The sequence below is a fragment of the Acanthaster planci genome, linkage group LG10 (genome assembly GCF_054643075.1).
Source record: "Acanthaster planci isolate LZ-2023a linkage group LG10, COTS_SCS, whole genome shotgun sequence".
Classification (NCBI taxonomy): Eukaryota; Metazoa; Echinodermata; class Asteroidea; order Valvatida; family Acanthasteridae; genus Acanthaster; species Acanthaster planci.
This window is the reverse complement of record NC_141786.1, coordinates 2448296-2734195: the sequence shown is the minus strand read 5'-3', so window position 1 is coordinate 2734195 and position 285900 is coordinate 2448296. Positions and strand designations below refer to the sequence as shown.

The following is a 285900-nucleotide window of genomic DNA, read 5'->3' as shown; positions in this document are numbered from 1 at the left end:
CTTGAATGACAAAAAAATTATTGGTTGTGCGTTGTTTGCCCTTCTGCAGCCGGCACTGATCCGGGACACTACGGCCAGGCTGGCCGAGGCCCAAGATAAGCTGACCTTGCTGACCATCCAACGGAACAGCTTGTCCAAGAGGCTGGACGCAGTCCGCGGCCAGCTAGAGGAGAAACAGCAGCAGCTGCACTCATACGTCCGAGGACACAAAAAGTGAGAGGACGTCCTCACTGTTGCGTAGGAGAATTCATCATGAAGGAAAGCAACCACCCTTTGAACTGAACCGAAAAGGACTTCAGTTATGTCCATCAGATTTGAGTTATTGGGGATAGGGAGATGGGTTCGTTGACATATTTAGCCGTGCACATGAATTGGAAATAGCTTGTCAAGAAACTATCATTCCAAAGTTTGTTTTATCAAGCACAAATATCAAAGCGAGAAAAACAACTTGTCAAAGAACCGAAGCAGAATTGATCTTGAAGCTCAAATTTGTGTGCAAGTTTAACGGAAGGTTATTTGGATCTCAATCAGAGTTCCTGCAGGAATTCCATTTTATTGGTCAGATCTGAACTGTGACAAAGTGGGCTGTAAGGTTGCCTGAATTCTCTCTACATTGGAGACTTTTTCACGAGCAGCTGTAAATACTTTTGATTACACTTGTTCATCAATTTTGCAATACATGGCTTGATTTTTGTCACAGTTTAAAATCAAAATTTCATCTTAGTTCATTTTTCTAATTAAGTATTTTTGGTACTCAGAGATGCACATTATATTTTCTAAAACTGTTTTTGTGTGTGATTATTTCTATAAAACAAAGTAGCAATTAAAAAATTGATCACATGAAATTGACTACTTGTATCGAAATAGCCAATTTGACCACTTTTATATTTTCATAGTTTTTTATTCCGTCCAACAGTTTAATGAAACTTTGTAAAAGTGAAATCAAAGCCGTCCACATGAAATAAATAATTGCGAACACTTTTTAGAAAAGGAAACATGCTCGTATTGTACTGTCACCATAGACCAAGTTTTTAGACCTTTAAATCAAAGATGGTGTTTGAACAAACAACTGTCCCTTATTTATTGTTAAAAAGTCAAATTTTTCAAAAGACAGATTTGTATGCTGTGCCAACCTTTTTGTCTACAAATATGTTAATTTCATTTTAATTCATATCATAGCACTGTTTATGTATATATTGTAGCTTTCTTAAAATCAATTTGTCAGGCAAGTGTGTTTAAAGTCATTTACATAGAGATTCAGAATAACTTTTCAGAATTGTCAGGTTTTGAGTGCACGGGTTGATATCTGTTCATGAATTTTGTGTAAATTTTGGGAATATCTAAAGCTGTACAGAATTCTTTGGTGGATGTAGGAAAGTTGACATATTTATCTCGTGTTATTTTTATTTCTGCACAATGATTAGGAGTTTTTAAATAGTACAGTTTCTTTTCACCTGGTTCTGTCGAGAAAATTGACTCCGTCCACATTTTCCACATACACCTGCATACAGTACATGTACGTTGAAATGAGCTGCCATATTTATATGGAAACAACACTTGATCACCTTGATGAAGATATGGATTTTGTAGCTAATTTTTTTCAGGATGAAAATTTTGCAATAGATGTAAAATGTTCAAAGTCTAGAGAATAAAGAGAGATATAAAATGACCCACTGATTCACAGTTTTTGTTATTTTAGTTTTATCTTTTTGTCCCTGAAGTTGAAAGTACAGATAGAAGAGGAATTCTTTAATGCGTCACTTATTTTATCAATTGGCTACCTCCCACCAAAAAAAAAGTTAGATCAAATCACATGCATCACATCCAAATTTGCAAACAACTTTATTACTGATGACTGAAAATTCACAGGCATTTTGTGTACATTAAAATAATATACAAGAGAAGATGGGTTTAGCTGAATACTCACCGATGGAATGAGTGCTGAAATGGTGGACATCACATGAAATACACTTGCAGAATATTGGTAAAAATTGTACAGTTCCGTAATTGCCTGAATTTTTGTGAAGCTTTCGAAAATAAATCTAAATTAAACTCAATATAATACACAACGGTGAAACAATCCATTAATTAATTCCAGTTTACATGAAAAAAAAAATGAAAATTGAAACTCAATACATATACATGTATGTACAACCATGAAATTGGAAAACAAAAACTCCATGCTAGATTTATGTAAAGTCTTAAATATGCAACAAATGAAGACACAAATTGGATACTGTGGCATTGGGAGACCTTGCCAATGCGTGTACTTCATCGGCGAAAAGTTCTGCAATGTGATTGGACAGTGCAACTGTAACGTACTCTCTCCAACAGACCAAAAATAAACACATTTCAGAGGGCAAGGCTAACATACCACTGTATCATTTTCTGCACATGTTGAATACACAGTACTTTCTTTGGAATAAATAGGGTCACTCCCAATGCTGTCAAGACAGAGGTAACAAACATTACACATTTACAATGCACATAGTCTTCCATATTAGCAGTGTGCAAACCTTTGAAATGTGTGCGTGTAATTGTCGGTTTCTACCAATCATTTTTCTTACCTTTACAGAACTCGATGGCACAATTCACAAGAAAGCTTGAGTATAATAGAACTATTCTATAAATATATTATAGTGTATATCCAAACTATCTGACTCTGAGGTGAAGTACTGATTTGGTAGTACTTTAACATCAATGTTCAAGTATCAAATACCTAACTATAGAGAATACATCTTATTAAAGTGGATAGCGGCGATGAGTACTTCTATAACCATGATGTTTTCTATACAAACAGTTGCCAGGAAAATATGACTGAGAAAGAAGTGCATAGAAAAAATAATATGATTTGGAGGTTTTGAAGTATGACTTTAGCAATGATGAACCTATTAATTTCCATCTTCTATGTGGTTATGAAAATATGGCATTTTCGCCAACTGTTTAAGGCAAAAAATGACTGCAGTCATGTTTGTGTTTATTAAGAGCCACTCTTTCCTCAAGTCTAATTCTACAAACTCCACGGAAAAGGTGAGACCAATATCTTAAACATTTCTTAAACTTATTTTGGGATCAAGTTTTGTGGAATCATTTTTTTTACCACAGTCCTTCAGAATTGAATGTGCTGTTGGGAAGTGAATTTGTGGTGGTGTGCCAAACAAATCTATGTCATTAAAATACAATACAGTTGAGACCACATTTTTGCCACTAGAAAGGACTACTGTGACAAATCAGTTATTTTTCAGAGCTGCAAGCCCTTTAAAAACAAAATATGCTTACCACCACCACAAAGTCACCTCAGGACCTGCGTGAAAATGCCAAAACCTCCAAATCACAACCTGATTGGGTAACTTATTGGTCAGAGCTGGCCGTGCCCTCGGCTGCCGCCACCCCCTCTTTGCTCTTCTTTTTCTTTGACATGATGTTCTTGAAGCTGGCCTGGATCTTAACGGCTGCCTTCTCAACATCTGGGTCATTCAGGTCAATGTCAACCTCCTCCTCCTCTTCTGTTTTTTTAGCAGCATCCTGAAGAGCTTCAGATGATTTGCTGTTGACCTGGAAGTTTGTGTAACAGGAAAACACAACTAAATGAATAGGCATTAGTTGTAATACAATGCCTAAGGAGTTGGATGACATTAAATGAAGATGAAACTCATGGGCTTGAAGACAAGCTTGAATTTGATGGAAATGAAACTACATGTAAAATGCTCCTGGCTGAAAAAAGACAAAAAAAGTTACCATCTTAAACTAGTAAAAATGCTATGGAAACACGTTTCCCAAGCACAACTATATCCTAGCATAAAAAAACTGACTAAAAACTCACACATATGAAACCTCAGACAACTTAGATTTGACAGAATGTGACAGATGAACCTGTATTCCTAATCCTACCTCACTAGCCTCTTCAGTTGTTTGAACTTGATCTACGGTGCTGGCTTGATCTGACTCTCTAACTTCAACCTCACATGTTCCCTGGTCACCCTTCTCTGAATCCCCAGCTACATCCTTCCCAGAATCTTCGGCTACATCCTTCCCAGAATTCTCACCTACATCTTTCCCAGAATCCCCAGCTTCATCTTTCCCAGAACTCAAACCTATATCCTTCCCAAAATCTCCCACTATATCCTTCCCAGAATCCAAAGCTACATCCTTCCCAGAATCTTCAACTTTATTTTTTGCGTGGTCCTCAGTTGGTTCTGTCACAGGATTTTCAACAACAGGAGTTTCCTTGACATCGGCATGAACATTCTCAGAGCCAGTTTCAGTGGAAGCCTCTGGATCTTGGACCTGAGGAGCACTGGCATTAGAAGTTACCTCACCAGCCTCAACCTCTGGGGCCTCAGCAGGGGTGGCCTCGGGTGTGCATGGTCCAGCAGTATTTGCCTCAGCTTTCAACTCAGGCACAGTTCCACCAGATGCCTCTTCTGTGATGGGAGCTGTAAATTCGGGGGCATTTTCAATTGTAACAACATTGGCCTCATCTGCTGCATCTTCTGGAATTTTTTGCGCCTCGGCAACTACTGCCTCAGCCTTAGTGACAGGGTCAGCAGGAACTTCAGAAGCTACCTCAAAGATGTCCTCTGTCTGGGTTTCTCCAGTAACCAGAGTCCCAACAGGACCAGCTGGCGCTTTAGATGAAGCCTCAGCAGCAGGGGCTTTGGTTCCTGACTCTGGAGCAACTTCAACTGTTGCTTCAACTGCAACATCGGTTTGACCTTCAACAGGTGAACCATCTTCCACATCTTCTACAGCTACATGGACCTCTACAGGAGCCTCAGTTGTCACCTCAGTTCCAGCTACTGATCTAGTTTGTGAATCAAAGTCAACATCTTCAGTAGCTACCTCATGGGCTCCTCCAGAAGTTTTAGTTTTTGCCGTCACCTCCGTCCCAACATCTGCAGATGCCTCAGTGTTTGCTTGTGCACCATCTTCCTCATCCTTAACAGCTACCTCACCAGGAACCTCAGAAGCTTCAACAGCGGTCTTTGAGGTTTCAACTTTATCTGTTCCAGCATCCACTGGTCCAACAGAAATCTCAACACGAGCTTCAGGTTGAGTCTCAGTGCTAGGCTTTTGAGCGACTTCAGCGCTGACATCAACCAGCACCTCACTCTCTGTCTTTGCAGCTTGCTCAGCTTCAGTTGGTGCCCCATCTTCGGCAACTTGAGAGGCTGCCTCAACAACAACCTCAACAGGAGCTCCAGCAGTAGTTATGACTGGGGCATCAGCATGAGATTTCTGGGCAACTCCACAGCTTACTTCAACTGTTGCCTCTGTCTCGGCATCTGCCAATTGCTCAGCTTTAGTTGGTTCACCTTCTTTGACATCTTCCCCTGCTTCCTCAACAGGAGCTTCAGCTGCTGCTGTGGATGGGGTTTCAGCACCAGCTTGTTGAGCAACTTCAGGACTTACTTCAACTGTGACCTCGGTTTCAGTATCTGTCGATGGTTCAGCTTTAGATGCTTTGCCATCTTTGACATCGTCAGTGGCGAAATCGACCGGAGCTTCAATAGCTGCTGTGGCTGCGCTGTCGGTTCCAGAATCCTGAGTAATTTTAGAGCTTTCTTCTACCGTAACCTCAGTCACAGCATCTCCAGCTGGCTCATCATTTTTTCCTTGTGTACTACCCTTGAAATCATCAACAGGGACCTCAGCAGGAGTTTCAGCAACAGTGGCTGGGGTCTCAATTCCAGACTCTTGAGCAACATCAGGCCTTTCATCCAACGTCAACTCAGCTGCAGCATCTTTGGCTGGCTCAGCGTTAGCCGATGTACTATCTTTGACAACCTCAGCATGTACTTCAACTGGAACCTCAGCAGGAGCTTCAGCAGCAGTTGTGGCTGGGCTCTCAATTCCAGACTTTTGAACGACATCAGAACTTTCATCCAATGTCAACTCAGCTGCAGCATCTTCGGCTGGCTCAGCTTTAGTCGATGTACTATCTTTGACAACCTCAGCATGTATTTCAACTGGAACCTCAGCAGGAGCTTCAGCAGCAGTTGCGTCTGGGGTCTCAATTCTAGACTCTTGAGGGACTTCAGAACTTTCAATTGCCACCTCAGGCACAGCATCTTCAACTGGCTCAGCTGGAACTTGTTCGCCATCTTCAACATCTTCAGCAGCTACCTCAACATGAACCTCATCAGCAACTGTGGCTTGGGTCTCAGCAGCAACTGTGGCTGGGGTCTCCATTCCAGACTCTTTGGTGACTTCAGAGCTTTCAACTGTCACCTCTGTCGCAGTGTCTTCAGCTGGCTCAGCTTCATCAGGTGGTCCAATATCTTTGACATCTGCAGCAGCTACCTCAATACGAACCTCAGGAGAAGCCTCAGCAAAAGCTGTCGCTGGGGTCTCAGCACAAGAGTCTTGAGTGACTTCTGACCTTATTTCACTTGGCACTTCAGTATCAGTCTCTACAGGTGTCTCAGATTCAGCTGGTGCACCATCTTTTAGGGTTACCTCAATTGGAATATCTGTCTTAGTATCAACTTCAGGGATCTGTTCACTACCAGTTACTGGTACATCTGTTGAGATTTCAGCTGGAGTTTCTGGCATGACTTCAACAGGTACTTCAGACAAAATGTCCTCAGTTACAGCATCTGACTTTACCGCTTTGTCACTTGTTGTCACTTCTGGAGTCATTTCTACACTATCCTCTATTACTTCTAGAACAACTTCACTGGCACCTTCAACAGCTGTTTCTTCAGCAGTTGCTTTGCTCTCAAGAGTAACTTCTTGGACAATCTCAGCGGCAGGGACTTCAGAAGCCGGTTGATTGTCTTCCTGTCTAACTCCTGCCTGAACAATATCCTGAATAGCCTGCATCCCCTCTAGAGCCTGACTAGCCAATATAACTTCAGTTCCTACAATCCTGTCCCTCTGACCCTCATCTACCCTTTTCCCTAGCTCCCCCCGATCATCTGCCTGTCCTACAATGTCTTGTCCTTCAGTGCTGTCCTGGAGTACGGTGGGTGAAACCTATACACAGACAAACAACAAATGAGAAAGGAGTCGGACAGAGACATTTTAGTACATTGCAAGCACATACAGTGTATTGATGTTAGTAGGTGCATTAGAGCATGGCAAGCAGATGGGTAATACCTGTACGTGTACAAGTATGTTTAAAGATGCAGGTGTACATGTACATGTAGCTTTAATCAGCGTACTGCCAGTTGAAATTGTGACTGTTCCGGTTACACATTGAGGTGCTGTACACCTCACATTCCCTGAAGGAATTCAACTACAATACTCTCCTATCAATCCCCTTGTACAACGTACATGTACAAGTATATGTTACCTGTAAGACTACAAACTTTTAAACTGTTTTTCTGATAACCATTACACTGAATTCTCAAGAACTGTCAAATTCAAACTAGCTGAAAAGAATAATAAAGGTGATCTTAAACTCCTGCAGGTGAAACTACTGGTATAATACATGTATATCATATACATATAATAAGTGACAAATTGCAGACCGATGACAAGGTTTATACATGTTTATCTACCACTGGGATATGATGGCCAAAAGAAATGCTGTGTTTCTGAGAGCACAGAGGAAAGAGTAAAGGTGTGTACATGTACATGTACTGTAGAGGTACAGTATGTTGCTAGAGGCCAAAAAAAAAAACATGTTGGAAACAAATGTAGGTCTTCGTAAATGAGGAGTACTGGTACATGTATGAGATATGGCATGCACACATACATACGGTATTCCTGGCCCATTACCTTTTATCTGATGAAATAAACAAAGAGATACCAAACTATATACAAAAATATATTAGATATACTAGTACCAGGTACATGTACATGTACATTTACAGTTAAGTCGCCTAAATGTACATGTACCACATCTAGAAACACAGCATTTACTGGCCTAATATCTTGCATTTTTCCCCAAGCCACATGTACACCGTGGTACTGGTAGGAAAACACCATACATGTCACCACACGAAGCAGCACTCACTGAATCCATGGCAATGCTTTGTGCAATGAATGTGAAGGAAATCTGCTTTGAACCAGTCTACAACTTTTCCGATGTTTCTAATGCGTTTTGACATCCACTGATACATGTACCACTGCCAGTGTTATTGAACACAGGCGGGTTGGTCGGCTGTCAGGCACCTGATAGTCAGTGTTGTAGTTGAGCCCACTTAAGACCTTTACAGGACCCCACAATTAGACCTCCAGTCTGAATTCAAGTCACAAGCTACTCACTACTTTGTCACTGTTCACCCTGTTACTTGTGACTGGTCTTGTGCATGGTCTTGTGCATGGTCTTGTGCATGGTCTTGTGCATGGTCTTGTGCATGGTCATGTGACTGGTCTTGTGCATGGTCTTGTGCATGGTCATGTGCATGGTCTTGTGCATGGTCTTGTGCATGGTCTTGTGCATGGTCTTGTGTATGGTCTTGTGCATGGTCTTGTCCATGGTCTTGTGCATGGTCTGGTGTCTGGTACATGTATATCTGGTCTTGTAGTGGTGTCAACTACAACACTGCTGATAGTCCTACAGTGGGTGCATACTCGTAGCAAGAGTATTGGTGGCAGCCCAATGCAGAAACTAGGGCTGCATATTAGGGTGAATTATTCATGCTGAGATTGTGAATGTGCCTACTGTGCACCTAAGTTGAATAAAATCTGGAAAATGTGAAATGCACTCTCCCCAGTAAAGCGAGGTGAGAGACTATACCAATTATATATTCAGTTTGGTCAGAGTAATGATTCAGCCAATCGCATGCCTGATCACTTCATCCAACGTCACAAAAAAACCCCAGGGGATCAGTTCAGAGAGTCTTTGTCACAGCTGCGTAAACTTGAATAATCTGGTACCCTGAATGACTTAAGTGATCGACCAGTGTTGCATGTTGGGTTCCACAGCAAGTCCAGTCATAAGCAGCTGGGTGAGCACAGTGACCAAGAAAGGTTCTTTTTTGCATTTCATTTTAATAACCTATTGTACATGTAGCTTGTGACTTGAGACTGAATGGTTTGGGATGGTTTTGTGACGGGCTTGCAGGGACTTGTGATGGACTTTAATTCAAATCTAATTACACGGTGATCAATTACTGACTTGTGATTACTTGACCACAAATCTGGTTTAACTTGTGACACTTTGAAAGTCAGATCTCCCCAAACCATGTGCACTTGAAAGCATGCAAAGAAATCAAGCAACCAACTTGTATAAAGGCTGGTTCACACTCCTTGCAACAGCAAACGTGAATTATGCAAATTCATGCTAATCTGTGATACCACAAAAATAATTCACACTCGCTATAAGTTGCAAATGTTGAACGCAACTCGACTTTGATAAACCGCATCTTAAATGCTTTTCTATGTCAGATCCGTGCTTGTCTTGACTTTCGCATTAAGTATGAACCAGCCTTGATCATGCAACATGAAGCTACAGGTGGGCACCTCAACCATGGAAAACAAACAAGTGCATAAGCCAAAAAAGTCTTCAATTGCTAATATATACATGTATGTACGGTAGTTCCTCTGTGCCGTGATGCAAAGGGAAAAAAAAAGGGAGTGATGGGGGAATCACACAAAATGAGGGACAAACAAACCACAATTATTCCGTAGCTTCCTGTGCGGCATCCTCCTCTGCTGGTGTTTCTTCTGTGGCATTTTCCTACGGCACAAGTTGCATGCAAACAAAACATGTGACTTCTACAATTCGCAGTACGACAAAAAATGGACTCGGAAATTAACATGTACATGCAGTTGTCTATGTACCGACCGTCATTACCCTGCATGCAGTTAGAGGAGAGAGTTTTACATGTGAAGGTACCGGTAAGCTTTCACAAGAGGAGCATGTGTGACTTTTAAGCCAATTTCTGTTGTCGAAAGGACATATATGTACATGTAGTAAAAATTCATGCATGACAGCTCCTGACAAAAGCAAATGCACAGGGGTGTCCGGCTGCAATCTTTGCATGAGCTGCTTCCGCGGAAAATGGACCCTGAGCAACCAGATCATGGTCCACGGCTCCAAGACGCTCAGCATGCAGCTCATGCACGTACATGTACATTGCAGGTTGAGCTAACTCACAGAAACTAGCTGTGGTAATTCAACACCAAATAGGGCCATGCCCCAATGAGTTGCTGTGGCCAGCAGTAACATACAGTATCTACGGTATGTACATGTACATGTATGTAACATGGCTACAGAAGCCTAAGGATTTCATTGGTGAGCATGACATCTAAAGACACGGCCTTAACTTCTATACAGACCCTTAAGTTACACTATGTACATCATCAAACGTTTCTTTTACGGTACATGTACATGTACTGTGGGAGGATTACTGAACCGTATTAAAGATGGTTTATACATGAGTACCGTAGGTGACATATGATGCGCTTGCAACTACTCGTACTGGAAAAAAAGATTCTCCACCAAAGATGGGATTTGGTATTCAAAATGGAAACTCTGACTACAGCATCATGGTGCAATGGGCGTCCTGTGCAGGTGTAAATGTGTCAGCTAAAAAAAATCACAATCTCTTCATCAAAGGTGACATTTCAGCTGCACTCTCAGGCATGGAATTCATGAAAGTTCTGTTTTAAATTCTAAAAAAAGGTGATTAAAACTGCTGGCATTGTGCAACCACAATGGTAAGTCCCAGATGTATACACACGCACAGTAGATCCTATTTTATACAGAGATCAAGCGCAAAGTTTCTAGCGAGACAGTGGTGGCTACATGTATGTATGTATGTATTCGTCTACATGACAGACAAGGTACATGTAACAACTTCCCTCCCTCAGGAAACCTCTATATAGATTTATACTGCCAGTATGCAGTATTGTACAAAGGGAACTTTGTGGTCACTTGTGAAGAAAAGCTCAAGTTTATGTTTCAATATGTCTTATAAATTTCTATCTCTACTAGATGAAGTCACATGACATAGTTTTCTACCGTCTGTGTTGTTTTCGAGTCCATCACAATTTAACCCTTCCACAAGTCCATGCAGTCACAAGTCCCTTCACAATTGAGGCCAGTCATAGGTAACAGGGTGAACAATGACAAAAGAAGGGTTGGGTCGCAGCCCATTTGAATAGGCTGTGAATTGGCTTCATACACAGAATGACTTGTGATGGACTTACAGGGACTTGTGGTGGACTCAAATACATGTACAACACTGTCTACTGTGACTACGGGGAAATAAAGTACCAGACCATGTATTAGTGCACCAGGATGACAGTGTCCCTCTAGTGCTAAATTCTACATGTACAAGTACCTCAGCTACCGGAAGTGTGAAATGATCTATTCTTGAAATGTGTAACTTCATACCGCATCTTTTGTTTTACGGACCAAGTGGCCCCGATAGGCGGACTGGATCTTCGTCGCTGCTTCGTTCAAATTTGGCTCTTTTGACCCTTCTGAGACTGCCTCGTCTTTTGTTTGACGGACCAGATGGCCGCGATAGGCCGCCTGAATCTTTGTTGCAGCCTCGTTCAAATTTTGGTCAGTCGACCTGTCCGAGACAGCCGTAATATCTTTGGTCTTACGGACCAAGTGGCCGCGATAGGCCGACTGGATCTTTGTTGCTGCTTTGTTCAAATTTTGGTCAGCTGGGCCTTCAAAGGTTGCTGGCTGTGATGATTAAATTAAGATAAAAGCAATTAAAGGCTAATGATGACTTTTATACCACCGGTTAATAAACCAACCTCAACTTTAAGTTCAGTGCCATAGTACAACTTACCGTACATGTAAGAATAGCTTGGCAATTTGCCAAAAGTACATGCACCAGCACATACATATACATGTAACAGAGGTAAAGTGCTACACCCTCCAATTAAAAACACAAAGGCCCAAAATCATTTTTATACCGGTGCCCTGTTCAACTCACATAAGTAAATTTGCCCGACACACATTGGCTATACCCAATCATTAAAAATCCCAATTCCTTCATTCACAGGCAAGTTTCCATGGGATGCTGCTGGTCACCATTCCATTAATGAACCAACTGGGTATCAAGAAAACAGGTCGAGAACTACCGATAGATTGAAAGGAAACTGCAAGAAATTCCTGGAGGAAATGGCTCAAAAGAATGCATTTCATGTGAAGTGGAAAACTGATCATGTACATGTACATGCCTTCGTTGGGTTAACATTTCTCTTTTCCGTCTGCTCGGAAGCATACTCGTGCACTTAATTTGCCAATTATAACAAGGGAGCATGCATCTATGAACAAGCCAATGATCCTGACTACTTTGTAAACTGACCTGCGCTTCTGGGGCTGGGGCTTCCATCTCTTGGTTCTCTTGGCTGACTGACTCTTTGGACTTCTTTGCTTGCAAGCGCTGTTGACAAGTTAACATTGAGCAAAACAACTGATCTGATTACTCTTTATAAAGGGCATGCCTGTTTCACATGGATCTGGATCTCAAGCTGTGATCCTTACGCTGGCTCACACCATCCATTAAGCGGGTTTAGGTGTCCGTAAACTAATGATAGATCACTGATCGTGATCCAGATCCATGTGATCTAGATCACTGATCCTTACGCTGGCTCACACCATCCATTAGGTGGGTTTCTGTGTCTGTAAACCAATGATGGATCACTGATCCAGATCCATGTGATCTAGATCAGTGATCCTTACGCTGGCTCACACCATCCATTAGGCGGGTTTCGGTGTCCGTAAACCAATGATGGATCACTGATCATGATCCAGATCCATGTGATCTAGATCTAGAACAGATTGCTCACTTTTTGTGCCAGAAACCGGAACATACGGTGAGGGTTCATTAATAATAGAATGAGGCTGAGTGTAAACGGCATCACTGTACAAGTCTCTTACTACTGGCATGGCATATGACACCTAACCACAGGTCATCTTGATCTAGTATGCTCTACATCTACAGTATAGCATTGTGTCTTGTATTTCATTTTCCACACTATAGGGTGACGTTGGGCTTACTGGCAGGGAATTTCGACTGGGGCAGAACATTAAATTATTGACATCAATACACGATACTGTCAAAATCTATTACAAGTCCATATGTACTGTACAGTACGATAGTGCATTCATGCCCAAAACATTAATGAAGCGGAACATGAACATTATACCTGCTTTCCAACGGCCTTCAAGGAACACAAAATGTAGGGGAGAAATAACTTTCAAATTTGATTTCAATGGAGAGTGACTGCAGCATTTCAAGGTTGAAGAGGGAGCTCGTGTATTCTAAGCTAATTACATGTACCACTGGGTGCTCTAGAGAGTTTCTCAAGTCAGTGCTGCATAATTTGCACAATCAAGTACACTGTGCAGTTATGGTGCAGCTGGCACAGTGTCCATGTTTATGGGGAAAGGGGGGCTTTTGTCTCCTTACCCTGAAACCTCCTTGGATTTTCTGTGCCGCCTGCTGCACCTCTGGGTCAGTCAGATCGATGTCGATCTCTTCCTCCTCTGGCTTTGTCTCTGTCTCTTGTGCTGGCTCTGCCTCCACTGGTGGCTCCGCCTCCTGTGCTGGCTCCGCCTCTGCTGTTGGCTCCGCCTCCTGTGCTGGCTCCGCCTCTGCTTGCGGCTCCGCCTCCTGTGCTGGCTCCGCCTCTGCTGGCGGCTCCCCCTCCTGTGCTGACTCCACTGCCTCAGCTGATGGCTCTGCCTCCTTCTCTGGCTCTGCCTCCTGCCCTGGCTCCGCCTCCTGCCCTGGCTCCGCCTCCTGCCCTGGCTCTGCCTCTGCTGATGGCCCCGCCTCTTTCACTGGCTCCTCTTCCTGAGCTTGCTCCGACTCTTGCTCTGGTTCCTGTGTTGTCTCTGTTTCCTCAGCAGCCTAATGGGATCACAAAGGCAATAACACCCTCAAAGACTGGTGCTTGAGTAAGCAAACTTCCAACTAATTGAGTATGACATCTTCATTGACGAGATACACACCGGTACAATAAATCATTAATAGACTGCAAATGTACACTACCGGTACATGTGACAAGTCAATTACCTCCACAAACGATCTTTGGAAGGAATCTATCTAAATTCTCAGACATCACTGAACTCCATGCAAAAATCTGCGCAGTTACAATGAGTATACATACACATGTTTTTCTTGACCCATCACAAAGTTCTATGTGAAAGTGGGATATGTGTAAGCAGGTTAATCTAACAACATGTACATGTACATCGACTGGTACAAGTACATGTAATTCACTTGATCTCCAAGTTTATTTCCCAGCTTCCTCTAAGTTTGAAATATCATTTCTGTATTGTTGGTTTTCAGTGACAGCTTTCTACACTGCCTGTCATGATGGCAATGAACTACAGTACATGCACAAGTACAACCCAAAACCAATTAGGCCTAAACCCAATCACAGTGCAGAGCTGCTCTGATAGTTTTACACACTGAGTAAAAGTGGTTCATTCTCTGGGGGCAATTAAAATCACTTGTTGTGTTTGTTTCTCGTAGAAGCAAGGAGCAGAACAAGTTGCACATGTAGTAGTGACCTCACATGTAGGGTCAGCCAAGTGTGGGAAAGAGTGCTAAGGGTAATTGAGGGCGGCATCAGCGTTTACTGCTCATGTGCATTGCGGTGAACAGGGACTGACCTAGCTTTCTTCCGGCTGTGGTCCACGTAGTTAACCAGAGACACCCGTAGATATTGTAAACCACACAGGCACTTCTTGTGAACTCCTCTCCCAGATGTGAATTGTTATTGTAAGTATTGTAGTCAGCTATACAGTGAGGTACGGTGGTCGCGTAGTCAGCCGTACAGCAGGTTCAATAAACAAAGGTTTACCAAATACATTTCACATTTTCCTGCCAAGTGCTCCATTTAATTGATCTGTTAATAAACTAGAATTAAATTGAATTCTGACAATCAGGTGTCCTGCTGTGTTATTTTGTTACTTACCGGTACATGTAGGCCTATTCAGCAGCTTTTAGACAATCTATTCCTTCAGCGGCAAATAACAAGCCTGCATCCCTTAGCCTTGAGACTAGTCTCTGGATTAAGGAAAAAATTAGGTTCAAGAGATTTCGCCACAATGTACCTGTGTTTCCTCAGCCTGAGCTTCTTCTGGCACAGTCTCTGTCGGGGCCTCTGCTGGACGCTCTGTCTCTCCCTCCTGGGTTACGTCCTGGGGTGCAACTTGCGTTTCGGCTGGGGCTTCGGGCTCTACCACTGGTTCTGGCTCTGCTGTTGGCTCTGCAGTTGTTTCCTGGACACACGAATGAACATGAATTCCTGCAAATCTTGTGGGTTTATTCGGGGGGGGGGTCTTTTCTACTTGGTGGTTTCTGTGACTTTTTTCCAAAAAGAAATTAGACAGTATTACATTTTACTGAAAGCTACATACGGTACATATAAAACGGCATTGGGATTTACTACATTGTAAAGGATGACATAAAAATGTACATAAACCTGAAGAGGCTATTTCAGGGGTAAAACAACACTGGCTTGGTCAAGCCCAATGCTGATTAATGAGATTATTATTCTGTATGCTGACAAATATGCGCATGTCCTCCGCAATACCTGCCCATGTGTGTACATGTACTTAATTTTTTCCTTTAATTTTCTTCAAAAAACAGCAAGAAAAGAGTTCCCCTGAGCATTTTACAAAATAAGTCATGCATATGTAAAGATTTTTTTTTTCCGTGGAGCGTGCTGTTTAATTCTTCTCTGCTATTCTCTTCCCAGGACAAGATCCATTCCATCGTCATCACAACAGACATCAAAAGGACAAGATCCATTCCATCGTCATCACAACAGACATCAAAGGGACATGATCCATTCCATTGTCATCACAGCAGACATCAAAGGGCCCACGTGCCAGATCCGAAAAGCCACGGACTCATCAATGTTGAGTCCAATCAATTACTGGAAAGCACAACGCACACTCATAGCCACAGCAGCCAGTGTGGCTTTGCTCTTTCTAATTATTTTAGAATTTTATAATTATTTCCCGAGTGCTGTTTCAGCAGGCAGCCAATGGCAGCTGAAGTTCACGGTCATTTTTAATGGCAAAATTTCTCTCTCGGCACGGCGTGAAGGAACCAGAATCAACTGCATTCAAGGTTAACTTTTTCTGTATCATCTGATGCTAAGGTAATTTGTATTCACAGCTGCACATGTACAGCATCCTAATATGGTAAGTAACCGCAGTACTAAATTTAGAAGTGGTAGTCAGTGTGGTACATGTACATGTGCATGCACATGTACATGTACATGCAATAAGAAAGGTAATCATCAGTGTTGCACATTTTCTAAATCACCTTTTATTTCTTGATAATGTAGTGGTATCCCATTGAAAGTGGACTTTTGCAATGTACAGTATACATGTACTGTATACATGTAAGCAAACATCCAATATTTAGTCCATACATACATGCACATGTACAGTCATTTTAAATTTACATATCCAGGGCTCAAGTTGGTCCTGCTGATGAGGCATTCCATTTATTTTTCCAAACTGTTCAGAATGCCCTGTAGAAAATGAGTCAGAGACTGAGGGGAGCAGATGTTCAGTGCCTGCTCCAATCTACTGTAATTTATTGATCATTTTCCATAGGAAAAAAAATGGAATCACCTCAAAGAGGATTCAGGGAATGCATAATCTTGATTGAACTCAGACGTGCTATACACATTCCGTTACATGAACCGGCACATGGCAAATGTGACTCCTACTGGGGTACATGCATACCGGTATGTAAAAACAAAACACATCAAAAATCATTTCAACAGAAATTTGTCATCAATAATTCATACATCATGATGGGGTTGGATATGAAAAGGCCAGAGCACCAGTCACACGACTGGCAAAGGAAATCAATTTCTGAAGCTGTCTTCGTGACTCTATGGATTCAATAATGCACGAGGAGCAGCCAGCCAGAACATTGCTGTGACACATCTCCAACTCCCAACCCCTACTCTCCCGCTGTGTCCATTTCCTTCCCACCATTGCCGACCTTTGGGCTTTCCTCCCAGACCGCCAAGTTTACAGTAGCCTGGCGATAGGAGGCAACCAGAACTCAGTTATTCATGGGCTGGTGTGGCCTTTCACGGACAGGTGTCGGGGGCTAATCACGGGGAAAAGGAGGAGCCGCAGCTGCCAGCAGCCCAACTAATGACACCCCTTCCCCCAAAGGATACAAAACCAGGTTTCTGTTCTGTTTCTAACTTGAATTTTGTTTGAGGGCTTTCTATAGTAAAGCTGCGCCGTATCTCCTCAGTATCGACACAACAGGCTTCGCTGTACCGGTATGCTCGAGGAAGTGGAGTACCCGGGTAACTCATTCAGTCCGTTAAGTCCCCTTACTAGGACTGAGTCCGAATTCAACAAAAGGACTCTGAACGACATGTAGCTACCGGTATCCTGCTGAAACCAAACCAGATAAGGCAAATTCATCAGCTCTTGGTCACGTGTTCATAGTGTGTGCATGTTGAACCTGAATCAAACAAGTGCACCACTGCAATTGAAAATGAACCCGAGAATGGGAAATGTTCTCCACACTCTTTTCTCTTTCCAAGGGACAAACTGTTCCCACACTGGGAAAAGAAACCGGTACCATTTCATGTGTACCATCTTCACGTATTTTCCCACAGCAGACAGCTCTTTGATCCTGTTCACACAGGTAGGAAATTGTTTTTAATGTATTGTAACAGTGAGTGTGAAAGTCAAAGAGAATTCCTTTCACAAAATTTCCCATTCCAGTGGTCTTGTGATTAGAATCTGTACTACATGTACATGTACATGTACTACTCCCAATCAGGATTGAGGATTTGAATCCTTGGATAGGGCATGAGGGTAATTCCAGAGATTAGGGGTCCATTTTTTTCATGTCCTTGTCATCATCTCACATACATGTACATGTACAGTGTATAATTTCGTAAGTTCAGAACACATTTTCTAATTTCCAAGAGTGATGGATTAATGCAAATTACCTGCCAAACAAATAGTACTAGTTTGATATCAATTCTGGTGATATTTCCCAGTCAAATAACAAAGGTCAGATGTACAGTGTAGCTGGGACACTAAAAATGTCACACTTTTGGACCTCTAATTTCTGGCAGTGTATTACATGCATAGTGTAAACTTTGGCAAGTCACTCCCCTCCCATTTGTCTCTTTCCCAGCCTGAGTCAAAATGGGTACCTGTGAGGACCGAGGGGATCGCTGTTTACTGGACAATTACAAATGGCTGCAACGTACATGCAGGAACAGCATGTTCTCCAGGGAGCTGAAATGGTTGGGCTCGGTGATCATCAGCCCTGGACATTAATGATGCGTAGCCCAACGAACACCAGTAATGGCAGACAATATGAGGCTTTTTTCAAGTGTCCCTATTGGTACACTGTATCGTCATTAAAATTCAACACCTGATTCTATCTCTGTTTAATTCATATGTACCGTATGATAGATCTTATTTACAGGGAATAAGCCATTTTTGACTGTGTTCCCTGAATCTATCAAATCCAATAATCTGTTAAATGCGTGGTGCCAGACTATTTTAGGTTCCAAGCCTCCCTTTCAGTTTATTTCAAATCTGGCTTAATTACTACATTTACCGTAGATACAATTTACCCAAAATTTCAAATGATTCCATATGCAAAAGTTTGCCATTCATTTGTAATACGCCTTTCTTTGGACACTGTTATTTTCACTCTTAGGTTCCGAAAATGAAAAGCTCGCCGCACTTTCAATGCAAGATGGCCAACGCATGAGTACAGTCAGTTCCAGACCAATATGCAGAAAATGAATTGTCCACAATTACACCACAAACTTGCAGGCTCAATGCCTGCAAACATACTGGTACAAGCTGTAGGGTACTTGCCTGTGGCTGTTCATTTCAAGCATGTACATGTACAAGTACTCTGTAGTTTAGGCTATTTACGATGTAAATTTCAAATGACAATGTGTTTGAAAACCCAATGCCTGAGGCATTTGTATTCAAGTTGAGAGCACGTGTCCGGCACAAAAGAAAAAAATGGGTCAAAAGAAATTAAGACAGACTTCTAGAATTACTACTGTAAACTGCTTCTTCAATTTCTGTTTGACTTCAGGCCTTTTTAACTTCTGTTTCCCTGATCTGTCTGTGTGAAATGATGACTTTTATGATGTATGAATGCTCAAACATTTTTCCGAGGGGCAAATAAAGTGAGGTTTGAAGTGCTGACTGAGAGAATGAATGGAGACAGACAGAAAACAGCATTAACAAGAGCCATGGAGATGAAATCAATACAACGCGCGGTGAAACTACCGGTACACTGAGCGACTACAGATGAATGGGGGTCTATTTGACAAAAGCAGGGCACGGTTTTCAGTAATTTGAGCAAATGCATTTCATGTTCATGTAGACGATGGAAAGCTATTGAAAAATTCCATTGATACAGAAGAACCAGGAGTGTCTTCACGATGCAATTTAAAACGCAAAGTGCTAACAGTATTCTTGCTTTCAATATGTGATCCTCTCTAAGAGGTACATGTAATGTACAGGAGAGTCCCCTAAACCTTTCAGTTTTAACAAGTCAGATCATGTTATTCAACATGCACGTGCATGTACAAAAGAATCCAGTGCCCAGTTCACCAGCATGGAGTCTCCAGTAGCAGACAATTCTGTGTCTATAATCACTGCATTTACAGGTAGCATGCTTAAGAAATTCAGGAAAAGCTGTCTTATCAGCGTATGTTTGATTGTGTACCGACATGCATAAACATTTAACTTTGGAAAATTCAGGTTTCCAACAGCTGTCATGTGCAAGTGCATGGACAATACCACATGTAATTCTGTAATGTGCCAACAGATGTTTTCAGGAATTTCTATCATTTAAACACTTTACTAATAGGCCTATACGCAGTAGAACTTGGACCCAAATTACATGTACATGTAACTTCACAGTGATTCCTTACAGACTGATGAGTTGCTTACAGCCTGACGCAGGTGGTGATTTGACGGAGATCTGAAAGGAACTGATGGATCAAATCGTCAAAGTTCCGTCATTTCAGCCGTGCAGATGGCGGCTGAATTTAGCCTAGGGAAAATGCTTTACAAGTACATGGATGTGGGATACATGTACAGCATAAGGGCTTGTCAATATGATCAATTACGGCAGAACAACAAGCATGCAGAGGAATGTCCTCCTAGTTTAACAACTTGCAGAGGGTATACAGTACATTGTATCGTGTGTGTTATTTTAGCCAATCATCAAAATCGTTTTAACTGTCCAAAAAGACATATTGTGACCAACTTTTAGCATTTTGGACACAAATACCAAACTCATTCAAACAAAATCATTTGTGCTATGGGTACGTGTATTTCGTATACTATACATGTATTATTGATACCACAATCTCATTTTTCTATCGGTACTTTCAACCCAACAACCATCTTCAACCCTCTGGGGCACACCAACAGGAGGGCTGGTGCAGTTACTAAGTTCAAAATCAACAAAATTATGATCCATCTTGACGGACTCTGAAGTACCAGTGCGTACCGGGCGATGGCCGGTACACGTATAAGACTCTGCATACTGTACATGTATGTGTATACAAAACAAATACATGTACATGTATATGGTGCATGTACAGAATCAACGTCAACTAGTGTGGTAGTGAATTCAGGAGTACATGTGCCACAGCACAGATGGTTAACTTCAAATGGTCCGAGTTTGATTAGGTACAACAGAAATTTTAAACACTGGTCGCTGACTTTTTGTTTTTATGTAAAATTCTATTTGAAGCCCCCACCCCTCTAAAAAAATCAATCTGTTCTGCCCTCGTTAAGTGTAACACACACTTGGCATCAATTGAAACTGGACGAACACAATTTTCGGCCTATAATATTTTTGTCTGTAGAGTAACATGTAGCTGTAACCGGAGTGACTGTATTGGATTGGAGAAAGATGAAATTTCACAAGGCAGTTCATTGAAAACATGAATGAATTTGGCAATAAAAAACAGAAAAAAAAACAACCTTGCATGTCATAAAAATCTCCCAGCTCCAAGCCGTGTCCAGCCTTACCGCATCTGGCTTTCCAAGAGAGAGAAAGAGAGACCAACGTTGAGACTACACGTAACTCCACTGACTTACAAGCATCCAACACACGTCCAAGAGCTAGCTGCGTGTGTACAGGTCTGTATGCTCTCAATCAATTGGTTGTACATCACTTACACCCACCCAGCACTTACAGACCAGACTAAGCATGGTTCAATTCCGTCAGCCAGTTATGCTGTCTCAAACAATCTAGGAAATATGTACCAGTACATGTATCTAATCCTCCTACTACCGGTAGTGCCTCGGGGGGGGGGGGTGTAGGGGAGGGGGGGAAGGGACAGAACGAGCTACATGTGTGGAGGTGGAAGGAGATGTGAGCACTGCCCACACCAATCCATCTGCCATGGTATACAGTGGATAAAGATCCAAATTTTAATTAAGAAAACAGTGGAGGATATTTAGCAATATGGTTTAATGTCTAAAGGGAAATGGCCATGCAAGTACTATACATGTGCTTGCTTCCACTGATGCAATCACGTTTGCCATGTCACTTCATTTCTTGTGTAATTTGCATTGTCTGGGCTCATAAATGAGAACATCGCCAAAATGCCGGCAGAGCAAAAAGTGCTACATTATAGAAGGGTGTGTCACCTCACATGGCTTCAGTGATACCACCATCAACTGATCTGAAGACACAGGATAAGTTTGTGGTAGGTGTAGTACCCTGCAAATCATCTCAGACTGAAGCTCTGAGGGGAACCGATGGGCTCAGGCACACAATATCCTCTGTCCTCACAAGACAGAGCACATCATCCAAACCACTGTCTACTAGTTTCACTTTTGTACTTTTCCACTTTCTGAATACCAAATTCACTGCATTAACCCCTTCACGCCGGGATTCTTTTGACCGTGACTGCTGGGCTGTGGGTATGCCCAGTATGCAAAGCTTTGTCCAGCAGCAGGCCCCATTGAACCAGCAGCTGCATGGTGAATAGACTGTATGGTTTGCACTAATCCTCACACGAGGCCACGGCTATGGACGGCTCCTGGTATGAAGGGGTTAAACTGAGGTGGATGCAAGAGAACAAAGCTAGAGAGTGATGGACATTTGATGGTAAATGCACAGAGGTACCAGTACACAAACATATAACATTCCAAAAAATTGAGAACTTCAGGCACTCCACATTTTGTAAAAATAAAATTTGAAGGAGAAAAGTACACAAGTACTCGGTCAAGTACTGTATTCATTCTGTCATAAAAACTTAATATTTTATCAAACAGCACTACTCTGTACTGTCCCCGTACATGTACTTGTACATGTACTTCAGTATTCCCACCTAACAACTTCAAAATTTGGCAGAGAACTTGTGCTTGACTACAACACTGTTCGGTTGTTTTCTGTAGAGACCGGTTCTTTAGAGATTTCAACTATATCTCTCACCTCCTTGAGGTCCTTCCTGGCTTTGAACCCCCGGAAGCTGGCCTGGATTTTCTCGGCCGCTGCCTGCACCTCAGGGTCTTCCAGGTCAATGTCAACCTCCTCCTCCTGGTCTGCTCCTGCCTCCGCTGGGGCTTCTGCCAGGGATTCTGCAGGGGGCTCTGTTGGAGGTTCTACTGGGGGTTCTGTCACAGGCTCTGTCACTACTGGCGTGGGTTCAGTGGCTGCCTGTACTGGTTCTGGTGTTGGTTCTGCTGCTGCTTGTTCTGCTGCTGGCTCTGCTGTTGGTTCTGCTGCTGTGGAGGTTTCTGCGGCAGGCTCCGATTCTTTGGCTTTTTCCTCTCTATGAGACAGATCATTGAAAGCAATTTTGAGTTATCTTGCAAATTTTGTGTCATAGGATAGACCTTGTGTCAAGTGTTCACAACAATCTTGTAATTAATTCACGTGTACATACTTTCTCAAAGTGTGTACAAACAGTGGCAGAACCAGAGGGCATTACGGCCCCCCATCCATAAAAAAGTGGCACAAAGTTTAAGGAAAAGATGAGAAAAATGTGGTTTTAGAGGACAGTTTCATTTCTGTTCCTTCCAAAAGTCAAATTGGATGCTGATCTTCTTAAATCATTAAAATAATGTCATGGCCATGTAATCATCAGGTTGGAAGAAATTGCTACCTGAACCTTATTTTGTCAACAGACTTAGATGCCGTTTAGGGACTCATTTCGAGTGCATGTACAGTAGAGTTGTAAGTGCAACCATGGTCCAACACATACTTTATAAAAAGGAGATTATTGAACATGTATTGTACATGTATCCTCACATTTCTGAAAAGCCACAAAGAAATTTCCAAATTCCCCCTCCCCAAATAATTTGATGGTTGTCTATTTGTCCCTACTTGAATAAACCCCTTCATCAGCAAGGAATAGACAGGTTGGTAGGAATGTTTTCATCTGGGCATCCGGCCTGCACGGGGAGACTGCAAATTCCAACCACAGGTATCGGTAGTAGCCAAATTTTATGACCTTGACGATTCAACTAGGAATGGCTTGCGTGTGCTCAGCACGGTCCTTGTCAAAACAGGCAGTGAGTTCCCATCAAAGCAGCAGGGAGCATGTACTCCAATCCCCAGACCCAAGTTACGCAGCATCCAGATTATGGCTGAAGACATTGGCCAATGGATTTCATAGGGCACGCATGTTAATACCAGCCCCTACGACTCCTTCGCTGCAGTGGTACTGGCGCGTACATGTACATACCAGACTGGTATCACAAGCATAATGATAAAGTCAATATCTCACAGTGTATCCCTACATTCTCATCCCAAGTCCCTTCACATTGAACTGACAAGGGTGTTTGGCCTTCCCAATCTGTCCCAAGTTTTCCAAGCATGCACTACAAGTACATACAGGTAATTATTATCAAAATAGTTTCTTTTAGGTCTTTCAAATCAGTAGAAGATCTAATACGACAATCAAAGGCTTAGAAAAAAATGTCTTCACTACCAACCAATACCGCAAAACAGATTATGACATTAATACGTGTATTTCAACAACAAGAAGAAAACACACAACACTGTGCCAACTCCTATCCACTTCTGGTGTTTCGAAGGTAACATGAATTGGTGAAAATGCATTGCTTATTTACAGAGATAAACAAATTTACAATGTACATCACGGTACCAGTATTTAGGCAGTGCCACACACCATACAACTCAGGCAATGTAAGTGTTTACTGTAGCTCTGATGTCGTTAATCACACACCTATGGAGTAACAAGCAAAATTAAAGAAGGAATTTAAAGGAAAACCTGGGAGAAGGGGGACTGAAAGGTGGCTGGCCAAAACAACGATTGAGGGAACTGGACAGAAACTCCTTGTTCGAATTCTGTAAAAGAGACATTTGTCTAACCTTATTTTTGTTCTGATGTAACTGCAGTTGTCACCACTTTGACAGGAGAAATAACATTCAATTATACCGGTACCTGGGCAATTCCACGGAAATGTCATTCTCTTATATTTACCGGTAGTACGGCTGTTAAGCTTACATACATTTTAGTTGTTGTAAAGGACATGTACATATACATGAACATGTATCGGTACCCGTGCACGTAGCATTTGATACATTTTTACTAAAAATGGGTGAAAAAACATCACTTCTGGTAAAAAATTAGTTTAACTGACATGTAGTGTACATGTACATTGTACATCATAGAGTTGATCATTTCAAGTTGGAGTCACTAAAGCCACACACAAGTTGCAGGGCTGTGGTCTGGTGATGCCCTGGCTAATTCCACCCTCCCAGGGTGGCTTTGATGAGGAATGTTTAGAATGTCTTAGCACGACGCCTGCGCCATTAAACCACTCTGTATCCTGGAGAGTCAGGAACCAGGATACAGCCATACCGGTATCTGTCTTTGCTGAACGCCTTCGTCAGGATCAGGCTGTAATAATAAGGAATGGACTGATATAGTGGGGGGGGGATTGCTGTATTGTACGTACAGTAATCAAACCGCTGGAGTTGATGGAATTAATATTCAGCGGATGGGCTGCAAGTGTGAACTCTTACCATTTCATGTGTACACTGTACAGGTGCATAATGTACGATAGATGTACATGTACGTACATGTACAATGTGTGTGTACACCGCACAGGAATATTACTTACATTACAGTAGCAAAAGCACTTAAAAATACACTGAAGATGTCTACATGTACATGTATACTTTATGAGCATGTTTACACGTATAAGTCTGCACAGACAAATTTAATTGTTAAAATGCCGTTTTCTTTCAGATGTACACCTGTACCATACAAAATAGGGCTAAGTTTTGAACGTGGCAATCAAATGTTTATTTTTTTTTTGTGGCACATTTTTGCTAGCTTCAGGTCCATGTACTGACAGTACTTTTGCACATACATGTATGTGTGCATGAACAATCTTGTCAATTTATTATTTTTTTCCAGATCTAATGTGCTGAGATTGTGAGTTCTACAATCGCAAATTTTCCGGGTTTCCCCACTTTTTGGGGGGTTAGCATTTCACATTTTAAAATTTGGAATGAAAAACTGGCATTTGCTGTTTGTCATTTTTATTTTTTTTACAGGCAACTCACATTTACTGCCACGCATACTTCTAAAACCGTGCCACGAATGGAGACCACATTTGTACGGTGCAAAAAATAATGTGCAATCTCTCACGTGGTTATAAGCACCTGTATCGGTGCATACATAATGTTGGGTGAAAAAAAAATTGGTCGGCAATACACACTTGCCTGAAGCCAGACAGAAATTACTATGTAAGTCAGTATTTACATTGTTCACTTGTAATGCATGCCCTTAAATTAGATTATTTCACGTGTATAGGAAAATGTTTTCAATTCTCCTCAACCAGAACACTCAGTGACAAAGCAAACGCAGAAAAACTTATCCACTTGGCAATCAATCTCAATTTACAGTACGGCAACGACCGGGAAAAAATAGAATCTGCGCTCACATCATAACATTTTTATAATGGCTCCGTCTATGCTCACACAAACTGTATCATTTACATCAGTGACTAATTACAAAAGTCAAACATCGGGAACTGAAACTTGAAAGACCATTCCACACATACCTGTGCCTGCCACTATGGTCCTATTGAAGAAGTAGATTGTCCACACTGCACAAGAGCACAAATTGTCTCTAAGAGTTGCTTTACAGAACCACTCCGGCTTCACATACATGTACATGTACAATGTACCAGTGCCTCTTATCCTGCAGGTATGCTCTGGCAGTGCTGAGAGAGTTCCAAGGACCTGGGTACAGTACTCTAACTTTATGAATACATGTATGCATCACACAAGAGGTGTTCATTGGCCAAGCGTACTGCCTTGCCTATAGGCAAATGGAGCAGTCCGCATACTAATGCATCATTGTACATCTATCTACAAACCTGCATGCAAGGGGATAAATGAATTATGCATGAGCCAACACTTTAACAAATCCTGGATTGGCAGACCTCAAGGCTGATTTTGAGAGTGGACTAGCTTGAAGCAGCAATGAATTATAAATGCAATACCGGTATGTTACATCTTATGACAGTATGCTCACCTGATTAAAATGTTTTAAATGTCTTCCAACTTATCCAGCGGTTTGACTACATGTACATGTATATGTACATGTATGGTACAATTGTGCATATGTTTAAATGGTCAAGTGTACATGTACATGCATACATGTATGTACAAGTATGCACGTTATACACACTAAATCAAGAATGCTATTTTTTCCCGTTTGGTTGTCGATGGGTCTAAATTAAAAATCTTTGAAAGTATAACAGCAGAAAACGACCCTCAAATCGCACATCTCTTCGTGCTCTGGAGTAAAACAAAAGAACCACAACAGTGAGGGTACAGGAAGCTGCAAGAATTTGAGTAATTTACAACCAATCCCCATCGTTTGATTGGTGGGTTGTAGATCACATGTCCTTCAATTAGTCATCCCAATGCACAAACCCGCTGCACTGCAAAAATACTGTAGTCTATAGTAACATTCGACTCGCATTTCACATTTTCTATATTCGTTGCATAAAACGAACCGTGAATGTTTTGCATTCATGGACATGTCATTAATGGATGAGATCATAGTTATTCGGATACAGGTGCATGAATTTCCCCCAAATGTGAGCAGCCTGACAAAATGGGTCGCAAGTCTATCCAGGCATGCCACTTGGACTTTGATGAAAAGTCAGGAAATTCCAATTCTTACAAGACTCTGACCATGTTGTCAATTTTCAATGGCGTGAGCGTGAAGTGAAAAACAAGGAAGTCAGCTGACCTGAGGAGAGATTGATTATCAGAGCCACTTTGGAGACAAGCTTTTCATTCCATCTGTATCTCATCTCAGGAAATTATACAATTACCATTAATTAAAGGATAAAAACAAAAATACTTGCATCTAGAGAAATGGGCATGGCACAATCAGTGACCCACGCCCAGATTAAGAGCTGGTATACCGGTACACTGTACATTTTGCATGTCACTGCGGAGAACCAGAAGCAATTGAAAATGTGGTCTAAAACTGTAAGACTCAGCTTGTGGAATCCAGTCACGAATGCTCTCAAAACACAACCCCGTACACCATGTACACTCTACTGGGCACCGGTACCTACATGTACTAGTACATGTACATGTGTACTGCACATGACCACCAAGCAAGTCCAGAGGACACTTTTAAATGACTCTATGCCAGATTAAACAATTCAGTTGGCTAGAACACGGCATCATTGTACTGTTTTCTGCTTATCACAAGGACATTTTAGGTCCCAATCCTTTCTTTTCTTATTTTCATTCCTGATAATACAGGGTTCCTGTAACATGTACATTATAAACTTCTAATTGGCCACGTCTGAAGGACTTCTTATTAACGAGGTGTGACTGCATTACACACTGGGGCCTACCTACGGTAGCCAACAAAAACTGGCATGTACAATGTAAAATACGGTACATGCGACTAGCACACACATATAATTGCAGTCTTCATCAAGTTACAGGTAGAAAGTCATTTGTGAAATGTTTTAGTCAAAAAGTACATTTTTTCTTTCCTTTAAAGAACTGGAATTTCTCTTGGCGGAAAGAGCATTCATTTAATTCTTGGAATGACTTAATTATTAATATTCTTTTGGTGGTGGGGGGGAGGCTATGTGTACAGTATCTTGCTGGAGCCTGAGGGTTAATTACAGACAGATGAGATCCTTATTTGTCATCCATCCACAAGGGAATGTGGGAGGTAGATTAGAACCCTGATAAATGCAGTAGAGAGGCCAGGAGCCCAGTGCCTCATCAAATGCTGCATCAACAGATTACATCACGCAGAACAAACACATAAAACAACCATGCCCAGAGGTTAAGGCAGCAAATTAAGCCTCTGTGAAAATAAAAAAAAGCTCATGGGAGGGGAGGGTCAATGTACCTGTATAAACGTCTTGGGAATTACAAGGGTAGTTTGGGCTACTGGTACGGTTCAATGTAAAATCAGCAGTTAGAAAATTTCCAAATTGCAAAAAGTAGAGAAATGAGGATATTTTTGTGAAATTTTGTTCCACATGAATTGAACAGTAATGTTTATAAAGACTTTTATTTAAAAAAAACGAAACAAAATTAACTTGAATTGTCTGGCTTCAGGAAGTGTTCCTTTTAAAGTAAATGGTCAAACCATCAGTACAAAAAATGGTTTTGTATACATGTGCAAATTCTGCTGATGTTCAACTGTTACTAAAGTGGATGGGAACGTGTACTTTTACGATTCACACAAACTTTGGAAATATGGTGATAGAAGGGCATGACAGTGGACTTACATGAAGCTGTTACAGCTCTAACCTTTAGAAGTAGCCTGGCAGACCACCAAGTTTGGCTTGTCTTCCATCATGTTTAATATGTAATGTACACTATGTACATGTATGTACATACATGTACCGATACATGTGGGCCACGAAGCTTCCAAATCCCGCCCCCTGCTGGGTAGTCTACTGTTTGGGGTGCTAAATTTACACAGAGGAATATTTCATCTTGTATTACAATATCTTCATACAAAATTTGTATAACATGCTTTCAACTTTTAGACTACGACTCCTCAAAGAAAAGAAAAATTATGACCAGACAGGCTACAATTTCATTAGTTCAATAATGCTGCATCCAAAAACTGGATCAATGCCACTCTAATTATCCCCTGCCAACCTAACGAGCCTGGAATGGTAGCTAGACAATTATACCATCATACCTGTGTTTGTGCGTGTCTCTAATTTGAAGACAACACACAGGATACATGTACCGTACTCAAGGACAAGGTTGGGTCTACGGAGAAGCAAGAGATTATAATTTAATCACTAGGACTTTTCCTATGGCCATGACAGAGGGCAATGGCATGCATCGTTTTGTGGGCACGCTCGCTTGGAAGCAATGAGCTGCCCCACGATGCGGAGCAAATTAATACACTGCCACTTCATGCAGCTTAGAAATTGAAAACAGAATGCCAATATGGTCAAACTGGTTCTGCTCTGGCCAATTCTTGTCTTGCAAATTTTGTGATGAAGCTGAAGAATCAGATGTGCACCATGGCAGACTATTGGGTACTCCAGCCCAATTCAGATGTGCACCATGGCAGACTATTGGGTACTCTAGCCCAATTCAGATGTGCACCATGACAGACTATTGGGTACTCTAGCCCAATTCAGATGTGCACCATGGCAGACTATTGGGTACTCTAGCCCAATTCAGATGAGCACCATGGCAGACTATTGGGTACTCTAGCCCAATTCAGATGTGCACCATGGCAGACTATTGGGTACTCTAGCCCAATTCAGATGTGCACCATGGCAGACTATTGGGTACTCTAGCCCAATTCAGATGTGCACCATGGCAGACTATTGGGTACTCTAGCCCAATTCAGATGTGCACCATGGCAGACTATTGGGTACTCTAGCCCAATTCAGATGTGCACCATGGCAGACTATTGGGTACTCTAGCCCAATTCAGATGTGCACCATGGCAGACTATTGGGTACTCTAGCCCAATTCAGATGTGCACCATGGCAGACTATTGGGTACTCTAGCCCAATTCAGATGTGCACCGTGGCAGACTATTGGGTACTCTAGCCCAATTCAGATGTGCACCATGGCAGACTATTGGGTACTCTAGCCCAATTCAGATGTGCACCATGGCAGACTATTGGGTACTCTAGCCCAATTCTACAGTAGGTATAAAACACTGAAAAGTATGACAGAAGCACAAAGCTCATTTTTGCCACGTGTGTTTTAGGAATGATTTGTGCATGAATACGGTGCAAGGTTCAAGTAACTGAGTGCCTATTTTTTGCACATTTGGCATTTAATTGTCCGTAACTTCAAACACGTCCGAAGTCTTTCACTTTTAAAATAATTATATTCATGAAAAAATCTTCATTTGTCATGATTCCCCTCCCCCCAAACAATGATCAATGGAACCATACCGTATCGGGTATTTACACCTCTTTTCCTACCACTGAAGTTTGGTTTACAAAGTCACAATTATTATTAGAATATCTTTAGCTCAATTTCATAAAGATATCCTGTACATGTCCAAAACTGCCACACTGTGATGTACTTGTAACTGTATTCATACATGTATGTACACGATGTACATTTGAAGATGAACACATAATGTTTGGTAGTTTTACAGAATATAAGAACCATTGCTGCGGAGGTGCACATACATGTACATGTATAGTACATGTACGGAATTATACACGTCCGTGTACATTGTATGTGTCTACATGTAGCTTTCCGAGCAATCAAAAGAGTTACCAAGTTTGAACTTAATGGAGTGATAACAAGGGCAAAAATACCTAATTAATGTACCATTTACCGGCACAGTTGGTTATGGTAGATTTTCCACCATGCAAAGAATCCTATATGTACATCCAGATACATGTACATGTATGTGCCGGGGTACATGTGAAAATATTTTGGCATGGACGTGGCCAGGATTTTTGTCCAGGGGGGGAGGCAAAACACATAAAACAGCAATTTTGTGAATTTCCTCCCTGTTCACCACTTCTTTTTCACTCCTTTTTTTTTTTTTCTCTCTCTTCTTTTCCCCTCTTTTATACCGGTATAAGGTGATTTTTTTGGGGCATGTTGGGGAGGAAGGAACAAGAGGCCGGATGATGATTCCCCCCTCCCCCTTTGCTCCCCATTGCCCCACCCATACATTTCGACCATCAGAAAGAAAAGCTGACCACACTGCACTGAGCATCAGGTTCCAGTGCACAGACTACGGTGCATGTGTGCTGCTATTGCTTACAATCAGAAGGCATAAACAGCGCCCTCTGTTGGCCAATCAAAAGAGCTTGCAGGAGCTGAGCCGGGAATGGTACAGTTGTATTAAACGAAGTGCTAGTGGCCTGATGACGTAGAAGTTTACGGGGAAAGAATTCAACCAGGGTGCAGGTAGCACGGGTACTGTACGTGCACACCCGTACGTGAAGTTGATGGTCATACAACCTACTTGTTGGGATGCGCTCCACATGCAAAAATAAATTGACGATCGAGGCCTGTATTACACTCTCACCATAAATTATATACTTTAGCTACAGTGTACCTTTTCTTGTCAGCTGAACTGATCAAACACCTGTGACAGGGAACTGATACATTGTACCTTTCTCATAAAGAAGGGAAAGAAAAGTGCTACATGTAGCCTAGGTGACACCAACTCTGAAATAAAGTCACTGCAGCACTGGCTTATTAAACTGCCGTATCCGCCCTGAACAATGTGGGAACTCACTGTCTGCAGGCACATACATGTACGTCTACGTGCACATGTGCAGGTTCATGCATGTTTGGCACAACCTGCACTGAGCACATGCGACCAATATCTGTTGGAGAGTACAGTTGTCAAGTGTGCCCTGGGCGCGTGTGCGAGCCTGGTTGAAAGATTTCCTGACCAGTCTGTCCATTCCTCTGACATCAGTCTCCATCAACAAGCCAAACTGACGTTAAACAAAATGCCCTTCCTCATGCAATGTAATGTGACCAAATTAGTTTGCAGTTGAAAAAATAAATGCGCCCAACCATCACACAAGAGATCCGATAGCATGCATGCACACTGGCTTATTTCTGGTTCACTGCACACTGTCCAGCCCAGCCCAATGCTTGTCACAGGCCTTGGGCAGGGTTGGTTGGAGCTTGATAAATTTAACAGTTGGTGTATGCACATGGGGAAACAGCAGTGCAAGTACAGGGATTGACCAAGTACACACATACATGTACATTTTTTTTACCAAAAAGTGTTTCAGTGTTAAACCCTTTTGCTTTGTGAGACATGTCAGAACTTTGAAGCTGCCATATGATGCAGCAACACTTGTGCCGGCCAAAAAGCCTCATTTGCAGCCAAAGTGCTGGCTGGTGATTTGGACAGCGGGGCACTGCCGTCTGGTACTGGGCAGCGCCCACGTGCGTGTAGCTACAACTCTAACTTGCATTTACTTTAAATTCAGATCAGCCACCCATCACCACAATCAGCACAGTGCAACACCCCAAATGCTGAACATTCTCACATCAAAACACGAGGGTGAAAAGCCAGAGCGCACCACTTTACAAGCACCCTCTTAACCAGGCCGGAGCAAGTCTGCCAGTAATCACGGTACTCAAAAAGGACCGGTCATTGACTACAACTTGTAAGTTGTAGCCAATACCATCACAAGACCACACATAAGACCAGTCACAAGTCACAGGGTGAACAATGACGAAGGAATGGTTTTGTTGCTGTTCATTGGAATAGCTTGTGACTTGAATTCAGACTGGAGGTCTTGTGATGGTCTCACGGGGGTCTTGCGGTGGCCTAAAGAGGTCTCGACTACGACACTGGTATTAAAGCGAAAGAAGATTGTTAGTTACGCACTTCAGGGCACTGACACGCTTTCTGGCCTCATACCCCCGGAAGCTAGTCTGTATCCGCAGCGCGGCTGTCTCTTCTTCCTCTTGCGTTCTCTCTGTCTGTCTGGCTGCCTCCACGGCCTGCCTCTCCTGGTAGCCTCGGACGGAACTCTGGATGGTGACAGCTGCAGCCTGCTGCTGCGGGTCGCCGACGTCACCTATGTTGGCCTTGGCGCCCTGGATGACAATGAGCAAAAAAAACCAGAAGAGCGTGAATGAAATAACGCACATGAGTGCCCTTCAGAACGTGGAATCTGTGGCTCCATTCAGCAATTTCATCAAGGGCATGGAGTTACATTTTACATGTCAAAACGAAGAAAGTACTTTCACAACGTACTGCTCACATCAAACAGATGCACCACCATGGGCAGTTATCGACAGCTATCAGTACTTGTCCATCAGGCTGTCATTAGCCACCACAATGGGTGAAGCATCTGGATGTGCTCTTGTGAAAACTCCACGCTGATAGTTCAATATGGGCACTTCTTTTTAAAATGTAAAAATAACTTTTACAACGCACACGTAAAAGACTGAAAAATAACCGTGAAAAAAACAAGTAAAGAAATAATTTTTCCCGCCTAATGGTAACTTGCTACCCGTATTACAGGATCACATAATGTATTCATCTGTTCATCCTGTAAGCGTAATATGACTGTATGGGAAAGACTATGGCCACCCATCCACCCTTCCACAGTACATAGGAAACCAAACCTAGGGCCATCACATCAACATGATTTCATCAAGATTTGGCTTAATCTGGGATCATTCCAGTGGAACTGTGTTGCACAAGTGCGTTAGTTTGTGAAATGCGACCAACAACGGGGCAGATTGATTGTCTGTACTCCAACTGTTCCAAGTTGTAGTCTGAGGTGGTCATCTTACCATTTTGAAGCTCTGGTTGTTGTAGTAACGGTCTTCATGTCTGGCACCTACGTCTGCTGGATCGATCCCTTGCTCTGGAATGGATTGCAAACGGCAATATTTTATAAGTACAGTGTACATTGCTAGTTCCTTCCTCCATGCTCTGACTACATGTTGGCCTTTCTGCAATTAACCTATACATGTACATGTACTGTAGGGTACCGTAAGCGTTGCAGTATTTGACTAGGAGAATACGACTCTCAGTTATCAGCGGTGCAATTACTTAATTAGTTTAACTACTTCACTCCACTATTCCAGCCCTTGTTTGGCATTGGGAAATCACGAGTTTCAGTTACTTCAGGTTACTTTGTAACGGCTTGTCAACTTCTCCTCCTGGTCAACCGCGACTGGGCAGGCATGTAGACAGAACTGGGATTCATACTGTACATGTACATAAACCACCCAAAGGCCAACAGCCTAAAAGGAAATGTACGGTTTAGGCCTATTCAGAGTTTTCTTGCCAGCGTTCAGTTGCACTTTGGTTAATGCTACACGTAGCATGGGACTATTAAATTTATCCTCTGTGACCAAGTGAGCAAAATAATCTTTGTTTTAGATTGAATCTTGCATGGGGATTGTACATGTATACAATGTACGTGGGGACCCCCTTTTTTTGTCATTTTAATCTTGTGAAATAGGTCAGTCCCCTACAAACCACAGGCAACGCTCTCTTTATTGCGCTGACCCTACATGTATTTTTTGGAAATTATAAACTGTAAATTGTGAGAAATATGACTTTCTTACTGATTAATTAGCCATGCATATTTGAATCCACCATGTGTCACGTGTTAAAACACTCAATTTCTCCTCATTACAGTGCATTTCCCTCAAAACACCAACCCTTCAGTTATTGACCATGATGTCACAGTCATCTACCAAGGTGAATCCAAAAGATAAAATGAAGTCTCCCTTCTATTAATCTTATGTGTACTTACGGCACTCGCTTTTAACATTTTTTTTCTGCATAAACCTTTTACGGTGTAACTGCAATAATTTACTTTTACTTTTATAGGGTCATGAGCATCTATTTCTCAAGTGGATTTTTGCACTTCGTAAATGCTCATTATTATTATAGGAACGGGGTCTCCAAAACAATTTTGGCAATTCAAGGCTTTAGGCCCACTGGCTTTTCCCCAAGGGGAAATAAAGTCTGAGACTGCACGAGATCCGAATTCCATCTCGTGAATAAAAAAAATCTCTTTAGATGGGGCCTAAGCACGTAACAGATATCCTAAGTCTGAGAGGATTCATTTTTCTAGGCTAGGCCTACAGTCTATAGGCCTATCCTTAGCCCAGGTTGGACGTTGTCTTCATTTCATTACGACTGTCAGGGAGTCCACCTGGGCTAGGCCTATCCTCAATACATGCACTACATAGTACACATGTGCACTTACTATGGCATTACAACACCAAAAATACGGGACTATAAACTGGTCAAATATCATTGCCTTGTAATAGTATATAGAATCTAACTTATTTCGAAGTATAATAAATCATACCGACATGACGGCCCACAAAAGGTCTTTGGCTTCCTTTGAAAATGTTCTTTGAAATTTGAATTGCCGACCATTGTCGACTGTAAGCTGGTGTGACCTGATCTTCTTTGTAAAACATGGCTACAACAAAATAAAGCATCGTGACCCCGCGCAACATGTCTGTTATGATTCAGCTGCAAGTGTTCTTTTTACCTTCACGGATTTTCAGCAGGTTCTCGAAGTACGCCGCCGCGAACGCGTAAATGTTCTCCGGCTGGTTACGCAGCGTTTCCCGGGCGAGACCCTCCAGCAGATTTTGGAATCCTCTCGGAACACGCAGCTTTGTGTTGGAAAACGGCACAGCCATGTTTAGTTATCGATGTTGCAGCACTCAAAGATATTTCTGTCACTAGCAACTATGTTCATAAATTGAAGCAGGAACCAAGAATCAACCAAAATCAGAGTTTCTTGACTGAATGAAGCGTAGAAGTCCGAACACCGCGTTTACGTGGTCGCTAAGGAGTAATAATACAACAGCGCCCTCTGTTGGCGTGTTGACGTGATTTTTTTCCAGAAGCTGTTTAATGTCTCTGCAATTTCTGGTTTCAAACAGCCGTCTATTTCACAGAAGACGGTACCAGATTTTTGCCAATTAATGTTATGACATCTTTGATAGTGCATTCATTTTTCCACCAAAATTTTGGGTTTATCGACTGATTGACTGCAGTCAGATAAAATTTAAAAAAAGAAAAAAAGAAAAAGAAGAAGTCTAAAAGGGCTTCACTTGTCTTTTGAACTTTCTTGAACTAGAACGGAAGATTCCGCTAGCACTATCAGGACCCTTTATCATGAGCGTAAATCCCGGGGGACGGGGAGTACCTCACTTTTTGACCGGGAAGCTACTGATTCCCCCCCCCCGCAAACTTTTTCCTGGGGAGAAAAATTTAAGGCCAATTGTGAAAATCTTTTTAATTAAAAAAACAACAAAATGTATCGACATAAAAATATTTCAAATGTGCATCTGTATTATGGACATCGCCCCCCCCCGGTTTTGTAATGGTCTCACCAAGCTTTTTAACTATCCTTGGCCGGGTAAGTCATCGCCCAACAATCCCCACTCCCTCGCCGACACTTATTTGCGCCTCTGCCCTCCATATCTTTTCACTTTTAGTTAACCCCAAAAAATCCGGGTTTATTGTTAGACCGCTCACAGCCGGGGGAGGTCGGATTATGCCATCGTAGTTCCTCGCCTGATGTTTTAAAAAGTAAACTACCTTAGGTAGTCATTAACACAAAAAACCCAAATGCTACAAAAGACCCGTTGAAATAATGCAACGGAAAGTAAAATTGAAGTTAACTGAGACAGGAAGGTGCATTTTTCAGGTTCATATGATGAAAATCTTGGGCTTTGCCTATGCTGAGGTGCCGCTGGCCGGTGCACTTGCACACTCGCACACACCTCTAGAGGAAAAAAATAAAAAATGAAAAAAGAACGAAGGAAACATTTATAACAAATAAAAAGATGCAAGTTTGGCAATGTCCCCCTTTCACTGTCACTGGTTTACCCAGGTTTCCGCCGCAGAGAACTTTCCCCCGGAAATTCCTGGAAAAAAATCCTGGCTACGGCGCTTGCCTGATCGAGTCTTGACGGTCAGAGCCTTGCTTTCATCTGCAGATGGCCAGACCTTTCCTCCAACACCGCCACACTATGAATAAATAAAAGATTATTGTTCCTACATGAGTGGGTCTAAACTAATTACTAATTAGCCTACTTGTAAGTTCTTTCAGTCAATATAGTCTCTAGGACCCCAACTTGTAAAATTGCTGCTCATATTCAACGATAAAGCAATTGCACTAAAGGTATTTTCGTCGACCAATGCTAAAATATTTAACAGTGATACCACCAGTGTTGGCAACACTATTTATGGGGTCTTACGTCCTCTCATGGGCCTTAATTGCGTATTTGTTCTCTAACAGCAACGCGCAACCAGCATAAAGACCCCTCATCAAGATAGCAGCGGCAGGAGACCAAGCCCCATCCCACTTGAACTACTCTTAAGATGTTTAAGTCCAAAATAATTAATCATTCATCAGTTCTTTCAGTGGCTGTAGTTCCAAGGACTCCAACTTTTTAACTTCCATCTCGAATCCAAGGCTAATTATAGTTAACGATGATAGCATCGCTGTTCATGGGGTCTTATTCCTCTCATAAGCCTTAATTGCGCATTTCCGTATTGTGTTCATAAAGTTGTCAAGCAGCACCGTGCAACCAGCATTCAGAGCGTTTAGCGAGATGGCAGAGGCAAGAGATCACCTCGGAAGCCTTAGCCCTCTGATCCTGGTTGTGCTGTTAGTGTGCTACTGTCGACATGGCCACTGCGCCCTTACAGGTAGGTTCACACTCATGCCGGAGATTCAAATTAAAATCCACGGCAGTGACTTTACCATAGTGAGAACGCCTTTCCATGTCTGCCTACTGGGCGCATCGTCAAATGTTTCTCCCACCCCCCCCAAAAAAATCGGATGTTTGGTAAATTTTTTGGTAAATTTTCAGGTCAACCTCAGAAAATCGACTTTGTTATCAGTGACAAAAGCTCTCGGGAGAAATGTAGTGAAATTGTGTCGAATGTAATCGGTCAGTCAGATGGAGAGCAAATTTGTTCGAGAATAGCAAAATATATATATTTTTTTCATTTAGTTTCTATTTAGACAAAAAAAATTAAAGGAAAAATTAAATATAATTTATCTACTATGAACTCTATACGCCTTCAGTGAATGAAGCTTAATTAGAGCTAATAGAGTCAAGATATAAACAACTGTTTTTTTATGTAATGCAGGGATACAATAGGCTACAAAGCAATGCCACTCCTCTAATGAAGTTCCGAATCTGTAACTATATTGAGCAGCTTCAACTAACTCGTGCTTCACATTTTTATATCACAAGACCTTTGATGACCTATATTTGGGGGCCGTCCATAAATTACGTACACAAGAAATGCCGACTCCCCCTCCCCGCTGTACTCATGGCGTACACAGTGGTTCCAACCCCCTCCCCAGTGTGCGCATAGGTTTAATACATACTCCACAATACCGGAAGACTCTGCCTGTCTTTGGGTCATGAGTAATGTTGCAGTTTACTAATCATGGGCGTTGGCACGGGAGGATAAATGGTGGGGTGGACGGTGGAGAATATTGTGTTTGAATTTCGACGAACAGGCAAAAGCTGATTCTAAAGATATGTACAAGAAAACTGCTGCAAACTGCGTGCTGACTACAGTGACTTAAAATGCAAATCACAAAAAGCTGATTCTGCTAGTTATTTGTATGAGAAAGTGTAATGATATGATATGAGATTCATTTACGCGCTGGATTGACTTCCCTCCCCTCTGTACGCACGGTGTATGCAACGGTACCAACCCCCTCTTTTAATTGTGAGCTTGATTTCTGCCAATACCCCGTGGTTTGAGGCAACTTCAGCAGGTTCCTGGAATCCTCTTTTTTGTCTCTCTTTTTTTTTTTTTTTTGGTTAAGGAGTGTAGCTAAGTTTTACACCAGCAAAATCCTTCAGTCCAAGCTTCCAGATGTATTTTGTGATAAAATTACTTTCATAGAATCAATTTTAGAGAATCTTAAATCAGTCATATAGCGCTTTGCGAAGGTATGAAGACTACAACCAAGGGGTGCAGCTTGTGCCTGAGTTACCCTGGGGTTCCAAAGTTGATCACAAAATGTGGTCTCTACTCCCATGTTTGCATGGTCAATCTTTACATTGAGCCCCACTGTGGTACCCGTACTGACAGCTGAAATATTTACGTCACCATAAAATAGATTATAACCCTGACTTCTGGCATTTCAGGGCAAATATATATTTAAAGACCACCCGCGGGAAATGGCTTATTGGCACTTACTTTAGTTGTTTTCACATCACTGCATTACATTTTTCTTCATAACACATCACTTTGGGCATGCGGTGATTTACATGAAAAAAAGGTGGGTAGGTGCGTATATACGTGGTAATGACAGACATTAGGCTACTTGAATGAGGTTTTCCGAGTTAATGACGCATTTCTTCAAAGAGGGGTCACTCGCCCCAAAATGTTGATTTCACGTTCACAGCATTCACAGAAAAATCTTAATCGTCCTTTTTATCGCCATTTTCGTCTCACTCTGCGAATGGCGCTGAATTGGAAAATTAATTCGTCTTTTGCTATTTACATTACCGATTTAATAATTTTTTTCATTGAATATATCGTTAGGATGGTTTGAATTAGCGGTTATTTGGACGCAACACAATGGATTGCCTCGTCTTCCCTGAATTTCATTTGATCTTACAGACCTTGCATGATAAAAACAGCGCATTTATGACCATTTCAAGAACGATTGGAAGATGACTGGTAAATTGTCTTTGATAAACTTTTCAGTCATGCCACTGACGGTATCATACAACTCATGGCTTTCAAAATATTGACTTGATATTACGTGTTTATTTGAATATTTATCATTTTAATTGATTGTAAAGCGCCTTAGAGCCTCAGGGAATAAGGCGCTGTATAAGTATGAGTAATAACAATGCTAAAAATGATAATATGATTTGTAATTTTTTTATTATGTAAATATTTGACATTCTTTTCAACGCATCATCTGAATGAAACTAGGTATGTTTGACATTATTTTTGCAAGACCTTGGATAGGCCCAGGATAAGTGAATGAGTGATTTTTGATACGCATAAAAGAACACATCAGATCGGTACGAAATTCACCGAGCACTTAATAGAAAGCCATCAATTATTTTTGCATGATTTTAACACTACATAATGCTAGCATTATGCAAACATGGTAAGGATCTCCTTATTTCAAAAATTTGAAATGCGAAACAGCCCCAGTTATTGTGTTCTATTGCAAATAGACATTTTGTTTTAGTTTTAGGTTTTTGTTGTTTACACTTAGTGTCTTACACGTTGTTGCTTAGACTTCGTGTTTCAACACCCTTTTAAAGGTTGTATTCAATATTGTCAGATATTTAAAATGATGATAACGTTGTTTGTGTTCTTCTTTCTATCGTTTTCTTGCCAGCTCTTTCTGTTGTTGGGAAGGACGCGTGGCAGAGCACAACCTTTCGAGATAAATATGCTTGGCGTGCTAACGATGGACGCGCAGATACATACTCGCACACTAGTAAGGCGGCACAGTTTCCTGCAAATAATAGGCTTCGTGTGGTAGTCATCTTGCAGGGCAATTCAACTTTCCGCAGGGAAACCCTCCTTTGTGCATACCCTGTGGAATAAAAGCACTGGCCTGCAAGATGGCAGTCACGCAAGCCCTCTGTTTCAGCACCAGCCCTTCTCTGTGCTATTCCTCCTTGAATACCAACCCACAGAGAGAAAAACTACTAGCTCAATACCACAACCTGATACATGGTCGATGCTTGCATACTGCCCTCTACAGATTGAATGGGCATAACCTGACTTTACCATGCACTGAGTAACAAACCGATATTGACATAGTGGCGTAGTTACAACAAACTTCTGAAGACCAACCTAATCACTTAGTCTGCCTTTAATGTTTTCACAACCAGATTTCACAAAACGAATAGTTAGCACTAGCCAGAAAAAAAAAGAAATGAAATTAAGTGTTCAACTCTAAAATGATATAAGAGGTCTAGGCCTATATTAAAAGCAAAAATTACCATCATTGGACAGAATGCCAAATCCCCTCCCCCTTCAATGTTGGGAGAAACTGCATCATGATGTCTCTTTTCTACCACAACATTGAAAAGGGGGGGGGTGGGTGGGATTTCTTGTCAATTGGAATAAAACCCCACAAAAATTGGCAAATTGTTGACAGATTTAAGGAATCTTGGGAGTGAAATTTCTCAAAGCATCCAATGACACACATTGGCTTATCACACGTCTTACAAATCATGTGGGTTTGCCTTCTCCCAGTCTTGGTACTGCAAACAGCACAGTTATGCTTTTGCCTAGTTTTGCCTGGATAATGCTGAACATCTTCTGCCATACGAGGGATGATCTTGTCCGGAACCTCCACTCTTCCCTATCGACAGTAGGCCTTGGATCAGATAGAGTCGAAGTCAAAATTTGACGATTGGTGTTAAGACTATTAATATACACCATTCTTGCATTGAGAAGACGTATGTCTAGAAGAGTAAAAATACTCATTTTCACCACTTCATCGATCTGTGAACATGTGCATAGTACACATACTGTTGTGATGCAAGATCGGTTCCTCCCATATGCTTGTTGTATTCAATGACAGTATTTGGTTTGCTGATGTCACGATAACCTGTAGGAGTGGTTTTACATCGAATCTGCTTATTAGTTACATGACAGTTGCCATAGTTTGTCAAGAGTGTCACATGCTTTTTTATCCTGCCATACAACACACAATTGTTCTGACTTTTCACCAAAGCAGGGTTTATCTCCTATAGCCATAGGAAACTTTTAGGGGTTTGCAAAATGTGGAATTCATTGAGTCTTGTATCGCACCGTTCAACAAAAGCTCAAGCATAGCTGGGTTAACCAATGAACAAGAGCAGGGCTGGTGTAATGATTGTCAGCAAAGATGGAGTGTCCCTGGTTTTCAAATCCACCTACAAGTTTCAAAACAACTTGACCAGGTCGAGGTACTGCTGTGGGACGATCAGCTACATTGTCTGTCTCGCGAGTCGGCACTTCATGTTTGTGCTTGTGACCCTGTGTACACCATCCAGGCGCATGTGTACTCCGTTTCAGATTCGTTCATGTAGAAACACTTGATGCCCCATTTGGTTGGCTTTCTTGGCATATACTGTTTGAATGATAGTCTTCCCTTCAATTTGATCACGGTCTCGTCAGAAGCAAGGTTTTGGCTGGATGTGTAATTACGAAGAGACAAGGGTACTATTGTCTGAACGAATTGGCGGACTTTTGTCAGCTTGTCAGGAGTAGTGTCCATATTTGGAGCTGCTTGGTTGTTGATCAGATGGAAGAATTTGAGAATTGCCATGAAACTGTTGCGAGACATGGTTGTTGGATAGATGTCACTGCATGTGTGCATGTCCCAGTTGCCCCAGTACATGCTGTAGTGAGGCCGCTTGTTGATACCCACACACACCAGTAGTGCTACAAAGGCCATCATTTCTGGAGTGGTTGTTGGAGACCAACGACTTGGGTGGCCCGGTGACTTCCCTGTCATACTCTGCTCAGCATAACGATTAGTTTCAGTGACCAGTAGCTCTCACACCACTTGCGAAAAAAAATCATAGAGTGATCTGCACTGGCATGAAGTCTATTCACTCTTCAAAATGTACGTGTCGCTCCGGTGTGGCCTGTGAGAGAAACAAGGAAAGCCCATTAGGTTGCTAAGGAACGTGTATGGCACAAGGGTTGTACCTACTGCTGCCACCCACGCCGATATTAGGCTTTGCTGCTGCCGAGAAATCGGCAGCAGCAAACAATTCTTGCAAAATGTCGGCCAACAATTCTTGCAAAATGTCGTTGTCGTTTTCCATGTTTTGGCCGTGATTGTTCATTGGTTGTGTGAAACATTACATGTCAGGTGTGTGAAAAAATTGGCAGTGCATCGCGTACCAACGCTAAACTACTACCGCAGCAAAGGATGCCGCCTGCCGTCGAACAACCAATCAGAAGCGCATTCTCAACTGAGGGCGTCCATACGCTTCAGACAACCTGCCCATTAAATTGTTTCTGAATGGCACGTCAGTAGCTAAGGGGTTGCAATTTTTCGTGCTCATCTGGCACTGTGGTAGGCCTATGCAAAGGGAAGTGTCATTTGTGCTTTTTGGCACAATGGTGCTGAAATGACTATATGGAGATTTCTCCACTCCTCTGTGATGAAGGCTGGTTCATATCTCATACGCAAATTAAAGCAAACCGACGTTCATGCCATAGGAAACCTCGCAACGAAATTTGCATCACTAAAATGCGCCCGACCTTTCACGAATTAGCACTATTATTGATTTGGTCTTACGTTACAATTTGCTTTTCGTTTTGCCGCCCAAGTACGAATCGGCCTTCTTCAGTTTGACATCTCATTAGAAACAAATCTATTTCATAGGTGGTAAGTAAAGTTTAACCCTGAATCATGCAAAGGCGCATCTTAATATCTAATAGCGCAATATCATGAGATATAAATAAGTGTGATAAAGATTAATTCGATGGCCATGGTTACATAGCCGCTGGACATTGTCAATGTCCCCATTCAACCCCTTTATGGCGAAAAGAATGTTTAAAAACCTATCAAGCGATCGGGGGATTGTGCAGATGCTCCGATCGCATTAATGTGTACTCCAATAAATGGCCCAAATATACTTCCTCAGCTTCTTGCCCACCTGTAATTTCTCAGGCATAATTCTGCGCAAATAAAATTGAACTTAAATCCATTGTTCTTTATTACAGGAGCTGGAGACCCTCATCCTTGGTGGCTTGTAGACCTGGGTGGCCAGCACTGTTTGGAACAAGTAACAGTGACGCTTCGACGTCATGACGGCTTTGGTATTCTCTTATATGCTTTTGTTAATACATGTAGTAATAATTTGAAGGTGACAAGAGGGGGTCTAGTTTTAAAAAGGTTTTTTTCCTGACGTTTCCGTTTGGGTGATTTTCAAGGACGCTTCTTCCTTCTCTTTGTGTCTAGAACACGGATTCCGCTTTATTGCTGGGGTGCTGCGAGCGGGTCTCAGTTCCAACTACACGGAGAACATGCCCTGCGGCTCACCGGCTATGAGGGAACAGTCTTGGGCAGGGGCCATGATTCCGTTCCTGTGCGATACACCGAGGATGGCCAGATATATCAGCCTGGACATCGATCCGGCCAGTCAGAGTGTTCAAGAAGCAATTCTGCAGATTGCAGAGGTGACAGCGGAAGAATGGACAGGTATGATAGCTGATGGTGAAAAACAACGGGCGACATGTCTCTCCGCCTGAAGTTTCGCCAAGCAAACCTAAAACTGAATTTGGCAGAATTTCCTTTAGAAATAAAAATTAATCTTTCTTAGGCATAATATCTTTTAAAATTATCTTTAAATAATGGATATGATGGTTTATCCTGTTTATTTTCATCTTACAAAATATGGAAGCTAAAAAGGAAAAGAATGAAATTAAGTATATTCAAGGAATTATCAGAATTTCTAAAAGGAAAATTTTGTTATTCAAAAGCATATTAATGTTCATGGTGTTTTTAAGCCACTCGTAGATCTGGTTCCATAAAGAAGTGGAAAACTCACCAAAAGAGATGCAAAAGAGATGCGTCAAGCTGTCACTTTCAGCTTAACAAAAAAGAACACGTCATAATCCATTTTACCAATTTTAAACAAATAAGAGTTAACAACCAAGATTCAGTAAGTCTACATTAAAACCACCGCAATTTGGTATCACATGTTAACTGAAAGGGCAAAATGCATTACTCCAAACATTCAGTGAGGGAAAGATTATAAGCCAGCTTCATTTCCCATCTATCAATAGACCTATAAACAACCTTCATTGCAGAGGTAAGAATATGATACACAAGTGTAGAGCCCTTTTTATCCGGCGTAAGTGACCGCAAATTAAAAGGAATAAGGGGAAATCACATTTTAGAGTTGACCCGTGACAATGTGCTAAGAAAAGATTTCCCCACAGTTTTAATCATTTGAAGTCAAATTTTAGCATAAAATTAAGTCAGCTAGGCTTAAGAAGTGACCTTCGGTTTCAGCTTTTCTTGTGTTTCTGGAGTCTGAAGACAGCATATTCAACAAGTTGGGGTCCGTTTGATCGTGTGGTGAGCGGGAATCCAGTCCCTATCCCCAGAATGTGGCATTTCCGGGCCAAATAAGCAACATTTTGTCATGGTCATCTTCACGCTTTTGGAAACAATCGGCCTCCCGTCTTCCCAAGTTTCTCAACCGCAACAACACCAAGGCCTTTGTGGTAAGGGATGGTTTGCCAACCCAAACACCGCCTTGTGAGGAATCTACCGTTACAGCACGGAAAGGGTTCTTACAGCCAAAGAATTATTCCAAACGTTGTCACCCTTGTTGGTATTGAATGGCTTCGAAATGTTGTTGTAGCAATAACTGATCACTTTTTTTCGACAGACATATCTTGGAAACCCATTGCATAAACAGACGAGATTGCTAGAGAAAAAACAGTGAAGTTAGAATCATCGTGTGTAAACAAAACAAGAATAAGGGTGGTCAGTCAAGTTATAATTACTTTGGAAATTTCGAGAAGTAACAAACATGAACTTAAGTAAAATAATGAGGAAATATCAACAAAGTTAGAAGAGAATTTAATTTTTGTGGAAATGAGGAAAGTTGATTGTAAAATTGTAAATTGTAGAATTGTAAACCATTTCCTGTATGTTAACACAGTTTAGAGTTCTCTAAAATAGTCAAAGAAAATTAGAAGTTGCGTTTTTTATGTGATACTTTGTTGCAATGTCCTATAATCTGGGGTTACCATTCCTTTTACAGGTAATGAAATCCGGAGTGGTGACAGTCACAGAAAGCTTCTTAACGAATAAAATGAAGTAACACATGAACAAAGAAAGAGAAGAATGGGAATTAGCTTTGCTTCTTCAACTTATCTTCTCAGATCGTTGGGTATGTACCGATACAGCGACCTTCAAGAGAATGTTCAAGGGAGCCTTGAGCAGCGTCCCTGAGCCTATTATCTCGACCAAGGAGGCACGCTCTCTGGCGCAGTGTGCCAGCTACTGCAGCATGCAACCCGGCTGTGCCTCCTTCGACTTCACACCTGGGAGCAGAGTGTGCCGTCTCTACTGTCTGGCCACAAACTACATGGAGATAACTCCGAGTCAGGAATGCAGCGTCTACGGCCTGGTGAATTAACGCGAAACCATTTTTTAAAAGTCCGTGGTCGCAACCATATGATGGAACGTATCAGGAGGAGCAACTTTATAGCAAAAGGAGCTTGAAGTTTTTGCTGCACATCAGCCCCCCATAGGGAACTGACTATCGATACAACACTGTCTACATATATCGATATAAAGCTATAGAGCACTTATGTTCATGGCGTTCATTACCAAAGTGTGCTTGCACAAGATTAGCACTCAACAACAGCATATAGCAACAGGTGGTGTCTGATTTCGCGCGCTCTTAAAAAAAACTTAAGCGTCGTCTTTGTGGAGTTTATTCAGTAAACTGAGCAAAAATAATGTTTTTTTGAATAATAAATTCAAATTTCATCAAGCAATTTATGTTTGAGTAGCATCGGTATTGTGCAAAAAACCTGCTTTAAAATAAACCCCATTATTATTATTTTTTCATTTGAAGAGATTGAATGTTGCCAAAATAAATCGATTTCTATTGTAAATTAAGTTTTCCTGGTAATAACAAGCAGATTATTGAAAACAAGAATACTGTCTTAATCCTTTGCATGGAAAATGTGGAATCCACTGGATAGTAATTTTGCGAAATTTGTTTGAATATGAATCAAATTTTTTTGTTTTTTATTTACAGGAACACAGAACAACTCGCAAATGGCTTACAAGGCCCAAGGCAATGGGAGGTCTTGCAAAATTAACATTAACAAGTTTCCAGAAGTCAGAAATGAACATTTCTTTTGAAATAAAAAAGATTTCAGCCAAGTTATCCAAACATTAATTCTCGAAGAACGTACTTGGATGCTGCCATCTGGCACGTTGTTTTGCCACATATTATACCAGCAATAACTGGTTGTACATTCCTGGAACAATAAATCGAGCTGTTCTTGAACATACGAGAACTTGACAAGCCGCTCGTACTCGACCATACGAAGAGAATATATCGGGTGCACAATACGGGCGATTCACAATAGTGCGCCGCCAAGAGTTTGCAACACGTTGGCCAATCATAACGCACGGAAGTTGTCGACCCTTTCCGAACACGCATTGGGTCGACAAATTTCGCGCATTGTGATAGGACAACGCGTTCCAAACTCTTGGTGGCGCACTATTGTGAAATGGATATGCGTAAAAACATAAACGTGAGAACCGGCCCCTGAGCCATCACGCGTGAGTACTCCTTTCATTTGCACTGCGCTTCCTGGTTAAAAATGACGTCACACCTCGGTACTAATACTCTATAGCAACACCTTGAGCCGGAAGGCATCTTATATGATTCTGTTTCTGTGCCTTTTCTAAAATCTCATTACAGTCCTGCCAAGTATAAAAGGTTGGCAGTGTCACAAAAAGATTCGCAGTGTAGTCTGAAATATGTGCTCTTTTTAATCTATTACAAAAATCACACTTGTAACCAATGAACTTTTAAAATCATTCACATATAGAAAACATTTTCTATAAAGCCATCCTTGGCACAATACATGTATTAACGCGACACAAAGCTAATTCTGGTGTTGGTGGGCGTGTTGTCGTCGTTGTTGAAATCATTTCATTTCTTTGTTATTTTCCTCAATCACTTGATCAAGCCTTTAAATGGAATGCATTTAACTTTTGTTAAATTCACAGAATGCATACTCACAATGATGTCACAAATTTTCGCTTTCGCTCAGAGTATATCCAGCCTATATGGATTAACTTTGAACCGTACTCTAGTCGTTTTGGTAGAATGTTGATGAATTAGTAGAAAAGTGACTTAATGCACACAATAGCTGTATAATTACTTGGAGCACAAATTTGTTCGATCGGTCTTGTTACGAAGATCAAGTTCTAATTTTGCTCTATCCCGAAGTACTTTAAGGGATCAAGGAAATGAATTTTTCTCAGAACATTTTTTGTGTATCTCTGTACTCTTCTTCCATGTATGAAGATTGTTTGACATCTTTTTTTAGTTAGGTGAACTGAACGGTGCACTTTTTCAAACATTAAAAATTGACCAAGCATTTCAGGACAAGTGAGGGCGTTTTTGCTTTGTAAATCCAGGAAGAAATGGTTAGGGGGTTGCATGCTTTCATGTTCAAATTGTGAACCCCAAATTTGCTTTCTGGGAAGATTTCCGTGAAAAGGTTTTTGCTGGATTATTGCCATATTGCCATAGCAGTGGTTAAAAAATCTAGAAATATTCTGTGCACAAAACAGTGCAAATATACATTTGCATAAAACAAAGAAATCAAAATATGGGTTACAATTGCAAAGCAAAAATTTTAAATCAGGTTAATTGAAACACAAAGATGCAATTTCAAGGATTTTAATAAAATATATAAAAAATATTTCTATTTCCTGGTTCCTTTAAATATTTCGTGAAGTAGACCAGCAGAATGTTTTTTCTGTACGGCATAGTTGAAACTATAAACACCACTTGAATTTTCTGTTTAGGCCAAACAATGCAGTACGAACCAGAAAGCAAATAAACACGCTAATGCATCAAACATTACACTTTCAATTTACATTAATTATACATTGTATAGGAATTTATTGATGGCTTAAAATGAGTTATAAAAACGTTGACCGCCCCGTTCAAATAACGCAGACTGTGTCTGACATTATTTTAATCATAATTTGGCGGTAAAATGGATAATGACAAGCCCAATTTTTATTTGAGTTATTTACTGAAAATGTAGAGAAGAAACCAGTAAGAGTTCTTCTTTAACCCCTGAAAAATACTTACGAGAAGGGCTTATATTATGAGAACTCTGATATATCATTTAATTTTCTGAAAAAGTCGTGCTTTTTCACTGCGGCGACATGAATACATATCACAATGCATTTCTGGTGGGTAGCAGGCTAAACTCTTCGAAATGCAGACAAGACAATTTTCAACAAACTTCAAGCATCCGAGCTGAATATAATTAAAGTGATAATCTGAAATATACAGTATTAATAATAATAGTAAAAATGTGAAATCATCAGTATTATAATTCTTATCATTGTATTGCCATTATAATAATTACTTTTTCAGGCACACTGTAATCGGTAAAGTCTCTTGAGTCAACCTCGTTAACCTTTTCATTTCTGGTAGAAACGAAATGGTTCATTAAATTATTTATTTATTAACGAACGCCGTAAATACACACACAAAAAAGACCATCACCTGCTGGCGTCTGCCTCGTCCTTTTCCCCAAAGGTGAATGAGGTACGGTTCCACCAGTCACCACTGAACATAATTTAATGTCTGGTTCATGAGTCCATCAATAGTACATGACTTGTACGCAGCCCATTCACCGCAGTGCCGCATCCAGGTGTTTGTGTTCGGTTGACTTGAGGGGGATTTTTTTTCTGGGATTCTCCTTTATTGTTCACTGTGTCTTTTTGAACATCCTGCTAACAATTTATAAAATAAGAAATAGAGATTTAAATTTCAATAATATTAAAAACCTGCTAACCTTGGCCTAATATGACAAATTGGTCCCATTTCTTGTGAAATTGGGAGCTAGTTCCAGTTCCATTCATGTTTTATGGAACTTGATGGGGATTCAAACTATAAATGAACATGCCTTTTCATTCAGGAATACTCTAGTCGCACCCCTTAGAATGTACCTTCTATGCATATCTCTCACTTTCTATTACACTTTAACACAGCTTTTGCTGATTCTTCGTCCTGAACTTATTTCTCGGGGGGGGGAGCCACCTTTTAATGAGGGGAGACGAATTTTTCACATGGGAAAAGCACTCATCGGCCCAGAAAAACAATTAACATCAGGAGAAGGTCTCATTATGAGATTTTTTCTCCAGCATATTGATAATTTTCATCGCTTTTCCTTCTCCATTCTCCCAATATCTTTGGCTTTGACCCCTGTTTTATGTTCCTTATTTGGAGAAGGATTATCCTCTCGCCCTGGAAACGCCCATTTCCCGGATGGCTGAAATACAGTCATTCGGCTGTCACTAATGTAGGCTAGTTTATAGAATTTGCGTCAGTAAATTGGACGTGCATGAAGGTATCGCTCATGTACATTCCGGGGTATAAGGCCGTCCAATAGCATCCCAAAGTATTGTAGAATTTACCCAATCTGTATTTAAAAAATGATTTTAAGCTTTTTATGTTTTGTTCTTTCGTTTTTAAATTATGCTTTAGAATTTGCAACACATGTGCAACTATCAGCTGAACTCTTTCATCTGTTAATTAAAATGACCTTCATGCAGCCCCTGGTGGATGCCATTAGTCACTTCAATGAAACACTCTTTTATATATACCAATATTATAACAGCTTGGTGTCTGAATAATGATATGCGAAGGTGATTCTTGTTCGACTTGTTAATTTTTAATAGGACATCGCATAAATTCTGCTCTGTCAAAAAACCATCACAGTCGGCTCTGAAATGACTGTAATATCGTCATTAATAACCGAGACAGGACAATTTTTTCTTGTACACTATTGAGGGAATGCGACTTATTTTTCCAACGATCGTCTGGCAGGAGCGATTCAAGAGGAAGAACATGTTTTGTGATCCTTTTGTTGTGTCATTTACATCAAGGCTCATGTATCATGAGAAAGTAACGCCAAAGAAGAAATTCGACGAGAACTATACTCAGGTCTAAATAATTTATTAACTTCAGAACTCACGTTTTGAAGAACACGATACAGAAATAAATCGTACAAGGTAGGTGCTGTCAACGGTTCCCTCAGACCAACTACGCCGAGCACAGCAACGTGGCCGAAATTTAAAGACATTATTACGTAATCTAACTAACAAATGAATAGACAATTCCACCTAGCTGGTGTATTAAAAAAACGTGAAGAATGTTTCACAACATACGACCCCACTTAATAAAATTGGCGCCTGCCAATTGATAAAGAAGTTACAAAAACACTAATTTAAAATGAATCCCCTTGATTTTGTACAGTTCGACGTCAATCTGTAGGGTTGAGCCCTGCGCATGCATTCTTCGTACGCGTGTATTCAGAATTATAATTCCCGGCTCGTTAAAACAATTCAAAACATATCATCGCTTCTTTTGAATCTAGTTACGAGTTACAGAGGTATTCCCAAAGTATACGGTATACTTGTGTTCGTTATATTGTGCTGATCAGCACCGCGCGCCTTCTTCGTGTGTTCCTCTTTTTTGTCATCTACGAAGTTGTCTGCGCCGTACCGCGATCTTTACTTAGGACAGTGGCAGGTCACGTGGATCTGTCGGAGCCCCAATCACCTATGGCAGTGATGGTATCGTCATCGCACGGTATTACACAGGTTACGCTTACGCTTACGTCAAGATTTTTCTCACCAGTAAAATTTGTTTTCCCAAACCCTGGTCGAGATGGAAGCGGCAGAAGATCACTTTAAGGGCCTTTGCTATCTGCTTTTGGTGTTGATGTTGGCATGCTGTTGCAAACATGTCTGTTGCGCCCCTGAAGGTAAGTGTTGCATTACATTGAGGTACTGATGTCTCAAAGTTAGCATGAGTTACATGTAAATTTGAACTGTAATGTTTTGCTACGGTTTGTGCTGAGGTTGAATTGTTTTTCTCAGACAAAAAAATTATCACCTTAAAGGGATGGTTTGATGGTGATAAACTGCCAGTGAGCTTTAAAACAAATTGTTCAGGTTTGGGCCAGTTACTTCTGAAAAACGGCTGCACTGCCAAAAGGCTCTGTCCGATCTGAATTCTTAAAACTAAATTATTGCAAATTTGATATTTAATGGTAAACGTATGGAAACCATGGGACAAACATCTGTTTGGAGTTGGTCGGCGGAGGCAGGGCGGGGCTGGCCCACTTACCCACTTTTCGCTATTTGGATATGATGGTCCATTGGTGACTTCCACCCACTCCTCTTTCTAGAAGCGAGTAACGCGAATGATGCAGACCATGCATCGTTGTATATGCGGGCGTTGCAAGAGCTGGGCAAGGTGGAAATGGGAAAATGAGAGACATTTTAAAAGAAAAAGAGAGAGAAAGAGAAAGACAAAGAGGAATTGGGATAAAAAAGAAAGTTTGGGAGGTTCAATGAAAAGGCATCGAGATTGCTTCCCTCCATCGTTGACAGTTTGTCATTCTGCTTCCATCCGTTACTTTGCTTCCTCCCGGAAAGAGTTACGCCCCTTCCTCGCGACGCCCATGGGTTAAGTGTCAGAGAAACAGGTTGTCTGTCCTGTGTTGCAGAAGTTTGCAGTTGGAGGTGCATTAAAGAGGCAGGATCGTTACAAGGTTGGAATTTGTACCGTTGGCCTTAACAAGGATACTCCAGTTTCTCAATGTTTTGGTCTTGAAAATGTCACCTTGCAACCACCGTAGATCGTGAAGTTAAGGGTATGTGCATTTAATATAACTGTGGACGGTCATTTTGTATGCCAAGGTCAAGTGCATGTACTGAATGATGCTATAAGCATCTGCTTCCAGTTAAACGGCCAAGCCCTTTCTGCGTACAAAATCAGGCTCGTTTAGCCACGCAAAGCAATATGTATTCAGTTGCGACATGAGGGTTAAAGTTGTTGGTGCCACAATGGCGGTTGGTGTGCTAGCATAGCTACAAAATTAGATTCCCAGAATGTAAAGTTGTTGCAACTCTGTACGGTTCTATAATTGTAGGGGGTTATTTCGTAATACCCAGCAAGATGGGGACGGAAGGGTACCTCCCTTACATGTCCAATCATGGAGAAAGGACACAGAAGGAGTTACAACTCTGGCACATTAAAGTGCTCGATGATTAACGCCGCCTTGTCATACGAACAATGGTAAACATTCCAAAAGTTCCTGATTAAATGTTGCCCGCAGCTTAGCCGAAAAAGTTAAATCAGCAATACCTTAGAAATATCTGTGTTGTTCTTCTTCGCAAGTAACTACAACTTATCGCAGTGACCAGGAAATAGAAAGAAAAAAATATCTTATATTAGATTTAATTTGCCGGCGTGAATAATTTTTTAAAAAGATTTTAATGAACCTTTCCATTATCCGTGCAATGTTCGTATTTTTACTTTGTCCCTCCAAAACATCATTTTTCAAGGTCTTTGTACGGATTTGGCTAAGATTGGCCAACAATATGTTTATCACCACAAGACAGTTCAGTTCACGGAGAACAAAATGCGCCATATGAGATCTCATAAAATACCGTTTTGTGTAAATTCCGTAATAACAATGACTCAAATAAAACACAAAGCCCTATAAACTACTTAAGCGTTCGATAAGGGTAATAATTGCACATGCACACTTCGGGTCATGGAAGTCAGTCGCGGGCGACTAAGACGTCATAAGTGGCGGCCACACTATAGGAATGCAGCAGCTGTTGATCCAGCAGGTGTTGGATCAGGTCTCCTCTCTTTTCGGGCCTGACGCTTCAGGTCCAGGTTTTGCAGACATCTCTCCTCAAATGCCTGTATTCCTTTTTGGACAGCAAGTTGCCAGGCACTGCAGTCAGTGGCCAAAGTCTCCCATCCACGTTGAATAACACCAATAATACCAAAGGATCTCAAGGACGTCTTTAGACAATCTTTGTAGAGTTTGAGTGGCCGTCCAATGCTCCTGCTGCCAGAGGCCAGCTCCGAGAAGAAGACCATCTTTGCTATGCTCGTGCCATCCATGAGAAGAGAGTCCTAATGGGTGGGTTGCTGCATATCATCATCGTCTGATGACAGCCCATGAGACTGCTAGGAAGTTACTGGAGTCGGCAGCAGACAACCAAAAGAAGGCATTTGATAAAAAGGCGAGAAATCTACCTCTTCTTCGAGAACGCATCCTTGTTCGCAATAGAGGTCTGAGAGGGCGGTGTAAAACGAGCGACCGATGGGAGTCTGTTCCCTATGTTGTTGTCCGGCAACCTCACCCAGCCATTCCTGTCTATGAGGTGGAGCATGCAGGAGCAGACCAAGAAGAGCAAGATTCTCCATCGCAATGCACTGGGATTATGCAAATTCAAGTCTTCCCCAGAACCGTCCCATCTCTCTTCACATGATGTACCCAAGGAAACAAATAGTCCAATACCCTCCAGCAACCTGAACCCAGATGCTACAGTCTTCCGCGCCCACGGTTGGCTCAAACCGATGGCCAATACACCATCCGGGTGCAGGTTTCCACCTGTCCCACTGTTGAGAATTCGAGAACCGCCCACACAGCTCAGCGCTGCTGCCGCCCCCCCTCGAAGCTGAGCTTTCATTATGAATGCTTCGATCCCAGGCAAAATGGCTCTGCAAAGCACTTCTGTGTTGGAGACTCTATTCTCCCCAAAAATGCCCATGATCTTGCGCAGGCAGCGAAGGTGGAACTGGTCAAGCGCTTTCATCTGTTTCCTGTAGAGCGGACACGTTCACAACCATACAGCAAGGACATGATGACTGCTGCCCTGTAGACTGCCAGTTTGGTGCGTCGTTTGATACCATGCTCACCCAACACTCTTGAGTGGAGCCGAAGGAGGCCCCTGCCATTGTGAGCCCTAGGCTCCCTAAGTAGGTGAAGCTAACCACGTTTTTCAACTTTGTACCCTCAATTTCTGGTAAAAGCTGGTGAGATCTTGGCGGTTTGGTTCACTCAATGCTGCAAGGGCACAGTCATCAGCGAACACGAAGTCTCTCACTTAGGCTTCACGAACTTTAGTTTTTGCCTTTAGACGTCTCAGATCAAAGAAACTCCCATTATACCTGCAGCGAACAGTAATCCCTGCATTAGTCGAGGAGAGCACATAGTAGCAAACATAAAGCTGAAGGGTTTTGGTGCCAAAACACAGCCTTGGTTCACACCATTTGAAACAGGAAAAACGTCAGACATGGAGCCATTTCCCACAACACGGGCCATCATGCCGTCGTGAAATGATCTAACAATACTGACAAACTTCCGTGGACAGTTTTGACAGGATGGCCCAGAGACCCTTGCGAATGACGGTGTCAAACAACAAAAAGACCATATTGATCGTGCCCCTGTTGCTTCTGAAGCCACACTGGCTCTCAGATACCACATCATCAAGCAGGTGTTGTGTGATACGGTTGAAGAAAGTGCAGGCCATAATCTTTCCTGCAATGCTAAGCAGTGAAATGCCTCGGTGACAGACATAGGATCCGCTGACCCCCTTGCTCTTGTAAAGGTGGATGATGTTGGCGTCCTTAAAATCCTGTGGGACCGAACCCTCCTCTCAGAACAGCTGCATCAAGTCTGTAAGCTTAGCTGTCACAGCCTTTCCTCCCACTTTGAAGATTTCACGGGGTATCCCATCAGGCCCCGGAGCTTTACCGACTTGGAGCTGCTTGATGACTCGCTGGGTTTCCTCTGCGCTAGGAGGGTTGTCGAGGGATGCCAAGGCTGGGTGCTGAGGAATGTCCTGGATAACCTGCTGATCAATGTGAGAGGGTTTGCTGAACAGCTGACTGGAGTAGTTACTCCAGCGCTGAACTAAGGTGCTCTTTTCTATGAGGAGGTTGCCATCAGCAGATGGAACAGGTGCCATAGCATTGGAAAAAGGGCCATAAACTACCTTCAAACAAGCAAAGAACGTCTGCGTAGAGGGAGTGACCTCTTTTGGAGAGGCCACTGGAGCTAATTAACGTGTAAATTTTTTTGTCCAAATGCAAAAGCTATTTATTATATCCTACCCCTGTTCATGCTGAAAAACCTGGTTTAGTCACTTTATAGCCTGGGCATCCCCTAGCCAGAAAAAAATTTAAAAATCCAGCCAGCCTCCAGCCAACTCCCATAGGACTGTGTGCTAAGTGGCCCCTTGTGTACAATCTAATGGAGTATTTACAAAACAGTGCCTGGGCCAGGCAGTGGAATGTTTTTTTTATCAGGGACAGCTGTCTGGAACTTTTCAGAGGCCTCTTTCAGCTGTCTTTGAAGTGTTATTTTGTTTGGGGGGGGGTGTTGTGGTGGTGGTGCGGCTTGGCTGGCGCGTGGCGAGGGCCCCCCTCCCAAATCGGGATAGCCCGGAAAAGGGCCCCCCACCGTGCTGTGATGTACTTTCGGTGGTTTTTAAGAGATGTAGAGGCTAGGGGACAACCACTGAAGCATTTATATACCTTTAGGTCGGACTCAGGGCTCTGTAACTCTGAGAAATGATACGGCCTCTCCAAACGAGCAGCTCCAGCAACCATGCAAAAATCGAATCAGAACACGACGCAGGGTTTTAACCCAGTGTGATTCTGGCAGTGTCGTGACAGTATTTCGGAAGTTGGTCCATGCCGCTGCTGGATAAGCTTCAGATGGTGTGCTCTCAATCTGGTCCTTGAGGTTTGCAATAAGGGTTGTTTTTGTTTCAGGATCGGAGAGTGGTCAGTCCAGCGGTCTGCCCCTCTCATTGCTCTTGTAATTCGTACATCCTGGATGTCACGGCGCCTGGTGATCACATAGTCAATCAGGTGCCAGTGTTTCGACTGGGAGTGCGTCCATGTGGTCTGGTGGATGTCACTTAGCTGGTACAGAGTGTTGGTGATGGTTAGACCATGCTTGGAGCAAAATGAAAGGAGCAGCTGGCCGTTTCTGTTCTCCACCGTGCACCATAGGGTCCAATGGCAGCCGGCCATGACTGGGAGTCTCTGCCAACACGGCATTGAAGTCACACAGTAGCAGAAGCTTATCTTCACGTGGGGCTGAGAGTACCAAGTTTGTGGGCTTACGCGCTGATGAGTCTCAGATGTGTCATCCCTTTCAGTGGGAGTCTCATCACCATCAGACGATTGGTGATTCCTTTTGGAAGGGATTCCAGGTTGGTGGCAAGTGCGGGGCGAACAGCAAAGCCAACTCCTGCTTCCCTTGGCTCTTCTGGTGACTTTCCTAACCGGAGGAAAGCACCTATCTCAGTAGTTTCCTCTGTGTCCGCCAGGCATGTTTCACTGAGGGCGGCGATATCGATGTCGTATCGCTTGAGCACATGCCCTATCAGTGCAGTTCGATGTTCTGGTTTTTTGCGGTTTCTTTAATCCATCAGGTTTCTGATGTTTCAGGATCCAACACACAGAGTGTGCTGCTTGTGGGAAGATCTTACATTTTTCGTAGAGCTTTCTTTTGAGTTTCGACCGCAATTTAGATGTCCAGTCAGCTGCGGTAAGCTTACAGGATGAAACGAGCAAGCTTTGTTTAGGTCACTTTTTTAGACCCTTACTAAGTGAGGGAGCAGTGCTTCCCCTAAAGAGGGCTGCTCCTTCGCCAAGGTAGCTGCCAAGCCCTTGCCTCAGTTGAGTAGAGAGCGACCATCTCGCCTTGACGACCTGAGTGCAGGTCCGAGGCTAGTGGCTCCATCTTACACCTGCCACCGTCACTACTTGCCTGTCGCTCCCCCCTTGGCCAAGCCGCTCTAGCCAAGAGGGATGCAGAATATAATATTTCAACCACGACTGGACTGCAGGAGCTGCCGGAGTGAATAAAGAGTTTGCCACCAAACTGCCTTGAGGGGCTCCTGTCGAGGTTGACTCCTCTAGCCTTAGTCTTTCCCAAGATTACCCACAAGGTAGTGGGACCATTTATCCATGACTGGAGGTTTGTAGTCAGAGTTTCCCTTCTCCAAGATGGGTTGCCTCTCATGCTTGTCGAGCCCCGCCTACCCAGAGCTGTCTGGTTTGAGGCGCCAGCGACTCGCCTTTCACAAATCTGCTCTCAGTTTTAAACAGGGGCCGGCACGAAAAGCCAAGCAGTAGGAGTTTGGTTAGGAGAGGCTTTTGGAGATGGTAACCATATGGGGGTATCATAGAAGATGACAGGTGGCCTAATAAAAGCACACGCGGAAGCGTTAAATTTGATGTTGTTGTCAGATCAAACCAAACACCAACGATGGCATGATTATTCAACTTCCTATATTGCAGTACTTAACTTTTTAAGGATGCAGATGACCAGCGAAAAATTGCAGCAATGATCATAAGGTACACAGGGGGCTTATGGCTGGGGAACAGGTAGTACGTTGCAGGCATTCCCTGCGCTCTGGCTGTGGACATACCGGGCATGCCAGAAAGCGTTTGTGGGCCAGATGTTATGGCCCGGGCAGTTCAAACTCCTTCCGTGTCCTTCATCCATGGTCCAATCCATATGCACACTTTAGACTATTATTACCTTACACATCCCTGTCTGAAAATAATTTCTGAGATTCCTATAGACGACAGTCACAAAGGTGTGTGCGCAGGGGGGGGGGTATGCGTGGGCTTTTGTTTGTGGCTTTGATAGGCTGCCTTACAATTATAGGGCTTCAATTCTCGGCGCCCTCTTTAAACACCATGAAGGCGCCCTCTTTTATTACCATGAAGCAAAGAGCGACAGCACACGACGCGTCACGTCGTGTCGTACGTTGGGTCTTGTTTCAGGCAACGTAACACGCGACGCGACGGATGACATACGACGCGACGCACAACGATGCATTGCAACGGACGACAGAAAGAGCGACGTTTAGGCGGGAAAAATTCAACTAGGAAAGGACGTAAGACAGCACAACGCGACAGGCAAGGGTACGACGCGACGCGTAGTGTGTTTACAAATGTAATGGCATGAAGGCGACGGTGTGACGTGACGGCATGACGTAAGGGATCCGTCGTGCTGTCGCGTCGTGTAGTTGCGTTGCCTTGGAAAAGGCTAGAGAGAGGCAGAAATGTGCACCATAATACATACCCTACAAGAGAGCTTTTAATTATGGCTGTGAATGGCAACCCTAAAATTGTAGGGCTTTAATTTGTGGCAGTAAATGGACGCTATACAATTGTAGGGCCTTTATTTGTGGCTGTGAATGGATACGGTTGAGGGCCGCTCTAGTATAACTTCTAGGCAAGTATCAGGGTTCCTTGGTGGCAAAGGTGTTAAAGAATCTCGAGTTCTTGGCTGCTGCGAGATGAAAGTGTCACCATGGGTGTCTGTAGAAAGAGGACAGGCAGAAAATAAATACGGCTTCAAACCCTCGGCGTTGATGGCTTTCCTATTTGATTGGCTTCTACCTAAATGAAAACGTGGATGAATTTACACCTTGTGACTGTGCGCCATGTGGTAAATACCAAGAGGTTCCACCAAAAGAACTTTGTTTTAATAGTACTGTAACGGACAATTGTACAGCCTTTTTCATGTTTTATTGCCACGTTAATCTTTCGTACGCCGCCGGCGGCCCTCAGCGCCGCCGGCGAAGGGCCTCCGGCGGAGTGCCCTGACCTGTTTCTCTTGTGCAGGGTCCACACCGGAAATTGGGTTCTATTTTGGGGCGTTGTGGTTTGGCGGGCGCGGGAGGGAAATTGGAAAAGTGCCAGGGTGGCCTTAGAAATTGTTATACATTGTGATACGCTGTGTTTTTTTTGTAGAGCTCAAGTGTCACGTAGCAGTTGTTGTGGCTGTTGTTGTTCTGACGGCTATTTTGGAGGGTCGTGCACCGAGTTTGGTGAAGACCAATAAATTCTTTGTTGGAAGTCCTGTATCTGTCCCCTCCTTTACGTTACCGGGTTTTGAGGGACAAGATCACCCAGGGGTATGCTACAGTACTGAATGAAACCCTACGTTGTGGGGCCTTTATTCGCGGCTGTAAATGGGAAACCTACCCGGGTTTCGTTCAACGTTGACAATAGAAGACTTTTTATTATTGGGATGTGAAGTACAAATCAATTTTTTTTCGAGTGCACGTTTACTAATTACGTCCTGATTTCTAAAGAACTGATAAATGTGCAAAGCTTCAACGAATTTACTGTAGTAACACATGGGCAAAGAAATAGAAAACTGAGACATATTTGGCTTCCATTACTTCTCTTCTCAGATCCTGGCTAATATACTAATACATACCGCACAGCAACCTTCAGGATAATGTTCGAGAGAGCCCAGCTCAGCGTCCATGAGCCCATGATGACCAAGGGGGCGCCCTCATTGGCGTGGTGTGCAGGTTACTGCAACCACCATCCCTCTTGTGTTTCCTTCGACTTCGCACCTGGGAGCAGCGTGTGCCGCCTTTACTGTCTGACCCCAACCTACAAGGAGACAACCCCGAGCCAGGACTGCAGCGTCTACGGCCTGGTGAACTAACTGCAGTTACATTGAAAAAAGTTTGTGGCAGCGTCCACGACAATCATATAGTGAGAAAAAGCAACACCATCACTTTAGCGCACCATCAGCGACTAAAACGTCCTTTACTTCTGTCTGGATGTGTAATCAATTACTGACTATCAACGATATGTTCCAACAATTTGCAACTCACCGTACTCAGGGACACTGGTCTGCAATTACTGGGTCTGATGTAGCGTCCTCCTTAAAAAGAAGTGTTAAAGTGACTTTTTGGCAACCTGCCAGCAGCTGCTCATCCGTGTCTTAAGAGCAATGCACACGAATACACCTTTCTCAATATTTATACACATTTTATGGCCGTAGGGCACTCTGCCCTGTCGGCGAACATGGTGGAGCATTGTTCAGTGCCGTGCTGTTGCAATCACGAAGATCATTGCTAAAAATTAGCTTTCATCAATTTCCAAAAAAACATAATCTGGATACCGGTATTATTTCTACATTTATGTCGTAGTATATCCACGTGAAAGTGTAATGAGCGCTACTGTAACAATATTCACATCTGTGGAGGGATTTCAAATTATCAGTGAAGTTTTTATACGCGTCAATAAAGATATTGACTTGAGCAAGATTTGAACCTGAGACCTCTGGAATACTGATCCAGTGCTCTACCAACTGAGCCACCCGACCCTATGTTGATGGCTCTTCCCAATTGTTAATATCTTTGTTCGGGAGGTGCTAGCCAGACGCCAGATACAGCTCGTTGCACATAAGTCATGAAACAAACAATATAAGGAAACTGACTAGGTGCACATAAATGAATATAAAGGTGAGTCAGGAAACTAATGAATTTGACTTCAACTTTTAGTCTTCAAGATGTACTTCGATTTGGGGAGATGTTAATTTATATTACAAGTTTTGCCCTTACCCAACATACATATTATCTATCAACACTGTATACTTTAAGTTATTGGTTTACCCACACCAACGTTATTTATTACACTGTTTAAGGCTTGGTGTTACCAGAGAACTTGCAAAAGGGCACCGGCTTACTTGGGTGGGATTCAAACACACAACTAGACGTCTTACAGTTTGCCACCGAACTTGTTATAGGGTCCGGTGGCCAGTTCCAATCACATTGTATCAGTGGGTATGGCAAAAATTCATGTATGATTAAAAATAATCATCCCACACAAAGTACACACTTACAAAATTAACAGTTCAAAATTGCCTTGATATTTGTAAACGTCACTTTAGCATTATCATATTGGAACTTAAATGTAGGTCTACAAATCATTATAACAAACTGCGCTTGTAAAAAGCTGTAACAGTGTAATTACCATGTTGTGTAGATGTCAATATTACAAAAATAACTTGACAAATTTTAATGCTTGGGTAAAGACGTTTCGGTAAGTTGTAAAACATGTTTATTAAACATCTCTAACTCAATGTTTCAAAATGAATTATTAGATAAAAGTATTTGAGTATATTTGTCATTTTCAAAACATCGTTTACGCTAGCTTTCTGATCCTGAATCATGCTAATGATGTAATATTTCACTAACCAAAGGTAACATTTCATGACATCATTGCTGAAGACATTCTTACAACATTTTATCAATGTCGTATCATACCAGCATCATTTAATTATTCTAGTTTTAATATCGATAGTTAAAAAGGTGATGTGTGTAGGACCTAATGTTCAAGGGTCTAATTAAACTGTTAGTTTAAACAAAATTCAAATGTTATTTGATATGTCCATCTCATTCTTAAAACACGTCTTCGAAGTTTAATTATTAATGAATCGGTCACTACAATACATAGTTTGCTGTATCAATTTCAAATTGCATCTTCAAAAACAAATTGAAGTTTAAATTATTTGTCGTCATATTGGGGCTGATCACCGCGGCCGTTTTCCATGTTACTCAGGAAGACCCGGTATACCGAGGCCTTCCGTGTCGTTGACAGCCTTCTCCACGTGTTTGTCAGCATCGATCTGAAGGAGCTTCGCCGCCTCAGCCTTATCCGTCTCCTGGACCATCCTGGTGAGGGCACCGTCCTTCTTCTGGAGAAGAATGTAAGGCTCGTCAAACTCAATCAGTTACCCTGCGTCAAGTACTGGAGAGGGGCGAGATTCAGCGGTGAGCAAGGAATTGTACCAGTTTGTTATTTCAAAACAGTTACTAGTAGGTCATTCGAAGCACGCGCGTGAGTCGTATGGCCACTCTCGAAGGGCAGACTCCACGCTTACGTATTCGACCGTTCCAATGACCTGAGACGTGGCCTATTTTGGACATATTACGTATTCGCCTGTTCCAATGACCTGAGGCGTGGTTTATTTTGGACATGCAGTAATGGATATGAAGCGCCTGAACAAAAGTCTAAACTGATCAAATAAATAAAGTGAATCTTGCGACAAATTCAGACTTTGAAACAAAACCGGCTGTTCATCACGTGTATAGCGTGTAGCTTCCATGACCTTGTCAGAGTCCATGGTGGTGTTGAAACGTTGAGAGATGGTCAAGACCGTGCAGCGGTCGAAGCTCTGTCGGATAGTAGCCTGGATCAACCTGTCAGTCCTGTATTTGAGCATGCAATAGAGGAAACAAGGTTCACACAACCGAGATGAAACACGACAAACTAATTGTATGTTCAACGCTTTTTGGAAGCAAGGGAACCCGATGCTTTCCTGAAAGTAGACTGGCCAGGCAAAGAGTCTCAGCGCTTTGTGAAAATCTGTTCAGGATTGTTTCAAAGGTCAAGTGTCACAATGTGCGTTCTCATTGCAGAAGACGTACCTTAGTCAATACTTGTCGGTAACCTTGGTTCATTGCTACTCAAAAATACAACCGCAGTAGAGGATTTTCGAAAAGGAGCAGCGGGAGAAGAAGAACCACAACCTGAATTCGTAAGTTGAGATGAGTCGATGAGAAGACAAATAGAAGATAGTCGCAGACATGGGAATCACTTGAAAGTGGTAATAAAGCAAAATGAAATAACACTAGTGACTGTATTGAGACGATGGCTGTGTTAAATGTGGGTTTCCGAAGGATTGAGTCATCAATGTCATCAAAGAATACCGATGAATAGATTTACTGTCATATCATAATTGACATAATTTGTTTACCCTTTCTATGACCACTGATTGGATAAGACAAATTGAATAAATATGTTAGCTTACGGTGGTTGAGTACTTGGTTGTTTATGAAAGTGTGTGTGACATCTTTTACTGTGCAAGGTTAATATTTGGATATCTGTTGTTAAGTATCGTTGATAGGAGGGCAAAGAAAACTAAAGAGCGCTCTAAGGAAAACGTGTGCACTTGTTTTCTCCGATTTTTATCTGTTCAAATAAATACGAAAGCATCCAAATCGATTGCAGTGTCATTTGTCTTCAAAGCTCGACAATAACAAACTAAAACAGGGCTTTTTTCTATTCATGCCAAGATGCAAATTCCGAAGGTAGATTGCTTCATTTGGAGAAAACTGAGTAAACGAGGAGGACCCTTGCCATGTGTTTGTGGTGGATAACCCTTATGCATGCCGAACAATGGGTACATGTACTGATCTCTGGAAAAAGGAGGAACCTTAAGTTAAGGCTAGAATTGAGACCCCAGTTGGTTGTAAACTTGACCCCTCCAACCTAGATTAGGCCAGAGGAATCCTAATCCTCATCGCAATATTATACAAAGTCATCCTGCGACCGATCATGCAGGAAAGGGGATATCTCACAAAAGGCTGGGACCATTCACAGATGCAACCTCTGCAATGAAGATTGCCTTGGTTTCCTCAGACATAGACGTTGCACCTACGTTGCATCACCCGTACTCGTTCCTGGCCGATGGAGGCGGCATCTCTGGGGAGGGGATTTCACAGTTCTGGAATCCGTCTAGAGCAGAAACACCCCCTCATTCGTTGAAAAGCATATGCATCAAGGTATGAGACAGAGAGAACCCCCCCTGCTGAATCTGGGGAATTCCTTTCAGACATGTTGGGGGGGGGATGTGTTAAGTAACAATAATCTGGAATGTGTATAGGGATTGGACATGTTGGGGGGGTACCCCTCGGTCTCATTTCTTGCTGGGTATATTGAAAAGAGCCATGCTGTAGGGGAGTGCTCACTTGGCTTGATACCGTGCACGATATGGGGCCGATGGGTACCCCCCACATGCCCATTCCCTATACGCACTCTAGACTATTGTTACCTAAGCCCCCCTAAAAGTCTGTAAAGAATTCCTGAGATTCCGATCAAACAATGATGACCAACACAAAGCCGCCGGGGGGGGGGTTCTCTCCACCCCATATCTTGCATCATATGGTTGGCTTGGTTTTGGTTACCTGATCAAAGGTTCGGTGACCACTCTTGATGAAATTCTGAGGTCAGGTATTAAATAGATCACGACGAAACATCTCCAGGAAAACCCTGAGTGGGTCTTATGTTTCGATGTGCATACAGGCTGTTAACGTTAGTGATCACTTTGAAAACATGCAAGCAATTTCACTAAAATGCGAAAAAGGGAGCAACATTGTGTTGCATATGGCCCACAATCAAAATAAAACATCCTGTAGGGAGAAGTGGGAAAAAGGTGTGATATTGTGCAACTTTTTTTTATACCCAGCAAGAAGTGAGACCGAGGGGTACCCCCCCCCCCAACATGTCCAATCCCTATACACGCTCCAGACTATTGTTACTTAACACATCCCCCAAGATGTCTGAAAGGAATTCCTTAGATTCCTGCGAGACAATGACCAACACAAAGCGGGGGGGGGGGGTTCTCTCCGTCTCATACCTTGCTGCATATGTTTTTTTTGGGTGGGAGTAAATATCGCATCTGGCATACTGTGTCGACATTGCACTAGGTGTTTAGATAACCTTTACGATAAAATGCACGTAGTTGTACAACGTGTGTCTGTAAAGCCGACTAGAAGGAATGTCTTAGAGAATTGGTAAGTCCCCAGGTGTGAATGTTCAGCCTTAAAAGAGGCCCTCAGCTGGCACACCAGTACGTTAGTCCGAAAATCCACAGTCCTCTCCGTCTAAACTCCTAATCAGATAAGTGCATTCTATACGTAGTTCGCCAATCAAATCACTTCAATCGGGATTATCCCCGCGCCGATTGGTTCACCCTGGCCCGATTGTGACTCTTCCAACCATCACCAGTCTCAGTATTAGTACAAATACACTGCTGGAAATACCCGAACATCAACGATGCTATCCGAATGTGGACGAGACGAGTTCGAAATATTTTGGTTTTTTGGAAACTGGAGGAATTCCTCGGGATCTGGTCACGTTAACATTGGGAAAAAACCGGACCCTTGAGTCTGCGAAAAGAGTCAGAGTCATTGAATCTTGTATCCAGACGAGGTTCAAAGCGAGGCAACTTTACGGCATGCATTTCATAGTCATTAGTTAAACTCAGAATGCATGTAAAATACTCACACTCAATCAGACTCAAGGTTTGGTTATTATGGCCACTGGAAAAGTCTTGAACCAGCCTTTGACCATCGAGAACTGCAGTGTAAAAAGTGGACACTTTTGGCTGACTCGCCTTGGGAAAATGGCTGCGCAGTAACAATATGTTTGATTTTCGCTACATTGGTGTTAAAGTTCCTGCAAAGAGTTACTCTGAAAACCCCTAATGGCTCACCTCCTGAAAAATAATGCACGACAGCGGCATCTGAAAAACATTCCATTGGTATTCATACAACGATTTTGTGGCCATTGGCAACCCGTCCGGCTCATGCTAAGCAATTACTAAACAATGAAACATTGATTGTAAGTCCCATCTTCGCCCCCTCTCTATTTTTTTTTAAATCATGTTGTGCAATTTCGTATGGGTGGATTACGGTGGTGAGACTTTGGATATGAAACGTTTTTTCTCCCAAGACGCTATTTGCTCGTCTGCATTACCAATACCTTCAGCAACAACAACATGAAACAGAAGATTCAAGAATTTAAAAACATTTTCTTTGCTCAGTCCTTTTACTTTGAAGCCCATCAGCCAAACTCAAATAAAGCTTGTTTTTCATACTATGCTTCAAAAATATTTTGCAGACAAATAACACCCAAAAAGCTCAAGATTAATTCATAGCTGATGTTAGTTCAAGCTCACAATGTTTAAAAAGGTTAATTTTTGGTAACAGTCTTGATTAAAAATACCTTTATTCAAAACAATCGTTCGTATATGCTTGACATATAAGGTATATTCATATCTGGACACCTACTTGCTACTTGCAATGGATAATAGAGAGGAAGAAGGCGCTGGTAGAATTGTGCTCAAATATTTTAAGACATAGAAGAGTGTTACACAGGTAAAATATTTTTTCTTGATATTCCGTATTTCACGTTGTCTTCTCTATTTCACGAATCATATAATATATGTCAATCTCCCATCACCTATAGCTATATAATGTCTTGGTACGACTTTTCAAATAAATATTTTGTTTGGAACATGCAGGAAATTGAAAACAACCGATTGATCCGGAGTCGCTACGCCAGGCGCCAACACGCACGTTAAGTTCTGTAAATATAAACAGCAATAAGTATGGATACTCCGATTTAGAAAATTTTACAACGTTAAAATTATCACATTATACCTAAACCGTCCCCTTGGAAACATTACCGGAAATAATGACCAGAGATCAATAGATAGGGAGTTCTTTAATATTATGATCACTGATTATTCTCCTTGAGAGTGCATTAAATGTTCTTATAAAATTTTAATCAAGAAAATGGAGACGGTGGATTTAAACTGAGAGTACACAAAATGAACATTGTTTTTGGCCAAATCAACGAGAAATCGGTATATTAATATTGCTTTGCTTAGTTTGTCAAACATTGGTCTGCCTGTGTACTCAGAACCAATTACAGAATTCTGGATAGAGTGTTTTTCCCCCCAAAATTGCTTCACATTGCCAATTTGCTGTTTCCAACTCAAGGAAGCATGCTTCCAATCACGGCTTCATTTGCTCGTTCCCTAGAATATCTTAGTCATGGTGTTCTACGTTTGGAAGGCGGAAGGACTTTCTGAAGTAACTCACATCACTAATATCCATCCTCATACTCAGCAGGAACACAGCGACCAAGGATATTACAAGTGTCAGGGGGAAAACATCCGACGCCGGTGGCTGGAATACACTCCAGATCAGGAAGGGCTAAAAAAGAAGCCATTTCAACGGTTAGTCATTTAGCCAGCATCAACTAAACAGACAGAGTGGACAATGATAGGATTGAAAACGTTGACTTTTGGAAGCTGTAGCACGCCCGTGGTCTGAGACCACATTATTCAAAGGACATCAAGTCGAAACATGAGGTTCGCCCAAGGGTCATATCTGAAGTCACAATTACAAAGCTATATCATCATTTTACCCATCATAAAAAATAGGCCTTTTTCTCGATGGAGAATATAGTAATTCGTCATGTTCTTTTATTCGAATATGCCGATAAAATCTCCATACTTACTGATATCTATATTGGGGCCGCCACCGGTACCTGGAGGTGGGTTAAAAAAGCGTTCACGAAATGAAACATTCGGTTAAATGAATCTCATAGTTAATGCCCTTTTAAATATTCATTCGCTTCAGTGAAAACGAAAGTGTTCAACGTTGCAAAAATTTACTGCTCTTCAATAAATTGGCTCTAGATTCAGTCAAGTTGACTTGACTTGAGTTCCTATCAACAAAGGTTCCGTCAAACTTTCAGAAACGCACATTATTACTTGCAATTCATATCCTTAATTGTAAAATACTAAAAATATTTTGATCTGTTTGTATTTTCGCTCTAACCAAAACACTAAAATGAAATAATTTGTAACTCTTCATCCGCCTAAAAGACATCAATTGCACATGTATTTATACATGTATCATGGATATTCTTAGGCATTTCGTAAGTTTCTATCAACTAATATGCTAGCAATTTTTTTTTACAAAGGCCAGAATCTTGAGTGATCGTTTTAGAAGTCAGGCAATTCTTAAGTTTCTCTCAACTTTTATGCTAGCAATTACTTAATAAAGACCAATATCTTGCTCGATCTTTTTTATTTTAAAGAAACGAAATAATATTCGAACGAAAGTGTTTGGTTAAATGTTTAACTTCCAGAGTCACTGAACAACTTTATCAAGATGATGGTGAGTTTTTCATGAAGCATGTTTTGACATTCTATAAAAAAAGCTGGAAAACAAAAGATCACACAGCAAGACTCCTAACCCTCGCATGGCCTGTCCACGGGGATTTTACACAAGCTGTCCTACCACGTTGAATAATTTTTGCCAAAATCATTTCTAGCTCAAATTACCCTCAAAATGAATCGTGTCAAAATTCTACCAGTGTGATACTTACCAGGTTTGCCACCGCTACCTGGAGGCAGAAAAAAAAACGCATTTCATTAACAAACTTCAACATTCGGCAATATAGGTCTTTATATTGCTATACACTTTTTCCACTTGATTTGCAATAAAAAATGAGATTGTACATTGTTGCTAAGATTTACGTCTCTCTACCTGATGGGTTCAAGATTCACTCGATTTGACCTGAAGCAGTTCGTATCAGCAAAGGTTAGATCAAACTTTGGAATATTTCGTAAATGAAAAGTATTCGTTGCAGTTCATTTCCTTTGTAAATTGTAAAATCTGTTTTTATGTTACTTCTAACCGAGAGACTAAAAAAATAAATAGCTTGAAACTTTTCATCTGCTGACAAGACCAGCTAATTGCCCAAATCTTCATGTATTTTAGATTGTCCGAATTGAGAGTTCAGGTTTTGGTAGGATATTTCTCCTTCAGTTCAGGCAATTCTTAAATTTTTATCAACTAATATGCTAGAAATTTTTGTATAAAACCATTATCGTTGGGGACATTTATTATTTCAAGGAAACCAAATCATTTTTGATCTTTAGTTTTTGGTTTAACGTTTAACGTACAGAGTCAGTGAACAACTTTATTAAGTTGATGGTAAGTTTATTTCTTTAAGCAAGTATTGACATTCCAACCATCAAGCCGGAAAATAAAAGATCACGCAGCAAGATTCCTGACCCCTCACAGGGCCTGCCCATGGGATTTTACACGACGCTGTCCTACCATGTTGCATTTTTCCCGAAATATCCCCAGCTGAAATCATCCCAAAAAGCAATCGTGTCAAAATTCTACCAGAATGATACTTACCGGGTTTGCCACTGCCACCTGCAGGCGGAGAAAAAAAACGCAGTTCATTAACAAACTTCAACATTCGGCAATATAGGTCTTTATATTGCTCTATACTTTTTTCGCTGGATTTGGAGTTTAAAACGAGATTTTATATAGTTGCAAAGATTTACCTCTCTCTAACTGATGGGTTCAAGATTCACTCGATTTGACCTGAAGCAGTTCTTATCAGCAAAGGTTAGATCAGACTTCGGAATATTTCTTAATGAAGAGTATACATTGCAGTTCCTTTGCAAATTGTAAAATGCTCTAAATATTTCGTTGTGTTTTTATATTACTTCTAACCGAAAGACTAAAAGAAAAAAAAAATTGAAACTTTTCATTTGCAGACAAGACCAGCAAATTGCACAATTGTTTATGTATTTTAAATTATCCAAAGTGGGAGTTCAGGTTTTGGTAGAATATTCCTCCTTAAGGTCAGGCAATTCTGAAGTTTCTTTCAACTAATGTGCCAGCAATCATTTTACAAAGGCCCTTATCTTGGGTGGGTTTTTTTTCAAGGAAACCAAATCATTTTCGATCTTTAGTTTTTAGTTTAACGTTTAACGCACAGAGTCACTGAACAACTTTATTAAGTTGATGGTAGGTTTGTTTCTTTAAGCAAGTATTGACATTCCAACCATCAAGCCGGAAAACAAAAGATCACGCAGCAAGATTCCTGACCCCTCACATGGCCTGCCTATGGGGTTTTACACGACGCTGTCCTACCATGTTGCATTTTCCCCCGAAATATCCCCAGCTGATATCATCCCAAAAAGCAATCGTGTCAAAATTCTACCAGAATGATACTTACCGGGCTTGCCACTGCCACCTGCAGCCGGAGAAAAAACGCATTTCATTGACAAACTTCAACATTCGGCAATATAGGTCTTATTGTTATGCACTTTTCCCACTTGATTTGCATTTAAAAATGAGATGTACATAGTTGCAAAGATTTACCTCTCTCTAACTGATGGGTTCAAGATTCACTCGATTTGACCTGAAGCAGTTCTTATCCGCAAAGGTTAGATCAAACTTTGGAATATTTCTTAAATGAAGAGTATACATTGCAATTCATTTCCTTTGTAAATTGTACAATGCATAAAATATTTTGTTCTGTTTTTATGCAACTTCTGAAAGAAAGACTAAGAAGAAAATAGTTTGAAACTTTTCATCTGCTGACAAGGCCAGCTAATTGCCCAAATCTTCATGTATTTTAGATTTTCCAAAGTTAGATTTCAGGTTTTGGCAGGATATTTCTCCTTCAGGTCAGGCAAGTTTCTATCAACTTGTATGCTAGCAATAATTTTACAAAGGCCATTATCTTCGGGGGTTATTTTATAGGTGATTTGTTTTCAAGGAAACAAAATGATCTTTGAACTTTAATTTTTGGTTTCAGCTTTTACTTTGCAGCGTCACTGAACAACTTTATTAAGTTGATGGTAGGTTTGTTTTTTTAAGCAAGTATTGACATTCCAACCATCAAGCCGGAAAACAAAAGATCACGCAGCAAGATTCCTGACCCTTAGCATGGTCCGCCAATGGGGGTTTTACATGACGCTGTCCTATCACGTTCGATAATTTTTACCAGAATTATTCCTAGCTGAAATCACCCCCCAAAAGGGATCTTGTCAGAATTCTACAAGTGATACATACCGGATGTGCGTCGGCGACCTGGAGATGGGTAAAAAAAACGCATTTCATTAACGACCTTCAATTTTCGGCAATGCAAGTTACATTGTTCGTGCAGTTTTCGCCCTTCATTTGTTTCAATAGAATCGAGATTGTTCAGCGTTGCAAGGATTTACTTCTCTGCAGTCGATGGGTTGCATAATCAGACAACTTGACCTGACGCAGTTCTTATCAGCAAACGTCAGATAAAAAACTTTAGAATCCTTTGTAAAATAATTCAGTTTATTCCTTCAAGTTAATTTCGTTGTATACCGTACAATGCATAAAATAGCTTGATATGTTTACATTTCAGAGTTAACCAAATGTTTACCCCCAAAAATGTGTAACTTTTCATCTACCTATACGAGAACAAAATATTCAAGATTGACACTTTAGATGTATTTCAAATTTTTGGAACTGAGAGGGCGGTTTTGGGCAGTATATTTCTCTTTCTGGTATTGCAAAAGCTATTTCCACAAATACGCTAGCAAATGTTTTACAAACGCCAATTTTTTTCAGGTGGCTTTTTTCTTAGATTAGTAGAAATCACGTGCAAAGAACATTTTTTGGCACATGTTTCCCACCCAAAGTTTCTGGAACCGGGTCACATTCAGGCAAATAAAAACAGTGTTTGTTGCCATTGAATTAAAATCGTCTAGTGGGGTTTGTAAGGCCCCATGATGCGACATGGGGCCTTACACCCAGATACTGTGGAGTATCTGCACAGCACAGGGAAATTCCTCGGCTCAGTAAACCACTCGCAGAAAACAAGTGTTTGGTGCGCTTGGAGAACAGTAATGAACAGCGCACACATTACTTCTTGCATTCGAGGGTGATTTTCAAACTGCACCTGCGTGCTGCGCATTTTTCACAATCAACAAATGTGATGTGAATCAGTGTATTGACGACTGTTGGTGTAGCAACATTGGCAAGACCAAAAGAGACGATAATTTCACAAGCAAAAACGCCGGGGAAGGGAATTGCCGAAACGGTGGATTGATCACAAACTTAGGTGAATAAAGCTGCATGGGAAATGTGGGGCTCAGAAAGCTATTTTACGAATTGCCCGGGTATTGGGGGAAGGAGGATGGGCGTAGGGCTAAGGAAAGGACACAGAGGGAGTCCAGTAAACTAGTCTGGGACTAAAGCCTGGTTTCCATATGATTATAACGAACGCATATGGCGTGGAAGACGACAATTTGCAGATGTCCCGTTTGAGACGTTGCGTGACAACATCCCATCACAAAAGCTAAACAAAAATGGTGATTGAAACCCAGGAAATTTCCACTTAAAATGCTTAGTCACGTAGTTATACTACCCCTTGAAGGCAAATTGATACTCAAGTTCGAGACATTTTCTTTATGGTCAGCAAGTTAGTTATGGATTGACCTTACTAGGACGGATATATTAGCGAAATGAGCCCTACTATGCAAGAAATGCATCAAGCCAGCGTGCCTGTATAGGCCTTTTCTTGTAACTTGACACAGACAATTCAACTCTGCCGACAATCGCTGTCTCTATTTGCGTGAGTTGCGATAAAGTGTTTCCAACTGATTTCGTTTGATGGGAAGTCATCGGCGATGCTTTCTGCGGCGTCTCTGTACGTCGATATGGCAACCAGGATTAACAATGTGAGTTTCTTTACGACGGCTTGTCAGAAAGCTGGCATCTAGTCGCCATTGACTGCACAAAGGGCTTTTGACATGTCCGTTTTGGTTTTCTTCAGTGTTATTTTCTTTGTTTTTGTTTTTTGTTTGTTTGGGTGGTTTTTTTTTGGCTTGTCAGAAGCATTGTCTCTGGGCAGACTACAGTGTTTGGTTGAAGACTTGAAGTCATGGCAAAAACGGAAGATAATCACTGCAACATTCTAACTTTCTTAATCAATATGCATAAATCTAATAGTCCATATGTGACAGTTTAAAATATAAGTTAAACCGTGCCCTGATATTTTTTGTGCAATTGTCTTAAATCCACCCACTTTTTTTTGGGGGGGGGTCGACCTTCTTTGAAAGAAAAAGGTAATGCTCATTAAAAAAAACGAAAAACAGCGTTTATGAAATTACGCATAAGTGAACGTTCCATGGTCCAGATTCTAGGGTCCCTTGTCGACGCAGAAGGCATCATAAAATGGGTATTGCCAAATGTTAATACGGGCATTTAACAATTGTGCGCCTCCAAGAGTCTGCAACGCGTTGGCCAATCACATTGCGCGAAATGTGTCAACCCAATGCGCGTTTAGAAATGCTCGACAAATTTCGCGCGTTGCGATTGGCCAACGCGTTGCAAACTCTTTGAGGCGCCCAATTGTGAAATGCCTGTATTAGCTGCCACGTAGCACATTGTCAACATACAGGTACAGTGAAACTGTACTGGGTGTTTATAATTGTCAGGTATGTCTAGTGAGCAGTGGCGTAACTAGGGGGGATGTGCTACCCCAGCCCAGCGAATGCCTGTGCCCCCTGGATGCCCCCATTTGAAATCCATGAACAACCTTTGCTGCGTGTCGTTGTATTTGGTGCCCCCTTGAAACAAAACGTGTTCACCCCTTGTTACCCGGGACATAACAGCCCTAGTTACACCAGTGCTAGTGAGGGCAACAAAACACGTTTTTTAGCCAGACAATTGCAACTATTCTGAAGACTGGGTTGAAATAATCTGAATAAGCAGATTTATGACACTTTTAGAGCACAAAGAAACGTATTTTTCAGTGCCTCCCCTAGATAGACCGAAACATCTGCCCCCATTTCTTGTTCTCCCTCGAAATACCGTAAAACCAGCAACTCTTCATAAAATTGAGTGGAAAGACAACTTACGACTTCTGCTTCCACTTCTCCTGCTGCTCCTTCTAAATAATCTTCTTCCGCGGACGTTGTCTGTATAAAAATGAACCTTGATTACCGATAAATATTGACTGAAGTACGTCTTCTACAATGAGAACGCACATTGTGGCACTTGACCTTTGAAACAACCCTGAAAGGATTTTCGCAAAGCGCTGAGACTCTTCGCCTGGCCAGTCTACTTTCAGGGAAGCATCGGGTTCCCTTGCTTCCAAAAACCGTTTCACGCTTTGTTTGGGTTCAGGGGCCCCTTGTTTACGCAGATGACATAATCAAACTGCAGTTGGCATTATCGGCACTGATATCAATAAGCCGTTATGTGACGCATTAACTAATATGAATGTGAAAATTTCCCAGGTATTTATGTATACCAGCATTTCGAGATTCCTTTCAGTCTGTCTGGCGAAAGGAACGATACATGTTTTTTATTTGTAACTATTTTGAAGGTCAGTTCCGGAAGATCTATAATGAGGACACTTTTGGAATGCCACTGCCAACTTTGCGTTGAGAAAAATTACTCAAGCGAGATATGATCGTATAAAGAAACGAAAACTCTGCTGAGTATTTCCTATGAGAAACAATGCATCCGATCAGTCATTACGAGAAGTCCAAAACCAAATCTCAGGGGGCCAAACTTCTTTTTGTTAACATTTTCCCGCTACCTTTTCTGGCGTTTCTTGGGGGTTTCGGACTACATTGCGGAATTTATTACGAAATTTCTTGTCAGAAAGCAAAATGAGTCTAACACGGAAGCTTTGTCCTCATTGAGCTACATTTTACAGAGCGCTTGGAAGGCTCATTTTCTGCAGGGGTACCTATCATTAGGTTTAATCACAGTTAAAACACTGACCAAGACAGAGTACCTCCAAATAGGTTTTACATTTTCTCATTAGTAAGCCCGAGACAGAGGTAAAGGCCTCAAGAGGGGCACCCTAGGCCTCCCCGTAGGTACACCACGTCTCGGATTGATCAATTTGCCTTTTTTCTGTTGCCTCCCCCATTTATTCGTACTCAATGGGTGTCTTTTTGGGTCACTTTATCGCAAAAATAAAAACTGTTTAAAAAACAGAAAGCGAACATATGAACTTACCTAATTGACGGGTTTTTTCGCCGCCTAACTGACCTTCCATTCCAATTTCATCTGTGTAGCAATGAACCATTAACTGTCATATATCCACCGGTTATGGAACATGTTTCTACCCAAAGGAACACTCTAGGACTCCATTTTGGAAACAATTGCAAACGAGGTTTGTTGTGTATATTTCATGAGACTGAAGTTTCATGAAAAATGCAACCATTGTCATGTTGTACATAGAGTTATTTCACTTTAGCGCCGTCTGCACATATCTAAACCAAAAAACGAAGCTTTCTGTGTTGACCTTACTCGAGCGCGCCCGCGGAGTCCACACAGTACATGGAGTATCCGGTTCGTAAGTGTGATGCCACTTCAATTTAAACCACGCCCACTGCACAAGATACACGACCATCGCAGGTACGTTTCGCGGTCAATATTGTCGTCATTTTTTTCTTTTGATTTTACGTGTCGAGTCATCCTGAAAGACTGTTCCACGAAAATTTCAGCCTGAAAAGTCTGATTTTAACATGCCTGTATGTATTTCTGATCGTATTAATTGAAGGTGACACATACAGCCTCGTTTTCAAACGCGGAAGTGCGCAGATCGACGCTAAAAGCGTCGTATTGGGATCCCTCTATTGTCACCGAGTGTCCGGCTTTGATTTAAAAAGTACCGTAACGATTTTAAAGCCGATGGGGGCATTTATGTGCATGCTAAGTTTTAAACAAATCAAGCCAAGGACAGACCACGCGTCATTCATTACACGTGCACAATATAATATATAACTAGTAGTTAAAAGAGACCAGCATTTCCAAATTGTTTGGTCTGTCTAACGAGGGCAACAAAAATTTTCAGCCAAACAATGGAACATGTCTGAAGATCAGTTTGGAGAATGTGCATTGAGTGGGCTTAAGACACTTTTGATACACAGCTGTCAACTCTACGGTGAAAAACTGCTGGAGCAGGATATGAATGCAGAAATAATGAAAACCGTGCTGATTATTATCTGAGAGAAAAAATGCAAATCCGATCAGTCACCATGATGGATATAACACTAAATTTCAGAGGCAAAACTTGTTTGGGGGAAGAAGACAAAACTGTTAACATTTTTCCCGCTACCTTTTTCTGGCTTTTCTGGGAGGTATCGGGCTACATTGCGGAATTTATTAAGGCTTCTTATCGGAAAGCAAAAGGAGTCCAACACGGAAGCTTAGGCCTCATTGAGCTACATTTCGCAGAGCGCTTGGAAGTCTCATTTTCTGCAGGGGTACTTATCATTAGGTTTAGTCACAGTGACAACACTGACCAATACAGACTTTCTCCAAATTATTTGTACCGTTTTCAAATTTTTGAGACCGAGGTTAAAACCTTAAGAGGCTCCGTTCCCCAGGCCTCAATTTGCCTTCTTTCTGTTCCCCCCCCCCATTTTCTCGTGAACAGTGGGTGCCTTTTGGGTTCACTTTATTGCAAAACCACCGACTGCTTACAAAATAGAAAGCAAACAGATGAACTTACCTAATTGACGGATTTCGTTGTCACCCAACTGACCTTCCATTCCGATTTCACCTGTGTAGCAATGAACCAGACTTACTGTCCTGCATGCACTTATTACGGAACATGTTTCTACCTAAAGGAACATTCTCGGACTCCATTTTCGAAACAACAGCAAACGAAGTTTGTTGTGTCGTTTCCTACGTATATTTCATGAGACTTCACCCCTGCAACCATTGTAATGATATATATTATAGCCGAGTGTCCTGTTTTTCAAGAACCGAGCTCTTGGGTGCTTTTTCTTTAGTAATTAAGATCTTACGGTGATTGTGACACTCTTTTCAAAAGACACATCCATCAACGTCCATTTTCCGCTACAGGTTACCCCAAAACAATCCGCTGCCGGATTGATGTACGGCGCCAAGCACGCCCCTAGCCTTGAACCCCTAACGGCTTTGCATACAACAATAAATCGATTGCAAGATTGAGTTTAAAAGTAACATCTTTACCGATAATGAGTGCTTAGCAAGTCTTGAAACCATCAAGCTTAGTACTCTCTAAATTGCAAAGAGTTAAAGTGCATTCTATCCGAGTGAAAATTCAATCCCTCCCATAGAAATTAAGGAACAGACGAATTGGAGTAAAATTTCTTCACTCCAGAAGATTGAAATTTCACTCGAGCTTCCACTGATAGGGGCTTTTTTCAGCCTTTTTCAGTCTAAATTCAGAGTGATTTTTCACTCTAAAACGTCTTGTCCCTAATTTTAATCTTTCCGATTTAGAAAGTACAGCCGCATGGTTTGTTGGGGAGGATTCCACAATGGACCTGGCTGTAAGATGGTTGAGCACATTCTGAACCCGTTTTGCCAGGCTAGTATACGGTGCTGTCCTTTTCACAAACAAGTGTTCGAGCCCCGTTCGCCAAATCTTTCTTTGCCACAGAATAGTTTCACTCAACACCTGACAGAAATAATCAAGTGAAAGCACCCAAACAGGATTTTCTGTGTCGTGCAAAGTTAACACTTAATCTGCGTATACAGATATCTCCATTCTTAATAGAGATATCTCTATTAATAATACAGATATCTCTATTCATAATAGAGATATCTCTATTCCTCATACAGACATCTCTATTCCTAATACAGACATCTCTATTCCTAATACAGACATCTCTATTCCTAATACAGACATCTCTATTCCTAATACAGACATCTCTATTCCTAATACAGACATCTCTATTCCTAATACAGATATCTCTATTCCTAATACAGATATCTCTATTCCTAATACAGACATCTCTATTCCTAATACAGACATCTCTATTCCTAATACAGATATCTCTATTCCTAATACAGATATCTCTATTCCTAATACAGATATCTCTATTCCTAATAGAGATATCTCTATTCCTAATAGAGATATTAGGAAGTCTCATTTTCTGCAGAGGTACTTATCATTAGGTTCAGTCACAGTTCAAACACTGACCAATACAGACTTTCCCCAAATCATTTTTCCTTTTTTCGTTTTGAGACCGAGGCAGAGGTAAAGGCCTTAAGAGGTGCCGTTCCCCAGGCGTCCCCATAGGTACACCACTGCTCTGATAGATCAATTTGCCCTCTTTCTATCCCCCATTTACTCGTGATCAATGGATGCTTTTTTGGGGTCACTTTATTGCAAAACCAGTAACTGCTTACAAAATAGAAAGCAAACATATAAACTTACCTAACTGACGGGTTTCTTCCTGGTCCAACTGACCTTCAATTCCGGTTTTATCTGTGTGGCAATGAACCGGAGTTACTTTTCAAACGTACACACCCATCAACGCCCATTTTCCGAAACAGGTTTACCCCAAACACCCTGTACTTTTGTGCATGCATGGGGCTGTTGTATCACGTTCGATAATTTTTGGAAGAATGACACCTAACTAAAAATAGAAAAATCACCTGGAAACGTTTGTTCTTATTCTCCGTGCTTAATTGGAAACGAGATTGTACAACTTTGCAAATATTTACCTACCTGCAGACGACGGACTGCAGATTCAGATAAATTGACCTGACGCAGTTCTTGTCATCAAAGGTTAGATGATACATTAAAATCTTTCGTTAAAGCAGGTTATTGGTGTACATTTATTTCCTTATAAATGATAAAATCCTTCAGATATTTTGGTCTGATTTTATTTTGGCTTTTTCTAAAAGTCTATGATCATGAAGTATAATTCCATAACTGTTCATGTGCATATACGTGACTACCTAATTCCACTGTTCTTCATGTATTTTATTTTTGGAAGTGATAGGTCAATTTTTGGCATGATATTTCTTTTAGGTGAGGTAATTTTTCAGTTTCCATAAATTGATATCCTAGCAAATATTTTACAAAATGACTTTTTACGAGCAGAGCTTCTTAAGAAGTAACTGTAGAACGAAAAAGTTAGAAATTCTAACATTTTTGCCTGTTGTTTTTGTCCTATCCTAGGGTTCCGGAAGAGCGTCATTAGGGGTCATCTTTCAGACTCTATTATTTGAAAACTGACAGAATTACGTGATTTGATTCCCCCAATGCTGTTTATTTAGAGTTCACCAGGCCAAGAAGTATACTTTTTCGATAGTTTTTCTGGGGTGACCACCCCCAAACCGTCTCTTTTTGAGTTAATAAGGCTAGTCAGGGAGTGCTTCAGCCCTACAGTTAAGTCAAAAGAGTGTAGTACAAAACCTTACCTAAATCGCCTGATGCAGAATACACCAGGCCCAAGCACACCACAAGGACCCAAATAGGAAGTGATGCCATGTTGAACCACCGCGCCTGAGAGTAAAGATCATAAAATGAATGAACAAGTCAATAAGTGAAACCTGTCACCAGCGTGAAAATAGTCAAAGGCATCTCATGAAAATAGTTCTTTTTTAATTAAAAGTCAAATGTGGAAACTGCACTCCATTACCAATTAACTTACTATATCGGCTTAATCAGAAGACTTCCAATGTTCTCCAAGTCTTGTCTTGTGTTTAGCAGCAAGATGATCGTCTCAGAATTGCTCCGAATAGACGTGATAGGCTCTTTATATAGGCACAGATGAGCATTGTTGATGATGGGTGCTTTCAGTGACTTGTCGCTCAACCAATAGGGGTTCATCACAAATAAGGAATCTAATTATACGGGGGCATGGCAGTTCCAGTTACAATTTATCTCACATTACAGGTCAGAAGTTCAGTTGTCGAAATGCAAACATATGTTTTTCTTCCACCGAACTTCCACATCGTTTGGAAACCTTTTGACTGTAGGCGCGGTATTTGTAGAGGCATGAAACGAAATAAACAATTGACAAATTTTACACCAGCAAGGAAAGGAAACTGGCTAGTTTTTCTTGTAATCACATGTTAAATCTCTTAGAGACTGCAGCATTTTTGTGAAAAATATAGGTGTTCACTTCACAGGTGACTGCTACCGCTCAATTTTGGATAGTAATTCCTTGAAACTGCACTGCATTAAATGTAACCCCATAACGACAAGTAAAGCTTCGATCGGGGGGGGGGGTGTACACAGAATGCACATGGTAGACTATGTGTAGACTAGGCTATGTTAAAATTTGAAATCAGGTAATGCGTGCACGTGGTTGTATTTTTTTCTTAAGAACGATTCAGGTTCTGTTCCAGAATACTTAAGCCGCTGGGCTGTAATGGAGGTACAACTTCTATTAAATAGAAAGTTATACAGCCGATACAGCGGAGAGTAGTCCTCGCACAACCCACTATAGATTGTGAGCCTGTACAGTTAATCTGTGAATCATCACGAGACGTAGACAACACCAAGTCTGACCAACCAGATAATCCAGGGAAGTCTCGTTCATATTATGTACAAACTCGATACATTTTTGTTTAGCTATCCTGACCACTGCTGATCAGTGATATGGTTAGTAGTTCATCGCTATCGTTTTCTCAGCCCGGAGCTGAATGTAAACGACGGCTGTTTGGAACTAAACCCTGACATCCCCGGACCCTGAAACAGTCTCAGGAGTTGTTTGCTGGCTGGCGGTGTTCGGTGGGGATTTTTGTGGGCAAGGTTTGTGGGAAGGGTGTTCGGGCTAAGATTTCGACACGTGTTTTATTTCGTCATTATTTGAGCCTGGTGATTAATCTCTTCGTCGTTTCAAAGCTGCTGGACATGCAATGTGTCCATCGGTATTGTATCAGGTTTTTTTTGGGGGGGTGGTGGTATTGTTATGTTTTATCTTATTTTTAATTTTCTTTTATTTATTTATTTCTTGATGTATTTATCTATTCATTTATTGAGAGGGGCAAATGGTGAATTTGGTTATAACGTTTAAGTGACTGTTTTTCTTCTCAGCACCGATGAATCTTCAATTCTGCAATAACAATTTGTGCTTTCAGGCTTGAAGAAGCAGAAAAAAAACACTGAAATATATTTACTATGTATTTCTTATAGGCCGAATAACGTTTTATATTGCAAGCACAAATTGTACATTTGCCCCAGTATTGCATTTTAAAAGACATAAATATCCTGAAGTTAAATTTTCACGCGTAAAATATGGAGACTGTAACGCATGTTCGTATACCTTGTGCTTGTGCCGCTCCTATTTATGAAGAGCGCCCTCAAGTGTTTACCATAAAGAGGTTATACCTTCCAAGATGGCAGAATAAACCAGGTGAGCTCGATAGAATGTTTCTGTCTATAACCCACTCAGTACATCACAGAGACTATACAAGTTATTTGAATGCCGTTGTTATATTTTATTTGTTTATTTATTTCGGTTTAAAATCTAATACAATACTTCAAAAAATCACCAATTAGCATTATGATTATCATCTCTTTTATAAACGATTTTTTTCTCATTTACCTCAAAAGCAGAAAACTTGAATGCTGTGAGGGAATATCTAATCGGTACTTTTACTTCTTGAAGCTTTTTACACTATAAATCATTAAAATTCTGGGAAAATCAAAACACTTTTGAAGCCTATCGTTAGGGTCGTTTTAGACTAGTTAGTTGTACAATGTGCAGTGAGCATTTGACCCCCTTTTTGGAGAAAGCTCGTTATTCTCACCAAGGAACTTTTCGATGATCACATTGATGACCCCGCAAGGATGGAAGTTGTGTGTTTGCAAGGACGTAAAGTCAGAGATTATAGACGAAATCAATTGGAAAGTACGAGTTTTTGGAAGACACTCCTAGAAATGCGTCACCATACAGTGATACGCAAAGGGAAGGAACGCTGCCAACTGCATTGAGATGATGCCGGTTTCCAGAATTCTCTAATCATCGATGTCATCAAAGAATACCGCTTTTAATAAATACATGTATGGTGTCATATCATCCTGACAGTTGATATACCTACATTTGATATGACTGCTTACCAGTTAGGTACAGTTCAATAAACATCTGAAGTTACTGTAGTTGCTTAGTTTGTATTTTTGTTTATGAAAACGTGTATGAGATGTGTGACTGTATACGGTACCAACTTGAAAATCCATCATAAAATACCGTTGATGGTTCTCCCGTCAAATTATGAGGCAAAAATAAAAAGAAACAGGATAGAGGGATGGTTATTCCTTGTGGGGAATATCCTTTGTTCTCGTGTGCACACACACACAAGTGTGTATTTGCCTGCAACTGGGGACCCCCTATTGTTCCTCTTTTGTTTGTACTTTAACTTTTTTTACAAGACCACCCATATGTTTTGTACACAGTTGTCAATCGGGGACCCTCTGTCAATCGGGGACCTTATTGTCCTCTATTGTTCAGGGTCCTCAATTGAATGCAGAAACAAACTCTCAAGCACCCCCGCAAATTTATCTAAAATGATGATGTCATTTAGATCGCCCCCCCCTGGCTTCTTGACCTTGGTTGGTTGTGGACCAATCGCAAATGTTCATGCTTGCATTATGGATTGAGGTTGTACGGTTGGCCTCAGGTTAGGGCTTCGCCTAAACTGTTTTGAATTCATATAGATACATTCTTTGTAAGCCTCACACATTGGCCTGACAACCACCATTCGGTGTTTCCTTGCCTGCTTGGCAAATTACCGCACCCATGTGCCTGATATTCATTGGAACAAGCTCCGGTTCAAACTGGGACTCTTCAACTGTATGATACGATTCAGTGTCGACTTAACGTCGCTGCCATAAACATTGTCCGACATGGTTTACTACGAGTGATTCACAATAGTGCGCCACCAAGAGTCTGCAACGGGTTAGCCAATCACAATGCCCGAATTCTGTCGATCCAATGCGCGTTCGGAAAGAGTCGACAAATTTCGCGCGTTGTGATTGGCCAACGCGTTGCAGACTCATGGGGGCGCACTATCGTGAATCGCCCGTATTCACAGCGCTCACGCACGCGGGAGCGTTCGACATGAAATAATGGAGCAGTCGTACGTATACCTGCAGAGACGTAGTATGATTTCATCCAAACGGGCTTCCACTGGATACTTTCAACGACGTTTGTTTTTAATTTATCGGACATGAAGGAGAACTTCAACGCGTGGTTTGACGCCGGTCGCAATCTGTATTAAGTTTTTACTCTATAGATTGTTTAAATAATAACTAAATATCATAAAAAGTAAAGTTGTGATTTACCAATGTGGCCGATCTTTACGGGAATATCTAGTCAAGCGGTATGTACGTTGACTTCTGAATGCTTTTCGCAGAATAAATTATTAAATTTGTGTAGGTAACATGAAAAACTCTGGTATCGTTGATGGAGTTGTAGTCAGCAGTAGCCTACAGTGTGTGGTGAGCCTTTGACCCAATTTTTTTTAGAAGTGTCGTGATCCTCATCAAGAAACATTTCGATGACTTTTATGACTCCACAAGGATGGAAGCGGTAATGGGGAGGTTTTGCACGCGAACAGGTACGCGTGCGCATGCGTTTATAGCTATCCGTATCTGTTAACCGATCTACTCATTGTTCCGCGAGAGTCTATTCCCGACAATGGAAAATCACCTTGAAAACGACTTATGTACACTGATATTTTCGTATTCGAAAGATTTTGAAACCCTACAAAACCGACCCGAATATGGTAGCGATTCATTCACTTCTCACTCTGATTGCGAATACATGAAGGATTTGACATTTTACTACGCGTGACCTTCTTGTTCATTAGTGTTGGGAGTGAAATATCCGTGCCGTGTGTAACGTTTAGTGGATACTGAAACCATACAAACTGGTGTGAAACCTCATGCCAATGATTGTTCGACGAATCGAAAGGAAGATAAAACTTATAAGGAAGGCAGTAAACAGTTTTGGAAAACAAAAATGTATTTGTTTTCGCTGATGACGTCATCACTGTAGGCTGTCTTGTCTTGACCAAAACGTGTGGGAACAACTTGGTACAGAACCGGTACGTTCGAAGGTTCGGTTCAAGTGCACGCCACATTAGTAGCAAGTCGTATTTCTAGAAGCAAAAGCGCTTGATGTATTGTTCCTTAATATAGCAATGCCTTTGAGTTAAATTTTGGGGTTGATAAATTTTATTTTGAAGAAAACAGCCGTCAGCACAGTGTTGCTCCGCGGTAATCCCATACGTACCCGCAAACTCTTATACGGATGCAAATGCTAACACGAACATCTATAATTTCTAACCATGGACGTCGTCAAATAATACCGATAAATAAATATGGTGTCATATCACTATTGGTGTTTGATATAATTTGTAATGTTTTATATGACCGCTGATCGCATGAGACCAGTCCAATAGACATTGCAAATTACGGGGTTGACTATTTCATTTTTTTGTTGATGAAATGGGTCTGAGATCTGTGACTGTAAACTTCGATATCCATCATAAAATACCGTTGATGGTTTTCCCGTCAAAACAAAATGAGTAAAAAATAAAACGAACAAAAACACAAACACAGGCTGTTTCGCTAATGGTTTCAGTGCATCTACAATACCCGCCTGTCTAATTACTTACTTGGTTTCAACCGAATCAGCACCTGACAAGTACTTCGCAAAATAAAATGCTTCAAAGTTTGCACCTTTAATTCCATGTCACGCAAAACGTAATGGCGATTTTTTTACCTTCACCGGCTGCTTTATTGAGTGTTTATTCAATATGAAATCCGTCAAATCGATAGCAGCGCGTAAGTCTCTTGCTGTGGACACATTTTTTTTCATAAATTCTATATAGAAAAAGTGCTTCTTTAATCTCACGTCATGTGACACCTGATAACGTAACAGTGACATTTTTTACCCTTCGGGCTGCTTCACTACGGTGAGGTCTCACTGAATATGAACTCACTTCACATCGATAGCACTGCTTAGGTCTCTGGCTCTGCTAAAACGTGTACGGAACTGGAGAAAACTGTATTTTTAATCTCATGTAATGTGATTTGTGTATGAAACGAATTTATTTTGGGGGGGGGGGGGTTATATGATTCCAGTAACTGAAATCCTCAACCGAAGATGGACTAAATATGCACGTAATATGAAGTTAGTCAGATGTGTTTGAGTCTGTGACTTAAAAAAAGGTGTACAAAACTTTTGTAGATGAGTCAAACGTTTTGTTCATCAGCGTTCTTTATAATGCCGCTGAACTCCTATTTCTATATTGTTTGGCCCTCATTTATTGACGAGAGAACCACCGACGACATTTTATGACAGGTGTCCCAATATCAACTTTTCACAGTTAAAGATCTCACGTTTTCATAAACAGTCAACCAAATAGTCAACCGTGGTAAGCGTATGTTTATTTAATCCGACTCATCCGAACAGCGGTCACAGAAACCATAAACAAATTAAGTCAAGTACCAATGATGGTATGGCACCATATTTTGCCACTGGTACCACGAAGTAGCGCAATGTACCGCTACAGATACACGGATTTAAAGTTCAACACGCTCTATCTCATTGTATTATTCACTTTTTAGCATAATTTTCGTTCACGGAGAAATCCCAGCTCTATACTACTTAGATGTGGTTTTCTTTAGAGAAAAAAAGGTCGATTCTCGAAGACCCCTAACGCAAAAGAATTGTGTCTGTTTGTGAAAACAAGCAAGTGAATATTCCGAGTAACGTGAGACACAAACCTTGGTGACAGTTCGTAAAAACGAAAAGGTGGAGATTCCGAGTTATGTGCGCGCACAAACACATTGGTGTCAGTTCTTGAAGCCGGAAAGGTGGAAATTAAGGGTTTGTGCGCGCGCCGGCACATTTGTGTCAGTTCATGAAAATGCAAATCTGGAGATTCGGATTTATCTCAATCTAACTACCCGTGGTAAAGAAACAAAAACAGACCCAAGTTATTTGTGCTGCTAATGCGTAACGATATAGTGACAGGTGCAAACAGCCCAAGTAGCCGGAAATGCCACTAAATCAAAACAACAAATTGCCTAGAAACTTGGATAGAAGGATACCCCTTGAATGTCCACGCATATACACATTTTAAACTAGTGTAAGGAAAGCACACCCGGAGATTCGAGTAACAGCGGCCCAATTCCAGCAACAATGTTCAAAACAAAAGGGAGTTCTCTCTTTAGTCATTTTTTAGAATTATTTTCCCATTTTTCGGGGTCACCTCTGGATCCACGCCTGCTTTATTTTGTCCCTTTTCTCTTATTTCTTGTATTTTCTCCTCATACTTGGACGGGAGATTCATCAATGTTAACCTTTGGCAGTCAAAGATCTAACACATGCTTTCATCTACAGAAAACGAAATAATCAACTGTCCAAAGTTACTACGTTTATATAAAACGTAAACAAATAATATCAAAGATAATATGACACTGTAGTTTCATTGACCCATAGTCTTTGATGACATTAAAGTCAACCCTTTAAAAAAATATTTAACACGATTTAATACTCAAATTCCTTTATATAACATTTGTCTCGTCCGATCAGCGGTCATATAACACGCAGGCAAGTTATATCAACATCAATGATAATATGACACCACATTTATTTACCAATATTCCTTGGCGACATCGACGATTCTAAACTTTTGGAAACCGCCATGGTCTCCATATTGTCGGCAGGGTTTCTTTGCTTTGTGTATTACTGTATAATGGTGCAAAGTTACAGGACTATCTTCCTAATAAAACTGATCTTTTCATTGATTCCCACAACAATCATTCACTTTAGTCCCCCCAAACACATAACCGCTTCAATCTTTGCGGGTCATCGATGGGGTCATCGAAATGTTCCTCGATGAGGATCACGATCCCCCACCCAAGGAGGGGGCAAATGCTGACTACACACTAGTCTGAAACAAGTCCAATGTCAGTGTGATTTTAATTTTCAAGAAGGATTGACTAGCTTTTCCCTCAAACTATTCAACAATTCTACGTTCCAGGTAAATGAGGAACATTTGTTGAAAAAAAGGACTGACGACCGTATTACTGGTTACAAGAAATAATGATCCAGAAATGTAACCATTTTCAATGAGATATTAGCCTATAATTACCCGGTTGAGCAGAATCACCTATTAAAATGTGTTGCAGCGCCTTTGCCGATTTTCTGGTGTGGAATAAAAGCTTCATCAAGAGATTAATTGAATATAATAATGGTAACGTAGCATTTCTTCTACAGAGTTTTGCTGGTTTGATTACTGCTTTTTTTGTTTTTGCTACGGTTATCTGAAACAGGATGTTGTTTTTAAACTCAAGGCATAAACAACATAAAATAAAACGCTTATTTAGACAACATAATTATTAATTACGTAACTTTAAATAGCTTAGGACTATGTTTAGTAAAATTACTATTCAAAGAATTAAAATATCTCGGGTATATTCCTAGTTTTAACTTAAATCTGTAGGCCAAGCGCAACTGGGCACACATGTCATCACTGTTTTTCGCAGAGAGATGAAAGTCTCACCTGATAGTACAACCCATTTTTTTGAGAAAATCGCATTGTAAATTGATATTTTTTTCTCTAGTGCTTATTTTCCCAGTATTTAGCATTCCTTTGACTCAACCATTGATACTCCTTGGGAGAGGGGATCTTAGACGACACAAAACTGCAAAATATTTTTTATAAAAGTCGATTAAAATTGTTTATGTTTGTAAACAAACACGATTATCTGTTATAGAAAACTCCTGCTAAAACACGAGTTGCTGTTTATACTTAAAAAACACCTCCGGGAAGCAAAATACGCTTTTGCCATAGTGCGCGCCATTTGTTATATTTGTAAATTTCTCGGGACAAATCAGTCTCTTAGTGAAAACTGCAAAACAAGTTTTGACCTTTATTGCTGAGGCTTTACCTATGGAAGACAACTTCGTCTCTTTGTGAAAACAGACAATGCGGTTCAGTTGAATTTTGCCCCACTGAAATTATGGTGATTCGGATGATTTCACTCAAACATGATTATATAAGTTGGCATCCCATCATCTAGTTGAACTTAAATCGTAGATTTTTGGCCAATTTGTCTCTTCTTGAAAGCGGTGAAGATATGAAAAAGTTAAACACATAGGCAATTTACATGTTGGTTAACAATTTGCAAACAATGAAAAAACACTGGAATCTATGCCGCAACTCCCTTCCCACAAAGCCTTCACAACCACCCCCCCTCCGATCTCCACTGGATACTGCCACCCAGCCAGCAGCTCCCGCGACTGTTTCAGAGTCTGGGACTAGTTTGAAACAGCTGTTGTTTACCTTCAGCGGCTGACAAAGACAGCGATTGATTACCAACCAAAACAGAAGCGGCATGATGCGCTAAACTAAAAGGATTTGAGTTTGTACACACTTGAATGAGACTTCCCTGTGGTGTCAGGTTCTCAGGGTTGGTGTGGTCTCTGTATGAGTCCGTGGATATGGAGGGATCCCACAATATGACGCTTTCAGCGTCGATCTTCGCAATTCCGCGTTTGAAAACGAGGCTGTATGTGTTAGCTTCAATTCTTAATACGATCAGACGATGGAAAATAAGGAGTCAAGACACAAAATACACAAAGGTATGTTAAAACTAAGACTTTCCAGGCTTTAACTTTTTGCGGAAGAGTCTTTCAGGATGACTCAACACGTAAAATTTAGAAGAAAAACTAACGACAATATTGACCGCGAACTAACGTACCTGTGATGGTTGTGTATCTTGTGCAGTGGGCGTGGTTTAAACTGAAGACCTACGAGGGTGCACCCTGGTAATTAGGCCCTAAAGATGTCCGCCGAGCTCATTAATAAAAGTTATACACTTCAAAATATTCTATATTAGAGAGTCATGAGAGCCATGAAATTGAGTAATTGGAGAAATATGGCACTGAATCCCTGGCCCGGACTCTGGGCTTCAAATTCTGAGTAATTTGGATGCAGTTGGGTCCGAAAATGGCACTATTTGGCCGTTTACTTGTAGTGGTGCACCCCTATGGGCGCGTATTTGCGTATTTCATATTTGGTATAGTGCAACCTTAGTGTGGTTCCCTGACCACATATTTCCCAGACGTCTCTGTACATAATCTTGACGAGAGTTGTCGGAATTATTGGGTCTGATTTCCAAAGCAACATAAACGTTCGTCACGCGATCGCGAATACGCCGTGTTTTTATTTTTGTCACATGACGTACGGCCATATGAAAGTGCAGATGTGCGCGGGGATCGTCGAGCGATGAGAGGTAAGGATGGTAGAAAAAAAGTACAATAATAATAGGTTAAATTCTCCAAAATCCACAAGAGCCCGGATGTTCTATACAGGTAGAAGTTCATTAAGGGGTATGCCTGAAATAATAGGGCGCATAAGCACGACACATACAACTTTACAAGCCACGTTGCCAATGATGAGCCACAATACATCCAAATAGAACTTGAGCATGTTATTATTATTGGCCTATTAATTATTTTATTCATGCCAACAATGTACACCACAAAGGGCTGGGCACATCCAGTTGTGTGAGATTAAAAATATAAAAAAACTATATAAATAGGCATTTGTGTATGCATAATGATACAATGTAAATGTGCACATTTATGCAAATACATTGTTAATGTTAAAAGAAATGGGTAAAAAACACCCTGACATTTAAGAATTGTTAAAAACGACAATAATTTAAAAAAAAAACAATAATTAATCATTGAAAAGGATCCCAATATCAAAGACAACAGATATACAAGTAACAAAACAATAACCAGTGATAACTGACTATAACAAATAAGTGTAGCCCCACTAGTGTGGCACGGACTCTCACTCCAGATCCATCCTTACTGGTGTGGCACGGACTCTCACTCCCGATCCATCCTTACTGGTGTGGCACGGACTCTCACTCCCGATCCATCCTTCAGTAAGGATGGATCGGGAATGAGAGTCCGTGCCACACTAGTGGGGCTAAAATAAGTGATACTTCCCAGAACACGATATGAGTTTAAACAAGTATGTGAATACATGTACATGTAAACTAACAACGAGGGGATAGAGAGAAGCGTGATTAACTGTGAAGTAACTCAAATTTTATTGTTGTAGCGATACCTTGATACTTAATTAATTAAAAAATGTATGGATTCTAGCCGAAAGAGATGCGTGTGTTGGCAGTATGCTACAGTTGATTAATTTGGTTAGAATACACTTGTTTTCAGCAACGTTTAAAAAGCTGAAAAGGGCTGGAAGACGATAGCATTATGAACGTATTCAGGGAGGTTAGACCATAAACAAGGAAACAGATGAAAACAAGATAAGGGTAAAGGTTGAGTTCTGGCCTGAAGATGATTAAAGCTAATTACGTCTGAATGCCTACAGTTTACCATTACTCTATGACTACACAATTCACATTTGACAAGATTAAAGAAACATTTGGATACATAAGACCACACCGCAAAATTACGTTGATTGGATAAAGTGGGCCAGTTGAGAGTATCCAGTCTTTCTACATATGACATAACCCCACGTTTCTGACCCAAGACAAACCGAGTGGCCCGACGCTGGATATTTTCTAGACGATCTTGTTTTTTGGTTATGTGGCAACCAGGCGGGAACACCATACTCTAGGATAGGAAGTACAAGGGCCTTATAAAGGCACAGTTTGGCAGGGACTGAGGACTGTTGACAGGTAAAATATCTCCCTTCCTTTTTTTACAGTTTGCACGACAGAATCACTAAAAATCAGAAATTTCACACGATTTTATGGTGTGTCCGGACCCAAGTGGACACTTTATAGGGCTGAGTCAATTTGAATAATTCACTATTCAACCTTCAGTTTGATCGAATATTTGCCTATCTACCGGCAGATTGTTGATAAACAAACCATATACAAAATCACTTACAGTAACACACATAATGTACTTTATAATCAATAAATAGCTTCTTATGTCTAGGAGTATCTCCAGCAACGATTTGGCAAGATCTACGAGACGAACAAGACTTACAGCCCTGTCGAAAATTTTCATTCCTTTTAAATTGTTTCATGAATAAGTTACTTTTAAAATCGTAAGTTTTTTGATGCTTTTCATTTGAACCTTCGTGAAACAAGCCTCCATAGTGCAATGACGATCAATTGAATATTCGGATATTCGGCACAACCCTAACACTTCATGTTTAAAAACAATCTATTTTGTAGAGATAACCCGTGAAATGCTATGGTGCATCGTATACCATGTACTCCTACAAACATTATACTCTGCAATGCAGACATCGTGTCTTGAAATCGCACCCCTAAAAATTATTTGAGATTCATTTCCTCACAGGAACTTGGCTACCCGATATCACACTTTGCTGTGGTTACATAATACAAAAACAGATATTGATATTCCCTTCTTTTAATTTTACGATGCGGCCATACCTCATCTTCATATTTTCAACCTTTTTTTTTTTTTTTTTCTACAAATGACGCTACAGGACACACCCCTCAATGGCATGGTTTGCGTATATAAACACTAGTGAACCAATTCAGTCAATCCCGGACAAATCTTGTTGGGCTTCCAACCCCCAGACCCCTTTAAATGTTATGTGCGGTCTGCGCTCCGACTGGACATGATCACATTGACCGGAGGAATGGAGGAAGGGGGCTGGAGAGCTTATGGGCCTATATGGCTATTGCCAAGTGTCCCGACAAGTTTGTCCAGGATTAGAATTAGTAGTAGTTGGTACGGGTACTTCCAGAACAGGAAGGTTTATACAAACCTTAGGCCTATAGGCCATGATAGCAATGTACAAACTAGCATACATAAATGCTGTGTTGGCTGTTTCGATTGTGCCAACTTACTCTGCCATCAAGGTATTTGTGCAACAAAATTTCATTCATTCCTGCTTGTTGAGGTTAGATGTGTGCCGGGGAGGTCGATGTATGTATGTACATGTCTCATTAAAATGATGAAATTCATTCATTTTGCCCGTCCATGCCACAAAACATCAGTAGCAGCTCTGTCATTCGTCAGCAGCATGGCAACTCGACCAATGGCAGCATACACGTAGCTCCTATCTTCAACTTGTCTCCAGATGTAGATGAAAGCTGAGATAAGATTGGCCCTGGGAATAGAAAATTTGTCCAAAACTCTGTAGTGTTTGTGACAGCATTGGTTTTGTGCCTGCAGGTGGTGGTGGTGTTATTTAAACCTCTGATTTCATAAACATGGGGTCTGGGTCATCTCAAGTCATTGATGGCGATCCGTCTGGCTCTAGTGAAGTCAAATACGCCGTCCAACGGACCTGGGACCAGCTTGACCAGTCAGCCAGCCAGAGGTTGAAGGGAGACAAGAGGCAGGTCAGCCAGAGGTCGGGGTGGAAGAGCATCCCTGTCTTTGTGTCGTCACGGTTTAAAGATTTCCATGCGGAGAGAGAAGTCCTTATGAAACAGGTGAGGCTCTATACAGACCTTGTAAAATTTGGCTAACTTTCTATTTCAAACTTCAGTCAGCATAAATTTGCTGCAGACTATCAACTACCACGTTGAGAGTCTTTCATGTTAAAATAAATTAAAATACATGTACAAGTTTCTTCCTCAATGGGCTATGTATTAAAGAGAATAATATTGATTGAAGTGATTGTAAGAGCAAATGTAATGCAGAAAGTAAATGTAGAGACCAAACGCCATAATTTTGTCTGCAACAAATTACATGTAGTTTATTTTACCAATAAACTGATCTTGTATTAAATGAAAGTCCGTTTTTATGAACTGCATATAATCTTCATTGTCCCAAGTTTTTGGAACACTCAGAACCCAGTATTGAGATTGCTGCTATTTTCCTCAGAAATGAAAGACAGCTTATTTAGGCTGACATACACATTGAGCACCCAGCTTTTTCACTTTCCCAAAATGCTCTTGAGAAAAAACCACTGATGTTCCTAGATACCAAGCCAGACTTTTGCCCAGTATTTAGGTAGGCCTACAAGTTGAATGTGAACAAGGATCTCTTGTGAGAACTGTCCGGACTGTATCAGAAAGGCCCTATTTTTTACATTTTCCTTTCTGGAAATGCTCAGGTTTTCCCAGATCTTCGTGCTTGGTGCGAGTCCAGGAGGCTGCACCTGGTGGAGTGTGACCTTCGTTGGGTAAGACTTAGTGCTATCCCAGAGTCCTTTTTTGCTAAGACACATCCTCAGTCCTTCAAAGAAAATCCTCCAACTGTGTTTGTTTAAAAACTGGATCCTCAAAAATCCTCCATTTCTTAAATGTTTTCCTTGGAGGGATGAGTGTTGCCTTTAATCCTTCAAAATTCCTAGCAATTCCTGTCCTGATGTTGAGACTGTTTGAATACCATCCTTGAGCACTGCAATGGATTTCAGATATAATCTCGGCCAAAATTGGAGTGCCGTGGCCTTGTGGTTCAGAGCGTCAGATTCGTAGTCGGCGGGTACAGCCGCAGGTTGCGGGTTCGAATCCAGCCTAGGGTCATGGTGGGTATGCCCTTTGGCAAGGCACTTTGTCACTCCTTGCCTCTGTCCACCCGGGAGTAATTGGGTACCTGTGAGGGCGTCAAGCCATTGTGGGAACTGCCCAAAGACGTGTCCATTATTGTGTGTGTGAACCACTTGTGGGAGTGGCTTAATATAAATCCTCCCCCATCCTTTTCCCACTTGAAAATCGTTATCGGGTATCTTTTCCTGATGGTCTTTTGTGCATCTCGTCTCCACAGGGCGTCCCAAAGGACACTGATTTGGGGGAAACGCTGTGTCTCTGTCTTCAGGAGATTGATCGACATTGCCATGACAACATCATGCCGTTCTTTCTCAATCTTACAAGGTAGGCATAAACCTCAGGCACCCTAGAGGCCAGTAAGCATGAAATGGGAAATGAGCATCACCCAGAATCTCACTGTTTTGAAGACCTTTACATTTCCGTTCATTTAATTGGTTTATCCATGACAACTGATTATGCCACCCTGTGATTTAATTAAACTTCCATTTAATAGAAGATTCCAGACTACTGTATACTGCCAGGGTTAACAAAAAAAAAAGAAACCAAAAGCTCAAAGTTCATATCAAGCATTTGCTAATTTCATTTTTGATTCCTATCTGTTTATTGATAGCGAGCGCTGTGGATGGATCCCTTCCTTTGATGATGTTCCTGACACCGTGGTACAGGAGTATCGCTCCGCACACGGCCTCTCAGCAACCGAGATAGAGATACTACACAGAGCTTACCGCACCGACAACCCCAACTGTAAGTTGCGATGCAGCTGGTCATGGACCTCAAAATAACAGCCCACATCGGTGGCTTTCTAGATCTCGGGTTTCAATGTCCCTCTATTTGCTTTCAATGTTATGAAGTTACAAGTCAAGGCTCTTCAGCTTAACTCCCTTCTCTGCTACGTAAGTACCTATTTGTCTCGCAGGTTAAGCCTTTAAGATTTGGTCCTTTACTGTGGCTTGAGATTAAAATCCAAATCAAGTCATGATTGGGAAATACCCTCTCATCCTAGAATAGAAAGGAGGGTTATTATAACTTCCTCTGAACTCAATTCATTGCATTCCAAGCTTCCAACTGTAATGCTACAATGTGCCTTCTGTCCATATCTTTTATCCTCGTCTCTTAATTTCTCTGTACTGTTTCTGTTGGCTTGAGTGGTCCCAGACAGGCCCAGCGGACGGTGAATTGTGTTTTTATAAAATGCTGTATACAGTGTGATGTTTGGGTTGGTTTTACACATGGAACATGTTGATAGGTCCAGTGTATTGTTGATGCTTGGCCACTAAGATCAGGTTTTTGTCCTGATTTGCAAACTGAAGATTACTAACCTGGAATGCTCACTGAATTCTTCACCGCAGCCATGTTCATGATACGCAAGTCGGGGTTCTTAGAATCCCTTCCGAGGGAATTCCGAGACGACTTCATCGATCCGAACCCCATCGCTGTACACAAGCTCACGGCACTCCAGAAAATGATGAAAGCACGACTGGTGAATCTTCTATCTGTCTCTCTTCCCTGGCTACAATAGTTTTCTACGCTGAGACGTGTAAAGTTTTGCCAAGATTAACCCTAACCCCCCAAGGGTTGCTGGCCCTAACCTTCCCCATTCACACAAAGTTAAACACCCATAGGGGACTTCGTGCACAGAGGCTGTTGGACTTTGTTTTTCTGAGGTATGCCAAACCCAATGCAAAAGCCAGCTGTTATGGACCTACCAGACCTATCCCCACAGAACTAAACACTTTACAACTGTTTAATTCTGTGTGGTTGGGGAAGGTTAGGGTTAAAGTGAAAGAATAAGAGATGACCACAAAGAAAGATTCTGGTTGAAAAGTACTCCCCGCTGTTATCAGTTTTGTAGACATTTTACCTGGACAAAGTCTTCAAGACAGACAATTTTCCTCTGTTAATGCAAGTTAAATGGAAATAAGTGGACATAAAGTTGATGGTTAATGAGTGGAACCCATCGTCAAAGAGGTATTAATAATTAATCAGAAAAACCAGCAACAAAAAAAACAAACATGATCGAGGACAGATTATCCACGGATTATCTAGTCCTGCATTCCAGGATTTTGGAGTTGAGCCCATGATGATGGCATTACACTTTCCTATGGAGCCATTGGAGGCCCATGGTCTGTCGACCACCACTGAAATGCACATACATTTTTCAAAAAAAATTAGGGTCATTAGTAGAGGGTGTTACTGCAATACGGCATTTCACGATAGTGCGCCACCAAGAGTTTGCAACGCGTTGGCCAATCACTATACGTGAAATGTGTCAACCCTCTCCAAACGCCCATTGCCGGTCGACAAGCCCAGACATGTCAACCCGTTCAAATGTGCATTGCACACAGTAACGACCGCGTTACAAACTCTTTGGTTGCACACTATTGTGAAACAGCCGTAATGGACTGGCACTCCACCAGGGTTGATATACAGTGCCAGATATGTCGTTATTCAGGGGAATCGTGTACACTGGTATGACTGCGAATACGACGGCGTAGATGATCGCGGCAAGATTCAACTCAAGGGGCTCGGCAAAACCTTCTGTAAACCGGTGAGTTAATCTCAGAATGCCAAGGACTCGTCAAAAATGAGAATGTGACTGTGGGTAAGATTATAAAAAGTGTACTTGATACTTGACACAGCTGCACTTGAATGTAGATTTAAATGTTGTATGCATGTATTTGCAGTAGTTTAAAATGTAGGCAAAGTTGTTTCTTTTGTATTGTATTGCTTGATTTGGCTTGATTTGATTTGACATGTTTTGATTTGATTGATTTGACTTTACTCTGTATAGTTTGATGTGATTTAAATTGACTGCTTACTGTATTTCCATCCTAGATTTTTGAGTTTTTCAAGAAGCGCATTGATGAGCAGTACCCCCAACAAGACACAGAGTTGGATCCCTACCAGCTCGCTAGAGAAGCCCATGAGGTGAGAAAGATTAGAGCCTCCATGTCGAATTCAAAGTCAACTGGCAAGTCAACTGGGCACTGGCTCATAGTAAATGTCAGCAGCCACTAAGCCAGTGGCCTCCATAAGATTGTGCATTAATCCCCAGCCGTAGCCACTTCAGACATGGCCTTAGATGCACTAAGACAGACAGCAAGCTTGAATGTGCATGTAGCACCAGGGTTTCCCCTGGGTACTGATATGTGTCAGTTGGTCAAAAAATTTGCCAAAGTTCTAGTGTTAAATAAAAAAGTGTTTTTTAAAAGGCCTATTCTGTATAGTCTAATAAATAGTACATTTACTCCAAATTTTCCCTCTAAAATAATTTGATCTTGTGTTCTCTGTTCGTTCCTCTTTGCCATTCTGAACAATTTAAAACTGATTTATTTCAAACTATCCAAGTTGTTTTGCTTTTTCCATCCACCTTTGTCTATTTTAAGTGTGAGGTGGTAAAATTCAACAGAAAAGCCTGAGGTGGTCACTAAAATCAGTGAAGTGGGCCAATCAACACTTGAATGGGCATGGGAAGCCCTGTGTAGCACTGTTTTACAGAGCGCGCAGCATTGTTCATGTACTGTAGAGTGGAAAGAAATTGTCTTGAGTTCATCATTTTATTGCACCTGGAAATGAAACCGAGGATTTCTGAAAGGTTGCAGAAGGCACTGTAAATTGGAAGCGAATCACCGAACAGGCCAAATAAAACTTCTTCTTCCGGTTTTCCGACCAACCCTAACATGCCTAACTTTTCAGCGCGATCCTAAAGCTTTGATCAGCAGTTAGAAACCAAATTTGGAAAAGTAAATAAATCAATAAATAAATCTTGTTTCCTTTTTTACCTTCACAAAACACCTCTGAACAACCTTTTTCACGTTTGCAACATTTGAAAATAACTTTTGTTTTTTTCACTTGTTCCGTTCGCATATCACTGCCATGATGAAAACACGAGCGCAAAGCTCAGTGCATGCTGCGCTCATTCCACACTGCACCCATGCAAAAGAACGCATGATGGAGATGTGGCAACCAATCACATCCCAGTCAAAATAGTGCCGTTACACTATACAGTACATGCAACCCTACAGCTGTACAAAAAAAAAATCAATGTTGCAAGATTTCTGCAAGTTAATTTGCAGAACTTGGTCTGTTTATGTATGTATTTTAATTTAAAGTTGTTTGCTCGTACTTGAAGCGAGCGTGTTTCCACAAAATTTTCAACCGCGGCATGATGTTTATCACCTGCCCATCTGAATGCATAATGGACGCTTACCACGCGATACATGGACATTGTTGATCGGTTTGCCATTGTGATTACCTGACTAGCGTTGTGCGTAGTGGGCTGAATTGTCCATAGTTCTTAAGAATTATCAATCATATAAATTGTTTCAAAGATGAAGGCAGGTTTTTATCACTTTTTGTAGTAATGTTTGGTAGCTTTCATCCCCATATATGTCATTCAATAAGCACAAAAAACAACAAAAAATTTTGACCTACCGAGTACCAGCCCTATTTTTGAGAGGCAAGTAATTGGAGGAGAACTGTTTTTTTGGGGGGGGCGAAATAGGCTGGGGGAATTCAAGGGATCTCTTACGTTTTTTAGTGGTAGGATAGCTCTGTAGATGTGCTAGACACCTGGCCCGTCTTTCTGTTCTCTAGCTTATTCCTTTTTACTCTGAATTGGGATTCTGTTAGCGTTTCATTTTGTAGGTTGTAATTTTAATTGTTCTAAGCTTTATATTTCAACACAGTTTATTTTGCCATCTTCTTATTTATGTTGGACAGTATACGTAGAAGCTAAGAGAAAAATAAAAGTAAAATAAAGTGGGATTCACACCCACATCAGCTGGGGAGGGATTTTAATTCAGGCTACAGGATTGGACATAATGAAAGATTTTGAAGCAAGGGATGGACAGAGAGAAACCTCCGCCTTATGTGTTGGTCATTGTATTACCAGAATCTGAGGAATTCTTTTTCAGACTCTTTTTTTTGGGGGGGGGTGATGTATTACTATTACTATTACTTATAATTTATAAGATGATGCTGTCTGTGAGCCATTCAATTCTTTGTTTACTGTTTAGACTCTCTGATTGGCCAATTACTCCCCCTCTGACTCATGTTATAAGGTAACAACTGCATGGCTTATCTCATTCCTGAAGATGTTCTGAATAAAGAACGAAATATTGAATCAAACATGGCTTTCATTAGTCTTTATGGAGTCTGCATAATATTGAGTTATCTGAATATTATCAGTGGATCCCCTACTGGTGATGTATTACGTAATAATAGTATAGAGTGTGTATAGGGTTTGGACATTTAGGGGCGCTCCCTCTGTCTCCTAGGTTGCCGGGTATAACTCAGACTCTCCTCTTTGCGTCCTTTTACCTGCTCAAAAACTCTCTTGTCACGGCAGTCTTTCATGAAGAACCGTGGTGCCCTGGTGCTGGGACGAAACAGTGCCCTGGAGAAGGTTCAAGACTACGTCACGGAGGTGGGCGTGGACTACCCCTTGGTCATCCTAGGCGGACCAGGCTCCGGCAAGTCGGCCATCATGGCACGCGTGGCCGACATCGCCTCTAGGTTGGCGGCACTTAAGAAGATTCCTGGGTATGCTAGGCCAATGTTTTTCAGTAGTTGGATTGCAAATGTGCCAATCATAAAATACTGCAATTTAAAAAAAAAATGAAAAAGTCATCAAAGTTTTTGTTTCTCACTTTGGATTATGAATATTTAGCAAAATGATTCATTCTTTCCATTGATGCAGTACTGTAGTTTGTGTGAAAATAAACTAAATGGAAGAAAGAGCATGCAGTCAAGCTACTAACATATCCGACTGTCGCTGCTCTCAAGTTAAAAGTGCACCCAGGAATTTCATCTTTTTCCAGCCTGGATATCTTACATGTAGTTCCATATTTGAAAAAGCAAAACTAAACTACATTATTTATTTGTTCCTTTTCTGCCTCACCAATCCTGCCAAATTTCAGCGGTGGTGAGCATGGATGGCATGTCTTCTTCCACTTTGTCGGTGCTGTTCCGGGATCAACAGACTTGGAGAAATGCTTGAAACGACTACTAATGGAAATTGGTGCCATTGATGTAAGGGCTTTTGTACTGAAGCAGGGTGTTTTATAAATTGAATAGCACTAGCACGTGTACCAAGTGGTAATTGTGCATGTATGCTTCAGCCATCTAGTTTTGTTCAAAGTACTGAGTAGTGATTTTTTCATACATGACTCATCACTCCTGAAAACACGCTGAGAAATCTGTATGAATAGTTTACAAGTGTTGTCAAATCCATCACAAGTCCATCACAAGGCCCTTCACAAGTCCATCTCAAGTCCATCACAAGTCCCTTCACAAGTCAATCACAAGTCAATCACAAGTCCCTTCACAAATCCATCACAAGTCCATCACAAGTCCCTCACAAGTCCCTTCACAAGTCCATCACAAGTCCATCACAAGAGCATCATAAGTCCATTAAAAGTCTATCACAAGTCCCTTCACAGGTCCATCACAAGTCCATAACAAGTCCCTTCACAAGTCCACAAGTCCATCACTAGTCCATCACTAATCCATCACAAGTCCCTTCACAAGTCCAGCCACAAAGTAATAGGGTGAACATTGACAAAGGAATGCTGTTGCATCAGTTCATTTGAATAGCCTGTGAATGGGTTGAGGACCAAATGACTTGTGACGGACTTGCAGGGGACTTGTGATGGACTCAACTGTAGCTTGCTGGCTCCGAAAGGGAGTTGTTTCCAGCTAAATATATCCAAGTACCTCAGGTTCAATCATATTTCTGTATTTGAGGCTGTGGGATGCTCTTTTAGGGATGTCACCATAATATTTATTTCAAGCCTTTGACACCTATGGTTACTTTGTTTCAAGCTTTTGACACCTATGGTTACTCTAACAAGGAAAACCAACACTGAAATTGCAAAGATATTAAACCTCATTTTTTTCAAAACTTGTAATATGGTTTCCTGATATTTGCACAGTATGCTTAACTGTGGTTTTACATCTTGCATCAGGAGTCCACCATTCCAAAGAAGGTAGAAGCAACTTGCCAAGCCACGTACAGCGCCCTTGCCAACCCCAACACAAGACCACTCATTGTTGTCATCGATGCACTCAACCAGGTATTGTACCTATTTCTATCAGGAGATCCATCCCCTATGATCTCAAAACAAAAAAGAAACAGCAAAAGACGTCTTTCTTTTGATTAAAGGGCACAGATGCGGTTTTATAATATATGTGCCTTCCAAAATGAGTCGAAGATTCCTTTGGTATGGAACGTCTCAAAAACAAGCGTATTAAATCCAAAAATTGGCCTGGGAAATTATTTTGAACTTTTGAGAGTTGTTGGTTGCACGACAAATCAGCCACAGCAGCAGTATCAATTTTGTTGCCGAAAATCTTGAGGTTGGCACACTCTGACCTCGTGTTTGTAACTTAGCAGGTCACTGGAGATCACTATAGAGTACCCAAGTGTGACGTCACTGTGAATCAGAAAGTGTAGTGCAAACAAATTGAGTACGTGCACGTGTTGGTTCACACGCCGATTCTCGCTCTAATGCCTTTTACACACAATTGTACGCGTGACGTAGTCACTTGGGTGCTCGATACCAGACATGAATGACATTTTTTGCTGTAGAGGCAGCACAAAACCTGTCGGGGTACCACGGGCTGGTCAGGTAGTCCCTCTGTACAAATTTGTGTAGGTGTACGAGACTAGTGGGAATTGCTGAAGTTAGAGGGCATCTGTTCATCACATCATCTGCTGCTATGAGTAAAGATTTCCTGAACAAATTTTTAAGAGATGAAACTGCATTGGTAGTTGTGAGTTGGGGTATAATGTAAATAGTTATGGCTACTGGCGTCAAGTGGTTGAATGATTTGGCAGGTCTTTGTGATGTCGCATCCCTCCAGGTAGAATTTCTTTGTCTTACTGATTCGCAGGGAAGAAAAAAAAACATTACCTGTACATGTTCATCTCATTGGCAGTTCGATGATGATACCTCCGCCAACATCCTGAGCTGGTTGCCCCGTAAGCTAGCCCCGCAGGTACGGGTCATCCTGTCCATGATTGAAGACACGCCACCACACAGAGTGTTGAGGGACCAGGGGCACCGGCCCAAGCAGTACCTGCTCACTCCGCTGGACATTGAGGCCCGAAAGGCAAGTGCTCTGAGTTTTCTTAATAAAAGGAGATTGTCCACCTTTTTCATAATATAAAGAATCCTGCTAATTTTGATTGTACAAGTTTCTGAATGTTCACAGCCATTTTTGGAAAATACCTCTTTCAGTTTTAAGCCTATGGTTCTTGGGCATCATTTCAAAATTCCCATTGGTTGACTATAGGACAGGACCATCTAACTGATAAATAAATAATAATCATGACTTGTGTTGAGTGAATAATGGAGGGGGAGTTGCTGCACTGAAACCACATAGCCTTGGGAGTAATGCAATGTAGAGGCATTTATCGGTTAGAATTGGCCACTTCAGAACACTTCACCTGATAGCCAGCGATAATAAATGTATCAGTCAGACCATTCTGTCCGCTACCTACCTGATAAGAATTTTGAGATGGTGTCTTGGCACAGTGCAGTGCAGTGTGTACGTTGTTTTAGTGAGAGGAATTAGAGAACTTGCCAGCCACGTTAATCAAATTGAAAGTGACGTAAACTCTTAATTTTGGGACTTGATCAAAACATAATCAAACTTGCATCCTAACAAAGAATAAGGTCTGTACTGCACTTTCAGAGTCCAAAATGACTCACCAGTTGGGTCATGGAATTTTATTTGCTCGGTTAGAGCATAGTCAGTGACATTCTAGGAAGGTACAGTAAACGACTGGACGAGGAGCAGATGGGTAGCCTGATTGCAAAGGAGTCTTCCCAGAATCCCCTTTGGCTCTCCATCGCCTGCGAGGAGCTGCGTATCTTTGGTCTCTTCAACAAGATCAACGACAAGATCAACAGCTTGTCGGATGGCCTCCTGGAGTGAGTTCACTAGGGTTTTTTTTTCCAGCCTCAGTCTATGAAAATGGGTTCAATAATTTGCATTAGATAAAATTTGCCTTTGAGTGCATGCAGTTATTATTGCGAGAACTACCAACCAAGAATCAGCCGACTAGTCATGGCGTGCTTCATGTTTCAGGTTGAGATATGATGTGATTTTCATGGTTTTGTCTTTTGGGGGGACAAGTTCGTTTAAACTCTTGAAAATTCTGAGTATTCCATTTGCTTTTTCACATAAAAGTTGATACAGAGTGAAAGAAATGGGTACTTTAAGGGCACCCATACCTATGGTAGACAAATGTATACCATAGACACTACGCTGCCTTGGGGCCCTTCAACCCTCTGGAGGTATTTCATTTTTCTCCAATCTCACCCCTGATGTTTCCATCGCAATAAGGAAATCACTTTTGTTGTTAAGTTTGACATTGTGCGTCAGTCCAGAGCCAAGAAAGCTTGTGATGTTGTTGCCGACTTTGTTCTGAATACATCTCCATGGCTATGAAAATCAAATATTCAAGTCATTTATTTTAATCATCTTCCCCCCTTTTTTAAAGCAAGATGGTCAGACATTTTGATCTAAAACAACTTTTTGTAAGGATGAAGAGAAAGATTTATATTCTACTGTAATTATTTTATATGGCAAGCCCTATGAGTTTTAAGAAACCAGGTGGTTCATTTACATTGACTAGGTTACCTCCATCATGTTTTGGTTTGTTGTTTTGGTTCGTCTTTTTTCAGGGGGTGTGATGTTTTTGTAGCCAGGCTTTTGAACCGACGTTCTGTAGAGTAAATCAGAGCAATAGAGGATCCGGTGGGGTATGCTGAAACAGTTTACTGAAGTTCTGGTATCTGATATTCTTTTCTTCAAGGCTGCTGGAGCAGGTCTTTGATCGGTTTGAGGAAGAGAACGGAGGCAACCTCCTAGTGGCCACCCTTTGCCTCCTAGAGACCTCCTCCATGGGGCTCCTGGAGACAGAACTCCTCCAGATCCTGGGAGATGAGGATGACCTCATGCCTTCAGAGAAAGACAGTGAAGGAGAGAAAGGTGAAGCATTTCCAACTTGGCTTTAGGTTGTCCATTGTGAAGTGACTTGCCAGTAAAAATTGGACCATTGGCGAGCCTGACGTGGGCAGGTAAAGGGGGCCGTGCACGTGTGCATGTACTTACGAAATACTGACTTTGTCCACCCACCCACCCTTACTCATGGCATACGCATTGACTCCACCCCCCCAAACATACGCATTGACTCCGCCCCCCCAAACATACGCATTCCACATTCCCCAGTGACTTGTAGTGGTGGCATTAGTATTGGTAAGATGCACATGTTAAGTAACAGGAACTCAACTAAAGACAAAACATACTGTCAGAAACATGTAGTACTCTCCAGTTCCTTCTGAACCACGGCTACCAAAGAAATAGTTTGCCTAGTAGTATACTGGAAACCTATACTTGCCACCTCCACCAGACTTTAAATCTCGTAATAGCCTCATTGTTGGTTGAAATGTATTGTTTTGTAACAATTGTATTATTATGTAGATTTATATTTGACGAAGTTAATCAATTTGATTTCAAAAAAACAATTTTATGGCTGTAGTCGATGTATTCACTGGTTTGGGCCCCTGTCCCCTGGTATGTGAGGTAAACACAATGTCAACAATCTCTCTGCCTTTTACCTAAACCACTGTGGGGAAAAAACTGTATTTTTATTTTTTGGAGGATTGGGGGTATTATAGAGGTATAAAGTTGGATAGAATTGGAGAGTACAAGCAAGACCACAGGTTCATGGGTAGTTTCCTTGTTTGGTATACAAATCTCACTTGGGAGTAAAGTCTGGGTCATGAAGTCTTCAATGCCGAAGACTTTCAGTGGCGTGAATGGAGAGATGGAGCCCCGGGTATCCTTGATGTGACTGCTGAGATTTCTTGGCTGTCAAATTACCATAGCAACTTGTGATGTTTTTCCTTGACAGATGGTGGTTCCAGAGAGAAGAAGGCCAAAGAGATTGGCCCCCTCCCAGCAGACAAGTGGGCGTCAGTCTACCGTGCCCTCAAGCCCTTCCTCAGACCATTTGGTGACAGCAGAGAGGGGCGGCTAGATTTCTACCATCGAGCCCTCAGCAAGGCTGTCAGAAGAAAGCAAGTCCAACTTAAATAAGATGCTTGATTCCCCAACCCTTTCACTCTTTGCAGCGCCTCCATTTTTTCCTCGTTACTTAAGAGTTTTTAGCTTGAAAATAAAAAGTTTGGCTTCGCTATTTAAAAGGATCTGCAAACTGCCTTCTGTCAAGTCAAAGATAAAAAAATTTTCATTTCATTTGAGCGCTGTGGGCTTACAAGTGGTTTTGATTGTGGAGAAAATTTTGAGACAGAGACAAAGTCAAGATTTGAACATTTCCATATTGCGCAGTTTTTCCCAGTATACAGAGGGTCTGTGTGGCCTGTTCTTAGGCCTAGTAATTGTCATCTTTTTTGCTAAACAGTATCTGACATTGGTTCTACTTTCTAGCCAGGCAGGGATCCGGTTTGGGGGTTGAAACCCCCCCTCGTTTGGGCATGAAAAATTAAACAAAATAGTAAAAAATAAAAATATTAATATAAAGGATGACATCCATCAAGAGTTAGTATTTCTGAGTACATTAGAAGCAATTTCATGTATTATCTATGTGTACTTCGTGACATTTAAAAAAATCTGATCGGCCTGACACCCCCCCCCCCGGAAATTGTCTTCGTCCGCCCTGGCCCAAAGCTTAACATCCCCATTCCACTCGCAGTATCAACACAAAGGTATGATCTTTAACTGCTTTTTAGATACTTTCCTTCGAGCGAGGAAGCCAGCAGCTCATCGCCGCAGCTGTGGTGGCACAGGAAGTTAGCAGACTTCTTCTTTGAGTCAGACAACGTGGAGAGAAAAGTAGAGGTACAAAGGGAGCCATCTCCCAACTCAAATTACTGTAACAAATGGAGTCTTTGGGAACACGTCATGCTTTTAACCTTAATTCATTTGACATTTATTATTTCAGAGGTGCCCTAGTGTTATTTCAGAGGTGCCCTAGTGTTATTTCAGAGGTGCCCTAGTGTTATTTTACAGGTGCCTTAGTGTTATTTTAGAGGTGCCCTAGTGTTATTTCAGAGGTGCCCTAGTGTTATTTCAGAGGTGCCTTAGTGTTATTTTAGAGGTGCCCTAGTGTTATTTTAGAGGTGCCCTTGTGTTATTTCAGAGGTGCCCTAGTGTTATTTCAGAGGTGCCTTAGTGTTATTTCAGAGGTGCCCTAGTGTTATTTCAGAGGTGCCTTAGTGTTATTTCAGAGTGATATTTTGCCATAATGTGATGCTTTTAGCAATTTTCAATTACTTTTGTGCCCTGTCCTCCATTTATATGTATATACTAGTTTTGAGACAAACTTTTTTAAAATCCAACACTTCCTTTGATACTGGTCTAAACATTTGGCTGGATGAAAAAAAAAGTGTTGATTGATTTCCATCTATTTGAAGGAGCTGCCATTCCATCTGATTAAGATAAAGGACACCAGACGGCTCCGAGTGTTCCTTTGCAACTGGGAAGCTTTTGATTTTCTCTACGAAGAAAGCTTCAGCAAGAAACTCATGAAATACTGGCATGAGGTATGTCAGCTGTAAATAGTCTGTAAATAGCTTGCCATCTTGGATTGAAAGTGAGGTAAAAATTTACATTTTGGAAACCTGAGGGTAAAAATAAAACTTCATGCCAGTTTTCATAAGGCATAATTTGCTATGTCTGATTGTTTTGAGTCACATTAAAAAAAAATAACAGTGAGGTTTGGAAATCAAAATAGTCTGGCACCGCTCCATTTAACAGACCACATTGAATATGATAGGTTCAGGGAACAAGATTAAACATGGCTTCCCCGTGTATAAGGTCTATTGACTATCAGCAGATTTTGGGGTTACTTTTGACCCAGTTCCTACCGGTGCACTTGGTTGTTTGAATCCGAAGTAGGGCTAATTGACACGTTGTTAATCATCAGGTTTTTTTGTTGTTCCTTCACTCTAAAATTGCCTTGCTTATTTAAACCATAAACATTGTGAGCTGTGAAGTAATCAAGATTGTGGTTAAGGAGTGTATTGTTGCACAGGGTTGTTATTAAGTAGAAATGAAGATCAGTGAGACCATGTGTTTAACGCCTTGGAAATGAAAATTCTACAGGCACCATCAGAATACAAGACGAGCAATGTTCACACCTAAATATGTACCTGTTGGAGGTGAATTACTAAGCTGGTTCATTGTGTTCCAGGACACTGCAAAGGATCGGATTAGGCATAATTTTACTTTTTGTTGTCGTAATCTCCATGATTTTGTAGATTTTCTTAGCTTTCTCTCTGTCTTGTTTGTCCAGGGTTTTGGGGAAGACTGGCAGAGGCTGATGTTGCATGGTTATGAAGAAGCCCTGCGCAATCTTCAGAATGATCCGACCATCAGCAGGGATGTGTTGTCAAGGAGACACGAGGAGATCACTCGATTAATGTGAGTCAAATCACCAAGAGTAAACTTGATTGGATTAAACAAACCAAATTAATTCAAACAAGAGTTAAACTTCTAGCCAGCGACATATTGCAGTACCTTTTGTGATACTGGCTTCAAACTTGCCAGCTGACTCTCAGGCTCAGTAGTGAATTAGTGAAAATGTTTCCACTTGTCAGCTGGATATCGTGAGTTTAAGTCCTATTCCAGCAGGCCTTTGATAATGTTCCAGTTTTTCTATTTCTCAGAATCTCTGTGAAAGCACTGATGTTTCACTGCTTATGAAATCATAAACCCTGTCCTTGGTTGTTCACTTGATGGAGGATTGAGGACTGTTAAGAGTTAATGAAGAACAAAACCTCCATGGTCAGAATTCACAACTTCTTATGCAATGTTCCTTCAACATCAAAGACATTAATTACAAAATGACAGAAATTTGCCCTGATTTTTGTTTTTTGGAAACTCAGTAGAACCAAAACAATTGTCTGTTTTGGCAGGGTCCATGCTGGGGCACATCAAGACTCCTTCAAATTCCTAAATACTTGCATCGCCATGGAGACAGAGCTGGGTTCACGACCAGAACGGATGGTAGAGCTCTATGATCTAGCAGCAGATATCTATGATGATGTAAATGACTTTATTTATAAGTTGACTGTTAACTCTAATGGGCTGATGCTGTTTACATCACAATCCTGAAATTGTTCGTTAAAATATTGGTAGAGATAAGATGTTGCGTTAACCCTGTGTTGACATGAAGATTTGATTCAGTGGCATTTACAGATAGAACTTTGAAAACTGGAAATTGCCTGGCTGTCTTTGCCTCACAGGATTCTTCAGGCCAGTGTGCTTTGCAGACATTGGAATTTATGAAAAGAACTTCCTTTTTGTAAAAGAATGAAGCACTAGGATGAGAAACTGATTTTTGTGTCAACGAACTGCTGTTAGTTCGTCGACTAGCGAAACATTTTATTCAAATCTGTTGCATTTTTTTATAATCTCTGGGGCAGAAATTGAAGTTGTACCAGTGGATAGAGAGATGGCAGATCATTGAGCTGCGTCACTTGATCGACTATGCCAAGAAATCAATCGCCATCCGCGAGACAATGCCAGGAAACCTCAATAAAGTAAGACCACGCGTGAACAATTGTGTAGAAGCCAGTTCTAAGGTAACATCTTTCCTTGCACATCACAAGGTTCCTTTTGATAATTTGAGGCATGGGTACATTTTGACTAGTTTTGAGCACCCTGTTGGCCAAGAGAATCCGAGAATCTGCATAAAACAGTCCTGAAGCACCTTCCATGCAGAGAAGGGGTCATATAATTAACTCTTTGCTTTGGCCAGGTGTAGGGGCTCCTCACTCAGCTATTGCCAGTCTCTCACTGCAGCGTTGGTCTTTGCAGGAAGGCAGAAATCTCTGACTGCAGTCAAACGTTTTCTCAGAAAATCTTTTGTTCACTTTTTAGACATGACCTAGACTGTTCAACATGTAGGGCATAGAGGTGTTGGCAAATCCAATGCTTCTGTGTCATGGGGGAGGTAAAATGGTCAAGAACTATTCCCCACCAATAAAAAGACTTCCATTTTTTTCCCCCGGGGGTTGTATATTACGAGTGCAGGGCAATTTCAAAGTTAACGAAACTCGTAAGCCTTCAATCTCTGAGGGAGTAGGCCGCCGATGTTCATTGCCAATCAGTATCAAGCATTCTGACCTTTGACATTTAACCTCGCATTGTCCTGGCACTCAGTTCAAGCTGGGCAGGACTCTCACCCAGCTAGCCTTCAACCTGGAGGCGTGGATGGAAACGGGGGCAGACAACAATCTCTCAGGAGAGGAGGCACTGGAGGAAGGGACGATTCACATCGAGCGTGCCATCCAAATCTTCAAAGATGTAAGATTTCACGTTTCTTTCGCAATGGAATAAACTTAGCACCAATTTGTGACCTCTGTGAAACCAAGCCGGCGGTCAACAGGGCCACTCCAAAAGAATCCTGGACAATGTAAATCTGTAGGAACCCTCAACATTTTCCACCAGTATAGTGTTCGGTTTTGTCAGGATGCCAGACTTAGTGAACAAAGACCTCGGGGTACTCTTTATAAAACAAATTATAACTCAACGATGGTTCAGGTGACTTGTGACTCATTTTGAAGGAGTTGGCCACATATGTCTTCTAACATTTATTTACGTATTTCTAGGCAGACAAATACAATCAGCATAACCATACAATTAAAAGACTGCAGACAGATAAATAGATTCTCATAGGGGACATACCTGAGCATTGCCTTTAGATGAAATGAATTACTGTGTAAAAGCCTGTGTCTCTCACTGGTTTCAATCACAGGAGAATATGACAGAAGGCAATGTCAATAGGTACCATTGAGAGGATCAGAGAGATAATTGGATTAGCATTGGTTATCCCAGATGGGGGTTATGTATGTAAGACGGTACCTGAGATGGCAGGGTCGTGGTTATGTTTTACATGTACATGCAGTTAAGGTACATGTGCATAGGCTATTGTAGGGCCAAAAATTAATGCCAGATTTTTTCCCATCAGCTCCTGTGAAACATAGCATTTATTCTCTATCAAGCTGGGCTTGATTTCTCTGTGCAAAGCTCAATTCCTTCCATACTTTGAGATGCTCTCTAGTGAACCTTATATTGTGATCTTTTGTAATATCTGAAAGCTGGGCAATGATGGATACTTAGCAGATGCCACCATGACCAAAGGAATCCTTCTGCCAAGGGGAAGTGAGAAACAGTTGGAAGTAAGTGGATGGAGAGGATGGGGTCGTAACAGTAGGCGTCCATTGTGAATTTGTTTTCACATTGCGTGGATTCCGAACAAGAACAAGAAACCTTGTCTACAAATAACACCGGGCATTAATTTTTCTCCCACCGCTTTGCTTTTATCCTTTGGCCTAATAGAGTGTAACTTTCGATTGAATGTGTACAAATCTGAGGCATCTTTGGATGTTGCTGGGCCTCGGAGAACCAACGCAAGTGTGCTACATGGCATACTTAATGCATGTGCATTTTTACTGTATAACGCAAGTTAAAATTTGCATCGAAACATGTGAGAGCCCTTTCGAAGCGGTGCTTGTGTTACGCAGCTTGGATTTTTCCCAGCAAGAGCTTTCAGTGAGTTGAAAATACAGCCTTTATGCTGTGAGTAGACCAGTTGCACCCTGCTCAGTGAATGGGTCAGTTTACATTTGTTCTTGCAATCATCCAGGTGTGTAGGGAAGCCTTAGACATGTGCCTTCAGATATACGGCGAGAACAGCGTGCTCAGCTCTCGTATGTTCCTCAACATCGGCATCTTCTACGAGGACAACAGACAATACCGGACGGCGTGCGAATGGTTCATACGCTGGCACAAATGCACCGAGGAGGTAATGTTGTATAATACCTGTCTTGTTTACAGGAGGGATGTGTAAGCGTAACCTCCCTGTATTTTTGGCCATGTTGTGCCCACCTTATGCACATATGTACCAAGGAGGTAATGTTAACCTGTGCGTTTCTCGTTAACAGGAGGTGCATGTAGACTTCTTTCCAATGTAGTTTGTTTTTTTTCCCCTCTTCATGCATATAATCTTGTACCCTGAGATTTAATTTTTGTGAAAAAGTCAAGTCGATTTGAGTCAAGTACGTAGTTCATGTCAATTCGAGTCACAAATATTTGGGCACAATATAATAACCACAGAAGTCATTTTTTTCAACATTTTGCAATCTACCTTTTGGTTTCCACATGGGGTCACACCACATCTTACTCTTGATAACATGACATGACCATAATAAACGGTACTGTAATTCATTTCAAAAAATCTTGTTTTCACACGAAACAGTTTGCTTTTAATATAGGGACTCAAGTCTTAATAAAATTCACTCGAATCAAGCCTTTTGAAGAGGGATTCAGGTCAAGTCAAGCCATTTGCTGGTGGGGATTCGAGTCAAGTCATTTACCTATTGGGACTTAGACGGAGTCACCCAAAATTATTACTTGGGGCAGACATGAGTCGTGTCACGATCTCTAGGGATTACTACTTATTTACATTACTACTCTGGAATTTGCATGAATAGCAGTTGGAGTGTCTCTCGGTTAGGTGTACAAGGTTTCTCCTCTTCCGTCCTTGGACTGTCTGCTTTCAGGTGTTCGGCTACCACCATCCCAAGACAGAACGGGCCAGGAAGACGCTGGAGCGGCCGCGGTACTTGCGCATCAGACAGCAAATTGAGGAAGAGCAACGGCAAGCCCAAGCCGAAAACCAGGACAATGAAGTGGAGGATGTGATGAACAGAATGGAAAATGCCGAGCTAACTTGATCCGGTTTAGATCTGGACTCCATCAGTTGGACCGTGACTCATCACCCAGCTTGACCCCTGTTGATTTTGGCTGATTTCTCCAGTACACGTTGCACGGGACTTTGCAAGTTCAAAAGCTAATTGATTTTAATCAAATCTACATTGACCCAGTTTGAATTGGACCAATCCAGTTCAAAACTTGATTCATGGAGTTTCAGCTGACTCGACCCAGTTTTATCCAGATTTCTCCAGACTTCACCTTGATAAAAAAATGCTCCAGTATGAAGTTGAGTGACTCCTTCAGCTTGGCTGATCCTCTTGTAAGTGTATTTAGTTTGAGCTGGGTGGATCTGCTTTGAACTTGACTGATTAGGTTTGAACCGGAATGTTCCTGTTTAAACAGTGACGGAGGAAGCACTGTATTATTTTTACAAGTCATTCTTGTGCAAACCAACAGGTTTTGATTATGATGTGGTTTTCACTGAGCTTGCCAGACTTAAGCATTTGTAAATGGGTTTCCATAAGGTCGGGGCACAATTTGTGACGGTGTCCATTGTTACATGGGTTCCGTAAAAGTAAACAGCTATTTCCCTGCATGTAGATTTCAAATTATACATCTTGCAAGGCTGAATACAGAGGTGTATGTTATTTTTACAGGTTGGACAGTAACTGCAAATGTTACTGGCGTTGTATAATCTTATCTTCCGTAAAAGTAAACAGATATTTCCCTGCATGTAGATTTCAAATTATACATCTTGCAAGGCTGAATACAGAGGTGTATGTTATTTTTACAGAGTAAATGACCTACTCCACAGGTCATGACAGGCGGTAAAAGTTTTGTATGTAACAAGGACATTGTCACAAATTATGTCCCAACCTCATGGAATGACCCAAATAGAATTAAGTCATTGAAAATTGCACCCCAAGTCAGTTTGGAAATGGAACAACGCATGCCGCTGTGTTGTCGAGTGAGCTCGAGCTCGCCTTTTTGAAACACCGAAGTGGGCAAGTGGGTCATTAACCCAGTTCCAGCAAACTCGCAGATATCCTTTTCGTCCAAAATGTACTCAGAAGTGATAGGTACTACCCCAAAGCCCTACTATTAAAAGCCATGTTGAAGTTCAGTGCTTCAATTTTGTATCCAACGTCTGAGCATTTGTTGTGTGTGCGTGTGCAGTTACATGAATTTGATACCGGTAAATGATGATGGACGGCCATTACAACGGCAAACCTGTCTGATATTTATCCATTGCCTTTTTATGCATTGAAAAATCACGTGTCTAATTTTTCATGTCACTCTTTGCAAGACGATTGTAGTGTAGAAGTGGCTTACGTTTATATTGTCAATATGCAATATATATTTGTCCTTTTTCTTTCTGAAAGTATGAATTCCTCGTCAGAGTCCACATAAAGCGATGACAATACGGTGTGTTGAATGTACGTAACTCGGGTAAATTGTATGGATTACTGCAATAATCAGTTTGTAAAGTCTCATGAATAGCTCTTTTATGTGTATAATAATTATGCTTTCCCGTGTATTTTATATTTATACGTAGAGTTCCACGAAGTGATATATTATACCAGATTTATGGTTGAGTATGAATTATGTCACAGCTGCGTGATTTTGTTTATTTTTTATTCTGTGCTTGCCTGTCAATATTTGACAGCCAAGGTTGGACAGTAACTGCGAATGTTACTGGCGCTGTAGAATCTTATCTTTACCTATTCAGTGCAGTTTGACTACATTGCTTAGATAAGTCCAAGATTTCGCGCGTCGCCGCTTCCTGTCCCATATACGTAACGGAAGCTTTTTTCCTGAGCTCGAGGACGTCCGTGAATGACTTTTGGTTTTTTTTTTCTGTTAATTCCGCTCTTTGACAACTGGATGGCCTACCCTGGCAGGTTTCTGGAGATTGTTGGCTACAGGTGGATTCCGATCTGTGAATCGCTGCATAAATGCATCGATCTTCCAATACGAGTGTACACCGTGACACAAACTCTCTATTCGGTAGTTACCTGAACACCAGCCATGATCATTGTCGGACGAATAATTGTTGGGCAGTTAACAGTTAGGATATTACAAAATACACTCTGAAATACCTGTGCTTAGCAAGTAAAGTCTTTCTTGCTATCAATTTTTAAACGTTTACTAGCTGAACATACGGGTCCAGTTCCTAAACGTCAATTTTCTGTGGCTAAAACAATCTGTCCTCAAGTTAAATATGTTTGGCATGTAAACTTCATTTCAAACTCAAAGCATAGCAAGAAAACAATCAGAATTGCGTTTACTCGCGAAGCACGTTTCCATAGGCCAGGCAGTCACCCGCCCAGAAACAATTAGGCTACCATTGTCCCGAAGCATAAAATTGAAGACTTGGTCCCTTTGTCAATCTTACCTCGCTTGGAAACTTACTCGTAAATCTGTCAACGATGGTCACATTTGGACGTTTGATGTCTTATTTGAAAGTGGAAAATAGTATCTTTCAAACCATACTGACATTATCCACGTGAATAAACGTTCTACGTCTGACATTCAGTGCCGGGGGGGGGGTCAAGGGGACGGAAAGGGTTACCCCCTGTGTAAACTCTTGCCCCCTGAATATTAAAGTGGAACGGGGACAAAGCATTTTGTTATATTTTGCTTGCAATTTGGGGATACACATCGTATATGCGCCAGTGTATTAGGCAGGTACACTGAGCAGCGATTTGACATTGGTTGCGGCTTAGCTGCAATGTGAAAGCGGCCGTGGTTGTCTACTTTTGTAGATAGAGATGTCCAAAACGCTGATAGCTTTACTTTGTAGTTGTGGTGGGATGGTGTCGGGTGACCTCGACCCTAGCCGATTCCTCCCCGTCAGGGTATTTATTGCAATTCCTTTTTTTTTAGTGGGACAGTTTTATAAAAACGAAGTTGGAAAAGTAAAAAAAATTAAAAAAAACGAACTTGGAGAAATACACTTCACCCTTTTTTTTTTAAATGTACACTTGATGACACTCTTGGCCTTTCATAGACATCCAATTGGTGTGATTTTTCGGTACAGGAAACGTCTCAGTTTGTGAGTCTCAATATTATGCTGCATAACGGTAGAGGGCACTCACACTGAGTTCGATCATGTCCTTCCTCTGTGGTACGGTTAATGTTCTGTGGTACTCGTATGTCTGAATGAATTTCATTTTGACTACACAATTTAAGAGGAATAACGCCTTCAAGTTGTACATCGGGGTTGTAAGTGCGGGCTTATAGCTTTGGCAAATTAGACATGAGGGTGGATGCAGAGCTATATACTTTTCTCCTTTATGGAGGGGCGATTGGGGGATTGGGAAGAATTGATATTGAATCATGTAAACAGCTCTATGCGCTACTTGTGTCTGTGTTCATTTGCCCAACCTTTTGAATTATTATAGTTTTACATGTAATTGTTTCAGTGAATTAAGTTGTCATTTATACAGGGTCCCATTCGTGAAAAGCAAGTGGGGAAACGCGATCGAAGTGCGTAGACTCGACAACTAGTCTTCCAAGAAACAGTGTGGCAGTTTGAAATGCCATTGTTTTTCATCTCTTTGGCGTATGCACTTTGGCATGATAATCACACAGAAAGCCCCATTCAGCTCCAAGTCATGTAAGTTGTAGCTAGATTGGCATTCGCGTAAAACCAAGTATATTCATAGGGACGATTTATTCAAGTGTTACAGCTGATTCAGTTTTATGGCAAGTCATTTCCATCGATCCGCTGGGTTAAATCTTGGGTGGAATTAAAACAGTAAATTAGAAAAAACTTAATTTTCATGTATTACTACAGCGGAACGAATCGTAGTACCTTGTAGTCCCAATTACCGTGAGTGACAGCAGCCAGTGATCATCATGCTGCATCAGATGTTACTTCTCCTGTTTTTTACCGGCCAGGTCGAGGGATTTTGAAACAATGGCTGCCAAGATCTCGCACTTGTTAACGATTAGTGCTTACGTTCTTTGTTGCTTCATTTTTTCCTTAATGCTCGGTCAGTGTGGGTTTCTTCAACCAAAATTGAACAGGTATTGTATTCCAATATTTTGGCATATTAGCGCCAATATGGCCCAATCGAAGCGATTTGTTTTCTACTCGTGGTTCACTGTTGGGAAGATTAATCCACTTTCCGAGAAGTGACGAGTCAATCAATTGTGTGACTTGAGTCGTTTTGCGTCATGACTTGAGTCGAGTCATTAGGTAAATAAAGAAAGCCGAGTCTTGTCGAAGTCTGTCAGGTATTTGGTTTAGTGAATTCGAGTCCCAAATATTCATGCAGAGTGCAGTAACTAAACACAAGAGACAAAGCTACTTTTTGGCGTTTTTAAAACCACATCTTGGCTTTTGCGTATGATCACCGCAACTTTCTCTTCATGAAAATGGGAAGATGGAGTAGCAGTCAGTGGCGTCAATTTGTGCCGTGGGTGGATGGGGGATTGTGTGTATGTGCAGGGGATGGGGTTGAACTTGCCTGGCCGTGGAAATTTGAATAGCAATGGAGGTGGGGCTGCCGACACCATACGGCACATCTGCATCATGAACATCGCCTTGTGGTTTCATGTGGTGTCCTGCAACCCACTTTCGAATTTCCACAGCCGGGCAATTTTTGACCTCGTTCATCCCTATTCTTTCCCCTCCCCAAGTCCCCGGAACAGATTTACGCCGCTGCAGAGAAATATATCCCAAATTGTAGGTCTTTAGCCGCCATTGCATCCAACCATCTACCCATGGCCCCGCCCAAGAAAAGTTGTTAAGCACTTCTTTGTCTTTCCATGTTATCGCAAGTAGGGTTTCTACCAAAAGAACATGACACGCAATGACGCCCAAACCACCTTCGGCCTTGTCACACTTCCCATGGACACGGGCGATATTATTCACATATGGGTTCACATAATTTTTGCTGGTTGAAGAGGGGACGACATATGCAGCAAGGTATGAGACGGAGAGAACCCCCCCTGCTTTGTGTTGGTCATTGTCTCGCAGGAATCTGGGGAATTCCTTTCAGACATCTTGGGGGATGTGTTAAGTAACAGTGTTGGAGGGGTACCCCTCGGTCTCATTTCTTGCTGGGTATAGGGGACGAGGGAGTGAAAACCACAGAGTAGCTTCCAAACAAAGAACCATTTTGGAGTTACAGACTAAATTACAGCAACGTGTCAGTTAGGAAGAAAATAATCCGAGACAAAGATTTAGTACCAGCAAAGGTCACGTCGGGGCTTGCTTTATTTTATTGCCTCGTGCAAAAAAAGTCCAATTACGACATTCCAGTGCTCTTCCATTCCAGTAAAGCGTATTTTTCTATGTGTTTATTACCATCTGTCCTCTCATGTAGGTTTTAATTTTACAGCTAACTGCGTACATCTACACCATTTCTCTACAACTAACGGCTTCTTGGCATTTTCTTACTAAAAAGAAGTAAAGTTCAGTGATTTTCTTTATAAGTAGGTTTACAGCCTCTATATTGTCCTTGCTTTTCTTAGATACAACGTAACGAATCTTCCCTGCAGATGTCCCTCTCCTGTCTAAAATGAAAATGCTTGCCACATCATCAAAGGGATGCAGGCCTAATGCAATTTGGACCATTCATGCGATATATGGGAGTTCGTCTCGAGTGTTTGAATGTTTGCTCGTTTTGGTTCGTATTTCTTGTCTTGTTTCTAGACGTGATCCAGTACACGCCTGAACCTCACAAATTGGGGTGGATCGACTTGGCCGGCAATCACGATACAAAATACTCTTTCTTCCAAGGTCGGCAATGGATTAATAAGGGGGAAGGGATGTGATGCTATTCCGACCCCAGATCAAACTGATTTGATCCACTTAACGAGTGTTCAATTTTACCTGTCACTTCGCTGATGATCCCACTCAGTCATTCCGGGCGCATGGTGAGATGCCCGAAGAGCGATACCAGAATGCAGACTAGTGTATCGTCGTTTGTTTGGACAATGGTTTCGCTGCTGGGGCGCCGCTGCCGGCTACCTGAACCAAACCGGTTTTTGTGGTGAACCTTGATGTCCATCCCCCCGGTTAGGAAATTCGAGGGCAACAGGTGTTAGCATGTATACCTTAGCTAAACGCACCTTGTGCATCTCTCACTATATGCCTAATAATATTAGGAAGCAGAATAATTAATACGAACAATCTTGTATATAGCCATTTAGTAATACATTTTTCATGCAACTACGGGGCTCTTTAAAACTACAGGATATTGATGCATTTTATATACAAAAAACGCTTGACATGTAATGATATGTACAAAAGCACACAAGTGTAAAATAAAAAAAAACGATAGGAATATGCGGTAACAAAAATCTGCCAACTTGTTGCCTACTCTGCTACTACCGGCAGAACAGGTCGTTAAACTAGATAGGGCTTAGAAAAACGTGCATTGGGGAAGTTAACCCTTTCAATGGACTGCTTTAATCAGGCTCAGGTTTTGTTTGTTCTCCAACGAAAACTGCCAGTCCATGTTGCCGTTGGTTATACTTTAAAATCACTGATCTTCTGGATTTCAGAGGTTTAATCGTAGTTATGAGTACAGCGCTAGATTTATTTTGTTTTGGCCATGCACTCTACATTCGGTAATGCACAGCCTACTGCTCGAAGGTTCTATTTTAGCGCACATAACACCTGCCAACTTGAGTCTGATAAACAAGTTAACTACATGTATTTCTGTATTTATATACACAGGGCAAGTCAGACGTGTTGAAGTCATTTGAAGCACATGGTGTATAGAGGGATCCAGATGTTAGCTCGGTGGAGCGCTGAGGCGGGAACAGTGAAGGCGGGAACAATGGTGCTGCGCTGGATCTGATACTGCATGACCTGAATGTGTGCTTACTCAAGGGGTGTACAGAATTCCTTGCCAATGTGGCAAAGATAAGTCTTGAAGGTTTGCATGGTGAATAGGTACAATAGAAAGTAGGTTTGCGGTAGCACCATGGACGTATCTCTTTTGTGAGTATTTGCGGTTCTGAGAAGAACCAGTGGTACTCGACGTTTCGAGCAGTATGCTCTGCTCGTCATCAGGAGAATCAGGATGTGGCAAAGTGTACATCGGCGAGACGGGCAGGGACCTCCCTACCCGAATCAACGAGCACAAAGCTCATGACAGGAAGGGAGAGCTGGAAAAGTCATCAATAATTAAGCACTCCCACACTGAAGACCATCAAATCAACTGGAGCCAAGCTGAACTTATCACCAGCATCGAACGATGGTATCCCCGCCGCATTAGAGAAGCCATGGAAATCATCAAGCACGACACAGTTCCCCAAGACATCGGCTTCAACATCAGCGATATCTGGCGCCCCATCCTCACATCCCAGTCCAATGGGTCTCCTATACCCTAGGACTCCCCAGTTAGGTTCCCCCCTAGTTAGCCTATGGGTCTTCTCTACCCTTGGCACCCAGCTGTTCACTCTCCCACTGCAAACCCCAACTGACACGCTTGAGTAAGCACACACTCAGGTCATGCAGTACAGGATCTGGCGCAGCATCTATTGTTCCTATTTTCACTGTTCCCGCCTCAAAGCTTCACTGAGCTAATTCCTACATCTGGATCCCTCTCTGCACCATATGAGCTCCACTCCCAGTTAGAATCCTGCAGTCTCCTGAAGACGGACAGAGTACACTGTTCGAAACGTCGAGTTATTCCCCAGTTCTTCTCAGAACCACGCATATACTCAAGAAAGATATTGATCCATGGTGTAACTGCAATCGATTTTTCATAATTTTCTTTTTGCTTGCAACCGCCCAGTGAGCTATGTAATTTTTATGTTGCTTTTTGGTTTGTCATATAAGGTCAATACCCTCGTCAGGTTATTTAGAGATGCTAGTCTGATACCCCAAACAATGCTTTTTATTATTATTTATTTTGGTTGATTTTTATTTTCAGTGTAAGAAACAGCATACATATTATATATATTTTTCAGAATATTTGTTTAATTGGTGCACACAGCCAACGCCTGTTAAAATTGTTTTCATAACTTTCAGTGTTGGAATTGTTGTTTTCAAGCTAAATGCCAACTTTACTTGCAGTTTCGGCGATGTGGTCTAAGAACATACTACCTAGGTTCATTGATTCAAGCATTGGAAGGTTGGTTTGTGTGTCGTTGCCACTCTCGCGTTGGATGAGGGATGGGTGTACCCCGGCGTGGTCGGGGCGGAGCGTCTTCCCCACCAAACCCTTCCTTTGGGACATTGTTGCTGTCAGAGTCGTCTGGAAATATCACCATCCCTTCGGCTGAAGATGGCAACTGGTATTGATCCCTGCCTACGAGCTGTGCGGGAGGCTGGTTGCGGATGGGTGGGGCTTTTGCCGGGTGTGCCGTGGTGTTGTGGAGTTCGGCATAGACTGGGGATTCCTATAAGAAAAAACATAAATAAAACACACACTAATGTAGTTAGTGATCCTGAAGAAAGAAGTACCACAATAACTTGCAGTGTTCAGAGAAGATCTAAGAACACCTGAAAGAACTGTTGGTGGCCTTTTTTCTTTCAAATCTTGAAATCTTTCCTTTCGTTTTCTCCGGAGAGAAGCCTCCATTAGTAGGAAAATACTATTCTAGACTAATCTCTAATGTTCAAACGAGATTGGTTGGGTTTGCGTTTCATTACACACGGTTTAAAAGTCACTTTGAGGTATATTATTTGTAATATGAAATGTTTTAGGAAAATGGGATGGCACACTAAAAATGTTGCAATCATTTTAATGCTTTTCTACAACACATTACCACACACTTTATCTGCGTTCCAAATCGGGCAAAAAACAAAACCAGCAGTGAGTATGCCCAAGAAAAGGCAGAAAAGAAAATTAAAAGTGTTTTTAGGTGATGGATTTATTTATCAATTTTTTGGCCCATTTGTCTGTGGGCAAGCCAGAGTTAATTTTTCTCTTATTACTTTGTTTTATCCCAATTCCTGAAATAAGGCTCAATGAAAGCCAAAGGGTTCAAATCTAAGTTTTAGCAGGAAATTTGATTCAACAATACAGCACAATAGCCTCATTTATCTTTTAATACGGATGGATTTTGCACACGGACCTTATGAGGGCTTCCATTTCCTATCCAAGAGACAGATATACCCCAAACTAATGTACACGTAAATCATTGCTTCTTTGCATCCGTATCATAATCCCAAATTTGAGCTCTCCATTTTAAATATTCGCTTCTGGAATTTAGAAACCTTTTTCTTCTGATAGATATCATGAGAAACACTTGCAATGTAAGCGTGCAGCATAATTGTCTCTTCTAACTTGCGCAGAAATACTTTATGGAATACTTAAGATATACCTCAGTTACGTTGGGTGGCTGGCCAATGGTAGAAGAAATATGTCGGTCCCCGGAATTGCGAGAAGTCCAAAGTGCCCTACTGCCTAGAGACAAAAGTTATGGAGCCCATATGTAATAAAATTGTCGATAAAGTCTGACTGCATAATTCACAATTTGAGTAGGCCAACTGACCCAAGTTCAAACACACGTGGTGGCTCGAATATTACCGATAGAGGGCGGTGATGCAGGAGGGGCATGGCTTCTTGCAAGTTGGATAGAGTCACTCTCTTCATATGGGTTTCCTAAAACCGGAATAAAACAATTCGAAAGAAATGAAATGAGTCCAAACGAAAACCTCACACGAAAAATCTGGACTTTTTTGCATTACTTCAAAGAAACATCAACGCATCTATCCGCAGTCCTCACGAAAGAGGCACGCTTTTGACTCGGCTTACTCAAAAACGCGTTGATGGAATGAATGTTCACTTCGAAATTTGACGTGACAAAGAAACACGGTGTAATCTGGAAAATTCCACAGTTGTCAGGCAAAAAGACAAAACTGGATGGTTCCAGCACTTTAAAAAGGGTTACCTACATCTGTTTTTACTTATTTTTTCATCGACCAACAAAGCATCTCCATGGTTATCTCGATTTTTCGGTCCTAGAAATTTACTCGACTTGGATTTCTTAGCATCCGAATAACCTGTTTTAAAGGTTCATCCAAAATATAATCCAAATTTGAGAAATTGCATTCAAATCGCGTGTTCGTGTGCTAGCTGTGACGTGCGTGGAATTCACCTAAAACGTGTATAACGACTTGACATTTAATCAATAACACCTTCCTAAAAATGTCACATATTATTCTTTAAATGAAATTTATACCAGGAAGGATGTCATTTGATTAGATAAAAAGAGTCTCAGAAAAATGCAGTGTTTTAACTTGCTCCTTTCGAAACACAAATGAACATATAAGCTGGGGTTTGACCTTTCTGGTACAATTCTACCCAGAACTTAATAATCAAAATTTGCCACATAAATAGTGAAATCACATGGAGATGGAGTTGCCATGGACATTCATCTCACCCAAAGGGGAAGTCGATACCCATCCCCCATCTTGGCCATGATTGCCGTCAGGGCTTTGAATTATCGGTGGCGTGAAAACATAATTTACCTGATGATCCCACAGTTGTGCTCAAGATGGGGCTTAAAGATGTTGTGGTACTGTTGGCATCATTCTGTCTGTTGAGCACCATGGCTCTAAATAAACACGGTGGAAGGAAGTTACGAGAGCAGGTTTGCCAATGACACCTCGCGTACGCGTGCCACTTAGTAATCAGTGCTCTGACATAGCGAGCACGTTGGTACATTGAATACGTGCGATTCACAATAGTGCGCCTCCAAGGGTTTGCAACGCGTTGGCCAATCACGATGCGCGAAATATGTCGACCCAATACGCGTTTGGAAAGGGTCGACAGGTTTTGTGCGTTGTGATTGGCCAACGCGTTGCAAACTCTTGGAGGCGCACTATTGTGAATCGCGCGTATTACAAGCGTTTTCATTCTGATAAAAGTACGGTACCAACTTCTATCAGCTGTATAAAAATATGGTACTCATATTTTGATCTTAGTATCGGAGTCGTCTGACCTTTGCACCCGGAGTTAATGAAGGGTTTAAATTTATGTATAGATTAAATGCTTTAAAATACCTAAATGAATACACTGCTCCACAGCTTCAAAACAGTATTTGGATATTAACATAAATCCTCTTGCCAACATTAACCTTAATGTCCAGAAATGCATGAGCTTTCGTCATGTCTGTATGGCGTTAACCAGGTGTCAAATTATAGATAATTTGAGGTTACATTGAAAGAAATGTCTTTAACTTTTGCACTGAATGAGGTTATATACGCTCATATATAGAGACCTTTGCAGACTATATCTTGGACAGCAAACAAGCCCGTGTTTCGACTTTCAGTTGAGCCAGTAGTGCAGTAATGTGGCATTGTAACTCCAAAACGAAATGATTATTCATTTTCAGCTCCTAACGAAATTGCTGCAACCTTAAATTAACCTTGGTATGTTGAGAACTATACGAGATTTGTTGACGTTGTGACTTAAGGGGCGCCCTCACCGTTATGCTGTTATATTAAGAGATTTGTCCTCTATTTTTTTCCATTAAAAGTGGGCAAAATCCTAAATTATTTTGTGAAGTTTCCAAAATAGTGAAGTCAACATCCGGGAAATTTATAAAGGGAAAATTTCATAAAATGCGTTTTCTCTTCATTTACTTTTGTTTCTTAACATGCACATATATCTTTCACAAATTATAACAAGGCCAGCTAGATTTCCGGTGATATGCGTCGAAATTCTGTAACGTCATCAAACTCAAACAGATTTGGTCCAATCACCTTGTGATTAGGTGGAAACTAGTTCTTCAACAATTTTTTTTGAAATGCTGCTTGCTCATCAGTGCCTGTACCATCATTAGGATTCTCACCAGTAACATATTTACAACAAAGTTGAATTGCATGAATAATTCACGTAACATTAAATCACTGTCAGAACACGGAGGCTTAAGGAAGCCTTTTCACTCACTGGTTTGCAGCAGAGGAAGTTCTATCTGCAAAAACAGAAAAGGTTGAAACAGAAAGTGAATACACAAAGATGAGTTAGTTTTTCACCTGCATCGTGCTATATTCAAGCTGTACTTTCAGTATGACTAGGCCTATGTTTCATTTTGAAGGCCTGATGATTCCCACGCTTAATTTACATTAGTACTGAGAAGAACAGAGCTTACATTGCATTATGTCATTATTTATGAAACTACTTTCATTCTTAACATATTTATTATGATCTAATGCCTTGGAAATCGATTTTCTGTTTCAGATTCTAAGGGTTAAAACAATAGGTGGAAATCCCCGTTATTTCTTGTTTCATTGAGTCAGTTTTGTTTCAACGTGGCAAAAACGCGATAAGGACGACAACTGTGTTTGTGAAACCTTTCGCTTATTGTTTACAGTGTGCTCGTATGTAGTTATGTAGTAGATTTGCCGTGCTTCGTGCAGTAACCCAAAATGGATTACGGATGTTGACACAATTCAAATCAGTCAGAGTCACCTCCATTCGCCATACCGGAACAGCTGGGCAAAACCAAACAATCACAATATTGTAGCACTGGCGGGTCTGGCCGGTGGGGGCGCCAGCCCGGACCCGCATGGAGTTGGCTGGCTCCCCGCGCTGGTATGCGAACGGCCCGCGGTTTTCGCGCCTGCGCAGTCCCTGCCAACAGAGGCCATGTTTAGAGCTTGTCGGAAGAGTACATTGTGGTGTACGCGACAGCAATAAAGCAGAGATTTTGTGACCAGAACAGTGAGTTGCACCTGAGTGTCGTTCTTCACAGCGTCGAACCCTGTTCAGCGGGACACGCTACAATATACAGACACCATTTTGATTAATTCCTACTGTTCTGGGTTTTCTTTCCATTCTCTCGTTTCAAATCAAGATTGCCTTTGCTTGTAGTATAAGTGCAGCTTCAGAAACAAACGGGCATTTCACAAAATAGTGCACGTCCACGAATATGCAACGCGTTGGCCAATCACAATGCGCGAAACCTACCGACCAAATGCGACAAATTTTGCGCTTGTCGGCCAACTCGTTGCAAACTCTTGGAGGCGCACTATTGTGAAGCCACCGTATTGAAGCGTCTCTGTATGCTTACTTTTTGGTTAATTTATTTTGTCCGTTTGTATGTGCATCCGTTTATCGTGTTCCTGTACAATATCACTCCGTGGCTAACTTAGGGGGTCGGGATGTAACGGGGACGCGCATATGGCCAGACGCTTTCATACTTTTTTCCACTAAATGAGCTATAAGGACGCCAAATTACAGAATCAAAACTTACATTGTCGATACTTCCACAAGCCTATGCCGAAGATGACTAGACCAAGCACGAATGAAGCAGTGCCCGCCAAGACAGCGGCGACTGATATTGACTGAGTCTCTCCCGTGTTTTCTGAAGAATAAGTGTAAAACAATCTTTCAACAAGCAAAGAATTGATCAGTAAAGGGCAAACTCGCCTGCGGCTCGGGCATCACTCGCACCCATTCTCCTGAGCGAGGTCTTAAACATTGGTTTAAGCTGGCCAAGAATTATCTATCCATATTTATAAATACTTTTTTATTCTGAGAGGTTAAAGGAATCAACATGTGATGGATGTCCAACGACTTTGTTTTACAACTTCACTTTCATTTTCTAGGCATCCCAGTCCATTTTATGGCATATTCCTTTTGAAAGTTGTCCAATAGAATCCCTTTCGATGAACTTGGCGCGCTCGTGGCGCGTCGTGTACGGCTTCGTCACAAAAGGCGGCTGACGCGCCACAATCGGCGATCAATGCATGTAACTCTATGTGCAGTGCACATGCATTGGGCGTGGTTAAACTGAAGTGACGTCACACTTACGAACCGGCTTATCAAGTGACGCGTTTTGAATAAAAGAAAAATGTCCCAGGTATTTATGAATGCATCTTTAAAATTTACCCCCATAACGGCAATCAGAAATTATGAAGGTTGCAAGAAGTTCTGATATTAACAATTCCATTTGGTTGTCTTTATCGACAGTGAAGGTTGCTTCCGTCTTTTACACATTTACAGATAAAACAAAATGGACGAAATTCTGATGATGGGCGGATTACCATCGGCTGGAAATTGACGATGTTAGGCATTGGTCGTGAATGCATTATGGGCACTTGAATTGACCAGGACACTTCCTTTTTACTGCACAAACAGTTATGAAAAATTAAAACTAAAACTCTTCTTGTTCCCCCTTAACTTACTCGTTTGCACAAGCAGTGTAACATTAAATCCAGGCTGCTCACGTCCAAGCAATGTGCAAGTAAACGTAGTACCATTCAACGCTAGAGACACGTTAGGTATCACGAGGGCTCCGGTCTGGGTGTCCACACGAGCCTGGTACTTGGAAAACGTGTGTTTGCAGGATGCAACGAGGGAGTTACTTGCGCTCCATTCAAGACCCTTTTCAGTGTTCTTGCATGGGTTGCCAAGGTCAGCCTCTCCACATTTTAAAACTGCTTCATTTCCCTCTGTAACCTCATGAATCGGGAGCCCTGTCAGTACAGAGAAAAGTCGGGAAAAGGCGAAAGAACACATAATATTTGGGACTAAATTGGAAACGGTTTCTAATGCCATGTGTTGTAAAGACTCAGTTTTCTTTTTAGGCGGCTTGAATAAATTAATCAGAAAATGACTGAAAGGTATATGGCATACCAACGACACTATAATGATGTGCTAACTTATAAGTCACTGACAGAAGAAATGTTCACTGAGTGATCAGCAAATTCGCTACCGTTTTCACTAAGCGACGCTTTGGTCCTAAATCACGATTATTTCACATGGGGGGTGGGGTTGGGGTTAAATAGGCTATGCGATGCCTACAATCTGGTGTAATCATTTTCTTACCAATTCTACTGATTTTGCCAAATCATAATTTCAACTAAACCGCATTTTGCGTTTTCAAAAAGAGACGAATAATAAGGTCTTCCGTAGATAAAGCGTAAGCCTTTAATTAAGGGTAATTTCATGGGCAAACTCGTTTCGCGGTTTTTACGAAGGGCGAATTTGACGCCGGAAATGTATTAAACAAAATTTTGCACCAGGCACGCGTCATAGCAAAAACGGAAGCGTAGAAGAACCACTTGCAAAAAAATTTCTTCGAGTTACTATCTCGCTGCTAAATCGTTGTATTTGTATCTTGCCGCGGTCGCAGTGTCAAATTGATATCCTGCCGCAGCGAATATTTCAATAGTTTCATAAGTCTTATTCAGCGTGCCGTTTCCAATTGTGTCTTTAGGATGAAATGCAGCGGGATTCGGCTTTAGATTGCTAATAAGAACAAAAGAGGAAGTTACATCTCAACCAAGCTTGACTTCCAACAAAAAGAAAACAAAAGAAATCTCTTTCGGGGGTATGAATTTCCTCATCCGCAAGTGGGGTAGACTACTTTGACTCCCTGGTAGACTGCCTGTTGGAAAGATTACGGTGCCTTTTCATTTATATATACTTTAAATAATCCTATTTACAAAGGCGAGGGAGACCGTGAAAAGGACCCCCCAAAAGAAAAATCAATCAAAGAAATGAAAATTAAAAATGATACAGAACATTTTACTTGAGAAAAAAATCGAACCTCTTCCAGCAGTTAAATGTTTTTGTCTTAACTAGACAGTTTGCCCCCTCAAAAAAATTCTGGCGACGCCCATGCATATTTTTTGCCAATGTGTGTGGCCATTTTGGACCAAATCGCGATGATGATATCATTGTAACATTAACATTTGATATGATTTAGGAATTTCCAACAGGCAAAATGAAAAATAAAGTGAAAGTGAAAGGTGAACCAACACACACTTTTTCATCAACTGGATTGCAATCCCCAGGCACTCTGACCTCACCTCCATGCGTTCACCTGTCACAAACCATCCGTAGAGTACAGGGCGCTGGGAAGAGCAAATGCATATCATTTTCTGTTGTTGAGAACTTATTGGATGGAGTGTATATTAACATCTACACGGGTCAACACTTCCGGCTCCGTGCGCATGACTTGTGTGCACTTATACTATGTTGGTTTGAGCGTCCAAAGCTGTGAGATATTTCAAGCGTCGTGTTTGTAAAAGGACTTTTTAAATCTCCCATTTCAAGTACACGTACTATTAATAAATAAATTCCAACTGATGGAAGTTCCAATTTAATGTAACTTCCAAGTCCGCTTGCTTGTGTTTGGCATTAACAAAATGTAGGAAGGAAACAGTTTACCCCTCATCTGAACCACAAAATAAGATTTTATATTTAATCCTAAAGATATATTTGAAAACTGTGTGCTGAACAAGACTTATGAAACTATTGAAATATTCGCTGCGGCGGGATATCAATTTGTTCTATTTACTGGTTTTTCCTTCTTTGCAGATTCCTGTATTTCATAATTTCTTTTTTTTTCTCAGATGTTATATTAGAGGGGTCAGCCTTGCATCACTCTACAATATATGGATACAAACCAAAGTCTACTCATGACATCTTTTTGAAGAACGTAAAAATACCTAATACTTTACTAAGTGGCTCTTAAGACGTAGCAAGGCGCTGCGAGTCTTAACACAAGTCGTTTTGTCTTAAACCAAGCCAAGTCACACGTTACCAAGATGAACTCTGACAAAACCATTTCTTTGCCATTTTTCACCCGCCACTCATGACAAACGAGTTGTGACTGGATTGGACTTCAATATGGACTCCTATCATCTTCGAATAATTCCTATTCTTTAAAATCAATACTTGACACAAGATTGTTCATCATCTATTCATCAACCTCTATGTATTCAATGTCGTCAAAAGCCTGTGATATTTATACGCATGATGGTTTGCTCAACCAAGTACCAAGCAGTCAGAGATTCCCTATCGAGAGCACAATGCAACCGCTGCTCATATCTAATACGACGGTCAAGTACCGGTAATTTGAGAGACAAAAAACCTACTCTTGTTAACACAGGTGTGACTTTCAGTCTCGACAGAGAAGAGTCAACTATAATGGCATTTCAACTGTATCTGTTTCTGGCGTCTTGGTGCTAATAAAGGGTTAACTTTTGTAACTGGTTTTTACTCACCCCACGACAGATGAGCTGTTGGAACCAAGCAGGCCATGATCATAAGGTACAGATGTTCCATGTTAAAACAAAAGAACGATCCACGTAGATTATTTAAACATGTAAAACTTGTCAAGTTTACCATCTGTCATGAGCAACTGTACGGCGTCACTTGCATTCGCACTATACAGGAAACAATGTTCCTGTAGAGAGTGAAAGCATTTGTCTGTATGGGCAATGTAGCTTTTTGTTTGATTTCTGAGGAATGAGTATCCTGAAACATTTGGGGATCAAATGAAATGAGGGAATTCATTATCCTGAAACATTTGGGGATCATATGAAATGTGGAAATTCATTTTGCCTGGTACTGGACCATTTTCTTCAAAAGACTTTTATTTCGAGGTGGGGGAGATCTACGCTGGAAAACAAAATCTGCATCACCCCAGTTGATGTGTAAATTGGAGTGACCGCGCAGCCAAATAGGATATTCAATACAATGGCCTCCAGCTTCAGTCTATTCACAATTGCCATCATGCTCAGCGCTAAAGCCAGTGACTTGGAAACTACCATTGTATTGAATAGCTTAAGATGGCCGTGCAGTCGCTTCAATTCGCAGAGCAGAACTGCCTATCCAGTGTAGAGAGGTCAGTTTGAAGATGTATTTTTGCGTTGGGGAGATGTTAATTATATATATTAGGTTTTGCCCTTACCCAACGTATATTAATAAGCACTGTTTGCTCAGTGCTTGTCTGAGAGCTTGCGGAAAAAAAACCTCACAAGCTTACTCGGGTGGGACTCGAACCCACGACCTCCTGCAGGAAAAATAGTTCGCGGTACCCGCTGCTTCATTTGACTCGGACCGGCCAGCCGACCCCGGCAAGCTCGGTGGTCGAGTGGTTAAGACATCTGCACTAGTAAGCAGGAGGTCGTAGGTGCTCGAGTCCCACCCGAGTAAGCTTGTGAGGTTTTTTCGCAAGCTCTCAGACAAGCACTGAGCATACAGTGCTTATTAATATACGTTGGGTAAGGGCAAAACCTGTTTTATATAATCAGCGGTTTGAAACAAGTTGTGGGACGGACGCTTGACTACGCCCCATCTGTTTCACAACCACGAAACCCCTTTGTACACTTTGATCGCCACCGAAATTTTTTGGTGGTGATCTGCATCCTTAAAACTTTGTGTACTTAAGGTATAGGAAATTGAATATTCATGCCATCGTTGGTGATTGCTATGATCTCATGACATCGAATTCAATGCTTGCACAGTTGCCTGAATTGCGCCGTGTGGCCTAAACGCACATGTGCAGTCATTGCCCTTATAGTGAACGCTTTCTTATGGGGTTGTTTTGGGAATAGTTTTTCCCGTTGTAAACAAGTTTTTTTGTTTTGTTTGAATGATTTTTAACATGGCATTTGTACAAAGGCGTATTTTACGATATTTCATGATCACTTCCTCTGATGAAATAGCGCATTTTGTTCTTTTTGAACTTAGCTTTGTAGCAGTAGTCAACATTTTGTTGGCCAGTCTTAGCCAAATTCGCACCTAGTCTTTGAAAACCGATGTATTGGACGGAAGGGAATAAAATTGCAAACTTTCCATTGATAATGGAACAGTGTATGAACATTTTAAAAAGTTTATTCACAATGGCAAAAGTAGGTCTCATATCAGGGGTTTTCACAGCAATAATTTGTATTTAATTGCAAGCAAACCACTTCAAGCATGCTAGGATATTACTGGCCCCACTTGTCTGGCTAAGATGCAGACAGTAATGGGGCAATTTTGGAATTTGTTCTCTTATTGGTCCAACTCGGAGAAGTTTGCCATAGAGGTCATTTGAGAAGTTTGTGGTAGCGAAAGCACAAATGCCTTGCCGCAATTCGCATTTGAGTATCAGTTGACAGCTTGCGTTATTTGTTTTGACAGATGAGGACATTCCTTGAGATAGAAACATGAAAGGATTGATTAAATTAGTTGCTTGAAATACGCCAACTAATCTTCATTCCTTGTAAATCAAACGCCGGGAAAAATTTGCTGACCTCATTTTTCGAAGGTGTACGGTGGAAAATGCTTTCCATGGCAACCTATTCGTGGAGCACTGCTTTGTTAATCTTTTTATCATTCCAACCCAACCATGGCGTCCAACTAAAGACTGGGTAATTACATTAATAACGTTTTTCACTGGTTGTTTGGTGTCATGTTATGATCGTGAAGCTGGGGGGGGGGGCTATAAGATCATTGCGTACATCACAGTAATAAGTACATACATCGAGTCGTTCATTTACTATTCACTTCATCCGGTTTAAATATTTTACCATGCATTAAAAAAAAAGTTACTGAACATTTGCTCAAATGTACAAAGAAGCTTGACAACTACTGATCTTACGTGAAAGGTTGTTAATTGTTTCGGAAAGATCTGTCAGTACATAATATATACAGCATTTAAGTAAGCAGATGTACACGCTTTGAGACAGTATTAAGGCATTGAACTTCGTATAACGATCGGCCGACGTTTATAACCCAATCCTAGATTACATTTTAGAAGCGTTTTTGTTTTAAAAATACCCTGTGTTAATTAACAGGGTAGCCTTGCTATATGCAATTTTTTTTATAAGTAAACCTATTAAATCCAAGTTTTAGTTCTTTAACTAAAAGATTTCTGTTAATGCACTGGCATAGCTTTAAGTCTGTTTTGACATTTTTCTAATATGTTGCCAACATATATATATACATGTACATATACAATTGTATCACAATTTGTTTCTCTTTTGAAATAATTCTCCGCGTTTTGGACACAACTGTACACAAGTATAATTTTTATATTCTCGATGTCAAAAGGAGTAATATCGCAACGTAGTTTACGAAATAACTTATGAAAGTCATACATCTGGAACACGAAACTATTAGTTTCAAACCACTGAACACGGGCATAATCATTAATTTTAATATACCACTGGGGGTGCGAAAAAGTGAATTTAAACAAGGTCTGTAACTTAACTTTACCAAAAAAGGATATTATTAGGGGCAATATTTTTGCCTTGTTGATTCTCAACCCATACAAAATTGCCATGAATGAACTTTACCTCTTCTCACGTTTGACATTATTCTTTAAAAGTTAGATATTATTTCATGGGCGCAAACACTGACTGGTTTAAATTCTTTGCGCGCATGCTAATGAGATGCAGCAACTAACTCAGCCAATCCCGAACTGAGGGAGAGATAGGATGACCACGTCTTGGTCGGGGCGGAGCATACTCATCTCTGCCTCCCTCCCGCAGGCCAATCGTCCCCTGCCCTTCTTCCCCTACCCAAGGGGATGGGTCTAAGGGTGGGTCCTCGACTGGACAGGGGTGCAAGTAGTGGTTGATGTCTGCGTACTGAGTAGGGGGCTCGGTGCGTATGGGAGGCGCGTCCGGTGGGTGTGTCCGGCTGTGGTGGACATCGATGTAGGTAACAACGCCCTGAAAATTGGCAGCATTAAAAAAAAGGTGACTGCGTGCAAATATCACTTGTAAGAAGCGTTATTATTTTTCAACCATACTGGAAGAACATCCTTTAAAGGTTTCTAAAGCTTTGAACTCATACTCCTACGCATTTGTTACGGCCTTTTCCTTTTCAGAAATCGTCGGCTTCATTACTTGATAATTATGTCAGTTGCCATAGCCCGTGCTGAGATTATTTGACAAAAACTCCTACCAACATTCACCCCTATTGAAGCACGCGGCTAAGTCCCAGCTCTCATTTTAGTAACATCTCAAACTATGTTCCATTTTTATATATTTATAAACACTGTATACTCAGTGCTTGTCCAAGAGCTTCCGCAAGCTCTGGGACAAGCACTGGGTATTGTTCACAATTTGCATCAAATTTTTGTTCGCCATGGAAATGTAGGAATTGGTGATATACCCCCATCCTCTAGGATTGCCAATACACTTTGTATTTACAGTTATAAAACTTCAAAAGAATAATACACTACCATAATCGAACTGTACCTATAGCTTTAAATATTTTGAGTAATTAAGCCTGTTAAGCACATTTAAGCTGACAAAAATGTGTGCTATTACTCAAACGTTTTTGCAGAAATGTTTTCGGGCCTGTTTCTTTTTATAATCTGAAGGAAAGAGAAATGATAACTTCTTGAGTTCATAATTATGGACTGACCTGTGACCGACTAGTGACCAAATATATGATATTACATTTTCGTTGTATTCACGTTTCGATCTATTGTGTACCAAACAGTATATGCTAATACACTTAACATGAACATATTCAAATGGCAAGCGACCGTAATTATGGGTCATGAAAAAGACCAACAAACATTATGTAGCAGATATCTGTCACAAACCTCTCGTTGGTTTGTTGGTCGTTGCCTACTTGTAGAAGGGACATCACTCTGCCTTCCCGAGCCACGGCTTACAGAAGGCTCCGCTACGTCATTTCATAAAGACAAACAATCGAAATTTCTAATATTACTTCTGGAATAAAAAACAGTTAAATTGTTTAAAATACTTTATTGGATCACAAATCCCCAAAGTAACAAACTGAGAGGATACTCTAGGTTTCTGCAATAATGTGTAGGCGCAGTCCCATTCATAACATCCATGAACACATTACCCAATTAAAGCGATGCACCTCTTACGATGCCCACAAATGTCGCTTTGATCATGTTCTCCACTATTTCTCGCAGGCAGTGTGTCTTCAGTACTACTGGCGTGTCATTTTCTTTAAATTGGATATCGTTCATTGAGTTTAACCAACACCCTCGGCTAGTGAAATTCATTTCGAATTTTCTTTATATCTCACGACTCAAGAGTGTTCTGGTGAGTATGACAGCCATGTAGATGTCAATCTGTCCACCTGTGTTGCAATCAGTGCTCTGTGCTTGAAAGAAAGAATGCTTGAATTTGTTACCGGGTCTATAGCGCTGAACGCTCCTGGTGACTGGATGACCATCGCCGTTAGAGGGCGATGTTGGAAGTGCTGGGTGGCTGTTCAGACGTAGGAAAGGGCCATTCTCTTCGTAGATATTAGCTACGAGAAAAAAAAAGATCAAGAGAAATTATATATAACGGGTTTGCCCTTACCCAACGTATATTTATAAGCACTGTATGCTCAGTGCTTGTCCGAGAGCTTGCGAAAAAAACCTCACAAGCTTACTCGGGTGGGACTCGAACCCACGACCTCCTGCTTACTAGTGCAGATGTCTTAACCACTCGACCACCGAGCTTGCCGGGGTCGGCTGGCCGGTCCGAGTCAAATGAAGCAGCGGGTACCGCGAACTATTATCAAGATGTATTTTTGCGTTGGGGAGATGTTAATTATATATAACGGGTTTGCCCTTACCCAACGTATATTTATAAGCACTGTATGCTCAGTGCTTGTCCGAGAGCTTGCGAAAAAAAACCTCACAAGCTTACTCGGGTGGGACTCGAACCCACGACCTCCTGCTTACTAGTGCAGATGTCTTAACCACTCGACCACCGAGCTTGCCGGGGTCGGCTGGCCGGTCCGAGTCAAATGAAGCAGCGGGTACCGCGAACTATTATCAAGATGTATTTTTGCGTTGGGGAGATGTTAATTATATATAACGGGTTTGCCCTTACGTTGGAGGTCGTGGGTTCGAGTCCCACCCGAGTAAGCTTGTGAGGTTTTTTTCGCAAGCTCTCGGACAAGCACTGAGCATACAGTGCTTATAAATATACGTTGGGTAAGGGCAAACCCGTTATATATAATTAACATCTCCCCAACGCAAAAATACATCTTGATAATAGTTCGCGGTACCCGCTGCTTCATTTGACTCGGACCGGCCAGCCGACCCCGGCAAGCTCGGTGGTCGAGTGGTTAAGACATCTGCACTAGTAAGCAGAAGGTCGTGGGTTCGAGTCCCACCCGAGTAAGCTTGTGAGGTTTTTTTCGCAAGCTCTCGGACAAGCACTGAGCATACAGTGCTTATAAATATACGTTGGGTAAGGGCAAACCCGTTATATATAATTAACATCTCCCCAACGCAAAAATACATCTTGATAATCAAGAGAAATGACATTAGGGAGTGAAGTATAAAATTATCAGTGGGAGAGAGGGCGGTTTGCGCCAGGAATGATTTTCACAATTCATTCCTGAGGTGAATCCAGGAGTTTTTGATGGGGGGGGGGTTCGAATTGTTTTCGGACAGAGACGGAGGGATTACTGTTTCAATCGGCGTTGTTGATCCCAGTTCTATCTCTTTGATTTGTTTGTAACCGAACACGGAAAAGGGACCCTACTAGGCTCATTCCTTGTAGGGGGGTTGCAACCTGTAGACGTAGGTAGAAAGGGGTCCATAGCCCCCTTTGATCCTAGTTTGGATTGCCATGCCAACGCATGAGATTCTTATTAGGTGTTGCGCGAGTTATTTCAAGTCGTTACCTGACGATTCTATGGCGGTTGTCACAGGAGGATTGGCTTCCGCCGCGGGTCCGTTGGCATCGATCTGGTTGAACTGCACAATGACCCTGAAATATAAATTTATGATAATTGGCACCTGCATGTTAGTTCAGAGGAAACAAAAACAGTTTTCACCGAGGATTTTAATTATTGCAGCATATGTCATTATTGCTGCATATGTCAATAGTACGAAAGCGTATAGGCCTATAGCACATGACCAAAGATCGTATAGCGCCGCGACGCGGCGCAAGATGGCGAACTTCACCGTGTATACACCACGGACGTCATATAAAAAATTTTTTTTATATGACGTCCGTGGTATACACGTAAAACAGTGTAATCGCATGGCGCCATTTGAGCAAGCGATACGCCTGCGCAATGCACAATAGTGCACAGACGCAAGCCCTGTGGCAGCCATGTGCACCTGGTGAGCCTGCGCCCAACATTACTGTAAACTGCGCAGGCGTATCGCTAGCTCAAATGGCGCATATGGTAATTACATCGTTTTGGACAGATACGATCTTTGGACTTGACTGAAAAAAAATGGGCCTGCTATTTCGCCTGGGGGGATTTGTATTTTGCCTGGGGGGATTTGTATTTCGCCCGGGCGGATTAGTATTTCGCCCGGGCGGATTACTATTTCGCCTGGGGAGTGGCGTAGATTTGTGTGTCAGAATGCGGGATGGTTTCCTGGGGGGGTGACTCAGACCGTTCCGACATTTTTGTTCGCCATTCTGTCAAAGATGCAAAATTACTCAAAAAGTGCACCCTCACTCCTGCATTTAGCAAAGGCAGAGATGTTCTCCTAATTAATTACCTTTTACCCAGCAGATTAAGTTAACAGGAATGTCAATATAACCATTTTAAAATTACCCTTATGAATCTATCAAACATTTTAGTCATAAAACCTGAAGAAACGCGCATCAGTTCTCTACTCTGATCGGGCGCGGGCTCAGAGTCTTGCCATTCCCCTGAAAATCTACAGACTTTTTTAGACTATGAAAAGAGCTTTTTCCTTGCATATTATTCTCTTTTTAGAGAAACGGAGAGAGTTTAACTTAGGCTAGTTAATCACATTATATTACATACACTTTTTATTTGCAGAAGGGAGGCAGTTTCAAAAAAAAAAATAAAGGTAATTGTTTATAAGGAAAGGAAACACTTTAAATTGATGATACTGATATTTAGAGGGACAGGAGTTGACGGCATCAATAAATTTATAAGAATTAAACTTCTGGACCTTCAGAATCTTTTTAATACTTGCGGTAGTTTTAATGTAGTAATTGATAACTTAAATGGCAATTAAATGTCAATTGGTGCTTTTAGTTTTTCTTTGTTCTTTTGTAATGAACCTGTTTAGTTTATGGAGTCCCCAGGAAATAGGCATGCATGTTCAGGTCTATCCCGGATTAAATCAACCCACTTTGTTTAATGTTTAGTTTTTCTTTCTAAATGTATGCATCGATTTCGTCTGAGTAAAATCAGCATTATTTTAGGCGGCCATGGTGGAACGAATCTACTTCTTGGATATTAAGTCTTTGACGCACCGAAACAAGCTATGTACATATTGTTTAAGAACCTTTCGTTTCTCCTAAAAAGGGAAACTTATTAGTGACAGAGAGCAAGTTTCAAATCGAGACTGACTTGGCATCGTAACGCATGGGTAAATGTGCGTCGCAGGGGGGGAGAGGGCACTTGCCTTCCCGCAAAAAAATAATAAAAATAGTAAAACGCTAAAGATGTAACAAAAATAGGTTAAAGGAAATAAAAAACACTATACCTAGCTTTAAATATAAAGGCTATTTTTCCTGTTTTCTCCTTTGTTCTTGCCCCCCCATTTAACCGTTTTCCCTCAATAGTTTACAGTTGGAGGAACAACTGCGTCCCCTTGAAGTTCAGGATCGGTTCGTAGTTTAGTGCTATGTGCCCTCATGAAAAACCCCTTTCCCCACTTAGACATACGGTGGCGTATTCAGTGTCAGGGACACGGGAACAGATTCACCCCCAACCATTTTGTAACAATGTTTAAAGCCATTCTTTTTCCTTATAATTTCAAAAAGGAATTCATGCGAACATAACTTCACTCTTAACCAAAAAAGTATGGGGGACCACTTACAGCCAAGGGGGCGGATTCCCCCCCCTTGCAGAACTAGGCCATCCCTTACGCGATTTTAAAGAAACTCTGCATGTATGTTAAGATGATCATAATCAATACAAGTAATCAATAGATTAGTACGTTTTCAGTTCAACTGAGATGTTGCTGATTTGGGGCCACGCGTTTGCCAGTGTGTGCTAGCAACGTGTGCGCACGAATCCTTGGTGCACCACTTCGTGTATGCATTTGAAGCATGGAAGAAGGGAAACCGTCGAAGGACTCAGTACAAATTCTGCTCATTATTTCGGTCGTGAAGTTACGGTTGCTTTGTTCACGTTTTGCACCTGCGTAGGCCTACCCTGATTCCTAGCGGCGCTCTCACATAACACTTAGCAGCATCTAAAGCTATGCAATCACGAGACGTCTTCCAGTTTTTAGTTACATGCATTGAAACCCTTTAAACTGTCTTAACGATTTTACATTATGACTCCGCCTCAAGTTATATCCCATGCGCCCGTTCACGTACTCAGCATTAGTCTCTTTTCATGCGCGAATTGGCACCACCACAGAAAAAAAAACCTAGGGTACGGTGTAAATAAAAAATGCCCGCCCAGCGAAATAGCAGGCCCAATTTTTTTTCAGTCATGTCCTGTAGACGCTTCCGTAAAATAGTTGGTTGCCCTTCCTTTTACATTTCACCCGATCATGACTCTATGCAGAAAGGAAGTCTAGAATAAACAGAAACGGAAACCCTAGTCTTACTCCCTTGGTATGGTTGTCAAAGGGGAAAGCCCAAGCGATTAATTTACTTACCGATTTGCATGGGATGAACTGTTACCTGCAAGATTCCAAAAGTAAATGGAAACATGAAACAAAATTACGGAATAACAAGCAATTAATATTTCAAAGTTGTATAACTGTTCATGTGAAAACCACCATTCTAAGATTCTTACTCGCCACACGCGGAGCTGTTAAAGTCAAATACATTATCCAAAAAGAAAATTTTAAAATTTCAGGTAAAACTGTAAAGCACTTGATCTAGAACAATATACATGAACACCACATGGAAAGGTATGACATCGATCGTAACATGGAAAAATTTAAGCAATGATTTTCTACCAGCTTGGATACCAGTGGGCCTACCGTAAAAATAAATCTAGAAGCAGTACAAGTACATGTATACCGAAAGAGTATAGTTCTAAAACAATGGTCCAAGAGGGCGCAATCATAGGTAAGATGGCTTGCTAAAGTGGGGCAGCCTGCAGTAAATTTGCATCTATCTGCTAGTACACTCACCGTACATCATATGCCAGGTCTATGGTCACGGAAATAGCTGAAATATGAGGCATACAGAGAGCTTGCAAGGTGCACCCTCGCTAGACAGCACGTACTGGTAGGCCATGTGATACAATGACCACGCTATGCTGAGTACAAAAGCGTCTATACGCACGGACATTACACCCATAGTGATAGCCTGCAAGTTACCTTGACCTTATGGTTCACCGGGTTTGTACATGTTCGTCCTACCACAGCCCATGTATTACACTCGAAGCAGAAAAAAAAACCAGATGTAATATTAATGCATAACGCTAGGTGGTAAAAAGAAGATCAATTGATTTAAACGTACGTTTTCGGTGCTTCCACACGATAATCGTCACGATGAACACTACAAGAAGTGCAACTGTGACAGCAATAACTATCAGGGTTGACTGTAAGGCTGATCCGTCTAAAAATATATATACAGTAATTGCAGAGAACAATACAAGTTATCTTTAGTGAAACTGGTTACAGAATATATTTCGACGAATAACCTCCTTCCATGAAAATTCGAGTAAAATGCAGATCCATTAGATGCAGAATTTTTGTTCGAATTCGTCTTGTCCCTAATTTCAGTCGGAGGGAGTGAATATTCACTCTTTCAAATTTAAAGAGTGCCTGATCATGATTTATTTAGTATCTCCAGGGTCATGGGGCTAAGAAACTTCAATTTGGGAAAGACATAATGACCCTTTTATAGCTAAAGCTGGATTACATAAACTAAAATTGAAAACATGGTCTTTAGAGGCATCAAGTCAGTTTAGGCCTTCTGCAAAGCATCTTTGAGTTGAAATTCCCAACTTAACTGGATTTCTTGTCCAGTTTCTGACACGTACTGTTTACGACTCTTTCCTTCTTTCTCAAAATATGGCTAATTTTCCCTATAATGCCATACCGGTCCATTATAATATCCCCATGAAAAGATTGTTATACGAGAGAATAGTAGATCTTCAGTGGAATTGTTTGGCTTTCAGGATGCAGCAAGGCAAAATCTTGACACACCTTATAATTATGTTTTATTCCAAGGCTAACTCGTGACAAACACACTCTCGTGGTCGTCAGATAAGTATTCCGCCACTTGTTTAAATTAAAAGCACATTTCGCTCCATTTACAGAGTTTTTCAAACATCTTGATTGTAAGGGCTCCATTTATAATGCTGTTTGTTTTGGTACGTAATTTCATTTTCCTTGTGAAAATAAAAGTAAGCTGCGCCGGAAACGACATACGAGTAAAAATAAAACAGTGGCTTTGGGTCATGCGTAGGTATTGGAATACCAGGCATTATCATGCGGAAATAACGAAAAGGTATCAGTGCGTGTGGCATGGATACGAAAAACAAGTAAAGCAATGAGAAAAAGAAAGTGAATATACATCTCCAGTTTTACAAAACAGAACTGAGCCAAGAAAAATGACAACTAAACGATCATTTGAAAGAAAGAAATAAATTTAAAAAGCAAGTTCGTCTGGATAGCTGAAAATAAACTCACTTGGCGTTCTGATTGTAGAATCTGGGGAATTTCTTGACGGCTGAGCAGTTGACTTCTCTCTCCTCCCATCTTACGATGTTTTAGTCAGGTTAAATCACACAGTTTATCAAATGAAATAATGAGTAACTTTTTTGTTTCACTTTGCAGGCATTTCAATAGGGAAAATTACATATTCAGAAAATCCATGTTGAAAAACCTAAGCATTACGCTGTTCAACGCTGATGAGCCTATGCAATTGATTGTTCCCCTAAACTTACCAAAAGTTCTTTCCACACTTTAGATTTTCATCAGTTTTACCGTTTCATCATGGAAATCTCAAAACAATAATCTGCTCTGAATAATGTCAACATGTATTTTGGTAGCAAATGTACAGATGTCATTCGTTAGCATCTACGTATTATTTTACAAAGTTCTTTGCTAGCCATGTGCTATATTATTCAGTGATATTTTCTTTGGAAAATGAATATTTACAGACCGCATTTTTTATGTTAATTCTTTCAAGCCTTTTCAGCGTTACAAAGCAAAGCCAGTGAAGACGACTATTATAAGAAAGGATTATTCGTGCAAGCTTTTCTGCTCTAACACGCAGATTGTAAAGGCCTATTTTATCGATCACTATGGGTGAAAGATATTAATAAGTCACGATGAACCAGAAATCAAACAGGAGCCAACACTGTCAGACTTTAATAAGAAGTATGTCAGATCTTTGGGCTTCAAGGTTTTTTTTCCTACTTCGTCCATGGAGCAATGAATGGCGCATTCTGCCTGAATCACCACGGTATCCTAACTATCTCCCCAAATGTGTTTGAAAATGGCATATTTTTGACTTGTTCGTTCTTTTTATTTTACATGTTTGTATTTCCGTGTAATATACCGTTGTTTATAATGCTCTCTTCAGCATTTGGCTTTTTAAAGTTTACTTAATTTAACGCTACCTTTTTGTAGGTCACTCTATATGAGGGTCTATTTCACCGTTTTTATTTAATTTTAAGAATGTAAGGTTATTCGGATTCTATTTTATTGCTGCCTTTCATAACACATTGATTTATTTCAATAATTTTTTAGTTCAGCGAGTTTATTTTTTTTAAAAACACTCTCATCAAGGAAATGGTTCATGATAGACTGTACAGTCCTATCCACAACCTCTGACATACATTGATTTATTTTAATAATTTTTTAGTTCGGCGAGTTTATTTAAAAAAAAACACTTTCATCAAGGAAGTGGTTCATGATAGACTGTACACTCCTATCCACAACCTCTGACATACCACAATGTATAAGTAAAATAAATCAGTGAAGACAAATAAATATATAAGTCGGCAAGTGTAAATGGAAGGTATCTGACACATAATGAGCCAATCTCGAATTTCGTTTTCCAGTTCTATCATTCATACAACAAGGGCAAGCGGGAAATTAGCTGATAATCTGTGAAATTCAACGAGCCCATACTGAAAAAAATCAACTGAAATATTACCTGATTGTTGACCAATCAAGCGAAGTGTCACAGCAACCCGTCGTCCAGACCCAGTGGCTGTACACGTGAGGTTCTCTCGTTGTCCACTCTGCACGGGCGGTACGGTAATCGTGCTACTCGTGTTAAATAATCTGGATCCGACTACTTCTTCATTGCTCTCCATGCCTGCAGTATTTCCATTGATTGTCCATGTTATTTCTGCCGCCGGTTTGGTGTCCGTGGCCAAGCAGGTGAACAATTGGCTGCTGGTTTGTGGGATGTGCGAGTGGTTGCCCCGTACAACTCCAGTTGTCTCGTCGATGATGTACACAGACTGTGGTGGTACTGTAAGGGAATAATGCAGCTGATATTAGAACAGAAACACCCAAGGAACCGAGATAATGAGACAAAACTAACAAAACTAAGAGAGGGCACAGAATCAAACGAACAATACTGGAAAGCCGTCCACCTCAGCAATGCTAAGTGTATTCGATGCAACTGGTACTGTGCCAAGAGTTTCAAGCAAGCATCTCACGTTTTCTGCGCTCTTCTGATTGCCTGTTGATGTACAGTTATTGCCTATGTTGTCAGCGCCTATTTTGAGGAGAGATATGGGTTGTCATAAAATGTGACAACGTGGAAAGCACATTCAGTATTTTCACCCACCTGCTACTGTCAGCGTTGTACTTTTCCACACCGTTGTGAGCGAGTAACGAACCTCACACTTGTATCTTCCCTCATCAGTTAATTGAAGGTCATCAATCGTCAAATTACAGCCATGGTTGTCGTAGTCGAAGGTATATTTCTGCTCGTCGAAGACATCTTGTAAAACCTTGTCATCTACCAACCATGTAAAGTAGATGCTTGGAAAGCCTAGAGGAACACTTTCGACGAAACATCCCAAGGTAGCATTTTCTCCTTGTATTCTATTCAACAAGGGAGTAGTCTCTGCTAATTCGATTCCTGCACAAAAATAATAAAAACACGTCTAGAGAAATCATAACGAAACTAGCACAATGGTGACTAAGGTAATGTCTCAGTGATTCCCTCATTTATGTATAAAGTGGATTCTACAATGCATTAATCCAGTTCATAGTTCACCCAAAGTCTTTTAATTCTTTATCTGAAAATGAGCTTCTCGTAATTTAAGAGTAAACTGTGTAACTACACTTCTTCGTCTTACTCCTTTGTCAAGTTTACCTTTCTCATCTTTATTGAATAAAATAGTAGCATGTGATGTTCCTTAAAATACAATAGTGACGAAACACAAAAGTAAACAATTTCCACTTGACATAATTTGAAGCGACATTGCAGGGTAAGAAACAATATTATATTCAAATTCCCCATTCCTTCATTTAATTTTAAATGCATAAATTACATTAAATTGCAAAAAATAAAATCATTTCCAAGGATGGATTTGCGATGGGGAGATATTAATTAATATTGAGATTTTTGCCCTGCCCGACGTGTATGATAACACTGTATACTCAGTTTTTCCCTCGGAAGGCATTAGGGCAATCGAGTGGTTAAGACATCTGCACTAACGAGTACGCTTGTGTTTTTTTTCACACGCCTTTGTGGGCAATCACTGAGTATACAGTCTTGAAACACACACCGGACAGAGCAAAACTCCAAATATTAGCTAAGAAAGTCAATGTTTTACTCCATGCCATGACGTGACGTCCTTTTTACTTACTCTGAAAGACAATGAGTGTGAAGTTACTCATTCTGATTCCTCCTGCTGAAGACACACGACAAACAAACGCAGCGTTGTTCAGCGACATTGAAATGTTTGGCATGGTTAGGACTCCGTTTGTGCTGTTCAGCTTATATGGACTTCTCGATGCTAAGCAATTCGCAATGACTGCCTGATTTTTGAGCCACTCGATGTCTGCACCATTGCCGTTGAGGCACAGTGGCATCGTCATGCCGTTAGTTACAGCTGCTTCACATTCCAACTTTACATCCTGTCCCTGAACCACCGTCACAATCGTTTCTAATAAAAGAAATAGTACAAACATCAGTCTTATGACCCTTGGATTTCATTTTGGTTAAGAGGATTCACCTTGTGAAAATCGCGATCATGTTCTTACCAAAAGATTGCTCTCCAAGGAACATTAGTGAAAGTAAAGTTCATAGTTTCTCCGTGGGAGCTACTGTAAACTGCCCCCTGTTCACGATTTAGTGTACCTTGTGTTTAGACCTACGATTTCTAAGAACCCGCAGAGCCTCTGACTAGCTACATACCGTCCAGTTTTTATTTTGTAGTTGGCTGGTCAAGTATGGATCATTTATAAAAAGTATAAATGACATATTTGGCTACTTTCACTTACCACATGAAGTGTAAAACGTGAAATCCATCAAGCACACAACGACCAATGCGTACAGCTGCCTCATGTCAGAGGAGGAAATCAGTTGTCAAATTTGTGAGACAAACGTGTTATGAGACAAGCTTCGTGTGATACAAGCGTTATAGGGAAAACGAAATTCAAAGTGAAATCCAAAGTACTGGAGATTCATTTGATTACGCGCATCACCGAATTTGGAGACACTCGATTCGGGGTGAAAAGGATCCGAATCGCCATAGAATACTTATACTCGATACAGAGTATAAGTAAACAACCATGAAATTCGATATTTGGACTCAGTAAGTTCGAAACCAAGTGCATTGGCCAGCGTATCCGGTACATGATAATACACAATTTGTATTGATTTCCTTTTCAAGTTGATATCTTTTGGCCTGTATGGACGGAAATACTAAACATGTACGTCCAGAACAGGTCTCTCTCCTATTTAAATGTACCATTCCAGTTACGGATATTCCATCTGGTGCATTGGTTGTTTCAAAGTGTTAATTCCAAATGTTTGTGCCCAATAACACTGTAGTATTCCGTATGCATTTAGCCATACATTATCCAGTCCAACCTTTTTTCAGTGTTTACATGTAAACTGATAATCATTATACAGTTATCATTGAACTATGGGGTTTGTTTATTCTTTGGGGTGTATGAAGTATGTCCCTCATAAGTAAAGAATGAGCCAACCGAAACACTTTATCTCTCTTTGTTCACCCAAAGTAAAAGTGCGGCATTCAGTTCTGCACCAAACATCTGTTAATTAATCTAATTGATCTAACACAAAGCACTAGACGCTTTGCATGGTAGCCATCAGACAGGACAGCTCTTTTGTTCCACACAGGGAAACCTCCTTTGTGCATACCGTATGGAACAAAAACATTGGCCTGCAAGATGGCAGCCATGCAAACCCACTTATCGATAATACAACCCCACGGAGCCATTGTGCACTGTCTGCTTGTCTCACTGAAATCTACACAAGACGAGGTGGCGCCCCGTTAGAGGGACATAGTTTCAGATTATTCTCACCGGAAGGAAATTTCATCACAATTGTTAATACTGCACCAATTTATTTCTACATGCGATCTACTGTCATACATGCTAGGCCTAAAGTGTGAAGATAAATATACGCACAGAGCAGGAAGTAATAGCATTACATGTATGGGGACTTGGCGTAGTATTACTCGATGTGAGTCCCACCATAATCACATTGCGTTGTGAAACTCTATGTAAACACAGGACATACAGCCATAATTGTAATGCACTCCACAATCTGTGTTGAAACCCTTACAGAGCGCTTTGCTTTATCTAATTAATGCCTTGCATTATGATGACTCAGTTCTTATTGTCTGCGGTTATAATGCACAACCCCACTACAAATAGTACTCTATTCGTGTATTTTAGTTTTAAAATGTATTTAATATTACATGCTTGTTTCTTAAATGCATTTAATAATGGTAAATCGATTTACTTTTTTGTTTCGAAAGAAAATACAAATAGAAATAAGTCTAGAAAACAATGACAGGCATATATCTGCAGTACATTACTCAACTTTTGCTACTATCATATAACAGTATTGCATTCAGTTTGATAAATCAGCCTATAGGAATAATTCAGCGAAAGTCACTTAGTGTGTGATACTTGTTTCACATTGTCGGCTTTTTCTGGTTAGTGCTCTTTTATTTTTGAGAACAAATTTCTCCTCATTTAAACTTTAATTAATCCTGTCATTATCCTACCTTGTTGTTATGCATGAACAGTTCAGTTCCTTATTGAGCGTGCATCATGCATGATAGGAAATACATGTACAGTGTCGTTTTTCTATTCAAACCAAAATCTGGACAAACTATCATTTGGACAATTACAATTTCATGTAGTATTAATGCTTCAGCTATAGCGTTACATGTTTTTGAAGCTACAATTTCATGGATTTCCTGTAGTTTCAACACGACCAGCACCTAGAAATTATTTTTGAACCATCTTCCATTGAAAAACTGGAATCGGCAACTTATCTCTTGAAAAGAAAATAAATTTACAGCTAGGTGTTTGAACAACAGGCTATGTTATTGCCTTTATTCCAAAAATAGATAAGGAAATTTCAGTAATACTGCCAATCTCGTTCCGGAGGGGGAATTGGGTTACCACGGAGCGGAATTGGTGGAGCATTCTCCTCATTGGCCTCTGGATCCTCAACACTTTGTGTTTCCTCACCCACACTTGAGGAGTCATCAATGAAAAAGGGCGGGGCTTCACGAGGAGCTGAAGACAGTAGGTACTGGTTGATGTCTGCGTATTGAGTGGGAGGCCGAGCGGGGATTGATGGGGCTGGTGTCGATTGCGTCTTGGTGTGATGGAGGTCGGCGTAGATAAGGACTTTCTGAAAGGCAACATAGTGAAAGAGAAGAGTTGTGCCGTGAATCAGGCACGAATAGCTATATTGTTCAACCAAACAGGTTTAATGTAACATGACATCGACAGCCTCGACACGGACTTAATTTAAAATCCTCAAGAATCAGGTTGGCAATTTCTGGCATTTTTCTCTTTTAATTCTTTGCTACTTTGGTTTAAATAGCACTCAGGGAACACTGTGGCATGGGTTTTGCCTTTGAACTTTCATTTTTTCTCTAGAAAGTGAAACCTCCACGTAGGACACAACAGATCAGCAATGCTGAAGGAAACAAATCTGTTCTGTAACCTTTGACCTCAGTATACATTATTTCGTTGTGGCACAAGTTTGGATTAAAACAAAATTATGGAATGCAGTGCCAGAAATCGTTTGTTTTAATGTTTTTTAAAAGGAATAATCTTATTTCGTATCAATTTTTTTTTATTTTGATTTCTTAGCGAAAGTTACAGATTCGTTTTGGCAATGTTGCCCTGATTTTCGATTTAAAAAAAGGAGGATCTTCCACGCTAAAATGTCAACGAGATCCATCCTACCTTTGATTGGTCACAAAGTGTCGTCAAAGTCACAGTGGATGATTGCTGGCTGCTTGCTCCGGGGACATCGCGTCGCTCGCGGGGTCTGACAGAAATGTCCGTCACGCTATTTCCTATATGAGCTTGGTTCATAATGGGCAGTGCGAAAAGAGAAGTCTGCAAATTAGCACGCATTATGCCACTCGAAATTCAATTCTCTGTGTGAACGAGTTAAAGTGTAGGGTGTAATGCTAACGATCCAGTGTTTCGCATATTAACTGGACGACCCAAAGGTCAACATGACTCAAGCCTTCAAATCCAAGCTCCAGTGGGGTCATGTCTCTGGCTTAATGAAGGAATCTTGTCTTTTGTTTCTTAATGCAGTGGGAGAAGAAATGTATTGTTAACATCCATCTCTTTTTCTCATCAAAGCCAGGAAATGACCCGTAATATGGAGTCTCACCGCTCAGGAAGACCACAATATATAAAAAGGTTTTAAAAGTCAAATTGCAGGCCCCCGTCTTATATAAATGGCTTTCTTGAAATTCGTTTCTGGATCCACTTTGAAAACCTGTGACTAAAGACACGACGCCAGGAAGCTGTTGTGTAGTATATAGTGCATTGAAACTACACTGCAATATGTGTGCCATAAAATATAGACCAGTGTTGTGGAATTCGTTAATGTGTCATTCAGTGTGATGAAACAATTACCTGGACTGAAACGCCGGACGTTCGTATGGCCTCTGGCCTCCACTCCAGATGACATTGTTGTTTGAGGAGGGTGGCTACACGCAGAGAAAATGTCATTTTCTACATATATGTTTCCCGAGTTTCCTTGAAATTGCGAAAAAGTCATGAATTATGCATCAGTAAGAAGTTAAAAATGTAATTTGATATTACATTTCATTGAAATGATAATGAGAAAACAAATCCATAGACCATATGAGTTTGAAACACTATTTTGTCTTACTTAATTTTAAAGGGGGACTTATGGGGAAGGCTAAGAAATTTAAGTAGCATTAAAACTTGCGAAAAAAGGGCTTTGAATTGTCTGCTGTGTCATGTTGAATGTTCCGATTGGCGGAACGTATTTCCTTCCAATTACTCCATGATTCCTAGGTAGTTGTTTAATTTGCAAATCCATAAATGAGCAACTTTAGCATACCTGATGCTCCCACGACTGTGTTCAAGGCAGAACTCACAGGGACTGTGGGCCTGGGGGATTCGGTCCTCCTGAAGCGTACAACGGGCCTGAAATAAAAACCGGTAGTAACCAATAACAAGATGAAAATTCAGGAACAAGTCAAACATGGAGAGCGAACAACTGGGTACTTTATCGCCTTAGTTTCTCAACCGTGGGGGGCTGGGGTAGATACTCTTTACCTCTGCTTACACTTTAAAACTATGCTGTGCATTTCAAAACAATCTTACTCTCACCTTACAAACTGTGTTTATAGAAGCCAAATATTATGTGTCCAGTTCCTACCAGCATCAAGGCTTAATTGCTAAACCCTATATCAATCAGTAGGCCTACGCTAAACATGCTCAGTGTTTGAACACGTATGGTTACAAGGTAATAGGAAGACACTGAGAGCCTTATTTGAAGCGTGTTCTGCAGCAGATATCTAAATAGCGTAAGTAGAAACTGAATGCACAAGTATCAAACATACCACAAACAAGGCCTGTCAAGGAAGGAAAGCCCTATTTGCGTTTGGTTTTGTGTATTTTTTGGTATATTTTCTCATTGTACTTACTCGTGTGCTTCAGTGAGAGTGTCACCTGCAAATGGAAAGAAAGGTAGATATAAGTAGACCAATTTGTACATAGGCTAAGTCTGTGTTATAATTCCTGTCAAATGCCTTTATTTTTTTAATACAATTAATTCAGGTAAGGTGTAATGAAATACTTCTCTTTATTGTTTTAGTTTCGTTTTGTTTGGTTTATTAAAGTTGAAGCACTCGCATTGGGTAGAAATGTATTCTCTTTTAAAAAGTAAAAATAAGTCACTTAAAGGTTGCAGATTATTCAGTGCTGGTCTTAAGCTTCCTTTTTTCCGCTGCATAATCTCTTCCCGCTCCTTTGTTTCCACTTTTAGTTGCCTTTCCTTCTATCATGAATATTCATTCGGAAAACCGACTCGGAGGAATGATTTCAAATGTTTGTGATTAATTGTTAAGCACACGCATTACTCGCGCAAAGGAACCCTGGCAACCAGCAAGGCTCAGTTACACAACTATGTTTATTAACACCATCTAGTGAAAGAAAAAAAAAGTTTTCAAATTTAATTAATCGGAAACCATAGCTCTTTGGGTTTGAGACGGAACAGCAGCCGGAGCAAACACTGGGGGAGTTTAGAATTAGCATATGTACATAAAAGTAAGAATCCACTATCCGCATGGTAAACACAAAGGCAGCAAAATGATAGCAATATCAGCAACTGGGTTATCGGTAATTGTGGATTTGATGATAACGACTTACGTTTTCGTTTCTTCCAGGAGACTATCCCTATAATTACTGCCAGGAGAAGTAAAGCCGTGATACCGATGGCTATGGAGGTTAGTGTTGACTTAGCCTGTCCTGTGGGCTCTTGGAAAGTAGCTGGGAAAACAAAGTGTTGTTTTAAATAGAACACAGGTCAAAATGAAAAAGAAATTAAGAGTGCATACTCACAAAAGGAAACAAGGAAATAAAAGCATTGTACCAAACAAAAATACTGACTCATTAACTATGATCAACTGCTGTTTGGTCAAATACAAACTAATCTGATCAAAGCAAAAACATAAGAAATAAGTCATCCCAACATCTGTCCCTTTAATAAAGGGGAAAAAACACTCAGTTATTACAGCCCCAAAGACTTACTGGCTGTGTGCACGGTTGACGTGGAATCGGTGTCGATGTGTTGTGGAGGCTTAACTGTTAAAAAATAAATTCTCGATATTCTCGATTTTACGATAAACACCCAAGGCAAATTTAATTTTAACGGTGACAAAGAAAAAGAAATCTTAAAATCGTTGGTAATATGCAACAAATCCAAAAAAAGTATAAAGAAAAAAAAACGAAGCATATTTAAGTTATTTCAAAATCTGTCAAATTATAACAAAATAAATGTAATGTAAAGGTCTGTTTTTAGATCCGAAGAAGAAAAAAAAAACCCACACAGACACAAAATCTCTAAATAAACACCTGATGAAATAAAGACGGATTCCCCATCTAAATGCAAGGTTTCAACCTTGCCGGTAATAGAGTACACTGTGCGTTTTATAACTGAACACTTACTTGCATGAAATATCGGTTTTTAAAATAATGGTGAATGACAAGGACATATGCTGCTTGCGTAAACTCAGAGTATTTTGTCAACGTATTAATTTATAGACCTTAATCTGCAGCATATTTAGTTATTTTGCGCATACTATTGGCATTCATTTTGGTTGAAATCATAAACTTAATTACTACAGTCAAGGAATATAGGAAGAGCCACCAACACAGGGCTGGATAGCTCAGTTGGTAGAGCATCGGCACGGTGTTCTGGAGGTCGCAGGTTCAAGTCCCGCTCCAATTAAATTCTTTGTTCATGTTTCTAATCGTTGGTAAGTACCTACTTAGTTTTGCTGTATAGTTTGTTTCATGATTTATGTTCAAAAAGCCGCATCTTCTCTTTTCACTACTTTCCATGTTGTATCGTGTAATTGGGGCGTGATCCCTGGCTATATGGTGCTTCAGGTTAAATGGCTTCTGGCTAGCACCTCCGAACGGAGGTATTGGCAAACGGGAAGAGCCTTTCACATAGCTGGATAGCTCGGTTAGTAGAGCACGGGTACGGCGTTTCAGATGTCGCAGGCTCAAGTTCTGTTCCAGTCAATTTCTTTGTTTATCTGTACAACTTTATTCAATTTAGATTCGGGTTAGAATGTACTTCATTTGTGCATCGGGCAAACAAAAACTGCCAGAATGGCAGGTAATGCCCGATGATAATCGTCTTAGTGCAAGAATTTGCAAGAAAGGGCACAACACTTGCAAAGAAAAGTACATGTTTATAAGGAGAACTAACGCTGAATAAAATCGAAGAAAACTTACCTGCTCTTTGTTGACCAATCAGGCGAATCGTGAAAGACGCATTCTTTTTTAGCCCTATTGCCGTACAAGTGAAATTCAAATGCTGTCCTTTCTGAATAGACGACACGACAAGCGCACTGCTTGTGTTGTACAAGTTCGCCCCAATAACACTTGTCGTCTCACTGGTGTCCTTTCCATCAAAGCTCCAGATGATCTGTGCAGGTGGTTTGGTATCAGTGGCAAGGCAGGTAAAGTTGTGAGTGGTGCCTGTCGGAATGAACACATCGCCTCTCAGAAAGTCCTTCGATGAACTGTTCAAGATGTATACAGCGTCAGGGTCAACTGTAGAGAATAACAATGATGCTGGCATAAATATTAATTTCAAAGTTCATATCTGCACAAAATACTAGGCAATGTGTTTATAACTTTCGATCTTACTGTAGATTCCAGTGAACACTTCAAAACTAATGGAATGTTCAACAGACTTTATCGTTAGTGTGTTGCATTTGCTTACCATTGACGGTCAAAAAGATATGGCTGGACTGTGTGATGTAGGACTCGCTGACCTGACAGGAGTAATTTCCCTCATCGGCAAAATCAAGATGCCGTATGGTGAGATTGCAGCTCTTCCAGTCATGATGAAACTCATACTTTTGGGAATCCTCAGCTCCAGAGGTCTTGCAAGAATCGTATGAAATTCCGTCATGTAGCCACTTAAATTTGAGTCTTGGAAAGGCTTTTGGAATACTGTTTACTAAACACTTCAGGGTAGTGTCACCCCATCTGACCCCAACATCCTCCGATAATCCTGTCTCGATGACCAAAATCCCTATAAAAAGAAATGATACTGATTCACACGATCACCGTGATCGCCCAAGCACAATCTTTCAGTGGAAATACAAGATAGGAGGACGGAAAGCGGTTTTACGTTTCTATCATTACCAGTTATCTCAGTCTATACAAAATCTCTAGTTACTTATTTCACGAATACTTACTCTTTCGCACGATTACTTCAACAGTGTTTTCGTCATTTCCAGATCCAAACATTTTGCAGGTGAACGTCGTCCCATTCATCGAGAGGGGGACATTTGGTATCACCAAGGTCAATGTCTGATTGTCAATAGTCCCTGACAAGTTTGTGACTTGATGGGAACACGAAGCAATTACTGAATCACCCACAATCCAGTCAGCATCAGGTCCATCGGATGTGCAAACATTGCTATGTTTAGCAGCAGCTCTGCACTCAATCACGGCCTCGTCTCCCTCCAGGACTTCAAGAATCGAGAACTTTGCTTTACCAAAAAAGAAAGGAAAAACCAGTTTTCATATCTGAACTGTTGCTGTATTACTTTAATTTTTTTACAGTCACACTTCCGTTTCTTTTAAAAATCTTCTGAAACTTAATTCAGTGTAACTTTATGTCTGTAAGTCTGTTGTTTGGAAAGGTGCCAAGTGTTCCTCAATATATCAGCGATCAATCACGAATTATTTTACAAAATGAAGTGAATCACAGGATGTCGGTTACGGTTGGGTAACTAAGTTAAATTTATATTGCTTTAGTCGGCACCAATATCAATTTTTTTAAATTTAATTCTTCGAAGTTTCCTTTAGCGAACCAGACGATTGCATTGTTTTCCCGTGTGACTTTTTTTCGTTTCTGTCACGAGGACGGTTATATCGGTTTATGTCTTACCAAGTAGTTTTTGCAAATGGAATAGGGAATTCTGGGTAGAAGATCACTTCGGACTGGACAATTCGGAGAACTAAGTAAAAATGTGAGGGTTCACAGGATTTTGGTTTTTGAAGACATCCTCTCGATAAAGACGATTTCAGTTATCTAACTTCCTTTCTTTTTGTTGCACTGCGACACTTAATAGGTCATGTGAATTTAAATTGAGGAATCCCAATAAAGCTGCAACGCTTTGTTTCCATGTGTGCTTTTCTGTGGGGGCTCGACTGATCGTGTTTCACCCTACTAAAGCTGGAAAGCGGGCTTGTAAATAAGTATAAATACATTGCTACAGGTCGAGTTATTTCAACACAATTTAGCCTGTTGCAAGGTCAACTTTGTGCAATAATATGGTAATGCCTGGGCTTTAATCATGATGACACAGGCCTGAAATTAGTCATAGTAGTTACCACTGATCACGGCAAGTGACGTCGACATTTGCGTTTCCACGGCGTCTTCGTCGACTACTCGACATGTCAACCTTGTCCCATTCATAGACCTCTGGACGTTCAATATTGTCAATTCACCGCTGGTATCATCAAATCGGAAACCTTCAAGGACTTCTGCTGGCCTGCACGAAGCTATTGTGGAACCATTCCATAGCCAACTCAAGCTGCCCCCAGCTTGACATGGTGAAACCGGCGTTTCGATATGTGTGTCTTTCACCTGACACTGCACTGTCGTGTCTGCTCCTTCTTCAGATTGAATCAGCGGGGGCATTTTAAGTATATACCATCCTGCAGTGTATTACCATAAAATGATAAAAGATTTACCTAACTTACACACTTAAAACAGAAACGAAGTGAAATGTATGCGTTCAATACGCCAAGCCTTGCTAGTGTGCCTGACTCGTGGACTTTACATCTCAGGTATTCTAACCCCTGTAATCGATTAATATGAAATAGTGTATTGCTTCAAAAAGAACGTCGTCCCGTTAAGTTATATTTTTGGCATATTTTCAATTTAAGGTGGTTCCTGAATCCATGTACATAGAAGTTGTTTCGTAAAATTGCTAACTGCACAATGTTAAATAATCATCTCTGTCCTGCGTGAGGAAACAACGTGGCCCAAAACAATTTCTTTAAAATTTCTGGCTTGGCTTAGATTTTGCTTAACTGGCTACATTCGGCTATCGGGTTCCTAAAACTTGAGATATGAAGAGATGAGTTAATTGCCTTCCAAAGGTATAGCGTGAGCAATAAAGGGGAGAACCGTTGACGACTTTCGTTTGGTCGTTTACACAACAAATTTTGACTAGTGGGGAATGTATACAAATATACGACTTACAATTTGACTTTGGGCAGGCCTCACGACAAAAGCGTGTACTACGTGTTGCCTCCTAGTTTCAAGGTTGATGTCAGCGTATGCGTTTGAAGTAAATAGGCATAACTTGTTACATTTATGTCTACTTTTTTCATTATGATGCATTTATCGATGGTTCTGTGTTGATCAGGAAATACTCAATTTAACAAGATTGGATAACAAGTTTAAAGATAGATTAAAGATATATGGTTTGACAATTACCTCCTAATATATGTGAAATTCTCCTGTTTATGCAAAATGAAGTATTACAGAACAAATGTTTAAAGTAATGAATTAGAATGTACCACTTCCAATTGAAGGTCCTCAGTAGAAAATATTACGTCAGCACACAAAGGTCTTTTTAGATATAAACACGCAGTAAAGTTGAAACAAAAAAAAAGATATCACAGACCCTCATACGGCAAAATAACCCACTTTCTTTGCAAGAATCCCATCAAAATAAATAAATAAATAAATAAGGGATGTGGAAGGAGAAGATAACGGTATTGCCAACACCCATGGTACTTCAGATAACAAACGAATCAGACATTCAAAAATTAACTTAATTTGCATCTATTTTTGAATTCCTGTATCTAATCTTACCTACAAACCCGTGAATCACAACAACCAAATATGCAGTGAAGAAAAGCACGTAAAGGCGGTCCATGTTGGAAGAGATGAGTGGGAAAGACCTTTGGAACAAACAGACTTTAATCCACAAAACTGGGTCGTGCCACAGAAAGAGTCTATTGATAAAGGTTTCTGGTAATAAATTCAAAGCGATCATCCCCTAACCTCTAAATAATGAAAGTAAAAATGAAACTAAGACTTTGCGAGATGAAGTGGCGGATCCTGTCACCTTGTTGCCAGATTCAAACACAAGTTAATGAGGTGGGCATCTAAAGGTCTGATACATAGCGCCCTCAAGGCCCAGAGAAGGTACATTCCAAATAAAGTCTGGTTCCCTGGGCAAAGCATTTCGACTACAGCCGAGACTTGTCACGTCTGGTGCTACCTGGTAATTTGACCAAAATCATTCATCCGATTTGTTTTTAATGTCAGATTCTTGAAACTGCCTGATACATTTTGAAGTATCCACAATGTATTAACTTGTCTTTCACCTTTGATGTCCACCATATGCACGGCCTAGCAATGCCGAAATTTCCCTTGGTTCTTTTTTAACACTTTTCTTTTATTTTTGTTTTGTTTTGCTAAACAGATTTTGTGTTTTACACTTAAAGGGAATGTGGCAGCGACAACCTATTGTCTTTACGTTAGACATCTTCCATTGTGTCACAGCCTGTGTTGTTACACCTTCAATTTATATTTTTCTCTAGGGAATTTCACGTCTCATAACATTATTACAAACAGTTCCTTTCTCCAAGGGAGCTGTAATTGCAAAACTAACACCGAGTCAAAGGCACTAGGAAACTGACTTGTCTGTACGAGCGTACATCATTTCTGCAAATGAGGGCCGGGCTGTACCGTTAAATCAGCGTCCAGTGACGACAGCTCGTATTGTTTCTTTCTTGTATGGTGTTCCATAGACGACAAATTGCGTTGAGACCCTGCGACAGGTCTGTCGCGTCATGGCATCGCCTCTTTTCTCATTACTTGTATGCTGTGTTGTGTCGTGCCGTCAGCCCGTAAGGTCTTGCCCTTCAGCCGTTGCCGTGAACTTGTTGCGTCACGGGAATCGTGCTCTCGCTGTCGCCTCATTACTGGTGGAAATAAGGACACCTTAAGCAACGGAGCTAATTTCCATACTAACAGATACCATCACATGATCATATCTTACAGGCCCTATGCACGCACATTGTATTTCTCAGGACTTGTGTCATACGCCCTCTTTTGGCCGTGATAATCACCAGTCATTTTCAGAAACTGTAACGCACACCTGCACGATACGACGCACGACGACACGACACGACTGCATGACATCAGGACGCGACAGAACGACGGCAATACACTACGGTCTAACTCATATTGCATAAAATCCATGCAATGAGAGGCGATGCAACTTTGCGAAAAACGTATTCTTCCCTAGCACCTCCGTCTGAAGAACAAGACTACGCAAAGACCAATGAATTTGCGGTAGTGTTGGTGTATTTCGGCCAAAACACTGGACACACTTTCACCCAGTGCCCGTTTTCACCTTAGAGGTTTACATATATACAATGATCGCTTAGATACAAACGGTGACACAAAACTGTCTTTTGTTTCCTTTTCTTTTTGTGCCTAAATAACATTACCTTCTTTCCTTATCTTTTTCCTTTTGAATTTAAACCCAGGATTCATACTGCCAGTGGAACATAAGTGAGCTAATATAGAAACTAGCTTCTGGTTTTTACAAGAAGGCAGAGTTGTTACTAGAACTTAAGACCGTGTTACAAGCCAGCTACGAAAAACTCACCCCTTGGATGAGAAACGTAGGTCTGATCCATGGCATTGCAACTTCGTCCCAGACAGAACTAGTCTTAAATCCCTATCTTTTCCCCGCAAAACTGTCTCAAACTTGTACATTACCTAATTGCATTTCATAAACCTAAAGATTTTGATACTGTTAAGAGTTCCTTCGTACTGTTCTTAAACATTTAATGTTAAAAAAGCTGCTTGATTAATTCTAGTTATATGAAACTCGGGTGAAGTCCATTCATAGTAATTTTAATGATGCTTGGTTTATAAACAGTAATGCTACTTAACACAATAATTCTTCAAGTTGTTCAACTTGCCATGATGCAGTGGAGTTTCAGTTTACTTTCAAGTACCAAGTTTTTGCAATATAATTTACTTCGGGTCAGCAAATCTGAGTTTATTTAATTTTAGATTACCCTTTACTATTTTTCATTAAAATGACTGTGCAGACTGAACACGGATTGCATTCTTTGTAAAAATGTCTGTAAAATAACAGAGAGTGACATAATGTAATAGTGGAAATAAATGAACCCAACTGATACAACACAAAGTTAGCCTTTGCAAAGTTATTGCAAGGTACGCCGCTGAATGAGATTTGGAAGAAAGTATATTTTCAAATTTTCTGCACGGTGCTTGCCGGCTATATACGGTAACTGAAAATACAAACAAAACAAAGAGGGGGGGCGTATGTTTTGATTCTGGCAGGATCTTTCTGAAGGGCAAAGGCTATACATGTACGTGTACACTCTAACTGACAAAATATGCAGCATGACTCCCCATAGCATGGCTGGCTAGAGGGCAGCCAATAGGCACAATCATGGTTGAACTTACGGCCCCAAAATGACACGGGTTACTGGTCGGGGGTTGGCTCTGAAACTGGTGCGGCAACGTAGTTTTTCACTCTTTTTTTCTTGGCCATTTTCTGAACGGAACTTTGGGTTGCACTTCATGACCTAGTACGTGTTTGGCCCAACAACACATCTGGGCTACTTCGCTCGGTGACATCACATCTTTCTCCTTAAGAAAATTAAAAAGTGCGCCACCGATTGCCATGCAAGGGACGAGGCAAATTTAATCCATGGCAACACTGAAACCAAATTACATAATTCACATCTGTTTCTTTTTATGTAAATGTGAGCTTTTGTCAATCTGTGCTTTGGAATCAAAACATGCTTTATTGAGAAATTAGGGCAAACCTTACCTTGCTATTTTTAAAGATTCTAGCCTAATCAAAAATCGCCAGACAATGACGAAATTAAAAATTGAGATTTGCCCATTAAGTCCGGTTACGAGCTAGCATTACACGCTACAGAATGGTAAGGTGGGAGTCCATGGCATGATAATTGTTGGCTGTAACAAAGGAAGGACTACGGCATTGATGACAATGTATTCTAACAACTTCTGCCCTCTCTATTTGTATTCCGGTCGAAAGTAAAACTTTTAGATTACTGCTTTTGGAGATACACAATTCAATTATTTCAAAAAGGAAAACAAGATGCCCATTTTGAATAAGTACTGAACAAATTCTAACCCTTTGCTCCTGTTAAGAGGTAAAACTAACATCACACGTCAAACTCAAAACGTAAAAACACCTAATATAAACAATGACCATATGAGAAGCATGTTTGTAGTCAGGGTTGCCAAGCCACGCAGAGCTCATATTCAAACAATATCAAAACACGTTTTTAAGTTTGAACGCGTTACGACTGACTTTTGTGCGTGTGTGTATGATTTTTGTAGGTCAGCGTTGGAAGGGGGCGGCCGACTCAAAATGAAAAACGCCCAACCAATAGTAAAATTAGAAGCGTGTTTTTTGGCCGTGATCGCTTATCGAATAAACAATAAGAAAAACAGGTTTGTGAGTTTAAAACGCGTTGTGACTGATTTTATTTTTCACAAAGGGGCGCTGTTTGTTGGTCTTTCAACTCATATTTCAATCTTTGTTGCTAGCCTCTTTTGTCCGTCAAAGGTTTTTTTAAGGTCAGAACTAGAAGGTGGCTACCAACCAGTATCTCTTTCCCAAAGTGTGTACTACTGAGTACAGTCTAAACAATATACAAACTGTACGTATTTCTTTCAGAGATAATTCAGTAAATTCAACTCCAGTGAAAACATCATCCGGGCATAAACTTCGTGATTAGTGAGTTTAATTTGAACTATTGAAAGCAGACATTGTCCTACATATGCAGCTATAAATTTCAATACACTATCTTTATGACGCATTTCAATCTTGTATATTGCAACGGCTCGATTACATTTCTGTTTCTCCTTATCGAGACGTAAAGTCCTACGAGAGTTATTGACTTAGACAAATAGGCATTCACGATCAGTGCTTCGTACATAGGCCTTAGTTCATGTCGTGCACGGTCAGTTTTTAGTCAGTATTTTCCGCCTCTGAAGGCACTAGGGCAAGTATTCGTCACGTTTGATTTGTGTACATATCGCAACGAATTTCTTTTATTTAATCACAATATACTGAATAAAAACATCTCGTAATTTGGACATTTTCTGGTCAATATAGAATATATGATATATACTCGATATAGTTTTGCCATCTAAACGAGAACTCTAAATTTCTAAGCACCGTTCACCATTGGAAGGGACTCAACTTTTTGTCACCGTCTCAACTTCATAGAAGCAATCTCTGCGCATTTGTGAGCTTATCGAAGATAAGGATTCATATTTGTTGTGCTTGATACCTTTTGGAGACTTGCTTATACGCAAGACTGGAATTAAGTCTGCTATCCCCACAAAAGAGAAGGATGCGTTTATCACAGAATGATCAGACAGGAGCATTCTACTTTTCGCCCTCTCCCTCTGGCCCGTCGATCTTGTGCCCATTCTCCCCTAGATAGGTGGAATATTCTCTAATATGGATCAACTGCGACGGTACCAGGTACTGGTCGATGTCTTCGTAGTGTGCAGGAGGCTGGTAGCGAATGGGCGGGATTTCAGGTGGGTGTGGCCTGGTGTTTTGGATGTCTGGATCAACCAGGATTTCCTAAAAGTGCACAAGTTTTAGAAATGATCAGAGGATTCGATACAACACGAGAAGCCCGATACTGATACCTATGACAAGCAATTCGAATCACTGTGACGCAGTGGCCTACTTAGAGGATATCGGTCTTGGAAAATCTCAAGACTCGCTTGTGACGTCCCTGTTTTTGTTATGAATAATATCGAGTCTATACATAGAATCATGTTAATAGGCTATAAGATGAATGCATAACTGTTTTGGACGTTCCAGTAAATAATACCATTAGAAACTCCATTGACCTTTAAATGATATGAACTTCCACAGTGTGATTCATGAAATTCCGGGATGCATTTTCGAAACTTTAAAGTTGAAAGTTTAAGTTAACATATATCAAAATTTGACCAATGTCATAAGCTTACTGTGTGAGGCTGCTGACTACTAGCAGTGGGTATACCAGCTGCAGTTTCTACGACCCTGAAATCTGATTTGACAAAGCAGGCAAAAACTCTAGCAGCTCCAAAATGACCAAACGTTCACCCCCCCCCATTGATGACCTTATCTTTACTTCTGCCATTAGTTTAAAACAGCATGTTCGTGTATACAACGAGTTAACACGACCGTTATTTACAAACAAGAATGTTACAAGTTTACCTGGTGATCCTATGGTTGTTTGATAATGGGCTGAACTCACTGGGACAATGAGACTGTCGGTACTAGTCCGTCTGAACCTCACCTCGACAGGCCTAAAATGGCATGCACATGGGAAAGATATTTCAATTGGATTCTTTTGTCCTTCATTAATACGGCTTTTTCAGAACGTTGCTGTAGAAATAGTTTGTTTATTGATTAGGTCTTTTTTACATTGTGACCGAAAACTCTCAATCAGGCTAAATACAAAAACCCCTGTAACGTAATACAGTGATTTTCCTATACTTTACACCGATCAGCAAAGTTATTTATAAGCCGTATTGGTACAAAACGTTTTAATAGTTATAGGCAATTTATGTTATACTTATTGATTTTGTAGTATCAATTGAAGATACATGTCTTACCTTGCATCTATTATAAGGTGCAACCTGGGCTTTTAAGTGTATGTCACTATTAGTTCATGTATTATCTGCATGCAAGGATTCACTCACATGAACATTACTGTTACTAGTTTCTACACAAATAGCAGTATCAAAAAGTGAAAGCGCTGACGTTTTGTTCTTTAAAACTGATGCTACTGAAAATGAAATTGTAAGTGAGACTAAAAGCGCTTCCCCAGTGCAAACACAATGGACAGCTTTAACATAAATAAATACTGGTCTCATTACATGTATGCTATACCGTTGTGCTTTGCCTTTGAGCATTGCGAAATCACGAATTTGCCCTTGACCATTGTGAAATCAGGAAAGCGTAAGTTGACATTTATTGTTTTTGTTACTTACCGGTTTGTATTTCTCAGAGTGTCACCTGCAAATCAAAACAAGGAAGACAATATTTGTTTAACCATGCTACCACTTGTACTGCATTCTCTCAAATATAAAATTAATTACCGACTGTTTGAAGTTTACGTATGACTCATTGCGGTAACCCTCTCCCAAAAGGGGAAAAATCGTCTACCCCCCTAAAATTGAAGAAATAAAATCTGTCTTTAAATTTCTTTGAATTACACAAATAGTCAGTGATTATTTGCAGAGGCATTAGCAGATTCGCAGAGTGACAAAGCAGAGAAAAAGCAGCGGCAACACCAGAAGTTGCTTGGCGATAAATATTGTGTACACACCTGGGACCTGTGGGAATAGACTAGGGCTCGAAGCCGAACATACTTACGCTGTCTGCGTCTCCAGAGGAAAATTGTCAAGGCGATTAACAGGAGAAATGACACTGGGACGGCATTTGCGATGAAGATCATAGTCCATTCGGTCGTCTCCATGGCATCTGCATTTAAAATGGAGAAATCTATCATCTGTCCTTGTGCATAGCAAAGGCATCGCGAGCTTAAAATTAGAAGAGGTGAAAAAGAGAGCAGAAGTTTACTGACTAGAATAACTTTACCTAGGCTTGTAAGACATCTTTACAGGTTGATTGTCGAGAACGAGTAAAACTAGGGGGCGCTAGAATTCCAAGATTTGCGGGTGCTCAACCGTATTCACAACTTCATATTACTATTGAGAACAGGATGAGGAAAGTGCTGGGTTTAGGAAGAGCCCTCCTCCACAAAATACCAAAATAGTTGGTTAAAGAAACATTATCATTCCTTGTCGCTATACCGAGGAGCATTACTTCGAGCAAAATCAAAGTAAATCTATTGTAATTTCTCTGTTGATGCAAAATTCAGGTTGTCGGTATATATCGGCTGAACAAATGAAAAATCAGTCCCCTCGTCTTTGGTGTGGGTTTTACAAGGTCACATAAAACATGTTTGAAAACTTGTAGCATCGGATCAGATCTTGTCAGATCCTCATATTATAGGAAATACAGCCAGCAACGAGGCAATCCAGATTAATCTAATCATATGAATTATTCTGCAGCTGATTATGTAACTGGCAACATACCCATTTTTGATAACATTTCTCAAACTGAATATCAACGAGGAGTATTGCCTCCTGACATTTGTCCTTGAAAAATTTTGACTAACCTTTGTATTTTCATATTTCATCAGAATTATTCTTAAAGAGATCTGTAGTTGTACATTCACTCTAAAGATCAACTTATAGTGTCAACAATGTCTCTGCATTTTTGTAATGGAAACATTAATAACAAGATACCGATTTACAATCCAGAAGGAAAGAGGAGAGATTCAAACTTTGTCAATCTCATGTGTTCCTGTCTTTTCAGAACATTCCGAGTTATGGAGTCAACATTTATCGGAAAGGTTGTAAATAACAAATGTGTTTTGCAGAAAAACCTTAAGAGTTAATAGGCTGAATTTGAGTTGCAGTGTGTGCTCTGCCTCGCTTTTTGATTTTGTTTTGTTTTGTTTTGTTTGCTTTTTCTTCATTGACATTGGAATTCGAATAACCTCCTGCATAATGTAGCAAAGTGAACACTCATATTCCATTTTTTACACTACGAGCTAGAGCAAGCAATAACCTAAAGGAGATGTTTTGCTTTGAGTCACGCATAGGTCTTGAAATATCAGGCACTGTACGTCTTGTGGAAAAAAACGAAAAGGTATCTACGTGTGTGGCATGCATATAAAAACCAAGTAAAGCAATGATAGAAAGAGAGCGAGTATACATCAAGGGTTTCTAAAGGAAAAAGATACAAAAAACAAAACTGAGCATGGAAAAAAGGCAACCAAACAATCAATAAAAATTAAACAGCAATTTCTTCTGGAGAGCTGAAAATAAACTCACTTGGCGTTCTGATTGTAGAATTTGGGGAATTTCTTGACGGCTGAGCAGTTGACTTCTCTCTCCTCCCATCTTTCGATGTTTTAGTCAGGTTAAATCATGCAGTTTATCAAATGAAATGAGTAACCTTTTATTTCAGTTTGCAGGCGATTCAAGAGGGAGAATTAATTAAGAAGACCCCTGTGAAATTAAGTCATTTTCTATTCAAAAGCTGTTCCCCTAAACTCTCGTCAACAGTTTTCCGGTTGTCTTATGCAAAATTTCGAAACAGTAATCTCGTCAAAGAAACGGACTCATTTCATCAAGTATTGCGGTAGCAATTGTATACATATCATTGGTTAGAATCCACGTATTATTTTTTTGAGTTCTTTGCTGAGCCTGTATTATGTGAATCACAGATATTTTCTATTAAAAACCAAACGTTTGCAGACTGAATTTATTTTCATGCTTTTAATGTTCACTTTTTTAGTTTTTATGCTGGAAAGAAACGTATTCAGTACAATAAAGCAAAGCCAGTGAAGAACAGAGGACGATTTTTATTAGAAGGTGCTATTCGTGCAGGCTTTTTTTGCTCTATCGCAGATTGCTTATCGCAGAATATATAGGCCCTGAATATCGATCACTATCTGTGAAAGATATCAATAAGTCGTGATGATACAGAAATCAAACTGGAGCCAACACTGCCGGACATTAAGAAGAAGTACGTCAGAACTTGTGAGCTTTAAGGTTATCGTGTTTACTTCGTCCATAAAGCAATACATGAAGCATTCTGCCTGAATCATTGTTATCCAAATTGGCTCTTCAACAGTTTTCCGGTTGTCTTATGCAAAACTTGGATTCCTGCACAAAATATCATAAAAACATGTCTAGAGAAATCATAACGAATGGTGACTAAGGTAATGTCTCAGGGATTCCCTAATTTATGTATAAAGTGGATTCTACAATGCATTAATCCAGTTAATAAAACATAGAAGTAACATTAACAACGTGACATACATGTAACTTGAAACGGCATTGCAGGGTAAAAAACGAGATAAGATTCCAATACCCCATTCCTTCATTTAAAAATGCACAACTTTAATTAAATTGCAGCAAATAAAAACATTAATATTAATTAATGTTTAAACTTTTGCCTTGCCCGACTTGTATGATAACACTGTATACTCAGTTTTTCCCTCCGAATGCATTAGGTTAAAAAATCCTAATATTAATGAACATCACCTCGGCGCAAATCCATCCTTGAAAACAGTTGTTCCTTGTACCCGCTGCTACATCTGACTTGAACCAGCCAGGTGACACCCGCGAGCTTGGTGATCGAATGATGAAGACGTCCGCACTAACGAGCATATACCCTTATATTTTTGTCACACAATTGGTATTGATTTTTTTTTCAAGTTGATATCTGTTGGCCTGTCTGGACGGAAATACTAAACATGTACGTCCGGAACAGGTATCTCTCCTATTTAAATGTATCATTCTAGTTAGGGATATTGCATCTGGTGCATTGGTTGTTTCAAAGTGTTTGTTGCAAATGTTTGTGCCCAATAACACTGTGATATTCTGTATGCATTTAGCCATACATTATCCAGTCCAACCTTTTATCAGTGTTAGAGGGGACATAGTTTCAGATTATTCTCACCGGAAGGAAATTTCATCACAATTGTTAATACTGCACCAATTTATTTCTACATGCGATCTACTGTCATACATGCTAGGCCTAAAGTGTGAAGATAAATATACGCACAGAGCAGGAAGTAATAGCATTACATGTATGGGGACTTGGCGTAGTATTACTCGATGTGAGTCCCACCATAATCACATTGCGTTGTGAAACTCTATGTAAACACAGGACATAAAGCCATAATTGTAATGCACTCCACAATCTGTGTTGAAACCCTTACTGAGCGCTTTGCTTTATCTAATTAATACCTTACATTATGATGACTCAGTTCTTATTGTACGCGGTTATAATGCACAACCCCACTACAAATAGTACTCTATTCGTGTATTTTAGTTTTAAAATGTAATTAATATTACATGTTTGTTTCTTAAATGCATTTAATAATGGTAAATGGATTTACTTATTTGTTTCGAAAGAAAATACAAATAGAACTAAGTCTAGAAAACAATGACAGGCATATATCTGCAGTACATTACTCAACTTATGCTACTATCATATAACAGTATTGCATTCACTTTGATAAATCAGCCTATAGGAATAATTCAGCGAAAGTCACTTAGTGTGTGATACTTGTTTCACATTGTCGGCTTTTTCTGGTTAGTGCTCTTTTATTTTTGAGAACAAATTTCTCCTCATTTAAACTTTAATTAATCCTGTCATTATCCTATCTTGTTGTTATGCATGAACAGTTCAGTTCCTTATTGAGCGTGCATCATGCATGATAGGAAATACATGTATAGTGTCGTTTTTCTAGTCAAACCAAAATCTGGACAAACTATCATTTGGACAATTACAATTTCATGTAGTATTAATGCTTCAGCTATAGCGTTACATGTTTTTGAAGCTACAATTTCATGGATTTCCTGTAGTTTCAACACGACCAGCACCTAGAAATTATTTTTGAACCATTTTCCATTGAAAAACTGGAATCGGCAACTCATCTCTTGAAAAGAAAATAAATTTACAGTTAGGTGTTTGAATAACAGGCTGTGTTATTGCCTTAATTCCAAAGATGAGGAAATTTCAGTAATACTGCCAATCTCGTTCCAGAGGGGGAATGGGGTTACCACGGAGTGGAATTGGTGGAGCATTCTCCTCATTGGCCTCTGGATCCTCAACACTTTGTGTTTCCTCACCCACACTCGAGGAGTCATCAATGAAAAAGGGCGGGGCTTCACGAGGAGCTGAAGACAGTAGGTACTGGTTGATGTCTGCGTATTGAGTGGGAGGCCGAGCGGGGATTGATGGGGCTGGTGTCGATTGCGTCTTGGTGTGATGGAGGTCGGCGTAGATAAGGACTTTCTGAAAGGCAACATAGTAAAAGAGAAGAGTTGTGCCGTGAATCATGCACGAATAGCTATATTGTTCAACCAAACAGGTTTAATGTAACATGACATCGACAGCCTCGACACGGACTTAATTTAAAATCCTCAAGAATCAGGTTGGCAATTTCTTGCATTTTTCTCTTTTAATTCTTTGCTACTTTGGTTTAAATAGCACTCAGGGAACACTGTGGCATGGGTTTTGCCTTTGAACTTTCATTTTTTCTCTAGAAAGTGAAACCTCCACGTAGGACACAACAGATCAGCAATGCTGAAGGAAACAAATCTGTTCTGTAACCTTTGACCTCAGTATACATTATTTCGTTGTGGCACAAGTTTGGATTAAAACAAAATTATGGAATGCAGTGCCAGAAATCGTTTGTTTTAATGTTTTTTAAAAGGAATAATCTTATTTCGTATCAATTTTTTTTATTTTGATTTCTTAGCGAAAGTTACAGATTCGTTTTGGCAATGTTGCCCTGATTTTCGATTTAAAAAAAGGAGGATCTTCCACGCTAAAATGTCAACGAGATCCATCCTACCTGTGATTGGTCACAAAGTGTCGTCAAAGTCACAGTGGATGATTGCTGGCTGCTTGCTCCGGGGACATCGCGTCGCTCGCGGGGTCTGACAGAAATGTCCGTCACGCTATTTCCTATATGAGCTTGGTTCATAATGGGCAGTGCGAAAAGAGAAGTCTGCAAATTAGCACGCATTATGCCACTCGAAATTCAATTCTCTGTTTGAATGAGTTAAAGTGTAGGGTGTAATGCTAACGATCCAGTGTTTCGCATATTAACTGGACGACCCAAAGGTCAACATGACTCAAGCCTTCAAATCCAAGCTCCAGTGGGGTCATGTCTCTGGCTTAATGAAGGAATCTTGTCTTCTGTTTCTTAATGCAGTGGGAGAAGAAATGTATTGTTAACATCCATCTCTTTTTCTCATCAAAGCCAGGAAATGACCCGTAATATGGAGTCTCACCGCTCAGGAAGACCACAATATATAAAAAGGTTTTAAAAGTCAAGTTGCAGGCCCCCGTCTTATATAAATGGCTTTCTTGAAATTCGTTTCTGGATCCACTTTGAAAACCTGTGACTAAAAACACGACGCCAGGAAGCTGTTGTGTAGTATATAGTGCATTGAAACTACACTGCAATATGTGTGCCATAAAATATAGACCAGTGTTGTGGAATTCGTTAATGTGTCATTCAGTGTGATGAAACAATTACCTGGACTGAAACGCCGGACGTTCGTATGGCCTCTGGCCTCCACTCCAGATGACATTGTTGTTTGAGGAGGGTGGCTACACGCAGAGAAAATGTCATTTTCTACATATATGTTTCCCGAGTTTCCTTGAAATTGCGAAAACGTCATGAATTATGCATCAGTAAGAAGTTAAAAATGCAATTTGATATTACATTTAATTGAAATGATAATGAGAAAACAAATCCATTGACCATATGAGTTTGAAACACTATTTTGTCTTACTTAATTTAAAGGGGGACTTATGGGGAAGGCTAAGAAATTTAAGTAGCATTAAAACTTGCGAAAAAAGGCTTTTGAATTGTCTGCTGTGTCATGTTGAATGTTCCGATTGGCGGAACGTATTTCCTTCCAATTACTCCATGATTCCTAGGTAGTTGTTCAATTTGCAAATCTATAAATGAGCAACTTAAGCATACCTGATGCTCCCACGACTGTGTTCAAGGCAGAACTCACAGGGACTGTGGGCCTGGGGGATTCGGTCCTCCTGAAGAGTACAACGGGCCTGAAATAAAAACCGGTAGTAACCAATAACAAGATGAAAATTCAGGAACAAGTCAAACATGGAGAGCAAACAACTGGGTACTTTATCGCCTTGTTTTTTCAACCGTGGGGGCTGGGGTAGATACTCTTTACCTCTGCTTACACTTTAAAACTATGCTGTCCATTTCAAAACAATCTTACTCTCACCTTACAAATTGTGTTTATAGAAGCCAAATATTATGTGTCCAGTTCCTACCAGCATCAAGGCTTAATTGCTAAACCCTATATCAATCAGTAGGCCTACGCTAAACATGCTCAGTGTTTGAACACGTATGGTTACAAGGTAATAGGAAGACACTGAGAGCCTTATTTTGAAGCGTGTTCCGCAGCAGATATCTAAATAGTGTAAGTAGAAACAGAATGCGCAAGTATCAAACATACCACAAACAAGGCCTGTCAAGGAAGGAAAGCCCTATTTGCGTTTGGTTTTGTGTATTTTTTGGTATATTTCCTCATTGTACTTACTCGTGTGCTTCAGTGAGAGTGTCACCTGCAAATGGAAATAGATATAAGTAGACCAATTTGTACATAGGCTAGCTCTGTGTTATAATTCCTGTCAAATGCCTTTATTTTTTTAAATACAATTAAATCAGGTAATGTGTTATGAAATACTTCTCTTTATTATTTTAGTTTCGTTTTGTTTGGTTGAAGCACTCGCATTGGGTAGAAATGTATTCTCTTTTAAAAAGTAAAAATTAGTCACTTAAAGGTTGCAGATTTTCCAGTGTTGGTCTTAAGCTTCCTTTTTTTCCTCTGCATAATCTCTTCCCGCTCCTTTGTTTCCCCCTTTTAGTTGCCTTTCCTTCTATAATGAATATTCATTCGGAAAACCGACTCGGAGGAATGATTTCAAGTGTTTGTGATTAATTGTTAAGCACACGCATTACTCGCGCAAAGGAACCCTGGCAACCAGCAAGGCTCAGTTACACAACTATGTTTATTAACACCATCTAGTGAATGAAAAAAAAGGTTTCAAATTTAATTAATCGGAGACCATAGCTCTTTGGGGTTGAGACGGAACAGCAGCCGGAGCAAACACTGGGGGAGTTTAGAATTAGCATATGTACATAAAAGTAAGAATCCACTATCCGCATGGTAAACACAAAGGCAGCAAAATGATAGCAATATCAACAACTGGGTTATCGGTAATTGTGGAATTGAAATGATAACGACTTACGTTTTCGTTTCTTCCAGAAGACTATCCCTATAATTACTGCCAGGAGAAGTAAAGCCGTGACACCGATGGCTATGGAGATTAGTGTTGACTTAGCCTGTCCTGTGGGCTCTTGGAAAGTAGCTAGGAACACAAAGTTTTGTTTTAAATAGAACACAGGTCAAAATGAAAAAGAAATTAAGAGTGCACAAAAGGAAACAAGGAAATAAAAGCATTGTACCAAACAAAAATACTGACTCATTGACTATGATCAACTGCTGTTTGGTCAAATACAAACTAATCTGATCAAAGCAAAAACATAAGAAATAAGTCATCCCAACATCTGTCCCTTTAATAAAGGGGAAAAACGCTGAGTTATTACAGCCCCAAAGACTTACTGGCTGTGTGCACGGTTGACGTGGAATCGGTGTCGATGTGTTGTGGAGGCTCAACTGTTAAAAAATAAATTCTCGATATTCTCGAATTTACGATAAACACCCGAGGCAAATTTGATTTTAACGGTGACAAAAAAAAAGAAATCTTAAAATCGTTGGTAATATGCAACAAATCCAAAAAAAATATAAAGAAAAAAAAACGAAGCATATTTAAGTTATTTCAAAATCTGTTAAATTATAACAAAGTAAATGTAATGTAAAGGTCTGTTTTTAGATCTGAAGAAGAAAAAAAAACCAAACAGACACAAAATCTCTAAATAAACACCTGATTAAATAAAGACGGATTCCCCAAGGTTTCAACCTTGCCGGTAATAGAGTACACTGTGCGTTTTATAACTGAACACTTACTTGCATGAAATATCGGTTTTTAAAATAACGGTGAATGACAAGGACGTATGCTGCTTGCGTAAACACAGAGTATTTTGTCAACGTATTAATTTATAAGCCTTAATCTGCAGCATATTTAGTTATTTTGCGCATATTATTGGCATTCATTTTGGTTGAAATCATAAACTTAATTACTACAGTCAAGGAATATAGGAAGAGCCACCAACATAGGGCTGGATAGCTCAGTTGGTAGAGCATCGGCACGGTGTTCTGGAGGTCGCAGGTTCAAATCCCGCTCCAATTAAATTCTTTGTTCATGTTTCTAATCGTTGGTAAGTACCTACTTAGTTTTGCTGTATAGTTTGTTTCATGATTTATGTTCAAAAAGCTGCATCTTCTCTTTTCACTACTTTCCATGTTGTATCGTGTAATTGGGGCGTGATCCCTGGCTATATGGTGCTTCAGGTTAAATGGCTTCTGGCTAGCACCTCCGAACGGAGGTATTGGCAAACGGGAAGAGCCTTTCACATAGCTGGATAGCTCGGTTAGTAGAGCACGGGTAGGGCGTTTCAGATGTCGCAGGCTCAAGTTCTGTTCCAGTCAATTTCTTTGTTTGTCTGTACAACTTTATTCAATTTAGATTAGGGTTAGAATGTACTTCATTTGTGCATCGGGCAAACAAAAACTGCCAGAATGGCAGGTAATGCCCGATGAGAATCGTCTTAGTGCAAGAATTTGCAAGAAAGGGCACAACACTTGCAAAGGAAAGTACATGTTTATAAGGAGAACTAACGCTGAATAAAATCGAAGAAAACTTACCTGCTCTTTGTTGACCAATCAGGCGAATCGTGAAAGACGCATTCTTTTTTAGCCCTATTGCCGTACACGTGAAATTCCAACGCTGTCCTTTCTGAATAGACGACACGACAAGCGCACTGCTTGTGTTGTACAAGTTCGCCCCAATAACACTTGTTGTCTCACTGGTGTCCTTTCCATCAAAGCTCCAGATGATCTGTGCAGGTGGTTTGGTATCAGTGGCAAGGCAGGTAAAGTTGTGAGTGGTGCCTGTCGGGATGAACACATCGCCTCTCAGAAAGTCCTTCGATGAACTGTTCAAGATGTATACAGCGTCGGGGTCAACTGTAGAGAATAACAATGATGCTGGCATAAATATTAATTTCAAAGTTCATATCTGTACAAAATACTAGGCAATGTGCTTATAACTTTCGATCTTACTGTAGATTCCAGTGAACACTTCAAAACTAATGGAATGTTCAACGGACTTTATCGTTAGTGTGTTGCATTTGCTTACCATTGACGGTCAAAAAGATATGGCTGGACTGTGTGATGTAGGACTCGCTGACCTGACAAAAGTAATTTCCCTCATCGGCAAAATCAAGATTCCGTATGGTGAGATTGCAGCTCTTCCAGTCATGATGAAACTCATACTTTTGGGAATCCTCAGCTCCAGAGGTCTTGCAAGAATCGTATGAAATTCCGTCATGGAGCCACTTAAATTTGAGTCTTGGAAAGGCTTTCGGAACACTGTTTACTAAACACTTCAGGGTAGTGTCACCCCATCTGACCCCAACATCCTCCGATAATCCTGTCTCGATGACCAAAATCCCTATAAAAAGAAATGATACTGATTCACACGATCACCGTGATCGCCCAAGCACAATCTTTCAGTGGAAATACAAGATAGGAGGACGGAAAGCGGTTTTCCGTTTCTATCATTACCAGTTATCTCAGTCTATACAAAATCTCTAGTTACTTATTTCACGAACACTTACTCTTTCGCACGATTACTTCAACAGTGTTTTCGTCATATTCAGATTCAAACACTTTGCAGGTGAACGTCGTCCCATTCATCGAGAGGGGGACATTTGGTATTACCAAGGCCCATGTCTGATTGTCAATAGTCCCTGACAAGTTTGTGACTTGATGGGAACACAAAGCAATTACTGAATCACCCACACTCCATTGGGCATCAGGTCCATCAGATGTGCAAACATTGCTATGTTTAGCAGCAGCTCTGCACTCAATCACGGCCTCATCTCTCTCCAGGACTTCAAGAATCGAGAACTTTGCTTTACCAAAAAAGGAAAGGAAAAAACAGTTTTCATATCTGAACTGTTCCTGTATTACTTTAAATTTTTTACAGTCACACTTCCGTTTCTTTTAAAAAACTTCTTAAACTTAATTCAGTGTAACTTTATGTCTGTAAGTCTGTTGTTTGGAAAGGTGCCAAGTGTTCCTCAATATATCAGCGATCAATCACGAATTATTTTACTAAGTGAAGTGACTCACAGGATGTCGGGTACGGTTGGGTAACTAATTCAAATTTATATTGCTTCAGTCGGCACCAATATCATTTTTTTTTAATATAATTCTTCCGTGTTTCCTTTAGCGAACCAGACGATTGAATTGTTTTCCCGTGTGACTTTTTTTCGTTTCTGGCACGAGGACGGTTATTTCAGTTTATGTCTTACCAGGTAGTTTTTGCAAATGGAATAGGGAATTCTGGGTAGTAGATCACTTCGGACTGGACAATTCGGAGAACTAAGTAAAGATGCGAGGGTTCACAGGATTTTGGTTTTTGAAGACATCCTCTCGATAAAGACGATTTCTAACTTCCTTTCTTTCTGCTGTACTGCGACACCTAATTGGTCATGTGAAAGTAAATTGAGGAATCCCAATAAAGCTACAACCTAATGACATCACGCTTTGTTTGCATGTGTGCTTTTCTATAGGGGCTCGATTGATCGTGTTTCACCCTACTAAAGCTGGAAAGCGCGCTTGTAAATAAGTATAAATACATTGCTACAGGTCGAGTTATTTCAACACAATGTACCCTGTGGCAAGGTCAACTTTGTGCAATAATATGGTAATGCCTGGGCTTTAATCATGATGACGCAGGCCTGAAATTAGTCATAGTAGTTACCACTGATCACGGCAAGTGACGTCGACATTTGCGTTTCCACGGCGTCTTCGTCGACTACTCGACATGTCAACCTTGTCCCATTCATAGACCTCTGGACGTTCAATATTGTCAATTCACCGCTGGTATCATCAAATCGGAAACCTTCAAGGACTCTGCTGGCCTGCACGAAGCTATTGTGGAACCATTCCATAGCCAACTCAAGCTGCCCCCAGCTTGACATGGTGAAACCGGCTTTTCGAGATTTGTGTCTTTCACCTGACACTGCACTGTCGTGTCTGCTCCTTCTTCAGATTGAATCAGCGGGGGCATTTTACGTATATGCAATCCTGCAGTGTATTACCATAAAATGATAATAGATTTACCTAACGTACACACTCAAATGAGAACAAAGGGATCACTGGTTTTTATTGCTTATGTATGCGTTCAAAACGCCAAGCCTTGCTAACGAGCCTGACTCGTGGACTTTACATCTCAGGTATTCTAACCCCTTTAATCGATTAACACGAAATAGTGCATTGGGTCAAAAAGAACGTCGTCCCGTTAAGTTTCTTTTTGGCGTATTTTCAATTTAAGGCGGTTCCTGAATCCATGTACATAGAAGTTGTTTCGTAAAATTGCCAACTGCACAATGTTAATTAATCATCTTTGTTCTGCGTGAAGAAACAACGTGGCCAAAAACGATTTCTTTTAAATTTCTGGCTTGGCTTAGATTTTGCTTAACTGGCTACACTCGGCTATCGGATTCCTACAACTTGGTGCTATCTCTTTAATAAGAAATCTACTGCATTAAACCGATTACGATGATGTCCATGTCAAAAACTGCATTTTGTTTTCATGAAGATATGAGTTAATTGCCTTCCAAAGGTATAGCGTGGGGCAATAAAGGGGAGAACTGTTGGCAACTTTCGTTTTGTCGTTTTCACAACAAATTTTGACCAATGGGGGATGTGTACAAATGTAGGACTTACAATTTGACATTGGGCAGACCTCACGACAAAAGCGTGTTACTACGTGTTGCCTCCTAGTTTCAAGGTCGATGTCAGCGTATGCGTTTGAAGTAAAGAGGCATAACTTGTTACATTTTTGTCTACTTTTTTCATTATGATGCATTATCGATGGTTCTGTGTTGATCAGGAAATACTCAATTTAACAGGACTGGATAACAAGTTTAAAGATAGATTAAAGATATATGGTTTGACAATTACCTCCTATTATATGTGAAATTCTCATGTTTATGCAAAATGAAGTATTACAGAACAAATGTTTTAAGTAATTAATTAAAAATGAACCCCTTCCAATTAAAGATCCTTAGTAGAAAATATTACGTCAGTACACAAAGGTCTTTTTATTCATAAGCACGCAGTAAATTTGAAACAAAAAGAAATTAAGATATCACAGAACATCATACAGCAAAATAACCCACGTTCTCTGCAAGAGTCCCATCGAAATAAATAAATAAGGGAAGTGCAAAGAGAAGATGACGGTATTGCCAACAGCCACTTCAGATAACAAACGAATCAGACTATCCAAAATTAACTTTGTTCGCACCTATTTTTGAATTCCTGTATCTAATCTTACCTCCAAACCCGTGAATCACAACAACCAAATATGCAGTGAAGAAAAGCACGTAAAGGCGGTCCATGTTGGAAGAGATGAGTGGGAAAGACCTTTGGAACAAACAGACTTTAATCCACAAAACTGGGTCGTGCCACAGAAAGAGTCTATTGATAAAGGTTTCTGGTAATAAATTCAAAGCAATCACCCCCTAACCTCTAAATAATGAAAGTAAAAACGAAACTAAGACTTTGCGAGATAAAGTGGCAGATCCTGTCACCTTGTTGCCAGATTCAAACACAAGTTAATGAGGCGGGCATCTAAAGGTCTGATACATAGCGCCCTCAAGGCCCAGAGAAGGTACATTCCAAATAAAGTCTGGTTCCCTAGTCAAAGGATTTCGACTACAGCCGAGACTCGTCACGTCTGGTGCCACCTAGCAATTTGACCAAAATCATTCATCTGATTTGTTTTTAATGTCAGACTCTTGAAACTGCCTGATGTGTTTTGAAGTATCCACAATGTATTAACTTGTCTTTCACCTTTGATGTCCACCACATGCACGGCCTAGCAATGCCGAAATTTCCCTTGGTTCTTTTTTAACACTTTTCTTTTATTTTTGTTTTGTTTTGTTAAACAGATTTTGTGTTTTACACTTAAAGGGAATGTGGCAGCAAAAACCTATTGGCTTTACGTTAGACATCTTCCATTGCGTTACAGCCTGCGTTGTTACACCTTCAATATATATGTTTCTCTAGGGAATTTCACGTCTCATAACATTATTACAAACAGCTCGAGCTCCTTTCTCCAAGGAAGCTGTAATTGCACAACTAACTCCAAGTCAAAGGCACCAGGAAACTGACTTGTCTGTACGAGCGTACATCATTTCTGCAAATGAGGGCCGGGCTGTACAGTTACATCAGCGTCCAGTGACGACAGCTCGTATTGTTTCTTTCTTGTATGGTGTTCCATAGACGACAAATTGCGTTGAGACCCTGCGACAGGTCTGTCGCGTCATGGCATCGCCTCCTTTCTCATTACTTGTAAGCTGTATTGTGTCGTGCCGTCGACCCGTAAGGTCTTGCCCTTCAGCCATTGCTTGTTGCGTCACGGGAATCGTGCTCTCGCTGTCGCCTCATTACTGGTGGAAATAAGGACGCCTTAAGCAACGGAGCTAAGTTCCATACTAACAGATACCATCACATGATCATATCTTACAGGCCCTATGCACGCACATTATATTTCTCAGGACTTGTGTCATACGCCCTCTTTTGGCCGTGATAATCACCAGTCATTTTCAGAAACTGTAACGCACAGCTGCACGATACGACGCACAACGACACGAAAAAAAAGCGTTGTGACTGATTTTATTTTTCACAAAGGAGCGCTGTTTGTTGGTCTTTCAACTCACATTTCAATCTTTGTTGCTAGTCTCTTTTGTCCGTCAAAGGTTTTTTTAAGGTTAGAACTAGAAAGTGGCTACCAACCAGTATCTCTTTCCCAAAGTGTGAGCTTAATTTGAACTATTGAAAGCAGACATTGCCCTACATATGCAGCTATAAATTTCAATACGCTTCAATCTTGTATATTGCAACGGCTCGATTACATTTCTGTTTCTCCTTATCGAGACGTAAAGTCCTACGAGAGTTATTTACTTAGACAAATAGGCATTCACGATCAGTGCTTCGTACATAGGCCTTAGTTCATGTCGTGCACGGTCAGTTTTTATTAAGTATTTTCCGCCTCTGAAGGCACTAGGGCAAGTATTCGTCACGTTTGATTTTTGTACATATCGCAACGAATTTCTTTTATTTAATCACAATATACTGAATAAAAACATCTCGTAATTTGGACATTTTCTGGTCAATATAGAATATATGATATATACTCGATATAGTTTTGCCATGTAAACGAAAACTCTAAATTTCTAAGCATCGTTTACCATTGGAAGGGACTCAACTTCTTGTCACTGTCTCAACTTCATAGAAGCAATCTCTGCGCATTTGTGAGCTTATCGAAGATAAGGGTTCATATTTGTTGTGCTTGATACCTTTTGGAGATTTGCTTATACGCAAGACTGGAATTAAGTCTGCTATCCCCACGAAAGAGAAGGAGGCGTTTATCACAGAATGATCAGACAGGAGCATTCTACTTTTCGCCCTCTCCCTCTGGCCCGTCGATCTTGTGCCCATTCTCCCCTAGATAGGTGGAATATTCTCTAATATGGATCAACTGCGACGGTACCAGGTACTGGTCGATGTCTTCGTAGTGTGCGGGAGGCTGGTAGCGAATGGCCGGGATTTCAGGTTGGTGTGGCCTGGTGTTTTGGATGTCTGGATCAACAAGGATTTCCTAAAAGTGCACAAGTTTTAGAAATGATCAGAGGATTCGATACAACACGAGAAGCCCGATACTGATACCTATGACAAACAATTTGAATCACTGTGACGCAGTAGCCTACTTAGAGGATATCGGTCTTGGAAAATCTCAAGACTCGCTTGTGAGTCCCTGTTTTTGTTATGAATAATATCGAGTCTATATATAGAATCATGTTAGTAGGCTATAAGATGAATGCATAACTGTTTTGGACGTTCCAGTAAATAATACCATTAGAAACTCCATTGACCTTTAAATGAAATGAACTTCCACAGTGTGATTTATGAAACTCCGGGATGCATTTTCGAAATTTAAAGAAAAACACAAGTCTAAGTTTACGTATATCAAAATTTGACCAAAGTCGTGAGCTTACTGTGTGAGGCTTCTGACTGCTAGTAGTGGGTATACAAGCTGCAGTTTCCACGACCCTGAAATCTGATTTGACAAAGCAGGAAAAACTGTAACAGCTCCAAAATGACCAAACGTTCACGCTCAATCCCCCCATTGATGACCTTATCCGTACTTCTGCCATTAGTTCAAAACAGCATGCTCGTTTATACAGCGTGTTAACACGACCGCTATTTACAAACAAGAATGTTACAAGTTTACCTGGTGATCCTATGGTTGTTTGATAATGGGCTGAACTCACTGGGACAATGAGACTGTCGGTACTAATCCGTCTGAACCGCACCTCGACAGGCCTAAATGGCATGCATAGGGGAAAGATATTTCAATTGGATTTTTTGTCCTTCATCAATACGGCTTTTTCAGAACATTGCTGTAGAAATATATTTTTTATTAATTTGGTTTTTTTAACATTGTGACCGAAAACTCTCAATCAGGCTAAATACAAAAATTCCGATAACCCCTGTAACGTAATACAGTGATTTTCCTATACTTTACACCGATCAGCAAAGTTATTTATAAGCCGTATTGGTACAAAACGTTTTAATAGTTATAGGCAATTTATGTTATACTTATTGATTTTGTAGTATCAATTGAAGATACATGTCTTACCTTGCATCTAATATAAGGTGCAACCTGGGCTTTTAAGTGTATGCCACTATTAGTTCATGTATTATCTGCATGCAAAGGTTCACTCACATGAACATAACTGTTATTAGTTTCTACACAAATGGCAGTATCAAAAAGTGAAAGCGCTGACGTTTTGTTCTTTAAAACTGCTGCTCCTTAAAATGGAATTGTAAGTGAGACTAAAAGCGCTTCCCCAGTGCAAACACAATGGACAGCTTTAACATAAATAAATAATGGTCCCATTACATGTATGCTATACCTTTGTGCTTTGCCCATGACCATTGTGAAATCAGGAAAGCGTAAGTTGACATTTAGTTTTTTGTTACTTACCGGTTTGTATTTCTCAAAGTGTCATCTGTAAATCAAAACAAGGAAGACGATATTTGTTTAACCATGCTACCACTTGTACTGCATTCTTTCAAATATAAAATTTATTACCGACTGCTTGAAGTTTACGCATGACTCATTGCGGTAACCCTCTCCCGAAATAAAATCCTTCTTTAATTTGCAAATCTATAAATGAGCAACTTTAGCATACCTGATGCTCCCACGACTGTGTTCAAGGCAGGACTCACAGGGACTGTGGGCCTGGGGGATTCGGTCCTCCTGAAGCGTACAACGGGCCTGAAATAAAAACCGGTAGTAACCAATAACAAGATGAAAATTCAGGAACAAGTCAAACATGGAGAGCGAACAACTGGGTACTTTATCGCCTTGGTTTTTCAACCGTGGGGGCTGGGGTAGATACTCTTTACCTCTGCTTACACTTTAAAACTATGCTGTCCATTTCAAAACAATCTTACTCTTACCTCACAAACTGTGTTTATAAGAAGCCAAATATTATGTGTCCAGTTCCTACCAGCATCAAGGCTTAATTGCTAAACCCTGTATCAATCAGTAGGCCTACGCTAAACATGCTCAGTGTTTGAAGACGTCTGGTTACAAGGTAATAGGAAGACACTGAGAGCCTTATTTGAAGCGTGTTCCGCAGCAAATATCTAAATAGTGTAAGTAGAAACTTAATGCACAAATAAAGGCCTGTCAATGTAGGAAAGCGCTATTTGCGTTTGGTTTTGTGTATTTGTTTTGTATATTTTCTCAATGTACTTACTCGTTTGCTTCAGTGAGAGTGTCAGCTGCAAATAGAAAGAAAGGTAGATATAAGTAGACCAATTTCTATATAGGCTAAGCCTGTGTTATAATTCCTGTCAAATGCTTTTATTTTTATATACAATTAATTCAGGTAATGTGTAATAAAATACTTCTCTTTATTATTTTAGTTTCGTTTTGTTTTGGTTTATTAAAGTTGAAGCACTCGCATTGGGTAGAGATGTTTTCTCTTTTAAAAAGTAAACATTAGTCACTTAAAGGTTGCAGATTTTCCAGTGCTGGTCTTAAGCTTCCTTTTTTTCCTCTGCATAATCTCTTCCCGCTCCATTGTTTCCCCTTTTAGTTGCCTTTCCTTCTATGATGAATATTCATTCGGAAAACCGACTCGGAGGAATGATTTCATGTGTTTGTGATTAATTGTTAAGCACACGCATTACTCGCGCAAAGGAACCCTGGCAACCTGGAAAACTATGTTTATTAACACCATCCAGTGAAAGAAAAAAAAATCGTTTTAAATTTAATTAATCGGAAACTATAGCTCTTTGGGGTTGAGGAGAAACAGCAGCCGGAGCAAACACTGGGGGAGTTTAGAATTAGCATATGTACATAAAAGTAAGAATCCACTATCCGCATGGTAAACACAAAGGCAGCAAAAAGGCAGCAATATCAACAACTGGGTTATCGGTAATTGTGGATTTGATGATAACGACTTACGTTTTCGTTTCTTCCAGAAGACTATCCCTATAATTACTGCCAGGAGAAGTAAAGCCGTGACACCGATGGCTATGGAGATTAGTGTTGACTTAGCCTGTCCTGTGGGCTCTTGGAAAGTAGCTGGGAAAACAAAGTGTTGTTTTAAATAGAACACAGGTCAAAATGAAAGAGAAATTAAGAGTGCATACTCACAAAAGCAAACAAGGAAATAAAAGCATTGTACCAAACAAAAATACTGACTTATTAACTATGATCAACTCCTGTTTGGTCAAATACAAACTAATCTGATCAAAGCAAAAACATAAGAAATAAGTCATCCCAACATCTGTCCCTTTAATAAAGGGGAAAAAACACTCAGTTATTACAGCCCCAAAGACTTACTGGCTGTGTGCACGGTTGACGTGGAATCGGTGTCGATGTGTTGTGGAGGCTCAACTGTTAAAAAATAAATTCTCGATATTCTCGATTTTACGATAAACACCCAAGGCAAATTTAATTTTAACGGTGACAAAGAAAAAGAAATCTTAAAATCGTTGGTAATATGCAACAAATCCAAAAAAAGTATAAAGAAAAAAAACGAAGCATATTTAAGTTATTTCAAAATCTGTCAAATTATAACAAAATAAATGTAATGTAAAGGTCTGTTTTTAGATCCGAAGAAGAAATAAAAACCCAAACAGACACAAAATCTCTAAATAAACACCTGATGAAATAAAGACGGATTTCCCATCTAAATGCAAGGTTTCAACCTTGCCGGTAATAGAGTACACTGTGCGTTTTATAACTGAACACTTACTTGCATGAAATATCGGTTTTTAAAATAATGGTGAATGACAAGGACGTATGCTGCTTGCGTAAACTCAGAGTATTTTGTCAACGTATTAATTTATAGGCCTTAATCTGCAGCATATTTAGTTATTTTGCGCATACTATTGGCATTCATTTTGGTTGAAATCATAAACTTAATTACTACAGTCAAGGAATATAGGAAGAGCCACCAACATAGGGCTGGAAAGCTCAGTTGGTAGAGCATCGGCACGGTGTTCTGGAGGTCGCAGGTTCAAATCCCACTCCAATTAAATTCTTTGTTCATGTTTCTAATCGTTGGTAAGTACCTACTTAGTTTTGCTGTATAGTTTGTTTCATGATTTATGTTCAAAAAGCCGCATCTTCTCTTTTCACTACTTTCCATGTTGTATCGTGTAATTGGGGCGTGATCCCTGGCTATATGGTGCTTCAGGTTAAATGGCTTCTGGCTAGCACCTCCGAACGGAGGTATTGGCAAACGGGAAGAGCCTTTCACATAGCTGGATAGCTCGGTTAGTAGAGCACGGGTACGGCGTTTCAGATGTCGCAGGCTCAAGTTCTGTTCCAGTCAGTTTCTTTGTTTATCTGTACAACTTTATTCAATTTAGATTAGGGTTAGAATGTACTTCATTTGTGCATCGGGCAAACAAAAACTGCCAGAATGGCAGGTAATGCCCGATGAGAATCGTCTTCGTGCAAGAATTTGCAAGAAAGGGCACAACACTTGCAAAGGAAAGTACATGTTTATAAGGAGAACTAACGCTGAATAAAATCGAAGAAAACTTACCTGCGCCTTGTTGGCCAATCAGGCGAATCGTGAAAGACGCATTCTTTTTTAGCCCTATTGCCGTACAAGTGAAATCCAAATGCTGTCCTTTCTGAATAGACGACACGACAAGCGCACTGCTTGTGTTGTACAAGTTCGCCCCAATAACACTTGTTGTCTCACTGGTGTCCTTTCCATCAAAGCTCCAGATGATCTGTGCAGGTGGTTTGGTATCAGTGGCAAGGCAGGTAAAGTTGTGAGTGGTGCCTGTCGGGATGAACACATCGCCTCTCAGAAAGTCCTTCGATGAACTGTTCAAGATGTATACAGCGTCGGGGTCAACTGTAGAGAATAACAATGATGCTGGCATAAATATTAATTTCAAAGTTCATGTCTGTACAAAATACTAGGCAATGTGTTTATAACTTTCGATCTTACTGTAGATTCCAGTGAACACTTCAAAACTAATGGAATGTTCAACGGACTTTATCGTTAGTGTGTTGCATTTGCTTACCATTGACGGTCAAAAAGATATGGCTGGACTGTGTGATGTAGGACTCGCTGACCTGACAAGAGTAATTTCCCTCATCGGCAAAATCAAGATGCCGTATGGTGAGATTGCAGCTCTTCCAGTCATGATGAAACTCATACTTTTGGGAATCCTCAGCTCCGTAAGTCTTGCAAGAATCGTTTGAAATTCCGTCATGGAGCCACTTAAATTTGAGTCTTGGAAAGGCTTTTGGAACACTGTTTACTAAACACTTCAGGGTAGTGTCACCCCATCTGACCCCAACATCCTCCGATAATCCTGTCTCGATGACCAAAATCCCTATAAAAAAGAAATGATACTGATTCACACGATCACCGTGATCGCCCAAGCACAATCTTTCAGTGGAAATACAAGATAGGAGGACGGAAAGCGGTTTTACGTTTCTATCATTACCAGTTATCTCAGTCTTTACAAAATCTCTAGTTACTTATTTCACGAACACTTACTCTTTCGCACGATTACTTCAACAGTGTTTTTGTCATATCTAGATTCGAACACTCTGCAGGTGAACGTCGTCCCATTCATCGAGAGGGGGACATTTGGTATTACCAAGGCCCATGTCTGATTGTCAATAGTCCCTGACAAGTTTGTGACTTGATTGGAGCACGAAGCAATTACTGAATCACCCACAATCCAGTCAGCATCAGGTCCATCAGATGTGCAAACATTGCTATGTTTAGCAGCAGCTCTGCACTCAATCACGGCCCCGTCTCCCTCCAGGACTTCAAGAATCGAGAACTTTGCTTTACCAAAAAAGGAAAGGAAAAACCAGTTTTCATATCTGAACTGTTGCTGTATTACTTTAAATGTTTTTACAGTCACACTTCAGTTTCTTTTACAAATCTTCTAAAACTTAATTCAGTGTAACTTTATGTTTGTAAGTCTGTTGTTTGGAAAGGTGCCAAGTGTTCCTCAATATATCAGCGATCAATCACGAATTATTTTACTAAATGAAGTGACTCACAGGATATCGAATACGGTTGGGTAACTAATTCAAATTTATATTGCTTTAGTCGGCACCAATATCATTTTTTTTAAATATAATTCTTCAGTGTTTCCTTTAGCGAACCAGACGATTGAATTGTTTGCCCGTGTGACTTTTTTCGTTTCTGGCACGAGGACGGTTATTTCAGTTTATGTCTTACCAGGTAGTTTTTGCAAATGGAATAGGGAATTCTGGGTAGTAGATCACTTCGGACTGGACAATTCGGAGAACTAAGTAAAGATGCGAGGGTTCACAGGATTTTGTTTTTTGAAGACATCCTCTCGATGAAGTCGATTTCAGTTATCTAACTTCCTTTCTTTCTGCTGTACTGCGACACTTAATTGGTCATGTGAAAGTAAATTGAGGAATCCCAATAAAGCTACAACCTAATGACATCACGCTTTGTTTGCATGTGTGCTTTTCTATAGGGGCTCGATTGATCGTGTTTCACCCTACTAAAGCTGGAAAGCGCGCTTGTAAATAAGTATAAATACATTGCTACAGGTCGAGTTATTTCAACACAATGTACCCTGTGGCAAGGTCAACTTTGTGCAATAATATGGTAATGCCTGGGCTTTAATCATGATGACGCGGGCCTGAAATTAGTCATAGTAGTTACCACTGATCACGGCAAGTGACGTCGACATTTGCGTTTCCACGGCGTCTTCGTCGACTACTCGACATGTCAACCTTGTCCCATTCATAGACCTCCGGACGTTCAATATTGTCAATTCACCGCTGGTATCATCAAATCGGAAACCTTCAAGGACTTCTGCTGGCCTGCACGAAGCTATTGTGGAACCATTCCATAGCCAACTAAAGCTGGTCCCAGCTTGACATGGTGAAACCGGCTTTTTGAAATGTGTGTCTTTCACCTGACACTGCACTGTCGTGTCTGCTCCTTCTTCAGATTGAATCAGCGGGGGCATTTTAACTATATGCAATCCTGCAGTGAAAACGATAATAGATTTACCTAACGTACACACTTAAAACAGAACGAAGGGATCACTGGTTTCAATTGCTTATGTATGCGTTCAAAACGCCAAGCCTTGCTAATGTGCCTGACTCGTGGACTTTACATCTCAGGTATTTTAACCCCTTTAATCGATTAACATGGAATAGTGTATTGCTTCAAAAAGAACGTCGCCCCGTTAGGTTTTATTTTTGGCATATTTTCAATTTAAGGTGGTTCCTGAATCCATGTACAGAGAGGTTGTTTCGTAAAACTGCTAACTGCACAATGTTAAATAATCATCTCTGTTCTGCGTGAGGAAACAACGTGGCCAAAAACAATTTCTTTTAAATTTCTGGCTTGGCTTAGATTTTGCTTAACTGGCCACATTCGGCTATCGGGTTCCTACAACTTTAGACATGAAGAGATGAGTTAATTGCCTTCCAAAGGCATAGCTTGAGCAATAAACGGGAGAACCGTTGACAACTTTCGTTTTGTCGTTTACACAACAAATTTTGAATAGTGGGGAATGCATACAAATGTACGACTTACAATTTGACATTTGTCAGGCCTCATGACAAAAGCGTGTTACTACGTGTTGCCTCCTAGTTCCAAGGTCGATGTCAGCGTATGCGTTTGAAGTAAAGAGGCATAACTTGTTACATTTTTGTCTAGTTTTTTCATTATGATGCATTTATCGATGGTTCTGTGTTGATCAGGAAATACTCAATTTAACAGGACTGGATAACAAGTTTAAAGATAGATTAAAGATATAGGGCTTGACAATTACCTCCTATTATATGTGAAATTCTCCTGTTTATGCAAAATGAAGTATTACAGAACAAATGTTTAAAGTAATGAATTAAAAATGTACCCCTTCCAATTAAGGTCCTTGGTAGAAAATATTACGTCAGCACACAAAGGTCTTTTTAGATATAAACACACAGTAAATTTGAAACAAAAAGAAATTAAGATATCACAGACCCTCAGACGGCAAAATAACCCACTTTCTTTGCAAGAGTCCCATCGAAATAAAAAAAATAAGGGAAGTAGAAGGAGAAGATAACGGTATTGCCAACACCCATGGTACTTCAGATAACAAACGAATCAGACAATCAAAAATTAACTTAGTTCACACCTATTTTTGAATTCCTGTATCTAATCTTACCTCCAAACCCGTGAATCACAACAACCAAATATGCAGTGAAGAAAAGCACGTAAAGGCGGTCCATGTTGGAAGAGACGAGTGGGAAAGACCTTTGGAACAAACAGACTTTAATCCACCAAACTGGGTCGTGCCACAGAAAGAGTCTATTGATAAAGGTTTCTGGTAATAAATTCAAAGCGATCATCCCCTAACCTCTAAATAATGAAAGTAAAAATGAAACTAAGACTTTCCGAGATGAAGTGGCAGATCCTGTCACCTTGTTGCCAGACTCAAACACAAGTTAATGAGGCGGGCATCTAAAGGTCTGATACATAGCGCCCTCAAGGCCCAGAGAAGGTGCATTCCAAATAAAGTCTGGTTCCCAGGTCAAAAGATTTCGACTACAGCCATGACTCAACACGTCCAGTGCTGCCTAATCACATGACCAAAATAATTCATCCGATTTGTTTTTAATATCAGATCACTGAAACTGCCTGATATATTTTGAAGTATCCACAATGTATTAACTTGTCTTTCATATTTGATGTCCCCCACATGCCCAGCTTAGCAATGCCGAAATTTCCCTTGGTTCTTTTTTAACACTTTTCTTTTTGTTTTTTTGTTTTGTTTTGGTAAAGAGATTCTGTGTTTTACACTTAAAGGGAATGTGGCAGCGACAACCTATTGTCTTTACGTTAGACATCTTCCATTTATATTTTTCTCTAGGGAATTTCAGGTCTCACAACACTGTTACAAACACCTCCTTTCTCCGAGGGAGCTGTAATTGCAAAAACAACACGAGTCAAAAGCACCAGGAAACTGACTTGTCTGTACGAGCATACATCATTTCTGCCAACGAGGGCCGGGCTGTACAGTTACATCAGCGTCCAGTGACGACAGCTCGTATTGTTTCTTTCTTGTATGGTGTTCTATAGACGACAAAATGCGTTGAGACGCTGCGACAGGTCTGTCGCATGGTGGCATCGCCTGCTTTCAAATTACTTTTGTGTTGTGTTGCGTCGTGCCGTCGCGTCGTACCATCTCGTCACGACATTCCGTCGTGCTGTCGACCCGTCGCGTCGTGCCCTTCAGCCGTTGCGTCGTGCTGTCGACCCGTTGCGTCACGGGCATTGTGCTCTCGCCGTCGCCTCATTACAGGTGTAAAAAGGGGCGCACTAAGCGACAGAGCTAAGTTCCATACAAAGAGATACCATCATATGATCACATCTTGCAGGCCCTATGCACGCATTTTTTTCCAGGACCTGTGTCATACGCCCTCTTTTGGCCGTGATGATCACCAACCATTTTTTAGAAGCTGTAAGGCACAACTGAACGATGCAATGGACGACGACGGCAGTACGCTCCGGTCTAACCCACATTATACATATCCATACAATGAGAGGCGACGTGACGGTGCCACGTCACGACGTGACAACGGCACAATAGGAAGGGAAGACGCACCGGCACGACGCGACAGCATCAAACACGGCGTAAGTAATGAAAAAGAAGGCGACCGGCCAACGCGACGGCACGACGAAACAGCATTTTGTTGGCTATAGAACACTATATTCTGGCGTTGTAAGATCCACTGTATTGCCTGTTAAAACCTCTGCAGATTTGACTTAATCTGTCTTGCATACAAAATATCTTATGTGACGTGTGACGGGGACAGAGCAACTGGAAGAGTCCTAAGTTTATGGGTTGTGACATGGAGGTAGCGGATAGCAGGAAAGCAGATGGCCACTAATAGACCACCCTGATAAAATATTCACTCTGCTCACTCGGAAGCAGGAGGTGGGAAAACATTTTTGTTAAAAAATGTTCAAGCAGCTTTTTTGCTATTTAATTGAGAATCAGAAAACATAATGTCAATTTTTGAACCGTCAGTGCAGGGTGACAAAAAAAAAATCAGATTTTCATGTAGCAGGAAAGCTATAGAATATCAAACTATATTTCAGCTAAACGCTTTTTTAAATTGCTCTTCGAGTTTTCATTTTTTTCTCTGAAAACCAACTATAACGTTATAATTTTTTAGTTTCGGTACACAAAAAAGATCTTCACACACACACAAAAAGAATTCGAAATAGTCTAAGAGCTAGCTACGTAACAAACCCTTTTCACCCAGACATTTTAACCCTTTAAAGTTAATTAGGTTGTCCGTGTCATTCAAAAAGTTGGTCAGCCTCCCCCCCCTGATGTTGGACCTTGACCTTGGACTCCTTGAAAACCCCTCTCAGACGGTTTATTTCACCCTATCTCATTCATGGACCAAACTTTGTCAAAACAAATTGTCTTATTGTCTCCTCTTTACTGATGTTGCCTTTGGCGGCTGCCCGAGGCGCCCTTACATGCCATCGGCTCACCTGAGTTTATATGTATTCATTGTTCCTCGCTTAATGTCTTCATTGTACAGCGCATTTGAACATATCTATAAGAAATTTGCATTTTTTTTAAAAATGAATAAATTATTATTATTATTATTAAACGTAAGACACAAACGTTCTGGAGAAGTTTCTATCCAAACGCAGTAAAGGCACTGAACGGGATGGAGTGATTTAAAGTGGTGGGCTGTTGTTTGTCATGATTCCTCATTTTATTTATTTACATATTATTATTTGTCAGTTTTATATCGGTACTTTTAAAGGAAAGAATATCTGTATAACTTTCTATGGTGAATTGTCATGTTGTGAAACTTGAATTCGTTTTTGTTTGTGTATATAGGATTTTTGTGTGGCACTTATTTTTGATAGATATTGTAAAAACAAATTTTGGTTAAAAAAATTAATATTTTTGATATGCGTTTTTATACATGTATTTGTAGCAAGAGAGCCATTACAATCTCTATTGTGTATACACTATGCGCAAAGAGCAATAAATCAAACATTATAATAACATCTTAAAGTTCAAAAACGCCATGGTCGAAACACACATGAAGCTGGATAAGATCTGGCAGACCTTTACAGCACTGCACGAGATAGTCTCAGAGATAGAGGAACATCTAACCAAAGTAAGACAAACCATGATCTGAAGGCCACTCTGATAATGACTCACAGACGGCTTTTATCCACAAACTCGCTGATGACAACTAAAAACTAATTGAGAAATTGGAAAACAATTATTATATAATTACCCGTGGGATTGAAGAGGGATCTGAGGGAAACTAGTCCTGTAAAGAGTTTGTCTGTAGTTTCCCTGCACACAACATGAAACTCGAAGGAGGTGACGGAATTGAAGTTGAGCGGGCGGTTTGCCCTGGATGCTGGCCAAACTTAACGGGCACAAATACCCACAGCCGACCCGTCCCACTCATTGTCAACTGTTCTATGGCTCAAACATCTTTATCTCAGACGATGTGGCAAAATTTGGGGTTAAATGGGTTAGGATGAGCTGGGGGTAGAATGGAGATCTGAGCAGATCCTACTGAAGCATCCCATTTTGATGGCACTGCGTGATCATGTCTGGGCTGCAGCTCAAGCTTGTCATTTTGCCACGTTAGAAAGAATATAATTTGTCTGGTTACGATCTGGCTGCATCCCTGGAACCCCTATCACTCAGTCGTTCCGTAGCATCTTTGTTCTTATTCTACAAATTCTACACGGAAAGTGGTCCAATGGCATTTCTGCCTTAACTCTACCAAATTATCCCATTGGTCGCACTGCATGTTTTTTTTTTTACCTGACTTCATCCATATATAGTTAATGTCCCAAAACCCAATACTGCTAGGTACTCATCCAGTTTCTCCCTACGTACTGCCTCGCTTTGGAACTACCTGCATCTTGTTTCCCTGTTCCTTAAAACCTGTCTCATAAGTTCAAACGAAACAAGAGTTAACATTCTTCCCTTTCATTGTCTTATGCTCTTAATTAAAATTAACTTTGCTACTTAGCCCTCAACTTCATTGGCCTCTTGGGGCCTTGTGTTTAGCGAATTCGATTTAAAAGCATCAGAGGAGATGAGCGTTTTGCTGCCTTAACGTATCTTCCCTTGACCTTTCCAGCCTCTTTAACCTACAAACGGTAGGCCTACACAAGCGCACTTTCGAGTCATTCCACCTGGGGGAAGCTGACCCAAGCAGATAGACAATCACAGACATCTCTTCATTTCCTCAGCTCAGTAGCTGTTGCTAATTATTATGTTTATCCCCGCATGAACACGACCAGAGAACTGAACTTAGGGACAGGTGGACAGTCGCATTCTAACTTTGTCGATTGGCCTGAGCAGCCGTTTATTAAACTTGACACAGTTCAGGTTGTTCCCACCCGAAGCTGGTGACGCAGAACTGTAAATATCTTACATCGCGTTCAGGCAAAGTATAGCTATTCAGCAAAAACTACAGAGATTGTTCCCGCCCAGACGCGGAACAGCAAATAATATCAGCAAAATGTATAAAGATATCAGCAACCTCTGAAAAAGCAATTATCAGTATTTATTTTCGCCCAAAGCAGATGGGGCAGTGTGAAGAAGTGACAAGGTTCACTTGGAAAGATAGGCGTGGCTCAAAAGGGTTAACACAACAACTCTATTGCAGCGATTAAACTGATGAGCAGGATGGTTTAATGAAGAAACTGTCTGTTTATTATACCCAGATAATTAGAAACAGGGGGTAGTAACTTGCAATTGGCCAGGATACCGTAACAATCTTGGGGAAACTGTGCTTTGTGAACGGAATAGTGGAGCTGAAACCAGTGATGACGTCTTGGAAATATATGGAACAGGAAACCGTGGTGACAGGGGAATAAACAGAAATAAATACTAATAAATTAGGTGGAATGCACGTACACGTGCCCACTAGACGACAACGTAATTGTACATGTAACGTTGCAACAATTGTCCCCGATTAAGGCTAAGGTTTGTACTCTAAACTCTATTTTACATAATAACGCAAGAATCACTATATGATGTAATACTATAAACACTAAAGAACATATGGCTGTACTTACAATTGTCAGTAACGCACGGTAAGGGCAAATGTGGAGGTATTTTGATTGGATATGAGCTTTGTAAACCTGACTTTAGAACGGAATGTACGGTGCGAGAATGAGTAAACTACTGTAACGAAACATTGGCCTAGTGCCAGTCTTGGGCTGGTACCCGGCGAGGTGGCTCCGCGCCGCTGCAGCCAGTGCGTGTGTTGCTAGCGGTATATAAGGCAGCCCTCGCTTCACGTCGCCCTCTTTTTCTGCACGTCGCTCTTTTCCTGCACGTCGCGCTCTGCATGTTGCACGTTAGTCTTGGTACACACGCGAGCTAGCTTTCACAAACTCGCACTCCTGGGTCACTTTAGAGTAATCGGCCGGACCGAGGACCCCGCGGCAACCGGAGCTACCAGACAGGTACGCAGCCGAGTTTGTGAGTGGAATAACAAGTTTTGAATGAGTTCCAGGAGACGCCTAGATAGGAGTGAATAAATCAGAGTGCACACATAGAGTGAGAAAGTGTGGGTGACTGCGGATTTCATGCGGTGCCTTGGGGGTATATTTCTCCCAAACGGAGATACGTCCCGGGTTTTCCCGATAACCGCTCGTCGGGAGGGCCTAATCCTGAGCATCTGTCCGACGGCACACCACTGGCGAGTGTGAGGGTCGGCGGCACGCTACACTACTGAGGGCGCCCTACCAACTATTGCGCGGTCAGTGGACAGTGAGGGACTTTCTTACAGGCACTAAATATTTTTTTGGAATGTACCTGCACGGTACAAAGCCTTCGATATGCAAATTCAAACAGCAATTGCAAATGACAGAATGCAAAATTACCCAATATCCATGAACAAATTAACAAGGATTTACTCCAGTATACAATATCTTGTGGGCCAACCATCAAACGCATTGATCGGACAGAAATCATCCATGAAGTGTGGCCCGACGTGGGCCTACACTGCCTTGCTGGAATATCGGTCAGCTATTGAGCATTTTCAAAACCACTAACAACTATTTACGTCAATCGACAGAAATTGGTGAGTACGAACTGGCTTTTCTAAATTTGGCCCCTCCCCCGAAAAACGAAGGGGTCAGGCGTTTCCTTTCGACACATTCCCCAAAGCGTCGTAAATAATAATACTATGACCTAAAAACAGAGGCCAGTTTTGCGGTCCCTACATGAAATTCGCGCCAAACGAGCTTGTTGCTGAGTGAAGTCAGCAACAGGACCGCCGCCAAATAGACTTCAGGTGGTGGTATTGAGGGGAGATGTAACGGGAAAATAATATGGCGCCAGGGATTGTTAAAAGTTGTCGAGAAAGAACGAGGAGCTATCATCAGTCAAATGAAATTCGTCCGCACGATATAACGCCGCGGACGACCACTGGATCTGAGGGTGTCAAATATCACCCCCGCAAGCGTTTCTAAATAATGAATGAACGTACGCGTTCAGCGAACGTCGCGTACTCTCGAGGGAACTCTGCTTCAGGGCATGACGATAAGTTTTGCTGGGCAGTAACTCGGAATAAAAAGTAAATGATAGTGTGCAGCAGTGCTTCCCTGGTCAAATTGATGCACTGCCGTGCTACGATACTCAGTAAATGCTTGTGTACAACCGCAGGTCGTAGGCACCAATCTGCAGGATGACAACGCCAGGAAGGATCGGAACTACCGACCACGCTTCCAACAGGAAATCAGGGAACTGGAACGTCAGGAGTCCTCGGTTTCCCATCCAGTGGATATGGGCCAGCCGATTAACCCTTCCCTGCGTATGTGTTTTTAAAATTCCATTAAGTCTTTATACGGGGAGTGCGGTGACGCCAGTCTCATAATCCTGTTATTATTATTATTATTTTGAGCATGAATTTTCTTCTAAATGGTTGTAAGTTCTATGTATTGGGGTAGAATTACCATGGGACGTGCCTTCTGGAGACCGAAAAGCCTCTCAGAGTCCAGGCAGCCTTCAGAAGGTCGTTTATGGGTCACAGGCAAGGCCTGAGCAAGCCAAGCACCAGCTGATGTAAAAAAAACCAAACAAACACACAAATATCAACATCTTATAATTTTTATTTTACTTGGAAAAGATTGATATGAAAATTTTAAAAAGGTCTTTTAATTTAATTATAAACAGACATTCCCAATCGTGCGTGATCTTATCAACCATTACTCCAATCTTCCTATTGGTGCTGCTACTGTGGACGCTGTATTCCTTGTCTAACATCACAACACAGACGAGCCGTGTCCCTTCAAATGTTACTGAGTGAGTTTTTTCATAGCCATCCCAACTCAATATAATTATGACCTAAGCGAAGGTGGTGGAAGCAACAGCAATGACTCAAAGTCTAACAAATGATGAACCCATATGAATGTTTTATGCAAACATTAGAAGTTTCGAAAAATTTTAATGGTCTTTTCGTGAACTTGGAAGAATTTGACCACAAACGTCTCATCATAGGATTAACTGAAATTTGGCTGAATCATGAACCAGACTTTTTGTAAAATCTCTCTGGATATAAAACTGAGTTTAGAAATCGGCAAAACCAAAAGGGAAGTAGTGTAAGGTACATCAAAGACTCCTTCATAAACAACTTACGTCATGATGTAGATATGCAATCTGGTTTAATGAAACACTTTTTATTATGAATTAAGACAAAAACACGTACAAAGAGATCATAGTTGGATTGATTTACAGACCAACCGGGTTAAATCTAACTTCCTTTTTACAGAATATTTGCCCGTAATTCTTTGGAAGATTGCATCTAAGGAATTGCTTGGTAACTGCAACTTAAACGTTCTGAATTATGAAACTCAAAGCCAAAGCAATGATTTCTTGAACGCTTTCCGAGCGAAAATTGACAAACCTACCAGAATAGCGAGTATTACAGTCACTCTCACAGATATTTTGACCAATAGCATTGAAACTCATTCAAATGGAATCTTGTTATCTGAATTTAGTCATCGTCTCACTATTTTTATATTTTTGCTGTATTTTACCCAAACGGAAATTATTTATTTGACAAATGCGTACCTTGTGAGAGTTAAAACATCAAGTTCTTTGCTTTATAACAGTATAGAAAGGCTTCCAAATAAAAACAGTAGAGGACATGATGGGATCGATCATCAGGTTATCAAAGATATAGCGCCATATATAATGTTCCCTAGAGTACCAGATATTTTGAAAATAGTTTAAGTTATCGCGATATGCAAAAATGGTGACCCATCTCTTATCATCACCTACCGCTCTGTTTCTATTTTGCTACGTTTCTCTACAATCCTAGAAAAAACTTGTAGCATATCGAATATACAACTTTAGAACCAATTACTCTACTCAATTTGCACTGATTGACCTTGTTGATAAAATAATGTCTACATTCCACAACTCTCTTTACACAATAGGGATATTTTTTAGAAACTTTCATAGGCTGTAATATTCCCATTAGTAAAATAGAAATAAAGATGGAGTCAGAGGAGTTGCGATTAGGAGTAGTGATAGCAAACAGTATGTACTATTTCCGAGCAACAACTCTTCAGTTGCACCAACTGATGTGGCTGCCCACAAAACTCAATATTTGGTTTATACTTTTTTTCTGATTTACGATTAGAGATATCGCTAACTCTTCCGGTATACGTTCCTCTAGTTTATTTGTGGGTGACACTAAATTGTGTTTTATAGCAGCAAAAACTCTACAACTCTAAAATTCTGGATCCAAAGAACGTCCTGTACCACTGTTCAGGAAATACAAATCCATGTCAGTCTTTGCGTTATTTAATTAAATACCAACTCGGTGTAATAATGTATAAATTGGAAACGGATAAGATGGAAAGCTTGCGGTAAGCACCATGTAATATCTCTTTTTGAGTCTGTGTGGTTCTGATAAGAACCGGAGAGGCTCAACGTTTCGGACAGTGTGCTCTGTTCGTCGTCAGGAGACTGAAGAGATGCCGACAGGGAGTGGGGCTTATATGCTGGTTGGAGGTACTGGAGTGTGACGGATCCTGCTGTGTGGCCAGGATCCGTCACACTCCAGTACCTCCAACCAGCATATAAGCCCCACTCCCTGTCGGCATCTCTTCAGTCTCCTGACGACGGACAGAGCACACTGTCCGAAACGTTGAGCCTCTCCGGTTCTTATCAGAACCACACGGACTCAAAAAGATATGTTACATGGTGCTTACCGCAAGCTTTCCAACTTAATCGTCTGTCACCATGAATAGCTTGAAATTCCATCTGGAAACAGATAATCGTTTTCTAGCTAGGGGGATACACTCATTATTTAACATAAATTAGATATTCATTTTCATAAAGTTAGCTGCCAAGTTACACCTCGAAAAAGCACGAACATATATTTATTTATCTACTATCGGAAATCCAGGGCCTGTTCTATGGAACCACCCCAAATTAAGGCCAAGTTCAAAATGTAGTTCAAAAACTAGCTTCAGACATTGCTGTTGCCATATCATTCTGATAATTAAATAAGTTATTGTAAGTTTCATGTCATTTGGCATACTGCTGATAATGTATTAGTAATATTATAATCTGGCCAATTCCTTTTGTAAATTTATTATTTCTTTCCAATAATCATATTCCACCATTGCTTGTTATTCTGTTTCATTTCTTCTTTTCGTATTCCTTCTTATCTAAGTATTTTACTCCACAACTTGTAGTTATTATCGTAGAAATTTATTTAATTAACATGAAACAGGATTACCGATGTAAACCTGGAAAATTCGTAGTGTTTCTGCTCTTGTAATACGAAATAGTCCATTATTTCAATAGATAAAACAGCTTCCAGATCTTATGCAATCTTTTGCCAACTACTTAAAACTAATTTCACTCTTAAAAATTATTTGTAATTGGAGCATATTTATCGTTACGCACAGTTTCTTCTACTGCGTTTACCTGGTAGGTATGCAGTTAATTGTCCTATCAAAAACACACGCATCACCATTTCAGAAACAGCATTACCAAAGTGGAGAATATTAGTTAAACATGCATTTCAAGAGAACTTCAATTGACAATAAGATTATCTGCAATGAGAGTGAGTAACAGTATCAACAGTACATTATCAACAATGTACATCGACATCGACAATGCCCAGCAACGTTCCCAGTGTACAACATCACTAATTGACAATAAGATTATGAGAGTGAGTAACAGTATCAACAGTACATTATCAACAACGTACATCGACATCGACAATGCCCAGCAACGTTCCCAGTGTACAACATCACTAATTGACAATAAGATTATGAGAGTGAGTAACGGTATCAACAGTAAATTATCAACCATGCGCATCGTGTTTAATTAACGCATTACATGTGGACTACACCATGAGCGATTGCATTTTCGAGCCGATGCACACTGAGCCTACCTAAGTGTCATGTTTTAATTCAAATAGTCGCTCAGCAGCTTTGGCTTTCTATTTACACAAAAAGATGGGTAATTATTATTTATTTTGTTCATATTAATTTCACTACATAATTATTGTTTGTTTTTGTCAAATTCATACTCTTTGATACGTGCTACTCTTCTTGAGTCTGTAATTAAACAATTAATAATTAACACTAATAGCACTATTTCTAGTTCTGCAAGGGTGTCTATCTTCAACAATTAACCACTCAATCATAATTTCTCTTTTAGGTAGTGTTAGAGGGTTACGTTTACATTGCATTCATGATAAGTAGAAAATCACTCGTATTTTTTGTTAGAAATTAAAATTTCAATAGAATGAAACGTTCTGCAAAGTTTTATAAATGGAACCAGCTAACATTTTTACAATCGGAAGATGTTATTTGTAAAGAAGGTTCTTATTCCTTTTTATTTGTAAAAACAGGGCATTTTTGTGTGCTTTATCAAGGATGTCTTATATGTGCATTGAGAAACCTTGCGCCATAACAATAGGAGTACGTGCATTTTTTACGATACACACACGTTACGTTACACTCAAGTTAGACGTCAACATAGTCGGAGTTAGAGATGTGGTGGGGGAAGCAGAATGGGGTTACCACGTGGTGGCAGGGGCGGAGTCTTCTCTTCCTCACCCTCTTCCCCCTGGCCTTCCTCTACCGGGCTTGAGGAGTCTTCGCCCGAAAGAGGTGGACTGTCAACTGAAGACGCCAACAAGCTCCGGTCTATGGTTGCGTATTGGCTGGTCGGCGCATTGTCGACAGGTCGGGCTTCACTTCGATGTCTCTCGGGCCGATAGAGACGTGAGTGAGCAAGGAACCCCTTAGAGATTCCCTGAATTGAAGTAACGTAGAAATGAGCGGGTGTGATTGCATGGAGCTTACACATCAAAGCATCCCAGTAAAATAATTCAAATAATAATAAATAATAATAAATGCACTCCCCAGAGCGCACATGCGAAAATGTGCAGACCTGAAAGAAAAGGAATTGGATGTGCAACATTAAGTTGCAGCATATGTTTTGCCCAAGATGTTTGTTATATTTTGAGCGAACAAGGAGGTGCGATTTCCTCCTTTTGTCAACGGTTTCCCTTCAATTTCCATTTTTGTTTGGCCAAATAACGGTAGACTACACTCAACAAGCCCTCTGTTGAACTCTGGTGCTTACAGAAATGATTTATGATTGCTTTTAGTCAGTAAATCACGGGAATGTACCTTTGAACTCTTGGCGATAGGTAGTCGGCTGCTGGTGGAGGGGATATCGGTCAGGTCTTGGGGTCCTGAATCAATGAACATATATTTTTGGCACGTTAAATCTCAAACCTTCGTGTGTTGACAAGCACTTTTTATGTAAGTTGATGTAATGCAAAAAGTTATCAAGGAAAACGCTTTAACGGATTCTCCGTGTTAAGAAACAATCGATGCAAAGAAGTAATGTAGTGAGATGGTGTGTGAATAATAATTAAACAATTTAGAACATTGATATGTCTTAGATTGTCGCAGATTAAAGCTTTAGAATATGCGCACATAGTGTTAGTCATAAACAGTTCATACAACACTTGAAAAATAATGCTTCATCGCTGACCCCAACTTTAACTTCCGAAGCTATTCGATTAACACCTGGACTGAACTGGCGTACACCTTTCAAGACATGAAGACTTGAAAAGATTGAAGTAAGAGATTTCTGTTTTCTGAAAGATAAACCCAAGAGATCATAAATAAACACAGATACTTTTGACAATAAACATGCATTGAATGTCTGAATACATATATCTTAGACCCATAACAACGTACCAGAATTGATGATTTGGACATTATTATGACTGATAGAGTTTGGTGTTTGTAGAGGAAGAAAGCTTCTCGAAGGTGGGAGAGGGTCATTGGCTTCGTAGATGTTGCCTGAATCTGATCAGAAAACAAATCAACATTTTCTAGGGTATGAAGTAGCTGAAGGAACTGATGTAGCTGAAGGATGTTTATAAAACGACTATGGTGTCTCTCTCCCGCTTTTCAAATTGCCATGACAGGGCAAGTCAACCCCTACCTTTCGTCATCTCCCATACGCCCAATTTACAGCACATATTTACGCCACTGCATGATTATAACACTGCATGATATTAAAACAAGTAAGGCTTAGAAACGATTCTTTCATTAAACTTTTTTTTTAAACCTTAAATAAACCAGAAGTGGACTGCTGTATTTAAAGCACCTAACCGAAATCGTTCTTAAAACCCATGACGCTTTTTGCAGTTTATCGTTTTGAGGTTCCAAGGTTAAATCTGTTTCTGAGTTAAGTAAGTTCACTCGATTTTCCAACTTTGTCGTTCGCTTGAAGGAACCTTAACTTACCTGCAGATCCAGAAGCAGTGTTCGGGACAGGACCCACAGACGCTGTGGGACTCTCGGTGCCTGTTCGTCTGAAGTTCACAACTGGCCTGAAATGCAATTTTAAAAGAAATGTCTGGTGTTTATTTGTTTGGACTGTGGAAAACGGATAGTGCTTTAAAACAGACTTTCCTTCCTTTACTAAAAAGTTGCACTCTCTAAAAAGAGAGGAGCGAGAAAGCGCGCTTAGGAGAGCCACTTAGAGGGCACTTCTGTTAGGAGTAGTCTTCCACTCGTCCCGTGGCAGTGAGGTTGGACATGATGCCCAAATTCACTTAGCCACTTAGAGGGCACTTCTGTTTGGAGTAGTCTTCCACTCGTCCCGTGGCAGTGAGGTTGGACATGATGCCCAGATTCACTTAGCCACTTAGAGGGCACTTCTGCTTGGAGTAGTCTTCCACTCGTCCCGTGGCAGTGAGGTTGGACATGATGCCCAAATTCCGAGCGCAAATGTTAACAAAGAGTGACGTCATATACTCTAGGTCTATTCCCATATATACCTTTTTCCTTTGACGTCACTGTCGTGCTGGACCTACGATGTGTTGTGATTGTAATGAGTGCACAGCGCTGTGACGGCAATCTACCCATTCATGATAACGTAGTCAAGCATACAGTGTTCGCTCGTGGTCCTGCACGTGGCTGAAACTGCGCGAAGGAGTATATGCGATCACCGTGGCCAAGGCGGTCCACAAGTGGTGGTATTGTTACATTAGCGCAAAACAGTCTCGTGGGTGAAAAAAGGTCTACACCAGTTTTCAGTGACTAAAATTAATTTATCAATATCCTTTAAATGTAAGGCATTTCAGAGTAATACAAAACCGCGGATTCCTTGTTTTGACATTAAGAGAAAGAGCGACAAAGACAGCTTCTACTGCCACGTGTACAGTGCCGAATAGTTTAATGTAACGAGTCAACGTATAGGATTACATAAGATCCTGAAGAGCTTGAGTGCGATGGGTGGGAAATGATCACGACTGGGATCATGGATATCCAGTATAGTGGATATGACTTTAAAAGGCAACCGGTGGTGAGGCTTCTGCCTCGGAAGCTGAGGTTTTGAGAGGGGAGGTTTTAGGAAAGTTGAGTCACCCCTCAATTGAATAAATTAGGTGCTAGCTGAGATATACACTCATGACCTTATTTATGAGAATGCGCTTACACACCAGACACCTTGAAATATACCGGTGAGGAAAAAAGTAAAAAGATACAATTGTTTTTGTTCTACTTGTTGCATTGATTGCTGAGTTTTGTGTTTGTCCATTCTCAATTCCCCTGGGGTACAGCTAGGTCTGAAACTTTATTGTACCCTAGTGTATTTGTTAGAATCACTTATTGTAAACCACATAATACAACACCTCAGGAAACCCCTGTAGGCGAATTGGGGGGTATGACTGAGTAGTTTGGTCTATTAAGCAGTGACTACTTGTTTGAATTTTAGCCTAGGCATGGTACTGTTACTGGAAATGCTATAATGCGGCTCATTGTGCAGGATTGCTGACGTAACATTACAACAGATAAATCGAACAGAGATATTGGCAAATGGAAAGTGCCACCAACATAAGGCTGGACAGCTCGGTTGGTAGAGCACCGATACGGTATTCCAGAGGTCACAGGTTCAAATCCCGCTCCAGTCAATTTCTTTGTCATTTTTATAAACAGATAAATCGATTAAGAGATTTCTGAACTTTAAAAACTATGCTGATACGTTTAAGACTTGTACACCAAAACCAGTTGAAGGTGCCTTCATAAGATATAAGGTACGTCTGTTGTTCGAAATGAATTGGAACAAGATCACCTCTTTCAATGATCATCTGAGTGAAATGTGTGCAAAGAGAAATAATCATCATACACGGAGAGGATTATTCATGCATTGTGTTACACAATATTTAATGTTTCACATAAATTTTGAGCAATGTAAATAATATTTTGTTTTGTGAAACGATACAAAATTCCATCCGTTAATCAGAAAAATTTTTGAAGCACTGTATAATTATGAAAATGTTTACATTTTCTTTATTTGTGTATCGACTATATGACCAGAATTACTTGCGAAATGAAATGAATTCATAACCCTGTGCCAATTAGGTAAATAAATACTGCTCAAATAAATCAAACGTGAATGACATTCATATATCAATGATAACATTTCCTGGATGTACTTACTGGTTTGCATCCCTGGGAGTATTACCTGCGAAATCATAAAACGAAAGCGTTACTTTACAGTGTATCTTGATAAAATGTCCATGTATCAAATTGTCAAATTGACTAAACTATCAAAGTGAAACGATTTCATTATATTTAATCAACGTGTAACACAAGGAACTCTTGTTTATGTTTTACTTTGTAAAATACAATTACCACAGAACAATAGTTAATGGGCTTACTAAGTAATTATTTAAGTACTTGTTCTTGAAGTTTTATTTTTCCAGTCAATTTTGCCTGAAAATTTATATTCAGTTATTTTCTTGGATAGCATTCAGCACTTCTTACCCTGTGACTAAATTTGAAAGGAAAATCAACGCACAAATAAAAAAGCTGCATGAGCCTCTACACTACATGACATTTATAATAAGACTTGATCTAACATTTTATGTAAACGTACACAATTTTTATCCGTTGGGGTTAAGCAAACGCAGGGGTAGGGTCAGCAGCAGTGGCATTATGGCATATGTTGCTGTAAGCTGTAAGAACAGAGACCAAGGCTTGAAGTCAGCAGACTTACGTTTTCTGCATTTCCTGAGGGCGATCACTGTTACGGTGAGTAACACCAGAGAAGCAGCCATGACAGCGACAGCAATGAAAACCACAGTGAACTGGGTCTGCTCCAAGGTGCCTTGGGTCGGTTGTAAAGGACAAGATATGAAACCAACTTATTGATCAGGGGTCACATAAAACCCAATTTGGAGTTTGGGTTCATCAAGGACAGTAGGCATTCAACAAAAGAGAAACAAAGCAGAAATCTCAAAATGACAAGAACACTGGCATGTTTAGATGTGTATAGGAACCAGAAGAACACTGGAACATCCAAGCGACTTGGTTTGGCCTTTATGTTACGTTTCTAGAAGATGTTAATCGTAATGAAAATTTTTAACGCAATGAAAGCATCATCAGAAACAGCACCGGATGCAAGTTTAACATTATGTAGGGTGCAAGAACTAAAATGTTTGTCTTCCTGGTGTGAAACCATTTGCACAGTTAAGACCCACTTTCATTTTCATTAGCCTTTACGTAAGGAATCAAAAATTATTACGGTGTAAATGTCCCTCCTCAAGCTTAGAGGGGAAATTTTATTTCATTTTAATGTTTTGCCTGATAAATCAAAATTCCTTTGGTAAAATTGAACCTGAAAAAACTGCTTTATTTTGAATGCCCTGCATCCATAACTGACCCGTAACCCACTTTATTCACCCTTTAGGGTGTTACAGTGCACTGCATAAAAACGATCGGCATACACTCACCTGGTGTTTTCTCTGTTGGCGTGAAAACTGATCGTGACGACGATCAGTTTTATAGCATAAAATAAAGACGAACACAGACGTTTTAGATATTTTGATAATCATATTATTTGCAGGTGGTACCCAAGAGTGCTCATATCATTACAAAAGTTACTATTATGTGAGAGCATTGATAAAAAAAGTCACTGACATGTTATATGATATTTACTCTGTCGAAGAAGAATGTACACTATTGAAGGGCAGTGGGTGAGATCTTTGGTATGAATAGCTTTAGGGACATCCGAGCTAGATTTTATCAAGGTACTCCAGCCCCATAATACGTAAACAACTGAGAAATCCCAGGTGGGTCTTTAATGCTACAATATTCCGATTATGTTATTCCATATTACAGAAAATTTGGGAGGCTGAAGAGGAAGTATTCCTCCACTTAGAACTAAGAGTAAAACACGAGGGAACATACCTGGAGGCCCGTATTGTAGAAAAATAGTAGTAGAAACCCTCCTCGCTTCCAATACAGCTGTGCATGTAAGGATCCTACGCTGCCTTGTCCGCGACCACTGTACGGTAATCGTGCTACTTGTGTCGAACAATCCTTCTCCGACAATATTGGCCTTCCCACTGGTATTCTGTCCATCGAGTAACCAAGTGATATCTGCTGCTGGTTTGGTGTTTGCTGCAAGGCAGATGAAGGTGTGGTTGGTGTCCGATCGAACAAACACGTCTCCGATGAGAATGTCACCAGTCCTACCGTTGATGATTCGAACAAACTTTGGAAGTACTGAAAAGAAATGTTACTGACATCACAACACACACAGACAGTCAAAAGCAAGCGACGTATAAAAGAAATGTACATAGCATCTGGTTATATCAACTACCACTTCCTTGTACAGCGTACTTCACTAATTGCACTTGTTTCTATACCAACAGCACAGTTGGAGGAAAAAGGTTAACAAGCTTGTCTCAAACCGCATCAGTATAGACTAATATGACTGCAATGGTGCCGCACTCCCATGCACATTCATCAGCATAACACGCTCGTGGATTCTGCAAATCCTGACACCCCGTTGGCGGTAAGAGGCCTCTAACGCACGCGTATCACTTGTAGAATTACACTTTGGGTGCGTTCGATTAGCTTACACGTGTAAGCCAAACTTACACGAGAGCGTTTATTTAGCCATCACGTGATGTTCGTGCCTGCCCTGGTGTCAGCCACTACTGCCCCGGTTGGCGAGCGGGGTTCTGGAGGCTGCCCGAGTGTAATGGCGTCATGGAAGGACTGTTCGTGCATGGACATACATTATGGAACGTGGCGGGGACTTGACCTTTTTCCCAGAATGCCTTGGCGAGTACACTGCAGCGTTCGATTACCCTCATTTCGAGGCTTCACTTGGTGTAACTCTGGTGTATTCAGGGAAGCTAATCGAACGCACCCAAAGTTGTTTAATTAAACAAAATGAATTTACCGTTAACTGTCACAGATGTATTTGCCCATTCAGTCGACGCGGAATAACAAGCTTCACACCTGTAGCTTCCTTCGTCAGTTAATGCAAGATCGTTAATTGTTAAATTGCAACTACTGTTGTTATGATCAAAGTCATATTTCCCAATCTTTGTTGTCTTGTCGCTGACACACGCATCCTGTATAGGCTTGTTGTTCAAAAACCACTGGAAATAGATTGTTGGAAATCTTGACGGAATACTTGTGACGAAACACGGTAAAGTCAGTCTTTCCCCTCGTATTCCATTTAACACTGGGATGGTCTCGATTTCAATTGCTGAATAAGAACAGAAAGTCGAATCAGACAGGTACTAAATCAAACTTGAACGACAGCATAACGTGACTTTATTATCGAGGACTTTACCTACCCTGATAAACGATCAATCTCTTGTATGAAGTGGTCAGTATTCCACAATGAAAGGAAAGACAAGTATAGGTAGTCCCGTCCATCCACATCTCGACGTCGGGTATTCTTAAGGCTCCAGTGTACTGGTCAACCATGTCAGAACAATTCCCCATTGAAGCAAAACATGACGCGACAAGTGAAGTGTTTGCTTGCCATTTAATGGTCGGATCAGTACTGGTAAGACAATTTGAATTGGCTCTACCAGCGCGAGCTGCTGCACACTCTAGAAAAGCGTCTTCTCCTTCTACAGCGATTGACTCTGAAATGAAACACCAAACTGATGAGAAAATAGCGTTAACGATATATAAAAACAATGCTACCAGGTACTTTGGTTAAAAGTGGCAATGTGGTTTTGAATGGGTGAGTTCGTCTTATTCTGATACATTTTAAGAAAACTTGCTCCCTTACCACCCTTAGATTTCACGGACCACGTCTTTGGAATATTATCGATAGTAGTATTAAATAGCAGTCGTCTCTGGCTTGGTTTAAATGCTCGTTCAAAAAAGTACCTTTTCTCCAGTTATCTAGCATAGTTTCTTCCATATTCAATCATACCATTTTGTTATGAGCCACCGACATGTGTATGTTGCCTCACATAATTTAGTTTTTTCCATCCCAGTTAAGATTGAAGTCTCTGTCTCTTAACTGTATTGTCCGTTGTTTTGTCCCAGTCCGATTGTCCCGTTTTGTCCTGTTTAGTTCAAAGCATGTCTATAAAAGACCTAGTCTTCCTGATAATGCACTCATTATTGCCAGGCAGCTTCCTCTTTTAGTCTGCTTTTTTCGCATCTTTACTCCTTGAATTTATTTTATTTTCATAATGTTCTGCATGTATTTTCGTCATATTCCATACAAGGCATTTTGGAAATAAATGTTCTTGAATTGACTTTCCTTTTTTGATAAAGGGGGATGTAAACTGGTATTTAACTCTTGCACAGAGCGCCCTCAGTCAGCTACTTAAGGCCGTTTTCGTAATTTCTTAATAATTTTTTTTACAGCCAAATGCGCCGACCCTACGTCTAATCCTACCTCTCCCAAACTCAATAACCTAGTTTACTGGCCTTGGATGTAGGGACTTCCCCTTGGCTGGTAGCAGTTTCACCAGAGCCAGCCTCTTGCTAAGTCCCTTGGGAATACATACTAACTCTCTGCCACGTAGCCCTTATGGGATTATTTACACAAAGGCTGCCTTAGCAAGCCAGAGCCTGCCATATATCAATTGTCGGTCTCCCTGATGTGTCTCTGAGCTGTCTAGACAGCTGTCTGGGTTGTTTCATGTTGGGGGGTGTCACATTTTTGTTGACTCTGTGGGCCCCCTACTTTACTGGATAAAAGGTACTGTGACCTTATTCTGACCACTTCTTCTCAGTTTATTTTTACTGGTACGCATTGGCAGACACCCAGGGACACCCTCAAATCAATTTAAATGTTATTAAAGGGTTTTGGGGGCTGGGGGCATGATTTTAGGTCGATAAAACTCATTGACGGACTTCGGTCCATGATCAGTTAAAAATTAAAACAATCATTTTTCATATACCTGATGCATTATCATTTCCTGTTTTTACCAGTAAAAATAAAAAATACACATCTCCTGTGATGATGTGAATCTAATACACGGTTAGCATTAGTAACATTTGAATGGAAGAAATGACTTACTCGTGTTGAACACAATCAGTATTCTTGTAGTTAGCCTGGAACCTGACTTGCTGTACTCCCGACAACTTAAGCGCAACCCATCCATTGAAATATTGATGTTTGATATCCGTAAGGTAAGGGTCTCATTATCGAAATCATAGCCATTCTCGACCCATGAACGATCACAAGAAGCAATGAGTGAATCGTTTGCAAGCCATTTATAGGATAAATCACTATTTCCAAAGCACGATGAAACGTGTGATCCTGAGCCGTCACTGTTTTGGCATGGTAAAATCACCTCATCTCCTTCCGCTACTGCAGTGACCAATGAAGTCTCTACGAATCCTGAAACATTGCAGAAACAAAACAAAATGCTGAAAACGACGAAATGCAGATCCAAATGTCAAAAGAAAACTATTTTCAAAACAGCAAGGCTGTTGGCAAAAAACCTTGATATAAAACTGCGTGTACCGAATACGAGTCAATTTGTCTTTCAAATCAATCCGAAGGTAACCAATCGTTAAGGTACCAGGAAAATTTGGGACGCATAACAATCTCTAAAGGTTCATTGCAGCCTACATGTTTATTTGATTTTTACAGAGGTATTTGATATGCATAGCATATTTGATATGCATAACATGATTAATCACAGGTAGTATTGTGTACATACAGTATCTTGAAATTACAATGTTTTTACTCCGGAGGACTCCTAGTCTGATATCAATTCATATACCTTGATAAATCATCATGCCACAAAGCGCCGTGAAACGGTTTCTCTTGAAATTTTACACTAAGCTTCAAATAAACTAGACGTGTCCAATCTGCGAGACACGGCACTGAGCATGACAATTAAAACTTACTTAGATGGAACGTACGGATAAACACACTCTTTGATATGGTACTAAATTCTGATGTATGACTTACCGTGAACGGATGGACAAATGACAAACGAGCCAGCAATGAAGCTTAGCAAGGATAAGACGTTCATTATTATTTTTTCAAGAGTGTCAACAGTTGAAAGATGTCAAAACTTCAACGCAACAGCTTCCCACTAGCAGGAAATGAGTTTACCCATACGGCCGTACACAAATAAAATTTATACATAGATTTGTGGATAGCTCCCACCTGAAGTAATTACACTGAGTCAAAGTGAAAGATGAAACTGTTACAATTTATTTCTCAAATCACATGTTAGTTTTATAAACAAAACTCCGGGTAAGCTCAGAGATATCAAAATAAATTGAAAAATCAAGGAACAACATTGTTTTCAACTCTTAAAAATGCTATGGTATGGGATATAATAAGCAAAGTATTGCAGCACAAAGGCACATTGGATGCCTAACATTGATTTTTTTTAGTTAGAATAACTTGTATGCAGCAAACACAGGAAACGCAAGCTTGGACACTCCATCCGGGATGTGACCACTTCTTCAATTTTTCCGATGCCTCTTTGACGCTCTTCAGTGCTATGCAGCACACCTATTTATTTGTCATAATTTAATATCACTTCTAATTAAACAGAATCTCACAATATCTGTTGTTTCGTTGTTGAGGTAAGGGTTTATTATGGAATAAAAGTGATAGGTCAAATTTCCCTTAGAAGAGGCACCCGTAACACCGTATTCATAGCATACACGGTAAAATTATATGAGGCATCGTGAACTCGGGTCTGAAGGTCAACTGCTGCACAGAGATAAGGAAGACGATAGATCAATTCACAATACGAAACCCTTCCAGGGGCAGATCCAGAGCTTCTTCCTCATAGTAGGGGATAAGGACTTTGGGATTTCTTTTCTCTTAATGCTCCGTCCTTAATGCTTGTTAACCCTTGAAGAATGTCTTTTTAAAATTTTGTTTTATTTTTGTTTTATGTAGCTGAAGCTAAAATGTCGCTTTCTAATTTTTTCTATGAAGTCGAATTTTATATTCGTTGGGTATTAGAGCAGGGTAAGGAGTTTAACGCTCAACTCCTACTCCCTCTAGATCATGTGAACTCTTAGCCACAATTTAAGGAACAACTCTGGGATAGACCACAGTCACTGTATAGAACCGCATGAAAACGTTGAAATAACCCAGCTCTTGGCATAATTTTATTTCAGGTCTGTTCAACCGTTGGTGGTATTAATTCCTTTCTTTCAGCAGATAAAAGACTAGTGCATACGGTTTAACATGATTCAGAACTTATATGGTGAAAATCCAAATTGAGTCCGTCAAATTTGACATAAACATAGACATCACAGCAAAGTTTGTTGTGCGTCTCTCATTTTTTTCCCAATTTGGGTCTCGCTCTTTCATCAACTGCAGGCTCCTTTAAGGAATTATACCCCACCACAAATTAGCCCCTCAACCTATCGAGCCCCTCAACGACACAAGCACTACTCGGCCCTTAGGCACAGTCACGCTTGGATAGGTAAATTTAACTTAATCCATGCACAGGATTCTCGACCTTTACTTCAGGATCAGCCCTTCAGCGGGAAGACTAAACTTCGCATGCGTGCCCCATATTCCTCACGAGCTGGCCGTTGCTGGGACTGTGCCTGCGCGCGCACACTACGTGTGACTAAGCAGTGACTTCTGCTAACCAATTGCCTCACGCCGAAGGCGGAGCTGAAGTGCCATGCTCACTCAACACACAGCTATTCGCGCCTTACATTTTCCCCTCTTCCTGGGCAGAGGGCCATCTGTAACTTGGCAACACGCCTAGTGACTAGTTCCTTCCGTCATGTGACAGTACATTTTACAGACTGTGCCGATGTGAAACTAGTTTGAATTATTCAACGTTTAATATCAAATAGCTATTTGTTCAACATTTAATGTGGAACGTCAAACGAGGAATGAGTAACAAACTTCAGACCGCCAAGGCTTTCTGTAGTCTGTTCAAAGTATGTTGTTCGCTGCCCGTTGTAGAGCTCTAGTTATGACAATTACATGAAGCAATCGGCAATGCATTTTTCATCAGTAGGCCTACTTAATTTTTTAGCCAACACGTTGGGACTGACCTTCATATACTTAGTTAAATGAGTACATACACAATGGGAAATCCCCTTTCTGACGCGTTTATAAAAATCTCATCTTTTCAGAGCCCATCAACTCACAAAAATATATTTCCCTCGTGGTTCTCCCGCACGCTTTTCTACATTATTTTCTCAACTCTTCTGCCCTGCAAATCCAAAAAGGAACTTTATTCTTGAATGTATGAACTGTAGAATTGGGAAATGTATGTATCTTTTACAACCAACCAACCAGCCAACCAGCCAGCCATCCAGCTAAATGCAAAGAGAAGCTTCCACGTTACTTATTACCTAGGTAAAAATAACTTATTCTCTGCTAAATTTAACTTGAAACCTTTTGCTTTTTTTGGCTGCCTGTCAGCTGAAACCGCTCACATTCATTTCGAAATGTTTTCAACTTATTGGTTTTATCCCGGGAGTGTAAGTTGCAAATTTGAAAGAGGGAACTGCATTTAGATTGCAGTATTTGAACTATAATCGTTTACGGCCTCCACTGTCAGCATGACTCATCACAGAAGTCCGCTGAATAATCTTTCTGTTTTAATTTTAATCAGCGCAAACACTCAGAGTACAATGTCACTTTCAAAACAATAACCTACGCAAAATAATTTAATATTTCTTTTGGCTGGGGATGGTGATGGGGCTTTGTGGGGTGTATGGTCTCAACAACCCCAACTGTAGCATTATATCAAACGTTGCATTCGGTAGAGGAGAACAGTCTTAGACTTGTAATCGTTCATACCTAAGTTGTCTCCGTTTCCACAGGACAATTGTCAGAGTGAGAAACAGCAGAGATGTAACTACGACAGAGACTGCAATAAGATCACAGTTGACTTCTTCCGTCCTGCAGATTCTTAGATTGATAGGGAAATGTATATGGATTTGGAATACAACAGTAAGAAAGGGTTAATGTTCTCCTTAATTTTGTGTCTATTTGAATTCATGCAATTTGTAGTCAAACAGCATATTTTAAATTTCCGCAGTGGCGCGGAGAATGGTCGTCGTTTTTTCAAGTTAATGTTTGAATCACATAATAAGCACATACACTGTAGTATGAGTATTTTATTTGGACAAAGACCGAGCAGCAGATCTGAAATCAATTATTTAATGGAAAATGACCGAGTAATCAAATGTTCACAGTATTCCTTTTTGGCTACCAAAATGCACAATTTTTTTCATTGATAGTGTACAAACTTTGCAACCAGCAAGTAACATTGAAAACTCTTTCAAACAAAATTCAGTTCGATGAACTGCATTCATGTAATAAGATGTAGAAAAATTCCCTTACTGTATTAAACACAAGGAAAATGGAAATATAAATATGGCAGAAAAGATGACCAATGCTGCAACAGGACTCTCCTCGTTTTTTCTACTGTATGGACGATCCCCCGCCTACCAGTTGACGCTACCTTTGGGATGATCCAACAATTAGAACCGGGTGCGGAAGATCACAACCAGTTCGTGAGGTAATGGAAGGCACAAATGGAAGAAGCTAACTCCATCGCAGAGAAACATCCAGCTAATTCTACTGGAAGAGGAAGACGATATCATGACGAGAAAGCCAGCAGTTCTGTTCTTCACTCTGGAGACCGAGTGCTTGTGCGTAACTTTGGACGGCATGCAGAACTGGGTAAACTCCTTTCGTACTGGGAGGATCAAGTGTACGTGGTTGTCTGGAGGAAGGGAGAAGACTCGCCCGTCTACAAAGTGAAAGCTGTGAGCGGCAAGCGTCAAAGCATCGAGTCCTACACCGAAATCTTCTCCTTCCATGTGCTAGCATGCGGGCTAATGTGGACCCAGAGCCAAGTCGTTCCCCGACCCAGAGGCGCGCCTAGATCGACCCACAGTCCACCTGTCACAACAGTGCAGCCTCGAGTGAGTGATGACAGCTCCGACGATGAAGAGCCTCATGTGATCTGCCTCCAGGTGACCAGGTCAGGAAGACTGTGTAAATCCCGGTGCCACTAGATGTATCGCCAGCAGATGATGTATCGCCAGCAGATGACCCGATCTGTTATCCACCCTCCGTACTGAAGCACAGGATAGCATTAAAGAAACAACCGATGGGTCCAGCTCTTAGACAGCAGTTCTCGATGAACCAGTCACTCCTGAGGTACCCAACCAAACTGCACAACAACCCCAGCCACAGCCTGAGCTAATAGCCCCCCCGGGAGGTCGACCGGGCAGAAAATGTTATCCCCAAATGCGATTCCAGTATGCCAGACATGGGGACCCTCGCATCAACCCATGAACCCTCGCATCGCAGCTATCCAAAGTGGTACTGCACCTCCCTGGGAAATACCAGTGAGTGGAATGCCGTATGCCGTGACCCCGCCAAGTTCAAGTCCTCCCGCACCAAGTTACATGCACGCCCCACCAATGATGTCACTCAGCTGGAGGTGGACCCACTGGCCACAGCAATCAAGTATGGTTCCTCGAGGGTAAACATTTGACGAGTCATCAGCCAGTAACATCGTCTGAGAGAATCACTGCGCTGTGTACCTCGGAAGACTTCGTCGTCAAGTAGCATCGATGCAGGGGTTACCCTTCCCCAGCCAACGAGCCTAGACGAGATTCACAGCCGTTAGATGAAGACTTTACTGTGCTTGCCATCCAGTTCCAGCCCATTTCGCCAACAATCTTGGACATCGGGATCAGAAGATGACGGAATTAGTTACTCCATGGGCCCTGAATCTCAACAAGCTGCTCTGTCGCGGAGAAACGACTTGGTAACTGATGAGCGACAGGCTCCTGAAATGGACCTTGCATGAACTGTTTCTCTGATGAATAGGACTCGATTTAGTAATTATAAGTGAATGTTGAGAGCATTATTTCTTTTCACAAGGGCGAGTGTGGAGGTCATGGAAAATAGTTACCCCTTTTTCATTGTTACCCTCCCCCTTCTCTTATAGTATTCTGGTCCAGACTGTTTTGCCCTGAGGGGTAATAGATCAACCCATGTCACTGGGTTGCCACAGGTGCAGGGCCAGGAAGCTGGCAACGTTCATTGTTCTCCATGCAATGATCCTACCAGCACATGTCACAGTTTTCACATTATTAAAGTTTGTCTTTATCCCTGCACTCCTGACTGTACCTCCATTATTTCCTACTGGTATGTAATCTCTTCTCGCTTTTATGAAAGTGAATTAATAGCAAGGAATGTACGTTATTTAGTAAATCTGGACAATAGTGAAGTCAGTGTAATAATTTCAATTAAATATGAGAAATAAATGAAAGTTGTTTAGTTTGGAACCCTTATTACGCTACTGTGTGGAAGAAGTTCAGCAAAGTTAAGAGTTCCCATGCTAAATTAGTACTCTAGGGGAACTCCACTGTACTGAAGTTAGATGTATTGTGATGTCCCAGACCTATTTCTGATGTCTTTCCAAATGTGAAGTATTCTTTCTCTGAAGAGAGCTGTTCATGTATAAGGAATTCTCCAGATCAGAAATGTTGAGACATTTGTATGACTTTACTTGATTGCCTATGGGAGTCGAGTAGAATGTAGAGAAATGCAGTATTATTGAGATGATTCTCCAAGCTTTTAGACATGTTTTTCTAGATTTTGGGAAACACTGTGTATTCAGAGGTATACATAGGCAATGTATTCCCCTTCTATTTGCAATACTGCTCTTAGCACAAAGGAATTTAGGAAACCACAGGGACCAGCTAAGACCATGCTGTGGCCTTGTGTGAGTCATGTTTCCCCAGCCCAGCTAATTCTCAACTGTTTATTGCCAGGGACAGTAGGGCTGTGCGATGCTGCAGTGACATATGCTTTCCAGGAGAACTGCACGTTTGTTGTATAAATATCGATCACTATTATAGTTGTCAGAATGGCTGTGTGATGCTGAAACATGACTCGCCTACATGTACCTGTATGTTTGTAGCGCAGATATAAGTTGTAGCAAGTATCAATATAGTGATTAATAATATTTGGTTATTAGCGACAAGTTTATCTGAAGAGTACAGGACAATAGCCATCCAGTTAGTGGTTTCAAACTGCTATTAGAACGTCGATTTTAATGTGGTGTGTTGTTCAGCCAAAAGACTCTTTTTGTTACTTTCTGAAAGACACGTAACCCAAGAGTTGTATTTTACAAATTGTTTAGTGTCTCAACAAGCTAAACTAATTGAGAAACATTCATTGTTCTCCATGCAATGATCCTACCAGCACATGAAAGTTTGTCTTTCTTCCTTGACTCCTGACTGTACCTCCAGTATTTCTTACATGATCATGGACATTTAATCATTTCAATGTGACTCCCGCAAGCACCATTCCTGGTTGCCACGCAAGTTTCACATTTATACTGGCCTTTTCAGAGTTTGTCACCTGGTACGTCAGGAGATGCCTTCGAGGAAGCATGGTCTCCTGTATCAGTTATTAAGCCGAATAAACGTCCATGTCACCCACAACAAGAAACCAACTACTCTGACACCACGCGACATCTGGCGACGTTTATTTTGTGGCGGCCATGACGCCGCTTTGGGTTATAATGACGCCTTGTAAAACTGTTTTAAACACAGTCTAATCCTTTAAGGTGCAGCAGGAAAATAACATTTTATTCTTAACCGTAATAAGTAATTCAGACTGGTTATGGTTCTTTATCTCCATACAAAATGTAACTGGTATACATCATAACTTCTTTGAAATATGGGTGAAATCCGCATACCTGTAGGCCTAATTCACAATATAATTCCTGACAGTTTCCAACATGCCTAGTCTTAATTTACTTTTATTTTACTAATGTAGTCAGTTTTGGCATCTGACTCCGCTTTTGGCCTTGTAAAATAGTGTTTGAATATTTAATGTTAAAAGTTTCCTTGATTAATTCTACTTTTAATTTAAATTAATTAACTAATTAATTCTAATTTTAATGATGCTTGGTGTTTAAACAGTAATTCTACTTCACAAAATAATTCTTCAAGTTGTTCAACTTGCTATGATGCCGTGGAGTTTCAGTTTACTTTCATGTACCAAGTTTTTGCAATAAAATTTATTTCTGGTAAAACGTAAAAACACCTAATATATACAATGGCCATATGCGAAGCATGTTTGTGGTTGGGGTCGCCACGCCACGCAGAGCTCATATTCAAACATTATCAAAACAAGTGTGTGTTATTTTTGTAGGTCAGAGTTGGAAGGGCGCTACCGACTCAAAATGAAAAACGCCCAACCAATGGTAACATTAGAAGTATGTTTTTTGGCCGTGATCGCTTATCGCATAAACAATAAGAAAAGCAAGTTTGTAAGTTTAAAGGCGTTGCGACTGATATTATTTTTCACACAGGGGGCGCTGTTTGTTAGTCTTTCAACTCTTATTTCAATCTTTGTTGCTAACCTTTTTGTCTGTCTAAGGTTTTTGATGGTCAGAACTAGAAGGTGGCTACTGACCAAAAGTGTGTACTAATGAGTACGGTCTAAACAATATACAAACTGTACGTGTTTCTTTCAGAGATAATTCAATAAATTCAACTCCGGTGAAAACATCATCCGGGCATGAACTTCGTGATTAGTGAGTTTAATTTGAACTATTGAAAGCAGACATTGTCCTACATATGCAGCTATAAATTTCAATACACTAGCTTTATGACGCATTTCAATCTTGTATATTGCAACGGCTCGATTACATTTCTGTTTCTCCTTATCGAGACGTACAGTCCTACGAGAGTTATTTACTTACACAAATAGGCATTCACGATCATTGCTTCATACATAGGCCTTAGTTCATGTCGTGCACGGTCAGCTTTTATTCAGGTTTTTTCCGGTTCTGAAGGCACTAGGGCAAGTATTCGTCACGTTTGATTTTTGTACATATCGCAACGAATTTCTCTTATTTAATCACCATATACTGAATGATGGAATCAAACATCTCGTAATTTGGACATTTTCTGGTCAATATAGAATATATTATATATACTCGATATATTTTTGCCATCTAAACGAACACTCTAAATTTCTAAGCATCGTTCACCATGGAAGGGACTCAACTTTTTGTCACTGTCTCAACTTCATAGAAGCAATCTCTGCGCATTTGTGGGCTTATCAAAGATAAGGCTTCATATTTGTTGTGCTTGATACCTTTTGGAGACTTGCTTATACGCAAGACTGGAATTAAGTCTGCTATCCCCACGAAAGAGAAGGAGGCGTTTATCACAGAATGATCAGACAGGAGCATTCTACTTTTCGCCCTCTCCCTCTGGCCCGTCGGTCTTGTGCCCATTCTCCCCTAGATAAGTGGAATATTCTCTAATATGGATCAACTGCGACGGTACCAGGTACTGGTCGATGTCTTCGTAGTGTGCAGGAGGCTGGTAGCGAATGGGCGGGATTTCAGGTGGGTGTGGCCTGGTGTTTTGGATGTCTGGATCAACCAGGGTTTCCTAAAAGTGCACAAGTTTTAGAAATGATCAGAGGATTCGATACAACACGAGAAGCCCGATACTGATACCTATGACAAACAATTCGAATCACTGTGACGAAGTAGCGTACTTCGAGGATATCGGTCTAGGAAAAACTCAAGACTTGCTTGTAACGTCCGTGTTTTTGTTATGGATAATATCGACTCTATATACAGAATTGTGTTAGTAGGCTATAAGATGAATGCATAACTGTTTTGGACGTTCCAGTAAATAATACCATTAGAAACTCCATTGACCTTTAAATGATATGAACTTCAACAGTGTGATTTATGAAATTCCGGGATGCATTTTCGAAACTTTAAAGTTGAAAGTTTAAGTTAACATATATCAAAATTTGACCAATGTCATAAGCTTACTGTGTTAGGCTGCTGACTGCTAGTAGTGGGTATACCAGCTGCAGTTTCTGCGACCCTGAAATCTGATTTGACAAAGCAGGAAAAACTGTAACTGCTCCAAAATGACCAAACGTTCACTCTCAACCCCCCTTCCCAATTGATGACCTTATCCGTACTTCTGCCATTAGTTTAAAATAGCATGTTCGTTTATACAGCGTGTTAACACGACCGTTATTTACAAACAAGAATGTTACAAGTTTACCTGGTGATCCTATGGTTGTTTGATAATGGGCTGAACTCACTGGGACAATGAGACTGTCGGTACTAGTCCGTCTGAACCGCACCTCGACAGGCCTAAATGGCATGCATAGGGGAAAGATATTTCAATTGGATTTTTTGTCCTTCATTAATACGGCTTTTTCAGAACATTGCTGTAGAAATAGATTTTTTATTAATTAGGTTTTTTTAACATTGTGACCGAAAACCCTCCATCAGGCTAAATACAAAAATTCCGATAACCCCTGTAACGTAATACAGTGATTTTCCTATACTTTACACCGATCAGCAAAGTTATTTATAAGCCGTATTGGTACAAAACGTTTTAATAGTTATAGGCAATTTATGTTATACTTATTGATTTTGTAGTATCAATTGAAGATACGTGTCTTACCTTGCATCTAATATAAGGTACAACCTGGGCTTTAAGTGTATGTCACTATTAGTTCATGTATTATCTGCATGCAAGGGTTCACTCACATGAACATAACTGTTATTAGTTTCTACACAAATGGCAGTATCAAAAAGTGAAAGCGCTGACGTTTTGTTCTTTAAAACTGCTGCTCCCGAAAATGGAATTGTAAGTGAGACTAAAAGCGCTTCCCCAGTGCAAACACAATGGACAGCTTTAACATAAATAAATACTGGTCTCATTACATGTATGCTATACCTTTGTGCCTTGCCCTTGACCATTGTGAAATCAGGAAAGCGTAAGTTGACATTTAGTGTTTTTGTTACTTACCGGTTTGTATTTCTCAAAGTGTCACCTGCAAATCAAAACAAGGAAGACGATATTTGTTTAACCAGGCTACCACTTGTACTGCATTCTTTCAAATATAAAATTTATTACCGACTGCTTGAAGTTTACGCATGACTCATTGCGGTAACCCTCTCCCGAAATAAAATCCTTCTTTAATTTGCAAATCCATAAATGAGCAACTTTAGCATACCTGATGCTCCCACGACTGTGTTCAAGGCAGAACTCACGGGGACTGTGGGCCTGGGGGATTCGGTCCGCCTGAAGCGTACAACGGGCCTGAAATAAAAACCGGTAGTAACCAATAACAAGATGAAAATTCAGGAACAAGTCAAACATGGAGAGCGAACAACTGGGTGCTTTATCGCCTTGTTTTTTTCAACCGTGGGGGCTGGGGTAGATACTCTTTACCTCTGCTTACACTTGAAAACAATCTTACTCTCACCTTACAAACTGTGTTTATAGAAGCCAAATATTATGTGTCCAGTTCCTACCAGCATCAAGGCTTAATTGCTAAACCCTATATCAATCAGTAGGCCTACGCTAAACATGCTCAGTGTTTGAACACGTATGGTAACAAGGTAACAGGAAGACACTGAGAGCCTTATTTGAAGCGTGTTCTGCAGCAGATATCTAAATAGTGTAAGTAGAAACTGAATGCGCAAGTATCAAACATACCACAAACAAGGCCTGTCAAGGCAGGAAAGCCGTATTTGCGTTTGGTTTTGTGTATTTGTTTTGTATATTTTCTCAATGTACTTACTCGTTTGCTTCAGTGAGAGTGTAAGCTGCAAATAGAAAGAAAGGTAGATATAAGTAGACCAATTTCTACATAGGCTAAGCCTGTGTTATAATTCCTGTCAAATGCCTTTATTTTTTTAAATACAATTAATTCAGGTAATGTGTTATGAAATACGTCTCTTTATTATTTTAGTTTCGTTTTGTTTGGTTGAAGCACTCGCATTGGGTAGAAATGTATTCTCTTTTAAAAAGTAAAAATTAGTCACTTAAAGGTTGCAGATTTTCCAGTGCTGGTCTTAAGCTTCCTTTTTTTTCTTCTGCATAATCTCTTCCCGCTCCTTTGTTTCCCCTTTTAGTTGCCTTTCCTTCTATAATGAATATTCATTCGGAAAACCGACTCGGAGGAATGATTTCAAATGTTTGTGATTAATTGTTAAGCACACGCATTACTCGCGCAAAGGAACCCTGGCAACCAGCAAGGCTCAGTTACACAACTATGTTTATTAACACCATCTTGTGAAAGAAAAAAAAAAGGTTTCAAATTTAATTAATCGGAAACCATAGCTCTTTGGGGTTAAGACGGAACAGCAGCCGGAGCAAACACTGGGGGAGTTTAGAATTAGCATATGAACATAAAAGTAAGAATCCACTATCCGCATGGTAAACACAAAGGCAGCAAAATGACAGCAATATCAACAACTGGGTTATCGGTAATTGTGGATTTGAAATGATAACGACTTACGTTTTCGTTTCTTCCAGAAGACTATCCCTATAATTACTGCCAGGAGAAGTAAAGCCGTGACACCGATGGCTATGGAGATTAGTGTTGACTTAGCCTGTCCTGTGGGCTCTTGGAAAGTAGCTGGGAAAACAAAGTGTTGTTTTAAATAGAACACAGGTCAAAATGAAAAAGAAATTAAGAGTGCATACTCACAAAAGGAAACAAGGAAATAAAAGCATTGTACCAAACAAAAATACTGACTCATTAACTATGATCAACTGCTGTTTGGTCAAATACAAACTAATCTGATCAAAGCAAAAACATAAGAAATAAGTCATCCCAACATCTGTCCCTTTAATAAAGGGGAAAAAACACTGAGTTATTACAGCCCCAAAGACTTACTGGCTGTGTGCACGGTTGACGTGGAATCGGTGTCGATGTGTTGTGGAGGCTCAACTGTTAAAAAATAAATTCTCGATATTCTCGAATTTACGATAAACACCCAAGGCAAATTTGATTTTAACGGTGACAAAGAAAAAGAAATCTTAAAATCGTTGGTAATATGCAACAAATCCAAAAAAAAAAAATAAAGAAAAAAAACGAAGCATATTTAAGTTATTTCAAAATCTGTTAAATTATAACAAAATAAATGTAATGTAAAGGTCTGTTTTTAGATCTGAAGAAGAAAAAAAAAACCAAAAAGACACAAAATCTCTAAATAAACACCTGATGAAATAAAGACGGATTCCCCATCTAAATGCAAGGTTTCAACCTTGCCGGTAATAGAATACACTGTGCGTTTTATAACTGAACACTTACTTGCATGAAATATCGGTTTTTAAAATAATGGTGAATGACAAGGACGTATGCTGCTTGCGTAAACTCAGAGTATTTTGTCAACGTATTAATTTATAGGCCTTAATCTGCAGCATATTTAGTTATTTTGCGCATACTATTGGCATTCATTTTGGTTGAAATCATAAACTTAATTACTACAGTCAAGGAATATAGGAAGAGCCACCAACATAGGGCTGGATAGCTCAGTTGGTAGAGCATCGGCACGGTGTTCTGGAGGTCGCAGGTTCAAATCCCGCTCCAATTAAATTCTTTGTTCATGTTTCTAATAGTTAGTAAGTACCTACTTAGTTTTGCTGTATAGTTTGTTTCATGATTTATGTTCAAAAAGCCGCATCTTCTCTTTTCACTACTTTCCATGTTGTATCGTGTAATTGGGGCGTGATCCCTGGCTATATGGTGCTTCAGGTTAAATGGCTTCTGGCTAGCACCTCCGAACGGAGGTATTGGCAAACGGGAAGAGCCTTTCAGATAGCTGGATAGCTCGGTTAGTAGAGCACGGGTACGGCGTTTCAGATTTCGCAGGCTCAAGTTCTGTTCCAGTCAATTTCTTTGTTTATCTGTACAACTTTATTCAATTTAGATTAGGGTTAGAATGTACTTCATTTGTGCATCGGGCAAACAAAAACTGCCAGAATGGCAGGTAATGCCCGATGAGAATCGTCTTAGTGCAAGAATTTGCAAGAAAGGGCACAACACTTGCAAAGAAAAGTACATGTTTATAAGGAGAACTAACGCTGAATAAAATCGAAGAAAACTTACCTGCTCTTTGTTGACCAATCAGGCGAATCGTGAAAGACGCATTCTTTTTTAGCCCTATTGCCGTACAAGTGAAATTCAAATGCTGTCCTTTCTGAATAGACGACACGACAAGCGCACTGCTTGTGTTGTACAAGTTCGACCCAATAACACTTGTTGTCTCACTGGTGTCCTTTCCATCAAAGCTCCAGATGATCTGTGCAGGTGGTTTGGTATCAGTGGCAAGGCAGGTAAAGTTGTGAGTGGTGCCTGTCGGGATGAACACATCGCCTCTCAGAAAGTCCTTCGATGAACTGTTCAAGATGTATACAGCGTCGGGGTCAACTGTAGAGAATAACAATGATGCTGGCATAAATATTAATTTCAAAGTTCATATCTGTACAAAATACTAGGCAATGTGTTTATAACTTTCGATCTTACTGTAGATTCCAGTGAACAGTTCAAAACTAATGGAATGTTTAACGGACTTTATCGTTAGTGTGTTGCATTTGCTTACCATTGACGGTCAAAAAGATATGGCTGGACTGTGTGATGTAGGACTCGCTGACCTGACAGGAGTAATTTCCCTCATCGGCAAAATCAAGATGCCGTATGGTGAGATTGCAGCTCTTCCAGTCATGATGAAACTCATACTTTTGGGAATCCTCAGCTCCGGAAGTCTTGCAAGAATCATATGAAATTCCGTCATGTAGCCACTTAAATTTGAGTCTTGGAAAGGCTTTTGGAATACTGTTTACTAAACACTTCAGAGTAGTGTCACCCCATCTGACCCCAACATCCTCCGATAATCCTGTCTCAATGACCAAAATCCCTATAAAAAGAAAAGATACTGATTCATACGATCACCGTGATCGCCCAAGCACAATCTTTCAGTGGAAATACAAGATAGGAGGACGGAAAGCGGTTTTCCGTTTCTATCATTACCAGTTATATCAGTCTATACACAATCTCTAGTTACTTATTTCACGAACACTTACTCTTTCGCACGATTACTTCAACAGTGTTTTCGTCATGTCCAGATCCAAACATTTTGCAGGTGAACGTCGTCCCATTCATCGAGAGGGGGACATTTGGTATTACCAAGGCCCATGTCTGATTGTCAATAGTCCCTGACAAGTTTGTGACTTGATGGGAACACGAAGCAATTAATGAATCACCCACACTCCATTCAGCATCAGGTCCATCAGATGTGCAAACGTTGCTATATTTAGCAGCAGCTCTGCACTCAATCACGGCCTCATCTCTCTCCAGGACTTCAAGAATCAAGAACTTTGCTTTACCAAAAAAGGAAAGGAAAAACCAGTTTTCATATCTTAACTGTTGCTGTATTACTTTAAATTTTTTACAGTCACACTTCCGTTTCTTTTAAAAATCTTCTGAAACTTAATTCAGTGTAACTTTATGTCTTAAGTCTGTTGTTTGGAAAGGTGCCAAGTGTTCCTCAATATATCATCGATCAATCACGAATTATTTTACAAAATGAAGTGAATCACAGGATGTCGGTTACGGTTGGGTAACTAATTCAAATTTATATTGCTTTAGTCGGCACCAATATCAATTTTTTTTAAATTTATTTCTTCAAAGTTTCCTTTAGCGAACCAGACGATTGCATTGTTTGCCCGTGTGATTTTTTTTTTCGTTTCTGTCACGAGGACGGTTATATCGGTTTATGTCTTACCACGTAGTTTTTGCAATGTTGCACTGCGACACTTAATAGGTCATGTGAATTTAAATTGAGGAATCCCAATAAAGCTACAACGCTTTGTTTCCATGTGTGCTTTTCTAGGGGGGGCTCGACTGATCGTGTTTCACCCTACTAAAGCTGCAAAGCGCGCTTGTAAATAAGTATAAATACATTGCTACAGGTCGAGTTATTTCAACACAATGTACCCTGTGGCAAGGTCAACTTTTTGCAATAATGTGGTAATGCCTGGGCTTTAATCATGATGACGCAGGCCTGAAATTAGTCATAGTAGTTACCACTGATCACGGCAAGTGACGTCGACATTTGCGTTTCCACGGCGTCTTCGTCGACTGCTCGACATGTCAACCTTGTCCCATTCATAGACCTCTGGACGTTCAATATTGTCAATTCACCGCTGGTATCATCAAATCGGAAACCTTCAAGGACTTCTGCTGGCCTGCACGAAGCTATTGTGGAACCATTCCATAGCCAACTCAAGCTGCCCCCAGCTTGACATGGTGAAACCAGCGTTTCGATATTTGTGTCTTTCACCAGACACTGCACTGTCTTGTCTGCTCCTTCTTCAGATTGAGTCAGCGGGGGCATTTGAAATATATACCATCCTGCAGTGTATTACCATAAAATGATAATAGATTTACCTAACTTACACACTTAAAACAGAAACGAAGTGAAATGTATGCGTTCAATACGCCAAGCCTTGCTAGTGTGCCTGACTCGTGGACTTTACATCTCAGGTATTCTAACCCCTGTAATCAATTAATATGAAATCGTGTATTGCTTCAAAAAGAACGTCGTCCCGTTAAGTTTTATTTTTGGCATATTTTCAATTTAAGGCGGTTCCTGAATCCATGTACAGAGAAGTTGTTTCGTAAAATTGCCAACTGCACAGTGGTAATTAATCATCTTTGCTCTTTGTGAAAAAAAGTGGCCCAAAACAATTTCTTTTAAATTTCTGGCTTGGCTTAGATTTTGCTTAACTGGCTACATTCAGCTATCGGATTCCTACAACTTAAGACATGAAGAGATGAGTTAATTGCCTTCCAAAGGCATATCGTAAGCAAAAAAGGGGAGAACTGTGGGCAACTTTCGTTTTGTCGTTTACACAACAAATTTTGACTAGTGGGGAATGTATACAAATATACGACTTACAATTTGAAATTTGTCAGGCCTCATGACAAAAGCGTGTTACTACGTGTTGCCTCCTAGTTTCAAGGTCGTGGTCAGCGTATGCGTTTGAAGCAAAGAGGCATAACTTGTTACATTTTTGTCATTTTTTTTCATTATGATTGCATTTATCGATGGTTCCGTGATGAACAGGAAATACTCAATTTAACAGGATTGGTTAACAAGTTTAAAGATAGATTTAAGAGATATGGTTTGACAATTACCTCCTATTATATGTGAAATTCTCCTGTTTATGCAAAATGAAGTATTACAGAACAAATGTTTAAAGTAATGAATTAAAAATGTACCCCTTCCAATTAAAGGTCCTTAGTAGAAAATATTACGTCAGTACACAAAGGTCTTTTTATTCATAAGCACGCAGTAAATTTGAAACAAAAAGAAATTAAGATATCACAGAACATCATACAGCAAAATAACCCACGTTCTCTGCAAGAGTCCCATCGAAATAAATAAATAAGGGAAGTGCAAAGAGAAGATGACGGTATTGCCAACAGCCACTTCAGATAACAAACGAATCAGACTATCCAAAATTAACTTTGTTCGCACCTATTTTTGAATTCCTGTATCTAATCTTACCTCCAAACCCGTGAATCACAACAACCAAATATGCAGTGAAGAAAAGCACGCAAAGGCGGTCCATGTTGGAAGAGACGAGTGGGAAAGACCTTTGGAACAAACAGACTTTAATCCACAAAACTGGGTCGTGCCACAGAAAGAGTCTATTGATAAAGGTTTCTGGTAATAAATTCAAAGCAATCACCCCCTAACCTCTAAATAATGAAAGTAAAAATGAAACTAAGACTTTGCGAGATAAAGTGGCAGATCCTGTGACCTTGTTGCCAGATTCAAACACAAGTTAATGAGGCGGGCATCTAAAGGTCTGATACATAGCGCCCTCAAGGCCCAGAGAAGGTACATTCCAAATAAAGTCTGGTTCCCTGGTCAAAGGATTTCGACTACAGCCGAGACTCGTCACGTCTGGTGCCACCTAGCAATTTGACCAAAATCATTCATCTGATTTGTTTTTAATGTCAGACTCTTGAAACTGCCTGATATGTTTTGAAGTATCCACAATGTAACTTGTCTTTCACCTTTGATGTCCACCACATGCACGGCCTAGCAATGCCGAAATTTCCCTTGGTTCTTTTTTAACACTTTTCTTTTATTTTTGTTTTGTTTTGTTAAACAGATTTTGTGTTTTACACTTAAAGGGAATGTGGCAGCAACAACCTATTGGCTTTACGTTAGACATCTTCCATTGCGTTACAGCCTGCGTTGTTACACCTTCAATTTATATGTTTCTCTAGGGAATTTCACGTCTCATAACATTATTACAAACAGCTCGAGCTCCTTTCTCCAAGGAAGCTGTAATTGCAAAACTAACACCGAGTCAAAGGCACTAGGAAACTGACTTGTCTGTACGAGCATACATCATTTCTGCCAACGAGGGCCGGGCTGTACCGTTAAATCAGCGTCCAGTGACGACAGCTCGTATTGTTTCTTTCTTGTATGGTGTTCCATAGACGACAAATTGCGTTGAGACGCTGCGACAGGTCTGTCGCGTCATGGCATCGCCTCCTTTCTCATCACTTGTATGCTGTGTTGTGTCGTGCCGTCGACCCGTAAGGTCTTGCCCTTCAGCCGTTGCCGTGAACTTGTTGCGTCACGGGAATCGTGCTCTCGCTGTCGCCTCATTACTGGTGGAAATAAGGATGCCTTAAGCAACGGAGCTAAGTTCCATACTAACAGATACCATCACATGATCATATCTTACAGGCCCTATGCACGCACATTATATTTCTCAGGACTTGTGTCATACGCCCTCTTTTGGCCGTGATAATCACCAGTCATTTTCAGAAACTGTAACGCACAGCTGCACGATACGACGCACAACGACACGAAAAAAAAGCGTTGTGACTGATTTTATTTTTCACAAAGGGGCGCTGTTTGTTGGTCTTTCAACTCACATTTCTATCTTTGTTGCTAGTCTCTTTTGTCCGTCAAAGGTTTTTTTAAGGTCAGAACTAGAAAGTGGCTACCAACCAGTATCTCTTTCCCAAAGTGTGTACTACTGAGTACAGTCTAAACAATATACAAACTGTAAGTATTTCTTTCAGAGATAATTCAGTAAATTCAACTCCAGTGAAAACATCATCTGGGCATAAACTTCGTGATTAGTGAGTTTAATTTGAACTATTGAAAGCAGACATTGTCCTACATATGCAGCTATAAATTTCAATACGCTAGCTTTATGACGCATTTCAATCTTGTATATTGCAACGGCTCGATTACATTTCTGTTTCTCCTTATCGAGACGTAAAGTCCTACGAGAGTTATTGACTTAGACAAATAGGCATTCACGATCAGTGCTTCGTACATAGGCCTTAGTTCATGTCGTGCACGGTCAGTTTTTATTCAGTATTTTCTGCCTCTGAAGGCACTAGGGCAAGTATTCGTCACGTTTGATTTTTGTACATATCGCAACGAATTTCTTTTATTTAATCACAATATACTGAATAAAAACATCTCGTAATTTGGACATTTTCTGGTCAATATAGAATATATGATATATACTCGATATACTTTTGCCATCTAAACGAGAACTTAAAATTTCTAAGCATCGTTCACCATTAGAAGGGACTCAACTTCTTGTCATTGTCTCAACTTCATAGATGCAATCTCTGCGCATTTGTGAACTTATCGAAAATAAGGTTTCATATTTGTTGTGTTTGATACCTTTTGGAGACTTGCCTATACGCAAGACTGGAATTAAGTATGCTATCCCCACAAAAGAGAAGGATGCGTTTATCACAGAATGATCAGACGGAAGCATTCTACTTTTCGCCCTCTCCCTCTGGCCCGTCGGTCTTGTGCCCATTCTCCCCTAGATAGGTGGAATATTCTCTAATATGGATCAACTGCGACGGTACCAGGTACTGGTCGATGTCTTCATAGTGTGCAGGAGGCTGGTAGCGAATGGGCTGGATTTCAGGTGGGTGTGGCCTGGTGTTTTGGATGTCTGGATCAACCAGGATTTCCTAAAAGTGCACAAGTTTTAGAAATGATCAGAGGATTCGATACAACACGAGAAGCCCGATACTGATACCTATGACAAACAATTTGAATCACTGTGACGCAGTAGCCTACTTAGAGGATATCGGTCTTGGAAAATCTCAAGACTCGCTTGTGACGTCCCTGTTTTTGTTATGAATAATATCGAGTCTATATATAGAATAATGTTAGTAGGCTATAAGATGAATGCATAAATGTTTTGGACGTTCCAGTAAATAATACCATTAGAAACTCCATTGACCTTTAAATGATATGAACTTTCACAGTGTGATTCATGAAATTCCGGGATGCATTTTTGAAACTTTAAAGTTGAAAGTTTAAGTTAACATATATCAAAATTTGACCAATGTCATAAGCTTACTGTGTGAGGCTGCTGACTGCTAGTAGTGGGTATACCAGCTGCAGTTTCCACGACCCTGAAATCTGATTTGACAAAGCAGGCAAAAACTCTAGCAGCTCCAAAATGACCAAACGTTCACCCCCCCCCATTGATGACCTTATCTTTACTTCTGCCATTAGTTTAAAACAGCATGTTCGTGTATACAACGAGTTAACACGACCGTTATTTACAAACAAGAATGTTACAAGTTTACCTGGTGATCCTATGGTTGTTTGATAATGGGCTGAACTCACTGGGACAATGAGACTGTCGGTACTAGTCCGTCTGAACCGCACCTCGACAGGCCTAAAATGGCATGCATATGGGAAAGATATTTCAATTGGATTCTTTTGTCCTTCATTAATACGGCTTTTTCAGAACATTGCTGTAGAAATATATTTTTTATTGATTAGGTCTTTTTAACATTGTGACCGAAAACTCTCCATCAGGCTAAATACAAAAATTCCGATAACCCCTGTAACGTAATACAGTGATTTTCCTATACTTTACACCGATCAGCAAAGTTATTTATAAGCCGTATTGGTACAAAACGTTTTAATAGTTATAGGCAATTTATGTTATACTTATTGATTTTGTAGTATCAATTGAAGATACATGTCTTACCTTGCATCTAATATAAGGTGCAACCTGGGCTTTTAAGTGTATGTCACTATTAGTTCATGTATTATCTGCATGCAAGGGTTCACTCACATGAACATTACTGTTACTAGTTTCTACACAAATAGCAGTATCAAAAAGTGAAAGCGCTGACGTTTTGTTCTTTAAAACTGATGCTACTGAAAATGGAATTGTAAGTGAGACTAAAAGAGCTACCCTACTGCAAACACAAAGGACAGCTTTAACATAAATAAATACTGGTCTCATTACATGTATGCTATACCTTTGTGCTTTGCCCCTGAGCATTGTGAAATCACGAATTTACCCATGAGCATTGTGAAATCAGGAAAGCGTAAGTTGACATTTATTGTTTTTGTTACTTACCGGTTTGTATTTCTCAAAGTGTCACCTGCAAATCAAAACAAGGAAGACGATATTTGTTTAACCATGCTACCACTTGTACTGCATTCTCTCAAATATAAAATTTATTACCGACTGTTTGAAGTTTACGTATGACTCATTGCGGTAACCCTCTCCCAAAAGGGGGAAAAATCGTCTAGCCCCCTAAAATTGAAGAAATAAAATCTGTCTTTAAATTTCTTTGAATTACACAAATAGTCAGTGATTATTTGCAGAGGCATTAGCAGATTCGCAGAGTGACAAAGCAGAGAAAAAGCAGCGGCAACACCAGAAGTTGCTTGGCAATAAATATTGTGTACACACCTGGGACTTGTGGGAATAGACTAGGGCTCGAAGCCGAACATACTTACGCTGTCTGCGTCTCCAGAGGAAAATTGTCAAGGCGATTAACAGGAGAAATGGGACGGCATTTGCGATGAAGATCATAGTCCATTCGGGCGTCTCCATGGCATCTGCATTTAAAATGGAGTAATCTATCATCTGTCCTTGTGCATAGCAAAGGCATCGCGGGCTCAAACTTAGAAGAGGTGAAAAAGAGAGCAGAAGTTTACTGACTAGAATAACTTTACCTAGGCTTGTAAGACATCTTTACAGGTTGATTGTCGAGAACGAGTAAAACAAGGGGTCGCTAGAACTCCAAGATTTGTGGGTGCTCAACCGTATTCACAACTTCATATTACTATTGAGAACAGGATGAGGAAAGTGCTGAGTTTAGGAAGAGCCCTCCTCCACAAAATACCAAAATAGTTGGTTAAAGAAACATTATCATTCCTTGTCGCTATACCGAGGAGCATTACTTCGAGCAAAATCAAAGTAAATCTATTGTAATTTCTCTGTTGATGCAAAAGTCAGGTTGTCGGTATATATCGGCTGAACAAATGAAAAATCAGTCCCCTCGTCTTTGGTGTGGGTTTTACAAGGTCACATAAAAAAATGTTTGAAAACTTGTAGCGTCGGATCAGATCCTGTCAGATCCTCATATTATAGGAAATACAGCCAGCAACGAGGCAATCCAGAATAATCTAATCATATGAATTATTCTGCAGCTGATTATGTAAATGGTAACATATCCATTTTTGATAACATTTCTCAACTGAATATCAACGAGGAGTATTGCCGCCTGACATTTGTCTTTGAACAAGTTTGAGTAACCTTTGTATTTTCATATTTCATCAGAATTATTCTGCAAGAGATCTGAAGAATCTGTTGACACTACAACTTATAGTGTCAACAAAGTCTCTGAATTTTTGTTATGGAAACATTAATAACAAGATATCGATTTACAAACCAGAAAGAAAGGGGAAAGATTCAAGATTTGTTTGTTTGTTTGTTTGTTTTCGTCTTCGGATCTATAAACAGACATTTACATTACATTTAATTTGCAATGATTTGACAGATTTTGAAATAACTTAAACCTTGCTTCGATTTTTTTTCTTTATACCCATTTTTGGATTTGTTGCATATTACCAACGATTTTAAGATTTGAAGACTTGTTTCTCTTTGTCACCGTTAAAATCAAATTTGAACCTCCACAACACATCGACCGTGCACACACCCAGTAGGTCTTCGGGGCTGTAATAACTCAGTGTTTTTCCCCTTTATTAAAGGGACAGATGTTGGGATGACTTATTTCTTATGTTTTTGCTTTGATCCGATGAGTTTGTATTTGACCAAACAGCAGTTGATCATAGTTAATGAGTCAGTATTTTTGTTTGATGCAATGCTTTTATTTCCTTGTTCCCTTTTGTGAGTATGCACTCTTAATTTCTTTTTCATTTTGACCTGTGTTCTATTTAAAACAAAACTTTGTTTTCCTAGCTACTTTCCAAGAGCCCACAGGACAGGCTAAGTCAACACTAATCTCCATAGCCATCGGTGTCACGGCGTTACTTCTCCTGGCAGTAATTATAGGGATAGTCTCCTGGAAGAAACGAAGACGTAAGTCGTTATCATTTCAAATCCACAATTCCCTACGCCAGTTGTTGATATTGCTGTCATTTTGCTGCCAGGGGATTCTTGCTATTATGTACATATGCTACTTCTAACCCTCCCCCAGTGTTTGCTCCGACTGCTGTTCCGTCTCAACCCCAAAGAGCTATGGTTTCCGATTAATTAAATTTAAAATCTTTTTTTTCACTGGACGGTGTTAATAAACATCGTTATGTAACTGAGTCTTGTTGGTTGCCAGGGTTCCTTTGTGCGAGTAATGCGTGTGCTTAACAATTAATCACAAACATTTGAAATCATTCCTCCTAGTCATTTGACAGGAATCATGACACAAGCTTAGCCTATGTACAAATTGGTCTACTTATATCTACCTTTCGTTCCATTTGCAGTTGACACTCTCACTGAAGCAAACGAGTAAGTGCAGTGAGAAAATATACCAAAAAATACACAAAACCAAAAGCAAATAGCGCTTTCCTTCCTTGACAGGCCTTGTTTGTGGTATGTTTGATATTTGCGCATTCAGTTTCTACTTACACTATTTAGATATCTGCTGCGGAACACGCTTCAAATAAGGCTCTCAGTGTCTTCCTGTTGCCTTGTTACCAGACGTGTTCAAACACTGAGCATGTTTAGCGTAGGCCTACTGATTGATATAGGGTTTAACAATTAAGCCTTGATGCTGGTAGGAACTGGACACATAATATTTGGCTTCTATAAACACAGTTTGTAAGGTGAGAGTAAGATTGTTTTGAAATGGACAGCATAGTTTTCAAGTGTAAGCAGAGGTAAAAGGTATCTACCCCAGCCCCCCACGGTTGAAAAACCAAGGCGATAAAGTACCCAGTTGTTCGCTCTCCATGTTTGACTTGTTCCTGAATTTTCATCTTGTTATTGGTTACTACCGGTTTTTATTTCAGGCCCGTTGTACGCTTCAGGAGGACCGAATCCCCCAGGCCCATAGTCCCTGTGAGTTCTGCCTTGAACACAGTCGTGGGAGCATCAGGTATGCTAAAGTTGCTCATTTATGGGTTTGCAAATTAAACAACTACCTAGGAATCATGGAGTAATTGGAAGGAAATACGTTCCGCCAATCAGAACATTGAACATGACACAGCAGACACATTTCAAAGCCTTTTTTCCCAAGTTTTAATGCTACTTAAATTTCTTAGCCTTCCCCATAAGTCCCCCTTCAAAGTTAAGTAAGAAAAAATTGTTTCAAACTCATATGGTCAACGGATTTGTTTTTTCATTATCATTTCAGTCAAATGTAATGTCTGATTAAATTTTTACTTACTTACTGATGGATAATTTTTGACTTTGTCACAATTTCAAGGAGACTCGAGCAACATATATGTGGAAAATCACACTTTCTCTGCGTGTAGCCGCCCTCCTCATACAACAGTGACCTCTGGAGTGGAGGCCAGAGGCCACACAAACGTCCGGCGTTTCAGTCCAGACTGGGAGGAATGATTTCAAATGTTTGTAATTAGTTGTTAAGCACACGCATTACTTGCGCAAAGGAACCGTGACAACGAGCAAGGCTCAGTTACACAACGATGTTTATTAACACCGTCCAGTGAAAGAAAAAAAAAGGGTTTTAAATTTAATTAATCAGGAACTATAGCTCTTTGGGGTTGAGACGGAACAGCACTCGGAGCAAACACTGGGGGAGGGTTAGAATTAGCATATGTACATAATAGCAAGAATCCCCAGGCAGCAAAATGACTGCAATATCAACAACTGGCGTAGGGAATTGTGGATTTGAAATGATAACAACTTACGTTTTCGTTTCTTCCAGGAGACTATCCCTATAATTACTGCCAGGAGAAGTAAAGCCGTGACACCGATGGCCATGGAGATTAGTGTTTATTTAGCCTGTCCCTTAAGAGAGAAAATATTATTTTGTTTTAATGTGTTGCCTGATTTATCCAAATTTCTTTGGGTATGGATTTTTGAAAAAAAGGTAAAATTGAAACTGAAAAAAACTGCTTTATTTGAATGTCCAGTATCCATAACTGACCCGTAACCTAATTTATTCACCCTTTCAGAATGTTATACATGAGCAATACATAAAAAACAGGCATACACTCACCTGGTGTTTTCTCAGTTGGCGTGAAAACTGAATTGCAGATTTGTGACGGCCATCAGTTTTGTTTTATAGCATAGAATAAAGACAAACAAAAACGTTTCAGAAATTTTGATAATCATATTCTTTGCAAGTAGTGCCCAAGAGAGCTCACATCATTCAAAAATTTACTATTATGTAAGAGCACTGATTAAAAAAAGGCTCATTGAAGTATTTTATGATAATTACTCTGTCGAAGAAGAATGTACACTATTGAAGGGCAGCGGATGAGATCTTTGGTATGAATAGCTTTCGCGATATCCAAGCTAGATTTTATCAAGGTACTCCAGCCCCGCAAAACGTCAACAACTGAGAAATCCCAGGTGGGTCTTTAATGCTACAGTATTCCTTCTAACTTTCTTAAAGGCAATTATGTTATTCCATATTACGGAAAATTTGGGAGGCTGAAGAGGAAGCAGTCCTCCACTTAGAACTAAGAGTAAAACACGAGGGAACATACCTGGAGGCCCGTATTGTAGAAAAATAGTAGTAGAAACCCTCCTCGCTTCCAATACAGCTGTGCATGTAAGGATCCTACGCTGCCTTGTCCGCGACCACTGTACGGTAATCGTGCTACTTGTGTCGAACAATCCTTCTCCGACAATATTGGCCTTCCCACTGGTATTCTGTCCATCGAGTAACCAAGTGATATCTGCTGCTGGTTTGGTGTTTGCTGCAAGGCAGATGAAGGTGTGGTTGGTGTCCGATCGAACAAACACGTCTCCGATGAGAATGTCACCAGTCCTGCCGTTGATGATTCGAACAAACTTTGGAAGTACTGAAAAGAAATGTTACTGACATCACAACACACACAGACAGTCAAAAGCAAGCGAAGTATACAAGAAATATACATAGCATCTGGTTATATCAACTACCACTTCCTTGTACAGCGTACTTCACTAACTACACTTGTTTCTATACCAACGGCACAGTTGGAGGAAAAAGATTAATAAGTTTGTCTCAAACCGCATCAGTATAGACTAATATGATTGCAATGGCGCCGCACTCCCATGCACATTCTTCAGCATAACACGCTCGTGGATTTTGCAATTCCTGACACCCCGTTGGCGGTAAGAGGCCTCTAACGCACGCGTATCACTTGTAGAATTACACTTTGGGTGCGTTCGATTAGCTTACACGTGTAAGCCAAACTTACACGAGAGCGTTCATTTAGCCATCACGTGATGTTCGTGCCTGCCCTGGTGTCAGCCACTACTGCCCCGGCTGGCGAGGGGGTTTCTGGAGGCTGCCCGAGTGTAATGGCGTCATGGATGGACTGTTCGTGCATGGACATACATTATGGAACGTGGCAGGGACTTGACCTTTTTCCCAGAATGCCTTGGCGAGTACACTGCAGCGTTCGATTACCCTCAACTCGAGGCTTCACTTGGTGTAACTCTGGTGTATTCAGGGAAGCTAATCGAACGCACCCAAAGTTGTTTAATTGAACAAAATGAATTTACCGTTAACTGTCACAGATGTATTTGCCCATTCAGTCGACCCGGAATAACAAGCTTCACACCTGTAGCTTCCTTCGTCAGTTAATGCAAGATCGTTAATTGTTAAATTGCAACTACTGTTGTTATGATCAAAGTCATATTTCCCAATCTTTGTTGTCTTGTCGCTGACACACGCATCCTGTATAGGCTTGTTGCTCAAAAACCACTGGAAATAGATTGTTGGAAATCTTGACGGAATACTTGTGACGAAACACGGTAAAGTCAGTCTTTCCCCTCGTATTCCATTTAACACTGGGATGGTCTCGATTCTGATTGCTGAATAAGAACAGAAAGTCAAATCAGACAGGTAGTAAATCAAACTTGAACGACAGCATAACGTGACTTTATTATCGAGGACTTTACCTACCCTGATAAACGATCAATCTCTTGTATGAAGTGGTCAGTATTCCACAATGAAAGAAAAGACAAGTATAGGTAGTCCCGTCCATCCACATCTCGACGTTGGGTATTCTTAAGGCTCCCGTGTACTGGTCAACCATGTCAGAACAATTCCCTCTTGAAGCTGAACAAGCCGCGACAAGTGAAGTATTTGTTTGCCATTTAATGTTCAGATCAGTACTGTTAAGACAATTTGAATTGGCTCTACCAGCGCGAGCTGCTGCACACTCTATAAAAGCGTCTGCTCCTTCTACAACGATTGACTCTGAAACAAAATACCAAACTGATGAGAAAATAGCGTTAACGATATATAAAAACAATGCTACGAGGTATTTTGGTTGAAAGTGGCAATGTGGTTTTGAATGGGTGAGTTCGTCTTATTCTTATACATTTTGAGAAAACTTGCTCCCTTACCACCCTTAGATTTCACGGACCACGTCTTTGGAATAATATCAATAGTAGTATTAAATAGCTGTCGTCTCTGGCTTGGTTTAAATGCTCGTTCAAAAAAGTACCTTTTCTCCAGTTATCTAGCATAGTTTCTTCCATATTCAATCATACCATTTTTGTCATGAGCCACCTACATGTGTACGTTGCCTCACATAATTTAGTTTTTTCCATCCCAGTTAAGATTTAAGTCTCTGTCTCTTAACGGTGTTGTCCGTTGTTTTGTCCGATTGTCCCGTTTTGTCCTGTTTAGTTCAAAGCATGTCTATAAAAGACCTAGTCTTCCTGACAATGCACTCATTATTGCCAAGCATCTTCCTCTTTTAGTCTGCTTTTTTCGCATCTTTACTTCTTGAATTTATTTTATTTTCATAATTTTCTGGATGTATTTTCGTCATATTCCATACACGGCATTTTGGAAATAAATGTTGTTGAACTGACTTTCTTTTTTGATCAAGGGGGATGTAAACTGGTATTTAACTCTTGCGCAAAGCGCCCTCAGTCGGCTACTTAAGGCCGTTTTCGTAATTTCTTAATATTTTTTTACAGCCAAATGCGCCGACCCTACGTCTAATCCTACCTCTCCCAATACTCAATAACCTAGTTTAGTGGCCTTGGAGGTAGGGACTTCCCCTTGGCTGGTAGCAGTTTCAGAAGAGCCAGCCTCTTGCTAAGTAAGTCCCTTAGGAATACATACTAACTCTCAGCCACGTAGCCCTTATGGGATTATTTACACAAAGTCTGCCTTAGCAAGCCAGAGCCTGCCATATATCAATTGTCGGTCTCCCTGATGTGCCTCTGAGCTGTCTAGACAGCTGTCTGGGTTGTTTCATGTTGGGGGGTGTCACATTTTTGTTGACTCTGTGGGCCCCCTACTTTACTGGATAAAAGGTACTGTGACCTTATTCTGACCACTTCTTCTCAGTTTTTTTTTACTGGTAGGCATTGGCAGACACCCAGGGACACCCTCAAATCAATTTAAATGTTCTTAAAGGGTTTTGGATGCTGGGGGTATGATTTTAGGTCGATAAAACTCATTGACGGACTTCGGTCCATAATCAGTTGAAAATTAATACAATCATTTTTCATATAACTGATGCATTATCATTTCCTGTTTTTACCAGTAAAAATAAAAAATACACATCTCCTGTGATGATGTGAATCTAATACACGGTTAGCATTAATAACATTTGAATGCAAGAAATGACTTACTCGTGTTGAACACAAGCAGTATTCTTGTAGTTGGCCTGGAACCTGACTTGCTGGACTCCCGACAACTTAAGCGCAACCCATCCATTGAAATATCGATGTTTGATATCCGTAAGGTAAGGGTCTCATTGTCGAAATCATAGCCATTCTCGACCCACGAACGATCACAAGAGGCAATGAGTGAATCGTTTGCAACCCATTTATAGGATACATCACTATTTCCAAAGCACGATGAAACGTGTGATCCTGAGCCGTCACTGTTTTGGCATGGTAAAATCACCTCATCTCCTTCCGCTACTGCAGTGACCAATGGAGTCTCTACGAATCCTGAAACATTGCAGAAACAAAACAAAATGCTGAAAACGACGAAATACAGCTCCAAATGTCAAAAGAAAACTATTTTCAAAACAGCTAGGCTGTTGGCAAAAAACCTTGATATAAAACTGCGTGTACCGAATACGAGTCAATGTGTCTTTCAAATCAATCCGAAGGTAACCAATCGTTAAGGTACCAGGAAAATTTGGGACGCATAACAATCTCTAAAGGTTCATTGCAGCCTACATGTTTATTTGATTTTTACAGAGGTATTTGATATGCATAGCATATTTGATATGCATAACATGATTAATCACAGGTAGTATTATGTACATACAGTATCTTGAAATTACAATGTTTTTACTCCGGAGGACTCCTAGTCTGATATCAATTCATATACCTTGATAAATCATCATGCCACAAAGCGCCGTGAAACGGTTTATCTTGAAATTTTACACTAAGCTTCAAATAAACTAGACGTGTCCAATCTGCGAGACATGGCACTGAGCATGACAATTAAAACTTACTTAGATGGAACGTACGGATAAACACACTCTTTGATATGGTACTAAATTCTGATGTATGACTTACCGTGAACGGATGGACAAATGACAAACGAGCCAGCAATGAAGCTTAGCAAGGATAAGACGTTCATTATTATTTTTTCAAGAGTGTCAACAGTTGAAAGATGTCAAAACTTCAACGCAACAGCTTCCCACTAGCAGGAAATGAGTTTACCCATACGGCCGTACACAAATAAAATTTATACATAGATTTGTGGATAGCTCCCACCTGAAGTAATTACACTGAGTCAAAGTGAAAGATGAAACTGTTACAATTTATTTCTCAAATCACATGTTAGTTTTATAAACAAAACCCCGGGTAAGCTCAGAGATATCAAAATAAATTGAAAAATCAAGGAACAACATTGTTTTCAACTCTTAAAAATGCTATGGTATGGGATATAATAAGCAAAGTATTGCAGCACAAAGGCACATTGGATGCCTAACATTGATTTTTTTTGTTAGAATAACTTGTATGCAGCAAGCACAGGAAACGCAAGCTTGGACACTCCATCCGGGATGTGACCACTTCTTCAATTTTCCGATGCCTCTTTGACGCTCTTCAGTGCTATGCAGCACACCTATTTATTTGTCATAATTTAATATCACTTCTAATTAAACAGAATCTCACAATATCTGTTGTTTCGTTGTTGAGGTAATGGTTTATTATGGAATAAAAGTGATAGGTCAAATTTCCCGTAGAAGAGGCGCCCGTAACACCGTATTCATAGCATACACGGTAAAATTATATGAGGCATCGTGAACTCGGGTCTGAAGGTCAACTGCTGCACAGAGATAAGGAAGACGATGGATCAATTAACAATACCAAGCCCTTCCAGGGGCAGATCCAGAGCTTATTCCTCATAGTAGGGGATAAGGACTTTGGGATTTCTTTTCTCTTAATGCTCCGTCCTTAATGCTTATTAACCCTTGAAGAATGTCTTTTTAAAATTTTGTTTTATTTTTGTTTTATGTAGCTGAAGCTAAAATGTCGCTTTTTAAATTTTTTTATGAAGTCGAATTTTATATTCGTTGGGTATTAGAGCAGGGTAAGGAGTTTAACGCTCAACTCCTACTCCCTCTAGATCATATGAACTCGTAGCCACAATTTAAGGAACAACTCTGGGATAGACCACAGTCACTGTATAGAACCGCATGAAAACGAAGAAATAACCCAGCTCTTGGCATAATTTTATTTCAGGTCTTTTCAACCGTTGGTGGTATTAATTCCTTTCTTTCAGCAGATAAAAGACTAGTGCATACGGTTTAACATGATTCAGAACTTATATGGTGAAAATCCAAATTGAGTCCGTCAAATTTGACATGAACATAGACATCACAGCAAAGTTTGTTGTGCGTCTCTCATTTTTTCCCAATTTGGGCCTCGCTCTTTCATCAACTGTAGGCTCCTTTAAGGAATTATACTATACCCCACCACAAATTAGCCCCTCAACCTATCGAGCCCCTCAACGACACAAGCACTACTCGGCCCTTAGGCACAGTCGCGCTTGGATAGGTAAATTTAACTTAATCCATGCACAGGATTCTCGACCTTTACTTCAGGATCAGCCCTTCAGCGGGAAGACTAAACTTCGCATGCGTACCCCATATTCCTCACGAGCTGGCCGTTGCTGGGACTGTGCCTGCGCGCGCACACTACGTGTGACTAAGCAGTGACTTCTGCTAACCAATTGCCTCACGCCGAAGGCGGAGCTGAAGTGCCATGCTCGCTCAACACACAGCTATTCGCACCTTACATCTTTCCCCTCTACCTGGGCAGAGGGCCATCTGTAACTTGGCAACGCGCCTAGTGACTAGATCCTTCCATCATGTGACAGTACATTTTACAGACTGTGCCGATGTGAAACTAGTTTGACTTATGCAACGTTTAATATCAAATAGCTATTTGTTCAACATTTAACGTGGAACGTCAAACGAGGAATGAGTAACAAACTTCAGACCGCCAAGGCTTTCTGTAGTCTGTTCAAAGTATGTTGTTCGCTGCCCGTTGTAGAGCTCTAGTTATGACAATTACATGAAGCAATCGGCAATGCATTTTTCATCAGTAGGCCTACTTAATTTTTTAGCCAACACCTTGGGACTGACCGTCATATACTTAGTTAAACGAGTACATACGCGTTTATAAAAATCTCATCTTTTCAGAGCCCATCAACCCACAAAAATATATTTCCCTCGTGGTTCTCCTGCACGCTTTTCTACATTATTTTCTCAACTCTTCTGCCCTGCAAATCCAATAAGGAACTTTATTCTTGAATGTATGAACTGTAGAATTGGGAAATGTATGTATCTTTTACAACCAACCAACCAGCCAGCCATCCAGCTAAATGCAAAGAGAAGCTTCCACGTTACTTATTACCTAGGTAAAAATAACTTATTCTCTGCTAACTTTAACTTGAAACCTTTTGCATTTTTTGGCTGCCTGTTAGCTTAAACCGCTCACATTCATTTGGACATGTTTTCAACTTATTGGTTTTATCCCCGGGAGTGTCAGCTGCAAATTCGAAAGAGGAAACTGCATTTAGATTGCAGTATTTCAACTACAATCGTTTACGGCCTCCACTGTCAGCATGACTCATCTCAGAAGTCCGCTGAATAATCTTTCTGTTTTAATTTTAATCAGCGCAAACACTCAGAATACAATGTCACTTTCAAAACAATAACCTACGCAAAATAATTTAATATTTCTTTTGGCTGGGGATGGTGATGGGGCTCTGTGGGGTGTATGGTCTCAACAACCCCAACTGTAGCATTATATCAAACGTTGCATTCGGTAGAGGAGAACAGGCTTAGACTTGTAATCGTTCATACCCAAGTTGTCTCCGTTTCCACAGAACAATGGTCAGAGTGAGAAACAGCAGAGATGTAACTACGACAGAGACTGCAATAAGGATCACAGTTGACTTCTTCCGTCCTGCAGATTCTTAGATTGATAGGGAAATGTATATGGATTTGGAATTTGTGTATATTTGAATTTATGCAATTTGTAGTCAAACAGCATATTTTAAATTTCCGCAGTGGCGCGGAGAATGGTCGTCGTTTTTTCAAGTTAATGTTTGAATCACATAATAAGCACATACACTGTAGTATGAGTATTTTATTTGGACAAAGACCAAGCAGCAGATCTGAAATCAATTATTTAATGGAAAATGACCGAGTAATCAAATGTTCACAGTATTCCTTTTTGGCTACCAAAATGCACAATTGTTTTCATTGATAGTGTACAAACTTTGCAACCAACAAGCAACATAGCAAACTCTTTCAAACAAAATTCAGTTCGATGAACTGCATTCATGTAATAAGCTGTAGAAAAAGTCCCTTACTGTATTAAACACAAGGAAAATGGAAATATAAATATGGCAGAAAAGATGACTATGCACAAATGTAATTAGGAAAACAAAATACCGAACAGCGCATCTCTTCACACCCTGTAAACAAAGCATGAATTCATCCAATTTCTTAATCACAGCTGCAGAACTGTGCTCTACCAAAGAATCGTTTTCTACAAAAGAAACCAAACACAACTGACTACCCACCTGGTGACGTCACACTATTACCAGGGATGGAAGCCACAAGAACTCTCCGCCCATGCGTTATGATACAGCGAATGTTCGGAATACGGCAAGAGAGAACATCGGATTAAAGTAGATTGGGAACTCGGCGTGAGGGAGGTGCGCTTTTACTTAGGGTATATTATCAGGCATCCAATTGCAAAGCTCACATTCGATTTCCCCATATTTGCTTTCCTCATTGCTTCAAAGTATGTTTTTACGTTTGGGAAAGTACGATGGTTTTTATCGTGTGTTATTAACCTTTAATTTGTGGACCTCATGTGTCCACTTGTCTGATATTGCCAGCAGGCTTGCAAAAGCCTGTTAGTTAGCGACAGTGGATAGTCGGGTGTTCGAGAATCGTTTGTCTTCAAGAAAACCTTCAAATGAGAACTGCTCAAGAACTGAAATTAAACGAAGTGAAACGTCACTAGTGATTCTCTTCCAGTCGTATCCTTAGACAAAGGTAGGGCCACAGACACGGAGAACCTTCAGAAAAATAATCAAAATAAATCTGCCTGCTTTTTGACCAATCAGGCAAGTCATGGAAGACAAGGTTTTGTATCCCTTTGGCAGTGCACGTGAGATTCCTTCGTTGACCTATCTGAATAGGCAGCACTACCAGCGTACTGCCTGTGTTGTGTAGTCCATTAAATGCACCCGATTTTTCTGTCATTTCGCGGTACCCACTTCAAAACTAATGAAAATTCACTTGTGCATAGTTTGAACTGTGGAAAATTCACTAGTTGATGTTGTCATTGTAACAACAGGGTACAAAGGGGGAAAATCCGGTGTTAAATTTGTCGTATTCTGTGCAAAACTCAATTCACTTCCTCACTGCGGGAAGGCGAACAGGTAAAATTGTAACAGAAATGCAATCAAATCACAAAAAAGACATATATAATATATATAATATCCTTTGACTGTGAGAGTCGCCTCTTCAAACGCCTCCAGCAGCTCTTCCAGGGTAGCCAACCCAAGAACGACACCATACCACCTTCAGGGTAATGGACAGTGCGAGAGACTGAATAGAACCTTACTAGCCATGCGGAGGACCCTCACCACAAAACAAAAGGCAAACTGGAGGGACTATCTTCATCAGATGGTGGTGCGTGCGTAAAACTGTACAACCAATGCTGCAACAGGATTCTCCTCGTTTTTTTCTACTGTATGGACGATCCCCCGCCTACCAGTTGACGCTACCTTTGGGATGATCCAACAATTAGAACCGGGTGCGGAAGATCACAACCAGTTCGTGAGGTAATGGAAGGCACAAATGGAAGAAGCTAACTCCATCGCAGAGAAACATCCAGCTAATTCTACTGGAAGAGGAAGACGATATCATGACCAGAAAGCCAGCAGTTCTGTTCTTCACTCTGGAGACCGAGTGCTTGTGCGTAACTTTGGACGGCATGCAGGACTGGGTAAACTCATTTCGTACTGGGAGGATCAAGTGTACGTGGTTGTCTGGAGGAAGGGAAAAGACTCGCCCGTCTACGAAGTGAAAGCTGTGAGCGGCAAGCGTCAAAGTATCGAGTCATACACCGAAATCTTCTCCTTCCATGTGCTAGCATGCGGGCTAATGTGGACCCAGAGCCAAGTCGTTCCCCGACCCAGAGGCGTGCGCCTAGATCGACCCACAGTCCACCTGTCACAACAGTGCAGCCTCGAGTGAGTGATGACAGCTCCGACGATGAAGAGCCTCTTGTGATCTGCCTCCCCTTAAATCAGATAGGTGGTAACCCAGGTGACCAGGTCAGGAAGACTGTGTTAAATCCCGGTGCCACTAGATGTATCGCCAGCAGATGACCCGATCTGTTATCCACCCTCCGTTGGGCGTGGAGCATTCGTTGTTATAACCAAGCGGGATAAGGACCTCATAATAGGTGACAATTTAAATACTGAAGCACAGGATAGCATTAAAGAAACAACCGATGAGTCCAGCTCTTAGACAGCAGTTCTCGATGAACTCCTGAGGTACCCAACCAAACTGCACAACAACCCAGCCACAGCCTGAGCTAATAGCCCCCCCCCGGGAGGTCGACCGGGCAGAGAATATGTTATCCCCAAATGCGATTCCAGTATGCCGGACATGGGGACCCTCGCATCAACCCATGAACCCTCGCATCGCAGCTATCCAAAGTGGTACTGCACCTCCCTGGGAAATACCAGTGAGTGGAATGCCGTATGCCGTGACCCCGCCAAGTTCAAGTCCTCCCGCACCAAGTTACATGCACGCCCCACCAATGATGTCGCTCAGCTGGAGGTGGACCCACTGGCCACAGCAATCAAGTATGGTTCCTCGAGGGTAAACATTTGACGAGTCATCAGCCAGTAACATCGTCTGAGAGAATCACTGCGCTGTGTACCTCGGAAGACTTCGTCGTCAAGTAGCATCGATGCAGGGGTTACCCTTCCCCAGCCAACGAGCCTAGACGAGATTCACAGCCGTTAGATGAAGACTTTACTGTGCTTGCCATCCAGTTCCAGCCCATTTCGCCAACGATCTTGGACATCGGGATCAGAAGATGACGGAATTAGTTACTCCATGGGCCCTGAATCTCAACAAGCTGCTCTGTCGCGGAGAAACGACTTGGTAACTGATGAGCGACAGGCTCCTGAAATGGACCTTGCATGAACTGTGTCTCTGATGAATAGGACTCGATTTAGTAATTATAAGTGAATGTTGAAAGCATTATTTCTTTTCACAGGGGCGAGTGTGGAGGTCATGGAAAATAGTTACCCCTTTTTTTCATTGTTACCCTCCCCCTTCTCTTATAGTATTCTGGTCCAGACTGTTTTGCCCGGAGGGGTAATAGATCAACCCATGTCACTGGGTTGCCACAGGTGCAGGGCCAGGAAGCTGGCAACGTTCATTGTTCTCCATGCAATGATCCTACCATCACATGTCACAGTTTTCACATTATTAAAGTTTGTCTTTATTCCTGCACTCCTGACTGTACCTCCATTATTTCCTACTGGTATGTAATCTCTTTTCGCTTTTATTAAAGTGAATTAATAGCAAGGAATGTACGTTATTTAGTAAATCTGGACAATAGTGAAGTCAGTGTAATAAATTCAATTAAATATGAGAAATAAATGAAAGTTGTCTAGTTTGGAACCCTTATTACGCTACTGAGTGGAAGAAGTTCAGCAAAGTTAAGAGTTCCCATGCTAAATTAGTACACTAGGGGAACTCCACTGTACTGAAGTTAGATGTATTGTGATGTCCCAGACCTATTTCTGATGTCTTTCCAAATGTGAAGTATTCTTTCTCTGAAGAGAGCTGTTCATGTATAAGGAATTCTCCAGATCAGAAATGTTGAGACATTTGTATGACTTTACTTGATTGCCTATGGGAGTCGAGTAGAATGTAGAGAAATGCAGTATTTTTGAGATGATTCTCCAAGCTTTTAGACATGTTTTTCTAGATTTTGGGAAACACTGTGTATTCAGAGGTACACATAGGCAATGTATTCCCCTTCTATTTGCAATACTGCTCTTAGCACAAAGGAATTTAGGAACCCACAGGGACCAGCTAAGACCATGCTGTGGCCTTGTGTGAGTCATGTTTCCCCAGCCCAGCTAATTCTCAACTGTTTATTGCCAGGGACAGTAGGGCTGTGCAATGCTGCAGTGACATATGCTTTCCAGGAGAACTGCACCTTTGTTGTATAAATTCAATCACGATTATAGTTGTCAGAATGGCTGTGTGATGCTAAACTGTGACTCGCCTACATGTACCTGTATGTTTGTAGTGCTGATATAAGTTTTAGCAAGTATCAATATAGTGATTATTAATATTTGGTTATTAGCGACAAGTTTATCTGAAGAGTACAGGACAATAGCCATCCAGTTAGTGGTTTCAAACTGCTATTAGAACTTCGATTTTAATGTGGTTGTGTTGTTCAGCCAAAAGACTCTTTTTGTTATTTTCTGAAAGACACGTAGCCCAAGAGTTGTATTTTACAAATTGTTTAGTGTCTCAACAAATTAAACTAATTGAAAAACAAAGTAATTGTGAAACATCCATCGTCCTCCATGCTACGATCCTACCAGCACATTAACGTTTGTCTTTCTTCCTTGACTCCTGACTGTACCTCCAGTATTTCTTACATGATCATGAACGTTTAATCATTTTAATGTGACTCCCGCAAGCACCATTCCTGGTTGCCACGCAAGTTTCACATTTATACTGGCCTTTTGAGGGAATAAAATGGAATGCCCTTTCCCAGACGAAAGCTTTTGCTCATTTCTGTAGACGAGAGTTATTTTCTTAAATCTGTTTTTCATAGTTTGTCACCTGGTACGTCAGGATATGCCTTCGAGGAAGCATGGTCTCCTGTATCAGTTATTGAGCCGAATACACGTCCATGTCACCCACAGCAAGAAACCAACCACTCTGGCACCACGCGACATCTGGCGACGATTATTTTGTGGCGGCCAAGACGCCGCTTTGGGTTATAATGACGACTTGTAAAACTGTTTTAAACACAGTCTGATCCTTTAAGGTGCAGCAGGAAAATAACATTTTATTTTCAACCCTATTAAGTAATTCAGACTGGATATGGTTCTTTATCTCCATACAAAATGTAACTGGTATACATCATAACTTCTTTGAAATATGGGTGAAATCCGCATAGCTGTAGGCCTAATTCACAATACAATTCCTGACAGTTTCCAACATGCCTAGTTTTAATTTACTTTTATTATGCTAATGTAGTCAGTTTTGGCATCTGACTCCACTTTTGGCCTTGTAAAATAGTGTTTAAATATTTAATGTTAAAAGTTTCCTTGATTAATTCTACTTTTAATTGAAATTAATTAATTAATTAATTCTAATTTTAATGATGCTTGGTGTTTAAACAGTAATGCTACTTCACAAAATAATCTTCAAGTTGTTCAACTTGCCATGATGCCTTGGAGTTTCAGTTTACTTTCATGTACCAAGTTTTTGCAATAAAATTTGTTTTTGGTCAACAACGTAAAAACACCTAATATATACAATGGCCATATGCGAAGCATGTTTGTGGTCGGGGTCGCCAAGCCACGCAGAGCTCATATTCAAACATTATCAAAACAAGTTTTTAAGTTTAAACGCATTACGACTGACATTGTGTGTGTGATTTTTGTAGGTCAGAGTTGGAAGGGCGCTACCGACTCAAAATGAAAAACGCCCAACCAGTAGTAAAATTAGAAGTATGTTTTTTGGCCGTGATCGCTTATCGCAGAAACAATAAGAAAAGCAAGTTTGTAAGTTTAAAGGCGTTGCGACTGATATTATTTTTCACACAGGGGGCGCTGTTTGTTGGTCTTTCAACTCATATTTCAATCTTTGTTGCTAGCCTTTTTTGTCTGTCTAAGGTTTTTGAAGGTCAGAACTAGAAGGTGGCTACTGACCAACATCTCTTTCCCCAAGTGTGTATTACTGAGTACGGTGTAAACAATATACAAACTGTACGTAGGCCTACTTCTTACAGAGATAATTCAATAAATTCAACTTCGGTGAAAACATCATCCGGGCATGAACTTCGTGATTAGTGAGTTTAATTTGAACTGTTGAAAGCAGACATTGTCCTACATATGCAGCTATAAATTTCAATACACTAGCTTTATGACGCATTTCAATCTTGTATATTGCAACGGCTCGATTACATTTCTGTTTCTCCTTATCGAGACGTAAAGTCCTACGAGAGTTATTGACTTAGACAAATAGGCATTCACGATCAGTGCTTCGTACATAGGCCTTAGTTCATGTCGTGCACGGTCAGTTTTTAGTCAGTATTTTCCGCCTCTGAAGGCACTAGGGCAAGTATTCGTCACGTTTGAGTTGTGTACATATCGCAACGAATTTCTTTTATTTAATCACAATATACTGAATAAAAACATCTCGTAATTTGGACATTTTCTGGTCAATATAGAATATATTATATATACTCGATATAGTTTTGCCATCTAAACGAAAACTCTAAATTTCTAAGCACCGTTCACCATTGGAAGGGACTCAACTTTTTGTCACCGTCTCAACTTCATAGAAGCAATCTCTGCGCATTTGTGAGCTTATCGAAGATAAGGCTTCATATTTGTTGTGCTTGATACCTTTTGGAGACTTGCTTATACGCAAGACTGGAATTAAGTATGCTATCCCCACAAAAGAGAAGGAGGCGTTTATCACAGAATGATCAGACGGGAGCATTCTACTTTTCGCCCTCTCCCTCTGGCCCGTCGATCTTGTGCCCATTCTCCCCTAGATAGGTGGAATATTCTCTAATATGGATCAACTGCGACGGTACCAGGTACTGGTCGATGTCTTCGTAGTGTGCAGGAGGCTGGTAGCGAATGGGCGGGATTTCAGGTGGGTGTGGCCTGGTGTTTTTGATGTCTGGATCAACCAGGATTTCCTAAAAGTGCACAAGTTTTAGAAATGATCAGAGGATTCGATACAACACGAGAAGCCCGATACTGATACCTATGACAAGCAATTCGAATCACTGTGACGCAGTAGCCTACTTAGAGGATATCGATCTTGGAAAATCTCAAGACTCGCTTGTGACGTCCCTGTTTTTGTTATGAATAATATCGAGTCTATACATAGAATCATGTTAGTAGGCTATAAGATGAATGCATAACTGTTTTGGACGTTCCAGTAAATAATACCATTAGAAACTCCATTGACCTTTAAATGATATGAACTTCCACAGTGTGATTCGTGAAATTCCGGGATGCATTTTCGAAACTTTAAAGTTGAAAGTTTAAGTTAACATATATCAAAATTTGACCAATGTCATAAGCTTACTGTGTGAGGCTGCTGACTGCTAGCAGTGGGTATACCAGCTGCAGTTTCTACGACCCTGAAATCTGATTTGACAAAGCAGGCAAAAACTCTAGCATCTCCAAAATGACCAAACGTTCACCCCCCATTGATGACCTTATCTTTACTTCTGCCATTAGTTTAAAACAGCATGTTCGTGTATACAACGAGTTAACACGACCGTTATTTACAAACAAGAATGTTACAAGTTTACCTGGTGATCCTATGGTTGTTTGATAATGGGCTGAACTCACTGGGACAATGAGACTGTCGGTACTAGTCCGTCTGAACCTCACCTCGACAGGCCTAAAATGGCATGCACATGGGAAAGATATTTCAATTGGATTCTTTTGTCCTTCATTAATACGGCTTTTTCAGAACGTTGCTGTAGAAATAGTTTGTTTATTGATTAGGTCTTTTTTACATTGTGACTGAAAACTCTCAATCAGGCTAAATACAAAAATTCCGATAACCCCTGTAACGTAATACAGTGATTTTCCTATACTTTACACCGATCAGCAAAGTTATTTATAAGCCGTATTGGTACAAAACGTTTTAATAGTTATAGGCAATTTATGTTATACTTATTGATTTTGTAGTATCAATTGAAGATACATGTCTTACCTTGCATCTACTATAAGGTGCAACCTGGGCTTTTAAGTGTATGTCACTATTAGTTCATGTATTATCTGCATGCAAGGATTCACTCACATGAACATTACTGTTACTAGTTTCTACACAAATAGCAGTATCAAAAAGTGAAAGCGCTGACGTTTTGTTCTTTAAAACTGATGCTACTGAAAATGAAATTGTAAGTGAGACTAAAAGAGCTACCCTACTGCAAACACAAAGGACAGCTTGAACATAAATAAATACTGGTCTCATTACATGTATGCTATACCGTTGTGCTTTGCCTTTGAGCATTGCGAAATCACGAATTTGCCCTTGACCATTGTGAAATCAGGAAAGCGTAAGTTGACATTTATTGTTTTTGTTACTTACCGGTTTGTATTTCTCAAAGTGTCACCTGCAAATCAAAACAAGGAAGACGATATTTGTTTAACCATGCTACCACTTGTACTGCATTCTCTTAAATATAAAATTAATTACCGACTGTTTGAAGTTTACGTATGACTCATTGCGGTAACCCTCTTCCAAAAGGGGAAAAATCGTCTACCCCCCTAAAATTGAAGAAATAAAATCTGTCTTTAAATTTCTTTGAATTACACAAATAGTCAGTGATTATTTGCAGAGGCATTAGCAGATTCGCAGAGTGACAAAGCAGAGAAAAAGCAGCGGCAACACCAGAAGTTGCTTGGCAATAAATATTGTGTACACACCTGGGACCTGTGGGAATAGACTAGGGCTCGAAGCCGAACATACTTACGCTGTCTGCGTCTCCAAACGACAATTGTCAAGGCGATCAACAGGAGAAATGACACTGGGACGGCATTTGCGATGAAGATCATAGTCCATTCGGTCGTCTCCATGGCATCTGCATTTAAAATGGAGAAATCTATCATCTGTCCTTGTGCATAGCAAAGGCATCGCGAGCTCAAAATTAGAAGAGGTGAAAAAGAGAGCAGAAGTTTACTGACTAGAATAACTTTATCTAGGCTTGTAAGACATCTTTACAGGTTGATTGTCGAGAACGAGTAAAACTAGGGGGCGCTAGAATTCCAAGATTTGCGGGTGCTCAACCGTATTCACAACTTCATATTACTATTGAGAACAGGATGAGGAAAGTGCTGAGTTTAGGAAGAGCCCTCCTCCACAAAATACCAAAATAGTTGGTTAAAGAAACATTATCATTCCTTGCCGCTATACCGAGGAGCATTACGTCGAGCAAAATCAAAGTAAATCTATTGTAATTTCTCTGTTGATGCAAAATTCAGATTGTCGGTATATATCGGCTGAACAAATGAAAAATCAGTCCCCTCGTCTTTGGTGTGGGTTTTACAAGGTCACATAAAACATGTTTGAAAACTTGTAGCATCGGATCAGATCTTGTCAGATCCTCATATTATAGGAAATACAGCCAGCAACGAGGCAATCCAGAGTAATCTAATCATATGAATTATTCTGCAGCTGATTATGTAAATGGTAACATATCCATTTTTGATAACATTTCTCAACTGAATATCAACGAGGAGTATTGCCGCCTGACATTTGTCCTTGAACAAGTTTGAGTAACCTTTGTATTTTCATATTTCATCAGAATTATTCTGAAAGAGATCTGCAGTTGTACATTCGCTCTAAAGATCAACTTATAGTGTCAACAAAGTCTCTGAATTTTTGTAATGGAAACATTAATGACAAGATATCGATTTACAAACCAGAAAGAAAGAGGAAATATTCAAACTTTGTCAATCTCATGTGTTCATGTCTTTTCAGAACATTCCGAGTTACGGAGTCAACATTTATCAGAAAGGTTGTAAATAACAAATGTGTTTTGCAGAAAAACCTTTGTGTGTGCTCTGCCTCGCGTTTTGATTTTGTTTTGTTTTGTTTGCTTTCTCTTCATTGACATTGGAGTTAGAATAACCTCCTGCTTAATGTAGCAAAGAGAACACTCATATTCCTTTTTAACACTACGAGCTAGAGCAAGCAATAACCTAAAGGAGATCTTTTTCTTTGAATCGTGCTTAGGTCTTGAAAGATCAGGCACTGTCTTGTGGAACAACGAAAAGGTATCTTCGTATGTGGTATGCATATAAAACCAAATAAAGCAATGATAGAAAGAGAGCGAGTATACATCAAGGGTTTCTAAAGGTACGAAAAAGATTAAAAAAACAAAACTGAGCATGGAAAAAGGCAGCCAAACAATCATTAAAAATTATAAAGCAAGTTCGTCTGGATAGCTGAAAATAAACTCACTTGGCGTTCTGATTGTAGAATCTGGGGAATTTCTTGACGGCTGAGCAGTTGACTTCTCTCTCCTCCCATCTTTCGATGTTTGATTCAGGTTAAATTATACAGTTTGTCAAATAAAATGAGTAACCTTTTACTTAAGTTTGCAGGTGATTCAAGAGGGAGAAATCGAACATTAAGGAAACTCCTGTTAAATTAAGTCATTATCTATTCAAAAGCTGTTCCCCTAAACTCTCTTCAATAGTTTTCCGGTTGTCCTATGCAAAACCTCGAAACAGTAATCTCGTCAAATAGACGAACTCATTTCATCAAGTATTGCGGTAGCAATTGTATACATATCATTGGTTAGCATCGACGTATTATTTTTTCGATTCTTTGCTGAGCCTATATTATGTCAATCATAGATATTTTCTATTAAAAACCAAACATTTGCAGACTGAATTTATTTTCATGCTTTTAATGTTCACTTTTTTAGTTTTTATGCTGGAAAGAAACGTATTCAGTACAATAAAGCAAAGCCAGTGAAGAACAGAGGACGATTTTTATTAGAAGGTGCTATTCGTGCAGGCTTTTTATTTGCTCTATCGCAGATCGCTTATCGCAGATTATATAGGCCCCGAATATCGATCACTATCTGTGAAAGATATCAATAAGTCATGATGATACAGAAATCAAGCTGGAGCCAACACTGCCAGACATTAACAGAACTTTTGGGCTTTAAGGCTATCGTGTTTACTTCGTCCATAAAGCAATACTGCCTAAATCATTGTTATCCAAATTGGCTCCCAGAAGGTGTTTAAAAATTGCATCGTTTTCAACAAGTTCGTTGTTCATTTCATTTCACTTGTTTTATTTCTGTGCAATGTATTGTTTATAATGCTCTCTTCCACATTTAGCAATGACTGCCTGATTTTTGAGCCACTCGATGTCTGCACCAGTGCCGTTGAGGCACAGTGGCATCGTCTTGCCGTTAGTTACAGCTGCTTCACATTCCAACTTTACATCCTCTCCCTGAACCACCGTCACAATCGTTTCTAATAAAAGAAATAGTACAAACATCAGTCTTATGACCCTTGGATTTCATTTTGCTTAGGAGGTATCACTTTGTGAAAATCGCGATCATGTTCTTACCAAAAGATTGCTCTCAAAGGAACATCAGTGTAAGTAAAGTTCATAGTTTCTCCGTGGGAGCTACTGTAAACTGCCCCCTGTTCACGATTTAGTGTATCTTGTGTTTAGGCCTACGATTTCTAAGAACCTGCAGAGCCTCTGACTAGCTGCATACCGTCCAGTTTTTATTTTGTAGTTGGCTGTGACCTTCATGTTAAACCTCTATTCAAGTATGGATCATTTATAAAAAGTATAAATAACATATTTTGGCTACTTTCACTTACCACATGAAGTGTAAAACGTGAAATTCATCAAGCACACAACGATCAATGTGTACAGTTGCCTCATGTCAGAAGAGAAAATCAGTAACCAAATCAGTGAGGCAAACGTGTTACGAGACAAGCTTCGTGTGATACAAGCGTTGGGGGGGAAACGGAATTCAAAGTGAAACTAAAAGTACTGGAGATTCATTTGACAACATGCATCGACGAATTTGGAGACACTCGCTTCGGCGTGTAAAGGATCCGCATTGCCATAGAATACTGGTACACAATGAAGAGCATTGGTAAATAACGCTGAAATTAGAAATTGGACGCAGTAAGGTCGAAACCACTTGCATTGGCCAGCGTATCCGGTACATGATAATACACAATTTGTATTGATTTCCTTTTCAAGTTGATATCTGTTGGCCTGTATGGACGGAAATACTTAACATGTACGTCCGGAGCAGGCATCTCTCCTGTTTAAATGTACCATTCCAGTTACGGATATTCCATCTGTAGCATTGGTTGTTTCAAAGTGTTTATTCCAAATGTTTGTGCCCAATAACACTGTAGTATTCCGTATGCATTTAGCCATACATTATCCAGTCCAACCTTTTATCAGTGTTTACAGGTAAACTGATAATCATTATACAGTTATCATTGAATTATGGGGTTTGTTTATTCTTTGGGGTGTATGAAGTATGTCCCTCATAAGTAAAGAATGAGCCAACCGAAACACTTTATCTCTCTTTGTTCACCCTAAGTGAAAGTGCGGCATTCAGTTCTGCATCAAACATCTGTTAATTAATGTGAGCTAACACAAAGCACTAGACGTTTTGCATGGTAGCCATCAGACAGGCCAGCTCATTTGTTCCACACAGGGAAACCTTCTTTGTGCATACCGTATGGAACAAAAACATTGGCCTGCAAGATGGCAGCCATGCAAACCCACATATCGATAATACAACTCCACGGAGCCATTGTGCACTGTCTGCTTGTCTCACTGAAATCTATACAAGACGAGGTGGCGCCCCGTTAGAGGGACATAGTTTCAGATTATTCTCACCGGAAGGAAATTTCGTCACAATTGTTAATACTGCACCAATTTATTTCTACATGCGATCTACTGTCATACATGCTAGGCCTAAAGTGTGAAGATAAATATACGCACAGAGCAGGAAGTAATAGCATTACATGTATGGGGACTTGGCGTAGTATTACTCGATGTGAGTCCCACCATAATCACATTGCGTTGTGAAACTCTATGTAAACACAGGACATACAGCCATAATTGTAATGCACTACACAATCTGTGTTGAAACCCTTACTGAGCGCTTTGCTTTATCTAATTAATACCTTGCATTATGATGACTCAGTTTTTATTGTACGCGGTTATAATGCACAACCCCACTACAAATAGTACTCTATTCGTGTATTTTAGTTTTAAAATGTAATTAATATTACATGTTTGTTTCTTAAATGCATTTAATAATGGTAAATGGATTTACTTATTTGTTTCGAAAGAAAATACAAATAGAACTAAGTCTAAAAAAAACAATAACAGACATATATCTGCAGTACATTACTCAACTTATGCTACTATCATATAACAGTATTGCATTCAGTTTGATAAATCAGCCTATGGGAATAATTCAGCGAAAGTCACTTAGTGTGTGATACTTGTTTCACATTGTCGGCTTTTTCTGGTTAGTGCTCTTTTATTTTTGAGAACAAATTTCTCCTCATTTAAACTTTAATTAATCCTGTCATTATCCTACCTTGTTGTTATGCATGAACAGTTCAGTTCCTTATTGAGCGTGCATCATGCATGATAGGAAATACATGTACAGTGTCGTTTTTCTAGTCAAACCAAAATCTGGACAAACTATCATTTGGACAATTACAATTTCATGTAGTATTAATGCTTCAGCTATAGCGTTACATGTTTTTGAAGCTACAATTTCATGGATTTCCTGTAGTTTCAACACGACCAGCACCTAGAAATTATTTTTGAACCATTTTCCATTGAAAAACTGGAATCGGCAACTTATCTCTTGAAAAGAAAATAAATTTACAGTTAGGTGTTTGAACAACAGGCTATGTTATTGCCTTTATTCCAAAAATAGATGAGGAAATTTCAGTAATACTGCCAATCTCGTTCCGGAGGGGGAATGGGGTTACCACGGAGCGGAATTGGTGGAGCATTCTCCTCATTGCCCTCTGGATCCTCAACACTTTGTGTTTCCTCACCCACACTTGAAGAGTCATCAATGAAAAGGGGCGGGGCTTCACGAGGAGCTGAAGACAGGAGGTACTGGTTGATGTCTGCGTATTGAGTGGGAGGCCGAGCGGGGATTGATGGGGCTGGTGTCGATTGCGTCTTGGTGTGATGGAGGTCGGCGTAGGTAAGGACTTTCTGAAAGGCAACATAGTAAAAGAGAAGAGTTGTGCCGTGAATCAGGCACGAATAGCTATATTGTTCAACCAAACAGGTTTAATGTAACATGACATCGACAGCCTCGACACGGACTTAATTTAAAATCCTCAAGAATCAGGTTGGCAATTTCTGGCATTTTTCTCTTTTAATTCTTTGCTACTTTGGTTTAAATAGCACTCAGGGAACACTGTGGCATGGGTTTTGCCTTTGAACTTTCATTTTTTCTCTAGAAAGTGAAACCTCCACGTAGGACACAACAGATCAGCAATGCTGAAGGAAACAAATCTGTTCTGTAACCTTTGACCTCAGTATACATTATTTCGTTGTGGCACAAGTTTGGATTAAAACAAAATTATGGAATGCAGTGCCAGAAATCGTTTGTTTTAATGTTTTTTAAAAAGAATAATCTTATTTCGTATCAATTTTTTTTATTTTGATTTCTTAGCGAAAGTTACAGATTTGTTTTGGCAATGTTGCCCTGATTTTCGATTTAAAAAAAGGAGGATCTTCCACGCTAAAATGTCAACGAGATCCATCCTACCTGTGATTGGTCACAAAGTGTCGTCAAAGTCACAGTGGATGATTGCTGGCTGCTTGCTCCGGGGACATCGCGTCGCTCGTGGGGTCTGACAGAAATGTCCGTCACGCTATTTCCTATATGAGCTTGGTTCATAATGGGCAGTGCGAAAAGAGAAGTCTGCAAATTAGCACTCATTATGCCACTCGAAATTCAATTCTCTGTTTGAATGAGTTAAAGTGTAGGGTGTAATGCTAACGATCCAGTGTTTCGCATATTAACTGGACGACCCAAAGGTCGACACGACTCAAGCCTTCAAATCCAAGCTCCAGTGGGGTCATGTCTCTGGCTTAATGAAGGAATCTTGTCTTCTGTTTCTTAATGCAGTGGGAGAAGAAATGTATTGTTAACATCCATCTCTTTTTCTCATCAAAGCGAGGAAATGACCCGTAATATGGAGTCTCACCGCTCAGGAAGACCACAATATATAAAAAGGTTTTAAAAGTCAAGTTGCAGGCCCCCGTCTTATATAAATGGCTTTCTTGAAATTCGTTTCTGGATCCACTTTGAAAACCTGTGACTAAAAACACGACGCCAGGAAGCTGTTGTGTAGTATATAGTGCATTGAAACTACACTGCAATATGTGTGCCATAAAATATAGACCAGTGTTGTGGAATTCGTTAATGTGTCATTCAGTGTGATGAAACAATTACCTGGACTGAAACGCCGGACGTTCGTATGGCCTCTGGCCTCCACTCCAGATGACATTGTTGTTTGAGGAGGGTGGCTACACGCAGAGAAAATGTCATTTTCTACATATATGTTTCCCGAGTTTCCTTGAAATTGCGAAAAAGTCATGAATTATCATCAGTAAGAAGTTAAAAATGCAATTTGATATTACATTTGATTGAAATGATAATGAGAAAACAAATCCATAGACCATATGAGTTTGAAACACTATTTTGTCTTACTTAATTTTAAAGGGGGACTTATGGGGAAGGCTAAGAAATTTAAGTAGCATTAAAACTTGCGAAAAAAGGCTTTGAATTGTCTGCTGTGTCATGTTGAATGTTCCGATTGGCGGAACGTATTTCCTTCCAATTACTCCATGATTCCTAGGTAGTTGTTCAATTTGAAAATCCATAAATTAGCAACTTTAGCATACCTGATGCTCCCACGACTGTGTTCAAGGCAGAACTCACAGGGACTGTGGGCCTGGGGGATTCGGTCCTCCTGAAGCGTACAACGGGCCTGAAATAAAAACCGGTAGTAACCAATAACAAGATGAAAATTCAGGAACAAGTCAAACATGGAGAGCAAACAACTGGGTACTTTATCGCCTTGTTTTTTCAACCTTGGGGGCTGGGGTAGATACTCTTTACCTCTGCTTACACTTGAAAACTATGCTGTGCATTTCAAAACAATCTTACTCTCACCTTACAAACTGTGTTTAAAGAAGCCAAATATTATGTGTCCAGTTCCTACCAGCATCAAGGTTTAATTGCTAAACCCTATATCAATCAGTAGGCCTACGCTAAACATGCTCAGTGTTTGAACACGTCTGGTAACAAGGTAACAGGAAGACACTGAGAGCCTTATTTGAAGCGTGTTCTGCAGCAGATATCTAAATAGTGTAAGTAGAAACTGAATGCGCAAATATCAAACATACCACAAACAAGGCCTGTCAAGGCAGGAAAGCCCTATTTGCGTTTGGTTTTGTGTATTTTTTGGTATATTTTCTCATTGTACTTACTCGTGTTCTTCAGTGAGAGTGTCACCTGCAAATGGAAATAGATATAAGTAGACCAATTTGTACATAGGCTAAGTCTGTGTTATAATTCCTGTCAAATGCCTTTATTTTTTAAATACAATTAATTCAGGTAATGTGTTATGAAATACTTCTCTTTATTATTTTAGCACTAGCATTGGGTAGAAATGTATTCTCTTTTAAAAAGTAAAAATTAGTCACTTAAAGGTTGCAGATTTTCCAGTGTTGGTCTTAAGCTTCCTTTTTTTCCGCTGCATAATCTCTTCCCGCTCCATTGTTTCCCCTTTTAGTTGCCTTTCCTTCTATAATGAATATTCATTCGGAAAACCGACTCGGAGGAATGATTTCAAATGTTTGTGATTAATTGTTAAGCACACGCATTACTCGCGCAAAGGAACCCTGGCAACCAGCAAGGCTCAGTTACACAACTATGTTTATTAACACCATCTAGTGAAAGAAAAAAAAAGTTTCAAATTTAATTAATCGGAAACCGTAGCTATTTGGGGTTGAGACGGAACAGCAGCCGGAGCAAACACCGGGGGAGTTTAGAATTAGCATATGTACATAAAAGTAAGAATCCACTATCCGCATGGTAAACACAAAGGCAGCAAAATGATAGCAATATCAACAACTGGGTTATCGGTAATTGTGGATTTGATGATAACGACTTACGTTTTCGTTTCTTCCAGGAGACTATCCCTATAATTACTGCCAGGAGAAGTAAAGCCGTGACACCGATGGCTATGGAGGTTAGTGTTGACTTAGCCTGTCCTGTGGGCTCTTGGAAAGTAGCTGGGAAAACAAAGTGTTGTTTTAAATAGAACACAGGTCAAAATGAAAAAGAAATTAAGAGTGCATACTCACAAAAGGAAACAAGGAAATAAAAGCATTGTACCAAACAAAAATACTGACTCATTAACTATGATCAACTGCTGTTTGGTCAAATACAAACTAATCTGATCAAAGCAAAAACATAAGAAATAAGTCATCCCAACATCTGTCCCTTTAATAAAGGGGAAAAAACACTGAGTTATTACAGCCCCAAAGACTTACTGGCTGTGTGCACGGTTGACGTGGAATCGGTGTCGATGTGTTGTGGAGGCTCAACTGTTAAAAAATAAATTCTCGATATTCTCGATTTTACGATAAACACCCAAGGCAAATTTAATTTTAACGGTGACAAAGAAAAAGAAATCTTAAAATCGTTGGTAATATGCAACAAATCCAAAAAAAGTATAAAGAAAAAAAACGAAGCATATTTAAGTTATTTCAAAATCTGTCAAATTATAACAAAATAAATGTAATGTAAAGGTCTGTTTTTAGATCCGAAGAAGAAAAAAAACCCCAAACAGACACAAAATCTCTAAATAAACACCTGATGAAATAAAGACGGATTCCCCATCTAAATGCAAGGTTTCAACCTTGCCGGTAATAGAGTACACTGTGCGTTTTATAACTGAACACTTACTTGCATGAAATATCGGTTTTTAAAATAATGGTGAATGACAAGGACGTATGCTGCTTGCGTAAACTCAGAGTATTTTGTCAACGTATTAATTTATAGGCCTTAATCTGCAGCATATTTAGTTATTTTGTACATACTATTGGCATTCATTTTGGTTGAAATCATAAACTTAATTACTACAGTCAAGGAATACAGGAAGAGCCACCAACATAGGGCTGGATAGCTCAGTTGGTAGAGCATCGGCACGGTGTTCTGGAGGTCGCAGGTTCAAATCCCGCTCCAATTAAATTCTTTGTTCACGTTTCTAATCGTTAGTAAGTACCTACTTAGTTTTGCTGTATAGTTTGTTTCATGATTTATGTTCAAAAAGCTGCATCTTCTCTTTTCACTACTTTCCATGTTGTATCGTGTAATTGGGGCGTGATCCCTGGCTATATGGTGCTTCAGGTTAAATGGCTTCTGGCTAGCACCTCCGAACGGAGGTATTGGCAAACGGGAAAAGCCTTTCACATAGCTGGATAGCTCGGTTAGTAGAGCACGGGTACGGCGTTTCAGATGTCGCAGGCTCAAGTTCTGTTCCAGTCAATTTCTTTGTTTATCTGTACAACTTTATTCAATTTAGATTAGGGTTAGAATGTACTTCATTTGTGCATCGGGCAAACAAAAACTGCCAGAATGGCAGGTAATGCCCAATGAGAATCTTCTTAGGTGCAAGAATTTGTAAAAAAGAGCAGAACACTTGCAAAGGAGAGTATATGTTTATATGGAGAATCAACGCTGAATAAAATCGAAGAAAACTTACCTGCGCCTTGTTGGCCAATCAGGCGAATCGTGAAAGACGCATTCTTTTTTAGCCCTATTGCCGTACACGTGCAATTCAAATGCTGTCCTCTCTGAATAGACGACACGACAAGCGCACTGCTTGTGTTGTACAAGTTCGCCCCAATAACACTTGTTGTCTCACTGGTGTCCTTTCCATCAAAGCTCCAGATGATCTGTGCAGGTGGTTTGGTATCAGTGGCAAGGCAGGTAAAGTTGTGAGTGGTGCCTGTCGGGATGAACACATCGCCTCTCAGAAAGTCCTTCGATGAACTGTTCAAGATGTATACAGCGTCGGGGTCAACTGTAGAGAATAACAATGATGCTGGCATAAATATTAATTTCAAAGTTCATATCTGTACAAAATACTAGGCAATGTGTTTATAACTTTCGATCTTACTGTAGATTCCAGTGAACACTTCAAAACTAATGGAATGTTTAACGGACTTTATTGTTAGTGTGTTGCATTTGCTTACCATTGACGGTCAAAAAGATATGGCTGGACTGTGTGATGTAGGACTCGCTGACCTGACAGGAGTAATTTCCCTCATCGGCAAAATCAAGATTCCGTATGGTGAGATTGCAGCTCTTCCAGTCATGATGAAACTCATACTTTTGGGAATCCTCAGCTCCGGAAGTCTTGCAAGAATCGTTTGAAATTCCGTCATGTAGCCACTTAAATTTGAGTCTTGGAAAGGCTTTTGGAACACTGTTTACTAAACACTTCAGGGTAGTGTCACCCCATCTGACCCCAACATCCTCCGATAATCCTGTCTCGATGACCAAAATCCCTATAAAAAGAAATGATACTGATTCACACGATCACCGTGATCGCCCAAGCACAATCTTTCAGTGGAAATACAAGATAGGAGGACGGAAAGCGGTTTTCCGTTTCTATCATTACCAGTTATCTCAGTCTATACAAAATCTCTAGTTACTTATTTCACGAACACTTACTCTTTCGCACGATTACTTCAACAGTGTTTTCGTCATGTCCAGATCCAAACATTTTGCAGGTGAACGTCGTCCCATTCATCGAGAGGGGGACATTTGGTATTACCAAGGCCCATGTCTGATTGTCAATAGTCCCTGACAAGTTTGTGACTTGATGGGAACACGAAGCAATTAATGAATCACCCACACTCCATTCAGCATCAGGTCCATCAGATGTGCAAACATTGCTATGTTTAGCAGCAGCTCTGCACTCAATCACGGCCTCATCTCTCTCCAGGACTTCAAGAATCAAGAACTTTGCTTTACCAAAAAAGGAAAGGAAAAACCAGTTTTCATATCTTAACTGTTGCTGTATTACTTTAAATTTTTTACAGTCACGCTTCCGTTTCTTTTAAAAATCTTCTGAAACTTAATTCAGTGTAACTTTATGTCTTAAGTCTGTTGTTTGGAAAGGTGCCAAGTGTTCCTCAATATATCATCGATCAATCACGAATTATTTTACAAAATGAAGTGAATCCCAGGATGTCTGTTACGGTTGGGTAACTAATTCAAATTTATATTGCTTTAGTCGGCACCAATATCAATTTTTTTAAATTTATTTCTTCAAAGTTTCCTTTAGCGAACCAGACGATTGCATTGTTTGCCCGTGTGATTTTTTTTTCGTTTCTGTCACGAGGACGGTTATATCGGTTTATGTCTTACCACGTAGTTTTTGCAATGTTGCACTGCGACACTTAATAGGTCATGTGAATTTAAATTGAGGAATCCCAATAAAGCTACAACGCTTTGTTTGCATGTGTGCTTTTCTATGGGGGGCTCGACTGATCGTGTTTCACCCTACTAAAGCTGCAAAGCGCTTGTAAATAAGTATAAATACATTGCTACAGGTCGAGTTATTTCAACACAATGTACCCTGTGGCAAGGTCAACTTTTTGCAATAATGTGGTAATGCCTGGGCTTTAATCATGATGACGCAGGCCTGAAATTAGTCATAGTAGTTACCACTGATCACGGCAAGTGACGTCGACATTTGCGTTTCCACGGCGTCTTCGTCGACTACTCGACATGTCAACCTTGTCCCATCCATAGACCTCTGGACGTTCAATATTGTCAAATCACCGCTGGTATCATCAAATCGGAAACCTTCAAGGACTTCTGCTGGCCTGCACGAAGCTATTGTGGAACCATTCCATAGCCAACTCAAGCTGCCCCCAGCTTGACATGGTGAAACCAGCGTTTCGATATTTGTGTCTTTCACCAGACACTGCACTGTCTTGTCTGCTCCTTCTTCAGATTGAGTCAGCGGGGGCATTTGAAATATATACCATCCTGCAGTGTATTACCATAAAATGATAATAGATTTACCTAACTTACACACTTAAAACAGAAACGAAGTGAAATGTATGCGTTCAATACGCCAAGCCTTGCTAGTGTGCCTGACTCGTGGACTTTACATCTCAGGTATTCTAACCCCTGTAATCAATTAATATGAAATCGTGTATTGCTTCAAAAAGAACGTCGTCCCGTTAAGTTTTATTTTTGGCATATTTTCAATTTAAGGCGGTTCCTGAATCCATGTACAGAGAAGTTGTTTCGTAAAATTGCCAACTGCACAGTGGTAATTAATCATCTTTGCTCTTAGTGAAAAAAAAGTGGCCCAAAACAATTTCTTTTAAATTTCTGGCTTAGCTTAGATTTTGCTTAACTGGCTACATTCAGCTATCGGATTCCTACAACTTAAGACATGAAGAGATGAGTTAATTGCCTTCCAAAGGCATATCGTAAGCAAAAAAGGGGAGAACTGTGGGCAACTTTCGTTTTGTCGTTTACACAACAAATTTTGACTAGTGGGGAATGTATACAAATATACGACTTACAATTTGAAATTTGTCAGGCCTCATGACAAAAGCGTGTTACTACGTGTTGCCTCCTAGTTTCAAGGTCGTGGTCAGCGTATGCGTTTGAAGCAAAGAGGCATAACTTGTTACATTTTTGTCATTTTTTTTTTCATTATGATTGCATTTATCGATGGTTCCGTGATGAACAGGAAATACTCAATTTAACAGGATTGGCTAACAAGTTTAAAGATAGATTTAAGAGATATGGTTTGACAATTACCTCCTATTATATGTGAAATTCTCCTGTTTATGCAAAATGAAGTATTACAGAACAAATGTTTAAAGTAATGAATTAAAAATGTACCCCTTCCAATTAAAGGTCCTTAGTAGAAAATATTACGTCAGTACACAAAGGTCTTTTTATTCATAAGCACGCAGTAAATTTGAAACAAAAAGAAATTAAGATATCACAGAACATCATACAGCAAAATAACCCACGTTCTCTGCAAGAGTCCCATCGAAATAAATAAATAAGGGAAGTGCAAAGAGAAGATGACGGTATTGCCAACAGCCACTTCAGATAACAAACGAATCAGACTATCCAAAATTAACTTTGTTCGCACCTATTTTTGAATTTCTGTATCTAATCTTACCTCCAAACCCGTGAATCACAACAACCAAATATGCAGTGAAGAAAAGCACGTAAAGGCGGTCCATGTTGGAAGAGATGAGTGGGAAAGACCTTTGGAACAAACAGACTTTAATCCACCAAACTGGGTCGTGCCACAGAAAGAGTCTATTGATAAAGGTTTCTGGTAATAAATTCAAAGCAATCACCCCCTAACCTCTAAATAATGAAAGTAAAAATGAAACTAAGACTTTGCGAGATGAAGTGGCAGGTCCTGTCACCTTGTTGCCAGATTCAAACACAAGTTAATGAGGCGGGCATCTAAAGGTCTGATACATAGCGCCCTCAAGGCCCAGAGAAGGTACATTCCAAATAAAGTCTGGTTCCCTGGTCAAAGAATTTCGACTACAGCCGAGACTCGTCAGGTCTGGTGCCACCTGGTAATTTGACCAAAATCATTCATCCAATTTGTTTTTAATGTCAGATTCTTGAAACTGCCTGATATGTTTTGAAGTATCCACAATGTATTAACTTGTCTTTCACCTTTGATGTCCACCACATGCACGGCCTAGCAATGCCGAAATTTCCCTTGGTTCTTTTTTAACACTTTTCTTTTATTTTTGTTTTGTTTTGCTAAACAGATTTTGTGTTTTACACTTAAAGGGAATGTGGCAGCGACAACCTATTGGCTTTACGTTAGACATCTTCCATTGCGTTACAGCCTGCGTTATTACACCTTCAATTTATATTTTTCTCTAGGGAATTTCACGTCTCATAACATTATTACAAACAGCTCCTTTCTCCAAGGGAGCTGTAATTGCAAAACTAACACCGAGTCAAAGGCACTAGGAAACTGACTTGTCTGTACGAGCGTACATCATTTCTGCAAATAAGGGCCGGGCTGTACCGTTAAATCAGCGTCCAGTGACGACAGCTCGTATTGTTTCTTTCTTGTATGGTGTTCCATAGACGACAAATTGCGTTGAGACCCTGCGACAGGTCTGTTGCGTCATGGCATCGCCTCCTTTCTCATTACTTGTATGCTGTGTTGTGTCGTGCCGTCGACCCGTAAGGTCTTGCCCTTCAGCCGTTGCCGTGAACTTGTTGCGTCACGGGAATCGTGCTCTCGCTGTAGCCTCATTACCGGTGGAAATAAGGACGCCTTAAGCAACGGAGCTAAGTTCCATACTAACAGATCACATGATCATATCTTACAGGCCCTATGCACGCACATTATATTTCTCAGGACTTGTGTCATACGCCCTCTTTTGGCCGTGATAATCACCAGTCATTTTCAGAAACTGTAAGGCACAGCTGCACGATACGACGCACAACGACACGACACGACTGCATGACATCAGGACGCGACAGAACGACGGCAGTACACTACGGTCTAACTGACATTGTATAAAATCCATGCAATGAGAGGCGATGCAACTTTGCGAAAAACGTATTCTTCCCTAGCACCTCCGTCTGAAGAACAAGACTACGCAAAGACCAATGAATTTGCGGTAGTGTTGGTGTATTTCGGCCAAAACACTGGACACACTTTCACCCAGTGCCCGTTTTCACCTTAGAGGTTTACATATATACAATGATCGCTTAGATACAAACGGTGACACAAAACTGTCTTTTGTTTCCTTTTCTTTTTGTGCCTAAAAAAACATTACCTTCTTTCCTTATCTTTTTCCTTTTGAATTTAAACGCAGGATTCATACTGCCAGTGGAACATAAGTGAGCTAATATAGAAACTAGCTTCTGGTTTTTACAAGAAGGCAGAGTTGTTACTAGAACTTAAGACCGTGTTACAAGCCAGCTACGAAAAACTCACCCCTTGGATGAGAAACGTAGGTCTGATCCATGGCATTGCAACTTCGTCCCAGACAGAACTAGTCCCTATCTTTTCCCCGCAAAACTGTCTCAAACTTGTACATTACATAATTGCATTTCATAAACCCAAAGATTTTGATACTGTTAAGAGTTCCTTCGTACTGTTCTTAAACATTTAATGTTAAAAAAGCTGCTTGATTAATTCTAGTTATATGAAACTCGGGTGAAGTCCATTCATAGTAATTTTAATGATGCTTGGTTTATAAACAGTAATGCTACTTAACACAATAATTCTTCAAGTTGTTCAACTTGCCATGATGCAGTGGAGTTTCAGTTTACTTTCAAGTACCAAGTTTTTGCAATATAATTTACTTCGGGTCAGCAAATCTGAGTTTATTTAATTTTAGATTACCCTTTACTATTTTTCATTAAAATGACTGTGCAGACTGAACACGGATTGCATTCTTTGTAAAAATGTCTGTAAAATAACAAAGAGTGACATAGTGTAATAGTGGAAATAAATTAACCCAACTGATACAACACAAAGTTAGCCTTTGCAAAGTTATTGCAAGGTACGCCGCTGAATGAGATTTGGAAGAAAGTATATTTTCAAATTTTCTGCACGGTGCTTGCCGGCTATATACGGTAACTGAAAATACAAACAAAACAAAGAGGGGGGCGTATGTTTTGATTCTGGCAGGATCTTTCTGAAGGGCAAAGGCTATACATGTACGTGTACACTCTAACTGACAAAATATGCAGCATGACTCCCCATAGCATGGCTGGCTAGAGGGCAGCCAATAGGCACAATCATGGTTGAACTTACGGCCCCAAAATGACACGGGTTACTGGTCGGGGGTTGGTTCTGAAACTGGTCCGGCAACGTAGTTTTTCACTCTTTTTTTCTTGGCCATTTTCTGAACGGAACTTTGGGTTGCACTTCATGACCTAGTACGTTTTCGGCCCAACAACACATCTGGGCTACTTCGCTCGGTGACATCACATCTTTCTCCTTAAGAAAATTAAAAAGTGCGCCACCGATTGCCATGCAAGGGACGAGGCAAATTTAATCCATGGCAACACTGAAACCAAATTACATAATTCACATCTGTTTCTTTTTATGTAAATGTGAGCTTTTGTTAATCTGTGCTTTGGAATCAAAACATGCTTTATTGAGAAATTAGGGCAAACCTTACCTTGCTATCTTTAAAGATTCTAGCCTAATCAAAAATCGCCAGACAATGACGAAATTAAAAATTGAGATTTGCCCATTAAGTCCGGTTACGAGCTAGCATTACACGCTACAGAATGGTAATGTTGGAGTCCATGGCATGATAATTGTTGGCTGTAACAAAGGAAGGACTACGGCATTGATGACAATGTATTCTAACAACTTCTGCCCTCTCTATTTGTATTCCGGTCGAAAGTAGAACTTTTAGATTGCTGCTTTTGGAGATACAGAATTCAATTATTTCAAAAAGGAAAACAAGATGCCCATTTTGAATAAGTACTGAACAAATTCTAACCCTTTGCTCCTGTTAAGAGGTAAAACTAACATCACACGTCAAACTCAAAACGTAAAAACACCTAATATAAACAATGACCATATGAGAAGCATGTTTGTAGTCAGGGTTGCCAAGCCACGCAGAGCTCATATTCAAACAATATCAAAACACGTTTTTAAGTTTGAACGCGTTACGACTGACTTTTGTGCGTGTGTGTGTGATTTTTGTAGGTCAGCGTTGGAAGGGGGCGGCCGACTCAAAATGAAAAACGCCCAACCAATAGTAAAATTAGAAGCATGTTTTTTGGCCGTGATCGCTTATCGAATAAACAATAAGAAAAACAGGTTTGTGAGTTTAAAAAGCGTTGTGACTGATTTTATTTTTCACAAAAGGGCGCTGTTTGTTGGTCTTTCAACTCACATTTCAATCTTTGTTGCTAGCCTCTTTTGTCCGTCAAAGGTTTTTTTAAGGTCAGAACTAGAAGGTGGCTACCAACCAGTATCTCTTTCCCCAAGTGTGTACTACTGAGTACAGTCTAAACAATATACAAACTGTACGTATTTCTTTCAGAGATAATTCAGTAAATTCAACTCCAGTGAAAATATCATCCGGGCATGAACTTCGTGATTAGTGAGTTTAATTTGAACTATTGAAAGCAGACATTGCCCTACATATGCAGCTATAAATTTCAATACGCTAGCTTTATGACGCATTTCAATCTTGTATATTGCAACGGCTCGATTACATTTCTGTTTCTCCTTATCGAGACGTAAAGTCCTACAAGAGTTATTGACTTAGACAAATAGGCATTCACGATCAGTGCTTCGTACATAGGCCTTAGTTCATGTCGTGCACGGTCAGTTTTTAGTCAGTATTTTCCGCCTCTGAAGGCACTAGGGCAAGTATTCGTCACGTTTGAGTTGTGTACATATCGCAACGAATTTCTTTTATTTAATCACAATATACAGAATAAAAACCTCTCGTAATTTGGACATTTTCTGGTCAATATAGAATATATTATATATACTCGATATACTTTTGCCATCTAAACGAAAACTCTAAATTTCTAAGCATCGTTTACCATTGGAAGGGACTCAACTTCTTGTCACTGTCTCAACTTCATAGAAGCAATCTCTGCGCATTTGTGGGCTTATCAAAGATAAGGCTTCATATTTGTTGTGCTTGATACATTTTGGAGACTTGCTTATACGTAAGGCTGGAATCAAGTCTGCTATCCCCACGAAAGAGAAGGAGGCGTTTATCACAGAATGATCAGACAGGAGCATTCTACTTTTCGCCCTCTCCCTCTGGCCCGTCGATCTTGTGCCCATTCTCCCCTAGATAGGTGGAATATTCTCTAATATGGATCAACTGCGACGGTACCAGGTACTGGTCGATGTCTTCGTAGTGTGCGGGAGGCTGGTAGCGAGTGGGCGGGATTTCAGGTTGGTGTGGCCTGGTGTTTTGGATGTCTGGATCAACAAGGATTTCCTAAAAGTGCACAAGTTTTAGAAATGATCAGAGGATTCGATACAACGCGAGAAGCCCGATACTGATACCTATGACAAACAATTCGAATCACTGTGACGCAGTAGCGTACTTCGAGGATATCGGTCTTGGAAAATCTCAAGACTTGCTTGTGACGTCCATGTTTTTGTTATGAATAATATTGATTCTATATATAGAATCATGTTAGTAGGCTATAAGATGAATGCATAACTGTTTTGGACGTTCTGGTAAATAATACCATTAGAAACTCCATTGACCTTTAAATGATATGAACTTCCACAGTGTGATTTATGAAATTCGGGGATGCATTTTTGAAACTTTAAAGTTGAAAGTTTAAGTTTAAATATATCAAAATTTGACCAATGTCATGAGCTTACTGTGTGAGGCTTCTGACTGCTAGTAGTGGGTATACCAGCTGCAGTTTCTGCGACCCTGAAATCTGATTTGACAAAGCAGGAAAAACTGTAACAGTTCCAAAATGACCAAACGTTCACTGTCAACCCCCCTTCCCAATTGATGACCTTATCTTTACTTCTGCTATTAGTTCAAAACAGCATGTTCGTTTATACAACGAGTTAACACGACCGTTATTTACAAACAAGAATGTTACAAGTTTACCTGGTGATCCTATGGTTGTTTGATAATGGGCTGAACTCACTGGGACAATGAGACTGTCGGTACTAGTCCGTCTGAACCTCACCTCGACAGGCCTAAAATGGCATGCATATGGGAAAGACATTTCAATTGAATTTCTTTGTCCTTTATTAATACGGCTTTTTCAGAACGTTGCTGTAGAAATAGATTTTTTATTAATTAGGTCTTTTTTTAACATTGTGACCGAAAACTCTAAATCGGGCTAAATCCAAACTCCCGACAACTCCTCTAACGTAATACAGTGATTTTCCTATACTTTACACCGATCAGCAAAGTTATTTATAAGCTGTATTGGTACAAAACGTTTTAATAGTTATAGACAATTTATGTTATACTTATTGATTTTGTAGTATCAGTTGAACATACGTGTCTTACCTTGCATCTAATATAAGGTACAACCTTGGCTTTTAAGTGCATGCCACTATTATTTCATGTATTATCTGCATGCAAGGGTTCACTCACATGAACATAACTGTTACTAGTTTCTACACAAATGGCAGTATCAAAAAGTGAAAGCGCTGACGTTTTGTTCTTTAAAACTGCTGCTCCCGAAAATGGAATTGTAAGTGAGACTAAAAGCGCTTCCCCAGTGCAAACACAATGGACAGCTTTAACATAAATAAATACTGGTCCCATTACATGTATGCTATACCTTTGTGCCTTGCCCTTGACCATTGTGAAATCAGGAAAGCGTAAGTTGACATTTAGTGTTTTTGTTACTTACCGGTTTGTATTTCTCAAAGTGTCATCTGTAAATCAAAACAAGGAAGACGATATTTGTTTAACCATGCTACCACTTGTACTGTATTCTTTCAAATATAAAATTTATTACCGACTGCTTGAAGTTTACGCATGACTCATTGCGGTAACCCTCTCCCGAAATAAAATCCTTCTTTAATATGCAAATCGATAAATGAACAACTTTAGCATACCTGATGCTCCCACGACTTTGTTCAAGGCAGGACTCACAGGGACTGTGGGTCTGGGGGATTCGGTCCTCCTGAAGCGTACAACGGGCCTGAAATAAAAACCGGTAGTAACCAATAACAAGATGAAAATTCAGGAACAAGTCAAACATGGAGAGCAAACAACTGGGTACTTTATCGCCTTGGTTTTTCAACGGTGTGGGGGCTGGGGTAGATACTCTTTACCTCTGCTTACACTTGAAAACTATGCTGTGCATTTCAAAACAATCTTACTCTAACCTTACAAACTGTGTTTATAGAAGCCAAATATTATGTGTCCAGTTCCTACCAGCATCAAGGCTTAATTGCTAAACCCTATATCAATCAGTAGGCCTACGCTAAACGTGCTCAGTGTTTGAACACGTCTGGTAACAAGGTAACAGGAAGACACTGAGAACCTTATTTGAAGCGTGTTCCGCAGCAGATATCTAAATAGTGTAAGTAGAAACTGAATGCACGAGTATCAAACATACCACAAACAAGGCCTGTCAAGGCAGCAAAGCCCTATTTGCGTTTGGTTTTGTGTATTTGTTTTGTATATTTTCTCATTGTACTTACTCGTTTGCTTCAGTGAGAGTGTAAGCTGCAAATAGAAAGAAAGGTAGATATAAGTAGACCAATTTCTACATAGGCTAAGCCTGTGTTATAATACCTGTCAAATGCTTTTATTTTTATAGACAATTAATTCAGGTAATGTGTAATGAAATACTTTTCTTTATTATTTTAGTTTCGTTTTGTTTGGTTTATTAAAGTTGAAGCACTCGCATTGGGTAGAGATGTATTCTCTTTTAAAAAGTAAACATTAGTCACTTAAAGGTTGCAGATTTTCCAGTGCTGGTCCTAAGCTTCCTTTTTTTCCTCTGCATAATCTCTTCCCGCTCCATTGTTTCCCCTTTTAGTTGCCTTTCCTTTTATGATGAATATTCATTCGGAAAACCGACTCGGAGGAATGATTTCATGTGTTTGTGATTAATTGTTAAGCACACGCATTACTCGCGCAAAGGAACCCTGGCAACCTGGAAAACTATGTTTATTAACACCATCCAGTGAAAGAAAAAAAAGGGTTTTAAATTTAATTAATCGGAAACTATAGCTCTTTGGGGTTGAGGAGAAACAGCAGCCGGAGCAAACACTGGGGGAGTTTAGAATTAGTATATGTACATAAAAGTAAGAATCCACTATCCGCATGGTAAACACAAAGGCAGCAAAATGACAGCAATATCAACAACTGGGTTATCGGTAATTGTGGAATTGAAATGATAACGACTTACGTTTTCGTTTCTTCCAGAAGACTATCCCTATAATTACTGCCAGGAGAAGTAAAGCCGTGACACCGATGGCTATGGAGATTAGTGTTGACTTAGCCTGTCCTGTGGGCTCTTGGAAAGTAGCTGGGAAAACAAAGTGTTGTTTTAAATAGAACACAGGTCAAAATGAAAAAGAAATTAAGAGTGCATACTCACAAAAGGAAACAAGGAAATAAAAGCATTGTACCAAACAAAAATACTGACTCATTAACTATGATCAACTCCTGTTTGGTCAAATACAAACCAATCTGATCAAAGCAAAAACATAAGAAATAAGTCATCCCAACATCTGTCCCTTTAATAAAGGGGAAAAACACTCAGTTATTACAGCCCCAAAGACTTACTGGCTGTGTGCACGGTTGACGTGGAATCGGTGTTGATGTCTTGTGGAGGCTCAACTGTTAAAAAATAAATTCTTGATATTCTCGATTTTGCGATAAACACCCAGGGCAAATTTAATTTTAACGGTGACAAAGAAAAAGAAATCTTAAAATCGTTCGTAATATGCAACAAATCCAAAAAAAGTATAAAAAAAAAACCGAAGCATATTTAAGTTATTTCAAAATCTGTCAAAATATAACAAAATAAATGTAATGTAAAGGTCTGTTTTTAGATCCAAAGAAGAAATAAAAACCCAAACAGACACAAAATCTCTAAATAAACACCTGATGAAATAAAGACGGATTTCCCATCTAAATGCAAGGTTTCAACCTTGCCGGTAATAGAGTACACTGTGCGTTTTATAACTGAACACTTACTTGCATGAAATATCGGTTTTTAAAATAATGGTGAATGACAAGGACATATGCTGCTTGCGTAAACTCAGAGTATTTTGTCAACGTATTAATTTATAGGCCTTAATCTGCAGCATATTTAGTTATTTTGCGCATACTATTGGCATTCATTTTGGTTGAAATCATAAACTTAATTACTACAGTCAAGGAATATAGGAAGAGCCACCAACATAGGGCTGGATAGCTCAGTTGGTAGAGCATCGGCACGGTGTTCTGGAGGTCGCAGGTTCAAATCCCGCTCCAATTAAATTCTTTGTTCATGTTTCTAATCGTTGGTAAGTACCTACTTAGTTTTGCTGTATAGTTTGTTTCATGATTCATGTTCAAAAAGCCGCATCTTCTCTTTTCACTACTTTCCATGTTGTATCGTGTAATTGGGGCGTGATCCCTGGCTATATGGTGCTTCAGGTTAAATGGCTTCTGGCTAGCACCTCCGAACGGAGGTATTGGCAAACGGGAAGAGCCTTTCACATAGCTGGATAGCTCGGTTAGCAGAGCACGGGTAGGGCGTTTCAAATGTCGCAGGCTCAAGTTCTGTTCCAGTCAATTTCTTTGTTTGTCTGTACAACTTTATTCAATTTAGATTAGGGTTACAATGTACTTCATTTGTGCATCGGGCAAACAAAAACTGCCAGAATGGCAGGTAATGCCCGATGAGAATCGTCTTAGTGCAAGAATTTGCAAGAAAGGGCGCAACACTTGCAAAGGAAAGTACATGTTTATAAGGAGAACTAACGCTGAATAAAATCGAAGAAAACTTACCTGCTCTTTGTTGACCAATCAGGCGAATCGTGAAAGACGCATTCTTTTTTAGCCCTATTGCCGTACAAGTGAAATTCAAATGCTGTCCTTTCTGAATAGACGACACGACAAGCGCACTGCTTGTGTTGTACAAGTTCGCCCCAATAACACTTGTCGTCTCACTGGTGTCCTTTCCATCAAAGCTCCAGATGATCTGTGCAGGTGGTTTGGTATCAGTGGTAAGGAAGGTGAAGTTGTGAGTGGTGCCTGTCGGGATGAACACATCGCCTCTCAGAAAGTCCTTCGATGAACTGTTCAAGATGTATACAGCGTCGGGGTCAACTGTAAAGAATAACAATGATGCTGGCATAAATATTAATTTCAAAGTTCATATCTGTACAAAATACTACGCAATGTGTTTATAACTTTCGATCTTACTGTAGATTCCAGTGAACACTTCAAAACTAATGGAATGTTTAACGGACTTTATCGTTAGTGTGTTGCATTTGCTTACCATTGACGGTCAAAAAGATATGGCTGGACTGTGTGATGTAGGACTCGCTGACCTGACAGGAGTAATTTCCCTCATCGGCAAAATCAAGATGCCGTATGGTGAGATTGCAGCTCTTCCAGTCATGATGAAACTCATACTTTTGGGAATCCTCAGCTCCGGAAGTCTTGCAAGAATCGTATGAAATTCCGTCATGTAGCCACTTAAATTTGAGTCTTGGAAAGGCTTTTGGAACACTGTTTACTAAACACTTCAGGGAAGTGTCACCCCATCTGACCCCAATATCCTCCGATAATCCTGTCTCGATGACCAAAATCCCTATAAAAAGAAAAGATACTGATTCATACGATCACTGTGATCGCACAAGCACAATCTTTCAGTGGAAATACAAGATAGGAGGACGGAAAGCGGTTTTACGTTTCTATCATTACCAGTTATCCCAGTCTATACAAAATCTCTAGTTACTTATTTCACGAACACTTACTCTTTCGCACGATTACTTTGACAGTGTTTTTGTCATTTCCATATCCAAGCATTTTGCAGGTGAACGTCGTCCCATTCATCGAGAGGGGGACATTTGGTATTACCAAGGCCCATGTCTGATTGTCAATAGTCCCTGACAAGTTTGTGACTTGATTGGAACACGAAGCAATTACTGAATCACCCACACTCCATTCAGCATCAGGTCCATCAGATGTGCAAACATTGCTATGTTTAGCAGCAGCTCTGCACTCAATCACGGCCTCATCTCTCTCCAGGACTTCAAGAATCGAGAACTTTGCTTTACCAAAAAAAGAAAGGAAAAACCAGTTTTCATATCTGAACTGTTGCTGTTTACTTTAAATTTTTTACAGTCACACTTCCGTTTCTTTTAAAAATCTTCTGAAACTTAATTCAGTGTAACTTTATGTCTGTAAGTCTGTTGTTTGGAAAGGTGCCAAGTGTTCCTCAATATATCATCGATCAATCACGAATTATTTTACAAAATGAAGTGAATCACAGGATGTCGGTTACGGTTGGGTAACTAATTCAAATTTATATTGCTTTAGTCGGCACCAATATCAATTTTTTAAAATTTATTTCTTCAAAGTTTCCTTTAGCGAACCAGACGATTGCATTGTTTGCCCGTGTGACTTTTTTTCGTTTCTGTCACGAGGACGGTTATATCGGTTTATGTCTTACCACGTAGTTTTTGCAAATGGAATAGGGGATTCTGGGTGGAAGATCATTTCGGAATGGACAATCCGGAGAACTAAGTAAAGATGCGAGGGTTCACGGGATTTTGTTTTTTGAAGACATCCTCTCGATAAAGACGATTTCAGTTATCTAACTTCCTTTCTTTTTGTTGCACTGCGACACTTAATAGGTCATGTGAATTTAAATGGAGGAATCCCAATAAAGCTACAACGCTTTGTTTGCATGTGTGCTTTTCTATGGGGGGCTCGACTGATCGTGTTTCACCCTACTAAAGCTGGAAAGCGCGCTTGTAAATAAGTATAAATACATTGCTACAGGTCGAGTTATTTCAACACAATGTACCCTGTGGCAAGGTCAACTTTTTGCAATAATGTGGTAATGCCTGGGCTTTAATCATGATGACGCAGGCCTGAAATTAGTCATAGTAGTTACCACTGATCACGGCAAGTGACGTCGACATTTGCGTTTCCACGGCGTCTTCGTTGACTAGTCGACATGTCAACTTTGTCCCATTCATAGACCTCTGGACGTTCAACATTGTCAATTCACCGCTGGTATCATCAAATCGGAAACCTTCAAGGACTTCTGCTGGCCTGCACGAAGCTATTGTGGAACCATTCCATAGCCAACTCAAGCTGGTCCCAACTTGACATGGTGAAACCGGCTTTTCGAAATTTGCATACTTCATCAGACACTGCACTGTCGTGTCTGCTCCTTCCTCAGATTGAATCAGCGGGGGCATTTTAACTATAGGCAATCCTGCAGTGTATTACCATAAAATGATAAAAGATTTACCTAACTTACACACTTAAAACAGAAACGAAGTGAAATGTATGCGTTCAATACGCCAAGCCTTGCTAGTGTGCCTGACTCGTGGACTTTACATCTCAGGTATTCTAACCCCTGTAATCGATTAATATGAAATAGTGTATTGCTTCAAAAAGAACGTCGTCCCGTTAAGTTTTATTTTTGGCATATTTTCAATTTAAGGTGGTTCCTGAATCCATGTACAGAGAAGTTGTTTCGTAAAATTGCCTACTGCACAGTGGTAATTAATCATCTTTGTTCTTCGTGAAAAAAAGTGGCCAAAAACAATTTCTTTTAAATGTCTAGCTTGGCTTAGATTTTGCTTAACTGGCTACATTCGGCTATCGGATTCCTACAACTTGAGATATGAAGAGATGAGTTAATTGCCTTCCAAAGGTATAGCGTGAGCAATAAAGGGGAGAACCGTTGACAACTTTCGTTTTGTCGTTTACACAACAAATTTAGACTAGTGGGGGATGTGTACAAATGTACGACTTACAATTTGACGTGTGTCAGGCCTCAAGACAAAAGTGTGTTACTACGTGTTGCCTCCTAGTTTCAAGGTCGATGTCAGCGTATGCGTTTGAAGTAAATAGGCATAACTTGTTACATTTATGTCTACTTTTTTCATTATGATACATTTATCGATGGTTCTGTGTTGATCAGGAAATACTCAATTTAACAAGACTGGATAACAAGTTTAAAGATAGATTAAAGATATATGGTTTGACAATTACCTCCTATTATATGTGAAATTCTCCTGTTTATGCAAAATGAAGTATTACAGAACAAATGTTTGAAGTAATGAATTAAAATGTACCGCTTTCAATTAAAGGTCCTCAGTAGAAAATATTACGTCAGCACACAAAGGTCTTTTTAGATATAAACACGCAGTAAATTTGAAACAAAAAAATAATAAGATATCACAGACCCTCATACGGCAAAATAACCCACTTTCTTTGCAAGAGTCCCATCGAAATAAATAAATAATGGAAGTGGAAGGAGAAGATAACGGTATTGCCAACACCCATGGTACTTCAGATAACAAACGAGTCAAACAATCAAAAATTACCTTAGTTCGCACATATTTTTGTATTCTTGTATCTAATCTTACCTTCAAACCCGTGAATCACAACAACCAAATATGCAGTGAAGAAAAGCACGTAAAGGCGGTCCATGTTGGAAGAGATGAGTGGGAAAGACCTTTGGAACAAACAGACTTTAATCCACCAAACTGGGTCGTGCCACAGAAAGAGTCTATTGATAAAGGTTTCTGTTAATAAATTCAAAGCGATCACCCCCTAACCTCTAAATAATGAAAGTAAAAATGAAACTAAGACTTTGCGAGATGAAGTGGCGGATCCTGTCACCTTGTTGCCAGATTCAAACACAAGTTAATGAGGCGGGCATCTAAAGGTCTGATACATAGCGCCCTCAAGGCCCAGAGAAGGTACATTCCAAATAAAGTCTGGTTCCCTGGGCAAAGGATTTCGACTACAGCCGAGACTTGTCACGTCTGGTGCCACCTGGTAATTTGACCAAAATCATTCATCCGATTTGTTTTTAATGTCAGATTCTTGAAACTGCCTGATACGTTTTGAAGTATCCACAATGTATTAACTTGTCTTTCACCTTTGATGTCCACCACATGCACGGCCTAGCAATGCCGAAATTTCCCTTGGTTCTTTTTTAACACTTTTCTTTAATTTTTGTTTTGTTTTGCTAAACAGATTTTGTGTTTTACACTTAAAGGGAATGTGGCAGCAACAACCTATTGGCTTTACGTTAGACATCTTCCATTGCGTTACAGCCTGCGTTGTTACACCTTCAATTTATATTTTTCTCTAGGGAATTTCGCGTCTCATAACATTATTACAAACACCTCCTTTCTCCAAGGGAGCTGTAATTGCAAAACTAACACCGAGTCAAAGGCACTAGGAAACTGACTTGTCTGTACGAGCGTACATCATTTCTGCCAACGAGGGCCGGGCTGTACCGTTAAATCAGCGTCCAGTGACGACAGCTCGTATTGTTTCTTGTATGGTGTTCCATAGACGACAAATTGCGTTGAGACCCTGCGACAGGTCTGTTGCGTCATGGCATCGCCTCCTTTCTCATTACTTGTATGCTGTATTGTGTCGTGCCGTCGACCCGTAAGGTCTTGCCCTTCAGCCATTGCCGTGAACTTGTTGCGTCACGGAAATCGTGCTCTCGCTGTCGCCTCATTACTGGTGGAAATAAGGACGCCTTAAGCAACGGAGCTAAAGTTCCATACTAACAGATACCATCACATGATCATATCTTACAGGCCCTATGCACGCACGTTATATTTCTCAGGACTTGTGTCATACGCCCTCTTTTGGCCGTGATAATCACCAGTCATTTTCAGAAACTGTAACGCACAGCTGCACGATACGACGCACGACGACACGACACGACTGCATGACATCAGGACGCGACAGAACGACGGCAGTACACTACGGTCTAACTCATATTGTATAAAATCCATGCAATGAGAGGCGATGCAACTTTGCGAAAAACGTATTCTTCCCTAGCACCTCCGTCTGAAGAACAAGACTACGCAAACACCAATGAATTTGCGGTAGTGTTGGTGTATTTCGGCCAAAACACTGGACACACTTTCACCCAGTGCCCGTTTTCACCTTAGAGGTTTACATATATACAATGATCGCTTAAATACAAACGGTGACACAAAACTGTCTAGTGTTTCCTTTTATTTTTGTGCATAAATAACATTACCTTCTTTCCGTATCTTTTTCCTTTTGAATTTAAACCCAGGATTCATACTGTGAGTGGAACGTAAGTGAGCTAATATAGAAACTAGCTTCTGGTTTTTACAAGAAGGCAGAGTTGTTACTAGAACGTAAGACCGTGTTACAAGCCAGAACTTAAGTTGTTACTAGAACTTAAGACCGTGTTACAAGCCAGCTACGAAAAACTCATGCCTTGGATGAAAAACGTAGGTCTGATCCATGGCATTGCAACTTCATCCCAGACAGAACTAGTCCCTATCTTTTCCCCGCAAAACTGTCTCAAACTTGTACATTACATAATTGCATTTCATAAAACCAAAGATTTTGATACTGTTAAGAGTTCCTTCATACTGTTCTTAAACATTTAATGTTAAAAAAAGCTGCTTGATTAATTCTAGTTATATGAAACTCGGGTGAAGTCCATTCATAGTAATTTTAATAATGCTTGGTTTATAAACAATAATGCTACTTAACACAATAATTCTTCAAGTTGTTCAACTTGCCATGATGCAGTGGAGTTTCAGTTTACTTTCAAGTACCAAGTTTTTGCAATATAATTTACTTCGGGTCAGCAAATCTGAGTTTATTTAATTTTAGATTACCCTTTACTATTTTTCATTAAAATGACTGTGCAGACTGAACACGGATTGCATTCTTTGTAAAAATGTCTGTAAAATAACAGAGTGTGACATAATGTAATAGTGGAAATAAATGAACCCAACTGATACAACACAAAGTTAGCCTTTGCAAAGTTATTGCAAGGTACGCCGCTGAATGAGATTTGGAAGAAAGTATATTTTCAAATTTTCTGCACGGTGCTTGCCGGCTATATACGGTAACTGAAAATACAAACAAAACAAAGAGGGGGGCGTATGTTTTGATTCTGGCAGGATCTTTCTGAAGGGCAAAGGCTATACATGTACGTGTACACTCTAACTGACAAAATGTGCAGCATGACTCCCCATAGCATGGCTGGCTAGAGGGCAGCCAATAGGCACAATCATGGTTAAACTTACGGCCCCAAAATGACACAGGTTACTGGTCGGGGGTTGGCTCTGAAACTGGTACGGCAACGTAGTTTTTCACTCTTTTTTTCTTGGAAATGATTTTCAGGTGCTGAGCACGTATGCCTTAGAAAGAGCCACATGTTCTTTGAGAATGATCTTGCTCCTTCTATATATCGTAAATTCACGCTGGCCTTTTTATATTTGGCCATGCGTGGATTCGCTGTAGTCTGGGTCCAAGACGAGAAGATCCCTGACGACCCGTAATAAAATCGAAGGGGAATAGTAAGATTCTTCAGATTTGCTAACAATGCAGATTTACGTCGTTGCCGCACTGTATACTTACCCATGCAAAATGCGCTACGGTCCATATAAAATGTGCAACTGTACACGCAGAAAACAGCAGATTTTAAAGCCAGAATTCATCCTTTTATACCTTTTTGTCGGAATGACAATATTCGCCACTGGATTCCCTTAGCTTCTTTCTGTGTAGTTCTGAGTAGGGTGCCACGAAGGCCATTTTCTGAACGGAACTTTGGGTTGCACTTCATGACCTAGTACGTTTTCGGCAACAACACATCTGGGCTACTTCGCTCGGTGACATCACATCTTTCTCCTTAAGAAAATTAAAAAGTGCGCCATCGATTGCCATGCAAGGGACGAGGCAAATTTAATCCATGGCAACACTGAAACCAAATTACATAATTCACATCTGTTTCTTTTTATGTAAATGTGAGCTTTTGTCAATCTGTGCTTTGGAATCAAAACATGCTTTATTGAGAAATTAGGGCAAACCTTACCTTGCTGTCTTTAAAGATTCTAGCCTAATCAAAAATCGCCAGACAATGACGAAATTAAAAATTGAGATTTGCCCATTAAGTCCGGTTACGAGCTAGCATTACACGCTACAGAATGGTAAGGTTGGAGTCCATGGCATGATAATTGTTGGCTGTAACAAAGGAAGGACTACGGCATTGATGACAATGTATTCCTACAACTTCTGCTCTCTCTGTTTGTATTCCGGTCGAAAGTAGAACTTTTAGATTACTGCTTTTGGAGATACACAATTCAATTATTTAAAAAAGGAAAACAAGATGCCCATTTTGAATAAGTACTGAACAAATTCTAACCTTTTGCTCCTGTTAAGAGGTAAAACTAACATCACACGTCAAACTCAAAACGTAAAAACACCTAATATAAACAATGACCATATGAGAAGCATGTTTGTAGTCAGGGTTGCCAAGCCACGCAGAGCTCATATTCAAACAATATCAAAACACGTTTTTAAGTTTGAATGCGTTACGACTGACTTTTGTGCGTGTGTGTGTGATTTTTGTAGGTCAGCGTTGGAAGGGGGCTGCCGACTCAAAATGAAAAACGCCCAACCAATAGTAAAATTAGAAGTATTTTTTTGGCCGTGATCGCTTATCGCATAAACAATAAGAAAAACAGGTTTGTGAGTTTAAAAAGCGTTGTGACTGATTTTATTTTTCACAAAGGGGCGCTGTTTGTTGGTCTATCAACTCATATTTCAATCTTTGTCGCTAGCCTTTTTTGTCTGTCTAAGGTTTTTTTAAGGTCAGAACTAAAAGGTGGCTACCAACCAGTATCTCTTTCCCAAAGTGTGTACTACTGAGTACAGTCTAAACAATATACAAACTGTACGTATTTCTTTCAGAGATAATTCAGTAAATTCAACTCCAGTGAAAACATCATCTGGGCATAAACTTCGTGATTAGTGAGTTTAATTTGAACTATTGAAAGCAGACATTGTCCTACATATGCAGCTATAAATTTCAATACACTAGCTTTATGACGCATTTCAATCTTGTATATTGCAACGGCTCGATTACATTTCTGTTTCTCCTTATCGAGACGTAAAGTCCTACGAGAGTTATTGACTTAGACAAATAGGCATTCACGATCAGTGCTTCGTACATAGGCCTTAGTTCATGTCGTGCACGGTCAGTTTTTAGTCAGTATTTTCCGCCTCTGAAGGCACTAGGGCAAGTATTCGTCACGTTTGATTTTTGTACATATCGCAACGAATTTCTTTTATTTAATCACAATATACTGAATAAAAAAATCTCGTAATTTGGACATTTTCTGGTCAATATAGAATATATGATATATACTCGATATAGTTTTGCCATCTAAACGAAAACTCTAAATTTCTAAGCATCGTTTACCATTGGAAGGGACTCAACTTTTTGTCACCGTCTCAACTTCATAGAAGCAATCTCTGCGCATTTGTGAGCTTATCGAAGATAAGGCTTCATATTTGTTGTGCTTGATACCTTTTGGAGACTTGCTTATACGCACGACTGGAATTAAGTATGCTATCCCCACAAAAGAGAAGGAGGCGTTTATCACAGAATGATCAGACAGGAGCATTCTACTTTTCGCCCTCTCCCTCTGGCCCGTCGATCTTGTGCCCATTCTCCCCTAGATAGGTGGAATATTCTCTAATATGGATCAACTGCGACGGTACCAGGTACTGGTCGATGTCTTCGTAGTGTGCAGGAGGCTGGTTAGCGAATGGGCGGGATTTCAGGTGGGTGTGGCCTGGTGTTTTGGATGTCTGGATCAACCAGGATTTCCTAAAAGTGCACAAGTTTTAGAAATGATCAGAGGATTCGATACAACACGAGAAGCCCGATACTGATACCTATGACAAGCAATTCGAATCACTGTGACGCAGTAGCCTACTTAGAGGATATCGGTCTTGGAAAATCTCAAGACTCGCTTGTGACGTCCCTGTTTTTGTTATGAATAATATCGAGTCTATACATAGAATCATGTTAGTAGGCTATAAGATGAATGCATAACTGTTTTGGACGTTCCAGTAAATAATACCATTAGAAACTCCATTGACCTTTAAATGATATGAACTTCCACAGTGTGATTCATGAAATTCCGGGATGCATTTTCGAAACTTTAAAGTTGAAAGTTTAAGTTAACATATATCAAAATTTGACCAATGTCATAAGCTTATTGTGTGAGGCTGCTGACTGCTAGCAGTGGGTATACCAGCTGCAGTTTCTACGACCCTGAAATCTGATTTGACAAAGCAGGCAAAAACTCTAGCAGCTCCAAAATGACCAAACGTTCACCCCCCATTGATGACCTTATCTTTACTTCTGCCATTAGTTTAAAACAGCATGTTCGTGTATACAACGAGTTAACACGACCGTTATTTACAAACAAGAATGTTACAAGTTTACCTGGTGATCCTATGGTTGTTTGATAATGGGCTGAACTCACTGGGACAATGAGACTGTCGGTACTAGTCCGTCTGAACCTCACCTCGACAGGCCTAAAATGGCATGCACATGGGAAAGATATTTCAATTGGATTCTTTTGTCCTTCATTAATACGGCTTTTTCAGAACGTTGCTGTAGAAATAGTTTTTTTTATTGATTAGGTCTTTTTTACATTGTGACCGAAAACTCTCAATCATGCTAAATACAAAAATTCCGATAACCCCTGTAACGTAATACAGTGATTTTCCTATACTTTACACCGATCAGCAAAGTTATTTATAAGCCGTATTGGTACAAAACGTTTTAATAGTTATAGGCAATTTATGTTATACTTATGGATTTTGTAGTATCAATTGAAGATACATGTCTTACCTTGCATCTATTATAAGGTGCAACCTGGGCTTTTAAGTGTATGTCACTATTAGTTCATGTATTATCTGCATGCAAGGATTCACTCACATGAACATTACTGTTACTAGTTTCTACACAAATAGCAGTATCAAAAAGTGAAAGCGCTGACGTTTTGTTCTTTAAAACTGATGCTACTGAAAATGAAATTGTAAGTGAGACTAAAAGAGCTACCCTACTGCAAACACAAAGGACAGCTTGAACATAAATAAATACTGGTCTCATTACATGTATGCTATACCGTTGTGCTTTGCCTTTGAGCATTGCGAAATCACGAATTTGCCCTTGACCATTGTGAAATCAGGAAAGCGTAAGTTGACATTTATTGTTTTTGTTACTTACCGGTTTGTATTTCTCAAAGTGTCACCTGCAAATCAAAACAAGGAAGACGATATTTGTTTAACCATGCTACCACTTGTACTGCATTCTCTCAAATATAAAATTAATTACCGACTGTTTGAAGTTTACGTATGACTCATTGCGGTAACCCTCTCCCAAAAGGGGAAAAATCGTCTACCCCCCTAAAATTGAAGAAATAAAATCTGTCTTTAAATTTCTTTGAATTACACAAATAGTCAGTGATTATTTGCAGAGGCATTAGCAGATTCGCAGAGTGACAAAGCAGAGAAAAAGCAGCGGCAACACCAGAAGTTGCTTGGCAATAAATATTGTGTACACACCTGGGACCTGTGGGAATAGACTAGGGCTCGAAGCCGAACATACTTACGCTGTCTGCGTCTCCAAACGACAATTGTCAAGGCGATCAACAGGAGAAATGACACTGGGACGGCATTTGCGATGAAGATCATAGTCCATTCGGTCGTCTCCATGGCATCTGCATTTAAAATGGAGTAATCTATCATCTGTCCTTGTGCATAGCAAAGGCATCGCGGGCTCAAACTTAGAAGAGGTGAAAAAGAGAGCAGAAGTTTACTGACTAGAATAACTTTACCTAGGCTTGTAAGACATCTTTACAGGTTGATTGTCGAGAACGAGTAAAACTAGGGGGCGCTAGAATTCCAAGATTAGCGGGTGCTCAACCGTATTCACAACTTCATATTACTATTGAGAACAGGATGAGGAGAGTGCTGAGTTTAGGAAGAGCCCCCCTCCACAAAATACCAAAATAGTTGGTTAAAGAAACATTATCATTCCTTGTCGCTATACCGAGGAGCATTACGTCGAGCAAAATCAAAGTAAATCTATTGTAATTTCTCTGTTGATGCAAAATTCAGGTTGTCGGTATATATCGGCTGAACAAATGAAAAATCAGTCCCTTCGTCTTTGGTGTGGGTTTTACAAGGTCACATAAAAAAATGTTTGAAAACTTGTAGCGTCGGATCAGATCTTGTCAGATCTTCATATTATAGGAAATACAGCCAGCAACGAGGCAATCCAGAGTAATCTAATCATATGAATTATTCTGCAGCTGATTATGTAAATGGTAACAAATCCATTTTTGATAACATTTCTCAAACTGAATATCAACGAGGAGTATTGCCTCCTGACATTTGTCCTTTTAAAAGTTTGACTAACCTTTGTATTCTCATATTTCATCAGAATTATTCTGAAAGAGATCTGCAGTTGTACATTCGCTCTAAAGATCAACTTATAGTGTCAACAAAGTCTCTGAATTTTTGTAATGGAAACATTAATGACAAGATATCGATTTACAAACCAGAAAGAAAGAGGAAATATTCAAACTTTGTCAATCTCATGTGTTCATGTCTTTTCAGAACATTCCGAGTTACGGAGTCAACATTTATCAGAAAGGTTGTAAATAACAAATGTGTTTTGCAGAAAAAACCTTTGTGTGTGCTCTGCCTCGCGTTTTGATTTTGTTTTGTTTTGTTTGCTTTCTCTTCATTGACATTGGAGTTAGAATAACCTCCTGCTTAATGTAGCAAAGAGAACACTCATATTCCTTTTTAACACTACGAGCTAGAGCAAGCAATAACCTAAAGGAGATCTTTTTCTTTGAATCGTGCTTAGGTCTTGAAAGATCAGGCACTGTCTTGTGGAACAACGAAAAGGTATCTACGTATGTTGTATGCATATAGAACCGAATAAAGCAATGATAGAAAGAGAGCGAGTATACATCAAGGGTTTCTAAAGGTACGAAAACGATTAAAAAAACAAAACTGAGCATGGAAAAAGGCAGCCAAACAATCATTAAAAACTATGAAGCAAGTTCGTCTGGAGAGCTGAAAATAAACTCACTTGGCGTTCTGATTGTAGAATCTGGGGAACTTCTTGACGGCTGAGCAGTTGACTTCTCTCTCCTCCCATCTTTCGATGTTTGATTCAGGTTAAATTATACAGTTTGTCAAATAAAATGAGTAACCTTTTACTTAAGTTTGCAGGTGATTCAAGAGGGAGAAATCGAACATTAAGGAAACTCCTGTTAAATTAAGTCATTATCTATTCAAAAGCTGTTCCCCTAAACTCTCTTCAATAGTTTTCCGGTTGTCCTATGCAAAACCGCGAAACAGTAATCTCGTCAAATAGACGAACTCATTTCATCAAGTATTGCGGTAGCAATTGTATACATATCATTGGTTAGCATCGACGTATTATTTTTTCGATTCTTTGCTGAGCCTGTATTATGTCAATCATAGATATTTTCTATTAAAAACCAAACATTTGCAGACTGAATTTATTTTCATGCTTTTAATGTTCACTTTTTTAGTTTTTATGCTGGAAAGAAACGTATTCAGTACAATAAAGCAAAGCCAGTGAAGAACAGAGGACGATTTTTATTAGAAGGTGCTATTCGTGCAGGCTTTTTATTTGCTATATCGCAGATCGCTTATCGCAGATTATATAGGCCCCGAATATCGATCACTATCTGTGAAAGATATCAATAAGTCATGATGATACAGAAATCAAGCTGGAGCCAACACTGCCAGACATTAACAGAACTTTTGGGCTTTAAGGCTATCGTGTTTACTTCGTCCATAAAGCAATACTGCCTGAATCATTGTTATCCAAATTGGCTCCCAGAACGTGTTTAAAAATTGCATTGTTTTCAACAAGTTTGTTGTTCTTTTCATTTCACTTGTTTTATTTCTGTGCAATGTATTGTTTATAATGCTCTCTTCCACATTTAGCTTTACCTATTTTATTCCTAGAGGTTTGTAGGTCAATACTTCTGTCTATTTTATTAGTGTCTTCATTTTATTTGAAGAATGTATGGTTTATCAGCTTCCTATTTTAATCTTACTTTACACAATACATTGTTTCATTTTACTATATATAGTACAACGATATCATTGTAAAATTAGCCGATAATTTGTGAAATTCAACGAGCCCATACTGACAAAATCAACTGAAATATTACCTGATTGTTGACCAATCAAGCGAAGTGTCACAGCAACCCTTCGTCCAGACCCAGTGGCTGTACACGTGAGGTTCTCTCGTTGGTCACTCTGCACGGGCGGTACGGTAATCGTGCTACTCGTGTTAAATAATCTGGATCCGACTACTTCTTCATTGCTCTCCATGCCTGCAGTCTTTCCATTGATTGTCCATGTTATTTCTGCCGCCGGTTTGGTGTCTGTAGCCAAGCAGGTGAACATTTGGCTGCTGGTTTGTGGGATGTGCGAGTGGTTGCTCCATACAATACCAGTTGTCACGTCGATGATGTACACAGACTGTGGTGGTACTGTAAGGGAATAATGCAGCTGATATTAGAACAGAAACACTCAAGGAACCGAGATGATGAGACAAAACAAACAAAACTCAGAGAGGGCACAGAATCAAACGAACAATATTGGAAAGCTGCCCACCTCAGCAATGCGTAAGTGTATTCGATTCAACTGGTAGTGTGCCACAAGTTTCAAGCAAGCATCTCACGTTTTCTGCACTTTTCTGATTGTCTGTTGATGTACGGTTATTGCCTATGTTGTCAGAGCCTATTTCGAGGAGAGATATGGGTTGTCATAAAATGTGACAACGTGGAAAACACTTCGAGGATTTTCACCCACCTGCTACTGTCAGCGTTGTACTTTTCCACACCGTTGTGAGCGAGTAACGAACCTCACACTTGTATCTTCCCTCGTCGGTTAATTGAAGATCATCAATCGTCAAATTGCAGCCATGGTTGTCGTAGTCGAAGGTATATTTCTGCTCGTCGAGGACATCTTGTAAAATCGTGCCATCTACCAACCATGTAAAGTTGATGTTTGGAAAGCCGAGAGGAACATTTTTGACGAAACATCCCAAGGTAGCACTTTCTCCTATTCTACTCAACAAGGGAGTAGTCTCTGCTAATTCGATTCCTGCACAAAAAATAATAAAAACATGTCTAGAGAAATCATAACGAAACTAGCACAATGGTGACTAAGGTAATGTCTCAGTGATTCCCTCATTTATGTATAAAGTGGATTCTACAATGCATTAATCCAGTTCATAGTTCACCCAAAGTCTTTTAATTCTTTATCTGAAAATGAGCTTCTCGTAATTTAAGAGTAAACTGTGTAACTACACTTCTTCGTCTTACTCCTTTGTCAAGTTTACCTTTCTCATCTTTATTGAATAAAATAATAGCGTGTGATGTTCCTTAAAATACAATAGTGACGAAACACAAAAGTAAACAATAAGTAAATAATTTGAAGCGCAATGCAGGGTAAGAAACAATATTATATTCAAATTCCCCATTCCTTCATTTAATTTTAAATGCATAAATTACATTAAATTGCAAAAAATAAAATCATTTCCAAGGATGGATTTGCGATGGGGAGATATTAATTAATATTGAGATTTTTGCCCTGCCCGACGTGTATGATAACACTGTATACTCAGTTTTTCCCTCCGAAGGCATTAGGGCAATCGAGTGGTTAAGACATCTGCACTAACGAGTACGCTTGTGTTTTTTTTCACACGCCTTTGTGGGCAATCACTGAGTATACAGTCTTGAAACACACACCGGACAGAGCAAAACTCCAAATATTAGCTAAGAAAGTTAATGTTTTACTCCATGCCATGACGTGACGTCCTTTTTACTTACTCTGAAAGACAATGAGTGTGAAGTTACTTATTCTGATTCCTCCTGCTGAAGACACACGACAAGTAAACGCAGCGTTGTTCAGCGACATTGAAATGTTTGGCATGGTTAGGACTCCGTTTGTGCTGTTCAGCTTATATGGACTTCTCGATGCTAAGCAATTCGCAATGACTGCCTGATTTTTGAGCCACTCGATGTCTGCACCATTGCCGTTGAGGCACAGTGGCATCGTCTTGCCGTTAGTTACAGCTGCTTCACATTCCAACTTTACATCCTCTCCCTGAACCACCGTCACAATCGTTTCTAATAAAAGAAATGGTACAAACATCAGTCTTATTAACCTCGGATTTATTTTTTTATTGGATAACCTTGTGAAGGTTGCAATCGTGTTCTGACAAATATTATTGTCCGTTCCTCGCAAAGGAACATCAGTGTAAGTAAAGCTCATAGTTTCTCCGTGGGACCTACTTTACGCTGCCCCTTGTTCACGATTTAGTGTATCTTGTGTTTAGGCCTATGACTTCTAAGAACTCGTGGAGCCCTCGACTAGCCGCATACCATCCAATTTTTCTAGTTTATTTTGAGCGGCAAGTTAAACCTTTATTCGTAATTTTTTTTGACCAATCATAAATGGAAACAAATAGGATATTTTGGCTACTTTCACTTACCACATGAAGTGTAAAACGTGAAATCCATCAAGCAAACAACGGTCAATGCGTACAACTGCTTCATGTCTGAAGAGAAAATCAGTAGTCAGATCTGTGCAGCAAACTTGTTATGCGACAAGCTTCGTGCGTTACAGGCATTACTGGAAATCAGAATTAAAAGTGAAACCAAACTTATTGGAGATTCATTTGACAACATGCATCAAAAATTTGGAACACTCGATTCGGGGAGTAAAGGATCCGAATTGCCATAGAATACCGATACACAATGAAGAGCATAAGTAAATAACCCTGAAATTAGAAATTGGACGCAGTAAGTTCGAAACCACTTACATTGGCCAGCGTATCCGGTACATGATAATACACAATTTGTATTGATTTCCTTTTCAAGTTGATATCTGTTGGCCTGTCTGAACGGAAATACTAAACATGTACGTCCGGAGCAGTCATCTCTCCTGTTTAAATGTACCATTCCAGTTACGGATATTCCATCTGGTGCATTGGTTGTTTCAAAGTGTTTATTTCAAATGTTTGTGCCCAATAACACTGTGATATTCTGTGTGCATTTAGCCATACATTATCCAGTCCAACCTTTTATCAGTGTTTACGTGTAAACTGAGAATTATTATACAGCTATCGTTGAACTATGGGGTTTGTTTATTATTTGGGGTGTATGAAGTATGTCCCTCATAAGTAAAGAATGAGCCAACCGAAACACTTTATCTCTTTTTGTTCACCCAAAGTGAAAGTGCGACATTCAGATCTGCACCAAACATTTGTTCATGTGAGAGAGCTAACACAAAGCACTAAACGCTTTGCATGGCAGCCATCAGACAGGGCAGCTCTTTTGTTCCACACAGGGAAGCCTTCTTTGTGCATACCCTATCGAACAAAAGCTACAGTGTAGTATTTACAACACACAATTTCTGCCTCTCCCTGCCTCTTCCAAGACGACTCAACAACAAAACGCAACGGTACGACGGTTGCCAGTTCTATTCTCTGCATGTCTGTGGCGGCAGCGTGCAAAGAGCCAAATTAATAGCATAAAGTATGCAAGGACGGGGGACAGAAATGAAAGGAAACAGTACTCTCTCTCGCGTCCCTCCATGCAACGCAACAACAGGACGGGACGGCACGACACCTTCTTTACGTCGCGACGCGTCGTGCCATCGGGTCGCACCATCGCCTTCATGCCATTACGTTTCCTACACACACGGAGCTTCGTGTCGTGCATCGTGTCGTGCCATCACCAGTCACGTTGTGCTGTCTTACGTCCTTCCTTTGTTGCATTTTTTTGCCCTACATGTCGCTCCTTCTGTCGCTCGTCGCGTCGCACTGTCGTGCGTCACGTCGTGTACCGTGTAGTGCGTCGTATCGCGTATTACGTTGCCTGAAGTACGACGCAACGTACGACACGAGGCACGACGCGACGCGTCGTGTGCTGCTACCCTTTGATTCATAGTATTCATAATGGTGTAATATTTACAAGACACATTTCAGCCTCTCTCCAACCTCTTGCAAGGCGACGCAACTACATGATGCGACGGCACGACGGTTCCCTTACGTCGCACGGTCGCCTTCTTGCCATTACGTTTGTACACGTAAACTAAGTGGACTTTCTTAGGCCAGCACGAAGCTATTGTGGAACAATTCTAAAGCCAACTAATGCTGGTCCTGCCTTGATATTGTCCAACCACCCTTTGGAAAACGGTCTCTCACCTGACACTGCACTATCAACTAGGACATTGGAAGTACATGCAATCCTGCAGTGTCTAATGTATCAAGATAAAATGTTCGGAAAAAAAAAATTTTCTAAATCGAACAGGAGGGATAGGAAAACGCGAGTCTTTGCTTAAATGGGATACTTTGGTGCTACGTTATTCTGCCACAATTTCAAGTGGCATTTCAATAGAGTCAGTGCACCATGTCGATTAGAACTTCGCTGTGAATCTTCTCAGAGCGTTACGCATTAACGCCGGTTATTAAATACTTACTGATATTCTTTCGGACGGTAACCATTCATCAGTGTTGAACTATCTTGTCACGATTGTATTCACGAAGTCTCACGCCATTTGCTCCCTGCTCTGCACCGACCACAGCCTGACAAACTGTTAACATCCGCTATCAAAGATGTCCGATCTTGTCAGAAGCTTGGGATGGCTCTCCATACTGTCAAAAGCTGTTCGACTCCTCCAAAAACAGTTTATGATGTAAAACTGTTTTCAATTATATAGTATTTTTCTTTTTACTTCTGTTGCCCTGTTTGTAGCGTTTGAAGCGACGAGGGAGATTTTTAATCATGGACTTTCATACAGTAAGGAATGAACTTTTTTCGCCAGGCATTTCATGAAAGGGAAATAGAAGGGGTAGACGGTAGAAGTAATTTAATATTGTACTTGAAATATAAAAAAACAGCCAATCAAAATAGGTCGATTTGGCTTTCACCAATTTTTGCAGTAATCTTTTTATCTTACTTCTTGCAGCATATAACATGACAAGCAAGCATGTAGAGCAGAATAGCACGCAATGCCTGTCCATGCTAGAAGAGATGAGCTCACCCTAGCCTAAGATCTTTGAGAAAAGCACAGACTTTAATCCCAAACTGTGTGTCTTGCCGCAGATTGAATCTATAAAAAAGGTTCCAGGTATAATCGAAAGCGATCATCGTTTCTTTCAAGGTGAAAACGACGTTTAATGTAGCTATATCTTTTGGTATCATTCACAGCGCCCTCAAGGCCTTCGCAGCAGGTTTATAACCTTCGGGGGATTCTTGTATTAAATCTGAAACAAAGCTACCGAGCGACGTACTTGTTTATGCAAAAACAATTATGTGATTTTATCAATACCAGTTCACACATTATTATGGATGGAGGCGGTGTTTTTAATACAAGGGCACGGATATTGGCTGGCATTTTAGTAAGAGCCTACGATTCCCTTCCAACCAAAATTAAGGACATTAAATGGGGTGAAAAATATCCTTGGATCAACAGCAGCTGCAACTGTGGAAAACTGCCTGAGCCGTGCATGTCACAGCAATTTACAGCATCAGCAATGCAGTTGATGTCCCCTTTACATTAAAAAGAAACCCCAAAGCAAAGGCAAAACTGATGAAGCTACGCACAAAGTAATCATTGTGTCGTGTTGTCAAAAACTGTGGTTGTAAACTTTTTATCAATAGGTGCATGTTCCTGGTCATGGACAACTTACTTATACATTGT

General features: G+C 40.4%; 19 protein-coding genes and 3 long non-coding RNA genes across 39 annotated transcripts in view; 7 read left to right on the top strand and 15 right to left on the bottom strand.

Moving 5' to 3' along the window:
• LOC147797586 (uncharacterized) overlaps positions 1-2277 on the top strand; it is a 6440-nt gene extending 4163 nt beyond the window's left edge. Inside the window, exon 6 of the mRNA XM_087142454.1 lies at positions 50-2277. Coding sequence (XP_086998580.1) covers positions 50-217 — 168 coding nt within the window. The 3' untranslated portion in view covers positions 218-2277. The remainder of the gene's footprint in view (positions 1-49) is intronic.
• LOC110984300 (uncharacterized) lies at positions 1819-35739 on the bottom strand. 3 transcript variants are annotated; one of them, XM_022244325.2, is made up of 9 exons: positions 35422-35739; positions 33695-33768; positions 32778-32989; positions 22371-22710; positions 14990-15157; positions 13335-13778; positions 12228-12305; positions 3892-6978; positions 1819-3555 (listed from the first exon to the last, which is right to left on the bottom strand). In XM_022244325.2, the coding sequence occupies exons 1-9, from the start codon at positions 35573-35575 to the stop codon at positions 3352-3354; spliced, it is 4761 nt and encodes a 1586-aa protein (XP_022100017.2). In that variant the 5' UTR covers positions 35576-35739; the 3' UTR covers positions 1819-3351. The 3 variants fall into 3 exon arrangements, with proteins under 3 accessions (XP_022100017.2, XP_022100018.2, XP_086998753.1); XM_022244326.2 differs by having other exon boundaries at positions 32811-32989; XM_087142627.1 differs by lacking the exon at positions 35422-35739 and adding an exon at positions 35233-35366.
• A 4548-nt stretch (positions 35740-40287) lies between these two features.
• On the top strand, positions 40288-46689 carry LOC147797585 (uncharacterized). The gene is made up of 4 exons (XM_087142866.1): positions 40288-40383; positions 43623-43718; positions 43861-44100; positions 45798-46689. The coding sequence occupies exons 3-4, from the start codon at positions 43926-43928 to the stop codon at positions 46052-46054; spliced, it is 432 nt and encodes a 143-aa protein (XP_086998992.1). The 5' UTR covers positions 40288-40383; positions 43623-43718; positions 43861-43925; the 3' UTR covers positions 46055-46689.
• A 4249-nt stretch (positions 46690-50938) lies between these two features.
• Positions 50939-61708, top strand: LOC147797584 (uncharacterized). Its single transcript, XR_015426992.1, has 2 exons — positions 50939-51458; positions 59734-61708. It is a non-coding gene; the product is annotated as an uncharacterized LOC147797584 (long non-coding RNA).
• A 4226-nt stretch (positions 61709-65934) lies between these two features.
• On the bottom strand, positions 65935-79323 carry LOC110984342 (uncharacterized). Of its 3 annotated transcripts, XM_022244453.2 has the most exons (13): positions 79170-79323; positions 78937-79021; positions 77945-77995; positions 76247-76297; positions 74746-74796; positions 73632-73691; positions 70804-70821; positions 69962-69979; positions 69130-69147; positions 68309-68326; positions 67433-67462; positions 67012-67125; positions 65935-66491 (listed from the first exon to the last, which is right to left on the bottom strand). In XM_022244453.2, the coding sequence occupies exons 2-12, from the start codon at positions 79004-79006 to the stop codon at positions 67016-67018; spliced, it is 495 nt and encodes a 164-aa protein (XP_022100145.2). In that variant the 5' UTR covers positions 79007-79021; positions 79170-79323; the 3' UTR covers positions 65935-66491; positions 67012-67015. The 3 variants fall into 3 exon arrangements, with proteins under 3 accessions (XP_022100145.2, XP_022100146.2, XP_022100147.2); XM_022244454.2 differs by lacking the exon at positions 68309-68326; XM_022244455.2 differs by lacking the exon at positions 74746-74796.
• A 1532-nt stretch (positions 79324-80855) lies between these two features.
• On the top strand, positions 80856-112366 carry LOC110984331 (telomerase protein component 1-like). 4 transcript variants are annotated; one of them, XM_087142288.1, is made up of 24 exons: positions 80856-80879; positions 91683-91945; positions 92572-92640; positions 93225-93331; positions 93618-93751; positions 94357-94487; positions 95460-95555; positions 95843-95935; positions 98358-98551; positions 98929-99040; positions 99976-100083; positions 100949-101122; positions 101759-101946; positions 102834-103009; positions 103935-104100; positions 104773-104881; positions 105457-105585; positions 106338-106465; positions 106960-107089; positions 107470-107586; positions 108209-108352; positions 109147-109227; positions 109695-109853; positions 110611-112366. In XM_087142288.1, the coding sequence occupies exons 2-24, from the start codon at positions 91721-91723 to the stop codon at positions 110782-110784; spliced, it is 3144 nt and encodes a 1047-aa protein (XP_086998414.1). In that variant the 5' UTR covers positions 80856-80879; positions 91683-91720; the 3' UTR covers positions 110785-112366. The 4 variants fall into 4 exon arrangements, with proteins under 4 accessions (XP_086998414.1, XP_022100079.2, XP_086998415.1 ...); XM_022244387.2 differs by lacking the exon at positions 80856-80879 and adding an exon at positions 88628-88777; XM_087142287.1 differs by lacking the exon at positions 80856-80879 and adding an exon at positions 90181-90202.
• Positions 112367-115978: 3612 nt separating this feature from the next.
• On the bottom strand, positions 115979-127855 carry LOC110984325 (uncharacterized). Its single transcript, XM_022244377.2, has 8 exons — positions 127701-127855; positions 124872-125162; positions 123938-124048; positions 122632-122656; positions 121209-121294; positions 120265-120339; positions 120059-120141; positions 115979-119131 (listed from the first exon to the last, which is right to left on the bottom strand). Exons 1-8 carry the CDS (start codon positions 127822-127824, stop codon positions 118850-118852), a joined length of 1077 nt encoding a protein of 358 aa, XP_022100069.2. The 5' UTR covers positions 127825-127855; the 3' UTR covers positions 115979-118849.
• Positions 127856-128500: 645 nt separating this feature from the next.
• LOC147797583 (uncharacterized) lies at positions 128501-133691 on the top strand. The gene is made up of 2 exons (XR_015426865.1): positions 128501-128604; positions 133288-133691. It is a non-coding gene; the product is annotated as an uncharacterized LOC147797583 (long non-coding RNA).
• LOC110984343 (uncharacterized) lies at positions 129946-143708 on the bottom strand. Of its 2 annotated transcripts, XM_022244456.2 has the most exons (11): positions 142787-143708; positions 142150-142449; positions 141120-141416; positions 140475-140798; positions 139001-139069; positions 137823-137921; positions 137009-137033; positions 134083-134168; positions 132589-132708; positions 132023-132105; positions 129946-131138 (listed from the first exon to the last, which is right to left on the bottom strand). In XM_022244456.2, exons 1-11 carry the CDS (start codon positions 142848-142850, stop codon positions 130866-130868), a joined length of 1740 nt encoding a protein of 579 aa, XP_022100148.2. In that variant the 5' UTR covers positions 142851-143708; the 3' UTR covers positions 129946-130865. The 2 variants fall into 2 exon arrangements, with proteins under 2 accessions (XP_022100148.2, XP_022100149.2); XM_022244457.2 differs by lacking the exon at positions 139001-139069.
• Positions 143709-143846: 138 nt separating this feature from the next.
• LOC110984338 (uncharacterized) lies at positions 143847-152489 on the bottom strand. 2 transcript variants are annotated; one of them, XM_087142573.1, is made up of 11 exons: positions 151919-152489; positions 150775-151071; positions 150294-150608; positions 149801-150121; positions 148586-148639; positions 148205-148324; positions 147481-147505; positions 146892-146977; positions 146438-146560; positions 145748-145869; positions 143847-145184 (listed from the first exon to the last, which is right to left on the bottom strand). In XM_087142573.1, exons 1-11 carry the CDS (start codon positions 152226-152228, stop codon positions 144906-144908), a joined length of 2052 nt encoding a protein of 683 aa, XP_086998699.1. In that variant the 5' UTR covers positions 152229-152489; the 3' UTR covers positions 143847-144905. The 2 variants fall into 2 exon arrangements, with proteins under 2 accessions (XP_086998699.1, XP_086998700.1); XM_087142574.1 differs by lacking the exon at positions 148586-148639 and having other exon boundaries at positions 151919-152488.
• Positions 152490-157342: 4853 nt separating this feature from the next.
• Positions 157343-158946, bottom strand: LOC147797582 (uncharacterized). Its single transcript, XR_015427027.1, has 3 exons — positions 158854-158946; positions 158622-158683; positions 157343-158226 (listed from the first exon to the last, which is right to left on the bottom strand). It is a non-coding gene; the product is annotated as an uncharacterized LOC147797582 (long non-coding RNA).
• A 3316-nt stretch (positions 158947-162262) lies between these two features.
• On the bottom strand, positions 162263-172966 carry LOC110984326 (uncharacterized). Of its 3 annotated transcripts, XM_087142194.1 has the most exons (12): positions 172813-172966; positions 171235-171560; positions 170084-170380; positions 169603-169917; positions 169110-169430; positions 167907-167960; positions 167533-167652; positions 166821-166845; positions 166232-166317; positions 165779-165901; positions 165089-165210; positions 162263-164526 (listed from the first exon to the last, which is right to left on the bottom strand). In XM_087142194.1, exons 2-12 carry the CDS (start codon positions 171452-171454, stop codon positions 164248-164250), a joined length of 1962 nt encoding a protein of 653 aa, XP_086998320.1. In that variant the 5' UTR covers positions 171455-171560; positions 172813-172966; the 3' UTR covers positions 162263-164247. The 3 variants fall into 3 exon arrangements, with proteins under 3 accessions (XP_086998320.1, XP_086998321.1, XP_086998322.1); XM_087142195.1 differs by lacking the exon at positions 167907-167960; XM_087142196.1 differs by lacking the exons at positions 170084-170380; positions 171235-171560 and having other exon boundaries at positions 172813-172961.
• Positions 172967-174368: 1402 nt separating this feature from the next.
• Positions 174369-180734, bottom strand: LOC147797581 (uncharacterized). Its single transcript, XM_087142201.1, has 11 exons — positions 180593-180734; positions 180111-180425; positions 179618-179938; positions 178405-178458; positions 178024-178143; positions 177311-177335; positions 176738-176823; positions 176530-176554; positions 175774-175865; positions 175538-175599; positions 174369-175140 (listed from the first exon to the last, which is right to left on the bottom strand). Exons 1-11 carry the CDS (start codon positions 180669-180671, stop codon positions 174937-174939), a joined length of 1383 nt encoding a protein of 460 aa, XP_086998327.1. The 5' UTR covers positions 180672-180734; the 3' UTR covers positions 174369-174936.
• A 5410-nt stretch (positions 180735-186144) lies between these two features.
• LOC147797580 (uncharacterized) lies at positions 186145-191694 on the top strand. The gene is made up of 4 exons (XM_087142453.1): positions 186145-186237; positions 188369-188563; positions 189768-189915; positions 190278-191694. The coding sequence occupies exons 1-4, from the start codon at positions 186145-186147 to the stop codon at positions 190295-190297; spliced, it is 456 nt and encodes a 151-aa protein (XP_086998579.1). The 3' UTR covers positions 190298-191694.
• A 472-nt stretch (positions 191695-192166) lies between these two features.
• Positions 192167-204070, bottom strand: LOC110990903 (uncharacterized). Of its 3 annotated transcripts, XM_087142848.1 has the most exons (12): positions 203856-204070; positions 202953-203276; positions 201259-201555; positions 200856-201167; positions 199853-200170; positions 199396-199422; positions 198660-198770; positions 198101-198125; positions 195902-195987; positions 195347-195457; positions 194768-194832; positions 192167-194387 (listed from the first exon to the last, which is right to left on the bottom strand). In XM_087142848.1, the coding sequence occupies exons 1-12, from the start codon at positions 203917-203919 to the stop codon at positions 194118-194120; spliced, it is 2010 nt and encodes a 669-aa protein (XP_086998974.1). In that variant the 5' UTR covers positions 203920-204070; the 3' UTR covers positions 192167-194117. The 3 variants fall into 3 exon arrangements, with proteins under 3 accessions (XP_086998974.1, XP_086998976.1, XP_086998975.1); XM_087142850.1 differs by lacking the exon at positions 195347-195457; XM_087142849.1 differs by lacking the exon at positions 199396-199422.
• Positions 204071-206360: 2290 nt separating this feature from the next.
• On the top strand, positions 206361-207917 carry LOC147797579 (uncharacterized). 2 transcript variants are annotated; one of them, XM_087142207.1, is made up of 2 exons: positions 206361-206837; positions 207342-207917. In XM_087142207.1, the coding sequence occupies exon 2, from the start codon at positions 207425-207427 to the stop codon at positions 207908-207910; it is 486 nt and encodes a 161-aa protein (XP_086998333.1). In that variant the 5' UTR covers positions 206361-206837; positions 207342-207424; the 3' UTR covers positions 207911-207917. The 2 variants fall into 2 exon arrangements, with proteins under 2 accessions (XP_086998333.1, XP_086998332.1); XM_087142206.1 differs by having other exon boundaries at positions 206361-206847.
• Positions 207918-209072: 1155 nt separating this feature from the next.
• LOC147797575 (uncharacterized) lies at positions 209073-258891 on the bottom strand. 3 transcript variants are annotated; one of them, XM_087142198.1, is made up of 12 exons: positions 256280-256495; positions 255281-255577; positions 254800-255114; positions 254307-254627; positions 253093-253146; positions 252712-252831; positions 252025-252049; positions 213927-214012; positions 213719-213743; positions 212963-213054; positions 212722-212783; positions 209073-212326 (listed from the first exon to the last, which is right to left on the bottom strand). In XM_087142198.1, exons 1-12 carry the CDS (start codon positions 256362-256364, stop codon positions 212123-212125), a joined length of 1686 nt encoding a protein of 561 aa, XP_086998324.1. In that variant the 5' UTR covers positions 256365-256495; the 3' UTR covers positions 209073-212122. The 3 variants fall into 3 exon arrangements, with proteins under 3 accessions (XP_086998324.1, XP_086998326.1, XP_086998325.1); XM_087142200.1 differs by lacking the exons at positions 209073-212326; positions 212722-212783; positions 212963-213054; ... (2 more) ...; positions 255281-255577; positions 256280-256495 and adding exons at positions 247838-249732; positions 250295-250416; positions 250985-251107; positions 251437-251522; positions 257769-258891; XM_087142199.1 differs by lacking the exons at positions 209073-212326; positions 212722-212783; positions 212963-213054; ... (1 more) ...; positions 213927-214012; positions 256280-256495 and adding exons at positions 247838-249732; positions 250295-250416; positions 250985-251107; positions 251437-251522 and having other exon boundaries at positions 255281-255631.
• LOC147797578 (limbic system-associated membrane protein-like) lies at positions 215247-217730 on the bottom strand. Its single transcript, XM_087142430.1, has 4 exons — positions 217692-217730; positions 217306-217603; positions 216813-217133; positions 215247-215651 (listed from the first exon to the last, which is right to left on the bottom strand). The coding sequence occupies exons 1-4, from the start codon at positions 217728-217730 to the stop codon at positions 215578-215580; spliced, it is 732 nt and encodes a 243-aa protein (XP_086998556.1). The 3' UTR covers positions 215247-215577.
• LOC147797577 (T-cell surface protein tactile-like) lies at positions 221142-230659 on the bottom strand. Of its 2 annotated transcripts, XM_087142202.1 has the most exons (9): positions 230127-230659; positions 229724-230035; positions 228721-229038; positions 228228-228254; positions 224539-224640; positions 224153-224177; positions 223365-223456; positions 223133-223194; positions 221144-222737 (listed from the first exon to the last, which is right to left on the bottom strand). In XM_087142202.1, exons 1-9 carry the CDS (start codon positions 230257-230259, stop codon positions 222534-222536), a joined length of 1275 nt encoding a protein of 424 aa, XP_086998328.1. In that variant the 5' UTR covers positions 230260-230659; the 3' UTR covers positions 221144-222533. The 2 variants fall into 2 exon arrangements, with proteins under 2 accessions (XP_086998329.1, XP_086998328.1); XM_087142203.1 differs by lacking the exon at positions 228228-228254 and having other exon boundaries at positions 221142-222737.
• LOC147797576 (uncharacterized) lies at positions 240781-244875 on the bottom strand. The gene is made up of 5 exons (XM_087142205.1): positions 244460-244875; positions 244075-244099; positions 243287-243378; positions 243058-243119; positions 240781-242662 (listed from the first exon to the last, which is right to left on the bottom strand). Exons 1-5 carry the CDS (start codon positions 244593-244595, stop codon positions 242459-242461), a joined length of 519 nt encoding a protein of 172 aa, XP_086998331.1. The 5' UTR covers positions 244596-244875; the 3' UTR covers positions 240781-242458.
• Positions 258892-260112: 1221 nt separating the features above from the next.
• On the bottom strand, positions 260113-270364 carry LOC147797574 (uncharacterized). Its single transcript, XM_087142197.1, has 12 exons — positions 269189-270364; positions 268044-268340; positions 267563-267877; positions 267070-267390; positions 265858-265911; positions 265478-265597; positions 264765-264789; positions 264174-264259; positions 263966-263990; positions 263206-263297; positions 262965-263026; positions 260113-262569 (listed from the first exon to the last, which is right to left on the bottom strand). The coding sequence occupies exons 1-12, from the start codon at positions 269496-269498 to the stop codon at positions 262366-262368; spliced, it is 1911 nt and encodes a 636-aa protein (XP_086998323.1). The 5' UTR covers positions 269499-270364; the 3' UTR covers positions 260113-262365.
• A 4692-nt stretch (positions 270365-275056) lies between these two features.
• Positions 275057-282911, bottom strand: LOC110983552 (uncharacterized). The gene is made up of 8 exons (XM_087142204.1): positions 282686-282911; positions 282021-282320; positions 280999-281292; positions 280353-280676; positions 277740-277847; positions 277355-277379; positions 276566-276657; positions 275057-275941 (listed from the first exon to the last, which is right to left on the bottom strand). Exons 1-8 carry the CDS (start codon positions 282747-282749, stop codon positions 275928-275930), a joined length of 1221 nt encoding a protein of 406 aa, XP_086998330.1. The 5' UTR covers positions 282750-282911; the 3' UTR covers positions 275057-275927.
• Between the last annotated feature and the right edge of the window lie 2989 nt (positions 282912-285900).

Bases quoted from the DNA above. Each gene is read 5' to 3' on its own strand.
- LOC110984300 (XM_022244325.2), bottom strand. From the start codon at position 35,575: ATGGCTGTGCCGTTTTCCAACACAAAGCTGCGTGTTCCGAGAGGATTC. The intron at 12,306-13,334 runs GTAAGGAGACAA...ACTTGTCAACAG, and splicing joins AAATCCAAGGAGGTTTCAGG to CGCTTGCAAGCAAAGAAGTC. The intron at 6,979-12,227 runs GTCAGTTTACAA...GTCTGTGTATAG, and splicing joins CCCCAGCCCCAGAAGCGCAG to GTTTCACCCACCGTACTCCA.
- LOC147797585 (XM_087142866.1), top strand. From the start codon at position 43,926: ATGCCCTGCGGCTCACCGGCTATGAGGGAACAGTCTTGGGCAGGGGCC. The intron at 44,101-45,797 runs GTATGATAGCTG...TTATCTTCTCAG, and splicing joins GACAGCGGAAGAATGGACAG to ATCGTTGGGTATGTACCGAT.
- LOC110984342 (XM_022244453.2), bottom strand. From the start codon at position 79,006: ATGGCATCACTTCCTATTTGGGTCCTTGTGGTGTGCTTGGGCCTGGTG. The intron at 77,996-78,936 runs GTAAGGTTTTGT...ATTGCCACACAG, and splicing joins TTCTGCATCAGGCGATTTAG to ATAAAACCGGAATTGAAGGT. The intron at 74,797-76,246 runs GTAAGTTCATCT...ATTGCTACACAG, and splicing joins CAACGAAATCCGTCAATTAG to ATGAAATTGGAATGGAAGGT.
- LOC110984331 (XM_087142288.1), top strand. From the start codon at position 91,721: ATGGGGTCTGGGTCATCTCAAGTCATTGATGGCGATCCGTCTGGCTCT. The intron at 92,641-93,224 runs GTAAGACTTAGT...TCGTCTCCACAG, and splicing joins TGGAGTGTGACCTTCGTTGG to GGCGTCCCAAAGGACACTGA. The intron at 105,586-106,337 runs GTATGTCAGCTG...TTGTTTGTCCAG, and splicing joins TCATGAAATACTGGCATGAG to GGTTTTGGGGAAGACTGGCA.
- LOC110984325 (XM_022244377.2), bottom strand. From the start codon at position 127,824: ATGGTAAACTTGACAAGTTTTACATGTTTAAATAATCTACGTGGATCG. The intron at 122,657-123,937 runs GTAAGTTTTGAT...CTGTTTTTGCAG, and splicing joins CTTGTGGAAGTATCGACAAT to ATAGAACTTCCTCTGCTGCA. The intron at 120,340-121,208 runs GTAAATTATGTT...TTCCGGTTTTAG, and splicing joins CACAACTGTGGGATCATCAG to GAAACCCATATGAAGAGAGT.
- LOC110984343 (XM_022244456.2), bottom strand. From the start codon at position 142,850: ATGAGGCAGCTGTACGCATTGGTCGTTGTGTGCTTGATGGATTTCACG. The intron at 142,450-142,786 runs GTAAGTGAAAGT...TTCTTTTATTAG, and splicing joins CACGTTTTACACTTCATGTG to AAACGATTGTGACGGTGGTT. The intron at 132,106-132,588 runs GTAACAAATTCA...GAAATGACGTAG, and splicing joins CGTTCAGCGCTATAGACCCG to CGGAGCCTTCTGTAAGCCGT.
- LOC110984338 (XM_087142573.1), bottom strand. From the start codon at position 152,228: ATGCCCCCGCTGATTCAATCTGAAGAAGGAGCAGACACGACAGTGCAG. The intron at 150,609-150,774 runs GTAAGTATTCGT...TTCTTTTTATAG, and splicing joins TGAAGTAATCGTGCGAAAGA to GGATTTTGGTCATCGAGACA. The intron at 148,325-148,585 runs GTAAGTCTTTGG...TTGTTTTCCCAG, and splicing joins GTCAACCGTGCACACAGCCA to CTACTTTCCAAGAGCCCACA.
- LOC110984326 (XM_087142194.1), bottom strand. From the start codon at position 171,454: ATGTCAAGCTGGGGGCAGCTTGAGTTGGCTATGGAATGGTTCCACAAT. The intron at 169,431-169,602 runs GTAAGCAAATGC...TATTCTCTACAG, and splicing joins TATCTTTTTGACCGTCAATG to TTGACCCCGACGCTGTATAC. The intron at 165,902-166,231 runs GTATGCTTAAGT...CGCAATTTCAAG, and splicing joins CACAGTCGTGGGAGCATCAG to GAAACTCGGGAAACATATAT.
- LOC147797581 (XM_087142201.1), bottom strand. From the start codon at position 180,671: ATGAATGGGACGACGTTCACCTGCAGAGTGTTCGAATCTAGATATGAC. The intron at 178,459-179,617 runs GTAAGTTTTCTT...ATTTTTTAACAG, and splicing joins GATTGGCCAACAAGGCGCAG to TTGAGCCTCCACAACACATC. The intron at 175,866-176,529 runs GTAAGTAACAAA...CATGCCATTTAG, and splicing joins ACTTTGAGAAATACAAACCG to GCCTGTCGAGGTGCGGTTCA.
- LOC147797580 (XM_087142453.1), top strand. From the start codon at position 186,145: ATGGTCGAAACACACATGAAGCTGGATAAGATCTGGCAGACCTTTACA. The intron at 186,238-188,368 runs GTAAGACAAACC...GTGTGTTGCTAG, and splicing joins TAGAGGAACATCTAACCAAA to CGGTATATAAGGCAGCCCTC. The intron at 189,916-190,277 runs GTATGTGTTTTT...AATTATAAACAG, and splicing joins GCCGATTAACCCTTCCCTGC to ACATTCCCAATCGTGCGTGA.
- LOC110990903 (XM_087142848.1), bottom strand. From the start codon at position 203,919: ATGAACGTCTTATCCTTGCTAAGCTTCATTGCTGGCTCGTTTGTCATT. The intron at 198,771-199,395 runs GTGAGTGTATGC...AACCGACCCAAG, and splicing joins GCCAACAGAGAAAACACCAG to GCACCTTGGAGCAGACCCAG. The intron at 195,458-195,901 runs GTAAGTTAAGGT...TTTTCTGATCAG, and splicing joins CACTGCTTCTGGATCTGCAG to ATTCAGGCAACATCTACGAA.
- LOC147797579 (XM_087142207.1), top strand. From the start codon at position 207,425: ATGGAAGAAGCTAACTCCATCGCAGAGAAACATCCAGCTAATTCTACT.
- LOC147797578 (XM_087142430.1), bottom strand. From the start codon at position 217,730: ATGATAGAAACGGAAAACCGCTTTCCGTCCTCCTATCTT. The intron at 217,604-217,691 runs GTATTTCCACTG...TTGGTCATTGAG, and splicing joins GCTTTCCGTCCTCCTATCTT to ACAGGATTATCGGAGGATGT. The intron at 215,652-216,812 runs GTAAGTTTTCTT...ATTTTTTAACAG, and splicing joins GATTGGTCAACAAAGAGCAG to TTGAGCCTCCACAACACATC.
- LOC147797577 (XM_087142202.1), bottom strand. From the start codon at position 230,259: ATGGTTGACCAGTACACGGGAGCCTTAAGAATACCCAACGTCGAGATG. The intron at 228,255-228,720 runs GTATGTTCCCTC...TCTGCAATTCAG, and splicing joins TCTACAATACGGGCCTCCAG to TTTTCACGCCAACTGAGAAA. The intron at 224,178-224,538 runs GTAAGTATGTTC...TTTGATTTGCAG, and splicing joins CCTCTGGAGACGCAGACAGC to GTGACACTTTGAGAAATACA.
- LOC147797576 (XM_087142205.1), bottom strand. From the start codon at position 244,595: ATGATAGATTTCTCCATTTTAAATGCAGATGCCATGGAGACGACCGAA. The intron at 243,379-244,074 runs GTAAGTAACAAA...ATGCCATTTTAG, and splicing joins ACTTTGAGAAATACAAACCG to GCCTGTCGAGGTGAGGTTCA. The intron at 242,663-243,057 runs GTAAGCTTATGA...GTGCACTTTTAG, and splicing joins GCAGTCAGCAGCCTCACACA to GAAATCCTGGTTGATCCAGA.
- LOC147797575 (XM_087142198.1), bottom strand. From the start codon at position 256,364: ATGGATGGGACAAGGTTGACATGTCGAGTAGTCGACGAAGACGCCGTG. The intron at 255,115-255,280 runs GTAAGTGTTCGT...TTCTTTTTATAG, and splicing joins TGAAGTAATCGTGCGAAAGA to GGATTTTGGTCATCGAGACA. The intron at 212,327-212,721 runs GTAAGCTTATGA...GTGCACTTTTAG, and splicing joins GCAGTCAGCAGCCTAACACA to GAAACCCTGGTTGATCCAGA.
- LOC147797574 (XM_087142197.1), bottom strand. From the start codon at position 269,498: ATGCCCCCGCTGATTCAATCTGAGGAAGGAGCAGACACGACAGTGCAG. The intron at 265,912-267,069 runs GTAAGTTTTCTT...ATTTTTTAACAG, and splicing joins GATTGGTCAACAAAGAGCAG to TTGAGCCTCCACAAGACATC. The intron at 263,991-264,173 runs GTATGCTAAAGT...TTTGATTTACAG, and splicing joins CAAAGTCGTGGGAGCATCAG to ATGACACTTTGAGAAATACA.
- LOC110983552 (XM_087142204.1), bottom strand. From the start codon at position 282,749: ATGAAGCAGTTGTACGCATTGACCGTTGTTTGCTTGATGGATTTCACG. The intron at 281,293-282,020 runs GTAAGTAAAAAG...TTTTTTGTGCAG, and splicing joins CACACTCATTGTCTTTCAGA to GAATCGAATTAGCAGAGACT. The intron at 276,658-277,354 runs GTAAGTAACAAA...ATGCCATTTTAG, and splicing joins ACTTTGAGAAATACAAACCG to GCCTGTCGAGGTGAGGTTCA.